Source organism: Melanotaenia boesemani, chromosome 9, assembly GCF_017639745.1.
Source record: "Melanotaenia boesemani isolate fMelBoe1 chromosome 9, fMelBoe1.pri, whole genome shotgun sequence".
In the NCBI taxonomy this organism is placed as follows: domain Eukaryota; kingdom Metazoa; phylum Chordata; class Actinopteri; order Atheriniformes; family Melanotaeniidae; genus Melanotaenia; species Melanotaenia boesemani.
The window spans coordinates 27,543,761-27,827,245 of NC_055690.1; the positions used below are offsets into that span (position 1 = coordinate 27,543,761).

Genomic DNA, 283,485 nt, shown 5'->3' on the forward strand with positions numbered 1-283,485 from the left:
CAGTTTCATTTCATGCAATGTGTGTTTGACAGATATATTTTATAATGAGCACAAGTGCTGCTTTGAATACTCCAGAGAAGACCAGTTGTGCATTAATCTGCATCTGAAAAAATTTTGTAATTCAAACTATCTGCCTCTAGTAGTAATACCGTCTAAGACTACTGAGCCTGGATGTTCAATGACTTTTTCTTTTTAATAATCTTATACATTGTCCTAAATTTGCTTTAAAAAATAATAATAATAATAAAAAAAAATAATAATAATGATAATAATAATAATAAAAACTTACACGCTTTTATTTTATTTCTGTTTATCTAATTATTTTCTTTATTTTATTTTTTTTATATATATATATATATATATCATTCATTCAGTCAGTCAGTCAGTCAGTCAGTCAGTCAGTCTGTCTGTCTGTCTGTCCTTCTGTCTGTCTGTCTGTCTGTCTGTCTGTCCTTCTGTCTGTCTGTCTGTCTGTCTGTCATTCATTTTCTATACCACTTAGTACAATTCAGGGTCATTGGAAAGAAGGAGGCTATCCCAGCAACTAGCAGGCAGGTGATTAATCTTATATTACTTTATTTAATATTTAATTGTGCTTCTTTTTGGGCTTTTTATTTTATTTTCTCAGTAAGGCACTCTCTTAACAATGGCTAATTTGGCACCCATCTTGCCTCCCACTTCTTCTCTAAGTTCTCTCCAGCCAACAAAGGTCAGTCTAATCTTTTCTTTCCTCACTTCCTCCAATAATGTCATCATTTCTTTAATGAATCAGCCCTTGTGCAAGTTAACAACAGCCAGTGGTTTGATATCCAGTTGCTAGCATGTGACATGGTGCAGTCAGTGGGCCCATATGCCAACTGAGCTAAAGGATTTTCATCAAGTTGGTATCATTATTATGCATCTCAGAAAGTAGACAAGACACAAACTCAATAGGTTGGTAGTCGTGCACTAGTGCCCTCCATATATTGTTCATTAATGTCAAAGTACTGTTGTTGCAGACCTTACACAGTAAACAAGTCCTAATGCAACATGCAGCAAGCACTAAGGGTGTGAATGTTCTAAAAAAAATTTTTACTTTTTCAGACTTAGACATGGAAATGTTGAAGTTTTGGAAGTGGTGTCTAAGGAGTGTTTTTTTAAGAGGATGAGCCAAGAGACAGCTGTGCTACTTGATAATATGCTACACTGGACTAAGCTGTTCAGCATGTTGTGATGAGGTAAAAGCCTCTTACAGTTCCAACTACATTCTTTATGTACACTTTCACCTGACACAGCAGTTCAAGGCCCAACATCCTTCAGTTTTGTGCCACAAATGTTAGCTACATCCTTAATAATGCAGCTACTAATCTGTGCTTTTTAATTCATCAAAGATTATTGCTAGTTTGATTTTAAGCAAAAAGAGAAAAAAATACAAGATGTCTCATGTTAAAAAAACCACAAATATTCATCCATCAAACACGCTCTTCTTTAAGTTATGAATTTCTCCTTGTATGTTGTAAATAAAAAGTGTTACGTTCACAAGCTGAGTCTTCGGTCACAATAGATTGGATGATCATGTCATCATGTCATACTTCAAAACACTTTGTCCTGAATAATTATCTACCCTCAGTTTCTGTTTGTTACAGACAAAAGGTTTTCAACAGCATGTCTTTTTTTTTTTAATGGTGAAAGCAACCCTGTAAAATCAGCCATAAATCATGCAAAATGTGAAGTTTTAGTAATACCAAGACAGATTAATTGGTACATATTAACACTATAATCTGTACTGCTGAACTGGAATATGCACTACAATAGAGTGGTGTTGACATCAAAATAGACTTTTTAAAAAACCCATTATCGAACATGCTGGAGACTGCTCTATTTAAAACAACACATCAGCCTGTACATGCCAGAACTGGCACAGCAGCCAACTTCAACCAAATGGTTGATGCAAACACAACAGGTTCATCCTGATGTCAACAATACAGTTCTAAACCAATTAAGTCACTGAATCTGCTGAATATGTTGTATTTCAGGCTTTCTGTGAATCTCTTTGGTATCTTTATCTCCTCAGTCACCAATGTCACATGCATGCCTTAAGGCAAAATCTCCCACCAATAAACATTTTCCTCTCCATTCAAGAAATATGCTCCCCCAGCACTGCTCATCACCTCACACCAGTTTGTGCCCCCTCCAAAAACCCAGAGTGGTTCACTATGTGAATAAAAACTGGTTCAGAAAGTGGTTCCTTATCTTGACCCCGACATTCTCTGGCTCCTAATTGAGCTTTATCTGTGTGATTAAATTTATATATATATATAAGAGAATAAAAAGACGAGAGCCACTTCTGAACCTATCTAAATAAACAGCGGGTACACCCAAATTTGTGATTTCTCCCACTATTCATTGTTGACGTTGGTGAGTATTCTCTGTTGTGGACATAATTGTGTCAATTGTATATTGTATATGATACAGTACAGTCATAATGCACTCTATTTTAATATAAACAAAATACTGTCAAATTTTTAAAATAATTTATTCTCAGTCCCAACAGCTGTTCCTGACAAAAAATTATGTATCAATAATTATATGGTTGAGATCAAAGCTTCCCATTTTATACACTTGCCCAGCAGGTTGTTTGGTGTGAACATGAAACCATGAAAATTAACCATTTTCTTGATCCAAAGCTTGAAATGCTTCTGGAAAAAGACTAATCTAACCATCACTACTACTGCTACTAAACAGTGCTTTAGTAGACCAGAAAACCAAAAGCTGCTCAGAATCCGAAATACTTGTCCTCTCTCACGTTAGCCGGCGATATGTCCAATTTAAGACCATAAATGAATTTAAAGGACAGCCAGAAGAACTTAAACAAAAAAACTGATTAACACCAGAAACCAAGTTGGATAAAAAGTGAACACCTGGAACTAAAAAACAACAAGGTTGGAGTACTGAATACACAAAATCAGCAAGAAAAACATTATCAGTCTAAATAACATGGTGGTACTACAATCTGACAGTGAAAGACAGAGAGGAGCGTCTATTCTGATCAGAGTAATCAGCGGGTGTGATTAATCAGGTGCAGGTGAGCATTAGGCAATCAGGGAGCTGTATCAGTTCAGAAGGTCTGATGGAGCAATTTCAGAATAATGTTATTAAACAGACCATCCTGCTTCAAATAAAATACATAATTAAGCCATCACGTTCAAGATATAATCTTTTTCGGAAGCAGTAAAATGTTTTAATTTTAACATTTTATGTTTAATTGTGAATACAGTATTGGTTTACTGGACTTGCGATCCATTGCATTCTGTTATTATTTACATTTACACAATGTCCCAACATTTTTTGCAATTTAGGCCTGTATTTGACTCGTATAAATTCACTTATCCCACTTATCAGCCTGACAGCAGAGACTTTGTGGCTAATTTAACATGACAATGAATAATTTCCCCCAGAGTGTTTGCAATTGACTTTACTCCTGCAGCTGCACTTGCAAAAATATGATTCAGAGTGATCTTCAGAGCCTTGAAACTCCCTGCAACAAAAGCCAAAGGATGCCATCTGTGGTCTGTTGTGCTGACACTTATGTGTACAAATTACCTAAAATGTGTAAACACAGTTACTTAAATGTGTGAATGAATAAAGTTATAAAAGCAAATGGTTTAATTAAAATGAGTGCACAAATTAAAACAAATTATCTTAGAAGGAAAGAACGACCTTGAAATATATTTGTTTTCTGTTTACAACCCCTTCAAGGCCTTGTGAATTATAAGTTAATTCTCATATTAAAAGGCAAGGCAAGTTTATTTGTATAGCACGTTTCATCTACAAGACAATTCAAAGGGTTTTATATAAAACATTGAAAGCATTACAGCGGAGTGCAGGAATCAATAACAAGTGCATTAAAAACAAACTTTTAGAAAAGAAATTAAATAAAACCAAAGAAAAAGGCTAAAGTAAAATAGATAAAATGCAAGAAATAAAGTTCCAGTGTGAGGAATTAACAGTTGTTCTGATAAAAGGTAGCAAATAGTTTTTAACTCTGATTTAAAACATCTGAGAGTTTCAGCAGACCTGCAGTTTTCTGGGAGTTTGTTCCACATGTGAGGAGCATAAAAGATGAACGCTGACTCTCCATGTTTAGTTCAGACTCTGGGAACAGAAAGTAGATTTGATCCTGATGACCTGAGGGATCTGGTTCAGAAGATCCTGAATGTATTTTGGTCTTAAACCATTCAGTGCTTTGTAATGTAAAAGCAGGATTTGAAGTAAATTCTTTGACAGACAGGAAGCCAGTGTAAAGATCTGAGGACTGGATTTATATGATCTACTTTCTTGGTCTTGGTGAGGACTCGAGTGTCAGCGTTCTGGACTAACTGCAGCTGTCTGATGGACTTTTTAGGGAGACATGTGAGGACAGAATTACTGTAGTCCAGTCTACTAAAGATGAATGCATGAACAAGTTTTTCTAAATCCTGCTGAGTCATCAATCTTTTAATCCTTAATATGTTCTTTAAGTGATAATAGGCTAACTTTACAAATATCTTAATATATCTTTTAAAATTCAGGTCTGAGTCCATGAAAACTCCTAGATTTCTGGCCTGGTTGTCAGTTTTGATCTTAGCTGTTTGAAGCATAGTACTGACTTTTAATTTTCCTTCCTTGGCTCTAAAAACTGTTATTTCAGTTTTGTCTCCATTTAACAGAATGAACTTCCGGCACATCCAGTCTTTAATTTGTTGATCAGATGCAGTTGATTAGAGTTTGAATTGGACTGTAGTCTCCTGGTGAGGTGGTTGTGAAGATTTGTGTGTCATCAGCATAATGGTGTAAAATATTTTGCTGTTTTTCATCATTTCTGCAAGTGGCAGCATGTAGGTGTTGAACAGCAGTGGCCCCAGGATGGAGCCTTGGGGAACTCCACAGGTTATTTTCATTCTCTCAGTCATAGTTACCTATAGACACAAAGTAGACCCTGTCTTTTAAATAGTACTTAAACCAATTAACTGCAGTACCAGAAAGTCCTACCCAGTTTTTCAGCCATTCTCGTAAGATGTTATGGTCGACCCTGTCAAACCAGGACCGAAATGTTTCGGCTATCTGTGCTCAGGTGAATGTCAGAGCAAAATTAACTAAAGCAAAATCAATCCTTTCATTTTCCTGGCAGATTTTGTAAGTAGAACTGCTCAGTGAAAATGATGTTTATCAGGAACCAGTCCAAACACAAATGGTGCCATTATATTTTATTGGGATCACACTGCCTAACCAAAAAAACTGCCTAACCTACTAGAGAAGTACAGCAAAGATTAATATTTTTCTGTCAAAAAGTTATTTGTGCTGTGAAAAGTCTTTAATTTCCAAACTACTATCCTGTTGTGATGGAGAAGATGTTTCTTTGTTTCAGAACATTCTTTTTCTTAATCTATATCCATCTATATCAGGTACTCAAGGTCCATTGTGCTGCAAGTTTTAAATGTTTTAAATGTTTCCCTGCTTCAGCACACCTGACAACTAATGGGCCATTATGAGGCTTGTGCAGAACTTAAGCTGTTGGAAAACTATTCCATTTGAAGAACATAATTAAGCAACATTATGTGAGTTTTAAAAAAAAGTACTGACCTTAAGTCCATTGAGAACCTAAGAAGGTGCTGGAGAAGATTTGACACACATCTGATACTCTACTGATCGGTACATAATAATCAGCCAAATTTGAATGCAACGCAATCAAAGCTAAAAGTTAGTGTGATGTTTTGTTGACCCAGTATTTCATTGTTAAAAAACAAATGTTTAATGATAAATTAACCACCTCAGTTGTTCATCACAGTACATTACCTTGTTAAATTCAACCAATGTTCAAAACTCACAAAAATGATCTAAAATCAGTGACTTATACAAGAACAGTGAGTATGTACAGCGTCTGTGTTTGTGTGAATACATCACAGTTACATTTATGAATATATAAATTTAAAAAACAGTTTAGTCCCAGTGCCGACTCAGTCAAGATTATAATTGCTGTTTGTGCCGTTAAGAGGAGGTGTTGCAAAAAGAGCCCCTACGATTGGATGACAATTTATGTAAAGATAGAGATCAGGAATTTTAAACGAGGAACAATAAAATGTGATAGATCCTAAAATAACTGTGACCCCAACCTTGTGCTGCAGCTTTATAGAGGGAGGGCTTAAAACAAGAGAAACACTGACAGATGAAAGACTGTTTTACCACAGAGTTTCTGTAACTGCTTGTTAAAATATCCTCAAATTTAGTTAGCCTCTTCCTAGTCCGAGGTCTATACATTGCTTTAGAAAAATGTGTGGGTCCAGCATTGTCAACCATATCTCCTCGATGTTATTGCCTTTGACACAAATGCGTCTCTCTGCTTCCAGCTGGGTGAACAAGAAATAATTAACAGCTTTTTAAGCTAATGGGTATTGATAGGCGATCAGTAATGTCTCCACATGCTAGATCAGTGTCTTTTGTGCTCCAGCCCAAGAAGTCTTTTGCTATGTTCAGCAATTGCATGTCTCATAATATACAACTTAAAGTAATCTTCAGAATCAGTTTCCAATAATGTAATTGGAAACTTGGAGAAAACGAGGTCTTCTGACTGGGTAGTAATTAAGAAGTGACTCATCATGGCTGCTTCCTTGTTTGCTGCTGAGTTGACTGGCTCTTTGTAATGAAGGACCTCATGCAGACATTTCAGATCAAGGCTTTTATTCACAAAGAAAGGATCTTTACACTGGATCTTACAACTTGGAGTAGCCCAGGGGAGAACTCTGGAATCAGGATAATCGCCAGGGAGTTGAGACCGGGAAGGGGGAAGCAGGAAAGTCCAACAGTGTTGAAACGAGGTCCGACGGGGAGTGAATGTGGAGTTGGAGTCCACGGCTCAGATTGAGTGCAGGTGCAACTGATTAGTATTCAGGGGACTGACTCCGATGATGCGTGACGGGTGTGTCCGTGGCAGGGCCTGGTGTGGGTGTAACATTCTCCCTTTCAGGACTGAACAAAATATTCCAACTTTGCTGAAATACAATGTTAGTCAGGTATTGGCATAATCTGCAGCTTTTCTTTTTCTCAGCTGAGCTAAGAACAGTGCAAAACAATATAATTTCACACTTCTAACTGTGTGGATTTCTTTGTGCACAGCCTGAAAACCTTGATTCAATATCCTTTCTTTTCAGAAGCGGCAGAACAGAACAGATAATCACCCTTTCTCAGAAACTCTCAAGTATGGACTGTGTTCTTTTAAAAACCCCACTGAAACAAAGTGAATATTTATTTACTTCTGATTCAAACTTCACATGTCACTGCAATGATTTTGCCTTGCATTGTCCCAAACACAACTTATGTAGTATGTAGTATTTCAATGTGAAGACAGTCTGTTGTTTCTATTTCTGCTTCCACTGTTCCGATTTTAAGCATCCTGAGCATTGTCATGCAGCTTTTTTTTAACAAAACTCAAAGTGGCAAAACACACCAACAAAAGATATTTTTTCTTTTTTGGGCATTTGTATTCATTCTGAGTGGTATTTTAGTTAAGATTAATTAAATTAAAGTGAGGCTACCATGTTTTAACCAGATTTAGAAAATTGGAATGGCTGTACCTGCTTATACCAATACAGGGTCAAGGGGAATGACAAGACAATGGCCCCTAATTTGCTATCAACATAGATGATGAGAGGGATTGGTTTAAAATGGATTTACTTACTATTAATGTGTTTCTCCCTGATATGAATAAACAGCAGTATTGCCAATATTCCCACACTGATCCATCTGTATGCAGGTGCTGACAGTGCACATTGGTTTGGCTCAACTCCACTTGTAATACAATTGGTATTGATCAGCAGCACAGACAGGGCAAGACAAATTGAGTCCAGACCTTACCCCAAGGCAAAGAGCGCTGAGGACATCAAGTTGGTGGGTTCCACTTTATTTATCACTGTGTAATGTCTCGGTTGCGTTTATATGAACAGAAACTGGGCTTTATTTTGGACAAGAGCAATCATATGATGTAACACTCTCAGCCTGACTTTCGAAATATATTGCCTTGTTCACATTCTAGGTGGGGTAGCTTTTCAGAAAAACATGTTCATTTTCTGTGAACTGTCTCTCTCTGTCAGGCAGATATTGACCTGGCATCTGACTGGTGGACACTGGACAGTCTTTCATAACTTTTCTTTGACTATCAACGCTCCTGCTAATTAAGCACTGATAACTGCAGTGTACAGACCAGAGACATGAAATGAATGGCCTTTGTTCTATGCTGGAGATCTGCAGCTAACACTGGCAGGAGAGCTCCACAGCTGGACAGTTGCGTGAAACAAGGTGTCTGCTTAAAAGTAAAAGAATGACAAAGAATGACAAGAGGGGGACAAATAGTGTAAGCTTGTTTGTGTTCATGGCTACTTGCATGTTTCAGATTTACACGGTTGGGAATCCATTCTGTAAGGTCATAAAAGATTTTTTTTATAAGTAAATTGAGCAAATTTTAAAGAAAGAAAAATGGGAAATATGGTGTTGTGTTGTCATTGTTTAAGTCAAGTTCATTGAAACTGTGTCTGCTAGGATGCAAGGCTCTTGTCTTGGCTGTACAGTGAAAGCTGTAATAACTGAATCAGGTCATGAATATCTCGCAGGAAGTTTTTGAAAGGGTGCCACCACATAAATGATTGGGCTAAACGATTGTGTCATCAGCATAAAAGTTGTACCTTGTTTTTAGTTAATTCCTGGACCAGAACCAGAGCTGATTTTCAGGTTCTGGGGATGACACTGGAAGATAATCCAGGATGAAAATAGAGGCAATGGGTTCAGCAGCAGTTTTTAGAAAGTCATGTTTTTTTTTTTTTGTTTGTTTTTGTTTTTGTTTTTGTTTTGTTTTTTGAGACCATGGGACTTTTTGCAGTTGAAGCTCAACAGTGCTTTACAAGCCTGAGAGACATAAATAAGAAAAATGGTTAACAACTGAGTAGGAAAACCTGAGCTCTCTTTTTACTGGAATCAGAGATTTAGCCTGCAGACTTGAAATGACTATTTAAATGACAATGCTGCCCTAAATGTAACCTTTATTTTACCAGGCAAAACATTAAGAACAAATTCTTATTTACAATGTTGGCCTGGCAAAGCACTTGTAGGACCAAAAAAAAAACTATAATGCACATACATCTCAATAAAACATTTAAAACATTTTCAAAGTGGTATTAGGTTGTAGTAAAATCATTTACATTTAATTTAGACCTCCTTTAGAAGGTGTTTAAAAACAGAAACAGAAATAAAAGCATGTAGTTTCAGAGTTTTTGTAACAAGTTAAAGTCACTTGATGCAGCAAATGAAAAAGACATTTGACCAAAGCAAGACTTGGTTTTGGGAATGTTTAGTATGATACAATGGGAATACCAGGTGCTGAATCTGGGTGCAGAAGCTGTTAGATATGGAGATGAATGACCTTGTAGTGTTTTATAGATTTAAGTGAACCACTGAAAATTGCAACGAGTGTGTAAGGCCATTTTAACCTGAAAGTAAAGCAAACACTGATGAGTTCTGAAAGAAGCATTTGTTACAAACTGAATTACAGAGTGGCTGCAGGAAATCAAAACTCTCAGACTGATCATGACAAGTTCCTTTGCAAGCAAGTTGACAGATTATATTACCATAGTGAAATAAAGGCAAAATGGTCCTTTCAATTATCACACATTTTAGCTCAGATGTGAATAAGGAACAATTTCTAAATAAATCATCAAATCTTCCTTTGATATTTGATTGCAAAATACAGTGTGTGTATATGATGTGAGAAAGACAATGTGTTATCAAGCCAGACACCCAAATATTTGCAATCTGTAACCTGTTCAAAAATGGTCCTATCTATTGTTGTGATGTGAGTGGCAGGTATACCCCTGCCTTTTAGGCCAAACCACTTTAGATTTTTTAGCATTTAGGAACAGGTTTAGATTGATGAAGGTCTACTGAATTTCATTAAAATTTTAAGAGATTTAAGAACATCACCTGGACAAGGACCCGAAGTGTATAAGATTGTGTCATCAGCATATAAGTAATTAGAGGCTTTGCTAACAGCTTTGATGAATAAAGAAAAAATGGAGTTGGGACCAAGAATTGAGCCGTGGGGCACACCTGATGGCATATGGAGACACTGATAAAAACAAATATGCTATGATTCACTTTAATGATAAAAAAGAATCATGGGCAATATGGAATCTGAAGATTTAACTAGTTTAAAAAAATAAAGGGCAGCACATATAGATTATCGGGCTGTTTTTGACCCAATTTTTCCCCTTCCCGACCCAGGATGGCAAACCCCAGATTATTTAAGTCTTATGAGATTATCTGTCTGAGGTGTGTTAAGAATAAATTTATCTGAACAGCTGGCTCCAAAATGGGTCGTGTTTGACAATTGCAAATGTTAAACTTCTTCAACAAATCCCAAATTGTGACTCTGTGGGTTGTGATGTGGAATGGAATGTAGCCAATCAAGAGAGCGAGCTGACTGGGAAAAAAGGAAGGTTATTAAGTCCGTGTTCACGCTGTCTCCAGGCTTTTTTCCAAAGTCTCTTATTTTTAGTTAGTTTAGGATTTTTCTGTTAACAATAGTCGCAAGACCACCATCATTCCCTCATCTTGTATGTCCTTTTACATAGTAGTTGTTGTGCATTCCGGTTGTTGCTATGGTTCTTCTTCATTTTTGTTAGATCAAGTTTGATCACGTTAGATCTCTGGCTCAGGGGACTAGATTCTAGATTGATTGTGGAACAGAATCATGTGGTGTTCTGTGCTAAGATTATCAGAGCACAACACACACAGTATCTTAAAAAATGTTAAATGCCTAATTTTTTTATTTTCTTCAGATTGGGGTCTCTAACAGATGAAAAAAAAAACCTCTTTAGATTTAATTATTATGCGTGGACCCAGCTTTGGCAGGATGATTCAGGTTTTCTTTTAATCTAGCAAGATGATGGTCATGTTTTGTTTATATTTTAATTTGGACATTTATTTCTTAATGTTCTATATGATATCAAATGCAAAAGATTATTTGTTCTCTTATGCTTTAACTCAGGCAGCATTAATTTGTCTGATAAGAATGGAAAATGTTTCAGTGAACCAGTGACTGATTGGTTTATGACACAGTTTATTTGCTTCAGGGGACTGTGTACTGATGCAATTTCATCCTTAATGTTAAAATCCAATTCTGATTCAATTCTTTTAATCATCGCAGCCCTGATGTACCCCAATATAAATAGTTACATTTAGACTTTGTGCTTGAAACTAAATCAAACTGTTAAGATGTGCAATGGGTAGCTGCATTCTGGTTCTCATCTTCAACCAGTAAACACACCTTTTACATATCTTTTTACCAACACACAATGCACATCTCATTAGTAGTTCCCTTTGACTTCAGCTAGCTGTATGCTAATCAGTGCTGATCTGTTCTGTGGCTTTTAGCTACTTTAAGTACTTATTAAAAAATATTTCTGAACCCCTTACAGAACCCCTTAAGAGGAATGTTTCACCACACAGAGACTGGGCCACAACTATCATTGAGACACAAGTATTACAGAGATGGACAAAAACATGATGCCTTACAGCAGTCCTGTACAGGAAGGGATTGTGTGGATTGAAAAGTGTGGAAGAGGCAAGGGATGATAGCTTTAGATCCTGCAGTGGATTCCAGGAAGGCGGTGCTGTCATGCTCTCCCTGTGTGAGATTTCATTATGCAGCTGTCACTGGTAGCTGTGCTCACAGGATTAGATTAGGTTGCCAACCACAGTTAGAAAAACAAGGAAAATGTCTCCAGCCCTTTTTGACACAATATTTGTTTAGAGTGTGTGAGGACACGAACACACTCACACAAATCAGTGGCTGCAGGTAACATATATGAGTGTATAATATTATGAGACTCCTATGTAGAGAGGATATAGTTATGGCTAAAGCGTTTTGACAGGTGTAATCATTAAATACCAGCCTCTTTTTATGACATACTATCACAGAGACAAGGTGATAAGACCCAAATGCAGGACAGACACAGATGGAAGATGAAATGATTTAATTAGTGAACGTCCAAGCAAAGATGACACAGAATTACACAACTAATACAACAACTAAGGGTCTGACTGACCAACACACACAGACACCACAGAGGGCAAAGGAAAACAGGTAGGTAGGTAGGTTAAAAGCTGAGGGAACTAAATACAAGAAAGAAGCAGGTGTGGTAAGTTGACCTGGAAGCAGGAAGCAGTAAGTAAAGGAAACAGAATGCAAGGGAGTAAAGTCAACTAAATAAAACAGAAAAGATAGAACTCAAATTGACAAGACTAGAAACTAAGACCAACAGAACTAAAAACCCTTAAACAATGACACATACTGCAGAACACTATCTTATTATCACAGTTATGGCAAAATATTGCAGATTTATACAGATTAAATGCTGAAACCAGTGGCTGACCTCATGAGGAAGGAATATCCCTCTATGATAACAATAAATGTGATTAATAAATTCTACTGATTATAGGTAATATGAATTTATTATTTTATCTGGGTAAAAGTTGATGTATCTGGGATTTGCAGCAAAAACAGCACATTTCTAATATTACACAGCACTTGCCCCCCCCCCCCCCCCCCCCCCCCCCCATGCATCGGTAAGAACAGCACTTACAGAGTGGTTGTATTGAGCACTGTGTGGTTATAATGGGCTATAATCAAACTTGTGGAGAATTGAAATGTGGTGGTGACACAATAACCTGAGGTATACAAACAGAATAGCCCCACTGTTCTCTCTCTATTGTTTATCATTAACAATAACCAATGCAGTACAGATGACCAATACAAACAGCCAACTCTTGTTTTCTGGTCCAAAATTCTCCAGATCTGTAAGGGAAATGTTTAAAAGTTTGTACTTATGAGTAATTGTTATAAAAAGACAGCTATTTAATGTGTGATTTTAGCCACCACATGTATTGCAAGTCACACTTGGCGACAGGCATCTAATGAACTTGTCAACAGCGTCACGTGTAATGTATACAGAATGCATGACGACATACGCTATGTCTGACACTTTCAGAGTTTTGCTGGGCCATCTTTGGTCACAATGCTGTCACAACACCACCTGTTGTGTAGAACTACCTTTAGCCACAATCAAAGATAATTCTCTCTGTTCTCCAAATTGGGAGCACTTTGACAATTGTCTCTTGCAGGTAATCTACACCCTTATTACTGAATAAATAAATAAAAATACATTTCAATGTTTTAACTGTACATTACTGTGGGTACAAAAGAACATATCCTTGTGAGAGGTGATAGGTTTTCTGTTTGTATTAACCTCTAAATACCACTTGGATAGAAAACAAAAATGCAATACTTGTTTTATTGTTACAGAGTGTGATTTCATTAACTGTGTAAAAAATTATGCCATAATACCGGAAAGTGGATGAAGCTAAATTGGGGAACTAATGCCTAATTAAAATGCTGTTTCAATATTATTCAAATTAAAATGAAAATAATTAGGTGAGATGAAGGGTGCTGTAAAAATTCATTTCAGAAAGAACAGCTTGGTTCACCTCTTCCACCATAAACTATTATTATCAGCCTCTCTTCATTTAACACCACTCCAATATAAGCAACAAACAATGGCGCTACAGATCAGTATATAACTGTTGATTGACTGTAGAAATACTGCAGGAAAGGACAATCTTATGTCCAGCTGAAGCTACACAAGCAGCAGTTTTTTTTAAAAGGATTTCCAAAGTTCTGAAGAAATGTGGTCGTTTGGGCTGAAGTACTATGAGCTGAGGCAGCGTTTCTGAAACCGAATATTCTTAGAGATCAGACTTCTGATTGCCTCTACTTATCTCAGTCCTGCTTCCCTTTTCATCTTCCTTTGGAAGCTGCATCCATCTCAGTTTGCGCCTCTTCTTCTCCACCTCTTGCATGTTCCTTTTAAAATCATCCTCATCCACAGTAAGCTGAACCTCTCCTCTCCTTCCAAGTACAACACTAATTTCTTCACGCTTTGCTCTAAATCAGCCCAGCCTTCCTTCACTGTTTATGTATGCAGATACAGTTCAAGGCACCAATTTGTCACCGCTTGACTGTTTTAGTTTATTCTCCCCCCTCTTTAATAATCTTTAGCTCAGTATCCTCTTATTTTTTCTTTTTCACCAATTGGCCCAATCTACCCTTGCTTCGTTTTACCTTCCCTCTGAAGTCACCTTTGATCCTTTCATTCTTCTTCTTGCAGCTCTGATCCGGTTGTTTTCATCTTTCTGGGCATAGAAACTCTCCTTAAGGAGATGATTTCCTTATTTTAATTTTTCATCTTAACTTCTCCAATCTTCTGCTTTCAGTGTCATCATATCTACATGACATGAAGTTGACATTTTTTGCTTGTCTATTCTCTTCAGTTACACAAATGACCTCACCATCATTTTACAGAAGAGCTTTTGCTCTGTATCTACATTATGAAATTATCTGCAGAAATCAAGCTTTTTTTCTACAACAGAATGAAAACAGAAAACAGGTTTCTCATCTCTTTAGATTTCAGCCAAAACACATGTTGGAATTATCTATCCACCTACTAAAATACATCCACTAAATATAAAAGTAAATTGCTGCAGAAGCAAATATCTTGATCTAATTGAATGTTAAAGGCATGTTTATGATGTTAGTGAGACACATGTGAGGTTAATTACAGGCAACAGTCTGTTACATAAGTTCAGCCTCCCTTCATGGAGTTTGACATAATATAATAATAAATAGAAATCATTTCTCCCTGCAGATACAATCATAATGTGTGGCACCATGCGTGAGAACACCCAGTTCTACATTGTACTGCAGGGTTGCTGTGTGTAAGGGCTGATTTGGACTGTTCTCAACTGAGCATCATCTGATGTTGTCCCCTGCAGTGCAGAATGATTGTGAATTATACTTCCTGCAGATTAGACTGTGTGTGCTATAAAACTGTGAGCTGCAACAGAATCAGCTCAAGTCTCACCAAGACTAATCTTTCTACATCTATTGTTAGGTAAAATCTGTCATTAAAGGACCTACATATCCTAATGAATATTAAAAATCCTATGCTTTTATGCTTATTATTACAGAATTAGACAAAAAAAGTTTATGTTTTGTGCAAATCAGTTGCAATACTCTTTCCTTAGTCATCATTTTACATGTACTGTTTCACCTCATGTGACTGAGCTATAAATTGCTGACATCTTAAGGGACTGACCATGATTCTAGCGATAGTGATGGTTCACTTAAAGTCAGTGACAAAGCAATGGCTGTTGTCAGCAAAATCTAGTGTAAAGACAAAAACGTGTAGTGTTGTGATCCATTATTTTTGCCATGTCCGAATGTCCTCCTTAACTTGCATGTTATACAAAACCAATTAAGCCAGTCACAAATATATAGGGATAAGGTATTTCCTCATTTAAGTCATTGCAATTTCACATCCAACCAACAGACCAGAGGTGCTTGAGATCTGTGTTAGTATTGACAGGTTTATCTACTTTTCCTCTAAAGCCTAAAGGTGTGGCAATTCTTGTTTGGAAAAATATTCCTTTAGATTCAAATCTATTGTCCACCTGGTAGATACGTTCTTGTCACTGGTTTTATTTATGTGTATATGTATTTATTTATGTATTTCCCCACTTAATTTTGACAAGCCAGATTTTTTACTGTAAATCTTTAAATCTTGTGGCTGGCTATTAAGACTTCATATTTCTTCTTTTAATGCATTTATCATTAATATGCATACTTTTGGTGATTAGTACACTCTGTACCTGTGCGTGAGGACTTTTCCATTCAGTGAGCCATTATTGTGTAATCAGCTTCTTCAGTAGGTCTCCACAGAAATTATCATGTCAAGATCAGCTGCATGTGGGAACCAGTTTCTGAGCCAGATAGCATGGAAGGAGCACAAAGAGAGAAAATTCTCCCTTCTTTGTCAGTGTGTATACAAAGATTTTGTAACTAGTGCTCTGGCTCACTTGAGCTGATGTGGCAACCACATACGTTCATCTGAGCCTTGGCCAAGCTATATTCTGCATTATACAAATAAATTGTTAAACTTGATGAATAATATTTTGTCTTGACTTTTCTTCTTGCAGCCAACCTGAACACTGCTTATCTTTTTCATGGTCCTGCCCCAAGTCCGGGATGTTCTGGTGTTGTATATTTGGTTTCATCATATGGGTAAAACTCAAAAAAATTTGAATATTGCGTAAAATTTATTTTATTTCAGTAAATCATCTTCAAAAAAGTAAACTAACAGATTATATAGACTCATTACGGGCAAAATGATATATTTTAAGCATTTCTTTGTATAATTTTGATGATTATGGCTTTCAGCTTTTGAAAACCCAAAAATCAAAATTACATGAAATCAATTTAAAAATAAATAAATAAATAAATAAATAAAATAAATAAAATAAATAAAAAGGGGATTTTGAACACAAAAATGTTGACCATCTAAAGAGCATAGTCATGCATGTGAACTCAGTACTTTGTTTGAGCCATTTTTGCATGAATTACTTCCTCAATGCAACGCAGCATGGATGTTATCACCATGTGGCACTGCTGGAGTGTAATGAAAGACCTCAGTCCACTTCTTGTGAAGGTCCCTCGTATTTTTGAATGGCCTTTTCCTGACTATCCTCTCCAGGCTGCAGTCATCCCTGCTGGTTGTTCCACCTTTTTCTTCCACACTTTTCCCTTCCACTGAACTGTTTATTGATGTGTTTTGATGCAGCACTTTGAGAGCATCCAACTTCTTTTGCAATTACCTTTTGAGGCTTTCCCTCCTTGTGGAGGGTGTCAATTATGGTTTTCTTTACAACTGTCAGGTCAGCAACCTTCCCCGTGATTGTGAAATAGACTGAGAGACCATTTAAATGCTCAGGAGTCCTTTGCAGGTGTTTTGAATGTGGCACTCAGAGGCTACAACATTGAACCTTTTCACACTATTCTAATTTTCTGAGATTTAGATTTTTGGGTTTTCGTAAGCTGTAAGCCATAATTATCAAAATTATAACAAATAAATGCTTGAAATATCTCACTTTTCATGTAATGAGTCTATGAAATGTACTAGTTTACATTTTTAAGATGAATTTCTAAAATAAATTAAGCTTTGCGCAATATTTCATTTTTTTTTTTTTTTTGTTTGTTTTTTTGTTTCACCTGCATAGGCACTTATCTCCAGATATCCACCTTGTTATTCTTGGTTCTTCTCCACACCCTCTGGCTTTTCCTTTAGCTCTACAATGGGCTCTTGTATTTGGGGTGGTGGTTGCTACAAAGCTTATCTTGAGAGAGTAGAAGTCAGCGTCCCCAACTTGTTTCAAATGGTGGCTAACAAATGTGCTCTCCTATTTACACCTAGAGGAAATTCAGTACTCTCTTTCTGATCTGATTCACCAAGTAAACTCAAGTTTGGAACTCCTAGTGTTTCATCACATTGTGATGACCCAGAAAGTATTACTTGTTTCTCACATTTTATTCTCTGTCTTTTCATTTTTTCAAATGTGTCCATTACCCCTATATATTTGTGACTGGCTTAATTGGGTTTGGGTTACATGCAGGTTAAGGAGGACATTAGGACATGGCAAAAATAATGGACCACAACACTACACATTTTTGTCTTTACACTTGATTTTCTGACAACAGCCTTTGCTTTGTCACTGACTTTAAGTGAACCATCACTATCGCTAGAATCATCGTCAGTCCCTTAAGACGACAGAAATTTATAGCTCAGTCACATGAGGTGAAACAGTGCATGTAAAATGATGACTAAGGAAAGCGTATTGCAACTGATTTGCACAAAACATAAGTGCCCTCACTTTGTTTTTTTATTTGAAATATATTTTGGAAACTGTAGTATTGTTATTGTTTCATGATGCTCTCAGGGTCTTGCTTTTTTATGTTATTTTCATTAATATACTTTTTTTTATTATTGTGGCTGTGTTTATTATTATTTTTTTCCATCTGTCATATTTTGTTATTTTGTTATTGTGTTATTAATGTGTTCTTATTTGAAAAGTTCTTCAAATAAAACTTAAAAACAAAAAAACTTGAATAGTGGGCTTGTTTGGTTTTTTCTTTTGTGTTTTTTACAGATAGGGCCATGTAGCAGGTCACCTATTAAAATGCTTAAAACTTCTTCCAGAAACTGAAAACAATGGCCGCTGGTCCTACAATTCCTGAATGAATTCTTACTCTTGCGTCTGTGTTGGCAGCCTTGTCCTCTGGGATCTCTGGAAAGCAGTTCTCTCTATTTAAATTAAACGCAGTAATCAATTGCAGGAAAATGACAAATGCCTTTTACCTAAATGGCAGTTTCGAATAATGTAGTAGCAGCTTTTCTGTCATAGAATTTGCATGAAAGTTTCATCTTTCCTGTTAAGATAAAATGGGGCTTACACTCAATCAAATATGACAAATCTGTTTTATCTTTAAAAAAAAATAACAAAGAAGTATACATAAATTATATATATATGTGTATATATAAATTTTATTGAATACTGTTTAATGTTTTCATGTAAACAATAGTGTTAGTTCATTTTTTGTTTATAGTCAGACTGTTGCAGTGATATCACAAAGTCAAATTAGAAACCAGCATGGAAGTGCTTTTAAATCCAATACTACCAAGGAACAGGCTAGTGCAGCCCTCCATTCAAAAAGTTTAAATTTTTTTTATGAAATACTAGAAAGACATATGCAATATAATAAGTGTGCTGGAGGTCCTTTTGAAAATTCTTCCATGATTGAATTACTCCTTAAAGCGGGCGTCAACTCGCAGTGAGTGGCTGTTTGTGCCAGCCCAGCCTTCTCAAGTATTGGGCTAGGCCTTCCCCGGGGCAGTGGGTGGCACTTAGGCTCGCAGGGTTCTAGGTTCTGTCCCCGACTTGGGGGGGAGGGGGGGACCGGTGCTTGGCGTGGCTGGATTACTGGGTGGGTGCGTAGGTGTCCCTGCGGTGGGCTGCCTTGGTTCTGTGCGTTGTGGTGACTGCTGGTGGTGCTTGGGACCCTCTTTGTCTGCTTCTGATCCTTGGAGAGGCAAAGTTGCATTTGCATGATTACTTAACACATCCCTAATATTTTGTACACACACATACACACACACACACATGCACACACACACACACACGTATTCACACATGCTTGCTGCTGTTGTGTTCGTTGTGGTTTTCACCGTTTTTCTTCTCACAAGTACTCCTGATGATTGTCTGTTGTGTTTTCTTAGAAGTCTTGGGATGTTTACTGTTTCTTTACAGGTGTACAGCTGGTTGTCTGGTTTTTATGTTTCTATTTGCCTCTGCCAAGGCAGAGGTCATGTATTTGGCAGCATTGTTTTGTCTGTCTGTCTGTCTGTCTGTTAACAACATAACTCAAAAAATTACAGACAGATTTTGATGAAATTTGCAGGAAATCTCACAAATGAAATAAGGAACAAGTCATTGGATTTGAGGCGTGATCTGGATTGTTGCTTGGATCCAGGAATTGTTTTAAGGATTCTTTACCTTGGGGAGATAGGGATAATTTTCCCATTAGAGCTTCTAACTAAAAAATCATAATAAAAATAAAGTATTTAGCCGATGCTGTGCATAGTAGAGGAGCAGCTCCTGTTTCCAGACTGCTTTGCCTGGCTACTGTATAGGTTGTCAATTTAAACAACAAGTCAGTACTGGATTTTATGAGAGGTATTTTCTATTAAAAGAGATTTGGTGCGTAAGTCTTTTTGGGTGACAATTCAATGACAGCTGAATATTATTTATCAGGACAGCACTATCGGGGGATGTGGTCTGCAGAAGCGCTGACATGCTGAACTGTTGCCGTGCAAACCTTGTTGCCATCTGAGCCCAGCCATGATACATGGGCAGATTGGGACACATGGGGAAAAGGCCTAAAAGGTTGGATAGAGTTTCACTAACCCCTATAACTCCAGGAGAAACAAGAGGACTCTTTGTCTTTTAGGAGTACATCACTGTTTTTAGGCGAGTTTCAAACGAGTTTTGATCAATCAAGGCTTAATTATTTAAGCCTTAATTTAGAGTAAAAACATTGTAATCTGTTCCTTTATGGTATTCATAGCAAATTAGCCAAATGGCACCAAGAAAATCCAAAAGTCATTGATTGATATGTGTAATTTGCAGATCAGTAGAAGAAAATAATTTCATGAAATAAACACAAGCAGAATGAGATTAAAATTTCCAGTAAGTTTTTCTATCAATTTGTGGTTTGTGCTAGTTTGAGCACTCAGACTACATAGTTTATGCTCTCCTATACAATCACATTTTAAGGGTTATTGAGTGTTTTTAAGGTCCATTTTACATTTTCATGATTCCTCAAATATTGAGGGAGAGCTTGGAGTTGCTATAAACATAGCTGTGAATATGTGGTAGGAAAGGGGGTCGATTGTCTCCTTTTTTTCCGCTGGTGCTCCTGATGATTGTCTGCTGTGGTTTTTTTAGAGGCCTTAGGATGTTTACTGTTTGACTGTTTCTTTACAGTTGTAGCAGCTGGTTGTCTGTTTTTTCTGTTTGAGCTTTATTGTACAGTTTTCTTTTCTTTTCTGTTCACCCTGTCTCTTCTGTTGTTCCTCCAGTCCAATAAAATGAATAAATAAATAATTAAGAAAAATAATACTTAAGATTCAAGGGGAGCCTCATATCTAAAATGCTCATCTTGGCAAAGCAGTCACACCATATTTCTGCTGTCATGATGCTGGACAAGACAGGTTTAAGAATTCTGAGTAAGTACTACTAATGCTTTAAATTGTAAACTGCAAACCAAACTAACAACTTTCTGACTAAAGGACTGTCACTACACTTCCTGAGCAAAAGCTGCTCCACACTTTTTTCTTTTTTTCTTTTTTTTTTTTTTACTGTGAGGTTGTGGTGACAATCACAACTGAATCTTTCTTCATCACCGTGGTGATTAGCCTGCAAACTCACATACTGAGATACTGAACTAATAAAGAGTCTACTATGCTAACAAGGTCAAGTAAAGGATTCTAGTCTCAATCGTAGGTAATGGCTCTGGACACATAATACAGTGGTACCGAGTAACTTTTGAAGGTTTTTAATTTAGTAGGAACCCCATGCCATGATACTCTTAAAAGCATTGGTTTTCAATAATGAGTGGACATGTTAAGTTATTCATCAGTGGTGCTATACCAGTGCACGTCCTCAAGAGCCCAAACAATGCATCTACTGCTTGATTTGCCCTGACTGGTGCCAAGAGCACCCATTTAATTCAAGTCAATCAACACAGTGGCATTTTGAGGCTGCAGAACTTTTATGTGTCACTGCTGTGCTTGAATAAATATTTATAAAGCTGATGATGACGCTCTCTTGTTTCATTCTCATATTTATTCGGGGGTAAATAAAGAAACAGAGTAAATGTAAGTGTTGATTCCTTTTAAAAATTTAAGCATTGACACTTGATGTTGCTTTGTATTTTCCTAAACCTCTTACACTAGTTTGTGCCTACAATCAACTTGCCTAAAACCTTGAAAAAAAACACCTCATTGAGCCTTTTCTTTACACTGGAACTCTTCTTCCCTGTTATGAACATGGACGCTACAGTTTTTTTTTAGCAAATTACACACAACCTGTTGTGCAGTGTAAATACTTAATACTAGAGCATGTAATGTGTATGTGCACCCACAGCTAACAATAGCCCCCAACAAACAAACTTGCTTGCTGTAACAGTTTTTAGAAGTTATTGTGCCTTCCATAACAATACATTACTGATCAAATCTGGGACAATTAGAAAAATACAGACATTTGTGGATGATATTGTTCACAACTGCCACGGTTGTAAATGTTAAGTTTAAATGTACTTTGCTCTTCCAACAGCAGTTCAGTGACTGGACTGCTAATGGACTGTGACAAACAGGAAGTGGAAAGCAGGATAAAACAAGCCACTGGAGACATCATATTGTACTCCAGAGAGCCATTAAGAGAAGTTTCCATGTATTTATCCAAAAAAAAGAGTGCATTGGCTTTATGCTAATTGTCAACAGAAAACTGTTAGCTGGGGAGCTGTGCCCTAGCAGCAGACTCCTTTCTCGTCATCCCCCGTAAGGAGATACCTATCGTCAGGAGAGCCCTGATGCACTGACAGGTCGTCCTCGCACACTTAAGTTAACATGCTGATGTAAGAGCTTGGTCGCCTGAACAGTATTAGCAACTGAACATGTTCAGTGCAGCTGCCATGTCACGCAATAAGAAGATCAGCTTGTGATGGACGAGACAAGTAGGACAGATGTGAAGAGTGACAGCTATATCTGAAGATGGCTACAGTTATGAGAAGTGAAAGTGATGGACTTTGTCGGAGAGGCACTGGCCTAGCTGAATCGGTGAGCTTTAGGTGCATCTAAGTGACATGGGCAAACTGTTTTGTGGGGTGTAACAGAGACCAATACAGTGCCCTAAGTAAGCCCCAGGGAAGGATAAGGTTAAGCTGCAAAACAAAACACTAAAGCAGGCCATGTAATAGGCCTCTCAGTTTGCGACTGCCTTTGTCAGGCACACTGGAAGAGTTCTAATTTATTTAATAGCTTGCCGCTTCAATGCCAAGCATTTGGTGGTAAAAAAAAAACAGAAGGTGGCAACGATGAAAGCATAGCAGGGGAGAAACGGGACAAATACAATCTTCACAATCACTGGCGAGATGTGATTTCCAAACTGAGGATCTGTGTCAGCCATCTGGTGATGGATAGGAGCAGAGAACTATGTCAGCGTGCTATTTTCAATAATGCAAGCATGCATGCTGTCACTAGATATTTGACAGTTTAAGAGGAAATTCCTATAAAATACCAACTGGGATTTCATTACAAATCGTATATGTACATCTTTGACTGCTACTAACCTCTGAGCAAGAGTTGACAAGATCTCCTTAACTCCACTTTATGTTCTTTATTATTGGAAATTATTCGAGCTCCCTGCAAATTGATTGCATTTGCCTTGAATGGTATTTGCAGGGATTTAGCTAGCATACCATTTTCTTATGTTGCTCTTAGAGTCAGTTAATCAAAGTTGCCAGGAAAGATCAATCAAATATGAAGCATGCCGGCCCTTTCAGAATGTGCACTGGCCTTCAGTGGAATGAAATTAGTTTTTTTCTGTTCAACAAAACCTAAGCTATTGACTGCCTCCCACTTCCCTGTTTATGCACCCTTTTTCACCCTGAAAAGGCACAAATACTTTAGAGGGTTTCAGCATCATTTAATTAAAGCTTTCATTCTACTGGTATGGGCTTATGTCATATATCATGCTGCAATTAAAACAATGATTACTTTATTGAATGAATTATTTATTCAAATTTGAACCATTTAAAATACTGTCAATATAAGTTCTGAAATGTGAAAAATAATGCATGGGTACCAGTAGCACAATTAAACTGCCAGATGCCCCATAGTGTGTCTGGAAGATTCATGTACCTCTATCTCTACCACTCCACTCCCTCCCATCCTCTACTATTAAGAAATGCAAATGTTATGTCAGCCACTACACACAGAGATAAATCTGTTATCCCATGCATTACTACAAGAGCTTAACCACAGCATTGCTCTCTCAGCAGCACCAGTCACAATGTCAGTTTACTTTCAAGCTTTTGCCACTGATACTGTATTTCACAGCTTTTTTCTTTCCATAATCATGAAGTTAATTAAAATATCAGCAGAAGATGGAGGAACTGGATTATAGTCCTCCTGGTAGCAGGATTAGAACAATATGATGGAACAGACTGGAAATGAAATACTGATTTCAGAACTGTATAATGAGGTATTGTAAAAGTAATTCACTAGTGAATGGGACTGTGTAATGACCAGGATATCAAATAAGATGGAGCAAGTTCATGTTATTCCCCACCCTCTAGATCGTCCCTTATCGAAGAGCTTCGAAGTACTGAACAATTTTCATACTGTGAAAGTAATTCTGCTTTATTAAAACTTTAATCTTATTCTGTATGTAGTAGTCAGTCATTTTAACTCAAAGTTCCTAAAAATGCAGTGAGGTTGCCTCAAGTGTAACTACGCCCCTGCTTTTTAAATAACTCCACCCACTGCAAAATTTAAAAAAATGCAAGAGTGACAGTGGTGGGGGGTGCAGGGGTAAGCAGGGGGCAGGTCACAAATACATGAGGCAGGATTTACTTAGTGACAAGGTCAGCACAGCAGGCATTTGACAGATGGAGATCCATTGCAGCAGAATCATAAGGCAGCTTACGTTTACTTTTTCTTAGTATTCACATTTATTAAACAGCGACTTGTTGCTTGGCCAAGTCTGACACTCAGCCTTCTTCAAAAGGCATCTAGAGTGGTCAGTTTGACAGCCTCCAAATAAACGTGGGTTTGGAAATGGAATGGAAGTAACATTACAAAACTTTGCTTTTGTGAAAGCAACATTTATTGTCAAAGTACATTGGACAGTTAAAGAAAACTATGGACAACTTCTACACTGTGACTGCTGGCAGGAATACAAGCCACATAATGCAGACTTACATAATTCTGAAGGTTAGGAGGGTTTGGGATGGCAGATGGAGGTTAAATAAAGATGGCTTAAGACAAAAAAAAAAAAAAAAAAAAAACTCCACAATGTTTGAAAATCCCTTCTGTGAGAAGTGTATATTGCAAACAAACATATTCCTACCCCTTAAAAGCACAAATCCAGACTGTGGCAACAAAATGTTATGAAAAGCTGAAACTTTGGGACTCAGGTAACACTGAGGACCCGGAAATTCAGCTACAACACAGGAGTAAGCATTTAAAGTAATGGATTTATTGAACAGTTAATGCTCGTTGGCAGAGGACCCTGGTGAGCCTGATCACAGAGGAAGGAGATGTAGCCACTGAAAGAAACTCTACAGTTAAAACTCAAGTCCAAGATCCAGAAGCATGGTCAATAAACAGGCAATGGTCAAACACAGGAAGGCAGATTTTAGGATATTTAGGATTAGGCAGATTCAGTTTTCAGATGTCAGAGCATGCGTTGAGGTCCAAATATCCAGAAGGCAGTAGAGGTCCATTGTGGGCAAGGCAAGGTGAGAAAATTATCCAGGATAATAAACATAACAAAGAAAAAACAGGTTGAACCAGTGGGTGGTTGCTTGTGTCATTTTTAACCTAGAAAATCAAGATGTTTTTTAAAAATTTAAAAAATGTAAATTTTAACTACAGCTTAGGTGGTTTTCATAACAATAAAGTTATATAATGTTGTTTACAATTTAAAAAACACATTTTAGGGTGCACTATGCCTTAAATAGAAACCAGCACGGGAAATGGTACCTGGTAGCTGGACATACATGATTGTTGCTTTATAAACAATATGGGTATTTTTAAAATTTAAAAAAATTTAAACTTTTTTTAACTTAGTCTTCTAGCAGTGGTGACAAACATTTAGTGTGGTTTAGAGAGTTGAGTTAAATTTAAAACCCTTTCAGTAATTGTGATTCATGCCCAAGCATGAACATTGTCTTTGTGAATGAACATCAGCAGAACCTCATTAATCAGGCAAACTTTAAACACTCAAACAAATTTGAGCATCAAACACTTCACTAATTTGTGCCTCCTCTTCATCAGTTTATGGTAAAAATCTCAAATTATGAAAAGGTCCAAACAGAAATCAGTCACGTGGAGGCAATTCAAAATGCAATGAATACAAAGTAGAAAGCTCTTAGGCATTCTGTATTATTTCAAATATTTACTCTCCTGTAGAAAAATCTCTATTGATTCAACAATGATGTAAGGTTATTTTAGTTTACTGACATAGTTTGCGTTTTTATCCCCACATGATTCTCCATGAATGATGCATTACTTAAACAACATGGTCAATCAGAACTTTTAAAAAGCTAAGAAAATAAAACACACAAAAATACTATATAATTTAGACCACCATTTCATATAATCTCAGGGCTATACAAAAGGCACGAAATGAAACTTGACATGGAAAAAAATACAAGGTCAAAACATTCAAACGGTAGTAATTCTCCTGACATTGTTGGAGCTCTCCTCGTCTTCAAACTCAGTGGTGTGGCTCTCGCTGTGTAGAGACTGGCTGCTGACATGCACAACATCAGGGACCTGAAGAATAACATCAGCATTCAGATTTGTTTACAACCAGTGCATTCATTCAACAGACCAAATCACAATCACATGCAGCAACTAACTGGAATACAAGTCATGAAACATTTTCTGCAAACAAAATGACCCTGTCAATCAAAATAAAAGCTCTGAGGTATTTAGAGTCAGGCCACAGTAATATATATATATATATATATATATATATATATATATATATATATATACATTTGTGTGTGTGTGTGTGTGTGTGTGTGTGTGTGTGTGTGTGTGTGTGTGTGTGTGTGTGTGTGTGTACAAAAATTAAACTGAATGACAGTTTTTTAATACATATATCTGCTATCAAAAAAATCTTAGAATTGAAAAAGGCACTTTTTTGTTCACGACTGTAAGTGCAGCACTGATGCTATGTAACTCTGTATTGCACTTCTTTAGAAAACCCTTTGTGCAGTCACCCCCAGACACATCTAAAATGAAAAAAGACATGACCACAACCCTTAAGGCTTCAAATTGACAGTTTTCCACCCTTTTGATAAGGTAATCCAATTACAAAGCCTAAGGCAGTGGTCTATTTCTTCAGGTCACTGAATCAGAACTGAATCTGTGACCTCAAGGCAGAGCTGCTTCACGTCAGAGGTAATTGGGAGAAAAAAATATGATTTAAGAACTTTACTTGGAGTATCCTCTTGTAAACTAGCCCAAAGGAATGCAGCTCTCCATTCCAGATATCAATATAACATGTAATTGAGAAACAAAAGGAAAATCCAAGAGACTGTGCCAGGTCATCCCTCTGGGTTACAATTACCTCCTCAACACTAATGGTGACATCAAGTGGAAATGACTAAATATATTTAGAGGTTGTAAGGACAAAGGAAAAAGATGGTTTTTTCCAGTTTGTGTCACTGTGAGGTCTCAGTTCTGCACCTGCATGATACACTAGAAGCATGTAAGCTTAAAATAGAGCTGATGGCATTTAAGGAGGCTTACCCATTATGTCCAAAGAGCATTTTACTCTACATACAAATTTATGTTGTAATGTGCTGACATTTCCCATGTCAAGCTGTGTGGTGGGAAGCACAGCAGTGCATCAATGCAGTGCCCTCATGCCCTATACAACATGGGAGGTTGTGGTGCGACGTCCAGCTGCACAATGACTAGCTTCATTATTCGGCTCTACCTGGTTGGCACTTTTCTCTCTACCTCCTCCTCTCTCCTTGTGTCTATCCATCTCATAATTCCATTTTTACCTTTCTCTATTTTACCTTGTGAAAGCTGGCAAAGTCCATCTTGCTGCGAATTTCCGTGATAATCTCACTGTAATCCGCACCTGTAGAGGGAAAAACAGCTTTTTAGCCTGATCTAACTGAACAGCCCCTACAAACAGCTGATGTCTCCTCCAATCTTGACTTAAAGTGGACCTCAGTGAAATGGGAGGATTTGGGAGATTTAGTAGGTCAAAAGTGCCAAGCAAACATCCTGAGTGTGTGTCCATACTTCTTTTTCTCTGGAAATGCACTGGAGTTATCTGATTATGATTAGAGACTGCAAGGACTTGCAAATCAATTCAAGCCTTTATCAAAATGAACATAAAACAACAACAAAGACAACATAGCAAATGTAGAAAGAAAAATATATGCAGATTTTGAATTTGGTGCAATAATAATTTTTCATAAAAATAGAAAGGAGATGAAACAATTTGAAAATGTGTGTAATGCTTAAATGAATCACCAGATGGAATATCATACATCTAAACTGATTAACTGGCAACAGGTCAGTAACATGACTGAGTAACAAAGAACATCCCAGAGAGAGACTTTCTGAGGTAAAGACAGGGGATTTCATCATCTGTGGAACAACATGTTATAAAAAGATTCAATCTGGAGAAATCTCCTTACACAGGGGGCAAGCTGAAAACCAATATTCAACAGACATAATCTTGGATCTCTTATGTCGCACTGCATTTAAACTGACCTGTTTGTGTGGAAATGGGTTCAGGAATATTTCTAAATATCCATCGTTAATGAACACATCATGTTGCTACAAAAATCTGCCTGTTGAGTTAAAAATCTGCTAAAACCAGAAAGAATAACACCACCAGCTTCTCTGAACCTGAGCTTGTCAAAGATAGACAGAAGCAAAGTGGAAAAGTGTCCTCTGAGGAAACTCCTCCATCAGTGTTGATGCAGCAGGTGTGTGCAAGCTGCACTCCTGTGAAGGTACAATTGTTGAAAGAGCTGTTATCTATAGAAAATATTTGGTGCTTCATGAAGCCAAAAATACAATAAAAAGGGTTCCAAGCAGCTGAACTTATGTATCAAGTAAAAACTAAAAAAAAAAAAAAACTTTCTCTTTTTATAACTATTGTAATTGTTCTCTTCAGTACATAAACTTTATCACTGTGTCAAAAGGTAAGGTGATGCCACACAGTGCAAAATAAGTGTGCTTTTGGCATTTTTTTCAAATAAAGAAAATAATTTCTTTGTTTCAGTATTTATTATGTTGTTGCTTGTTTGTTGCCTGAACTCGCATGATTAGAAGTGGAAGGTGTCCTGCATTCTCACTCACTACCTCATCAAGATCAGTGGTAATGAATAAAATCAGTCTTTTTTTAAACCTCAAGTTACAACTGAATATTGTAGTTGTCATTCTCTCACCTGTTGGGCCCTCACTGGAGTACCCCAGGTTGACATTCCCTCCTGTCACTGCAGCAACTGAGCTTCTCCCAAGCACACAATGGCCAGACCTGAAAAAAGCCCCAGAGAAAGGTTCAATGTAAGGGACTTTTTGCTGAGAAATGGCAGAGTCACATTGTCAGGGGCCATGCTTCTGTGAACAATTTTCCTTTCCTACAGAGCTGCAGTATATCAGCAACCCCTGCATTGTTCTCATCATAAAGCGCTCTGGCAGATAAAAAATGAGCATCATCATCTTTTTTTCCTACATCATTTTATTAGACTCAACCTAACTCCAACAACTTCAGCCGTGTAAAAAAATGCTGACAAATGTTTAAGATATCAGCTTCAACAATTTCACTCTTAATGAAGTAGTTATGAATTATGAGAACTATTTAATGTGTGTCATTTCAAATTCATACCTTTAATTTCTTTTCATAATGAAGATCAATAAAGGCCAATTCTCTCTCAGAAATAAGCTGAATATATTCAGGGAGATTCATGCTGAGTCTTCAAATTAGCTCCAATATAAATGGATCTTGGTACAGCAAGGATTGTGCTGCATCTGTCTGGTTACTGGATACTTCATCCCTTTGTAAGACACCATGGCTTGATTTTTGAGGTCCTTTTTGCAATGTGGAGAAAATCCAACATGTTTTGTTGCATGACGCAAACAGTGCCTAAAAAAGAGTTTTTAAAACTTACCCCTTAGCCTCCTGTGGGTTGGCCTCTAAAAAAAAAATACATTAATATAAAGTCAGTATTACAAGCCTTCAGCTGCTAACTTTATTAAATTCTCTGCATTGATAACAGAACCACTGAGCCTGCTCACTGCATCTATGAAAGCTGTAAATGTCCTGCTGTTTATTTGCTTTGGGCTCTGCACTAATATCAGAGCCTCTAGTCAGCTTCCAATTCAGCAGTGAAAGCTGGAGCTGAGCATTAATGAGTTTTGTAACATGACTTCATGGTTGCCTTTAGGCAAAGGTCCTCATGGCCATGGCAAAATCACAACAATATTACAATGGTGCAGATGGTGCTTCCCTCAGGAGAGATATAAACTGTTCCTTTTACAGAGAGAGAAACAGTCTTTGTCAATATATTTTTAATCCTCCCTTACATACAGGCCAAAAGTCTTTGTAGGGTGACTGTACTAGATTCCTTGTCTCTTCTCAATGATTATATTGCATACATTACGGCTCAGTGAGGGGAATTACTCAAAGAGAGGCTTAGTGACTTGGAAGCATGCCACATCCCTTAACATGCGAAACATCCTTCTAAAGTTTTTTTTTTTAATTGCCTGTGCATGTTGCTATAAAGCTTTAAGACTAGAGCAAGGAGAGCAGTGAAGGAGAAGTCTGACGTTTCAGGTAATGAAAGGTCACACCTGCTTCTGGATGATCCTTCAGCTCCAAACCATGGCCATGACTTGTAGTGGTCCAGAATCAGTCACGGGGATTACAATGACTTTAAAAAGTATGACTCAGGGACACTTTTTGCTATCACACACAAACAGGCCTCCCCCTCATCCAATCAACAATCTCAGTAGAGCTGGCCCTGATAACTTTTAGGCCTTAGTTGTGTTGAATGATGGTGATTAGATTGACAGGACATGAATATCAGTGCATCAAACATCAAAACATACTGTGAAGACAGCAGTCTGCATACAGTCATGTAAGAAGAAAGCAGTCCCACTTAGTTCTAAAGTTTTACATATGAAGACGTAACTTTTTTTAAAAAATCATCTGATCATTATGAGGACTTAAAATTATGTGTAAAGAAGAGCAACAAAAAAACAATAAGAAAACAACTAAGTGTTTTTATGTAGTCCCTTCCATAGTTTTGTATTATACTAAGATATGGTGCTTAAGATAGATAAGGCAAATGAAAACCTTTGGACTTTGGATTAAAGATCCTTGTAGTAGTGGTAATATATATATATATATATATATATATATATATATATATATATATATATATATATATATATGAAAAATAGATTTCAAAATGGCTGATAATCCTTCGTAATGGGGTGGTTGTAAGATATAACGCTCTCATTGAAATATCAAATTACATATTTAAAAACCCAATTACTCCCTTTTCAGCTGGGACTTAACTACCAACCTGGGAGTCATTTGTATACATCTCTAACTTTTTTCTGCTGCAGTTTCCAGAATAACAATGTGTTCTGCTGACAACTAATGTTCTTCTTTTGTCAGAAAAAATACTGCACGCCCTTGTCGAAGGTCACCACTGGGCAGTGTTGAGTCACAGCGTGAAGCCGTCTATCTTCTTCGTTATACTTTAATCACAGTCTGTGCTGGAAAATTGCTGGGTGAGCTGGCATTTGTTCACTTAGAGCAATTTAAGGAGAAAGGACCTACTCGCTTGTTTCCTATGTCTGTAACAGAGGACAATGCAGATGCAGAGCAGTGTGAGCAGCAGAAGAGCGGAGAGGGAGGCGGTGACTGCCAGCGGCACTGTGCAGTCGTCTTGCTCTTCTTGCAACACCTCTGCAACTGAAGAGAAAAGGTCACTTCAGTGTTTTAGTATAGAAGTGATGGTACGGTGAAATTCAATTACAGATTTGCAAATGTGGAGAGAGCAGAGAGAATTTTCCTGTAAGTGTGCAGATATTTTCTCAGTAATGAAAACAAAACAATTGGTTACTAAGAAAATACAATGTATTTGAATCTTCTCAGTGAGGTTTGTAACCTGATTGCTGCTTAGATGTAAACTGGTGTACAATTAAATTAGCAGTCTTTTCTTAATTTCAACTTTACTCTTCTATAACTACACTCACATGCTTCACAAAGAGAAAGGGTAAGTGGAAAAGAGAAAGAACAAGATAAATTGCACCAAGAGAAACTGATTTATGAGAAAGAAATGTCAGGAAAGAGGACTGAACTTGAGGGGCAACTTTTATTGTACTTTCTGCTTGCATGAGTGTTAATTTATCAAAAAAAGAATGTGTTTTCTCACCCACTGTTAGATTGACACCACTCTTCAGTGGTTTTTTGAGTGCAGACACAGAAGCCAGGCAGTGCACAGGAAAGCTTTTTGTAGCCATAACACTGAGGTTGCTGGTCACAGTGAAGAGACTCTTTATCTGTGTTGTGCTGATGTTGTATTCCTGCTGGTTCACCTCCACGTCGTTCCCCAGTGAAAGAAAATAATTATTTACAACTTATTTTTCTACTGTCACTGAGGTGAATTCAAATCTCCTAATAAATAAGATGTAGAAAATGTGTTGGTTTTAAATGAAAAGTTCAGAGCGCTATTTTAATTTGGAAGGGGATCAGTACAGTTGCATCTTTGCCTACTTTTTATTTCTAAGCTATATTTTCTAAAAAAAAAAAAAAGACAAGATATTTTACATACTAGGCAAACATCCAAGCTCTAATCTAAGGCAGCAGAAGACCAAATTAGCTCACTTTAACGGCAGAGATGGAGTCAAATGAAGTTGAAAGAAAGATTAAAGGAGGACTGAACAAAACAAATCAGAAGTTTGGTGAGTTGCACATCTGGACAATTTTCTTTGTGCAATTACGTTTAATACAATCAGTGGATGACGGGTAAGAGGAACAAGATCAATGAAACCCCAGCATGAACTGTCAGAATGCCTGCGAGAGGGCAGTAATGATATAAAATCCTGCTTTAGCAGGTGAGAGCAGGAATAAAAGAACCCCAGCAGGGCTTTTTAAGACTCATCCCACTGAGCACCAGCAGGGATTTCAACACTGGCCTTTAGTTGAAAGCTGGGTGATAATAAGTCTGAATGCTGAGCTTTTTTTTTTTTTTTTTTTTATCCAAGCAGCTAAAATGTAGCAGAAATCACAAATTCATTTCATTATTTTGATCATTTGCTTGGGTTTACATTGTGTCATAAGTTTTATGAATTGGTCTGAGGATAAACAGTAGATATGACTTCTATTTGTGGCCATAAAAGTGTTTTAAATTGCCCGTCTCACTATTTGTGGACAGCCCACTCATCCACTTGGACCATGGCAGGTTTTTACAGTATCACTGCAAACTTGGTTAGATCTTTGACTCCAGGAAAGGAAGCGTTCTCTGCATTTTAAATATAAGCTTGCATAAGTTTAATAAGGGATTTGGCTCATTGCTGTAAACAAGACAACTTCATATTTTGGAGAAGCTTTTGGGTTTTGTTTAATAATTATTTAGATGCTTTGCTGTTTCAAAGTGGCCTTGTATGGAACAGGAAGTCTTAGCACAGACATCAGTTATATGGATATTGGAAAGTCCAGAAGTTGTCTTCATCCGACCTAATGACCAATAGTCTCCTACAGTGATGTGTTGTAATAACAGAAAAATGCCCACAAGACTGAAAGGTAGCACTAGATGATTTTCTAGATCAATATTGTAGTGAAACCTTTTACAATGCTCCTGATCCAATTTTTTTCTTTTTTTTTTCTCTCTTTTTTTTTTACCTTAATTTTAGTAATCACCTGCAAAGCACAACACAATTTAGAAAAAAGCTCTGGACTATGCTGATTTCATTGTTAACAGAAAATAATGCCACATAAAGTGGGATAGAGGGTCAATCAAATCATTTTCTAATCTCTAAAAGCAACCTCATAGTCTGAATGACACTAATGTCACATGATCTGATAAAGGATCAGAGGGAGCCCTTGGTCTACATTGTCAAAATAAAAAAGGAAAGGGGGTAAAAAAAAAGCTGCAAAAAATACTGCAAATCTGGTAAATAGCTGGAAAAACAGAAAATGACAAAACACCTGCTAGGCTGAGGAGATTGAATTTTGATAGCTGGAAATCTATTTGCATGTGGAAGAATAACCTCTATTTAACTGTGCAGTGTGTCAAAAAAGGAGGCAGATGAAGATGTGATCAGGACTCCAGAGGATTACCCACAGGAGACAATCTCTGATAAAAAAAAAAACTAAACTTTTCTGTGAAAATCCAGAGTGTGAAGAAAAAATGGAACAGTCCCTCTTCTATTAAATACCGTGGTGCTTCTCTTAAGTCTGAGATATGTATGGTTGCTAAATGATGTGGTGCACTGAGACTGATTAATGATTTTACTGCTGACAAAAATAACAGGATAAGTGCAGAGGAACACGACATCATCATCTGCCCTCGAATTCACACACATGCACCATACTCCATACATCACCTAACATTTAATTAACGAGGGATCCTAAAGTAGTGATGTGTAATGAAGTAGATCTCTCACACTTTTAATCCTCTATCGATGCTAAATGAGCCAAATTAAAGCTGGGACTGGGAAGTTTTTTATTTGCTATTGGGAACATTTTCTTGAGTAAGTTACAGCACAGTAATCAAACAGCTATTCAGCTCATAAGCCAAACATCTGTTATGTGTTTACCTCTTTGCGATCCACCAGCCATTGCAGAACAGGTTGGGGGTACCATCCAGCTGCTTGACACTGAAACAGGACTGACTGTCCCTTAAAAGCCAGTCTATTGTCTCCAAAGACTGTCACGGTGCCCCTTTCTGCAATTAAACAACAATTGTTTTTCAAGCTTGAGGACACTTTTTCCCATGTTAATGTGTTTGCCTTCAGGTGCACTTTGTGTCTACTTGTATGTTCTATATCTACCAGTGTGAGTAACTAGGTGGAAATCTATAAATTTTATACACAGTCCTCTTTGAAATTCATGCATTTGATTGCTCACATCATCACTCAAGTATGAGTGTCACCTCTTCGGTTGGCCTGATCACTTGCAAACGATGGATTTCATTCGTCCTGGGTGATTGATCGCACTTCTCTGAGTCTCAATTGCCTGTGACGAATGCGTTTCCCTTTTTCCCCTTCATCTCCCTCCTTTCCAGCCAAATCAGCCACTTAGGGCCCTGAGAGGTACAGTATCTCATATGTGAAGTCTGTTGTCTGGCAGGATACAAAGTAGTGGATGCAGCAGAAAATTGCTATAGACAGAAAGATAATTGCAGAAGCTTTGGTGCTTTGTCTAAGTGAATGACACGTCTGTGTTGATTTAGGTTCAAAACCTCAGATGTTTTGTGTGCATTACTGGCTGTCCTTATCCTTCAGGCACCTTTATTTGACACCCGATTTGGTGTCATAAGCAACGCGCCAACCTATTTTTACAGTGGCTGGTTCTGACAATAAGACTTCAGCAGCTCTTGGAAAATCTCAGCACCAGTGAATAAAGCTTGGCCTGGAACCAGCAGCTTCATTTGCAGTGAATGATGAGGAGCTCTGGGCAATCATGGCTGATTGATACATCTGCACTAAGAAAGAATGACACCAGCACTCCATACCAATACTCCAACATAAGTGATTTCTTGGAAAAGGGCATCATTTGGTTTGTTAATCAGTGTGGGGAAACTGGCAGTGGGTTGTGTGAGGCAGGGGAGCCTTCAGCTAACTCTCATTCTACTGATTTTTTTCTTTCAACAGAAATCCTCAGAGACTAAACTGTTGCTTCAAGGGCAGCTTTAAAAATCTGTACATCTAAATGTGAAGTTTGCATGCAATTTGTGTTAAATAAACAGTGTACAACACCTCTGTACGCACTTGTGTGGGTATGAGTTTATTCCAATTAATTTATCTTCTATGTCTCTACAAGGCATATTACCACTGGTGGGTTCTATCAGCTCTGATTTATATTAAAGTACTCCTCCTCCCTCTCCTCCTCCCCGCCTGCATTTCTGATGATCCCGTTTGCAGTCAACGGCTCGTACAACCATATTGACTTGTTCAAGTGAAGAGTTTGTGTTGATGTACTGCATTTGTGATTGAGTGAGTAAGCAGAGACAGAGCAGCAAGTGTGTGGTCATATTTACATCATCTTCACATGGGACAATTAAAGCAGGGAATGTGGACGATGGTGTACAGAGTCCACATTCGCTGAGCCTCGCTGTAAATTTGGGGCTCCATTCCAACAGTATATTTGAGACCGCAGTACACAAATCACAGGCAGAGCTGCTGACTGTTAACTGGGCGTGCCAGGATGCACAATTAATTCAAAGGCTATGTCAGGCCATAGTGATCGTTTGCATCCAGACTGGAGGGCCTGATTCACCATACACTACCGTTAATAGCTGCATATGTCAGGGGGGATTTGTGGCACTGGCAGCAAGGCAGGCTTTCTGTCTATAATATATTGGAAGCAGTGGGTCATTGGTTTTGTTTCTTGACGCTTTGTGCAGAGATGTTTCCATGCTGGTCTTTTTTTTTTTTTTTTTTTTTTAGCTGAGCTCCTAGTTCAAGTGCTATTACAGTAGATGCAAATACACTGAGAAGGTCAAGAGAAGCACAGATCCAAGCAAATCCTGTGACTGTACAAATGTACATGGAAGGCATTGCAGAAGACTCATTTAATTACTAATCTGTGTGAGACATTTTTTTACTGTGTGTCACATAGCTGACATGTTTTCTGTTCTGTTATGGTGATAATCTTTCACATCTGTGAATATAATTCCAAAAACGAAGCAGGGTTTCATTAAAAAAAAGGGTAACTGCTCCTCTTCTTTGCTCCACTTTAGCCCTGAATTTTTCTTTTATTCCTTATTTGCTTCACAGTGCAACGCTCTCCAGCTACAAATACAGTCCCAAACGCAGTACTGTGCAAAATTTTTGAGCCAACCCTCATTCATTTATATTCTACTCTAAAAAAAATCAGACTTTCTTTTAATCTTTTAAAGTAAGACTCTTAAAAAGCACCTACTTCAACGGATGAACCGGTTTTGCATCTAAATATAATAGACAACTCAGCAAAACATCCATTTTAAATAGTTTATTTAGGCCATGTTTTACTCGCAGTCTGCCACAACAACACAAATTGCTCCCATTTCTTTAGTTGCACCTCCTGAAAATATCAAAGAAAAAACTGTTTGACAAAGACATAAAATTGTCTTTGCGCCAACAAGATGATTCTCAAAAAGTTGATGCATGTTGTGAATGTCTTTGGAAGATTTGAGGACACTGGACAAGTGGAGGACAACAGAAAACCTAAAAATCTACAACAGATGAACAATATCTGAAAGTGGTGTGCTTAAGAAACAGAAAATAATCCAGCAAATGCCTGACAAGACCAGAAATGTGCATTTGGACCTTCAGCTGATTCCCTAGACTTTTTACCAAAACCTCTTCAGTAATGGTCTTCATGGAAATTTAGCTGTTCAAAAAAACATCATTTGGAAGGGAATCAGAAAGAAAATACTGAGGTATGTTTCATGACACAATAACTTGACTTAAATCAGTGTCAACAGGTCTTGCAGAGGTATGGATCCTCCCAAGAGCTCATACCTCAAAGTTATTAATGCAGTGTGAGATAATCTTGACAAAGAACGGAGCAAAAAATGGCCAAAGTCTAAAAAAAAAGCTTTATAATGTCCTTCAAGAAGCTCTAAGAGCTATTCCAAAAGACCACTTAAATTGCAACAAAGCTTGTCTGAGAGGGTTGAGTTTGAGTTAAAAAGTGGGGGTGGTCATATTAAAGCTGTTGACAACTGCTCAATCCGCATATGCTGTATCTTTACTTTCATTTGCACAGTTCAATGAATCACTGCACCCAAAGTATTTTCTGTTTTCCAGGCAAAATATCCAATGAAGGGTGGCTGAAGACTTTTGAGCAGGATTCATCAAAATTAGAAATTGTCAAAGTCCTGAATTATAAGTTGTTACATGAGGAGAGGAGAGGAGAGGAGAGGAGAGGAGGTTGCCTGCAGCCTGTAAATCTTGCTCAGCTGCCTCCTCTGACTGGTGTGGAGTCTGGTGGTTTCCAACTTGTATTTATATCTAGAGGCCAATCAATTCCTATCCCTCCACCCACGCTGTCATTAACTGTTGTCACAGAGACCATCAAACATGTCAGGCCAGCTTCACTCCACCACACAGGCTGTAATGATTTCCCCACCCTCGATATACACTGTGATTGATCACTCATGCGCTACTTCAGCCGCTTTCACAAAAAACTGAAAGCTTCCATTCTTCAGCCCCCACTTCAAAGTGAACTGAAACAAAGGGACTTAAGGAGTGCAAGTTGAATGTGAAGGCAGTATACTACTTCTTTTGTCTTTCAGTAGAGCAGGCAGTGTGTAGGAGAGCAGAATTAAAGCAGCTACACAACTTCTGCTCAGATCCTTCAGTCTTTTTTTTTTTCTTTTTTTTTTACACATGCTGCTTTTTGCTTCATCAAGGTTAAAATCTGTGTGTTTCTGCACTCTCTCACATGGCAGTGGTTTCCAAGAGACATGCCATCTGCTTGTTTTCGTTGGCTGTCTTGTGTGTGTGCATGTGTGTGTTTGTGCACTGTATCTTGTTTGCCAAAAAATTTAACATCCTTGAGAGAAGAACAGAAGAACAGAAATAATGCTGCGACAGAAAACCAACTTATCACATGTACATGCATAAATGTAGAAGATGTTATAATACCACTCACATAATTTGTCATTTCCATAGTAAATTGATTTAATGACAGCTAAATATTATTCTTATTAAATGAACTTGTGTTAAAAATCATGCTACATATTGCCCGTGAGACACATACACATATGTTAATGTACGCACCTTGTACAAACAGGTTTGCTGTTCTGAAATCAATATGCTGAAGCTCACAGATCACTTCTCCCTCATCATCCTTTTGTGTGTTTTTTAGGACAAGCTGCCAGCCGATTCCGTCTTCAACAGCCGTCACATTTGGGTTGACAGTGGGCAAGACACCAGTACTCTTGGAGATAGTGAGAAGTGATCTACCCTTCAGTCTCCACTCCATAACGGTCCAGTCAGGGGTGGAGGGACTGCAGGTGAAGACGGCCTCATCTCCTCGCACAATCGTCAAGCTTGCAGGTGACAGCTTCATCTTAGCTCCAACTGCTTTTGAAATTAGAAAAATAGTGGAAAACTAGCATTTTATTAAATGAAATGATTTTCTGTCTTGCTGAGAGCTACAGATCTTCCCAGCCTACAGCCACTAAATGGGTTTTCATTCAGTAGCTTAGAAAATCTAAAATCTTCTGACAAACTAAAAGAAAAAAAAAAAAAAATGGCAGTCATGTTTTAATTTACCAAAATTAATAGATTGCTAGACCATCTACATGGGCTACATGGAGCTATTTTAGATGTGAAAAAATGTTTGGACACCCACAGTTTCAGGGGCTGGAGTTTCAGAGAATAAGAACAGTCTGAATATGACTGCTTGTGCCACTTCGTCCATGTGATGAATAATTCCTGATTTCATATTATTGCAGGTATCTTATGGTTCTATGTAAAAATTCACAAATCTTGACGCTTGTAAGTTGCCATGATGAAAACAAAATTTTAAAATGGAGACATTTCCAGTTTTGGGGTTTAAAATGAGCAGGAAAATGTAAAGAAAGAAAGGTAGAGGGTCAGAGTTTTAAAATAATCTACTGAGAGAGCTACACAAGTGAAGATGATGAAAAAGATGTGAATCTGAGAGATGAAGAAGAGAAGTTTCAGATTCAGAAACAGGGGCAGAAGCAAAGTGAGGAGGAGGAAGATGATGGAGAGAAAGATGACATGACAAGTCAACAGATCCACCTTTATTCCAAATGGACCACATATGTTTTATTTCTTTGTATAATTCCAGAGCAGCGACAGTTGTTCACTAACAGCACACAGGTGTGTTATAAGGCTTGACATGTGGAGTTTTGCTAATGTAGCCAATTTATACTTTTAGCAATTATGATAAAACTACATATGATGCGAATCCTATAAACACTATGAAACTGTACTGGATACTTTAGACATATCAAAATGAAAAGATGATCATCTGAGCTATCTAATTGTCCTCGGTATTGAGAAAAAAATTGCAAAACTATTAGATTTAGATGTTTTTAGACATTTTCTTGCACAGCACATTAATTGTCTTCAGCTCTTTTAAAATAGCGGTTGATATCTGTTTTGCACTGTAATTCAAGCTCTTGTCTGTGCTCATTTTAAAGACTTTGTTTTCTTTAAGCCTAAATACTGTCTTTGTTTTCTTAGAGGGGATAATGATAAACAGTTTTAAAGTGTTTTTGTGGATCTTTTTTTTTCCACTCCTTTGCCATCCCATGTAAAAATTTCTATATCTGCCGCTGCCAGAGGGAGCAATAAATGCTGTTTTGGAAAAAGTTTGTGAATAAGTAGAAGTAGTTATCATAAAGAGAAATTAACTAGAAAAAAAATCTGCAGAGGAAAATTTAATCTCTGGGAAGTTGTATCTGGGCTGATTCTGGTAACTCACTTTACTGTGGATCATACAAAGTGTGTCTCTTGCAAACAGACTCGTCCTTCCAATGGAGAGAAGAAGCAGAAACAAGAATTTGGGAGGAGAATGAAAATGCAACAGAGATGGAAATTTGAGGTTTGATTAGATGTCTGAATGACGACAAATAGACTTTGTACAGGATACAAGTAAAATGTGTCTGCATGGGTCTACTGAATTGTAAAAATTCATTTTTTTGGTTTTCACTTCTGTATTTAGAAAGCAGTCTTTTGTGTATTTAAATTAAAAAGATATTTACATGCATACTATTTTTTTATATGTGTGAATTTAATGATTTCACCTTGTAATTTTTTTAACTCTAATATTGCTCATTTATTTTTATGTATGCTTGTTCTTAATTATTAATGCATGTAACTATGTGCTGCTTTCCGAAATAACTAATCACATAACCCAGTCTTTTTTCTTCCCCTCATTATGACTCTCAATAATAATTATGCAACATAAAATTCTCCTTGTCAATGACAAAAATAAAGACAAGATACAGATTAACTCAAATACAAAGAAAAAAGCTTCACATTAAGTTTCTCCTATGTCACTTAAGACATTTCTTTAAAAAAATGTTTGAAAATATTATAGTATCATTATGCCTTTTACATTATTGTATCATTGGTCACTAAACTGCAGTTATTAATTCTGGTTTAGAATTTTTTAAAGAGCAAACAGTTTAATGTGACCCTTCAGTAAAGGATAAGGATGAAATAACTAGGACTAAAATAGAAAACCAGATTATGAGGAGACACTAATGACCCGCTGTGCTCTAATTGTTAATGTGTGTTCTTCAGTCTCTGAAAACACTACACTGACCCTACAAACTGAGCTATGTTTTCAGTGTGGATTCATTTATATCTTTGTGCCTTTCTATTATTGACAAATGAAGGAGAAAATGAAATATTATTAAGGGGAAACATTAAAATGCCTGAAAGGAGGTCGAGATTACAGTCCTCGGGGTGATCTAGCTTTACTTGTTTGTGGAAAGCTAGTTGTATTACCTTCTGCAGTCAGCTCGCTGAGTTGTAAATTATGCATCTGTTTAGGAAATTAGGTCTGGGAAATATCTGGGTCAGCAAATACAGCAATTTCTTTCACTGCTATCAGAAAAAATGACAGACTAATGAGCATGCTTCCTACTATTGGGACTGAAGTAGTAACTACAGTTGGATACATCTAACTAGATGAGCAGTCATCTTTGGAAACATTTACTTTAACAACTGACAGATCATTACATCGTCTACGTGGATTTTATATAAAATCTGAAGGGTGCAGCTGTCAAACACATAAAAGTACTGCTCAGTGGCCTCCGTTGAACATCTTAAGTCAAACAAAAAGCTTTGTTTGCTTTGACCTGAACTCTCACCTTGAATCAATGAAAGTAGGAGCACTGACAGAAGAAGGATGTCCATGTTTAGGCTGTCAGTCCAGTCAATCCATTATTCAGAGCTAAATGATTCTGAAAAAAAAGTATGTTAATCCCTGAATACAGCAGATGCTCATTTTTAATATTTTATTTCTTCTGCAGTAAACTGAGATTTTCTTCAGATTGGGTCATGTTGGGTGTCCAGTCAAAAACAGTTGAGACAAATGACGTCATACATTCCTTAAGATGATTTTTTTTATCCTTTAACCACTGCCTCACTGTTAGTGTAAGAATGCATATAAATGAGTTGTCAAATACTTACCTGTTTCTGTATATTCAGGTATTCAGTTTAATTTGTCAAATATAAAGTTTGTGTTTTCCATATTTAACACAAAACTGTTTAGTTTGGAGTCATTTAATGCAGTCTAACATAATCCACTTCATGTCTAATGATTCTAATAATATTCTGCAGGAAAAAGGAGGCAGGCTGAATGATGGTGTGGTTATTACCACTGACACATCATAGCAAAACGACTACTATATCAAGCCCTGGAGTTTCCATGTTTTTCCCGTGCATGCATGGGTTCCCTCCTCTGTCTTCCTCCCACAGTCCAAAAACATGCACAATAGTTTAATTTGTGCTTCTAAATTCACTTTAAGAATAAATGGCAAGTGATTGTTTGTTTCTCTGTTGGCCCTGTGATAGACTATAATCTGCCAAAGATCCAGCTACTATCATGCCAGACAGTAGATGGGATAAGTTCCAGCTGCTTGTTTCCAAAAACTGATGAAGAGTCACATCATCTCCTCCATTAACAACTTGACTCTGAATAATTGTTTAACATCTATCTAAATGGTCTGTATTTGTTGTCTTATTTGACCACGGAAAGTGCTTTAACACTACATGCCATTTTAAACCAGTCACACAGAGACACACACACAGAGAGAGAGAGAGAGCGAGAGAGAGAGAGAGAGAGAGAGAGCACTTCTAGGTATATGCTAATTGGCTCTACACATTCGTATCGCAATGGGCACATTGGGAAGCAATTGGGGGGGTTAGTGTCTTGCCGAAGGATATTTCGGCATACAACTGAGCTACAGCCACCCCCATTACAATTCTGTATATCACAGAAATACACTTGTACACATAATGTTCCTAAAGCTGCAGAATTTCTCATGCTCCAAGAAAAAACAACAGGTTGACTGCACAATCATTTCTTCAAAGAAGTCTCTCTAGTCTCATCATTCATCTGTCAAAGTTATTTTAAATTTTTCAAATTAATCTTCCATTTACAGATTACTTATTATATCCAGTTACTGCTTGCATTAATTTACCAGTAGAAGTCTATATTGTACCATTTATTAGTATACCAGTAGTTTCTTTCGTTTGTTTTTTTATGAGGCACAAGTAATGAGGTTTGCTCAGGCCTGAACATGGGCTTTGTCTGCCATCAATTCAGCTCAGTACAACTATATCTATTTATGTGGCACCTTAACAAAAAGATCTGTCAAAATAGCACGCATAAAAGCAATTTGCCAACAGCAGTACAGTAATACAAGGGTGCTTTGTGTTAAAACTCTACACAATTGATACATTTCTGCTAAACTAATTATATTTTACATTCATCCTTTCACATTACCAGGCTGTGGAAATGTGGCCATGTGGCCTTTTTTGAGAAATTGTAGCACTGACAGCAATAACTTCTAAACCACAAAAGCTAGCCATCTAGCTACCATGCAGAGTATTTTTGCATTCATTTTTTACCAACAGTATTTAACTTACTTACAGCCCAAATGATGTGACTGAACCTGACAGACTTTCTGCACCAAAATCATCTGTTTGACATGTATTTTTCACCTCTACATGCCAGCTGATCATCAGTCCAGGCAAACAAATTTTTCACTGGCTGATTACTTCACCACAGAAGCACACAGTTAATTATTCAAGTGAAACAATTTCATGTTCATTTCAAGCCACATGCTCAATGACATCTTGTGTACACAACCTGTGCACCTGTCTCTTAGACAGTTCTTTACTGTTGAAGTTGGAAGCCACATTCCCACAATTAAATTAAAGTCCAAGATAAAAAGGAAATATCCCAAAACTCCACTCAGTTGCTTTGACTTACCTCAGTCTGGTGTTTCTGTATATGAACAGCAAGTGTTTCACAAAGCAGAAACATATCAATGATGCTGTGTCTCCCTCATGGCTAGAGCTCAGCCATGTCACCCAAAACTGTCATGTTAAACATTACCAGACTCCATGGGAACTTTGTCCCATGCTACATACACTCATTTAAATACACACTGTGACTCAGACTGCAAACAATGACCCCTGTAAGTCCCCAGTTCCCAGAGGACATATTAATAGGGCCTGAGTCTTTCAAATCCCCACCTTTTTTTCTTTTTTTTAAATGGGTTTATTTAGATGTTAGGATATACAGGAGTAGATCGTATCCTTATGATGCACTAACTTAAGTGGCTTTCATTGTATAACACTTCATACCGCATTTCCAGCAAGGTTGAGATGATTCCTAAATTTTTCTTTTTATTTTTATCATTTTTCATTTGAAACCTTGAACATATTTTATATGAACTACACATAACATTACATGAACTTTAAATATGACTCTGTCACTTATTTACACCAAATACAAGATTATTGTATCCGGGCTACACTTTTATTGGGCACATTTCATCCCTGCAGCAGACTCAACAAAAGTTAAGACAGAGACAAAGAAAAACAGAAAGTTTAGTAAATATATAACTAACCACAAACATGACGATTCTAGAATCAGGATTAAATAGTAACAGGTGACAGTGTCTGGGTATAAAAGGAGCATCTACCAAAGTTTAGTTCTCAGCAAAGTTGTCATAATTAGCTAAACAGTTTGTGCCAAAATGTCTGAGAATCATGGATCAGTCAAAAAGCAAATTTTTTGATGCAATGAACTTAGAGGTTCGATATCTACAGTACATAATACTATGAAAAGATTCAGGGAGTTTGGGGAAAGGCCAAGGACAGAAATCACTGTTGGATGTGCATGACTAAGCCTTCAGGCAGTGCTGCATGTGAAACTGTCAAGCTACAACAATCAATACTGCCACACAGACTGAGGAGTGCCTTAGAGAACCATTGTCACTGCAACAAGCAATACCACCCTGTTACCTAGGAACAAGCTCATCTTTGTTTTGGACAGAAGGACAGTGGACATGTGGTCTGTGGTCAGATGTGCAAGTTTCAGTTAGATTTTCTTTTAAAATAAAATAAAATAAAATAAAATAAAATAGGCTGAAGTATTAGCAAAAGGTGCAAAAATGAGCGTAGGTGTGTATTAGTATCCATGGCAGAGCTGACATGCATTTGTGTGTGCGATTAAAAAGGCAAAGCATGTTTATGTGTATAGCATGATTTAAATGACAGGGTGATTCAAGATGCTTTACAGAAAAAGAAAACATTAAAAACAAAGGAGAAATGAAAAAGAAAGAACATTGGATAAAAACAGTATTAAAACATGATCAAGTTTAAAAATTACAGCTTAACAGAAACAGATCTGGACTTCTACATAAAAACTATTGAACTGCAGCAGAGAGCAGGTGGGTTTTTAACCTCGATTTAAATTAACTGAGTGTTTCAGCTGATCTGAGGCTTTCTGGGAGTTTGTTCCAGACATGTGGAGCATAGAAACTGAATGCAGCTTCTCCATGTCTGGTTCTGACTCTGGGAACTGATAACAGATCGGAACCAGATGACCTGAGGGTTCTGGTAGTTTCATACTGGGTCAAGATGTCACTGGTGTATTTTGGTCCTAAACCATTCAGAGCTTTAAAAACTAGCAGCAGAACTTTAAAGTCTATTCTCTGGTGAACAGGCAGCCAATGTAAATACCTCAGAGCTGGACTGATGTGGTCCAATTTCTTGGTCTTAGTGAGGAGCAGCAGAGTTCTGAATCAGCTGCAGGTGTCCGATTTCTTAGATAGACCCGTAAAAACACTGTCACAATAATCAAGCCAACTAAAAATGAAAGCATGGACCAGTTTTTCCAGGTCCTGCTGAGACATCAGATCTTTTATCCTTGATACATGTTTAAGGTGATAGTTAAAAAGCACAGTTAACAGGAAGAATGGCATAAGATCACTTTCAATTCAGTAATAAAATAAATAAATATCCTGCAAGTCAACCACAACATAGAAAAGAAAAATCAATTATTCCATCCATTCTCACCTCATCAGAAAATATTGTGCAGAACCCACAAGAAACTATACTGTACAATTTTAATTTTAAAATAAAATTTTAAAAACTTTTTTGTTTTAGCAAATATCACCTTTTTTCTACAGATAGTTTAAATTAAAGCAATCTCTACAATTCCCAATGTTAATCTACCCAGATCAAACTGTTTTTGTTTTTTTTTTTACTATTTTGAAAGGAAGAATTATATAATAAAATGATAAATATGCTTCTATTTGACTTTTTGTGTTGCTGGCATCAGTGAAGTTGGTCAGAGAAAACACTGAAAGTCACTTCCTTTGTATTTGCCCGTTAAACAAAGTAATTGGTAAGTTTGCGTTACGTATTGAAATCTTCCACTTTAACAATTCCCAGTCAGTTATGTTCTTTTAGGAATGAGGCAACTAAAATAAAATATTAAATGAGGAATTCTTGAGTGCATCTTCCACCATGTCTCCAACTAACTGAACAATATTACAACGAAAACTGCTTTATTATTGGTTCTTGTACCGTTGTTGTCCTTTCCAGATGAATGGATACTGAAAATTTATTCAGCACATTAACAATGCTAAATCATTTCTGTATTGTACAACCATGAATAACCTTTTTGTTTTTACAGTGTTATCCAATAATAACACCATTTCCTGTTAATCTCTAACCAGTCTCAAGAGACTTGGCATTTGCTCTCCTCTTGAACTCTTCACTGCTTAACTCACACAATGATCCATTGATCTATAAATATTCTACAGTTTAAAATAAAACAGAATAGCAACAATGAGCCTTTTTTAAATATATATTTACTTTATTCAATTTTCCATTGCTTCCAAGTCTTAGCCACATGTTTCACTCTTTGTTCAACAAAGTGCATTGATTAGACAGCAGTACTGGCAGAAGTAGTGGTGGTGGTGAAGTTTGCAATCCTGTAGCTTGAGCAAATGTCCCTCCTCGTCAGGCCATTACAAGTCTCAGCTGGCATTATACATTCAGTTGATAAAAGAAGTCAGTAAGGCACAAGACTGGAATAAAAGAACAGAACAGTTCCCAGAGGAGTAGTTATAAAAGCTACACGCTAAGATATGCCAAGGAAACCTTTTAGTTGCTGTTGAAAAGGTCAATGCCTCTTTGTGTTAGAAAAATAGTTTTTAACATAAAGCATGAGAAATGTGTTGGGGTTTAACAAAACAACTGTCATTTTACAAAAGCTACTCATAACAAACACCACTAGGCTACCCTGCGTATTTTCATTACAGTAAGTCTCTACAAGTAAAATATAAAAATTAAGTCAACATTGCAGTCAAAATGGGAAAGGAGTGGGACAAATCAGGGTTAGGACTGTTTAGTTTGAATGGCTCCTTCAAGCATGTGACCAACTGTTTCCAGAAGGTTCCAATGAAGCATTGGTAGAGGGGCCATCGGACGGGTCACGGAAGGGAGGCGGGGTGGGGGGCGTCGAGCGTCAGGGCGAGACGGAACAAGGGGCTCCTTCGGGCTGGCACACAAGACAAACAGATGAAGGGAAAAAATGAGGTCACACATTTGCCAGTTGTCTGAGGCAGTCACCACCACCACCTCCACGCCTGTGCCACCCATGTGCCCGCTTCTCCGGAGGCACATGTGAAAGCTCACTTAGCAGCTTCTTCTAACAAGGCGTGACAGGGGCTCATAGGGGTTGGGAGGCAGCAAAGGGAGGGGGGAGACTAGATTCCCATTTCTCCACAGCTTGTTTTTTAGCTCTTCCTGCAGCGGGTTGCGGATGCCCTGACACACAGAGATTAACTAAAAGGCTACCTTTGAAGATTAGGATTATTATCATCACACCCATCATCATCATCAGTGCCACTGCCTCAAAGGATTTAAAAAAAAAAGAGGGAATTGTGAGATGTTTTTGTTTTAGCTCCATGTGATCCCCAGGCTTTCTGTGTGCTCATTTAAGCTGTTTCAGATGGAGCCAGTGGTGGCAGTCCCTTGTTAAAGAACTGCTGCATTATTTGCTTTCCACTGTTTACACACACCAAAGTGCAAGTCTACAGTACGCAAAGCATAACTCCACTCAAACTGTGGGGAGAAGCAAGAAAATTCTCAATGCTAGTATGTGAGATTTATGCATTTCACTTATGAAAGGAAGGACTTTTAGTTGCAATGAGAGCATGGCAGTGCTTCACAGGTACATTTTAAATTATAGCTACAATGACAGGTTGAGTAATTATGTAATTTTGCATTTGCCTGTGATTGGCCAGCAGGGTCAAAGGGGCAAACAAAAGGTAGAGCACATTTCTGAATACAGCTTTATCTTTTAAATTAATGTGATTACACTAAAAAAAACTAAACAAAAAAAGAACTGCTGATCACTGGTCTATTGTTCCACGTTACGATCTACTGCCCTCCAGTGGTAAAGTAGAGGAAGTAAAGGACAGTAAAGAGCTTTTACCTGGACAGTAGCAAGGCATCATCATTGTCCACTTGGTTTACTCAGCCTCTTACTCCTGTTGAGAGCAGAAAAAAAAAACTTTTAATAACCTTTACATACTCAGGAAGCAGTAAAAGATTAAAAAGAAGAAGGTTAGCAGGAATGTATTAATTATCAGAATACTTTTTAAATCCCAGCAGATTAATAAATGTATGAGTTCAAAGTGACTATGTGTGTTATGTTACCATACTTGAGCACATTTCAAATGTTTCTGATGGCACAGTTTAATTTGACAGAAACAATCCCTGTGACAGCCGGATCCATCTATTTTGCCATTTTCAAGCTAATGTCGGTGAAACAAAGGCAACAAAGTCTCATGAAAAAGCTGGAGTAAAAATCCAAGAGCTTTCCTTTCATTTCAAAAGCAACCATCTCTAAGTACTCTCCACCTACACTGCTAAATTCCCGTCATTACTGCTTAACGTCTGTGTTTTGTGTCTCTCACAGAGCTTCCCTCTTAACACGACCAGAACAAGACTTTATCCACACGTCAAGCACAGGCAGCATTTCAGATGCGACAAACCTGTGTGTCTTCCAAGTCTTCTTCTTCTCCCTTTGACACATTAAAAAGAAAGAGAAAGATAGGGAGTTGTGTGAAGTCATGGTCCAAACGGCAAGAAGGCGAGAGGCCTTCACATGTTAGTGGATGCAATGACAGGGAAAAAAATGGAGGGGAGAGGAGCAGGTTTTATTGTTTTTTTGTCAGTGATGGCAGAGTCAAGACAAACTGAAAACTAAGTTTAATGTATGAACTGAGGTGACCTAAGTGGGACATGAGTGATGTTTAAGATGGTGCACCTTTTAAGTTAATACTTTAAAATATCAAACATCATGTGTACGGCTGAGAGCTGTTTCTTGTGAGAACAGTGTGATGACAGCCTTACTGAGGTACAAAAGAAATGGCCTCATTACCTACAATTAGATGCCTCGACCACCTAATTCATTCTTATCATACGGTTTAATAGAGTGATAACCAAATAAATTAGGCAGCGTGTCACAGTCTAGTGGCTCATCTCATGTAAAATACTGATTTACTTTTACTTTGTTTCCTTCCAAATATTGTGCAATAACATGATGCGCTACATCCCTCTTTGAAACTTGTCACATCCACTTCACATCCACTTTGTTCAGAGTGCTCTTGGCAAAAAGAAACGCAGGCCATGACTTCTTACAAAGAAAAAAACGAAAAACATGTCACCCTGTCAGGTCGATGCGTCCCCAGCTCCGTGCAACAACCAAACCGAACACATGTCCCAAATATGCTCATGTGCACATAGGCAGAGCCAAAGAACACGAGAAAAAGACTTTTCACCTGTTCTTAAGATGTCAAAACAAAAAAGGTAAAAAATGTCCTGACAGACAAGGGGAAAGTGCCTCTGTGGATATTTCTTAAAGTTCACTACAACACTGCACAAATATTGTGTTGTGTCATCCCTGAGGTGAATAAAAAATCTGAGCCACTCAACATCTGCACATTGTGCACTGGACTGTGAGACATACATTTGCCTTGGGGAGAGACCATAGATTCTAGGGTCTTTGTAGTCAGATCATGCATTGAAATACCACTCCCAGTATAGTTCATGCAATGCAAACATGGACAGAAATTCTACAATCCAAACATATACCTCTTCTACTTCAGCTTCTTCTTCTTCCTACGGAAGATCAAATCAGGGAGTGTTGAGTTTGAGAATATCATAAAGAGAGGAATATGCAATGGTCCATACATGATGGCTATGTCTGTAACCACACGTATTCCACCTTAAAGGTTTAAATAACATGTATTTATCATGCATCAGGCACCTCTATGGAAAAGAATTTTAAAAGTCACATGCAGCACAAAGAAACAGAAAGAAAAAGAAGAACAGTAGAAGCCGAGAAGCCTAAAAGATGTAAGACACTGCAAAGCTACCTCACTGCCTGGTTCATCTTGGTCCTGCAAGAAAGGTGGGACAAAGACAAAACAGAAAGAAAGGGTGGAAAGAAGGCAAAGCAGTGAAACATAAGCGATAGAAGCTCAAGCAGAGGTTGGAATGTCTCAGAGAAGCAGAGCCCTTTTCACACAGCACTTCGATATGGAAATCATTACGCCCTCTACTTGTCATTACATATACTTTATTGGTTGTAGATTGTAATTTGGGATCTGGCAAAGTTAAAACATTCAGGTTCAGGGAAGTTATGCTGTGTGAAAAGGCTGAAGTCATTGTGGACTAAGTGAAACTTGCAACCCTGTCCTAAGGGCTCAATGAACAAACCATGAGTAAAGCAGGGGTATCGCTGTGAATTGACAGGCCAGACTCCTATAAAGCACTTTCAAATGCTCATTAAGTCCGCTGTCATAACTATAATAAGTGAAGAAATATTCTGTAATTGGGCTCGTGGTAGAGGGTCATAAAGAATTACTGTCATCTAACTGCACTCTTAATAGATCCCATTATCAAACTTATGTAACAGTGCGAACCATAAAAGCGATGTAGTACCAAGTAAAATCTAGAATTACTTCATAAAACTGAGCCTTTTATAGGCAGTTTCTTTAATAAACTCTGTGGAGGTCATAATTTAATCATTCCTGCATAACAGTAGACACCTTTTGTGTTATTGCTATGTCTTGTTCTTGACCCTGATGCAGATGATGCAGGCCTAAGACCATCTGTGATTGGTCTTAGACCTAACAGCTTGGAAAATACTACGAAATTTATTGGATTGTACTAAATAAGAAAACACAGAAAAACACTGAAGGAATGCTTGATGCAACATAGGAACTACGAGTGACTGGTGACTGAAAAGAAACAAGACAAACCGCGGAGGGCTGGGGGCAGGTAAAAATAAAAATCACATGAATCTACCTCAAGCTGCCGTAGCTCTTCTTCCTCCTAAAAAAAATAACAAATAGCAGGTCAACACGCTATGAGGAGAGCAAGAGAGCAGCACAGACATGCGCTAGAGCGGAAAAGGGGGTAGTTGAGGATGTCAGGAAACAGCTACAGCTGGAAAGAAATGAGGCTGTTAGCAAAGAGAACTCAAAGAAAGGGAAAGGGTGGTGAGGTGTTGTGGTGAGAAAACAAAGGTGATGATGAGAGACAACAACAGAACAAACCCCCCCCACCACCACCATCACACCAGCTTAACCACAGTAACCCTCCCTTTTCTCTGTACCATCAAACCCACAACGCTGATGACTATATGGAGGAACCATGGAAAGAGTTGATCAACGCAGCACAGTTACCTCTGACTGCAAATCCTCTTCCACCTGGAAGGAGCAAACCAAGAGGAGATGGACAATAAAGCAAACAAGGGGTCAAACACCATACAAAATGTATGTGCATTAGGAATGACTGGTGTTAATCTCAGCAGACACACCTCTGACAATGATTTCTTTGAATGGAGTGGAATCGGTTAGGTGATGGATGTATTTGAACAACAAGTAAATTCCCCAACTGTTAAATGAAATGAGAATCCATGGGATGAGTCACTCTGTTACTGAACACAAACATGTAGCATTTCCAAAGCATTTCAGTGGATATGATTTAGGATGTCCAGCAAAGTCAGGCTGTTTAACTGGAAGAGCAAAAATGCGATGCCTCCAAAATAGTCAGGAAAACAGGCTGACCAGAAGATATGAAAGGATGCACAATCGAATTTTTTTCAAATTGTTCACACATTTAAAAGAGAAGAAAATAAACACCCACCGTCTATACAGGCAGGGATTTTTAAGAGTCATTCAGTACATGCTTCTATTCCATTAGATCATTTAACAGTCTTCACTGGTTTAACCTCTACAATCACGTTTAGACAAAAGATGAGCTGAATTTTGACTTGTCAAAATCAAAACAGCATCTTCACAGAACACAGCATGATTTAGCTTTAGTAAGTAAGAAATAAAAGTTAAAATACGTTAATCTGAAAGGTTACAGAAATCTTACATGTTCAGCTTTTAGTAATCTATTTATGCATCACTTTGAGAATTACTGCAAGCAGACAGTGACTGGCTGTGGTGAGGACTGGTGAGAGCACTTACTCTGAAACACAAATGTCATTTGTACACATTGCATCTGTAACAAACAGTGATAATGAAACATGCATGATTTTTAATTAGTGCATGTATGTCCCACTATATATAATGGTAGAGCAATTTCTTGCTGGTATGAAATCTAATAGAGGGTATGCACCTGCATCCCAGACAATGTAGACATGACCCACTGAATGGCAAAATATTCAATATGACTTCAGCCGCTAGTTGTGGGAACAGAAGGATAATAAGTGAAAGATATCTAAATAAAAGGCTGTAGAACCTATAGAAGAATTGTAGACTACATGCATCTTGCCAGAAATTGTATTTTTCTGATTTGAACACTGGGAAAATCCTACAAAGCCAAAAGCATGTAAAAATCTAGCCAACTTCATAGTGAGAAATGAAGGAGATGACGACTACAAACATCATTCTGGTTGTATACGGACAGGCTAGTAGCAACTAGTTTCTATTTTACTCAAACTTCTGTAATTAAAACAGTTAGCATGGATGACGTTATCGCCTATAATCCAATGTGCAGCCCATGTTACGTGTATGTGAGCAGAATCATGACACAAAGCTAAATGTTTTGGGGGCGTACTTTTTGTCTATTTATAATGATTAATTTGATGTCAAAGTTGGAAAATTTTAGGACTGCAATTTAACAATCTATCAAAAAGACAACACTAAAATAATTCTGAATATAATTTAAAGTTATGTACGGCTAATGTGCAACACTTCCAGATATGCCCCAGTGATGGCACTGGCAAGTGTTGTGTGGGCCACATGTGGTTCAAACATGAGAGGCCAGCCTGGACATTGATTACAGTCACATAGAGTCAATACCATGAGTCAAATCTGAATGTGGACCAAAAAATACTGCAGATGTGGGTTTTATTTGGACCAAACATTTTTTGCATTTATATCTATCTTTGGTTATATTACCATAAAGCAGACCAAAGGAGCACTGTTGTAGGTTGGGTTTTTCTTTTTTATACACTGCAGTTACACATGTTGAATGGTCTGTTGAGGTTTGTTTAAACATTGTACAACAATTGTTATAAAATCTATCATATTAGGTACAAAGTATTAAATGCAAAACCAAAATATTTGAGCATGGATTTTCTCAAGCTGCAGCAAACCATTTGGGTCTTTTCTCTTTCATTTTTGTAATTTTGTAATGAGCAAACTGAATTATTTCTGAATTTGCTGGTATAGTCAATCACGCATCACCTCTTACCTATTTTAGACACAGTTTCTGTGTTTCTTAACTAATGAAGCAGCCTGTGGACACTTAAACAGCAGTCTTTTTGCCACTCAGAGGGAACCAACCTGAGTACAATCTCATATCTGATGACATTATGTGCATTCCCTCTATAGCTGCTGTGAACTGCTTTTGTTAAAGGTCATATTATGCTTTTATGAGCCTTCCTTCCAAAGCAAGAGCTAAAATGGAGCATTTTAAATTGAGGGCACAAAGGGAATGTACAGAATGAGGAAAAACAATGTGCTTTTTGAAAATTAAGGCATGTAAAGCTCTTCCGGTAGGTCAACAAATCAAGCTAGGAGCATGTAAATCAGCATAATATGGTCTCTTTAATAGAGCACTAAAGTACTCCTCAGGTTAGTTTACTATGAAGAGTTTGTAAAATCATACCTGTTCTTCTTCCTCTTCTGCTTGAGCCTGCTAAAAGAAAACACAAGATTGTATTAGAGGCGTCAGATTCTCCACACATCATACATAATTGTACATGAAAACACAGACAGCACACCATCCGGTGGGAGACCAGGCTTAAGACCAGGCTTAATGAATCAGAGTTGGGTGGTCGTGGGACTCAACTGTCACACATCTTGACCAGGACAATTAATGGATAAGAAGTGTGCATTGCAGTGCAGCAGGGGTCACATTATCAAGACAAATGATAATGGGGTCACTTCACAACACAAGGAATCAAAACAAAGAAATGCAATAATAAAAGAAGTCAAACATCTACTGGGACTTAAAAGATAACAGGATGAGAAGAGGAATGTTGCACATTGTGTGTTAGTAAATGATTCAATCCGGAGAGAGACTTGAGGAAGAGATGCAGTACAAGGATGACAGGAACTTGCAAAGGAGGCAAACCTTGGATAAAAAGAAGAGGACATTAAAAAGGAAAGATGAGTAGTGGAGGAAAAACAGAGCATTCCAGGAATGATGGGAAGATATAAGAAGGAACAAAAAAAAGTGAAACATTTAAGGGAAGGAAGAGGCAGCAACACAACGGGAGGCTGGGTTGTAATTATGTGGCATTTACTGTGTCTTCTGTGACCTCTTCTGTTTCTTCCACTGCCTCCTCCCCTTCCTCCTCCTCCTCAGCAGGGGCCTCGTCTACTGCTGTTTCTCCTTCGGTGGCTTCATCACCTGCTTTGCCACCCTCACCTTCCTCCTCATCAGCTGCCTCTCCCTGGTCCTTATCTCCGTGTGCATCACCATTACGCTCCTCCACTGGAACCTCCTTGTTGTGAAGTGAAAACAACAATGTGTGATCAAAGAAAACAAGCAGCCTGAATTAAAAGATAAATCAAAATACTTTCAAAATGTATTCAGAAACTTCTTCAGCAGCACTAAGATGATCATCTGATCATTGGGAGGGGTTCTGACAACTGAGATGTGTTAGTCTTGTGGATCCAGCAGGTATAGAGGGGAGGAGAAGTTAAAAAGGGGGAGATGATGGTTTCTGTAATATGAAAAGAGTTTAGAAGTTTAACTACCTAATCTAACTACAAGGTAACCAAATTTGCCTAAAGTTAACCAATTTAATTTAATTCTGTTGCATGATATTTGTTTATTGCATGCAAAGATTACATGAGATTTTTGTTTTTCTACTGGATGCAAAACTGTTAGAAATTCATTCCAATAGTTCTGTTATGCAACATGTAAAGTGTAAAACAACATTAAATCCATAAGATTTTCATTTGAACTATTTAAGCCCCAAAGCAGAAAAAGCACCTAAGAATTCTGCAGCCCTGCGAATGACCTGTAAAGCAGATGTATGATTGCGGTTAAAATCCAATTTATGGCAAATGTTTGCCTTAAAATGTCACAAGGAATGTGTCCTCACCGTTATTGCCAAAAAAGAGAAATGTTATTTTTCTTGGAGGAGCACTGTTGAAGGTTGCTGGAATAAGAAGGTACAACATCCACAAAATTTCTCTTTATAAGTGCAAACGGATCAAAGCCTAAAAAATGAAACATTAGTTGTTATGAAACATGAGGGGTGCATGATGCGTCACAGTTTAATGGCAAACTGAACACATGGAAGAAGTGTTGTAATGTTATTGTGAAAGCAGGAAATATTAAGTTGACATGAACTGAAATTTCATGCAACACAAAGATTAGTTGATGATGGGTGGATCTTAGTGGACTTAGTGGCTAATTAGGAGTCTTAGAGGGAAGGAAGCAAGTTACGTTAACTGGATGAAGATGAGAAGGTGAGCCACGGTGAAAAGAAACAAAGCATGATTTGAAATGGAAAAAGAAAGAACGGCATTACTACTGAGTCATCAGGGTTTTCCTCAACATGGGTCCCGTTCTGCATTATGTGCTCCTCCTCAGCCTGAACTGCTTCCTGTATCAAGGAAACGGTGTGATTTAACAGAAGCTGTTGCAAAAAAATCTAGAAAATGACTGTTTAGATCATCAATCTGTCCCCTAAATCTAACACTGGGAATCTATCTAAGATTTTCTTTAAAGTATTGCATCCAATTTAACATAATATGATACAAAAACAAAACTATGCAACTATTTTGAGTTGTGTGTAGAAATATATTTAAGTCTGAAGCAGAAATGTTATTCTGTGAGCTTTATATGAAATGACATGACACGAAAAATGTCTAAATTTAATTTAAACTAGCAAAGCTCAGTTAGTTATATTCCTCTTTTACAAAAAACAAAACTAATCTATGATAATCTAATATATGAATTTCCTTACTTTTTGTGCTAAGTTTAGTTTAACATGATTCTTAATATAAAACTGTAAAGTTACTGGGAATTCTGTTGTGGAAATCACATTTTGTGGATTTTTATGCTTCTTAATGCAACTATCAGTGAAAATTTTGTTCTCTACCAACAAATACAAATTAAAAAGCTTTAGAAGGAATGCCACAGTCAGGATAAGGCCTTTTAGAGCAATTTGTACCATTTACTATGAAAGATAGAGTTCAAATTACTTGTAAACATTGAATCTGACTCTAATTTCCAGTTTATAAACTATTGGAAACATGGCCGGTACTCATTTATTACTGTCGTACATTCTGACTATGAGCTGTATGTTTAACTAATTATTTATATCTGTTGTCAGTAAGTCTCCAAAAGAAGCCTTTAAGAACCTTGAACTGTGTTGTTTTTGTTCACTTATACCTAGACAGTATTCACAACACACTGACAAAACCTTCTAACTAACTAGCTAAGTGAAACCTTTTAATACCCAGATGATGGGATATGAAAGTATATGAATACATGTGTGTTTGAATAAATATTACTGCTTACATTAAAGGCTGACAGATGGTAAAAAAAAATACTTAAATGGTTTAAAGTCTATTTTCCTTTAATTAAAATGGTTAAATAGTTCCAACCTTTGAGCCAGGGGGAGGGGGCAGCCCCAAGAAGGTATACACCGAGTTGTCCTCCTTAGCATCGAAGAAAGTCTCATAATCCTGCATGAAAATAAGAAAAGAATGCTTTTAAAGTGTGCACCATCTTCTGTCAAGGAATTCCTAAATAGGTTAAAAGTATTTTCCTCTGATGCCTCACCATCATGGTTCATGACTCACATCAAACTGTTTATTAATTGCAAAGCAAATAACATCCTGAGACAAAATGTTATCAAACACAGGTTCTCAATAATTTTGCATGCATGCATGCTTACCCCACAGTAACTCTCTTCATTAAAAATCTGTGGCGGGAGGGGGATGCCGTTGGCAGGCTTCTTGTCCTGAGGAACGTTCTGCCTCATCCACATGCGGTTCTCTTCGCTGCAGGCGATGTCCAGCTCAGTGTAGTCCACTTTAAGCGCCTCCAAGAAGGCGACCACATCTTGCTGCTTCTTCTTGATCTGGGAGACAGAAAAATCTATATTATTAGTTTTCTCAAAATCAATAGTGATGGCCCAGCATGTCGGGATGAGGCTGTAAAGTTTGCTTTCCTAAAAAGTAGGCATTACAGATTTGATTATGCAGGGAAGAATGCTACACAAGCTGTTGAAAGTAACGCAGAATTTTTCACATCCTTGACACAACACGGTGAGGAAATAATGAAGTGTGTTCAGAGAGAGGCTTCTTCAGGTTGCACTGAACATGACAGGATGTCATTCCTGTCAACAGTCATAGCAAGAACCCTGTAGAATAGGAACTTAAATAAATTTCATTCATTATTACCATTAATGACAATGACTATTAATGAAATAAGATCCAAAAAAAAAAAAAAAAAAAAAACAATAACGCCCCTTTGGGGATTAATAACTTAATTTTTATCATTTCATTTTAATTGGATTAAAAGGAAATGCAAAATTTTTCAAGATAGTAGGTGATAATTCACATCACATCAGATGTAAGATACTCCCTGACTTTCCTGTTCTCCTGTTTCAGTCAAGTGTCAACTCATTAGAAACTGTTTTGTCAATTAGTCACACATTGTGCAAAATGGCAAATACGTTTTGTAGCTCCTTAAATATGAGCAAATACCAGTTCTTTTTCTGTCATGTCACTGTGTTTTTATGCTTTTTGCATTTTATACTGTTGTAATCATCCTGCTACTAATTTATTTATGGTTGTGGGACATGTAGGTCTTTCTTTCCAGCCTTTTCCAATAAGTTACAGTTCAAATCATCCAGTTTCAGTCACTGTTAAAGGTAGACTAGTGCAGTCAGTCATGAGGTGTCATCTGCTAATTTTGGGTAGAAGTCAAGTTAAACTTGGGCAACAGCCAACATACAAACAAGTCCACTCGGAGGACAAAGCCCTCTGTGAGACAACCCCGCTAACAAGCCAGCACTGCTTTAAACTGCTTATTTAGCTTTGCCAAAAGTAGATCTGGTGGATGAATTCACCCCCCACCCTCAGCAGTCATCGCCCCACCTAACAGACTGTTACTTTAGGAAAACATCCGATCACAAATAAGTAAGAAAGGCTCCTTTTTTAAAGGGGAGAATGCCTCTATAAACACCCTCTTTGAGATCTGATTAGGCATGCGAGGCTCCGTTACGTGAAAAAGTTTGGGAGCCCCTGTTCTGGAAAGCTCCGCGTGAGAATCACAGCGAGTTGCCAGATAATTAAACAATAGACACAAGCGCAGCTCAAGTAGAAATCTAAGCAATACCTCAAGCCTAGCAAGAGGCTTCAAACATAACAAATCGAGGGCAGTGACTTTAATGTGGAGGTTTAGCCAGTCAGTATGATTGACAGTCCTGGTCGGTTTGAGCAGAACAACCTGCAAAAGTTTCACCCTGAAGGGGAACCAAGTCGCACTGGCTGAAAGCTTACCGCTGTGGATCCCGATGAAGAGGCGAGGAATACTTTGATGACCATTTTCTTACAATAGGTTATATTTTGTAGAATATGCAACAAGAAGGGTCTTAAAGGAGCAGACTGTCTCCTCTATTATTAGACCTCACCCAGGACGGAGACATAGCACTGAGATCACACACACACACATACACGCGGTGCTGGAGTTATTTTTGTCTCAGAATCCATTAGTGAGGATTGGTGGGTTGGCCCCGGGTGGGGGAAACGTAGTGCCACACATACTGATTGGCAACTTCAGCTGCCTGTCTGCAGGGGGACAGAGAAGCTGGCTTCCAAGTCCTTCCTGGGGAGGACAGAAATAGCAGTGACTGCAGGTCTGAGAGGTTTTCACATGCAGGATGCGCGAGCCAGTGTACCTGCCAGGAGCAGGTGCCGCGGACGCAAGCACACGCATGTGCAGGCAGATTACCAACTTATTTATTTATTTATTTAACCTATTTTAAACAAAAGACATTTGTTAAGAGTTAACGTACTTGAACACAATGAGAGCTTCTTTTTTTAACCCCAGAAGTCCATTAAAATGTGGAAGATGCTTCCCGCGAATAAAAAAAAAATTGGAAACATACAATCAGACGCAGAAGTAGATGTTTAGTGGAATTAAATAACACTTTGTGCGATTGTTAAAAATATTTTTCTCGTTTACATTATATTTTTCTTAAAGCTGGGTACCATGGTAACCGTATTTTTACAAAAAATAAATACAAATAAAATCACGGTCAGAGCGTCAACCTGTAGGTTAGCTTTTTATTTTATCCGGGAGCAAAAACTACTTCTTTATCGACATTACTTCTCAACTTTTTTCCAGAAGTTGGTCCTCGTTTCTTTCAGAAGAAAGACGCCATGTGTGAGAGGCAGCGAGCTGATAGTGGGGACACTGCCAGCTGCAGCACGGACACCTCTAGATGGTCCATTCCCTCCAGACAAGAAAAATGGCCATCCCTCGAGTCTCCAGGATCGCAGAAATCTGGATTTAAAAAAGGTATTTTCTTTCTTTATTGATTTATTTCTTTAGCCTGCTAACGGAATTGTGTAGTTACATGTGTAGGCCCTACCTGTTTATGTTAACATTTTAGATGTTTTTTCACAGTGCCATGACCATTTTTCCCCTTCTTCTTCTACTCTGTAGATCAAGCCAGAAGGGGCAACATGCAGAAGTTAAATCATCATAAACTGAAGTTGTCTCAAGTTAAGACCATGCATGTTTCAAAGCCAAGGGTCCAGTCTGCCAGCATGCACTTAATCAGAGCGCTTAGGAGTGAGGTGTGGGATCTGCAGCAGCAGCTGAGTGAAGCCATGAGTGAGAACAAGCTGCTAAAGCAAGTTCAACATCGCCACACGATGGCTCTGCAGCACTTCCAGTACTCAGAGGGCAGCATTGGACAGGTTGGGTGTTCATGGCCCCTGATGCTCTGATCTATTGACGTCAAGATCAAATAACTGCTTCCTGTTTTCTCCAACTAATGGAAAAGCTTTCATTTTTATTAGAAATTTTCATCCTTGAATCTAATCTCATGGAATTAGTAACATCAAAATCATGCTTACATTATGTTGTTTTGCTTGCTGCCAGATTTTAGCCAAACACAACAGTGAGACCAGGGCCCATCAGAAGTTGCTCCGTGAAACCCGAATTTGTCGTGACAGCCTAATTAAACAGCTACAGGCCACAGAAAACAAGCTGTTTAACACGAAGGCCGCTCTCCAGCACCTGCAGCAACTCAGCCAGGACCAGAACCTCCTGGAGAGGGAGGAGCTCACCCTGAGGCTGGCCAAGGCCACTGCAGGGCTGGAGGACAAGGACAGGAGGATACAGGTGGGAAGGAATTTTAAAAAAAATAACTCATAAGTTATGGATCATATAAAACTAATGTTTGATTACATTTTGCCTGTATCCCAGGACATGGAGAGGAATCTAGAGTTGTGTCAAGCCTCGTTCAAACGGCAAATAGTCACTGAACAAAGGAAAGTCAAAGAGGCGAGAAACATGTCTTTTTATCTACAAGACCATGTCCATCAGCTCACCACAGAAAGCAAGGTAAGTTGGAAAAAAGTGAAGGAAGTGTAAGCAGATCAATACTGTGTTTGAAGGTGTAATTCCTTCTTACTGGAAACCAATAATGCTGTTGTTGAAATTATGGCCTTAAAAATGATAATTTCATTTTTAAGGCCATAATTTCAACATGTGTTAAAGCTTTATTGGTGAAAAAGAACATCTCTTGGCTAGTATGTCATGGATATATTAAAATATCAGCTCCCAGCAACTAATACTTCATTTTGCTTGGTCCAGGAGAGGGAAAAAGAAATGGACAAACATAAAATTTACTCCCACAGATTCCTTAAAGGATCGAGCAACAAAGGTATAAAAGGTAAATTATTTCCAACACAGTGAAGCCATATCTAATATTTATATAAGGTATGTGTTATATTGTCTAGGAAGAAAAAACAAGATGGTTCAGACAGATGAACTGGTAAATATTGCAACAAATACGTCAAGTCTGCAGGAGACTGAAAGTGAAGATATGGTTCACCAACAAGGGAACTGGGTATTTCTTTCAAATATATGTCCAGCTGATTTATGCAGACTGCTTTTAAGATAAAGATATCAAGATATCTGCAGGTTTTATTCATGTAAACAATCAGACATTTAAGTCTCATGCTGATAGTCTGTACATCATTTCAGCCTTGTAACAATCAAAAGCAGGAGTCCTTGGGTACAGAAAATCCAGAGAAAAAGGTTTCTTCCAGAAAGATGAAACTCAAAGAGGATACTGAGATGTGTTCAGGTGAGTTCTTTCATTCACCATAAACAGCTGAGCTAAACTGTTTCTAGACAACACTGAATGATGGCAAACAGCATAATTAAACTTTAAGATATTTTAATAATGAAGACGTATGTTTTTTCAGGTCCCTCAGTGCTTATCAAGAAATACACAAGTAAGAATAATTATTTAGAAGAGAGCCTAGAAAGGACCCCAAAACACCAAATTCAACATTTGTTTACAAAAAGAGAAGTATCAGAATCTCTGCTGAATTTAAAGCAGCAAATAACACATGAAGCCAGTATTTCAGAGAAGTCTCTCAAAGCAACGGAAGAAAAGAAAAAGAAATGCAAGCTCCCAAAAATAAGACACAGCTACACATTCAAACAGTCTGTTGAGAACCTGCATAATGGATTACCTGCCTACAGCAATGCTGACATGCGTCTACCTGACATCACCAAGGACACGATTACAGCAGAGAGCCTCAGCCGTGGAATTCAGGACCTCTGTCTGCTAGGTGGCAAATTCAGGAAAGGCGAAGGAAATAAATCTCATGAGTCGAAGGAAAGTTCTACAGACAAGCAGACTCATGAGCAGTTCAAATGAAGCCACTGATTTGAACAATTAAACATTATTTACTGCAAACGCAAACCTTTTGATTTACTAAAATAAAAATAAAAACACATTTTTTGTCTCTTTTTATTAAAAAGAAATGTCAACTTATGTCATTACAACACCCACATGCATAATTTAACTCAAAATCATTTAATAAAAACATTCAAGTCTAAACTACAATAAATTAACACTGCAAATGGAGACAGAAAAAATGCTCTGCATTTTTACATTCTGATCAGCAGATGGAGCTTTTATATCCCAAAAAGTATGAGCACAATGCTGCAGCACGTCCCTAGCTGAAAGCATTCAGCCCCAGTGTGACTACTTTGTTGCAAACCACCAGCCAGCATGTGATTCCTACTCCACCTGAAAGGAAAGACCAGCATTGTCAGTAATTTGGTGAAAGTGTTAAGAGTTTAACAGCAGTGCATAGACTAAATGCATTTGTTTTTTTATATATTTGGAACAAAACTTGCAGTAAAAGTCTTGAACCACCCCCATTTCCTTTGTATATTGTCAGGGGAAAAAAAGGTGCAGAAATTTATTGAAATGTATGGAAAAATGAAATACTAAAAGATAATATCAAACACAGGCTCTTTGATAAGTTGTCTGTAATGTGTAGACACAACACTGGTTCATTTCCTGATTTAGATACCTGTTTTATGTTTACATGATTCATAGGTCACATACATTGCTCTGAAAATAGCCAGATACATGAATTATACTGATATGAAATAAAGCAGCAAATGTGCAAGAAAACAAATAAACTATTGCATAAAAAATGAGGGGGGGTGCAGGATTTCTGCACAGTACTACACGTGCAACTATATTGATTTTATTATTCTACAGATCAAACAATTTTCTGGATCAACCATTAATTCCATGAGGAATAGCTAGGTCTTATTGCCCAGTTACCAAGTCATGCACTCTTTTCAATGCTATGTTTAATACTTTAGCTAAACTACTATGTAGACATTCTTTAAATTGATGATTTTCCATGACATGAGACCGATTACCTGCTACTCCTGTTGGAAAAGCCACAAGGCGCTCCACGGGAGCAATCCATCTACTGGGAACCACAGTGACTGGATCAGAGTAATACTTCCATATCAATGAAATCATCAGAGCAGCCTGAGGAAAAACAGAAGGATACATGAACTTAGGATACAAGTCCCTTTTAATAACAACGTGCAGATTATTATGATGCCTTAATGTGTCCTTTCTAAGAACCTATTTCCTAATCAGAATGAAGCTCCTTCAAAGCATCTCTAGAGATTTAGAAACATACTGATGACCCATGCTTCAATTATACTCTTTACAGCTAAGGTCTTTTAGTTACAGAACAATCAACCCAAAGATTATTGTGATTCTCTTTACAATCTCCACATACCTGAAGGATATAAAAGACAATGTTCACAACCCATTTCATTTTGGCTTGTTGAGCAGTTCTTGATTTGACTGCAAAGGAAAAAAAATACCCATGAAATCTGACAATGACTTTTGATGCAATTAAAGCATTTTCATATAATAAATCTGAAGTGCCTGTTCCACTTTTTTCAGATTGAACTAATGTTTTCATTACTGAAAACATCATAAATGTTGGCAATGATCCCAGTGTTCCACAAACTCATAGAAGATATCACAAAAGATTATTTGGAATGTAATGAGTGCATCTAAAAAAGTACAATTACAAAAAAGTAAGTACACCCTTTGTTTATTTTATATAGTTCATATAAATGCCTTCATTCAAACACCAGCAAACACCAGTCTGTTTGTAAAACAATTCTGAGGTTGTGGATGAAGGACAGAAACAGGTAGCAGCTGTTCCCAGCCAACACTTTAACCCTCTAGCCACTTCCTGCAGTTGCTGTTTTTATGCAAGAATCTGCTTGAACAAACCTACACAGCTGTGGAAGACATAGCATTTACCTTTTTGCAGTCAGTGATAGTGTATCAAGATATTTGTGCTTTATTTCAAAGCTGTGGCTGTAAATTTGCAATCTAAAATAATAGAACACAACCTTCATGAAGTTCATGCTTATATTTAGTCTATGGTTGTTCATTTATACTAATTTGTTATGTTGCTATATGAACAACAGGTGGACTACTCTGTTGTTAGCTTCTCGAAGGTAGTTTGCTACTAGAGCTTAAATAGAGGATACCTCTTGAATTGACTAACTTGACTTTGTATCTCACCGTGTGTTTTAAGCTTGTCTGTTGTTTTGTTAATTTTACGCTCCAATCTAGCGTATCTGGCAAACTCATCCATCATGCTGATAGAGGATTGCTCCTTTTTCATCTCCTGGATTTCAGCCCTCATCTCACTTTCTTGCACGGCGTCTTTCTGCACCATCTTCGATAGCTTAAACGGGGGAAGAAAAAAGAAAAAGCCCATCTAAGCACAGTCTGTAACTTGACAACAGGGGCTCTTGGGAGACAATAAGAGGGGATACTGAATAGAGCTTCATTATAGAAAGCTATCATTAGCATATAAGCTTAGCTTTAAAACTGCTAACAATCCACAAACGTACTAAGGGGTTACTTATTTTTGATGGGTGATGGAGGACAAAATGTTTTTCACTTTTGTGCGTAATAATTACATCGGGTTGTCACGAAAACCCCACCCTCTAACTGTAGGTGAACGCTGGTTTAGGCTAGCAGGCTCACGTTACCCATATCATTGCTTAAGTTAGGTTAGGGGAAGCTAATGAACACCGCTTTCTAAACATACTCATGCTGTTAGCTTAGGGGAAGCTAATAAACACCGCTTTCTAGGCAATGAAAAATCATTTATAACCCCTTTTGTTGGGAACTTCACATATGGAAGAAATAACCTCTACTTACATAAGAGGAAATGGAAGGGAGAAGTGCTTTCATTAGATTGCACAGAAAAACCGAGCCCAACACTAACAACCACGCATAACCGGTCGCCATGTTTTCCCTGTAGCTCATCACTCAGTCAGCTTCCTTGTTGCAGCTGTGGAGCTACTGGACATCTCAGAATTATGTGATTAAAAACGTGAAAATTAATGAAATAACACGAAGCTGGGTTTTAAAAAATGAAGAAGAAAACAACAACAAATCTAAGCACTTTAATTATGATGGCTTATGCTGGAATTGTATGCTTTTTGCAACTTATGAATGTTTGATGTTTTTGATGACATTCTATGACTGGTAGTTCAAAGTATTTTAAAAACTTAAACTGGAGAAGTAACTTGTTCAATAAAAACTGTAGGGAATTCTCCACTTCCACTGCAAATACACACCCTTCGAGCAACATCAGCCCATGGTTAAAGAGAGAGAGTTGGCTATGATTGGCACACTGTCCTGCCCACACAGGTAAGATGTTATGTTTCAAAAATATGCTGCCTTGACCTCAAAGCCAATCACTGGAAGTAAGGGGCGGGGATTTACTCTTCCTGGTAGGTTGGTAGGATAAGGGATAAAATATACCAAGAGAGGGATCCAATCCGGTTTGAGCTTGTACTGGTACTGGTCGGACGTTTGTGTTATTTTACACTGTTCTGGAGGTATAGTAGGCAGAGGTGTTCGGCTGACCCACATTTCTTATAGTTTTCTGAACAGTAAACGAGGTTGCGTCACTTCTTTACCTCCGTCGCAGTATTTAAGCAACAATGGGAAGAAAAAAAGTAAGTTGAAATGTGTGCATTATGTAGGATATGATTAATAATATATAATATTTATCCGAAGAATATGTTTAAAGTTCAGGCAAAAGTGGTTACACCGTGTGTTTTAACGCTATACAAGCTGCAGTGTAAAAAAAAGCCAATGTGGACGTGCATGCATGGAGTCCACGTTTGATGTCCTCAGATCTGTCGTGTTGATACGGGAAGTGGCGCCTTTTTACTCAGTGCAGGGCAGCATGCTTTCTCAAAGAACAAGTTTTCCAGTTATTCAGTTTTGCTTGGTTCAGCTCTATGCCTGTTCATCAACTAAAATGTATAAAGCTGTGTCCAGAAAGTATTCACGGTGTGCTGTTATCAAACAAAGGGGTGTAACCGACGTCGAGGTAGTGGTTGCAGCCTAAAGCAATTTCGCCCTTTTTTTGCCGCTCGATATTTGCGCCTGTCGTGTGTTATTGGTGTTAGTATAAAACGTAAGATATGCCGTTTTGTTGCGTGATTTGTACAGCCCGCATCGCTGGATCTTGACCTCTGACTGTGTTTACTGTTAAGATGGTGCGTGTCACTCTTGAGGTGTTCAGTCCCTTTTCTGTAGGATCATCATGGCAGCTGTCTCCTGGAAAGCACAGCGACACAGCTGGTCGTTTTAGTGTTAACTGGAGCTCGTGCCGTCACGTTGCTTGAGTTTTCATTTGTTTATCTAAATAAGTACATTCCTATTGTACAGAGCACGTGAAGGTGGGGCGACTCTTCTCTTCCCTACAGCACGTTTAGCCTACCTGAGAAAACGTGTATCTCCATGTATGCATAAAAATGTTTGATAGAAATAAACCAAACATTGTCCGAATCTTCTCGGGACATTTTAGAAGCTCACAGCACCCTTCAATACAAAGCATAGATATTACATAATTTTTTGTGACTTCAGGGGTGGGAAAGGTGCCCATCCCCCTCCTTACACACCCACTTTAGCTCACTCCTGAATAGTTTATGGCTTGTTTATTTATTTCTTCTTTCTTTCTATTTTTCCACAGTCCTCCACTGATGCAGATGCAAGTGCAGAGGTTAGTATCCAGGTGTAGACAAGCAAAGTGACCCAAACACCCATTGATGTCCTAGTGGACATTTTGTTCTTCATTGTGTGATGACAAAGAGACGGTCTTGATTGATACAAAATGTAAAGTTTTTTTTTACAGTTGAACACAAATAAATTTTATACCTGCAAATGATTCATAAAGTTTAAAATAAATGTTTTTCAGTTAGTTTTAATCTTCAGGCAATAATTCAGTTTGGGAAGCTCCTTACCCTCTAGAGGGCGCAAGTGAGTGCACTACCACAAAGAACATTGTGTTTACCTGCATAGCTCATACTTTAGATGTTATTTGGTGAGTTTACAACATGTCTGCTGCAAAGCTAGAACCCCCCTCCTCTGCTCCAAAACATCGGTACAAAGTGCATATTGAGTATGGACGTGTAGCATACGCATTTACACAAGCTTTCCTAGTAAGTGTGTATTGTTTAGAAAAATAAGTGTATAGCCAAGTTATCGAAGTTTCAGTTTTGGTTTCATGGACTTAAATTGCTAAATATTTCCTCAGGCAAGAATTTTCTGTTTGTTTTTTTTGGTCCCTTTTGAAAATGTGTTGTTTTTCAATAAAAAAGAGATACCAAATGTCGTATTTATATTGGTTTAATTGGGTTTTTTTGGGGGGCATTTGTATTTATCTAATAAGTTTTTTATTACATTATATTACCACAGTTCTGTCAACTTTTATAATGAAATAATTTTGTTAAAGTTTTAAAAGAGTTATACTCTCTTAAATATTGCAGCCCCTCATCCTTAATACTTGCCTTAATAATTAACACCAAATTTTTTTATTTCTCTTCAGCCAAGACGAAAGTCTCAAAGATTGTCAGAAGTAAGTTGGACAAAGCTCCTAACAATTTAATGAATATCTACTCTCTGCTTTGCAAGTTGTTGATGCATTAATTGTATTGCACGTTTACATTATAGAAAGAGACACAGCCAAAACCACAGCCAGAGAAGACTAAGGTAAGAAAGAAAATGCTGTATTCAGTTGATATAGTTATTGATTTTCTGCTTGACATGTTTGGTGCATTTAAAATTTGGTTTGTTACACACTAGGCAACTCCAAAAGCCAAAAAGGTGAAAGAGGCAACAAAGGCCAAGGGAGAGGAGAAAAAGGAACAACCTCAGGCAGAGAAAGAAGTTCCTGCAGAAAACGGAGAAGCCAAACCTGAAGAGGTACTTTGTTTGGCCCTTAATTGTTGTTTGCACTTTAACTGGACTAAGCGATTAAATGAAGTTTTCTCCATCTTCCATCAGGCCACACCAACAGAGGACGATAAAAAAGAAGACAAGGCTGAAGATGAGGAGAAAGCGGCTGAGTAGTACAGCCAGTGGTCCCTTTACTTCCTTTTGTTGTAAAATGCAGAGAATATTTTTATCCACTATTTTCTTAAAACAACAGTGTTTTAGGGATGTGATTGCATTTTTTTTTTATATATTACAATTTCCATTGACTTTTTATGGTTTCTGTGAAGAGAAAAATTTCTTCTCACTGTGTTGTGATTATTTTAGTTTTTTTTTTCTCCCTGATGTGATCATGTCATTATCAGGAATAGGGAGTTAAGCTGAGGGATTTTGTCATCTGTACTGTTTTAAATGAAACATCAAAATACTGTTTAATAGATGAAACAATTTGAAAGTTTCAGCATTGTGTTCTGTGTTCACAATGCTGCTTTTCCTCATTCTCACGTGCAGAGAAGGGGTTTGCTTTTCATTTCATGGTACATTTTAGACCAATTAAAATGATTTGTGCTCTTCGCTTTGCTCTAAACAAAATGCATTACAGAGTAAATCATAATTGTCATGGTTTATCCTGCTCAGATATGTGTGGTTTAGGGTTTTCTTTACAAATGTACAGTTTCCTCTTTCTCGTTCTTTTGTTATGAATGGTATGAAATGCCAATTAAAGTGGGGGATTTGTTTATATTTTTCTCTGTCCTTCATATGTGGAATAACTAAATTTAGATGATGGATTATCAATTTGGCACTTAATATTTTATTGTCCCAGTCAACTAGAATTGGAAAAGATTGTTGCAGAAATGTGTTTAATTTTCCCATGAATTATTATATTAGGGACACTTGATATTTAAGTTAAAACCTGGTTAGATTGGTAGGGGTACAAAGATGACCGGGTTTTCTTATATGATCAAATAAATACAGCAAGTATTCATTTAGGAATAAACCCTTCGCAAACTTGACAGTCTTAAATCTGGACTTTGTCACAGGGACATTTTTTTAAATGGCCCACATAGAACGTGTGATATTTTACAGTATATAACAAAAGAAGCCAATATTAGTGTTCAGGAAAGCAGGGCATTTGCACAAATTAAAACTGTTGGCTTCCTTTCTCCAGTTGCTAGTCATGGTTCCAGTATTGCATTTTGGCTGCACCATGTTGACTAATAATTTGTACTTTGTTGACACAAAATATGGAACTATGCTGAATTCAGTTTGAGTACAAGTGTATCAACTGGCAACAAACATTTAAACCAGAGGAAATAAGGCTGCAAGTAAATTAATTTCTTTTAAATCTTTTTACTACTACATTTAATTCTAGAAAAGTTTTTATATGTAGTTTTAGCATTGGGACCACATATTACAGTTCATGGTTCTGAAATAAAGGTACAAACATTTGATTATGTATCAAAATAAGAAAATTAGATTTTTTTTTTTTTTTTTTTAGTTTCAAGAATTAAATAGAAATATTCAGATATAATTTTGTATTAGGTTCTATTGGTGTTTGTGGTACTTTTTAAGGGGGAGGGTTTACCAAGTGGATAGTTTTTTTTTTGTTTTTTTTTTGTGGCATAAATTAAGAAATCTTCAAGTAATTTTGGCCCCTAATAAAAGCAGGATATTTTTGGTTTAGGAGTACACACACACACCTCTTCCATCTCTTTCTGCTGGAGAATTGGGCTAATGAGGACATCTTATTTTTTATTGCTTGTATTTATTGTTTGTTTCAGTTAAGGACGTACAGTATATCCAAGATATAAGTGGCAATGTAACAGGACTCTTCCCTCGCTGTCGTACTGGTCTGAGTTATTCATAACCAATCAGACATATTGATAGGCAAGGCAAGGCAGTTTATTTGTATAGCACATTTCATGTACAGGACAATTCAAAGTGCTTTACATAAAACAAAGACATTACAGATATTTAGAATAGTAAAAGGCATCAACACATGATCACAATAAAATAATAAATTACATTAAAATGATTAAAAGCAAGATAAGTTAAAAAAGTTACCGTGCAGATTTCATGCATAGGCGCATGAGAAAAGAAATGTTTTCAACCTGGATTTAAAAATGTCTACATTTGGGGAAAGTTTAATCTCCACTGGCAGTTTGTTCCATTTGTTTGCAGCATAACAGCTAAATGCTGCTTCTCCATGTTTAGTCTGGACTCTGGTCTGGACTAGTTGACCAGAGTCTTTGGATCTAAGAGCTCTGCTAGGTTTATATTCTCTGAACATATCACAGATGTATTCTGGGCCTAAACCATTCTGGGATTTGTAAACAAGCAGAAGGGTTTTAAAAGCTATTCTGTGACTGACTGGAAGCCAGTTTAAAGATTTCAAAACTGGTGTGATGTGTTCAGATCTCTTAGTCCTGGTTAAAACTCTAGCAGCAGCATTTTGGATGAGCTGCAGATGTTTAATGCTCTTTTTAGGAAGTCCTGTTAAAAGACCATTACAGTAATCCAGTCTACTGGAGATGAATGCATGGATGAGTTTCTCCTGGTCTTTCTGGGAGACTAAACTTTTAATTCTGTTGATGTTTCTGAGCTGGTAAAAAGCTGTCTTAGTGACAGCTTTGATGTGGCTGCTGAAAGTCAGATCTGACTCTATCAACACTCCCAGGTTACAAACTTGGTTGGTGATTTTAAGAGCCCGAGTCTCCAGGTGTTTACCAATGCTGACCCTCTTCTCTTTGCTACCAAACAGAATAATCTCAGTTTTGTCTTCATTTAATTGTAGGAAATTCTCCCTCATCCAGGTGTTTATTTGCTCCAGACATTGACACATTAAGTCTATTGGACTGCAGTCATCTGGTGACAGAGACACATAAAGTTGTGTATCATCTGCATAACTTTGATAACTAATGCTATAGTTCTGTAATATTTTACCCAAAGGGAGCATATACAAGTTGAACAGAAGAAGTCCAAGGACTGACCCCTGGGGGACTCCACAAATCATGGCCACTTGCTCGGATTCATAGCTGCCGATCCTAACAAAATAACTCCGGCCTTCTAAATAGGACCTGAACCAGTTAAGGACCGCTCCAGAAAGTCCAACCCAGTTTTCCAGCCTGTGCAACAGGATTCTGTGATCTACAGTATCAAACGCAGCACTGAGATCCAACAGAACCAGGACTGATACTTGACCAGAATCGGTATTCAACCTAATGTCATTTAACACTTTGACCAGAGCTGTTTCAGTGCTGTGATGAGGTCGGAAGCCGGACTGAAATTTATCAAGATTTCCACTTTCATTTAAAAAGTCATGAAGCTGGTGAAATACAACTTTTTCAATAATCTTGGAAATAAAAGAGAGGTTAGAGACAGGTCTATAGTTGTTCATTATAGAGGCGTCTTGAGTCCTTTTCTTTAGGAGTGGCTTAATAGCAGCTATCTTTAGTGACTTGGGAAAAATGCCTGATGCCAGCGAGCTGTTAACTTTAAGTAGAAGATCACTTTCTACTGAGGTAAAAACTGTTTTTAAAAAGTCGGATGGTATCATGTCCAGAGTGCATGTTGTTGATTTCAAATGCCAAACTGTTTCTTGTAGGACTTTTAAATTCACCATTTTAAATTGTGACATGACAGCAGAATTGTTTCTGGGTTTTAGACACAGACTAATTTTCTTGTTTGACTGTGTGGAATTAATATTTTGCCTAATTGTTTTGATTTTTTGGCTAAAAAAGTTTGCAAATTGGTTGCATTTCTCAGTGGAAAGGAGCTCTGGGCTTATCTGTATAGGAGGATTAGTAAGTTTTTCAATCATAGCAAACAGAGTGCGAGAATTGTTGTTGATAAAGCGAATTGATGGCCTTTATCAATGACGTCATGTGCAGAACTCACGACCTTGGTGATTAAAAAAAAGGGGGCGGACGCATCATCACTGCATTCTAAGTATTTATTTATATATTTATTTTTAAATAAAATAGTTTTGTTATAATATAAAGAAAATAGTATCTAAACTGGAATGTACATACAAGTAATAGAAAAACGTTGTTCGGCCACAAGCTAATGTGGACTTGTGTCTTTTGTTGAGCGTGCTCCTCCCCACCCCCCTTTTCCTGTGTTACTCCGCTGTGGCGGAAGTAAGTCGTATCGCCGAGGCCTCATCCTTCCAATGGCGGCTGCAAACAGGCTGAATAGAAAGCGGGAGCAACCGTGGAGGGGGTCAGAGCGCTGTTACGGAAATTAAATAAATATATCATATTTTCTATCGCCATAAAGCTAGCCTGGAATTTGTTACACCTCTCCAAATCTCGGCCGATTCAATGGCCAAAAATCGGAACATTTCGCTCCTTGAATCGGGTAAGTAGTGGAAGTAAACCCAACTGATAGCTTGATATACATCGACAACGCTCGTGCTAATTGATTTCCCAACTGCTTTTCAATCTGTTAATTTACTCACTGTTTTAATTCCAGAGCTATATTACTTGATTTCTCGTTTCTTAACTACGGGTCCATGCCGGAGAGCGGCTGAGGTGAGCTGGCGTGCTTTGACTGGCACTGTGTGTTGTATTACAACATAGTTGACGAGCTAGTTGATAATAGAGTTAATTGAGGCATTGTGATCTGAGTCGCATTTTTGATCATCTGCAGGTCCTGGCAAGCGAACTAGAGGAATATCAGGTGTGTGTCCCCGCTGTTTCTGCTAGCTTGTTAACTGCTAACTAACTGCTCTCCCTCGGTCTAGACTTGAGTCTGATCATAAAACTTGCCCAACTCTGTTGACTTTTTAATACCCCCAGTAGATCTCATTAGTTTGACACAACCCGGTTTCAGATATATGTGTTGGTGCTTGCTATTTTTTTTTTATTGTAAATATGCTTAACAAACTCTTTTCGGCAGCTCTTACCCGGGAGATTGGACTGGTTGGCAAACGAGCACCCGAGAACATACGAAGATGTGGTGAGATTTAACTTTATATCTGTTAAGTTCATTGTCGGCTGTTGTTATTGTCTTGTGACAGGGGACTGTGTGTCCATGCTCTGTGCTTGTTTACGGTCTTTGTTCTTTTCCTCTGTGCGATTATGGGAAATCTTGAGTTGTCATAACTAATAAACGCACAATCCGCTCCCACTGCCTAAATTGTTAAAAGTGAACTATTAATTGGGGATTTTAAAACAACATTTGGATGGGGAGTTTAGTGTTATTTTGTCCCGGCTGTGATACTGCAGTTAGGGTGGGTAGTTGGGCTTCTCGCTTTATAGAGACGGCTCTACTGGCCAATCACAAACTGAGATGCTCTGTCTCTGCGTTAGTTTGCGTGTGACCTGCGCTATGATTGGTCCATAAAAAATAGATATTTGCATAAGAAGCCACGCCTAACGGAATATGGGTTGAGAGACACATGAAACGGTTACTTTGAGACGTGTATGTGATCATATTGTTTATACAAAGTAGCCGCAAAATCACAGAACACAATAAACTTTGGTGCTACTGAGCAAGTATCTTTAATGATTTATATTGTCACTAATTAGCTATTGTACTGTAAACTGAAGGTTCTAAACATTGTGATCTAAAGATACTAATATTGCACAGATACAAAGCTGAAACAACATATTTTTCTAATTTTAGTTAGATTATTTAGAATGGGAGGTAATCCAGAGTACATCTAAGGAAATAAGGTTGATGACAAATCCTAAAGATAACCAGACAAACAAAGGGCTAAAATTGAGGTTTCCTTGTTGAAACTGATATGAAATAGTTATGCTTATTGTTGAGGAATTGACTTCACTTTCTGCTTTTGTTCCTGTTTTACTTTGTTTTGTTATATTTAAACCTAGTAATATAAGGATTACTTAGCAAAATATTCTGAGAAAGGCAGGCATAATAAACTAAAAGTTTCAGTCTACATATCAACTTTTTTTGTTGAATATCTTGTGTTTTCATTGGTTATTTGAATATATTGTCTTACGTATTTGAGAAAATTGTATAAAAGATTTTTACTTGTGTTGTATTTTGCCCGTTGACCAGTTGGTACAGCAGTGGTCTGCATTCATTGCCAAGTCACTACTCAGTTTTTGTTTGCTCCAACAGGTTGCAGCCAACAGACATATTGCACCTGACCATTTGCTACAGATATGTAAGCAAATCGGACCACTCCTTGACAAAGAGGTGCCATCATGTGTCCCAGGTGTACATTCTCTCCTGGGATCTGGAAAGCAGTCAATGCTCAGGACTGCAAAAGGTAGTGTCTTCATGGTACCCTTGTGTATTTTGGGGGGCAAAAATGTGTGATGGTTTCCCTCCTCCATGCAGTGCATGCAGAGTTAAGTGTTTACATAATATATTTTCAAAGTTACTTGGTACTTGCAGTTGCAAGGGATGATACAATCTATTCCTTTCATATATTTGTTAGTCAAATGAATCATTGTTTGAAGTTTTGGTTTTGATTTTCAGACTGCGACAGTGTGCGGTTTAATGCTTCATCATATGCAGCCCTTCACCGGGGCAGACCACCAGAGAGGCCTTTGAACTGCAAGAAACCTCCACACATAGGTAAGGTCTGAGTTTCACCAGTAATACTGCATTGGTATAGTAAGAATGATGAAATGAAATGAACCACAGGTTGTGTTTGGAATTGTTGCATGCACTTGCTGTGATATTACCGTTCCTCACTAATGATTAATTTTCGGCATGTTGCCTGGAAGTTGTGAAATGCACGGACGGTGTGCTCATTTAAGTGTAATTTCTCTTTTGGCTCACAGTTGTTGACAGCTGTTGGTTAGCCTTGCATGACTAATCTAAATTTTTAGTCTTGCGGGCTCCATTGTAGTTGTTATTAAAACAAGGAAGTTATAAATAATAAACCATCCTTTCATTCAAAGGTTTTTCTGGAATGGTTTTTTTTTTTTTCTGTCTGGTGTTGGATTTTCTTTCTTTATCTTTCCTGTGTGATCCTGCAGTGGTACTGTCATAATGTTTCCTTTCAAGCACTGTTTGCAACAGTGCCTTTCTATCTGAAAACTGTCTACCATGAGGAAAAATAATATAGGACTTTAGGATATGCAGGGTTTTTCACAAGATTATGGTGGAACCAGAAATGTGGTGTGGTAGCTTGCTCCCTTGTTATTGATTTTTGCATCAAAAGCTCTAATTTGTTTGCCACCATCCCATTATTTACATGAACTGCAAATATACCATATTTCGATGAGTTTGCTTGGAATAACTGTAAGGAATAATTTGAATAAAAGCAATGCCTGTACCTGAATAATCAGAGTTATTAGAAATGGGAATCGGTAGGAAAAAACACACTGAGGCTGTGGTATGTTCTACATTTTCACATTTACATAGTCTCATTAGTTTGGTGGTATTGCGGTTTTTAAGTGTGCATTTGCAACATTCCTTAGAGATGATGCTGCCACTTCTAAAAACTAGAACACTGTTTTATTAAGCTCACAAACATCTGTGTGTTGTACACAGAAAAATATAGCCTTTCCGGTTGACTTAATGGTTTCTGGGTGGTTGCAAATTGCAGCTACTGGTGTATCCTGGCGTCTTCTGTAGTAGCACAGATTCTGATAATGTCTGTGCAGTCAATTTTCTCAGATTGCACAGACAAGTGTTGTGTCATCAGTTACTTTTGCCAATATTGATCAAATACTTATATAACTTGTATAACTTCTAAACAAACTCATGATTCCTTGCTGGAAATAACAGGCAATCTTGTTTGTGTTGTACTGGTGTGTAAGCTAGCAGGCATAAAATATACATACATTGAAATTTGCATCTCATTAGTAAAAAGTGTTTTTCTATCATCAAAAATCCCTACATGGTGCAGGATGCTTGGCCAGCAGCTGGTGCCTTTGGATTTTTTATTTATTTAAGTGCTATTGATGTGACTAAAGAGCTTAGTGAGATGCAATCTGTAAAGCATAAAGAAAACATGGGTCTCATAAAACTAGTTGAGCAGTGAGAAAATACAGCATGCAGTTGGAAGACTTGTTTGTTTGCCTCCCATAGCAACAGATGCAAACCAGATGAACAAACATTATTGCAAAAGTGATATTGTTGTTTACTGAACAGATTTGAATAAGCGTTTTTAGTTTAATTTGAGTCAATGCTGTTGTATATGTGTTAAAGACATAATGGTGGCAAAAAGGAGGATACATTTCATGAGATGCAAAGAACACAACTTGTTTTTAGTTTTGTATGTGGGAACATAGCTTTATGGCAAAGCTGTGCATTCTTATGTGTGGCTAAGTCAAAGAAAAGCAGCTTCTCATATTTTCATGTACTTAATATTTTCCTGTAATAATGCCCCTCCACCCCTGCCCACATAAGAGTAAATATATCTCACGCCCACTGTACACATCCCGATCCAAGTCCTGTTGCTGACGTCTACATTTCTTACTGTTTTCTGATGGTTTGCTTCTCCCATCAACAGTGAAGGTGCATCGAGGGAGAGAGCTGACAGGAGTGCAGTGCTTTAGCTCCATCAGTCCTGTCAGCAACTATGAGCACATGCGTCTGCATAGGCGGATCCTGGGGCATCTGTCTGCAGTGTACTGTATCGCATTTGACCGCACTGGTCTCAGGATCTTCACAGTAAGATGAAACATGTCACATTGCACATCTTGAGACTTTTTTTTTTCTTTCTTTTGTCAGATATCAACACTCTATTTTTCAGAGCAAGTGTAGATCCTCACCTGACTGTACCTGTACAGATATTATAAATATTGTTAGGATCTAAATGAAGCATTTGCCAGTCAAGTTATTTTGTCCCAGATCTGTCTTTCATTGTCTTTTTTTCCCCTCTTTTCTCAGGGCTCAGATGACTGTTTGGTAAAGATTTGGTCTTCGTTTGATGGAAGGCTTCATTCAACATTACGAGGACACTCTGCGGAGATCACAGACTTGGCTGTAAACTATGAGAACACGCTTATTGCTGCAGGAAGCTGTGACAAGACCATCCGTGTATGGTGCCTTCGTACCTGTGCCCCTGTGGCTGTGCTGCAGGGGCACAGTGGATCCATTACCTCCCTTCAGGTAAAGGAATCGGTCATTAAGATTAATTGTTATATTTCATTGGAAGGAGGAAAAAGAAAGGAATAGAGCAAGTTCATTATTCCTAAACTTTGCTTTACAACATGTCCTACAGAGGTGTTAAGTGTCAACTGCTTACACGTGATATACTAGCACTTTTTCAAATGGTGCAAAACATGCTAAGTTCCTTTAAAATTTCCAAACAGTTATTGTCAAGGTTTTCTATTCATGTCGAACATACTTGCCTCCTGAAACTGAAACTCCAAAATACAAGTTCATCTGGAACATTTTAGCAACAGAACATTTGTTCTCTATCAAATAATACGATTAGCCTTTATGACTTGGCAGACACTAAATGGTCCATATTACAAAATGCATTCTCATATTTTACCTGTCCCTTGTGCATAGTCAGAAGCTAACATAAGCACAATGTGGCAATTCAATTAAAAGTTTACTCACTCAAGACATGTGTTGGTAAAAAGAGAGGCAGCAATTTTTATAGGTTCTAAAGCGGATGGATTTCCAGCTTTTATGGCTAATTTAAAAGGACAGTTAGTTGAATATTTCTAAATAAACAAAATATGCTGTTGTGTTGCTCATTGTTCTCTCTCCCATACACTGAACTTAAGAATGACTGTGAGGTGACTAATGTCTGTGCCTGCAGCACTTTTGCTACGTGCAAAGACTTCCTCAAAGGCAATAGATGGAGTGAGAAAATGCAGTTAGCTAAAGTGTAACCTAACTAGAATACTACAGTTAGTCATGTGCTCACTGTGAAATAAGAGGGGCAAAACCAACATAATGTGGTAAAATGGTTCAATTGCTGGGGGAAAAATTTAATATTGAAAAAAAAGAACTAACTTTTATTATGTTAAAATAATATGAAACAAACATGGTTTGCTAGAAATACACAAGCAGATGTTGACATACCTGAGTGTCCTGACTGAGCAACACTGGGGTCACTTTCTTATAATAAAACATTACCAACATTATTTTTGAAAAAAATTTGAGTGTTCTAACAAGCTTATTTACAAGTTTGTATACATTTTTTCCCCCTAATTAACAACAGTTAGTTTTGTTTGGTCCTGCACCCTCTAAAGTCAAACAATTGTTGTGGTATTCCTCCCGAAAGACCCATTTCCAGCAATGGAATTCATTATTTAATTGAAGTTAAACATGTAGCTCTATCCTTTCCTTTAGACTTTATAGTAAAAAACGAAAGCATTTGCACAAATTGGTGTGTAAAAAAAAAAATAAAAAAGAAGACGACATAAGAACATATGCAGCTGTGATGCATTGATGCCTTCCACCTAAGAAGTTGTTAATTTTATTGACTTCCAGTGAGAATACGCTATTATAGTGGCACAAATACACGGCCAGAAATAAAACAGTAAATAAGTCGGCTTCCTTCAGTTTTTGTTTCTTCTGTTCTGTTTGGCTGTAACAAGAAAGGTTGTTGCAAATGATGCTTGGCTGATGGAAACATTGTTTATCGTTGTTTGAAATGCTAAAGATGAACACAAACACTTTTCTGACCCCATTCGTCCATCAATCATTGTGTTTAAGCATTCATTTAAAGCACAGATTGCTTTTGGGGTCCACTGGCAAATAGGAATTTAACCTCAAAAAGTGGGAAGTTAATGTGTAACCATCTGTTCGGATTCATCAATTTATACAAGAATAAATCAGTTTATACAATAAACTTGAGTAATTCAGGTGTCTAATTTGTGATTTATTTATTTATTTTCCTGTGTTTTCAGTTTTCACCGTTTGCAAAGGGCTCCAAACGTTACATGCTGTCCACTGGAACTGATGCTACTGTCTGCTTCTGGCAGTGGGACGTAAACAATATCAACTTTAGGTGAGTGCTGCTTGTGTATTTGATGCTATGAGTTTTATAAATTCAGAAGTTTAAGATAAACACTGATGTTTACAAGGAGTATTTATCTTTTTTTTTTTTTAAAGCTTTTTAAAATTTAAACAGAAAGGCTCACATTATCTATAACTGTCCTCTACAGTTTGTTATGCTAAGCTGTATTTTGCATTGTGAGTGGAATGCTACTAAAGGCATGACTTAAAAAAAAAAAAAAAAAGAAAGCTGAACTTTGCTGTGTCAATACTGGGTTAAACAGATATTTCAGACATGTTGAATTTTGTTGGCAAAGCAAAAAAAAAAAAAAAAAACCTACTTTGTTGATTTTTATTTAAATGAAAACATCCACATTCAAGTGTTTTATTGTCACAGTTGCTGTTGAATTTAGTTATAGCCCTCTGTTATTGATCTTTAAAATAAATTTAAAATGCGATGTGAAAGTAAATTTGTTTGATAACTAAGAGAAACGCTTGCTTTGTAAAAGGCCTCACGGTTGATGCACCATGTGGTAGATTGAAAACGGAATCATGAGTCTGAAACTTGTACCAGAAATGACACTATTCAGAGTCAAGATGTGGGAAAGGAAGGTGTTAGGAACCAATAAACTTTGCAGCTCTGTCTACCATACGCTGCAGAGTTGTTGGTGACAGATTGCAGAGGTCACCATGAATGAATCTTCCAGAACAACCAGCTGTTGAGCGCTCCACCAGTCAGGCTTTTTTTTGCTAAAGTTATGTATTTTTTTCCCCTGCCTTGTTAAGTATAAATTACATGGCATTTTTTGTTTTTCTCCTTTTAAGTGATCGACCACACAAGTTTACAGAGCGACCTAGGCCAGGAGTTCAGACTGTGTGCTCCTCATTCAGTCCAGGTATCTAGTCTTTTTTGTGCTAGCTTTTCTTGTTACTAGTTTAATGTTCTTAGCCTTGAACAAACCTGTAACATCTGCTTCCAGTTTAACATCTTTTAATTAAAAACATCTCCATGTTGGCAGCTTCTTTCATTTTAGGATGTTCGGTTTGAAAACTTGAAGGTTATTTCTCTAACCATCTTTACAGGTGGGATGTTCCTAGCAACAGGAAGCACTGATGATGTCATTAGAATATATTACGTGGGAAGTGGAGGTCCAGAAAAGATTTCAGAGCTCCACGAGCACACAGTAAGCTGAATTTGGATGCCTGTCATGTTCTATAAAAACCTGTCGTTACATGTCGTTACCTTACAAAAATATAATGTTTTGGTTCATGGTCATCGTTTGTGTCTACTCTCTTTCCAGGACAAAGTTGACAGCATCCAGTTCTGTCACTCGAGTGAGAGGTATAAACAAAAATAGATCCACTTCTTAGTTAAATATTCCACATTATGTTTCATGTGGATTACTGTCAAGTGTGTTTCCTCATCTCAGGTTTGTGAGTGGAAGTCGAGATGGAACTGCACGAATCTGGAAGCTCCATCAGCGGCAGCAGTGGAGGTGCATCTTACTCAACATGGCTGCCACTCTTCCAGGGTAAGAGCGAAGGTTGAAAACCGGTGTGGGTGAAAATGATGTTTTTCTTGGTGCAGTGTCTTTAATTTGTGCCCAGTAATTGTGTAACAACCGGATATACGCTGACTAAGCAGGACACAAGCATCTCAAAGAGCTGTCAGAGCTTGTCCATGTAAAACGGGTGCTGATCTCAGCGGAGGCATTCGTTTGGTCCAGACGTGTTACTCAGTTTAGCTGTCAGTTTGTCTTTTCTCTGTCATCTGTTTGGAAGCAGTCGCTGCTTCCAGGATTTGAACATTTTGCATAATTTCCAGCAACTTTTTTTATTTCTTTGGTTATGTTTGATCCTTTTTAAAATACTAGTACACTAGTTTTTACAAATATTTGCCAGTGGTTGTGTATTTTTACATTGATTAAACTGCACACTGCAGGATGGCAAAAATATTGGAAAGGTTAGATCTAAACATCTATTGGCAGAGATTGTTGCAGTAGTAGTTGTAGTTCTATTAATCGTAGCAATATTTGTAGTAATAGTAGATTATTTTACTATATTCTGCACACATTTAATGGAACTTTAAGTTTAATTTTAAAAGGGTATCAGTCAAATTATTTTTTTATATTTGGCTGCATTATAAAAATAACAATAATAATGAAAATTAGACTTTTATGTGACTTTTTTCTGTGATTTTAAAAACAATACATTTTAAACTAGTCATCCTGATCAAAGATTGTTTCTTAAAGAGCTGAGGTACAATATTTATCATGCAATATTACAGAGGTAAACTGTGTGAAGAATCTGGTCAAACTGTAAAAGACAGTAGAATGCAACGTCCTGTGAACTAGGCTACAACATGTATTTCACATGACTTTCTTTGGGGAAAATCAGCTTCATTTCTACCAGTACAGCAGCCGATAACAGCTGCCAGTCAACTTGTCATTTGTGTTCAGTGATGCAACTCTTAAAAATGTCTTTTTCTCTCAGTGTTGAGCCTATGAATGAAGAGGAAAGCTACTTTAAACCCAAAGTCACTATGGTAGCATGGGATCGCCATGACAATACAGTCATCACGGCTGTTAACAACCATCTCCTCAAAGTGTGGAACTCCTACACAGGGCAGCTGCTACATATCCTTAAAGTAATTGTTCAGTTTTCTTTCTTTTTTTTTCTCTCTCAACCAATAGACTGTTGGAAAATATCACAGCATTTGTATATTAACCCCTTAAAATTTTAAAAACAAAATTTACACCATCATCGTTTTCAGGGTCATGAGGCTGAGGTGTTTGTCCTCGAGCCACACCCTTTTGATCCCAGGATCATCCTGTCTGCCGGCCATGATGGGAATGTTTTTATATGGAATCTACTGCGAGGAACAAACACTCAGCATTACTTCAACATGGTACATAAATGCTCTACTAGAATCCATTTTGTTTTGTCTTTTTAGAGTGGAGAATTTAGGAATAATGTAGGTTGTTTTGTTTTTTTTTTTTAAATCTTTCTTTACTGTTTCTAATATTATTTTTTAATCATCCAGATTGAGGGCCAGGGCCACGGAGCTGTGTTCGACTGCAAGTTTACTCCTGATGGCCAACGGTTTGCCTGCACAGACTCTCATGGCCATCTGCTCATCTTTGGCTTTGGCAGTTCCAAGCCCTACGAAAAGGCAAGAATTATTTCTCAGTTTGAGAAAATGTTGCATCCTTTTAAAATGTAACACTTCATAAATGCACTTTATAGGTCTAAAAAACCTATTTCTGTTCATTAAATTTGACTGTTTTTGACTGTCCCACATTGAGTTGATATAACAGCAGCAGAGTGAAGCTAACTCCTATATAACTACTGCTTCTTTTTTTCTCCACAGCTCCCTGACCAGGTGTTCTTTCACACAGACTACAGGCCACTGATCCGGGACGGCAATGGCTTTGTGTTGGATGAGCAGACCCAGCAGGCACCTCATCTCATGCCCCCACCATTTTTAGTGGATGTAGATGGAAACCCCCATCCACCAAGGTACTTGGAAGATTCCTGTAGTTGCGCAGTGCTTTCTACAAAGTGCACCAGCTGTTTAAACTCAGTAATGCAGGCTTATGCTCCATCTCGATCACTGCATTCCTCTCAGGAGCATCATATGGCACTGCTACTCCTTATGCTTCACTTAGCAGGTGCATTAGACTTGGTGTTGCACTGTGGGGTCCTATCATGTTCCCTGGTTTATTTGAAGCAATACATGCTGATTTAGAAAATTTGCCTTGACTTCTAATGGCACTCAAGAACACTGGGTAACATGACAGGTGCTACAGTTGCTCTCTTCAGTGCAACTTTGCTGTGACTGGCTAAAGGTTGCCGTGACATGCATGACCCTCGATATGCTTTTTTTCCAAAGGACGTCTGGTCTATTAATTCTGGTTATGTCAATCAAAGGGGCTGAAATTGGTTTGTTCAGCATGATCTAATAATCTGCCTAATCAGCTGCTTTTACTTAAAGAAAAATACAAAAGTTGCTTTGTTCCCTCTTGGTAAGATGTTGTTGTGAGATGAGTCACTATATTTAAGTTTTACTAACTTCGCTGCAGTGTTTGTACATTAAACCCCTGCAGAGGTTTTTCACATTGACCAGCAAATGAGCCTTTGTCCAGAAAAATTACAAACTAGATAAATAAAAGCAACTAATAGCAAACACACTGAGTAACTGTGCATTCAGATATTTTAACTTTTATGTCCAGGGTCCTAGATATTGAAGACTGGGTTGAAAAGTATGGCAAGCTGGTCTGTTTAAATTCTGTTATTTTTAATCTTTAGTTGATATTCTGCTACTTTACAGTTATCCTTAAAAGAGCTAGCTTTTTGATTTGTATATCATAGAAGAGTCAGTGCTTTCGCATTGTTAACAACCAGTTTTCAGTAAAATAAATCTAAATGAACTTTTATTATTATTTATTTATTTTTTATTTTTATTAAAAATGTTACTCCTTTTCAGATATCAGCGTCTTGTGCCCGGGCGGGAGAACATTGCTGCTGAGCACCTGGTTCCTCAGCTGGGATATGTAGCCACCAGTAAGGCTGTAATTTAATGATTCATAGCTTTAGTGAAGTTTACATTGAAAAATGCACCAACAATGCATTAGCCAAGTTGATATAAGAACATTTACTATTTTTTGTGCTTTAAAGAAAGGCTGACAGTTGTTAAAAGTATTTGACCATTTCAAGCCTCCTTAAAATCCCAACTCATGTCCTTGAGCCCTCTGTCTCCTCTGCAGGTGATGGTGAGGTGGTGGAGCAGGTGATCAGCCAGCAGACTGCAGAGCACGAAGAAGCAGCAGCAGTAAGACGCAGTAGCCTTCTGGATGAGGCCATTCGACAGCTTCAGGAGCAGCAAGACCGACGGCACCTACCAGGGACAGCACCAGAGGAGCAACCTGAAGCACTTGGCCTAATGTTGCCACCAGCCCCAAGCACGCCACGCAGAGGTGTCAATTCACCACTAATGTTGGATGCACATAATGTCCTTAAATTATCCTAAGTGGAATTTGTCAGTTAAAATATTTTGTTTTTCATTCTCTTAAGTGTCTGTGAACGACCGAGCAGATGTGCAGTCACCACCTAATGTGGGCCTGCGTCGCAGTGGACAGGTGGAGGGCGTAAGGCAAATGCATCAAAATGCTCCTCGCAGCCAAATAGCCACTGAAAGAGACCTGCAGGCCTGGAGACGCAGGGTGGTGGTACCTGAACTGGCACCCAGCACCTATAGGTAAAACATGGACTGTTTTTTAAAATGTGACTGAGTTTGACTGTGGGAGTGCATTTTATGGTAATTCATGGCATACTGGTGACTCCACTTTATTGCTTTGAGAACTTATTAGACCAAGTACTAAGGTTTTTTTTAATAATACCAACAAAGTACTACTATCTCATCTGAGTTTATTCAACAAAATTTTCTTTGACATTGACAAAATTATCCATCATTATGTATGGTTTTACATACCTTAATGCAATTTATTTTCTTTCTTTTCTGAATTGTTCTATGTAAAATAAACATTTTGTGACTTTTATTTAGGGGCCAGGAGGAAATCCGAACATCCAGAGGAGATGAAGAGGTGCTTTTGTACAACACAAAGAAGAGACGTATTATCTACAGCAGCTGCCGTGTAGGTTCCTTGTTCCTGAGCAGTGAAGATGCTGCTGCTTAAATATTGTTGTGTTGGTGTTGTAGGAGTTTTTTTTTTTTTTTTTTTCCTTCTTCAGAATTATTTCATAACATTTTCTGCACTGGTGTTGAGTTAGTCCCATTTGACCCACAGGATGATTCAGACGAGGAGCCTTCCACTGCGAAGCGAGCCCACGGCCGCAGAGGTTCACTGGAACTCATCGAGTCATCGTGTGATGAGGGAGAGGCGATGTCGAGTTCAGATGTACACTCAGAGGTAGCACATTCTGCACTCTCCTGTGACTTTGTAAAAGAGTGATATATGTTGAGTGATATTCGTGTGTTATATTTTGAGAGATTTAATTTTTTTCTTCTTTAGGACAATGAAATGGATGGCAGTGAACTAGATTCCTCAAATGATGAGGAAGAGTGGAAAAGTGACAGTTCAAGGTATGAAGCTTTACAGATAGAATTTCTACTCGTTTTTTTCCCCTGAATTATTAAACTTTGATGTCAAAACTGATTGTTTAAGATGACACTCCATATGAGACTGTCCTGGGGTCTCATTTAGAAAGCTGGCGCAGGTACAAAAACTGGCGTACGCCCATTATAGTCAATGTTTGGGATTTCTAAAAACCAAACTTGGCGGGAGAATGTTCCTACCTCCACGGCAACCCTGACCTTCCAGTACGCACAAAATCTTTAAAAACTGCAACACCAACGGTACAGAATAAAATCAAGGACATTATGTCAAATGTGTCATTTGTGCACAATTAAAAAATACCTTTCACACCACGTTATATATTAAAGCTGTTTGCAACAATGAATAAAGAGGCACATTTGATATTAATACTCCTAAGAGTGCTTGCTCAGAAAACAGGATTTTTTTTCCCAAGAAAATATATAGTATTAATAAGAACCTAAACCACTAAAATATGTTGTTATTGTGAAAGAAAACTTACATGTTATAAAACCAGTTAAGTAAGATGTCTGCTGCCAGCATTTACCAGTCAGCACAAAAAAAGAAAAAAAGGGAAAAGTAGCTTCAGTCTGAGACCAAGCAGAGTGGGACGCTGACTGGAGGCTGGAGCATCTAGAAATGATGCAACGCTTATGAAACGTACATTATTTATTTATTCTTACACAATGCTTTTTTATTCTTCTAATTTCTGTCCAATCTTTATTTCCCTCAACTCCTTGGCCACCTCGTTAATAGCGTTGTGTCCCTTTGCACCTGCAGGATTTCCTCCGAGTGTATATATTATTTAACACTAAATAAACTGGTACCAACCTCAGATGTATCGATACATGTTTATTGTATAAATTAAAACAAATGACTAAATTACCAGCATCAGTACTGTCATTTAGCAGACGCTTTTCTCCAAAGCGGTTCACCCCTGTGGGATTTGAACTTTGATCTCCCGCATGGGAGAAGGGTGCACGGCCAACTGAGACATCCAGCCGCACCATCCGCTGTCTCTGGCATGTCTTGCCTTCTGACACGCCGTTGACTGCATCTGCCCCCTCCTGCCGCTATTCTGCCTTTCTGACACTGGTAATGCCAACGTCGTGCCCACTAAATAAAACCTTTTTACATTTTTCAAAGTATCTCCCTCTCATTCCGAAAAAATCTGCTTCTTCCCTCTTTTCCCTTCCCGAGCTATCATGGAAATGATATGATGAATATTTATTATAGGCTTTCACTTGACCTTTTATAGCCACCATAAGGGCGTGGCAAGGTGCTCCCTCACGTGCGCCCACTTTAAAGTTGATTCTGATTAACAAATGAAAACAGGCTTTAATAAATCTGAGTTTTTGTACACCGCATTTCCATTTTTCCCAACGTACGCCACCTGTAGTCTGCTTTGTAGTTTGATAAATGAGGCTCCTGGTGGTGTAAAGTTGTGCTTGTTTAATCTTTGTTGTTTAAAATCCACATTGTTGGTGCTTTTCATTGGACAGCCACACATCCAGTGAGTACTCAGACTGGACAGCAGACGCTGGTATAAACTTGCAGCCTTCCACTCCTTTGTCATCACGGAAACGAGCAAGGTGCAAACTCAGCAGCTCTGAAGAGGAGGAGGAGGACAACAATGAGGATGAGGAGGAAAAGCAGCAAAGTGATGAAGAGGAAAAACCTGAGAAGAAAAGCAAAGAGAAGGCCAAAAAAGCAAAGACCAAGTCACCCAGGGTGAGTTAAAAAATGAACTATGTAACAAAGCAGGCTCGCATTTCCTCTCCTAACATTTTACATCTTGCTGCTCCAATCAGCGTCCAAAGGCCAGACCGTCTATTAACAGAGAAGTGTCCAATGAGTTCAGGCCGTCGCCATGGATCACTGATGTCATTCCCAGGAAGTCTCCTTTTGTCCCCCAAATGGGCGATGAGGTATGTGTCATTCAGAGAGGCTTGTTACAGGATCACAAGTCGGGATTGTTGGCTTTTTACTATTATGCCCTCTAGTGTCAGATGTCTGAGGTTCTCAGAATTTTAAATTTTATTGTACTCAATGATCTGCTGGGATTTAATTAATGTATATTTCACTGTTGACCTGTATAGGTCAAGTTGATGCTAGCTTACAGTGACCAAAGTTTATTTTGTGCTGTATGATTTTATGTGAAACTTAGTTTTTACATACTAATTACCTTGACAACTCATCATGCTCACTATAATTTAGTTGTAGGCATTTTGACTTAAAGAAATTTAAAATTATCTGAGCCTACAAGTATATCAGCCTAATTATCAGTGTTTATCTTAGCCAGGGGTGTCCAAAGTTAGTTTTTGAGGGCTGCTGTCCTGCAGGTTATGATGTTTTCTACTGCAGCACACCTGAATCCAGCTGATGATCAACAGGCTTGGGCAGAATATGACAAGCTGTTGAGGAAAGCCATGCAATTTGAATCAGGTGTGTTGGTGCAGGGAGACATCTAAAACCTGCAGCCTTCAAGGACTGGAGCTGGACACCCCTAATCTAAGCCTATAAATGTGTCCTGTTTGAGTTAGGGAGCATAGCGCTACACAAGACTGTGTCTAAGAGTTGAATCTTTGTTTGTGTCAGGTGATCTACTTCCGGCAGGGACATGAAGCCTATGTTGAGGCTGTGAGTCGGAGTGAGCTCTACCCCATCAATCTAGAAAAACAGCCATGGAGGAAAATGGAGCTACGGGTATGACCTCTGGCAAATGGGATAGTAGACATTTCCTGATGGATGAACTCATGTCAATAAACATATGAAAAACAGAAAAGTTCAGATTTGAACGACACATATAATGACGGTCCTGCTTTATGGTTTCTAGGACCAAGAGTTTGTGAAGATCACTGGAATCAAGTATGAAGTGTGTCCTCCAACGCTGTGCTGTTTGAAGCTGACGCTTATTGACCACGGCACCGGCAAAATCACTGACAAGTCTTTTTCTATCAAGTGAGCAGATCAGACACATCATCTTCCTCTTGAGAAACATTTGAAGGCAACATAAATGGATCATCTGCTGAGAACAAATTTGGTCAGCGTGACCCATCTGTTTGGTTCCAAAATCAGTCGCTGTAATGAAGAAATGATAATACAGAAGTTCTGTCTGCAAGAATTGGATCCTATTTTTTTGCAGGGTGTATTTATGATTATCCTCTAGCATCAGTTTACCATAGCGAAACTTTTAAATGTGATCTGTTTTTTTCTGTTTAGGTATCACGACATGCCAGATGTGATTGATTTCCTGGTGTTGAGGCAAAGCTATGATGAGGCGCTCCGTCGAAACTGGCAACCAAGTAAGAGAGCTCATGCTTCCTTTCAGCTGGATCTTCTGTAAATCTTTACAGTTGTCCAAATGGATAAATGTGATTATTGGTTGGTTATTATTGGTTTGTTTAGTTCACTTAGGGGTGGATATTATAGCTTTGTCGGGATGATTTTTATTTTTAATTCTATCATATGAACTGGTCATATTTTCTTATTGCAGATGACAAGTTTCGCTCAGTGATTGATGATGCCTGGTGGTTCGGGACCATTGTCTGTCAGGAGCCCTACCAGCCAGAGTACCCAGACAGCCTCTTCCAGTGCTTCAAAGTCAGGTGGGAAGAAGAAGTGGAAAAAATTAATTATTAGAGAGTTGAGATTTTATGATAATCTAATGATTAATCAAATTTAATTTAAATTAAATTTAAGAATCAGAGTCTTAATTTAAGCTTTGTTCTCTTTTCCAAATACTATTTAGTACATTCTGTATACAGTATGTAACAGGCCTGGTTTGTGTCAAGGTGTTCATGTGTTATTACTCTCCTGTTGGAGGCGAAATGTGAGGAAATGGGCTTCTGTCTCCTAGTGGTTAGTAAAGGACATGAAAGATGTTGTGATCTCTCAATGGCAGTTATGGAAAAAAAATTTAAACTTATCTAACATCGTACAACTTGAGATGGTAACTGATTTTGTTGTGAACCTGTAAAACGGTGGATGCATGCTGTTAATATGGGCAGCCTTCTTTTTATTCTCAACAGATGGGACAATGGTGAAACAGAGAAACTGAGTCCGTGGGATGTGGAACCCATTCAGGATGATGGTAACAAAGACTTATTAGTAATTTAAATACATCACAAAGACACATTTCTAGAGTGAGTTTGTTTTGAATTGGTTTAATAGTGTATTTCAAATGTGTCTTTGCTGTGCAGCCCAGCAGCCAGAGACTGAGGGGGGCAGTATCCCTGTGACTGCAGATGAGATGAAGGAACTGATGTACAAGCCCCTGCCAGGGGAGTGGGGTGAGAGGACCAGGGATGAGGAGTGTGAACGCGTCATTGTCGGCATTGACCAGCTCATCACTGTTGGTGTGTATGCAGAAAAACAAATTCTGTAATCTGCAGGTAACAGTGGATCGTGTTTTCAGTGGTTACACTAACCCACCTTCCCGGATGTTTGTGCTGTAGAAATTGCAGCTCCATTCTCTGGTCCTGTGGATTTGGCCCAGTATCCAACCTACTGTACCGTGATCGCCTATCCCACAGATCTGGGCACTATCAGACTGCGACTTGTGAACAGATTTTACAGGTTAGTTCCTCCAGTCTTAACTTCATCATCAGTCTGCAACTAACAGTCTAGTTCTGTACTTAAAATAAAAGAAGCTGTTGAAAATCAAATCCCTGACATTTCATACTTTAGGGGAGACACTTATCAATGTTTTGTGCTCCACAGGCGCCTCTCTGCATTAATTTGGGATGCCAGGTATATTGCACATAACGCCCGCACTTTCAACGAGCCAAGGAGCAAGATTGCCCACTCTGCAAAAATCATCACGAATGTCCTCCAGAAATTTGTCAAGTATGTGTTACAGGATGTTTTTCAAGAAAAAATGTTTCTCTTAAAATACATATGCAATCATAATGTCATTTAAATAATTTGTTTATTTAAACAAACTGAATTGACATAGAATTTCCTCTTTTTTTTAAATTATTTATCTTTTTTCCAGTAATCCAAGCTGCACAGATATCATGGAGATCTACAGTGCTGTGGAGGAAATGGATGATGATGATGAGGCAAGTGTGAAATAATTAATAAGGCTTTTTTGTGTGTGTATTTGTTTTTCTCATGACGTCAGAATAAAACATAGTTTGACTAGAAAGCTTATTATTGTGCATGTGGTGCTTTGCCTTCAGCAACCAAGAACCAGATCTTATATTTACACATTATGAAGATGCCTAATGTGAAATTGTTACATAGATCTTCAACTTTCTGCACATTGTTTTACATTTGCTTTGCAGTCCAGAAATTTCTAGACAAGTGTGGAAGAGCTGTATGTCAGAACATACATTTCTGGATCAGATGGACAGAGCTATAAAAAAGAACGTATTAAATTGAGAAATTGCCTGCATTTTTATCAATAAAGCAGCATTTAGTGGAATTCAGAATATGTTTACCGTCAATAGGAAGAAGATACAGAAGGACCAGGAACATCATCTGGACACAGACTGCGTCAGGTAAACATTTTAACAGATTAGATTAAGCCCAAGGATGACTGTGAAGAACACTAGTATTATACAAACAAGAATGATCATCAGCATTTTCACTCTGAAATACTGTAAACGATTGTTTCAGAGGAGACACGTGAATTGAGTATTGGGCTACATGTACTTTCTGTCAATGCTTTCTTTTCCTTTTTTTTTATACCTGAAGCGCTCTGTGGAGGTGCCACCAGACCGAGATGCATGGAAAGAACAATGCAAGAGTCTGCTTAACTACATATTAGACTGTGAGGACTCGGAACCATTTAGACAGCCTGTGGATCCTCAGAACTACCCAGTAAGTATTCACAGTAGCTGAACCACTCTATCTATCAGCAGGAAGTGGTCTGAGGTGTGTTTTTATTTAATTTTTTTTTTTTTTTTTAAGTTTAAGTCGTGTTTTGTGCTTGTGTACAGGACTACCATGACATCATTGATACACCGATGGACTTTGGCACAGTGAAGAGAACCCTGGAGGAGGATCACTATGAAAATCCTATAGAACTGTGCAAAGATGCACGCTTAATATTTGCCAATGCTAAAGCTTACACGCCTAACAAGCGCTCCAAGGTAGGGACTGCTTTTTTTGTGGAAGAATTCTCATCTATTGAAACCTCTGCTTTCAAATGTCATGTAAAAATATGTTGTCACTTCTAATTTATTCTTTGTGTTGGATGCTTTTATCTTTTTTTTCTGATAGATTTACAGTATGACTTTGCGGCTCTCTGCCTTTTTTGAGGAGCACATCAGAACAATCATATCTGAGTACAAGACTGCTGTGAAAAGCAGTGATAGGCTCCGCCGCAGTCAGAGGTTTCGCAAGAAAATGCAGCAACAGGATCAGCCCTCTTCCACAAGGTCTGATTTCTGCCTTACCTCCTCTTATCAGCTTTATAATCATTATATTTGGCACGCTACATACTCCAAAGGCTGTGCATTTAAATTCTGTTCCCTTAGTTTGTTGCAAACTAGTCAGTACAGTACACTTGAATTTCTCAGATTTGTTTCTGGCTTATATGCAGGTACATTTGCTCATCAACAGTCTGATTATAAAATTGCTGGATTTCTTTTTTCCAGTCAAAAGAGGGCTGCTGTTAAAACTCAGGAAAAACCAGTGTCAACGTCAGTAACCAAATCTACCTCAGCCAAAGTGTCTGTTCCTGAGAGAGCCAGGCGGAGTCGAGGCAGCAGCTCAGGTCACAGCTCCTCAGAGGACGAGTTTGGCTCCAAAGAGGCCTCATCAACACCAGGTATGAAAACAGCTTGTCCATATAGTAGGTGTTCTAATAGTAGACATTAGAAACAGTTATTGTCTCCTTTTTATTAATGTTTTCTGGTTTAACAACCAGTGTAATCCCTACTATTGGCACACTGATGTCAGTGAATCCGTACAGAGCAGCTTTCCACTACTTTATACTAATATATTTAAGTTTTGCTGCCATACAGGATCTTTCCTGCTCTGCTCAGCCAGTAGCAGGAGCAAAGAGACCCTTTCTTTAAGGAGGGGAGTAGGCAGAAGCATTTCTTTTGCATTTAAAGCTACAGACACTTAAGCAGTCTTTATGAAACAGAACCAAAACCAAGAGTATTACAGTTGTGATATCCATCCATCCACCCATTTTCTGCTTATTTGTGACTGGGTTGCAGGGGCAACAGTCTAAGCAGACATCCCCACGCCTCTTCTTCCCAGCTGCCTCCTTCAGATTTTACATGGGGACAGCAAGTCATTCCCAAGGCAGCTTAGAGATGCAGAATCTCCAAGTCCTGGGTCTACCCCGAGGTGGGAGAGGACCTAGCGTGGTTCTTGTATTTTGGTTCTGGTTGCTTCTCACCCTTTCCATAAGCCTCCACCCTGCCACTCTTTGGAGAAAACTCATTTCCACTGCTTTTTGTTTTTTATTTTTTAGCTATGCTGTTGTAAGAAGATCCTTTAAGGCCATTATTCTTCTCTTTACTGTAGGACTGAAACATTCATTGTACATCATGTCATTTATTTCAGACTCTGAAAGTGAGAGTGAGCTGAGTGAGTCAGATGAAGAGGAGAAGAGTCCAAGTTCCTCAAGGCATCATAAACGCAGACAAAAAGCCAGAGTTACAAGAAGCAACCGTTCCAAGCCGAAGACAAAAGGTCAAGAACAAAGCCTTCTTGCATGACACATAGTACAAAATGACTGTAAGTTGTGTATTAAAGGACATGTCTGGAAATATATTCTCATTATTAGTTGCTGATAGCGACAGTGAAGATGAGGAGGAAGATGAGGAATTTGAGAGTGACGGAGAAGAGGATAGAGAGGTTTCCTCCCATTCCTTAGGTCGTCGCTATCCCAGTCGGAGCACGCGGCTGACCAGAAACAGCGCTGCTGGACACAGAAAAAAGACAGGTAAGCACCATTGGCTGTCTTTAGCCTCAAAACCAGCACATCAAAACACCCACCAGCCAAGATATTTCTTCATCATTCTGAATTGTTTTCAGAGGGCAGAGTGGTAGTGAATGGTCACAACAGGGAGAGGCATCACCAGCGTGACTCCAACAGAGGGACAGCCCAGGGCTCGGACAGAGAAGTCACAGGTCGCATATCCCTCAAGAGAAAGACAGCGAGGGCTGCTGTTAATAAGATGAAACTCCTGGAAGCATCAGATGAAGACTATGAAGATGATGAGGAGGAGAAGAAGAAGCCAAGTAGAAGCAGCAACCGGCTTCGCCACTCGGCCCGGGTCAGCAAACGCACTGCAGTGATCCAAAGCAGCTCAAATTCCGACGGAGATTCGTCAGCAAGCGGTAGGCAAATACTTCAAATGTTAAAGAAATGTAACACTGGAAAATATGCAGACACATTATTCAAGCCTTTTTATTCTTTATATGTGTATTAAGATTTTTTTTCTTCAATTCAATTTTGTAGCATCTCAGAATACAAGAGAATCAGGTGGTGAATCCAAGGATGAAGAAGATGGCAATGACAGCGATACTTCATCCTCTCAAATTAAGCAGAATGGAGATGCAAAATCCATCAAACGGAGAACATTAAAAAGCGATGCCAAGACTAAGGGGAATGGTGAGAAATGTTCTTAGCAGCCAAAGATATATTTTAATTTAACCAATGACGTTTAAATGACTTCCTTCTTCTTGTTTTATTACAGATGCTCTGTCTCAAGTGAACGGCAACAGTGGAAAACACAAGTTCGATAGCAGCTCTGAGCAGGAGGAAACTACAGTGGACATCTGCAGGGAAGCTGAGGGGGAACAAGCGTCCTCATCTAGGAAACCTTCTAGAAGCACTGCTGCCACTTTAGCAAAAAAAAGTAGGATTGCAAGTGAGGAAGAAGAGGTCACTGAACGCCGACCCATGCGACTCAAAGCTCCTTTAAGCTCAGACGAAGAGGACAATGATGATATTTCCCACAAGCACCAAAATGGAGAAAATGTGGAGAAATCAATCCACAGGGACTCAAAAGAAAAACGAAAAGTTTCACCTTCGAAAAGCCAAGCCAAACAAAAGTCTGTCTCTACTAATCAACTGGATGGTGCAGAATCAGATGAACTCAGTGTTTCCCCAAAGAGAACCGGCTCACGCAAGAAAACTGTAAAAAAATGCGAAGTAGAAAGTGATGGCTCCGACTTTGGAACAAAGAGGCCAAAAAGGAACAAAAGCAAACGCCCTCGTCACAACACGTCTGCTTCAGAGAGTTCCGCGCAAGAGTACAAACCCAAGACGAAGTCTAGGAGGAAATGGTCCCCCGGTTCATCAGATGAAGAGTCTGGTAATTCTAATAAGACATCAAACAGACTTCTGAGCCTTCGAGTCCTACCAAAAAAGAAATATACTAGTGACAGCTCTCTCTCTGAGGAAGATTCTGCCGCTGCAGACCAGCATGGACAGAAAAACAGGAACAGAAAAGCCACGGAGTCGAGGGAAGACAGGTATAACTCAAGAGTGTCCAACGAAACATCTCAAACTGAAGCCAGAAATCTGCTTTCTTCCAAGAGAAAACGTATTTACACCTCAGACTCGGAGGAGGAAGAGAAAGAGGATGGAGAAAGAAAGCCAGTACCAGAGGATGATAGAAACAGCAGGTCAGGCTCCTCAAAGCGCTCTAAAAGGGAATCCAAGCAAAAAACTCATGACGGCAAAGGAAGGAGTGCATCCTCCAACGCTGATTCCAGTCAGGAAGACGAAAAGGAAGATGTCGCTCGTTCAAGGAAGGGGAATAAAAACGTGAGGCAGACTAAACCTAAACGAAAAGAAAGCTACAGCAGCAGCAAATACAGTTCAGACTCTGACAATGAGCAGTCATCTTCAGCCTCTGAAAACTCATTTGCCTGCTCAGGGTCCCACAGCAGTCCAAAGAGGAGAAGCCGCGCGCAGACAGGGATTGGTGAAAGGACTGGCAGCCGCCAGCTACGGCAGTGCCGCCAGCTACGGCAGCGCCGCCAGCGGGCCGCCTCAGAGGAAGAGTACGACAGTGATGAGTCGTATGCCAAGACGCAGCGAAAGACGCGCGTGAACACGCGAAACCGTGGAAAGAGGACGGTAAATTATCATGACAGTGAATGAAAGCCTTTACAGAGAAGACGGAAATTAACTGGTATGGTAGTAGCACTGGAGTCCTCAAGAATAAAATGCTGTGAATCTATTTCATTCAGGGATATTTATATTTTCTATGAAAAACATGTTTAGAAATGTAATACAAATTCAAGCATTTGAACTGCTGGTTTTCACAGTGATACAGAGCAAAACACCACCTCCCATATTGCTTGTTGTGATTTGGCCAGCAGAATAACCATTCTTTGGAATCTTGTCCGCTTGGGTGCTATCTAATATACCTCTGTTTAATCGAGCATATTGCTGGCTTGCACTAAGAAACACTGTAATGAGGTATTTCATACACTAGATTTGCATTAGAAACTCAGGGGTCAACTAAGTTTACTGTAGTCTCAGACATGCAGAAGTTTTTTGTGCTAAGATAAGGAGACTAAACGATTCCAGATTGGCAGATGTCCAAGCACATTGGGACAAAAATCCATGTTCATACTTTTGACTACAGCACTCCTTTGTAAATCCACACACTTATTGCTTGACTGTATTATGAGATATGAGCCAAATGAACTACAATTGATTATTTTCCCCACACATTTTTTGTTCTTTCATTCATTTTTGGATTCTAGTGAATAGGTGTAAATAAGTGATTAAGAAAGGTCTGAACTGCTTAATGATCAGGCGGTAGCAAATTGTTTATTTAAATTTGACTTTCTTTCTTTCCTTTTTTTTTTTTTCTTTTTTCTTACATGTAACTTCATTGTCTTGCCATATGTCACAAATTGGTACTTTTTTTTTTTTTTTTTTTGCCAAGTACAAATAACCAAAAGTACTAAATGCAAAATACTGTGATTTCTCATATTGGGAAGACCTTTTTATTGTTCTGTGTTAACTATTTTCAGTATTAAATTCTTTTTCAGAGTTGACATTTTGCCAGTCATGGTTTCTTTTTGTTTATAGGGAGGTTTCTAAATACAGTCACTTGATATTTTGCTTAATGTTTTTCATACTATACCTTTAATAAACAGAATTCACAGGAAAACTATTAATGCAATGTGGTCGTAGAGTGCAATGAATGCGTTATTCTTCCTCTTAATAAAGACGTCAATTCAAGGTGTATACTGTGTCAGACTCAATCTTACCAATTGGTGCCCACATGACTAGTATTTATGTTGCAGTAGGTCCAGGCAGTTTTTGCATGGTTAACTTGTCTTACAAAACGGCTGCAAACATCAGTAATTGAAATCGATTCTAAAGTAGTTTTAAAAATTTTATAAAGCATCTTTGGATTTTTTTTTGCCATTCAGTTTATTTTATGTAATGTAAATGCATATGTGTTTTACAAAAACAACATACTTTAAAGTATTTTTCTTTAATTTCCACATGTTGTATTTTTCGTTTGTACATTTTGTACATAAAAAGAAGCCAGTGCGGCTTCCGTATGACGTTAGGCAAATATTTCATTTAAGGCTCTTCGCACTTTCGACACAACTAAAGTTAAATTGCGTAATTATTGTTATAAAACTATATGTTAGAATATAGAAGTATTCTGAAAAATACGAAAACACATCTTCATTGTGGAGAATTTTCCTTAAAACGTATTTATCTTTTTTTCACGAAAGTACCAACAGATACCGTCAAGTGCATTCGCTTTGATTAGCCAGTGAGCTAACATGTGACTCGTTTTTATGAAATGAAAAGCAAATGTCATACTTTATATAAAAGACAGAAAGCCTGCATTTTTTCCCAGAGGAAACTGTTTTGAGTCTGTCTGTGTTTTATATTTTAATAGACTGCTTTTATTTACGACTCTTGCAAAAAGGTTAATGTTTAGCATGTCCTCTTTTAGCCACTATCAGCACTGTTAGCATCGGCGCTTGACGGGATACAACTAGTAGATTTAGTGCAAAATGTCTGCGTGTAAAAGGCTGATTTACGTCTTAAAGCAAAGGAGCTTGTGGGGGAACATTCGGAGAAATGTCACTACATGGTCACCTGTTGGAGCTGCATTTAATGCCAAACCTTACAGAAGACTGGATCTCTTTGAAAAAAATGTGGTGTGTATTTATATTAAAACATAACATTTTGTGTCAGTCAGTGTATATGTACTTGTTGAAAAATAGCACACAGCTTTGATTTATTTATTTATTTTGTAATGGTTTATTATGAGATTCACTGCCTGTGTGACCTGTGGTTTCCAGGGGTTGTTTGGAGTGTCTGAGCTCAACAGTCCTGCAGGCTTCCAGGTAGCCTCAAAAACAGCCCTGAAGAACACAGAGAGATTGGTAGAAAAAGTTTGTACCTCCCCTCCAGGTGTTGAGACTGTCGAGTGTTTTGACCAGCTTTCAGATGGGTTATGTAAAGTGGCAGATCTGGTGAGTTCAATACCGACAGTATTGTTAAAACTTTGCATTATAGTTGTCCACGTGTAAACGTACATACCTTAAAACTCCAAGATTAAAGGATTATATTTACCAAGATTTTAGTTTAAAAGCACCAGAATAAAGGTAACATTGTTATAGTGGATTTGCTTCATGTGTTTGCAGGAGACTTATCTAATTGGTAAGTAATATGCAGGGCTGTAATCATAGTAAATCTGTCCTATGGAGCTTATAAATTAGATGAAGTAAATGGCACCACGAGTACATGTTCTGATCTTTGCATATTAGAATTATATTTATGTTTATATAAATATATTTATGGCTGATGGTATGTGTCACACACTTAGCAGCAGAGTTTTAATTAGCTGCAGTCTTTGGATGTTTCATCTCCTTGTATCAGAGTAAAAAGCAAATACAAGACACCATGAATGTACTTCTCAAAATCACAATTAAAAGAAATTATCTCACCTTTATTAGCCGTCTCAACTGGTTAAGGCCTCACTTGTCACCTTAGCATGTTCTCCTCGTTGTCTTGACTCAACAACCTGATCCTTAGTAATTGGAGATCTAATTCTTCTCCACATACACAGGCAGACTTTATAAAGGTAGCTCATCCAGATCCAGCATATCGTGAAGCTGCAGAGAAGACTTGCATCGAGATTGGCACAGTTGTGGAGAAGTAAGAAGCACAGTATACTTAACTCTCTTTTACATATGCCTTTTATAGCTGCATCACTCTGAAACTGTTATATAAGAAACATCTTACTAAAACAACCTGATGCAGGTAATTAAGACTTTTTTTATTGTATGATTTAAATCTTGAGACAGAGGTGTGCTGTTTGTATGTTCCAGGCTGAATACCAATGTTGATTTATGCAAGAGCTTAAAGAATTTGTTGGAAAACCCAGAAGTGGTGAGTCGGCTGGATCCCGACACAAGGTAATTTATGTATGTATGTGTGTGTGTTGATATTGAGACCACAGTGCATTTCCTTAATTGTATCAATAACTTATCTCATCTTACATAACAGACAAAGCAACACAAAAAATACAACAATCAATTTTGCATTAGAAAATTGATTGTTAGAACATCTGTGCTCTATGCATTTTATCCATAGGTGTTTTGCATTTTCATTTTTTGCCTTTTTAGACGAGTTGCTGAGTTGTTCATGTTCGATTTTGAAATCAGTGGAATTCATCTGGACGACAAACTGGTGAGTAAGTCAAAATACGTTGTCATGCCAAATTCATGTAACCCCAAAAACACATGATTACAAATACATTTTGGATAATTTCCAAAGACAACATTGTTAATCTCATCTCTTGTAGTGTGGCATGTGTATTGATCTCTCCTGTTCTCCTGCAGAGAAAAGAGGCTGTTAGCCTTCATGTGAAGCTGTTGGATCTAAACAATGAGTTTCTCATTGGCTCTCACATGCCAAACAGGATCGCTAAGTCTGCCATTCCTGAACATCTACAACTGCATTTTGCAAGCGAAGGAAGCTTCGTTCAAATTGGGGGTTTACATGCAGATTCCCCTGACGACTTGGTATGTGTTTAATCTGAGTCACTGTGGTATTTCTGTTTTTGGTCAGCAGGTGGCGCCTTTGCCCCATTTTAGAGCAAAAGACTGGCTTAAGCAGCAGGTTAAATTCTCCAATATAAATGTGAAATTTTAGATTTTTTATTTTATGATCAAGTCATTTGAATGTATGGTTCTTATATGTACCAACCAGACAGATTGATAATTATAACTTTTGGCCAAGACCTTTGCATCTTTGTTTATAAACATCTATTTTGCTGTATCCTCTCTCTAACTAGCTAAGGGAGATTGCCTACAGGGTTTACCTTTATCCCAACGCAGATTTAATGGATTGTCTGGAAGAGCTACTAAAATGCAGATACAAACTGGCCAAACTGGTGGGTTACGAGTCCTACGGACACAGAGCCCTGAAGGGAACCATGGCCAAAACGCCAGGTTAATACAGCTTTCTCATTTTTAATTTCAGACACAGTAGCCAGTGCTGTAGAAGTTTAATTTGATATCCTAATTTTTTTACTTTTGTGTAATAATTTGATTAGACAAATAATTAAAAGTTCAGAGTGTGAATATGGAGAACATGCAATCATATTCTAAGATGTTCTCCCTTTGTCTTTGACGCTTTTTTTTTTTATCTCCTCATGTAGAAACAGTGATGAGATTTCTCCAGTTATTAACAGACAAGCTGTCAAACAGGTAGTTTCTTTATATTTGGCCAAATCTGTACTGATTTAACATTCACTTTGGCACTCTTACTTTTATAGACTTTAAAGGCATCTAATAAACAAGTGTCTCCTTTAATACTTCATAATAAATGGTGGGCTATTTTACATGACCAAAGGTCTGTATTTGCTGCAAACCTACAGTCAGATTTGCACCTATTTATTAATGATGGTGATTTATTTGTCACTTTTCTATCAGTGATTTTCACTAGAAAGGCCTTAGGCTTTTTGTGTTCCCATATTTTGCAAGTGTATTCTGTGTGCGGTGTATCATTCAAACATGTATCGCTGAAAACATGCATGTCCGGGGGACTAGGAGGCTCTAAATTACTCACAGGTATGATTGTGATCTTGTTAGCCTGGCAACCTGTCCAGGGTGTTCCCCTGCCTTCAGCCAAATGCATGCTGGGATAGGCTCTAGCCCCCATTGACCCTGAGCAGAAAGAGATGCGTACAGCCAGGAATTAATGCCTCCAGTCAGTTAGCTCATAACTTGTTTTTCTTTTTATCTCCCAGGACAGCGAAAGATTATGAGATGATGAGAGACATGAAGAAGAAACTCAACCCTCGCAATTTCGTGAGTGATTTTTTTTTAAACATTGTGCTCTATACATGTAAGGATTTGTTCCCTTACTATCCCAATAAATGCAAATATTACACATTACAGCATTTGTTAAATTCCGTTTGGATTTTTCGAATATTTCCATTGATCTGTGTTTAAATGGCTTTCCATAATACTCTTCTTTTCTCCAGGAGCTAATGCCCTGGGATCATCCATTCCTCAGTGGTGTCTTGCGTGCCGAAAGGTCAGTATTTGACTCTTGTAAGACTTTTTCTTTCAGCTGTTAGCTGATGAAGGCATGTTGATCTGTATTTTTTAGCTAAGTTTAAATGTTTGTACCAGTGATCTTCTTTAGGTGTCACTTGCTACAAAAGGTGTCTCCAACTCTTGTTTAGTATAATATGACATGGTGGAATCAGGAAAGATTTTAAATCTTAGCAGTCTTAACTTATCTTTGTATCAAGTGAAATGTACCTGCTGGGAATTATTTTGTTTATTTGATGCCTTTCCCTGATGATGGACAACCCCCCCACCCACCCACCGTGAATCTCAAAGCTAATTTGACTGTATCAAAGACATTTAGGATGCCATAACTTTGTTTCCATAACTTTATTCCTTCCCGGTACTCATTAGAGACTAATATCTGATATACATTCATTCATATAATTAATGTAATATAGAACATAACTTGTCACTCGTGTTTTTCTATATAATCTTGGTATTTCCATCAGTAACCAGTTGAGTACTCAAACCATATTAAAATGACAGGCCTGTGCAGTAATCTGAGCCAGTAGCTGAGTTCAGTAGCAGTCTGTTATTCATCAGTGATAAAACACAGATGCAGTGTTCAAACTAAACAACCATTTTGGTTTGGTGGTCTTTATCTAAAATGCCTTTTAAGCAGCATGAGTGGCTCTATTTTAAGCATGGGTGGTCCCAGGAGAGAAACCACCCTGAGCCCTGACATTGCTGTGGCTTTATGCCATCAGTTCATATCACTTATATGCAGTCAGGGGATTTTATTCAGATTTTTAAAGTGTGTTTGGTTATAAAGATTTGCCTAAATAATAAAAAACATATTTTGTAGAAAATAATGTAAACAGATTTAAAATTGCAACTCAGATATGTCCTAATATTAGAAGTGAATCAGAGCATTTCAGAGCACCAAAAGGGGCTTTTTTGTGTTATACTAGTGATTTTTTTGTTTCTTGGTGCATCAACTCATAAATTGTTGATTAAAAATAAACGCTTTCCTTTCTTATTTTCTGCTTTCCTACTTCCAGATACAACATAGAGCCTAGTCTGTACAGTCCCTACTTTTCTCTTGGTTCCTGTATGGAGGGCTTGAACAACCTTTTTTCTCAGCTGTACGGTGTCTCTCTCATGTCTGAACATCCCATTGCTGGAGAGGTGTGGAGTGAAGATGTCCGCAAACTGGTAAATCTTCTACGATAGTGCTAAATTTCTCTGGATATGTTGATTCTTAGAGCTAATTAGGTGTTAGTGCCTCTTTGGAGGAAGCAAAGTCTGTCTTCATGCTTTGTTTCAAATGGAAGGTAGTTCTCAAGGATCAAAGTTTTTCTGCACTGTTAGCCCATGAAATGTATGATTGCAGCTGGGTGTGTTGTCTGTGTACGTTTTTAGGCTGTGGTGCATGAGACGGAGGGATTACTGGGATATATCTACTGTGACTTTTACCACCGATCAGAAAAACCTCATCAGGTACAAAAATACACACATACTACATTCCTTATAGTCACATAAGATATTTTTATATTTATTTTTGTTAGTTTTGCTTTTTATTTGCATCTTTTCTAGATTTACTTTAGGTCCAATATTTATATTGCTGGGTTACTAAAAAGTCTATGTTATCCCAGTGATCACCAGACAGAAGTCATTAAAGTCAGACCACAAATGAGAATAAACAGTCAGTAATGCAGTGGTTTGTACAAATTTGTTCATACTTTTTCTACACCTGCATAATCTAAAACACAATCATATAATCAGACTATCGCAAAATTCACCACCTCACATAAGGAAATATACATAATACAATTAAACAAACACAACAAAAAGCATTTATTTTTCAGAATTCTCTAGTTTGTCAAGCCAGCATAAAAAACATAGGCCATATTACATCTGCTCAAAACTAACCCAAATGAGAGCATGTACAGTGTAAAGTAAGAGGACCCAATGTGGATTCTTGAAGTGCACCAAAGGTCAAAAGAGTTGATTAAGAGAAGTGATCACCACTAGAAAAGGATTTTTTCCATAAGGTAACAACTAAACCAGTTCAGCATAATGTCTTGAGGTCCATTTATGCTCATTGCAAAAGGCGGATACGCAGACGGACGGACAGTTATGTCCGCCTCCTGCGTCAGTTATGTGCTTCATTTGGTCCATTTTCCCAGAGCAGAAGACGTAGCAATACCACCGGAAATCACGGGTGCATTGCTGAGCAGAATAGCTAACATGCAACCAGTGAAAGAAGCAAACCAGAGAAGAAGAAGAGGATCGGGAAGGGAACAAAAGCAGAAGAAGAATGAAGATAAGGACAGCAACTGTAGAATTTGCTCAAGCTTTGAAGACTGTATGTGAGTGTTTAGGGCGTGTTGGGCGGTTGGAAAAAATTTTATAGCGCTGCATTACCGCTGCCAAATGGTGTCTGAACCTGACATCGGCTCGCGGGAGTGAACTTTGAACCTTGCACTGCCCACTAGTGAAAGAATTCACCTTACAGCAACGCAAAAGACTCATGGAAGTATGAGGATGGTGATGTATGACAACATTTGAAACGTCGTCCCTATTTACGTGCATAAAGGAGCATAAATGTCCCTTTACATGTTGTATTAGGGATTTCTCCTTGAGTTAAGTTTGTGAACTTTTGCTACAGATACAGCAGAACAGGTCCACACCATTATGCCACCACTACCGTGTTTTATACATGGGATAAAGCACATTCTGCTGAAATCCAAAGTTTTTCCTCCTTTAAACATAACTTCTTAATTAAACTAAAAAGTTTAGTTATGCTCTCGTCTGTTCTCAAAACATTTCTCCAGTGACTTTCTGGCTTGTCCATGTGATATCGTGTATAGCAAGACACAGACAGGCCATAGTGTTAGGTTTTTTTTTTTTTTTTTTTGTAGAACATTGATTTTCTCTTTGCAGAAGGTCTCCATCAGTCTCTTCTTCTTGGCATGACTCCTAAACATAAACATGTGTCGTTAATATCAGAAACAGACATTATCATATGATCCTAGTCAGTTATTGTTTCAGCTTTTGTAATCCTGTCCACCTCCTCCTCTTCCTCTTCTTCCAGGATTGCCACTTCACCATCCGTGGTGGCCGCTGGTGCCAGGAAACAGGTCAGTACCAGCTGCCTGTTGTGGTGCTCATGTTGAGTCTGCCTCACCCCACCAAGAACGCCCCCACCCTGCTCACTCCTGGCATGATGGAGAACCTCTTCCATGAGATGGGACATGCCATGCACTCCATGCTGGGACGCACACGCTACCAGCACGTGACAGGTGCAATGACACACACGCACCCTCTGAACATAATGAAAACTGTAACCATGTGTAGCTCAAAAGCCTGGCTTGACTTTAGTTCTAATTTGGAAAATAAGACAGGATTTGGCAAAGTAACAACGATCCACCAGCATTTGGAGGCGATCCATGTTTGAGGTTTTTTGAGCTCTTTGTATGAAAATTATGGCTGTGTAATCCCAAATGTCACAAGCTAAAGTTACGTTGTTTAATACATAGTTTAAGGTTCTTCATTACATTGTGGTGAATTGAAAATGGAAGGTAAATCTGATCAAGTATAGGCCCTGAGGAGAGGTTTAGATGATACTTTGCTACTAAAGCTGCCACTTGACACTGTTTCACCTGTCAGACAAAGTTGATGAATACCAAGTAATCCAAGATCTCTAATGCATTTATCTACAGTATCCATTAACTCATCTGGGGGCTGTTTTTTTTTTTTTAGTTTACACCTTGTTTACACCTGTTCAGACATGTTTGTGGAATTTCAGTTTTTCATGAGGGTTGAAATGTCCCTTAATTAGCTCTATCTTACCTCTATACACACATTACTTTAAAAATTCAGTTTCCACCAAATGTTAATGCATTTACTTTTACTGTTGCAACCTATGATAAGGATCACAGTGTCATAAAGTAATTACTAACTTCAGTTTAGTCATTTCAAATTACTTTTTGGCCTTGAGCAAAACCCTTGAGCAATGAAAGCCAAAGTATGCAAATGGTGTTATGTATCAGCCTACAGAGGACTAGAAAAGTCAGTCATTCCTGTCATTTATTTCAAGTTCAGTTATTTCTCTGTTAGGAACCAGATGTGCAACTGATTTTGCTGAAGTCCCATCCATCCTCATGGAGTACTTTGCCACCGACTATCGAGTCGTAAGCCAGTTTGCACGCCATTATGAAACCGGACAGGTAAATAAACCCTCAGAATGAAAACTAATAGACCTAAAATTAATTTTTATTCATGCAGTTTTCACATTAATCATTAAACATTTACACTGTGTTCCAAGTTATTCCGCATGTTGGCTTTCAGTTAGTTAAACATTTGGGTTTTAGTTTTTTTCGGTGACAGATTTTTCTTGTTTTTTTTCTTCTGTATGTTAAGATAATTGATCTCAGACAGGTTTGATAATTAGTTTGTCAGGTGAGTTTATTTAAAGGGAAACTACTTGAAGAGGTTGTTCTGCGTTATTAAGGAAGTCATAGTTTTCATGCAGTTTGGTGGAAAAGAAAGGTCATTGTACTGGTAAAAAGATTGGTGGGAATCAGAGATGAAGGTAAGGTCAGATAAGGCATTTCAAGGAAAGTCTCTGTCAGGCAAATGCATTGTATTAAGACAGAAGCTGTTAAAAACCCATTGATTGTGTCTCTGGCATCTGGAATCTCAAGAACCTTTGCATGCAGGATACTCCAGAAAGTTGAGCATAAAGCTGTGTTTTAGCCACCAAAGCTCACAAGGAAACATTTGTAGTGTGCCCAGAAGACTTTCAAACAATTTTATTCACCGAATCCTGTGCTACACTAGATGGTCCAGATTGATAGAATTTTGGATGGTTGGTGGATGGCCATCATGTCCCAACAAGGCTGCTACGTCAGCAAGGTGGTGATGGAGAGATGTATTGGGCCAGAATAATAGGGATGGTTGACCACTGTAGGATGCCTCAGAACATCCAATGACCACATATGAAAATGTCGTACATGCAGTTTCTAACTGACCATTTTCTGCCATGGTTTAAAAGGAAGAACTGTGTCATAAGCAGAAAAGAAAATACACCATCCCACAAGGCAAAAAAATACAATTGAATCTTTGACTGCACTGAGTATAAAGGGGGAGAAAAACTCATGGTGTGACCACCATCGTTGCCTGACTTCAACCCTGTTGAAAATCTGAGAAGTATGCTTAAAAGGAAGACTTGTTGGGTGGGGGGCAAAACATATTTACACTGTTGATCACATTGATCATTTAGGCCAAATTAACAAAAACAGCATGTGCACAATAACATGGAGCACAGTATAAGAGGGTAGATTTGGGTGTTTCTGTTTTTTTGCTAACAAATGCATCCTGTCGTCTCTTCAGCCTCTGCCTGAGAGTATGGTGGCTCGCCTGTGTGAGTCTAAAAAAGTGTGTGGAGCTGCAGACACACAGCTGCAGGTAAAAACCAACCTTTACAAATATGCTTGAAAATATTTTATTACACAGTCAACTCCTTACTGTTATCTACAGTAACTATAGTCATGTTGCATTAATACCATTTCCATATGTTAAATTAAAATACAAGACATCATGCCGTCACTATCTTCATGTTATCTTTCACTATTTAGTGCTCTTTTTATTCTCTCAAATTTAATGGCACCAGTTGCTTAACCTGAGGTACAATATTTAATGTTAGTTGTTGCAAAGTCTCACAGCATTAATGTGGGTGCATCTTGGTTTTCATTCAAATGGAATAGACAGGTTTATTTCAGCCAGAGTGGGTCAAAGCAACTGATTCCATCAATGTAAAACTGATAGTGGTGAACAAAAGGAAAGTTGAATAATCAGTTGTAGTTGTTTCTAACTTTTGTTGTGGCTTCTGGCTTCTACCGCCATTAATAGGCTGTGAGAACCAATGCGAGTAAAAACCATGAACACCAAAGAAGCAGCAGCCTTGAAGAAAGCTGAAGTTCTCATAGTATTTCTTTCAGTTTTACAGGTCAAATCAGGTAAAAATGTATTCATAATAAATTCTGTGTTGTTGGGATTTTTTTTTTTGGGGGGGGGGGGGGGGGGGGGGGGGGGGTCAGATTTTCTATGCAGTCTTGGACCAGATTTACCATGGCAAACCACAGAACCGGTCCACCACGGAAATCCTGAAGGACATGCAGCATAAATTCTACGGCTTACCTTATACACCCAATACGGTACATCCCATCTGTCTTTTGCTCTTTCATAAAGTATCTGTGACTTGAGTTTCTGTCATTAACTGGCATGATGTCTCTTAGATCAGTTAGTCTTAATTCAGGATTCTGATTCCCCAGGTGCCCCCTTCCCACACAGTTGGTCACAGCACAAAAACTACACAACTTTGACTCAAGTTTTTAAGCTTTCTTCTCACTTTTCCTTTTGTCTTTGGTTTCCCTCTTTCTCTTTGGTTTTAAATCTTTTGCTCAGACGTGGCAACGATTAAGGAATTAAAGCCTCTTTTGAAGCCCTGCTAAAATAACAAAGCAGAGGGATACTTGAAATGAGCTCTCCCATGGGAAGTATTTGAAACTCTTCCTACCGGCCCTTTAATGAAAAAAAGGGCCCACTTTTACAGCTGTGTGTGAGGGGATGAGGCGGAAAGGAATCAAAAACACAGTCATAATTTAGACAGCAATACCCTTCATACAGCACTCACTCTGGGCTATAATTATGTGGAGTGCCATCGGGAAAAGAGATTTAAGGAAATTCTGCATATTCCCCTAAATGTCAGCGTCTTGGCCAGCGGTTCACAGCAGTCCTCTTACTCCTCTGCTTGTTCTCTTTGTAGCTCCCTCCTCTGAGATTGTGGTTTATGTTATTTAGTTTCAGACTGTTTCAGCCATTCCTCTTCAACCTTGCAGGCCATGGCAAGATCACAGTCTGCTTGCTCTGCCTGAGCAACCGTGAGTGGATCATCTCTGCATCAGAACAAGTGAAAACAGTTTTGTTTAGATCCTCCAATGATCAACTTGAGTTTGTTTCTTCTTTAACTTACCACCAGAATCAGTTTCTCTCCGTCTTTCTCCGTTAAAACACTCTGGAAAGGTTTCTAGAGTAAAGAGAACATTTGAATGGCTAATATGTTTTGGAGAGCCACTGATTACAAACATTAGGGTGACACTGATGTGTATAGTTTATAGAGCTGAGCTATTAGTCCCTACTGCTTACAGAGAGAGGCTCAGCTGTGAGTAACATGGACCACATGCTCGCCCTTAAGACGAAGATAATATTTGGAAATGAATTTCAGAGAGCGAGACCTTCTGCCCGCTGTGTTGATATTTTCGCAATTCTTGGCTCGAACGCCCATGTTCCTCCGTTTAAGAAGTGTTAAATACACAACAGCTCATGTTGATGCACATTCTCCTGTAAAAATCGTGGCGTTGCAGCACCATTAACAACAAAAGTTTAGTTTGGATTGAACAACAATAAAAAACAGAGAAAAGCCCTTTACTTACTTTGTCTGCTTTGAATGTAAGGATCAAAAGGATATCACGTTGACATGTGACCCAGTCGCGCTCCTTTAGAAAAGTCGACATTAATCATTTGATGTGAGGCAAAGGGATTAAAAACAAAGGGAAGCTTGGAAACCTGAAAATCATTTTGGTGGCACGTTGTGATTGGTGCTTAAAGCGTCCTTACAAAGGCTGAGATTTTATACAGAACAGTTCTTCAATGCTAGTTTGTAACCGAAATAGCAACGGCAATAAACCACATAATACAGAGGAATCAAAGACTTTCCAGATGAATAGGTCTCATGTATAGGGTTAAATCTTGAATTAAAACAGCTGCTGTGTACTTTTTGCTCACCATTTTTAAATATATCTGTCGGTTTTGTTTGGATTTGCTTTACACATTTGCTTTATACTTTCCTTTTCATTTTTATTAGACAATAACCTGCAAAAACAGGCTTAAAACAGGCCTCCATGACCCCAGACTGCTGTATCACTGCTGTGCAAAGCAAACTCAGACAACTTTCTCTTTCTCGTAGTTTTGTGAGCCATACCTTGTCTCTGGAGTGGTGTTTACTCTTATTAAAGTCCCCTCAGCCCAGAAGATTTGTATCTAGTTTACACTTTGGAGCTTAAGTATTTTTTCAAGCTGCTGGGCCAAAGACCGCAGAGTTGTGTGTTGATAAGCATGCCCTACTTTAAAGTCTTTGTTTCTCCTCCACAATTCTTACTTTGCTTATTCATTGTGAGATTATCTTATACAATTTTAAAGGCTTTGAACATGTTGATATAGCAAATCAAATGTTTTCATTAGTTTTAAACTATAAAAATAAAGCTCAGCTGTGAGTTTTCATTATGCCAGATTAATTCTACTGAACCTCATAAAGCAAGTAATGCAGTCCTAAATCAAAGCTCTGTTTCCATGGCACCCATAAAAGTACAGCTACAGTATATTTTATTGAGCCCTCTGCAGGTGAAAAGCTTGTTAATGCTTGTGATACAGTAGTTGCATTTTAGCCACACTTGCAATAAGAGCTTCAGTCTGAAACGAAAATTAGACACTTTTCTCCTGATTAAACTGCATGTTTTTGTCTTATGTGCCACAGTATCAGCTGCTGCTTGTAAATCTATCATAACATAATTTTACACTACATAAACTTTGTTCTTTACATCTCAATGACACTGTTGGCATTAATAAAACAGGAATCAAATACTTGGATTTAATAAGGATTGTTAAAATAATCATAAACTGAAAGCTCTGCCTCCCAGTTCGGACCTGGAAATTCTCAGATCCATAATTAAGAAGGATTTTAAATTGTATTCTAAACTTCACGAGGAGCCCGAGTAATCTGTCCTGGAGTACCAGTCAGCTGTCTGCCTGCACAGTTTTGTATCAGCCGATGTTTTTCCATGGAAAATGGAAACAAACAGCACATCTGCATTTCATGATTTACACACTTTAAAAGGGAAAGAAAAGTAAAAAAAAAATCAAGTCATCCTGCTCCTCTTGTAGGATTTAATGATGCATGCTCTTTATGAGACATTCATCTTAACCTGTTTAACTGTTAGCAGTAAGAATATTTTTGGCACATTTTAGCATTTGTTTAGTTTTAACTTAAGCAATCTCTCTGATCTGTAGATGAACTGACCTACATGATGGCATCAGTGTTGAGGGACTAGGCTCTATTTTTTGAACCTTTGCAGTTAGAAAGAGACAATAGGATTTTGTGTACAGGACTGAAGCTGATATTCAATGGGACATGAAAATATTTAAAGAACAAAAATGTTACCTCTTTCACCCTTGGAGGGCTCTCTGGGCTCTGATACTGAGCTCACTGGTCATTTTCTGAGCAAACACAGTATGTATGCTGTCAGCATCTTTCCATTATTTAGCTGGAGAATAAATCAATAGCGTTTAAAGTTAACATGCAGGCGTCTGCAGTCTGTTATGGTTTTGTTGACTAGGGCAGCTGGTGTCTTTTCTAACGGCCTGAATGATTGTTTGCCAGCTGAATTCCCCAAAGTCCCCATTTGCAAAGATCATAAAAGAGCTTGTCTTTATAGATATGGAGAGGGGCGCCTTCAGGCAACAGCATGGGAGAGAAAAAGGGAAAAGAACGGGGCTTTCTGACATTTAGGAATTTCCATGTTACATCCTTTATAGAAGGGTCTGGCAAATTGTGATTTAATGGTTTTTTGTTGTTGTTAAAGAGGAATGGTGTGTTTATTTCACCATTTTAATTATTTAAATAATGAGTGTAAAGGAACCTTAAAAAGACTCAGCTGTGGTATGTTTATCATCAGGCCTTCCATATTTTTTTCCCCGTTTTATCATCTGGTCCATTTCCAGTTTCAAAAGGAAAACTGAACCAGTGCTGATGCTCAGTTTTTATGTGTTAGTTTTTAACAAGCTGCAATTTAACTTTCAGCTGCAGACAACAGCTTTAGCCAAATAGGAATAGTTCGTCATCGGTGCAGAACAGCTTCCCTCAGCTGGTTTTACGAGCAGAAACTTTAAAGTCTCTTAAAACCACAAAGGTGAAAGACAGCTGCTCCGACTGGGAACCACATCTTTAATAATGTAACAGCAACTTGATTGTTTTACAGCTTTGAAGACAGGCATTATTCATTTTTATTTTAACTTCATATTCATTATCTCTACTTTTTTCATATTGGCACTGTGAACTATAGTTTTAGATTTACAGGTAAAAGACTTAAAGAATAGTTTAGTTAATAAGTAATGTTAATCCTTTGTTTTTTCACACAAATAAAAAATACTGTGTATCCAATAACCTTTGCACATATTAGCCCATTGATATGGATGTTTATTTTTTTATCAAACATCACAAAGAGTTAAATTCAAATGTAACATATTAAAATGTTTAAATGTTTTGAAACAATCTCCATTTTTAGCTCATTCATTCTAATTTAACTATGTTTGCAAAGTGTTAGCACTTTGATTGTAAGTTGAGTAAGTTCACATTATCCATAAAATCTTTCAGAGTTGAAAACAAACTCAGATATTACTGCTTCATTTTTTTATTTTAATGTCCTATTTAGGCTTGGCAGCTAAGATTCAGCCACCTAATTGGTTATGGAGCCAAGTACTACTCCTACCTCATGTCTCGAGCCGTGGCTTCCATGGTGTGGAAACAGTGCTTCCTTCAGGATCCTTTAAACAGGTGAGACAGCAGGAAGTCAATCATAAAAATGAAGCTTTACCTCACTTTCATTTTTCTACAGTGAATTAAAACCAATTGTGAATTTACTGTGAGATTTGCATGATTAAAAACAACTCTTTAGCTGCTGTTTTACAGAGGTATGTTTTGTTTTAAGTAGTCTTGAATCTATTTGCGGTCATTGAGAGTGCTGAGGCAAATGTCTTCTGACAGGCTGTCTCTCTGGATACTGTTTAAGTCTCTGTCTGACACTGAACATGACATTGACAGGAAGCTGGTTTCAACTTGACAGGTGTTTGCTTTGATTCACACTCACATCCACATTACCAAACCTCTTTGTATCTTAAATATTTGACCCTGCACAAAGCTCACCAACTTTGTTTTGTAAAGTTGACTCTTTAGGTGGTTTCTCTTTGCCTTTTTCCCTTCTTCTGTCTTTATTTTGCCTCTGAGATTGTTTTACTTCCACCTGCAGTAGTCAGGTCTGTTTCCTGTCACCGATCTGTTGTGAACGGGCAGCTTAGCAGACTTCTGCCCCAGGCTGCAGCAGTGGTGAAGGGTCAACGGAGTGTGAGGAGCTAACAAGAGGGAGAATACAGGTAACCATATCTTCTTTTTTTTATGTGTCCTTTGTTAGGGACATGGGTGAGCGTTACCGCCGGGAGATGTTAGCCCATGGAGGATCCAAGGAGCCCATGCTGATGGTGGAAGGCAAGTCATGACATTTTCTTTTTATTTTATTTTGAAAGAATCCTTCTTGTACTCCTAAAAGTCTTTAAAACACATCAAAATTAGACCTTTAAGCTTGATTCCTCTACAGCTTTTAGGCAGCAGTTGTTCCACTTTTACAGGATGCCCTCGAGGCAGATTTCACTTATCTGTACCATAGTTTATCTGTTTTAAAACTGCCTATAATGCATCTCCAGGTTGCCATCAGATCAGGAATAAAAATGTTTTTTCTGGCAACTTCTTGTGGCATGGGCTAAATAAGGTGTGTCTAATTTCTCTTAGATTGGTTGTTTTGTCTCCTCTCATGTGAAGCAGAAAACCATCCACAGATAGAAGCGGCTGATCCAGCTGCAGTGTTTTGTCAGCTGTTGTGGTTTAACCCAGACTGTGCTTGATCTTCTGTGGCATGTATTTACCAGTTAAACACACCTCCCAAGGTTTCTTATCTTTGTTTACATTAGCTTTGTCGACCCAGAGACAAAGCCAGTCTTGCTATCATTTCAAATATAAAGTCTGCTCACTCTGTAGCAACCACCCAGTGTTAAAGCAAACCCAAGAATCATCAGATGTTTTCTGGTTAATCTTGGGTTCTTACTAAGATCATCTTACGTTGAAGGCATTTTGAATTTTTTAAGGGTGGCTTTTTTGTGAACAGACAAAAGCCAGAAAGAGGGAGAGTCAGATTGTTGATTATAGGTTTGAGTTCTCAACAGTGCTGACTCTGCAGGTCTGAAACCCAGACAGACTTTAACTACTTCGGAGCAACTTTGTGTCATGCTGGCTCTCTGTCTTTAAACTGAAAATGTTAATCACATTCTTTTGAACATGTTTACAATATGTCAAGTGGAAAATGTGTGTTTAAAGACGGTGATTTTGTGAGTTGCCTGATGTATAAATTTGCATATTAAAGATGGACGTGGTGTAACTTGTTGCCACTTAAAAGGTTGGGTGTTTCAGAATTACTGACATAGTCTAAAGATGGGCATAGAAATGACAATCGCATTTGTGAATGGACGGTGGTCGTCAGTAGCCGAAATTCTTACAAACATTAGATGTTTTTATCTGCGAGTGGCCTCAGGTGCAGCGATGATGGCACTACAACTAGCTCATAGTTCTGTACTTGTGTACTGTCTCCCTCTATGTGTCTTTTAAGACGCTACTTATCCAAAATAATGCTGTAGCTGCTATCAAACAAAGCCACCATGACACTTCAAGGATAGAAACCATGACAGCATGGAGATGGACATCTCATTCTTTAGGCAGATCTGATGAGTGTATAAAGTCAAAATAACAAAGTACATATCAAAAACCTGAATTTCGTTACAAGGTCATTCTTTGACAGTTTTTAATGATATATTAAATTTTTCTGTCATTGACATTTGATTTTGTGACACGCTGCACCTTTAAGCTAAAATGTTAAATTTTATTGCAAATACAGTTCCAAGTAAAGTCAAATTTATTTATAAAGCACATTTTAAAACAACCTCAGTTGACCAAAGGGCTGTACAGTTAAATTTCAAAGTTTTATACACTTATCGTGGACAATAGCACAATGACATAATTACATCCTGAAATTAACTCAGCGTCAGCTATGTCAATGCACCCACTTTGAATATGAGTGAAAATCTTTTGCTAGTTCCTTCTAAGTCTCCTGTTAGTGACCATGACACACTGCAGCTGGTAGCTTCTTTGCACTGACATAAAAAAGAGTTTATTTGCTAGAATGTATTTATACACAATTGGAAATTAGGAGATCATCCGTGCAGAAAATAGTGAATAAATACAAGTTATTGAAAGGTGCCCCTTTGATAAAAGGACCCAAACTGACACCTTAAGACTGAAAAAGGTTTGTATGGTCACAAAAAACCAAGTTACAGTTCTGAACAATAAATAAGTAATGATAAAAAGATATCTCTCAATCCTACTGAAATCTGGACACAGTGGGGTGTTTCAACTGTAAAATGACTCCCAGTTTGCATAAAAAATGTTTGTGAGATAGATAAAAGAGACTAAAATGAAGCTATTAGAAAAGACCTCATTATAATGAAAAGCCCTGTTATTGAAAGTTAATGTTGAGTGGTAACCGTGTATGGTGTTGTTTTCACACGTTGGTAGGAAAATCTTCCAATCAACAAGTTTAGAAGCTTTTTACAAAATCTGTGTTTCTTGTAAACATTGCAGTAGCTAGATTCTTCACAGTCAGTTGCGTAATTTCTGATTTCTGAAGAATTGAGGATCTAATTCGTTCCTTCATCCTCACTTCATTTCCTTGCCTCCTCCCCTCCTGGCGCAGCCTCTGTGGCATGTCTGGACAGGACAACAGAAGAGAAGGTGGGAAGAGGGAGCCACAGAGAGTGTATAGTGATATCAGATGACATTTGGGAGCGTACAGTAAATCTTCCCCTCAGGGTCACCCCTCCCTCCTGTCTCGGATTGTCCCTTTGACAACTCCAAACAGGGTTGCACCCAGCCTCTGAAATTACAACCAGCAACTGATGAGACCCTTGTTATAAGATCTACTGTCCAATTAACTGTTGTTGAACTGACAGCATTTGTTTTTATGATCCTCTTTTGAAGTGAATCCTACTCTAATAATAGGCTAAAGCCCTTCGTGCAGAATAGTTATAGGGTCATTTTGATCCCTCTGGCTGTCTTTTCTTTCCATAAGTCATTGTGGAAGCAAGGCTGTAAAGATGTCTGCTCTGGGAATCAAGCCTTGCCAAAATAATTACATTTTTAAAAGAAAGTCCAGAACAAATTAAAAGGCTTTGAAATGTCTAGATGGTAGATCCAGTCTCACATTTTTGGCTTTTATACCAGTTTTTTGTGCATCTGCACTCATCTAAAAACCTTTTTTTTTCTCTTTATTACAATATAATTTCATTCCATTTCTGGAAAAATGCTTAAACTAAAGCAAAACCCTGAATTTCTCATTTAGCCACCACACCAGTTTGACGACCACATTTATCTTCATAATTTTTATGTTCTTAATTCATCTAACATCACGAAGGTTGGAATCAAAGTTAAATAAAACTAGATTAGTGTAGGTGTTGAAACGGTTGGCTTTTAACAATTCTTCGCTGATGGGATGAAGGGTCATGGCAACAGCCCCGAATCCCTTTCGGAGAGAGAGGGTGGAAAAAGATATGAGGAGAATAAGAAGGGCTCTTTTATATTTGAAGTCGTATTCAGGCCAGAAGACTAGAGGAAAGACACAGAATCCAAAGCCAGCCCATTACACATAATCCTTTCAAACAAAGACCCTTGTAAATGGAGGTGTGTAACATTTCCTTGCTGTCCCCTTCCGTGAGGTGGTAGTGGGGGCACAGGTGCTCATGGGGAACTGGAGCAGACCTGAGGAGGCCAATCAGAGGCCAGCCTTTATGTGGATGCCTCTCTGCCCTCCACTGGATGTTTCCCAGGAAAGACGGTGTTGAAATGTAAACCCATTTATTAAATCCAGTGCAGAAGCATGAGGACAAAGTTTGGGTAAGGGAAGCAAAAAAGGGAGAAAGGGAAGTAGAGGGTGAAAGGTGATCAACTAGCTGAACTGAACTTCAGGTCCTGCTACAGAGAGGGCTTTCATGGCCTGGACTCGTTCCCACAGCCTCTACTGCTGAGCACAGGAAATGGATCTACTCAAGCTCGGTAGCTGAGTCCCTGGACCCTGTTTGGTCTTTGTCCAGAAGAGGCCTGACTGAGTAGTTCTTATTACTGCCTACATAGTCACAAATAAAAGCCAAGAGAATGCAATGTTCTGTAAAGTCTCACAGCACTTTTTTGACAATGGTTTATACGTCTGTCCAAAGTCAAACAGAGGATTGGAGAAATTTTTCAGCAGAGATGTAAAGCTGTAAAACACATAAATACAACCAGTACTTGAAACCAGACATGATTTGTGATCAGTTAAATCTGCACCTCACACACATGCAGAAAGAAATCACATTCATCTAGCAGGTGACTCTTCACAATACTCCCATAATTGTTTCTTTTCTCTTATTTCTCCTTTCTCTTAAGTAAACATCACATATAGTGCAAGTACTTATGTTTCTATCATACAGGTGAAACTAAAAAAATTTGAATATTGTGCAAAACTTAATTCATTTCAGTAATTCAACTTAAAAAGATAAACTAATACATGATATAGACTCAATACATTCAAAATGACATATTTCAAGTATTTATTTTTTAAAATTTTAATTATGATTTACAGTTTATGAAAACCCAAAAATCTAAATCTCAGAAAATTAGAATAGTGTGAAAGGGTTCGATGTTGTAGCCTCTAAGTGCCACAATCTAACCAGCTAATTAATCCAAAACACCCGCAAAGGACTCCTGAGCATTTAAATGGTCTGTCTATTTCAGTAGAATATAAAATCATGGGGAAGGTTGCTGACCCGACAGTTGAGCAGAAAACAGTCACTGACATCCTCCACAAGGAGGGAAAGCCTGAAAAGGTAATTGTAAAAGAAGATGGATGCTCTCAAAGAGCTGCATCAAAGCACGTCAATAAAAAGTTGAGTGGAAGGAAAAAGTGTGGAAGAAAAATGTGGAACAACCAGCAGGGATGACTACAGTCTGGAGATGATCGTCAGGAAAAGGCCATTCAGAAATGTGGGGGAGCTTCACAAGGAGTGGACTGAGGCTGGAGTTAGTGCTTCCGGAGCCACCACACACAGACAGATCCTGGACCTGGACTTCAAATGTCGTATTCCTCTTGTCAAGCCGCTGCTGAACAAAACACAATGTCAGAAGCATCTTACCTGGACTAAAGAAAAAATAAACTGTTCTGTCGAGCAGTGGTCCAAAGTGCTCTTTTCTCATTTGGAAATCAAGGTCTCAGAGTCTGGAGAAGAATGGAGAGGCAACAATCCAAGACACTAAAAGTGCAGTGTGACGTTTCCACAGTCTGTTGATTTGGGGAGCTATGCCATCTGCAGGTGTTGGTCCACTGTGCTTTATTAAGTCCATACTCAACACAGCCGTCTACCAGGAGATTTTAGAGCACTTCATGCTTCTTTCAGCAGAAAAGCTTTTTGGAGATGCTGACTTTGTTTTCCAGCAGGACTTGGCACCTGCCCACACTACCAAAAGAACCAAAACCTGGTTCAATGACCAAGTCATTACTGTTCTTGATTGGCCAGTAAACTCTCCTGACCTGAACCCCACAGAAAATCTGAGACATTGCCAAGAGAAGGATGAGACACACGAGACCGAGCGGTGCAGAAGAGTTGAAGGCTGCTATTGAAGCATCCTGGTCTTCCATTACACCCCAGTAGTGACATAGGCTGATAACATCCATTTCACGTCACATTGAAGTAGTAATTCATGCAAAAGAGGCTCAAACAAAGTACTGAAGAGTATAGTCATCCATATGAACTCAGTATTTAGTTTGAACCCCTTTTGCATTAATTACTGCCGCAGTGCAGCGTGACATGTATGCTGTTTGATTTTTGGGTTTTCATAATCTATAAGCCATAATCATCTAAACTGTAACAAGTAAATGCTTAAAATATCTCACTTTGCATTTAAAACATCTATATAATATATTAGGTTGCTTTTTTTTAATTGAGTTACTGAAATAAATTACGTTTTGTGTGATATGCTAATTTTATGAGTTGCACCTGTACATTCATAGGGAGGTAATCCAGATAAAGAAATAAAATCCAGATTTTATTAAAGCAAAGCAACAATCTAAAAATGCTATAAGCGATTGTGAGTAGAAATCAAAATCTAACAGCCTGTTTGCTTTTCAGTCACGTTTCTGATGCGTTTATTCATCTGACAAAAGAAACTGGAAAAATTTGTGAGTCAGAGCAGCTGAATTCCACAAAAAAAAGCTGCTCTAATGCTCATTTATATTTTTTTTTTCTTTTCAGAAAGTTAAACTTGAAGCCTGTTTAAGTCTAGTAAATTCAAAATCACATTATCACCCTTTCTTAGTCCAGTTTTGGGAGCTTTAGTTTAGTACAATTTTGGTTGAACTAACATGATACCACACGTTTTAAAAATCTGGCTTTGGTCAGACTATCACAGTTATTTCTTCTTTTATTTTTCTTCCTTCAGTGTCATTATTCAGGCCAGCTCTTTCTCTTCCACAGTGGTTTGATCAGCCATGGCATTGTTCAGACATGTGTGAAGGGTTTAGTTTTGTGGTCCTTTTTATAGTTCTTTACTACACAGCAGGTATCGTCAAAGGGGTTTAGGAATTCCCTTGAGGAGCAAGCAGCTCTCGCCTCAGGACAGATTCATAACTGGTTTTAAGCAAGCAGGTGAAATGGACATTATTAATCATACTTTACCTCAAAAAACAAGTGGAAACATTATTAGAGAGAGGTGGGTCATTGACATTTAATTGTGACGGTCTCCATAACATTGCAGATTGTTTTATCTTTTTTTCTTCTTCGTCTTTTGTGATAGCACTCACTCAACAAAGAACTTCCCAGTGTTTGTCATCACTCTTGTCTTGCTTGTTTTCTGGGCCTGTCTGAAGTGTGCTTTGTAGAAAAGACTTCCTGAACTTCAGAAGTGTAATTACAGAGGCAGTGAGCCTTCGGTTTGCCTCCAGGCCTGGCAGAGGGAACTGCTTCTCAAACCTTAATATGTTTAAAACATCAACAGCTACTGAAGCAGCCAGAAATGTGCCTTTAAAATGTGGGGTTGTATACACTTAGCTGACCTAGGTAACTTAGAATATGTGAGTAATACTGTTACAGGAAATATGACACCACAGAGAATGTGAGGCCGAGGATTTGGCTGCTGATTTCTGTTTTTCATTTGTATAAACGCCAAAATGTGACACAATGCAGCTCCCTCCAGGTTGTGAGTGGTTGTAATTAACCAATAAAAGCAACAGATTAAGTTGGTTATAATTGCAGAACACAGGTACAAAACTCAAAGTACTTGCAACATACTCTTTAGACAGTGCACTATTGTAGAAAAGCCACAATAAACAGGATGTCTTTCTAGATATTTACTACAAGTTTCATTTGAAGCCCCTAAATAGTATTTATGATAGAATATAAATAACATACTCAGTTCTTTTAAGAATTTAAGTCATCAAACAGTTAATTCCCTATATTTTTATCCATGACAGTGCAGCTCTTTCTTGGCAGTAACTGGGATATCTGATCAATTCAACCACTAGCTGCAGGCTGGTCTGCAATTCTGAAGCATTCCTGTTGAATTCCTCTCCCCAGAGCTGTCATTACCCAAAGAGTTGCCAGAAGCCACAAAGGTCTTAATTTTACAGATACTCATCGTCCACCACCCTTTGAGTAAATAAACATGCTTTTCTCTGCATGTTGCGTTCTTATATGGAAGGTAAAACGCCACTGAGTTTGGGGATTGTTCATTTCAGTTGTGGAGGAACATCGGGTTTAAAGATTTCAAGCTGCAGTGAAAACGGTGACATGTTTGTTTATCGAGTTAAAGTAGCACGTTTAGTCATTTTGTGATTCGAACATTTGATATAACTGGAAACACAGCAAATTATCATACACTCTGTTCTGCTGCAGACAGGACGACAGTGGAAGTTAACTCAAGAAGAGAGTTCCCACACCAGCTTTGACAAATTTGCCAGAGAAATACAATAAGTGATGCATTTTCCTCACTCAGCAAGCCCCCTTAAAGTACCCAGTTGCTCCAAAGGGGCGCCAGCTGCTTATTTGTGCTTTAACACCTGCTGTTTTACCCAAAGTCAGTTAGGCCAAGTTGGCTAACGATGCAGGCCCTGAGATGACAGTAATGGAAAAGATCCCGTTCCTCAATAGCTGCGTCATAGTCATTATGAATGGAAATGGAAACGCTTAAATGCAAGATGACTCACACGGCAAAGCCTCTGTCCTAAGGCTTTTTCAATAATGGACACAAAGCGCAGCCAATGTTCGGTTTGGCTTTATTTCTTAGTGTTTAGCCAAGAGTGAGTGAGCTGCTCTATAACACTATCAAGCATGCACCGTTACAGTATCCAGACTCTTGCAGTGCTGTTTTTTGAAACCACGAGAGACGGGATGGCCGTGTGAACCTGTAGATTTCAGCTGTCGCTGAGGTTGTTCAGCCAAAATGCAACAAAACTCAACAGCTATTACATCTACAGTGAGTGCTCATTTGTTTTCATTATCAGTGAAACAACAGGTCAGTGCCATGATTTAGTAGAAAGTTCTTTCAGTTCTGAGAATTATTATCGCTGCATCCCCATAAGGGAAAAAAAAATCACCTATAAGCAGATCCATACAGTGTGTTTCCCTTCATATTCCACTCTTATGAAAAAAGGAGCTGTCTTCTTTGTTGTCAGTGCTCTTGTTAATCATTATCATCTGTGGAGGCACATTAGTGCGCAAGACATAGATAACTTGTATGTGTGCACCATTAAGATGAAATGATGTATGCAGATTTCAGGGAGGTAAGGCAATGAGGAAGAATGAGTTTTGGATTATATATATATATATATATATATATATAACTACATTTAATTACATAGTAATTTGCCTGCATAAGCCAAGGATTAAATATCTAGTTCCAATTAAAAATGTCTACACAGTATAAGTCAGTATAACTACTCAAGGTGTTAAGTGAGCATAGTAATCTGGCTATTCTGTATTCTAATTTCAACTCTGCACTTTGGTCTAGCCTGGATTTTTCCCCCCTTGCTCGTGACCCTTTTTTATTGCAGAGGTGATGTGTCCAATTTCCTTTGGAGTTTAAGAATATTGGTCATCTAACCATCCAAAGGGCCACTATTCACTGTTTTTCTTCAAGCCAGTCTTTAGTGTTAATCTTTTTACAGCGTTGTGATTTCCAGCCCCTCCTCCTTGTGTATATCTATAAAAGCAGCTTCTGTGATCAGACACTCCTCCACAGTGTTGTTATGACTGTGAGGTTATCTGTGCATTCCTCTCAAACTCTCCCAGGGAAAACCTTCCCTTCTCACCGCTTCTTGTTGTTCCTCTTGCCATCTGCTGTTAAGTGCCTCGTGAGACCCAAGCGCTGACACAACAGGCTGCAGATGGATGTAAAGCCAGAACAACAGTTGTCATTTACCTGACGTTATCAAAACTCCCCTTTCTATCTTTAAGTTTAATCATAACTCAGATTCCCTCTCATCTCATTGCTTTTCATGCTAACGTTGCTAGGATACACAGTCTGGAAATTACATCCATTAGTGAAAGTGGTGATGCTGCAGCATACGAAGAGTTCAAACCAGAAGCCAGCAGCTCTGTCTGCACACATACTGCAAGAATCAACCAAGTAAACAAGTGTCATGTCAGAACATGAGTGTAACTGCACGTCAGTGCGCTTGTTGTTTCTGTGCTGCATATTTTAGCAGTGAGGGGGCAGAGACTGAGGCTGCTTCGATGATGCAGTAGAAAGGCTGAGAAGAGGATACTCATGCAAAGAATAGTTAAGCATGTACTCCAGTCCTGCAGGTTTTCAGTGTGTCCCTGCTCCAACACACCTGACTCAAATGAAATGGATCCAACAGCCTACAAATGTTTCGCACAATGACTCGTTAATTTGAGTCAGGTGTGTTGGAGCAGAGACACATTGAAAACTCGTAGGACCGAATTGAGTAGTCCTGATCTCATCTCAACACTTTGGTCTTCACTACAATGGTCACGGCAAAAACATCACTCTGCTCTGTAATAAGGGTTAACGTTTATGCTTGGCAAATCATCCGTTTCACATGGCTGCCGTGTTCCCAGGGATCCAGGGGCTTTGTGGTTGTAGTGTGTTCTGGACCCCTATGCATTGGTATCATCTTGTAGCCAAGGGGCAGGGTGTGATGGGTGAGTAAGAGGAGATGATAATCCTTTCTCTGCTGCTCTCCTGTAAAGTGACTCACTGCAGCTTACACTCAGTTTCTGCCTGCTGCGTCTGTTAGGGTGGCGTTGTATGTGCGTGCATGTGTGAGAATGTCTAAAAATGTGCCTGTGTGTTCAGTTCAGTTGTAGTCATGCGTGTCTGCAGACATGTTGATGTGCTAGTGAATGTGTGTGTGCGCAAGTGTGCTCAGTGGAGGTGACCCATGCAGGAAAGAAGGGGAGGGGGGGAGGGCGCCTATTTACATTGGCAGCGACACAAGGGGAAATGAACTGACTTCAAAGCCAGCGTGCAGCTGAATTGTAAAGCGAGCGAGGGAGTCCTCTACACATGAGCTAGCAGACAAGCTCTCAAAACACACAGACATTCCCAGAGCTCGCTCTCGGCTGCACAGTCATATTTGCTCCACAACGCTAGCCACATTCAGTTGATGTGTGTGTTAGTTTAGTATCACCCCTATAAAGCCTTGGAAAGTGTAATATACACACTGCATAAAATGCATGGTAAAATGATCAGTGAAAGGAACAGTGCTATAGTTTTGTTAAAAGTAGAAACAAGTGATGCTCAGAACTTTATTGTTCTGTTTTACTGCATCAGATAAGATTATGTCCTGATTGAAGGCCCATTAAACACCTCTATAAAGCTTGTTTCTTTGAAACTTGAGTCAAGACCCCTTTTATTCCTTCAGAACTGCTTTATGGCAGGTTCAACAAGGCGTTGGAACCGTTCCTCAGAGATTTTGCTCCATGTTGACATGATAACATCACACAGTTGCTGCAGATGTGTCAGCTGCACATCCGTGATGAGAATCTCCCACCACATCCCAAAGGTGTTCTATTGGATAGAGATTGTGAAAAGTGGAGGATATTGCAGTACAGTGAACTCATTGTCATGTTCAAGAAAGCAGTTGGAGATGATTTGAGCTTTGTGATGTGGTGCATTTTTCTGCTGGAAGTAGCCATCAGTAGATGGTACACTGTGGTCATAAAGGGATGGACAAGATCAGCAACAATACTCAGGTAGACTGTGGTGTTTAAACCATGCCACATTGGTATTAAGGGGTCCAAAGTGTACCAAGAAAATGTCCCCCACACCATCACATCAGCCTGCATGTTGTTTACACCAAATTCTGACCCTACTCATCACACCAGAAAACATATTTCCATCCTCTATTGTTTTCTTTTGGTGAGTCGTGTGAATTGTAGCCTCAGTTTCCTGCTTTTAGCTGACATGCAAGGCAGCCGGTATGGTCTTCTGCTGCTGTAGCCCATCTGCTTCAAGGTTTGATATATTGTGTGTTCAGAGAAGGTATTCTTGCATACCTTGGTTGTAACCAGCAGTTATTTGAGTTTCTGTCATCTCCAACCAGTCTGCCCCTTCTCCTCTGAATTCTGCAAGGCATTTTGGTAAAAACAACTCTTGCTCACTGGGTAATTTCTCTTTTCAGACCATTCTCTGTAAAACTTAGAGACGGTTGGGTGTGGAAATCCCATCAGATCAGTTTCTGAAATACACAGATCAGCCCATCTGGCACCAACAACCATGTCACATTCAAAGTCACTTAAATCCTCTTTCTTGCTCATTCTGATGCTTAGTTTGAACTTCAACAAGTCTTTTTGACAATGTCTACATGCATAAATGTATTGAATGGCTGCCATGTGATTGGCTAGTTAGCTACTTTGAGCAATTGAACGAATGTACCTAATAAAGTAGCTGATGAGTGTACATAATTGTGGAACAGAGGAGCTTGGATTTAGCTTGTTCAGAAAAGCTGTAATTTAACTTTCCTTTTTGGAATGATGATGGTAGTGAGATGGAAAATAGAAAACCAGTTCATCCCAGTTCCTCTGGAGATTTTCACTAATACCACCCTAATACCAATTGCCCTGCGTGTTTTGTGTGTGACAGGCATGCTGCAGAAACGGCCCACCATTGAGGACTTTGTGGACGCACTGGTGTCTGAACTCAACCCAAACTTTGAGACTTTCATCATGGACTCTGAAAGCTGAGAAACAGAAACATTTCACAAAAGCAAAGAGTGGGGACACAGATGCTTGATAATGCTTTACTGTTTTTACATCTATTCTTTGCTTGCTTTGTACATTTTTTATATAACTTTGAACTTTTGAAGGCACATTGACTTGTTTATTATGTTTGTCCCAATCTCCTGTCAACATAACTTAATATGAAATAAAGATTTGCTATCAACCGTAAAAACTCCTAATGTGCAAATTGTGTTTTGTTCCATTCTCAGGCTTTTTTCCAGCCGTCTGGACTCCCATGTGTCATCATTAATTACATCTCAACAGGTTTAACACAACTTGTGCTAGACCACACACTGTTCATTTAATATTGTGAGAAATTTCCTTTTTTTGTAGTTTCCAAATGCCAATCTGGTCAAAATACAGGTACTTTTTAGTGTGCTATGTCGTAATAGACATGTTTTTAAATATAATTTTTTTCCATCTACCATCCACTCATTAGATATCAAATTTCTGCTCACATACCAGCAGAACATTGTTTTTTCCTGCTCAAATCAGCATGAGGAAGAATACTTAATCTGTTCTTCCTGTCATGTGCTCATTGTTTAGGCTTTGAATTAATACCGCTCCATCTGTTTTGTCTGTTAGGAATTTCGAGAGGAGAATGGAGGTCTGAGAGGGAAACAGAACTTGTAGGTGTGAATTTTTGCCACATATACACGACATTAGTGGAAATTTCAATAGATACTTGATCACATAAATAGCACTTGTTACAAAAAGTAAAAATGCACCCTTGTTAAGATGTGCTGCTGCTGAAAGCCGGATTTTACATCTCAAAATATTCGCTGTTATCTTAAGTTTGTCACATTTGACACAGACCGTCCAATACACTCCCTGTGCACCGCTAATTGGCTGTTTGCATCTGTTTCAGCTGCTTCAAACAGCAGTCATGAGCTGAGTCAGGACTGCAGCTGGTCCCTGAAACAATGTCTCTGCTTGCCTTCCTCAGACCTGAGGCTGAGGAGCAGTCACTGAACTTACACGAGCACGCCATCAGGAAAACCGAGCAAACTGGGTGGCTCTAACCTCACAGAGGCCGCAGTTTGACCAAATGTCAGGATATATTGTATCTCCAGTTAAAGCGTTTATCTCAAATGTTTTTTTTTCTACATCCAATTCTAACCTGAAGCACGTCAGATCTTTCGGTTGAAAGGAGGTTCTCTCAGCTCAAGCTTAGTCTGTCAGCAGGTTTGATAATTAGTTTCCCAGGTGAGCTGAATTAAAAGAAAACTGCTGATAATTTATTTCAAACATGTTCTGTCATTAAAGATATTTACAATATTCACATCTGCACATTCCATGTCTGAAAAGGAATATGCAGAAGTATAAGCTTATATGACCGAACTCTATTTCTACAATACACAATACAATTAAAAATGGTCCAACACTGAGGAGGCATGTTTCCGAAGTGACTTCATCAATTCACAAAAGGATCAAAAGGGGACTGAGTATGTGATGTTAAAGTGGTTTATTTACATCAATGATTCATGGAATTGATCATTCAAACCAATAACACTATAACTGGGGTAAGAAAGGCAAACATGATGTTATGATGTTACAAAAATATTGACCTATTTTACTATTTTACAGTATCTACAACACATTTATCACTTCGACATTCCTCGTCTTAACTTGTTCCATGTTATCAAGATTGTCCTCAATGTGCAACATAATTACTTTTGATACTTTTTCTTCACACTTCAAACTTTACAACTGTCACCTTTACACACAAAAGCTTCATAACACCAGCTGCTAGAAGAGTGGTACGGTATATGTTCTCCTACATGTGAAGATGCAAGACATTCTCAAGGCAGAGCAGAGGCTTTACTTTGATTCACTTTGCTCCACAGTAATAAGTCAGTACTCCTCAATGTTTGAACTTCATATGATTTATCGCCTGGGCCAACAAGTTCACATTTTTCAGTGTGTGTAAATGTGCAGCTCTGCCTCTTTCTCTGTGATTTGCTCGGCAGTGCTTCTGTTTGCATGTATGTACATATTCTGTTTGGACCATCTGATGAAGGGCTCTTAGGTCAGCGAGCAGGCATTTCAAAGTAGCAGCGCGGCCACACTTGTGATTGGCTGCTGCACATTTTCCTGTGTGGGTGTGTGTGGGGAGAGTGGTGGGTAATCTGAGACAGAATCTGGCCGTGGCTGTTGTTGTGTCCAGGATGGTTCAAAGGTGGAACACAAGCCAGAGAAATCAATGTCATCCTGGGAAGAGAGCAGGAAGAGAAGCGCACACACGCAGCGATTAGTAACATATCTACTTATAGGCAGCCAAGAGCTGACTTAAAAAACAGGATAGTCGTATCTACATCAAAGAACTGACTCTTGTTTCCTTTCCCAGCTGCTCAGTGTGGACACAGAGCAGCGCCCAAGTTTATAAAAAGGCAAGCCAGGGAGGTTTCCGAGCAGGTGATGTACATCTCAAACTCTCAGAAGGGATTAGAGTATTTATGCCATACATTCTTTGCAATTTCTGAACTGGGAGGGGCTGTTTTAAATGATTACTTCATATGTGTTGTGTACATGAGTAGCATGATAGCAGAAATCCTAACCAAATCCTTAGCCTTGATTTTTTTTTTTTTTTTTTTTTTTTCCTTGTCTCGTGTGGCAGAGCTGCAGTAGTAACTCACCTTCCTGAGTCAGTGCGTGCTGTTTAGGAAGAAGTACATCAGTCACAGTGGTGCTGCAGCTCTCTGCAGATAAATTCTCCATTGGCCTGCACCCCTCCTCTTCTTCCTCATCCTCTTCCTTTTCCTCTCCTTCCACCTTAAGTCCTTCTGCAGAATCAGCATTGCACTGAGGCAGACCAAAATAATCTGGAAGATCTGAGCTCCCTTTCATCCCACCAGCTCCTCCACACGAAGGCTCAGAATGTTCATCCAGGTGCATTGAAGTCCCCTCCTCGTACAAGTTTGTATTTCTAGGGAACATCAGAAAATATGTGGTTATATCCAAACTCTGGTAAATTAACTATTTTAAATTATATCTATGACAAAGGGGGCAAAAATAATAACACTGTCCCAGCAAATCAGTTCAGGGTTATGTCCAAACTTAATAAGATTAAAGAAAGAAAGCAATAACATTATTTATTACCATGCTTTGTTGCTTTGAATGACATTTTGTTATCATAGTTTTCATGATTGTTTTGTTTCTTTTTGTCTTTTTTAGCATTTGAATAAATAAGGCCATTCGCTTAAGTCAAATTTAGTATGTATTCATCCCTGAGAGCATATAGTTCCCTCACCTGTCACTGAGACTTGTTTGGGACTGGAAGGGACTGATGTCCTGGCTGCGGCCCAGACTGCAGCTCTCATCACAGCACATAGCAGGAATCAGGTGGACTGGACCTAAACATCCCACACAATTACAAAAAAAGCATAATTGCAATCTACCTAACATTATTAACATAAATGTATTGTCTTCTTTTAAATTAAATTGAGGTATGAAATCTCTCTCGTCTAAACCACCACCTACCACAGGTGTGTGCAGGACCCAGCTGGCACTGGCAGCAGGGTCTCTGTGGAAAGTCATGGAGCCATCGAGCGTCCAGACAGGAGAGCTCTGCCCCGCTGTAGGTACAATCCTGAGATCTCAGAGACGCTGCTGAGGAATGAAAAGAGACAGTCAACCACTGAGATGCCAAACGCTGACCCAGTACAGCAGAGATCTACTGCTGCTGGCACCATATCTGAACAAGACCTCTTTATGGGAACTTTATTATTTTATTGTATTATTTAAAACAGCTGATGCCAAAAAGCAACTATATATGCTGGTATAAAATACAATTAAGGACAACTTCCAGTGTTTAAAAGGAAAATGTTGCCAAAGAATCAGAACATTTACTAACCATCAATGAGCTCTTTATCTAATCCAAAAATTCAAGCCTCCAAACCTTTTATCCAGAACACCTTACTGCTCTCACACAACGCTATTTGTGGTGTTTTGGACAAAATTTATACGCTTATTATAAAAGCCTTACAAGCCCCATCTTCATGAGGCAGATTAAAATTCCTTCATATAATTTGAAATAACAGCTGTTGGCATTTTGTGGCAGCTTTGGAAAAAGGGTTTTATGCATGTTTGGACTCAGCAAAACAACTGACAACATACTTAACTCAAGCATTTGTTTTGCAACACATTAAATAAAAGGTAGAAAAAAAAAGAAAACATTTAACTAATAACACCTTGTTAGCTTCTACCACGCTCTTTGTTCCTGATGAGTTTAGTGGAGAAACATGACGTCATTAATGTGTTGCCTCAGGAAGTTTCACATACTTAAACACTTCTGGCCTCACGAATGCCGCTCATTATACAAGTTCCCACAAATACGCAATATCAGGCTTTGATGAATCTCAACACTGCACCCTTTTTAGGTTAACAAAAGAACAATGGATTCAAGTTTGTATGGTACTCAATCCTTTCTGCAACCTTTTACTATCCCTTCCTAGAGCCTCATCTTGCACCATGCTCACTGCTTTAAAAGTAAATGCTTCTTTAATGTTTTAAAGATCACCAACTTATCTTTATTGTTTCATCTTGTGTAGCTAAATATATATTTAGAATCACATGTGAACTGTTTTAGTTTGGGGAATTTAAAGCATTGACTGCATTGAAACACCTGCACTAAGGGTTGGTTCAAAGTTCAATGCCTGCAGCATAAAAGTGTCTAATCTGCAGCCTCAGAGCATCATCACTGACCACTGGGCTTCTTCTCCAGCAACTGTCTCTTGCAGTAGATGACACACAGGACGAGCAACGCTAGCAGCACCGTAGCAAGGGCACTGCAGATGACCGCAGCCAGGGCCATGTCCCGCGGACTGGTCACTACCAGGGGCAGCGGCACCAGGTTCACACGTCCACTGCCTGCAAGAAGGAAGGGGGAAAAGGAAGAGAAATTATTGGAGTAATCAAATGTCAGCTGTAGGCAGTAGACCTATACTGTTACAACAAAATAAATTTTCTGAGAGTTTGAGATGCAAACATTTTTAGAAGTGAGTTAATGGATATAGGACAATTCATTTACTTCATATTATTTTATGTTCCTCAGCTAGTTAGAATTATTATTCCTTTGCGCCTCAAGTCACTCGTCTCTTTGCAGAGGTCTAATGAAATAATCAGAGGAGTTCAAACAGAAATGCCTGTGGTGGATTCTCTCTTTATCTGTTTCTGTCTCGTACCCCACAGAAGATGATTTACAGACATCTCCCTCCTCCAACTCTACCCCCAGGCTCCCTCACACATGCCGGGCTGACTTTTAAAAGAAGTCAGATGCATGGACTGACATTTTTGTGTATTTTCACACACACATATGTGAGTGTGTGTATGATTACACAGATTTCATGATTAATCCTCATTACAGCTCTGTTTCTGCCTGGGGATTAAAACATTATGTCAGACCCCCTTAATACACACTCATATGAAGACTTGAATATGCAGCTCATTTTACAAGTTTCCACAAATACAGAGTGTCACGGCTTAATGCAGCTAAATGCAAATATCACAGCTTTATTCAGATGAATTGCCTCTGCTATCTGAAAGCGCTAGCTTCTGCTGCCTTTGTTATCCTTTGATCAAATCAAACGTTCCACAGAACTAAAGATTTTGGAAGCAGAAAGTTTTTTATTTCTAACAAAGGCATCTAGACTGAATACTGCTATTCACAGCTTATGCGAACGATCTGAATTTACTTGGACAAATGGGTTGCAAAAATCCTAAAATGTGAAGTAGACAGCAAGTTTTCCACATTAACAAGCCACAACAAGCTAACTATAGCCAGTGTTGCAAACTTTTAGTATTAGAAAAAGTGAGGCACTGAGGCAAATGTCTCTATTAAATATCACATAACTATTTTGTTAAGAATTTGTCCTTTATATAGACATTATTACGTAGCCTTTAATAGAAAAACCATGAAAGGCAGAGGATTTTTTATTTGTTTTTGGTTTTTTTAGAGCCTACATTGTGCTATACTTTACAAGTTCTCAATTTTATTTCGGGGGTCATGCTTTCATGCTAAAAGAAAAACATTCTCTTAAACATTAGCACTCCATGTCTTGTCGCCTTCTCTCTGAAATGCTCTATTTTATCTCCTGACTTTTTTAGGCTCCCCACTTTGCTCTGATTGGTCGGTCAGTTTGTTTAAAAACGCCAGAGTGCATGGAGCTGCTTACTTCATTTGAAGAGTCACTCAAGTGTGGCAGTATATAGATATTAAGATGCCACATTGTATTCTAGTTTGCTCAGAGGCTGTTCTCTGCATGCACAGATTCCCAGATCTTACTTTAGGATAGTTTTTTACTCTCAAACTGTAGGATCTGCTTCTAAAATCACATCCCAGTTCATTTCTAATCTTTATAACCAAATGTTGAACATATCTGTTTGCTACATCTTAAGCAAAAATTTGAAAGAATTTCAGCATTAAAACATCTTTATTTTCAGTGAATTGTTAGTACCAGTAAAATGATTATTAATCCAATACATATGATTCCTTTAAATGATCATCAGAATTGCTGAATATATTTGCTAAATTTGCTATATTTTGCAGGGGATCAGATCAGGGATAATACCACCTTGTTAATTAATCATTAAGATCCATCTGCTCCCTCTTTATTTCTTCCCTTCTCCATCAAATTTGAGTGGTTTTAACCAAACAAAACTAGATCTAATCAGACCACAATGGCTGTAAACATAATGGTAGAGCATTTCTTACAACATGGCACTCCATCCTCGCGTTTAATATGCTGCAAAGTTCCTTTAAATTCTCTACAAGCAATGTGGGGGTTGTAGTTCACTAGAAGAAGTAGTTGTCCTAATAATAAACAAATCCATAACAGTAGTTCTCCTGAACTCTCAAAATGAGTGGCATTTTTCCCTGAGGCCATGTATGCTCAGCGTAATTAATTTTGATCTTCATGAGTAATCAAGTACAATTTTCCTGATTATTATATGCAGGATAGCAATGGTGTGGATTAATACAATAGAAACACTGAAAGTAAACCAGTATGGTTGCTAAGTAGATTGAGAAATTCCTGCAGCAAATGGCATTTAATGAAAGAGGAATAGTTTTTTTTTTCAGTTAATGCTGCTGTTTGCTTTTCAGTGTATTAATCAGAAATGCAACTCCTATCAGGCTTTTTACAGTCAAGAGCTCTTTGTGATGCCATGTAAACATTGCTGTAGTTTAGGGCTTTTTTTTATTTTTTCGTTCAGAGAGATGGGGGATAAGGGTATTTTAACATTCCTTCTGAAGTGGGAAAAAAAGTAAGAAAAACTGAAACAGAGCTCCAAAAGTCATTCTGACCCAGCTCGTCACAATAAGGAATCTGTTTGATAGAAGTACAGGGGCAGATCCTAAAACAAGTGGTGCAGCAGCAGAAATCATAGCACACCTTATATCATGCTGGTCAATATAATTTCCTGTTTATACAGGGATGTTTGTTTTTAAAGGCTCTGCCTGCAGAGAAGCTGATAAGTTCCTATTTTAACTGGGAAAAAAAACTGCTATAGCTTAAATAAACCTCAAATTTCTCCAAGACGTATCCTTTCTACAAGTAATAACTGAATCTATACTGATTCCTAAAAATAAATAAATAAACAAATGTTTTATTTCTCACAATGACCACGTTTTATAGTACCATAAAGTGTATCCGCTCTAAATGAGTTGGGTCCAGGATGCCTGTGTTGTATTTGACTTCTGACCATTGTGTTTAATCCTGGTCTTCATTCTTAAGGTCAAATTCAGCTCATCCGAGGTAAGCATCAACACAAAGGCAGCCTGTTATCAGAGAGCCAGCAGCTGCAGCAAACACAGATAAACACTGCTCCATTGAACAAACCTCACCTGCTGATATTATCTCCACACAAACCAGACCAATAAACCGCAGCCTTTCATAGACTCCCTGCCTGTTGAGTTTATGGAATGCCACATAGGCCAAATAAAAGAAGCACTTCTTTACACCTCTGAGGGATCTTTGACTTTTGTCTGTACAAACCCTTTTAAGAGCTTCTTTAGGAGGGGACTGAGTGCTGTTTTAGTCTGAACTCTGGATAACAGAAGGAAGAATGTGCTGCCTGGAGCTGCAATTAAAACTAAAGTCATTATAATAGTTCTACAATTAAGTATTCACTTAGAATTATCTGGAGAAGCATTTAGTATATTGTTTTGGAGCAGGTAGAGTATAAGTTAGTTAACAGAGGTAGCTGTTGATTCACTTGAAAAAACGTTTTGAAATGCAACTGCTAATCTCTCAAAAGTTTTGATCTTTAATTAAATTTCTTTTCTAAATCAAGAAACAGCAGAAGAAATCTGCCTTTTCCACACAAATAAGTCTAGTTTATTACCAGCAGAAGTACAACAGGTCTATTCTTTTGGTGGGGGAACTTGATCCATCCAGCTGCCAGATTCAGCGCTTAGTCAAACATTTTGCAGTCATCACCTCTAATAAAGAGACAGGACCAAGCATCATTGTTACTGTAAAGTGGTGGTTTGATAGCTACCTTGTAATTTGACTAAGAAAGCAGGAAAGACAAACAGCTCTGCGATCAGCAGACATCATGATCCCACATGCCAACATGCGAGTGACTTCAGTGAATGTGCCTTTGAATACTGGAGGCTCTGGATTGAATTGCTGGTAGGACTTGTGTTTCCTGCAATTTTGTGCACTGCCAGCAGTGGTAAGACCTTAATGCCTGAACATGAAATCAGTCTATATGTAGTAGCTACAGTAAGAAGGACTGAGTTTCTTCTTAGTTAAAAAGCTAAGATGCTGTGGAATGATCAAATCATATAAACCCTACAGTATATTTAACTGTAACAAGTACAGAAAGAACATACTATTCTCTCTTCTCTGAACAAAAACACATGAAACTCCTGTCTGACTTGTGTGTACATCCAGTTTTAATAGTAGCAAAACAGACAGAAGCTTAAAGAAGGAGCTACATGTGTGGGTGCATGTATCTGTCTGCATGCCTGCATGTTTTACTACAGAGTAGCCCACGCTCTGAGATCCACCAGGACTTCAGCAGATGAAACACATTAAAGAGGCTGAAGGAATCCATAAAACACAACCTCAATTTCACTCAGCTCCCAAAAAGCCACTGGGGGAAAGGGAGGAGAGGGAAAGGAGGGGTTAAAGATTTACAGTCCACCCCAGACGGCGACGGCCTCCCCTGCACAGCTGCACTGCTGCCCCAGGCCAGTGTGGCCTATTAGAATGATCTGCCCTTTAAGTTTTCACCACCCTCCTCAAGATAACAGTGAAGGGGGAGAGCGAGAGGGCGGGTGGGGGAGTCAAGACTTTCAAACATTTGGAAATGCTCCACTGAGAGTCCCTGCAGGAGCTAACTACCTGCTATGTTCCCAGACACAATGGCCTTTTTGTTTCACAGGCCTCCTCCAGTATCAAAACGGGAAGCAGCACAGATGGACAAATGAGCAGACAGAGGGAGGCCAGTTGTTTTAAGGTCATTATACACATACAGTGAGCTTTTTCTTCTTTTTTGTCTTTGTAAGTCAATAAAGACACAAGATTAAAAAGCAAACAGTATGCTGAAACCAATATGTGTGCAAAGAGTGCACACATACCCCCACCCCCCACCCTTTTTTTCTTTTTCTTTTCTTTTTAGAGAGCTGTACAATATCCTGCCTTGATTTGTTTAACACAGGAGTCCTATCTCTGACTCTCTGATGCTCATGTTGCCAAAAAACCTCACAGAAACAGCTGGCTAATCCTCTGCCATTAGGAAGTCACACTCAATTACCAAAGGTATAAGTTCATTTGCTCGTTGGTTTTTATGTGGAAACCTGAAATCATGAGGTTGTGCTTAGCTACTTACAGAGGCCAGAAGGAAGAAGTTAATTGGATCTGCAGCTTCTGGATCATGAGCTGTGCTTTGTGAGCATAATGTAGCACACCTCCTGCCTCCTTTTTGCATGATGGCAATAAATTACTCTCCTGAAACCAGCGCGCTCCCTGATGAGATATCGTTCGTCCAGAAACATCAACAGAGGTTTTGTTCAAGGAAGTTTGCTCATTTAATCCAAACTGAGTGCTAAAAATGAGTGTCACGTTCTGAGCTAATATAATCCACTGTTGGCAAATCCAGTGTTATGTTAGCGGTATCCATTTCAGCTTTTTAACTTCTTAGCTTGTAAATCCAAGCATTTATTTGCACATATAGCATAGCTGGCAGCTTCGTTGGGACTTAGTGAATGAAATATGGCCTGCTCCACCCTTTAAAGTTGCGGTTATGGTTACTCCAAGGACCGTGTACTGGCATGTTGTGTGTGTGTGTGTGTGTGTGGGTGTGTGTGTGCGTGCGTGTGTGTGCATGTAGTGTGTGGGTGTCTGTGTGTGTGTGTGTGTGTATGGGCTTTGTTGTTGCTCTGCAGCCTGGGTTTTGGTTCTTGTAGCATTTGGCTGGGAGTTCAATCATGTGCTGTAGATGGTGATGTTTGCTGTCAGACTATTGTATTCCTGTTGTTTCATGTTAAAACATCTCCTATTGTGAACTAGGGATTAACAGCCTGTTACATGGGAACATTTCAAGTCAAATGTTAAAGGAGGTAAAAAAAAAAAAGCAAAAGTGCTTACAGTTGGGCTCATATGGAGGTGGAGGATCTCCACATGGTATGCACTCCATGTCTTGGAATCCACTTAATTTTGTCTTCCTGTAATATCTGTTGAAGATACAAAATCACATATGTATTAGCAAAATCTGATACCTCTTTTATTAAAAAAAACTATAAATTTAAAAGCTATAAACCCTTCTTGCAGGTTTCTCTCACCCCGGCAGACAGTCACCACACACTGCATTGCTTGTTGTAGAGCAGTTGCCCTTCTGGAAGCGATTGATAAGTCTACAGTCCAGACAGGGTTTGCACTTCTGCTGGCTCCGGTCCTCTTTGAAGCGACTGCTCCGGCAGGGCACGCACCGGGCATCCTCTCCATAACCAAAGCCACATTCCTGGAGGGATTAATGAGAAAAATACACCGGGTAAGAGGTAGGGTTGGTTGCTTTGGGGTGGTGTGCAGATGGTGAAAAGAGGGCTTGAATGTGGACCACTGGGGGTCTTAGAATTAAAGAATGATCTTGGCTCACAGGATCAGAGGGGAACAATGGACTGCTTCTTTTGAGAGTCCATCTTACACTGGCAATAATCTTCCTGACTCTCTCAGTATGAATGAGTGGCCTTCCGCTGCAAGACCCAGAAAGGCCATGCATTTGAATGATAAAGGCTCTCAGGGACACCCACTGTTGTATTATTGCAGGTTTATTGCTGCGTTTTTGTGCAACTCCCACTCCAAGCGGACTCTATGAGTGTTCCGTTGATTGAGAGGCCATCAAGAAAAGGAAACGCTTTAGAAAGAGGGCAAGAATTATAGAGAGGTAGATGGAGCAAACAAGATGAATACTCTTTTGTGTTCAGCAACTGAAAGTGCACTTAAAAAACACAGCTTCCTGCAGCTATGTGAATTATCTAATGTGAAACCTCCTTTAGCATTAGTCCACCTGAGCCCACCTTTAGATCAGAAAACACATTTCCAAGAAGAACCTGAATTAAATTATATATTTTTAGTAATTTGTATGCTACCATTTATATCTAATATTTAACATTTTCATTCATCACACCAGCTTGTGGATCAAATTTTTTCTCTGCAAACTGATTCTCTTTTGCATTCCTCCAATTTTGGGTGAACGCCTGGTGGCCTCAATGACAACCTGACATTTACAAGACAGCTGATTTTACTGCACACCACACAGAGTGAAAAGACCCCGTCAAGATGACATCATACATTGATCATCCATTATCAGCTCTGCAGCAGCTGTGTTCCTGTTATCCAAATCCTGGCGGACAGTCAGGAGTGGGTACTCATATATCATTAAAGTGAAGGTCAGCTTCAAACAGGGCTTCTATCCTCACTGCTCTCTTCGCCCGTGTCCTGTTTCATTGCCTGGGCATGCAGTACGGCTGGAATGTGGGCAGAAGATTCTGATACGGGGGTTGGGTTTAGGAGAAATAAAAATGGAGGTTGGAGGCAAAGATGTGATCTTGCGATGGCACCGCAGAGTCGGGGAAGAAGATTAGGAATTTGGTCCTTTCGGCCAAATACATATGAGCCTGACACTGAACCCTTAAGGCTGCGCCTGGCCAGCTAGGACTGAAATATTGCAGCTGTTGCTATGAACGGTCCATACAAGGCCTTACTGTCCAGAAGAGCTGAGCAGTGAAGCCAGAGAGAGAGTGGATGAGGGTGATTCATCATTCACTACATGAAAAAAAAGGGAGGGGGGGTAAGGAAGACTTGACTGCCCATATCTTAATGCTATGATCTTAGGCAGGGTAGGATGATTGCTACAAAGCTGATCCAATAGATGGCCCTTAAGACAGCACTGCAACAACTGCAGGATCTCGCTCAGTGACCCACTTCCACATGAAGGAAGGGGCCCCAGGATGATTCATTCCCATTCGACTTAGCACTGGCACAAGCTCCATCCATGGGGCACCTCATGCTACATAGACACAAACAGGTCAGGGCACTGAAACAAAAGGAAGTGAAGCCAACTCCTGCCCCTCTGATCCAGGCGGCTCAGATCATCAGGGAGCGAGGCCTTCTTTCTTTTATACCTGAAAACAAAGCAGGCCGAGCTGACGCCCTGCACTGACGGAGACCTGTTTCATGGCTGAAGGATGGACTTTCATACATGGAAAACTGGGATGTTGAAGTTATTTTTCATACAGTATATTGAAAGAGTTTCTCCTCAAAGCTTAGCATCCAATTTCTCTATTTCTCTGCATGTCCTTATCGCCTGATCTAGTTTGGGTGAGACAAACATGTGGAGAGGAGTGAGGGGGCGGGCTGACTGGGACCTGAAGCATGTTCAGATGCACAGATATTTTCTGAGATTAGGAGGGAATCACGGGGGGGGGGTCAGTCATATGATCCGTTGATGAAACAACGCTCAAAACAACACTGAGTGAGTTATAGCCTAGTCCTGTTCGGCTCACAGCAAATTCAAACTTTCCTTTGCTTTTGTGTCTCTAAAAGCTTTTTTGAATCCAAGAGTCATGCTGCAAATGTATGGACTCTGATTGGGACCCTTGTCCTGCATGCACTCCTCGTTACTGTCTTCAGCCTGTGCCACCCAGAGGTGTTTTATCCTAGGAGTGTGGCTGGAGGAAATGTTATGCTCTTGATGCATACTACATGATGTTGACACATCAAATTTGTACTTCCTAGCTAACCCAGTAACCCCTTCTTCTTCTGTCATGCTTGATAAAACCCAGCCAACTAAGTTAACTGCCTACAAATAACACCTAGAATAAAATATGTCAGGGAGAGAAAAAAGTAACTGGTTTTAATGGATGTTCCCTCTGTGTGGGTGGTTCTTTTAGCTACAGTTTGCGTGGTAGGGTTAATTGATGTTTGTCAGCCGGCCTTAGAGCAGCTTCCAGAGGCAAACTTCCAGAGCTAACTGGGCCACATTCCTTTGGGATCTCTATGGCAGCTGCACAGAGGGACTCCAAAAATCTGCTTCCCTCCCCATCAGTCAACACTGCCTTTCAGAATATGGACAGATTGTCTAGGTTACTGAGAGCTCAAATCACAAGTTGTTGATCTGGGAAACTTTCTCCGAGTCCCCCCTCTGAGCCGGCATCCCGCTACCTTCAAAGAAAGAGTGAGGCAGCCAATTATTAACCAGGAAACCCAGGGTGGTAAGCAGCACTCATTCCTGTTGAGCCAGTAGAGGAATGACTACTGAAGCAAATCACCAACCACAGAGTGCATGTCTTTGTGCACAAAGATTAAAGGGAACTGGGCTTAAATGCATGTGTGCAACACATGTAAAGCAGGTGACACCATTTTTCACCAGCACTCAAAGACATGAAGAGTGAGATGTTAAAACATAACATATTCCTTACAATTTTATAAAAATACATTTAAAATCATGAGGGAAAATCCGATGAAGCTGAATCATATAATGTTTTGTATCATTACTGATAAAATGTTGCTGTTTTGCATAAATCCTTTAGAATGTCAAAACAAAAAAAAACTGCCCCTAGATGGGGTAGAAATACCTAAACATTTTCCTCAACTATAGCAGTTTTGAATGCAACAATAATAACTGTAGGAAATAATTATGCAGGGCTTCTGCTCTGTGCCATCAGCTGCTATTAAACCCCAGTGTTTACTCACCTTTACATCACCGCCTACACTCGCAGAGGTGGGTAGCTGCTGCCAGTGAGGAAAGCCTTTAGCTTACCAACCTTAACTGACACTACAGAGGCCTGTTTGTACAAAGCACACACAAACCTGTGGCTAAGAGGGTGGAAAAAACTGTATTCCCTGTCAAGAGAGCAGCAAGCTTAGGCATGGCTCGCTTCAGACGGTGAAGACAATCAGTTGGAAGGGGTGCAACGTGGGAAGACAATGGAAGCCATTCAGCTGCAAAAGGTCAAAAGTATGGGTGTGACTGATTAAAGAAGGGTCAGTGTTCTGCAAATGTTAATAATAGCTTGGCTGCTCTGTGCATGGACGAGAGGAAGTAATAAATTATGTTAGTCCACTGGCTAAAATAAAGTGGTGCCCAGTCTTTTCTGTAAACTTGACAATCATCCAGTCTTCCAATGATCTTCATCAGCCTTGAAAAGTTGATTCAACTGACCTGTGATGGGCGTTTTTCTGTTACGACAGTATTTCCTATACACACTTTTTCCTCTTAGTGGCTCTTTGGGGGGGAAAATACATGGATCTAGTTCTTTGAACAAGTCTGTCTAAAAGAAAAGTTTAAACTCATACAGACAAAACAGGTGTGTTCCCCAACCTTAGAAAGCTCCTGTCCTGCGTCACACTGTTTGCAGGGTTTGCAAATCCCAAAGCGATCCTTGTACTCTTGTTCTCTGCATTCTCTGGTCTCCTCCATGGCTCTCACATGAATCTGAGAGGGGCAAACATTTGGTGAAAGTTAGAGATTCCTGCATTTCATCACCACTTTAATCCACAGCAGATAAAGCAGACTCAATCTTCATCTATACATCACTTTGTCTCATAGTCTTTAAGAAGCTTATGGACTCTTAGAAATAAGTCTGAACTGCTGGGATGGACAAAATAAGAGCAAATACAATAAGAACACTGACAAAGCAGCGAGCTCTTTAACACAAATAAACAATGTAGTTTAAGTAAACGTGCAGTTTGTACAAATGATGAAAATGTGCAGCTTCTCACTTTGGTTAAAAAATAACTAGCCACTGTAACAGGTAATTAGCCACTGTGTGCAGGGTATCATTATCTTTTATATATGTCTTTAAGCAAGAGAAGATATACACACTGTCGTGTAGTTTTAAAGAACACATACCAGAGCTGTATAGAAGATGTTTGCAGTTAGCAAGAGTGACAAGGCAGACTGAAGCTTCCAGAACATTTTGATAGGCCACTTATTGCTTGCAGCTGAAAGGAAAGCACAACAGTCAAACATGTGAGCACGCTTGCAACTTCTACATGATATAGACAATTAAAACAAAAAAGAAAAGAAGGAAAAAGGATCAATCTGAACTGAAATGAAATTATAAAGTTTTACAGAGTTTCCACCCAAATACAAGCAGGTTCAGATTTGTTTAATCTCTCAAACCACACACATTTGCAACCTGTTTTATCAAAGTGTTATAAATGTGTTATATGATGTGTAATAAACAACAGAAACCTGAGATTCAATATTCTGAAAACAAGAAAAATGTTTTATTTTTTGTATTTTTCTGTCTGTTTCATTAAATATCCAAGATGACTGTAACAAAAACACATTGTGCAAGTAAATATTAAAACAATTTATGGACTAAATCAGAATACTCTGATTTATGTCCTACACCTCAAATCGGCTTTTTAGTAGAGTTTCTTCTGTTTGTTTGTTTTTATACTTTTTTCAAATGATGCCTGTAGTATAAATAATAAATTATTAAATTAATAAGAAGAGCTTCCACAGTCTCAGACATTGGGTCTTTGTAAAAACTGGAAAAAAAATGCCTCTCATCCCTCTAGCTGATTTTTTTTTTCTTTTTTTTTTTTTTCTCAATTCCTGGATGCCTGGATTTGATCATGATGAGATTATTTGATCTCATAGACACTCAGAAACTGAACCAAGACAACCAAATATTATACTTTTATACATAAATTCAGACCAAATACACACACAATATTAATATTAATATTAATAATAATAATAATAATAATAATAATAATAATAATAATAATAAGTTTCTTCAAATGCTTTTATTAGACAGACGAGGATTTCTTCCTATGGGATCTCCTCTCCTATAGGCTACATCTTTTTCTTGTCTGACAGTCAGAGCTTCCACAGTTTTTGATGAAAACACGGTTTTGTATAAAACATTCCAAAAATCACTTTACAACATGTGAGCATTTGCTATATATTACATACTCACAGAAACATGAATATCAGCGACAAAGAAACCCTAAGAATCTGTTCACTTAACAGCTCTGCAAAGGTATTGACATATAATAATAATTTATTGAAGAGTTGAAGTTTGTTATGGTCCAATTCTACGACTGACCAGGTCGTTTCTCATTAGTGGATAAAGCGTGAATGCCTTAAACTTAACAAAACGCGTTTCTTACCTTAGATATAAAAAAGAGAAAATAAAAATGAGAGAGCCGGTAGCTTATATCAAAGCGGTGGTTGTTAAAAGTCGACGGCAGACCGGTGAGAGCTGTGGTGGCTTGTTTCCCACACCGGTCCGCTCACCATGTCCGTGCCGCAGCTCCTGCACACCCCGCACAGAACTCAACACAGAGCTGCTGCCGCAGCTCGAACGCAGACTCTGCGCCGAGATCAAAGGCGGAGAGAGGGGCTGGCTTTACAGACCCGAAGCGCGTGTATCTGATCTGCAGTCAGCCAAGCAACATCAAAGACTTGCTTTCACAAATGCACACACATGGACACGGCTTGCTAAACACACGCACACACACAACGCTATTCACAGAGTGATCAATAGCTGGAGTGGATGTGGAAAAGAAGAAGTAGTTGAACAAGTTTCAAGGCACAGGATGTTACTTTTAACTCGTACCAATTAGTGCCAGCGTGTGCGCGTGCGTGTGTATGGTGTCCTTAATGAGTTTACTGTTTCACTGTATTACTCTGAATTTTGAGAAGCCCAAACTAATCATTATCACGTTAACTCATTATGCTGCCACAAGATGCAACATGTCACTGGTTACTGGTTGTCTGCGCGCACACTGATATTAAATGACGTGCTCTCATCTCGGTGAGACGCCGATGTCATGACGTCAGTGTGCTGCCCCGTGATTGGCTGAGCCTGCAGGCTCAATCTATCTAATGGGTTCAATGTCAATTTTCATATTTTGTTTTCAAAGCTGTGGCGGGCCTGTAAAGCTTTAAATAATAATAACAATAATAATAATAATGATAGATAGATAGATAGATAGATAGATAGATAGATAGATAGATAGATAGATAGATAGATAGATAGATAGATAGATAGATAGATAGATAGATAGATAGATAGATAGATAGATAGATAGATAGATAGATAGATAGATAGATAGATGATTGTGGAGACCATTGAAATTCATCTAGTTTTATTTTGTATTTTCAAGATTTTGCAAACAGTGAACAATAAAAAAGATCGGTTGTTAATGGGAAATTTATTTCAAGTCTGCAAATGTTCGTTACTCTAACAAAGCCAACAGGGGGCTGTTTAAATAACACCGTTTTGTTATGGTTATTAATATAAGAATGAGCTGCCATAAGAGCAGCAGCTAATCTGCCAAAGACCAGACCGACACAAAATGTACAAGTTCATATTAACCCCCCGGAAAAAAAGTGTGTGTTTGGTGTGGTTGTGCATGTGTGTATGTTAGTCTGAACCAAGGCAAAGATACAAAGGACAAAAGTTCAGCACAGCAGTAAAGTGGCCAATTACTGTGCAAGTCTGGACATGTTGCAGCTGGTATCAATTCATGCAAATCAGTGTCAGTCCTGCAAAGTAATGATTTAGATTTTATTTAACTGAATATTGAATGAATAAAAATGAAGATTTCTATCATTTCTTGTATCTAACAGCTTATGTTTCTGCCATTACTTTGCCTTATTTAGAGTTAAAGTCTGTGCCATAAGAATCATTAAATTGAGTTAATTTATTTTACAGGCAGTTATTTAAAACAGTTAACTCCTGATCTTAAGAGTTACAATAAAAATATTCAACTTTGTTCATGTCAGTATTAATTTGTTGAGGTCAAATGTATAGAGCATTGACATTCATGTTATGACTCATCAGGACCCATGCCTCACCAGGCAGATTTAGGCTGGGCTGATGTCTCCATCTGCTGGTGTACATGCATACAAGCAGCTCCTTAAAAAATGTCTGTCTTTCCTGCTGGAGCCATATCTGCTATCAGGTGAGAGGAAAGGTACATCCTGGATTTCTCACCAGTCCATCACAAGCTAACACAAGAGAGACAAACTATTCATGCTCACATTCACTCCTAGATCCACCAGTTTATCTGATATTCATGTTTTTTGACTGTGTAACAAAGCAGGAGCACAGAGAGAGCACGCATGCATGAAGGGAAAATACAAACTCCACACAGAAAGACCCTTTAGCAATGCCTTTAGTAATGCTAGTAGGTTTAGACTGTTGGGGGACAGCCCTTGATGCACCGAGCACTTCTTTCAATTTTCTCAATTTGCTCTTTATTTTGTATAACATGAGACATTATTACTTATGTTTCTCTTTTTCTTTCTTAGCTGGTATCCCTGACTTAGCGTTATTGTGCGTGTTGACCCCTCTTTCCTGTTCTCGCCTCCCCAGTCTTTTTATTTATTTATTTATTGCATTTTAAATGGTTTTGGTTTTAAATGGTTTAAATTACTTATTTTAATTTTATTATAATTGGACTTAAATTAATTGGATTGAACTGAACTGGACTGTGTATGTAAAAGTGCCATGAGATGACTTTGTTGTGAATTGATTAAATATACAAATTTATTAACAATATTAGATTTTTTTTGTGTGTATTTTTACAGGCCAGTCTGAATTTAATTTAATTTAATAACCTGAGGTCCCCCAACAGAAGGCCAATGAGAAAAGATGGCCAAACTGTGCCAAAATGGCCATTTTGGACACCTTGCCTGAACTGTCTGTCCTTAAGTCTCTCTCATTTGTTTTACCTTTTACGTCAGAGTTGGCCTTTGCAGAGATAATATTCTCCATATTATATCATTTGATTCAGGTTTAGAACTACAGCTGCATCATTTTAAGTGGCTATTTATATTAACCCTGAAAGTGTTTGTTTTTGTTCAGCAAGTCTGAAACAAAACCTTAACAAAGTGTTCCCGTTACTGTAACTCCAGAAATATTCAAGCAGACCTTCTGGCTGGAGAGATATACTATTTAATTTTGGATGTGCAACTTTTGAGCAGAGGCCTAAAATAAGCACAGGACTTAAACTGGTTTATTTTATTTTATTTTATTTTACATTATTCCCCATAATGATAATGTTAACAAATAATAGTGATTAAATGTAAAAGAAAAATGTAAATAAATCCTTATCTATAATAAAATCTGTCAGAATCTTCTGTCACTGGTGGACTCCCTCCTGTCTGGTCCACGCCTCATCTGGCCCACAGCAAGTGGGCATCTCTTCTGCTTCTGAGCAGGGATTTCCTGGCGTCTTGCGTCCCATCAGAGCCCACAGTGCCTACCTCTTTAAGAGACCTGTGCATTAAAACCTGCAGTGGGCAACTGTCTAAATGTGCTCAGGGTTGTAGGAAATCGCATCTTCAGGGTGAATCCGTTTGAAGTGAGACTTCTAAAGTGTTTCGATCTTATACCGAGCTATTCATGTGGTCATTGGAAGGAACTTCATCCCTTTTCTGCGACGCAGAAGGCAGGAGAGGGATTTGGTGCTGATGCTGCTGCCTTTCCTGTACTGTAAGTGTCACCTTTTCTTTCCAATGCGGCATTATGATGTGTATTCTGTGGGCAATGGGACACTAGAAAATAACATAGCTTTAAGGGTTTTTGCACATAACACAATAATGCATATAGACATGATTACTGTTGAATAGGAAGTCAGGCTGCGGAGAAGGGAGGGTTCTCTATTGGGCGACTGTAATCGCGGTAAGTTTGGCGTATGTTTTGCCTAATCTCGTTCATGTCAGTCAGACGTATCTTGCGATAGTTTGCTTTCATTGAAACGATGGTGATTTAGTGCGTGTACTCGGGAAACCAAGATGCCATTTTGAGCAGCTATGTTAAAAGACTTAAAGGGAGATGGGAGTCCTTGACTTTCATGTGATGATGTCAGTTTTCCACAGCAATACCGGATTGATCAAGAAGTCATTGCATCGCACCGCCTTTTGAATCATCCCAGAAATGCATATTTAAGTGTGAGGTCATTAGATATAAATATAAAAACCATGCACAGAGCAATCAGCATCCAAACCATTATGATGTAAAGCAGCCCAAAAGGAAATAGCCAAGTAAAATAGATTGTGTGTTTGTATTATTGAAGATTTTATTTCACTATAAGTTTTAGAAACGTGGATGATCGACTGGATGGTGCTAGGCCCGTCTCTAAGCCACTGATTTTGGTCTACAAAGTTGACGTGCGCATCTTTGACTGCAGTGTGCTGGCGTTCGCGCTCTTTGACTACAACTCCCATGATTCAGCTGCACAATCCACTCGTGCAGTTCAGAAATGCAATCATGGCAAGCATTCAGTTTAGCTGTGTATTAAATGATAAAGAATTAAGAGATTTTGTAAATGGTCAGTAATGTTAACAAGCCAGATCATTCAGGATATTTTGACACTAAAACAATACAAAACAGAAAAAGAACATTTGAGAAATTGTAATAAATGAATTAATAAAAAATTAAACAAACAAAAATCACTTGCAATGACCGCAATTATTGCAAGCCCATGGTGCGCAATTGTCAGAAACTTTAAAAGAAACTCAGAGTAACTTTCAAGCAGCTAAATGCATTTCCCACATCAGGGAAACAAGTTTTTATATCTGTAAAACATGGTGGTGGTAGTATGTAAGGGCCTGTTTAGCTGCAGCTGGGCTAGAACAACCTGTCATTAATGGCAGAGCAAAAATGTTTAATATATAACAACAAATGCTGAAGGAAAATGACAGGACATCAGTTTGTGAATTGACTGCTACAAAACATTTTTATTCGTCAAGACAACCCATAGTACTCAAGTCCATTTTCAAAAGTATGGTTCAAGAATAAGTAATGAATGTTATATCAAAAATAAAACTTAAATCCAACAAAACTTTGTAGAAGGACTTGGAGTGAGGTGTTCATGTGAGAAAACACAATAACTCAGAGTTGAAGCTGCTCTGTAAGAAGCGCAAGATATAATTCTTCCAAGCTGATCAACAATCCCAGAAATACTTTCCAAACTTTACAGAGAAAATAATAATAACCGAGGCTTACTGCATCTGTATATTCTATCTGTGAATATGACCCCTTTGGCACAGATTTTCATAATTCAAAATGTTGGTTTGGCACACATCCAAAGTGGCCTATTTCAGCTGCCAGGCGTTCACTTAAAAACATCAATGCAACACATCAATTGGTTACATTGAAAGGCATGTAGGGCTGAAAGAAAAGGGCAGAGAGAGAGACAGAGAGCTCTTGATTTTTCTTTTTCTTTTTTATAATATCCTGCGTTTCATTTGGCCTGATCTACAGATGAACTGGCCTGGTGTACAGTCGTGTACCGAGTTACCTTGTTAAAGTATAGTTAACAGCTGATTAAATTAAGCACTTGATAAAGCGATTTCTGCAGATACGCTACTACGCATGCGCTGCAATAATTCACTCAACTTTAATTTATAGAGGTGGCAATTTTAGAAAACCTAAGTAAGCTTATACAATGAAATACATGTATTACAGTTTAGGTTCAAGGTAATGGCGTATTCTCAGTCAAGACACACTTGAGCTTGGTAAATCTGCCTGACTGGATTAATGACGAAACGGAAGTTAACGGGGGGGGAATCCTCTTGCTTCATGTCCGCTGTTTTTCCCTCTCTCGCGCGAAGTGTAATTCATTATTATTAGAACATAGCCTTTGAAGGAGTTAGTATGTTGTTGTAGGGAATTAACTATGTTACTTGCTATTGTAATTTTTTTCTATGAATTCGGGCTGCTGTGAAATGTATAAGCTTTTTGAGAGAAGGAATGTTAAGAGCGCGCGCAGGACTGATACAAGTGAGTGAGGTTTGTTGGGATAAAAGAGGCTAAACGTAACACAGCACCGGCGATGTACGCCTTAAACACAGCCTCTCGGCCATTATTACAACAAAATGATGCTTTTATGGGTCTTTTTGTGCCAATTCAAACTAGTATGGTACAAATTAGTCACAGTGCTGAGTTTAATGGACAGGTTCATTTAGGAAAATAACGGTTTTCTTGTCTTGTTACAGACGCTTTCCGGGTGCAGTATCCCTGCGCTCAGTGGAGAAGATAGTCCAATGAAAGTGTGTGTGCTGGGACATAAGGCAGCAACGACATGGCAAACTGTCCAGACCCGTGGTAAGTTTACTGTGTTCCGAAAATATAGTGTCAGAAAAATACAGTAAATATAATATAATATAATACATTAGATATTCAGGTTGTTCAGTATTAAAACAACCAATATTGTGATAATGTGTGAGTCATAACAGTTTTTGACAGATAAGTATAGTTTTGTAGGTCTGGTTTTTTTTTTTTTTTTTACTCACACAGCTTGTGTGTTTAACAAAGCTAAGGGGATTCTCACCCATCTGCTGGAGTTGCTGCCACACCCACCCAGCTTCAGTGAATGCACCAGTGTGCACTTGGCTGTATGGATCCAGTGGCCTACTGCTGAATAAGCAGGAATATTTTGTTTTATTGCCAGCCACAAGCTAATTTAGTGGTTTTCTTTACACAAGAGAAAAACACTCATCCATACCTGGTAATACACATTGGATTACACATATTCACTGTAATGGGAATGGAGAGAGGTGACCTGCAATGAAATTATTGTGATCAGGTCTTTTGATGGGTCTAATACACGCTTGAAATGGTACTAGTCCTAAATTAACAAAGTTCCCTTTCATCCATCTTAACATTTTATTTGTAATTATGTTAAGCAAGATTCTTATACTGTATATTTTCCCCTACCCTCGAACTACAGGTAATGGTCTTGTTAGTAAGTTGAGTGTGAATTACACTAAGTTTAGATAAAAGTAAAAACTTTATGACTATGTTAAACATTTATTTCAAATAATTTTTTTGGTTAGGCTGCCATGGGTGACAGTTCGTCATGAGTGCGTTGGTCTGAGGTCATACCCAGTCTCTCCCTTTACATCTGTCCAAGATGTCAAACAGCTGCTCTACGAAGAGACAAACTTCCCGGTCAACGAGCAACGACTGCTTCACAATGGGCGAATGGTGAGTGCTTTGTGAGTGAATGTCTCCAGGGTATCATTGATATATCATAATGATAATGGAACCAAGTGATCTAGGCAAAAAATGGTGATACTAATTAAAAGGAAAAGTGTTTGGATCATGTCAGCGTGTTTTCTTGTTCCTCATTTGTCTGTTATTGGTGAAGGGGATTAAAGCAACAGAAATCCATTTATAAGTCTATTATTCTCAAATTCCTTGGATTCCTTTTTATTCCAAAGTACATGGTGCTCTGTGGCTTTGTCACATTTTACCAATAACTGCACAATGACCAGAGGAAGAACTGCACTAATACTGTGACACACTAAACTGCTAACAGATGCTGCATTGTTATTGATCTCATGACTCACCTCAGCATGGCCTTTATGTATGAATTTAACTGTGTATTGATCTGTTGTTCGATCAATACAATAGCTTAATTACTTTATCCCTAGCAATATAGGACAATAATTACTCTTAAATCCACGGCAACATTTCTTTCTAGTTGTAATAATTAAGAACTTGTAATATGAAAGATGATTTTGACCAGAGTGCCCCTTTCTTGGATAATGAATGTGCAGTATGTAGTTTGTGATAGCTCACTCAGTGAATGACCTAACATAACAGCACCTGACCCAGTGTCTCAAGCCCCAGCTGACAGAAAGCACCAGGTGTTGGTCATTGCCTGGCAGCTTCCCCCGCCCTGGTCTCATATGCAAAAATTAGCTTCAAGCTACCCCTGCCAGCAAATACCATGTCCATTATAAGGCTGATTTCATATAAAAGGAATATTGTAATCTTGAATTCTGCTTTTCCTATTAAAGTTATCATATGAAGTATTCACTAGAACAAAATAAGGAAAAAAATTCCATTGTGCTGGCTTGATATAAATCTGTCTCCCATTAATTTGCTCTTTTGGCTGATGCAATAAAAAATGGGCAGTAGTCTAATGGAGGAGACACTGTGCCAGATGATGCACTTAACTGAGGAATGTTTTGCCTTTGAGAAGAAGAAGAGTCTTTTTTGTTGCAGATGCATGTCTTTGCATGCTCTCAAATTAAATAAAACATTCAGCCCCATGAGCTAAATGCTACAAATTACTTCAAACTATTACAGTAGTACTGTACTTTAAGCTGGCTTATTTATTATTATTTGAAATGGTATGAGTCCTGCTAACGAATGCATTATAAAATATATTAAACTGTTTATTAAAAACTTATTTGCTGTGTAAATTCTAAACAGAGGGAAGCTATTGAGTGTGTGTTTAAGTCTTTCTTTGGAATTTTTCATGTTTAGTATAACAGTTAATATTAATCATCTTTTAAACTGTGTATGTAATGTAAGCACTTCACTTATCAAATATTAATCTGGCACAGAAGACTTTATGGCCTTTGTCCTCAATTGTGCAGTGATTATTTCACGGTGCCGTGAGCATAATGAGGGTGATGACTGAGGGTTTTTCTTATGCACAGTTTAGTGGTCCAGCCAGCATGATGATGGTCAAAAGAGTGCTGAGTGCAGCAGGCCGCAGTGTCACCTTGAAGAGCCCTAAACAGCTGCACTGTCAGGCTTGGTGCCGGCTCTTACTCTCTGCGGCATTGATTTTGAAACATGCACCAGGAAAAGATAGTTTATCATCCAATGTGCAATAATTCACCACAACTGATGTAGTAGTTGCTGCAGCGAGAGACAAATGATGCAGGAATATTGATGCAAAAACAACAGTTGTTTATTATCTCTTAAAAACAGACATTTTTAATAATTCTCTGAATAATTAAACTGTTTACAGAGGACTTTAATTTCATTCTATTTTTTCTTCAAACTATAAAAGTCATCTGATTATTTATTATTTTTTATTCTTTTGTTGTGTAAAGTTAAGTCCTGCCTTTACCTCAATCCTCTACAGCTGGAAGACAGTGTGCAGATTAGTAGCTTGGTGCCCACAGGAAGCTCAGAGGTATCCATCACTTTGGAAGGAAGGGGTCTCAGAGGAGGAGGTAAGAAGGAAACACCTTTACCTTAAAAAATAAAGGTGTTATTGTAACAGTGAAGTTTACTCAGCGTGTCTGTTACAGGGAGGTTTGGACAGACTACGCCTCCACTTGTGGAGTTTTTAAAAGATATACTGAGAAGGTACCCTGAAGGTGGACAGATTCTAAAAGTAAGTGCTTAGTTTTATCATTATGTTCATTTTTATTGATTTTGAGGCATTTATCTACAGATGTTGTGCATAATTATTACTGTCTGAAAACAACCTTTATCAATCTTATGGATGTTAATGGGTAAGCCCAGTAATATGATAAATGATAATATTTGCTGAATTATATCTTTACCAGAAAGTAGACTGGATGTTTGTGAATGTTGACTAACTAACCATAAATGTTATTCTCTAAATAATAAATAGTGTAGTTTTTTTTTCACTTCAACTTGCTGTCTTCTGCTTTATTGTAATACATTGTGGTACTATTGCCAGGATTAAGGGATTAAGTCCTAAATTAAGCTATGTACTCTAATTATTGCCTTATTTTACTGTAGGGCTTTTTGAACTAAAGCTTTAGTCCAACAAGCTGACGTAATTGTGTTGTTTCAGTTTAAATGTCCTTATCTTAAGGACTGCTTAAGGACAAGGAATTGCTGCACTATTTCTCCATTTTATCTTGAAGGAGCTGATTCAAAATGCAGAGGATGCTGGGGCCACAGAGGTCAAGTTCTTGTACGATGAAACTGAGTATGGAGTGGAGTCTCTCTGGTCACCAGACATGGCTCAACATCAAGGTTAGCACTTAGTAAAGTAGCAGTACAGCAGGAAAGATCAATGACAGGGACATTTGGCTGAGCTCACATGTGCGTGTGTTGTGTGCTGGGAAAGGCACACCAGGAAGAGGGACACAAGCAGAATAGACAGACAAATCAGATGTGCTGGTACTGTTGTAGAGATGTTGCTAGAGTCTGTTGTGGCGGTTGCAGAGAGGAGGACACTGGACAAGCTGCTGGTCATCACTGATGACGTCAGCCCCCCCTGCATGCTACTATCACAGCATAGAGGAACTTCCCATTAACAGGAAGTGTGTGTGTACTGGTAGATTTTTCTGAAATTGTTCATGTTGACCTGCAGGAACAGCTTTGTACGTCTACAACGATGCTGTGTTCACTGTGGAGGACTGGAATGGGATTCAGGAGATTGCAAGGAGCAGAAAGAGAGATGATCCGCTGAAAGTTGGACGGTTTGGTATTGGCTTTAACTCCGTATATCATATTACAGGTGAGAATTGTTTTAAAATGCAATTTATATATATCCAAATGTTTACTTATGTCTATGTTAGGACATTTAACTGTTTTCTATTGAACTGAATGTGCTTTGCTCACATTTTTAATGTTGGTCATTTGCATGATTATAAATCCCAGAGTCTGACTACAGAATAAATGATTATGGAGCATTTAAAAAACAAATGCAGGATGGATAGAGATAATTATCTTCTGATATTCTTCCACCAATCTAAAATCCTGTGAGGTAAAGCAATACTTATCAAATCTCCAATCTAAACACTTTCTTGTTAGATAATGGCAACTTATAAAGTACTCACAGGAAATGATACCAATAACTACATGTTTGTTTTATGCTTTACACCAGGAGTTCCCAAACCCAGTCCACGAGAGTTACTGCGACTTTTAGATGCCTCTTTCTCCAACACACCTGAATCAAATGAATGGCTTGTTACCAGGCCTCTGCAGAGCTGAATAACAAGTTTATGAGGGAATTCAGCCATTTGGTTCAGCTGTGTTGGAGAAGAGAAGCATCTAAAAGTAGCAGGTTATTATCTCTCGAAGACTGGACTTGGACACCCCTGCTTTATACTAATGTTAGGTTAAAGCATCTCTATCTGTAGAAGTGAAAATAGAATATGTTAATTTAATTTTGTATCTACAATTTTTTTGTTTTGTTGTGCACATTTGCGTTTTAGATGTCCCAAGCATATTCAGCGGAGACCAGATTGCCATGCTGGACCCTCATCAAACCCTGTTTGGGTTGAATGAGTCTGGACAGTGTTGGAACTTAAAGACAGACATCAAGGAGATCACAGAACTCGCTGACCAGTTTGCTCCCTACATTGGTATGTTTGGGAGTTCTGAGAAAACCATTAAAGATGGCAGCTTTCCAGGAACTCTGTTCCGCTTCCCACTCCGCATGAAACCTACCCAGCTCAGTGGCAACATTTACAACAAAGAGAAGGTTCTGGAGCTCTTTGAGTCTTTCAAAGCGGATGCAGACACAGTGCTTCTCTTCCTGAAAAGCGTTCAGAAGATCTCCTTACATGTGCGAGAGTCTGATGGCACAGAGCGCATGTTGTTTCAGGTTACAGCAGCAGAGAATGCAGATGATAAACTAGAAAGACCCAACGCACTCAAGACACTGGGTCAGGCTGTGGATAGTTACAGCAATGGGGTCCCCAGTTCTTCTATAACATGTGTCACTTACCAGGTCAACATAGAGACTCAGGATGAAACAGTGAAAGAGACTCAGAGGATGACGTGGCTGGTGTGTAATGGAGTCGGGGGGAGAGGGATGTGTGCTGAGTTGGACTCTCTGGCAGATGATTTGAAGTTCATGCCTACTATTGGTATTGCCCTGCCTCTTTCTTTGATCAACAAAGAGGACAAAGGTGCCTCATCTGGTTTCTCAGGACGAGCTTTTTGTTTCCTTCCTCTTCCACCTGGCGAGGAGAGTGAGACAGGGCTCCCGGTTCATGTCAGCGGATTCTTCGGCCTCACAGACAACCGTAGGAGCATCAAGTGGCGGGAAGTGGACCAGTGGAGAGATCCAGCTGCCTTGTGGAATGAGCTGCTTATAATCACTGTCATCCCGAGGGCTTACTTCACTCTCATAACTGAGGCTATAAAAAGGGTGCAAACTAAAAGAGACCAAGACTTTCCTTTGTCCCCTACAGGGACGTATAGGGCCTGGCCAGACCCTAAGCAGGTGAAGTCTCGCTGGACTCCCATTCTCCAGCCGCTTTTTAATGAACTTCTGCAACAGAAAGTTATCTATTCCCTCAGTGAAAGCTGGATTGGGGTGGACCAGGCAGTGTTCTCAGAGCTGGACACAGATGAGGACATTTCAGAGACTGTGATCAACTACCTCCAAAGCTCAGGATTGCAGGTGGCAAAGGTGCCTGCTGCAGTTGACTTTGTCTTGGCTGCCTACATGACTGAGTCCACTGAAGTGAGGAAGGTAAATCCATCTTTGTTGCGACAGACGATCAGGAAGAACAAACACAAAGGCCCCTCGCAGGAGAAGCTGCTGTTGCTGGAGTTTGTCCTAAGTGATACCAATTACAGTGACCTTATAGGACTTGAGCTCCTGCCACTGCAAGATGAGACTTTTAAAACTTTTTCATCCTCAGTCACGGAAAAGGATGCCATTTACATCGCATCTGAGGTGTTTCCCAGGTAAAAACTTAGGCAAATTGTTTATTGTCCAGTATTCTTAAGTTTCTGGTTGTAAATGTTCATTTTTTTACTGAAATAATCTGGATTGCATTTCCATGAACAATGCAAAGTACTTATTTGGCTCTGTGTCTAGTTTTAATCATACACACATATTGATGGTCTAGGTCAGGGGTGCCCAAGTCCGGTTAAAGATCTACCATCCTGCAACTTTTAGATGACACCCTTCTCCACCACGCTTAAATCAGATGTCATCTGCATGTCATTCAGCTCTGCAGAGGTCTGGTAACGAGCCAGTCATTTGATTCAGGTGTGTTGGAGAAGGGTTGCATCTAAGAGTTGCAGGATGGTAGATCTCGGGGACCGGACTTGTAAAACATGTAAAACCTGCAGGATTGTGGCTCTCAAGGACCGACGTTGGCCACCCCTGTACTATACCTACAATATTCAGGGGAATGTGTTTTATATTAACAAAAGCTTAATAAAAGTGGGTACAGTTTTTTTAGTAAAAAAAACATGGACACATAACTGCATTTTTTGCATTATCTTAAGGTCTCTGTATCCTGGAATTGAGCATCGGTTCGTTCTGGAGAGTATAAAGCCGTCAGTGATGGACAGTTTGAAGAAAGCGGCCAAAAGCAGAGGTAATAGATCATAATCTGTTTAAAAGTGTGTTTCACTTTTCTGTACATTCTTAATTCCAGCAGTAACTTAAACAGTTTGATATAGTAAAATACATTTTTTCAACTAAATGAATTTGAAATACAAGTATTAGTTAAAATGATTTAGAGGTTTACGGGCAGCGCTGTAAACTGGCAGTGCTATGTCTCAAAATGAGACTGAAATGCCCCTTTGATGACAGTATGGGTTCAGCTATGTCATAGAAACTAAATGTCATCTTGTCCTGCAGCAATACCAGGACATTAAAGCTGATACACCCCTCATAGTTAGAGACAGTAAAGAGACGATAGAGAATGCATGCTTTGTTTTTGTGCCACACATTCCACTCGATCCACCAGATAAAATTCTTAGTTGACCCACTGCCATGCTCAGCCATGACTGTCACAAGAGGGCCACGAGCCAGGCAGGGAAAATATGCTAAGTAACAGATCTGACACCCATACCCAAATAAAAAGGCACAGATAGTGCTGCAGTTTAACAGTTTTTTGTATTATTATTTTATTTATTATTTCTTACAACAAATTATTTCCTGCATATTCTTGATGACTTTCTCAAGATTTTATTAGTAGTTGTATATACTGGGTATATACTTGGTTCAATTTTCTAGCATAAACTGCTAAGACAGACACATTAAAGTTTACTCCATATGTTGAATTTGTCATTTGAATTGCAGTTCAGCAGTTTCTTTGGGGTTGCTCTGGTAGGTATTTCAGTGTGTCATATATTTCATTACTATTATTAACAAAAACTAATGCGTTACTGTATATTCGTGTGATAAATGCTTTAAGGGATTTTACGTAACAAGGAAAATAGAGAGTTTTTATTCTCTTACAATAACAACTTCCCCTACACTGAAATGGTAAGTGTTCTTAGGACTTATTATATTCTTAGAAAAAATTAACAAAGGAGTATTGTGTTCAGATTTTTGCAAGTTTATTTGTGTGGCTTACTTACTAATATTGCTATTTTATTGTAAACATGATATATATGTATATCTTGTTTCTTTTTTTTTTTTTTTTTTTTTTGTTAAAACAATTTATATCAAAGGGAATCTGTTTGTGCTGCTGAGTTGCTTTCTAATTTCTTTAGAACCTAACCATTTGACCTGGCATTTGTTCTTCAATAACTAAATAAAAACCAAGTTATATTGTAAAAAAAAAAAACAAACTTACATTCATGGGCAGAATATGAAAAGGCTTGTATATGCTACATTCGATTGTTGCTTGTGGTTGCTCCATTCTTCAATAACCACAAAAAAATCTAACCTTTAAGTTATTTTCAGCATCAGAAATAATAAATAAGACTAATTGAAATGTTCTTACTATTTTAACAGGAAGGCCCTGCACTCAGCTACAGTTGCTGAACCCTGAACGATCATCACGACTCATCAAGGAGATCCTAGCTACAGCCTGGCCAACAAGGGACTTCATTGTTGAGTGGGAACCAGGAAACAGAGAGCTAAAGCATCCTACAGTTTCCTGGTTAAAGATGATTTGGAAGCATCTCTATATTAATTTTGCTGATGACCTGAGTACCTTTGAAGACATGCCTTTGATCCCATTTGTGCCACTTGAGGAAAGCATGAGCACAGTTAAGCTTCTACGTCTCAAAACCCCCTCACCCATAATTCTTGTGGCTGATGAAGAAGCACCGATTTCCGAAAGCCTTCTTGAAATCATGGAAAAACTTGGAGGAGTTGTTATAAAAAAGCTGGATTTGTGTTTGCAGCACCCTTTGCTCAAGAATTATGTTCACCCATGTTCTCCCAGTATGCTTCTACAAATCATGGATAGACTGTCAGTGCAGCGATTATCAAGCCAAGTCTCGTCTTTCTCTGTCAAAGAGAAAGTTGCACTCAGAAACTATCTAGCAGGATTGTCTGACATCACAGAGAAGGAAAAGCATACTCTGCTTGACGTCTCCATCTTTGAGAAAGTGGGGGCCTGTTCTGAGGGTACTTCAGCATTTACATCACTGAGAGGAGCCCGAGCTCTACATCATAGAGCCAAATATCCACCAGATGTGAAACTATCACAAAATCTAGTGGCTTGCCATGATGAGGAATCAATTCGTCTCATCAAGATGCTAAATGTTGAACAAGTGAAAACAACAGAATATTTGAAGATGATCATTCAGGATATTGAGAAGGGGTTCTACACAAAAGACGAAACAACCCAAATTATGCTTTGGGCTCTTAAGCATCTGGCATTTCTAAAGAATGAAAACTCATCTGTAATAGGATGGCTTTCTGCCCTTAAATTCATTCAGTTGCCTTCTGGAAAGTCAGTCAAAGCCTCAGATCTTTTTGATCCTGAACTGGAGATTCTACAGGATTTATTCTACATGGAAGAGAAAACCAGGTTTCCTACAGATACATTTACAACATCCCCTGATATTCTTCATTCACTTAGACAACTGGGGCTAAGAAATGAAGTGCAGTTCAGTGAAAAAGATGTACTCACAGTGGCAAAGAAGATAGAGGAGTTGCAAAGCAGCGAGGAACCTGACTGGAATTTCATAATCAAAAAGGCAAGAACACTCTTGCAAATACTTAACAAGCAAACCAAGCTGATAAAATCAGCTGATGCTCAGACATCATTGCTAAAAGTGAAATGGGTACCTGTCTGCAAAGAAAGACCTTTAACATACCCTAAATCTCTTGCTTGGGTTGGAGATACTGTCAATATCTGCTCTTTGTCTGAGATGTGTGAAGTATCCCATGCAGTCCTTGTGGGATCCTCAGTAGCACTGGTTGAACACACATCTGCAGGTATGAAGAAGGCACTGAAACTATCTATTGGGCCACAGGTGGATCAGGTTTTGCAGCATTTAAAAGCAGTGAATGACTGGCATAAATCTCAAGCATTCACCACAGAGGATTGGTATCAGTTCCAGCAGATCTTGTTTGAGATTTATGGTTTCATGCAGGCTCATCTTGAGGATGCGAGAGAAGCAATGAAATCACTTCCTTTTGACTGGGTGTGGACAGGGAAGACATTCTCATCACCAGGCCAAACAGTCCTAAAACCCCTCCCTGATCTAGACTTGCAGCCTTACCTGTACTCTCTGCCAAAGACAATAAGAAAGTTTCACAAGCTTTTTAAGTTTTGTGGCTCTGTTGAAGAGGTTGTCCCAAGCCATGTGTTGGATGTCATTGCTACCATCCAACAAAGATGTGAAGGGGAGATAACCAAGGAGGAAAGCAAACATGACATTCTGCTTCTGATCAACATCCTCAGATGGCTGTACAACAATCAGATACCTGTGGACACTAACATGCATGTGCCTATTCTTTGCTACAAGGACCCAAGCAAATTAGCAATGAAACCCATTCATGAATGCACATACTGTGACATCAAGGTTGATGATTTGAATGACTTACTTGAAGATGCCTCAGAGCCAATTATATTGGTTCATGATGACATCCCCATGAAAACTGCAGAGTGGCTGAAAGTACCATGTTTGAGTACAAGGTTGATAAACCCAGAGAATCTTGGCTTTGAGCAGTCAGGCCAACAAGAACCTCTAACAGTGAGAATAAAGAATATCTTGGAGGAATATCCATCTGTAGCAGACATTTTTAAAGAGCTCCTTCAGAATGCAGATGATGCAAGTGCTACAGAGTGCAGTTTCCTCATTGACATGAGAAAAAACACAGACATTCGAGAAAATCTCCTGGACCCTGGCATGATAGTTTGCCATGGGCCCTCTTTGTGGTCTTTCAACAATGCTGTTTTCTCAGACACAGACTTTCTGAATATCACGAGGTTAGGTGGATCAGTGAAGAGGTGTGAAGCAGACAAAGTTGGCAAGTTTGGCTTGGGTTTCAATTCTGTCTATCACATTACTGATATCCCTATTATAATGAGCAGGGAGTTCATGATCATGTTTGATCCGAACATCAATCACATCAGCAAGCACATCAGAGACAGGTCAAATCCAGGGATCAAAATCAACTGGAGCAAACAACAGAAGAGGCTGAGAAAATTTCCCAACCAGTTCAAGCCTTTCATCAATGTCTTCAACTGCCAGCTTCCTTTAGCTCAGGATTCACCATACAAATACAACGGTACACTGTTCAGACTCCCATTCAGAACAGAGCAGGAGGCATCTGTTAGTGAAATCAGTAGTCTGTACTACAATACCACTGACATCTATTCTCTGGTTGATGAGTTCAGCATATGTGGCCATCGGTTCATTCTCTTCACTCAGCATGTTGGAAGTATGGTACTTAAATACTTGAAATATGAGGAACCAAACCCAGCAGGAGCACAAGATGTTGTCACAATTAACAAAAGTGTGTGGTCATCCAAAGCCTCCTATGGACCTCTGAGCATCCTCAAATCTGCAGCAAAGGTTATGAAGAAAGTAGCAAGCACCAGTAAGATACCTGCTGATGTTCCCAAGTCTGGCTGCATCATACGCGTTATGGTGGAGGAGTTTCTCAATGTATTCAAGCGCATTGTTGATCTCCATTCTCCGTTGTTCCGGGGTTCAGAAGAAGATCCCAACCAGTACTTCGAGATGGCAGCGAAAGGTGTCCAGACAAGAAGACTCACAGATGAAATGCCGCAGAAGGCAGTTGACGTCACCAACTGGCTCATTTGCTCATGCATGGATGCAAGTGAGGCACTCAAGTTTTCCATCAGTGACAGTGGAAAAAGACATGGACTCGTGCCTTGTGGAGGGGTGGCTATTCTGCTCTCTGAGGAGGAAAATCGCAAATGGACTGTGAAGACAAATGCCACACCAATTGGAGAGGTGTTTTGTTACTTACCTCTCAGAATCAAAACAGGCCTGCCAGTCCATATCAATGGTTGCTTTGCTGTTACGTCCAACCGCAAAGAGATCTGGAAGACCGACACCAAAGGACAGTGGAACTCTGTGTTCATGAGACATGTCATTGTCCAGGCCTATTTAGCAGCACTCACAATGCTACGTTCAATGGCTGAAAGTGGAGAACTGCTTGAGTACAGCTATTATGCAGCATGGCCAGATCCAAGTCAAGTACATGATGACTTTACACTGATCAGCCAGGGTGTTTACCAAGAAATCTCCAAAGGAGGTGACAGTGATCAGGCAAAAGTTTTTTCAGATGGTAACACCTGGGTATCAATCAAATATGTCAGATTCCTTGACGATACCTTACTCTGCAGGCCAGACATTGGTCCTGCTGCTTTCAAGATATTCTTGAAATACCTCAAGAAAAGTGGCTCACAAAACCTCTGTGCTGTTGAGCTGCCTGACTGGGTGAAGGAGGGATTTGAGGATGCTGGATGTAAAGGAAAATTAATGGAAAACACCCTGACAGAGAAGCAGTTCTTTTCAGAAGTCTTTTTCCCCCACATTGAGGAAATTGACAAAGAGCTTCGAGATCCCCTGATGCATTATGTCTTGAATGAAAAGCTAGAAGATTTTGCCTCGATCCTCAGGGTTACTCCTTGTATCCCATGCTCTGGCCCCAACAAGGAGCTTGTTTTACCTTCAAGGCTTATTCATCCAGAGGGAAGAGTAGCTAAACTCTACAACACAGACGATGGAAGATTTCCTGAAGGGACCTCTAAAGACTATGTAAACCCTGTGTGTCTGGTAAAACTAGTGCTGCTGGGCATGGTGAAAGATGATCTGTCCTGGGAAGACCTGATTGAGCGTGCTCAGTCTGTTATTGATCTAAATGAAAATGATCACACAACTGCATGTTTTCGCAGCAGCATACTGTTGAGCCTGATTGATGAAAAACTGAAGATGAGGGATCCAGGAGTAGCCGAGCATTTGGAGACACTACAGGACATCAAGTTTCTGCCGTTTCTGACAAGGCCTGCAGGTTTCTCCTTACCGTGGCATGGGAACAGCTTTTCCCCAACAACAATGTTCTCTCCTAGAGAGCTCTTCACAACTGAACATCAGGACACGGTGTGTCTTATGAAGCCAATCCTGAATGAGAATTCCCCATCCTTCAAAGGTTGTGGTGCAATGTCACTGGCTGTGAAAGACAGTCTTGGATTAATAAGGAAGCCCTCAGTTGAACTGGTCATCAGTCAACTAAAGAAACTCTCTGAGTCATTTGATGGAGTCACTCTCTATCAGGAAAATATAACAAATGCCTGTTACAAGTACCTCCATGAGGAAATGCTACAGGATGAAAATGCAAAAGTTCAAATAACTGAGGAACTGAAAGGCTTTAATTCCATCTTGGTGGAGAACACATACGTCAGTCCCTCCAAAGTTGCATTCCACCTTAACTTTGATGCTGCACCCCATCTATATCAGCTCCCTAACAAATACAGAAACAGCTGTCGTGAGCTCTTTGAAAATGTTGGTGTGCAACCCAGTTTCACAGTTGAGGATTTCTCTGCAGTCCTTGAAATTGTGAAGCAAGATTGTGGACGAAGGGTGCTCACAGAGGAAAACTTCCAGTTGTGTCGCAGAATCATCAGTGAAGGAATATGGAGCTTAATACGGGATAAGAACCAGGAGTACTGCCAAGTGAATTATGGTGGGATACTGTTACCAGATTCCAATCTAGCACTGCAACCATCAAAATCACTATGCTACAATGACTGCCCATGGATCAAAGTCAGAGACTCCTCTGTGAAATACTGTCATGGGGACATTCCAAGAGAAGTTGCTGTGAAACTGGGCGCAGTTCCAAAACGTCACAAAGCATTGGAGAGATATGCTTCGAATGTCTGCTTCACCCCACTTGGCAGTGAGTTTGGACAAAAAGAAAAACTTACCAGCAGAATTAAAAGCATTCTCAATGCTTATCCATCAGAGAAGGAAATGCTGAAAGAGCTGCTTCAAAATGCAGATGATGCCAAAGCCACAGAAATCTACTTTGTGTTCGATTCAAGGACACACCCCACTGACAGAATATTTGATGACAAGTGGATACCGATGCAAGGCCCTGCCCTCTGTGTATACAACAATCAACCCTTCACAGAGGATGATATCCGAGGCATTCAGAACCTTGGAAGAGGAACAAAGGAGGCCAACCCAGGAAAAACTGGTCAGTATGGCATAGGATTCAATTCTGTCTATCACATAACTGACTGCCCATCTTTCATCTCAAACAATGACATTCTATGCATCTTTGATCCGCATGCACAGTATGCACCTGGAGCTACATCTGTGAGTCCTGGTAGAATGTTCAGAGACTTGGACTCTGACTTCAGATCCCAGTTTTCAGATGTTCTGAATCTCTATTTGGGAGCTCATTTTAAGCTAGAACGCAGCACAATGTTCAGATTTCCAATTCGCTCCACGGATATGGCAAAGACTTCAGAAATCAGCTCTGTCCCTGCATCTGACAGAATGGTGCAAAACCTCCTGGACAAGCTAAAAACAGATGGTGCAGAGCTTCTCATGTTTCTCAACCACATGGAGAAAATATCTATCTGTCAAATTGATAGTGCATCTGGTGAACTTAAAGTGCTCTATTCTGTGACAGCCAAAATAACAGATGGTGATCGGCTAAAACGCAAACAGTTCCATGCCTCTGTCATCGACAGCGTGACCAAAAAGAAGCAGCTCACTGCTATTCCAGTTCAGCAGATAACCTACACAATGGACATAGAAGACACTGAGGGAAATTTGACCACATGGATGATCTGTAACAGATCCGGCTTCTCTAACATGGAAAATGTCTCAAAAAGTGTGATTTCTGCTCACAAAAATGAAGACATAACTCTATTTCCACGTGGAGGTGTGGCTGCATGTGTAACTCACAACTACAAAAAACCACACAGAGCCTTCTGCTTCCTACCCCTGTCACTCGAGACTGGCTTGCCTTTTCATGTCAATGGGCATTTTGCCCTGGACTCAGCTAGGAGAAACCTATGGAGAGATGACAATGGAGTGGGGGTAAGGAGTGACTGGAATAATAACTTGATGACGTCATTGATAGCCCCTGCGTGTGTGGAGTTGCTGATTCAGCTAAAGCGTCAGTACTTTCCAGGTCCTGATCCTACCATGACTATACTACAAGGAACACCACTTCATGTTGTGAAAGATACTTTGCGGAAATATCTGTTTTTCTTTCCAGCCAACCGACTTGACATACAGCCAGATTGGTACTGCTTGGTTAAAGCAGTGTACAGCTGCATCCATGCTGATCTAAAGCGCTTGCTCCCTGTTGTCAGAGCAGCACAAATGGACAACTCTGAAATGCACTCTGTCATTTACATATCATGGGTGAATACATCCACTTCAAACAAAGGCAGAGCCTTCTTTGATAATCTGCTACAAGATGAGCTTCAGCATCTGAAAAACACAGAGTACAACATAACGTCAAGGAAGTCTGTGGCAGAAAATGTCTACAGGCTGAAAGCCTTGCTTCTTGAGATCGGTTTCAACCTGGTTCACAGCTGCGATGAGACAGCAAACATCTACTTCTGTTTGGAGGACGCAGGGATCCCAGTCAGTTATGTAACACCAAGTGATGTCCGCAACTTTCTTCACACTTTCTCCTCACCAGACACCTCATGCCATGTCGGAAAACTTCCATGTCGTCTCCAGCAGTCCAACTATAAGCTAGTTCATAATCTGAAGCTCCTAGTTGACTACTGTTTCAAAGATGTGGAAGTGGATGAAGTCAAAATCGAGGGTTTACCTCTGTTGATAACAATGGACAACACACTTCAGGTGTTTGATTCCAAGAAACCAAAGTTCCTGACCACACATCATGAACTAATATCACCAAGGAAAGAAATGTTCATGAATACATTGTACATGAGGTACAGCAACATACTGTTGCAAGCAGGAGCTGCAAAGAACTTTGATATCAGCAGCTTTGGTGAACTGCTAGGGTCTGTTCTTCCAAGAGAGTACCGAACTAAGGTCCCTGTCAAATGGAGAGATACTTTTGCAAATGAATCCTGGCTAAAGAATGTGTGGAGCTTCATCAGTGAGAATATGGCTGTTAAGGAAGATCAGGTGGACATCAAACCCAGCTTCGAGACAGTGCTTGACATTCTTAAAGACTGGGCTCTGCTGCCTGGAATCAAATTCATGGCAAGAGAAAAACTTGTTGTCCCAGATCATGATGTTCTTCTGCCTCTAAGCTTGATGAATGTTGTTATATTTCCCCAGGGCCAAAATGACAAAGTCTTTCATACCCTGATGAAAGCAGGATGCATCCAGCTCGCAGTGAACAAAATATGTGTGAAAGAGAATCAAATCATGCCTTTTTTGGCACAGCACACAGCAAACATTGAAAATCCATCAAGCATTCTGAAAGTTGTGGAATACATGATTCAAACATCTGCGTTCAAAACAGCAAACCTGACTGACAAGGACTTTGAGGCTCTTCTGCTGTATTTCAACTGCAACCTGGCCAACCTCTCACAACAAGATGCACAGAGCCTCAAACTCCTCCCATGCTTTAAGTCATATAGTGGGAGATACATTAGCATTGCAAACTATGGGGCAAACTACATCCTTGCAAAAACTATCCCAACTGCAGACATAGAAAAATGGACTCACACACCTTCCTTTTCCTTCCTTGCTGACAATCCACAGCTGAAAGAACTTTACACTTTTCTTGGCTGCATGCCGATTGATGACCTAGAAATTTACCTACAACACCTCCTGCCAAAGTTTGAGATTCTTTCCCATGATGCCAAAGTTGAACACATTGTATACTTGAAGGAAAGACTAATGTCAATGGAAGAATCATGCAAGATGAAGGACCACCTCTTTGAGAAACTGGAGGGACTGTCGTTCATCTACGACTACACAAACAGACTCAGGCCAGCCAAGTTTTTCTATGACGAGACAGTGGATGTGTTTGAAGTTATGTTACCTGCAAAGTCATTCATACCGAGTGACTTTTTTAAGAAAGTTGAGCAAGTGACAAAACCAAAGAATGGGACATTATTGCTGACCTCATGGATAACCTTTCTGAGGAATATTGGTCTCAAGCATGAGGTTTCGCAGCAGCAGGTTCTTCAGTTTGCAAAAGAAGTTAGCATCAAAGCCCAAACAGAGAGTTGGACCAAAGAAAAAGTTCAAACCACTGTTGATGTCCTCTTGAATCATATTTTTAAAGAGAGGTCAGATCTGTTCCAGGGTACTTTTCTCAAGGAGCTTTCGATGATTCAGTTTCTGTGCCCTGAAAGGGCTCCCAAAGAACTCATCAAGCTTCATACTCAGTACCAAGAGATGAGTGAAACCCTTCCACTGATTCGTTTCAGTGGGTCTCAAGTAAACCCAAAATTCAAGCAAACAGATATTATTCACTTGCTTTGGACATCGTGTCCAATCCTGCCTGAGAAAGCTACACCTTCAAGCATAAAGGACCAAGAGGAGAGCACTGTCAGCGGGCAGGAACAACTTGATCAAGTGCTGAACATGTTGGGCGTGAACTTGGACCCACCGCTGGAGAAAGTCATTAGCAACTGCAAGAACATCTGTAATATATCCAACCCAGATGATGAGATGGTGAAAACCAGGAACAAAGTTTTAAGATCAACATACGAGTTCCTCAGTGCAGATAAACGGGATTTCCGTTACCAGCTTCGTGGCGTGGCCTTTGTCATGGTTGAAGACGGCTGGAAATTGCTGAAACCTGAAGAAGTGGTCATTAATTTGGACAATGAATCTGACTTCAAACCCTACTTGTACAAACTGCCTCTCGAACTTGGTACTTTCCATCAACTTTTCAAACTTCTTGGCACAGAGGATGTTGTGTCCACCAAACAATATATTGAAGTTTTGTGGAGAATTTACAGAAATTCAGAGGGAAAGCAGCTTGATCCAAATGAAATGAGAACTGTTAAACGGGTTGTCTCTGGATTGTTCAAGTCTCTTCACAATGATCCAGTGGAAATTCGCAAAGATCTTGAGAGTCTCAGAGATTTGATATTTTACTTGCCAAGCCATGATGGAAGACTAGCAAAATCCAATAGCCTGGTGTTCGATGATGCCCCACACTACAAAAGCAGAATTCAGGGTAATGTTGGCGTTCAGATGCTTGTTGACATGAGCCAATGTTATCTAGGAAAAGATCACTCCTTCCACACAAAACTCATAATGCTATTGCCACAGAAACTAAGGCCTAGACTGTTGAGCAGCATCCTTGAGGAGCAACTTGATGAGGATTCTCCAAAAATGTGTCAGTTTGGAGCTCTTTGCTCTCTTCAAGGTCGCCTTCAGCTGCTGCTGTCATCAGAACAGTTCATCACTGGTTTGATCAGGATAATGAAACATGAGAATGATAACGCATACCTTGTAAATGAAGAAAAAGCCATACGTCTATGCAAAGCACTTTGCGAAGGACTGAAAGTGTCCTGTTTTGAGAAACTCCAGACAACTTTAAGAGTAAAAGGATGCAGTCCCATCCCACACAGTCGCAGTGAAACACTTGCCTTCCTTAAAAGATATGGGATAACTGTGATTCATCTCTACATCCAGCATTCAGACAGCAAAGACATTAACTTTCTTCTGGCACTCGCTATGACACTGAAGTCAGCTACAGACAATTTGATTTCTGACACATCCTATCTGATTGCCATGTTGGGATGCAATGATATCTACAGAATCACAGAGAAGTTGGACAATCTCGGCGTAAAGTATGACTCAACAGAGCCTTCAAAACTGGAGCTTCCCCTCCCTGGAACCCCAATACCAGCTGAGATACACCACACACTGCTCATGGATCCAATGAATGTATTCTACCCAGGGGAATATGTGGGCTACCTTGTAGACTCAGAGGGTGGAGACATATATGGGTCTTATCAACCCACCTACACATACGCCATCATTGTTCAAGAAGTAGAAAGAGAGGAGGAGGAAAACACAAGTTTCCTTGGGAAATGCTTCCAGATCGACATTGGTTACAGTGAATACAAAATAGTCAGTTCACTCGACCTTTACAAGTTCTCAAGACAAGATGATAGCACCCATGTTCGAGACACTAGTGGCCCATCAACTCCGACAAGCCCAGAGTGTCGTTCTTCTGGCCTACGAATGATGCCGCCTCTTTTTTCTGGGAAAGAGAACCTCCGACCTCCTTCTCAAAAACAATCCCCAAAAAAGATTAAGCTTCATGCTTTGCCTGAGATTCTGAAAGAAGTGACCTTAGTAGTTGAACAAGCTTGGAAGCTTCCTGAGACAGAGAGAAAAAAGATTATCCGACGATTGTATCTCAAGTGGCATCCTGACAAAAATGCAGAGAATTTGGACATTGCTACAGAAGTGTTCAAGCATTTGCAGAATGAGATCAACAGGATGGAGAAACAGTCTTTGGCTGATCATCAAAACACAGACAGGGCTTCCAGGAGAGCCTACTCCACATCGTCCACTCGCTTCCAGTCAGACAAGTTCTCATTTCAAAGGTTTTATTCATCCTGGAACCAGGAAGCAACTAGTCACAAGTCAGAAAGGCAACAGTTCAGGGAACATTACACAAGCTATGCAGGGTCATCGCATTCTCACCGTTTCTTTGTACCACCAACTTTCAAGACAGTTGGAAACCCTGTGGAGGCCCGCAGGTGGCTGAGGCAAGCCAGAGCAAACTACTCCGCTGCTCGTAATGATCTTCATAAAAACGCTAATGAGTGGGTTTGTTTCAAATGCTACCTGGCCACAAAGCTTGCACTCATTGCTGCAGACTATGCAGTCAGAGGAAAGTCTGACAAAGATGTAAAACCAACTGCACTGGCTCAAAAAGTGGAGGAGTACAACTCCCAGTTAAAAGGCCTCGCTAGCGATGTTCAGATCCTGGAGGGATATGGTGTAGACAGCCTAAGAACTCGCTACCCTGATCTCCTTCCATTTCCGCAGATCCCCAATGACAGGTACACTTCTGAGGTGGCAATGAGAGTTATGGAGTGTACCGCACGGATTATCATAAAGCTTGAAACATTTGTGCAGCAAAAAATTTGATCTTGATAACATGAGTACATCTTGAGTTGAATGTTGAATAATTGTGGCTGCGTGCAACACAGAGCACGAAGTATCCAGCTGGCAGCTTATGGTACATATGCATTTTTTTTTCTGATAGTGTGGCTGTGGCCCTCTCACAGTAAATACATGTAACCGCAACCTCTTAGACTGCATTTCTGCATATGCTGTACATACAGATGCCTCAGTAATAAGCTTTGTTTATCAAAGTCCCCATGTTGACTATATTTACTCTGAGTTAGATTTAAAAAAAATGCTGCTTTTTTACTTTATCTTTTATAAATATGAATGAATATATTTTCTTGCTACAGAAAACCAGTTGAGTATATTTAAAGGATGCGCTTATCATGAAATAGATAAACTTTTTCAATTACTTTCATGCAGTGTCTCCCATTTGCAAAATCTCAGTAAGTCAAGGAAATACAATCATCTTTGTACATTTTTTTTGTGTATTTTTCAGATTGTTTTCTTATTATTTCTGTAAAAGTTGTACATTTCCTGTAACATAGCCAGTCTCTTGTTAATGGACAAAGCACTTTGTGAAAACTCATCTATTTGCATTTGCACTTGTGTGGCGTTAGTCTCTCCAACAGCTTGGGAGAATCCATTTGTGAATAGAGATACTTTATATTAATTTAAACTCAGCTGTCAGCAGTTTGTTTATATTATTGGGCACATGTACATACGAAGCTGAGGAGCAAGTGAAGCGATTACTACTGTAGCTTACATCACCTTATTTTTCTTTCTTTTTTATCATGTTCAAGAGTACTCAGTAGGATATTGTGACAAAAAAGCCATATACTGTAGATGTTATAATTGTGGGCACAACTGTAACATGTAACTTTTTCTAGCTTGAAACCATGTCCATACATTTTCTGTAATTTGAATTTGCTGGTCTAAGGAACATGACAGCACCAGGCTGTGGTGCTTGTATGTTTTTACTGCTTTACCCAACATATTTGGCTTATTTTAACAACCATACACACTCTGACCACATACTGTACATGTCATATTCAAACTTAAAATGTGCTGCTTGGTATCTGTGTCTTATTCCACCATCAGGAGTTTATCTCCTTGAAGGAATGTTGAGAATCATACATGGTAATGTACACTGTGCCATAGCAAGGCCTAATAAATTCCCCATAAATAATCTGGTTCAGTTTCTTTTTATAAATTACAATATTGGGCATGTTTTAGAGAACTGTAAAATTTGTATCTTACTTGAAGGATTCAATAATTATTTTTAGGATTTTTACAAATCCAGTGTGTTTCAAAAAGATCCATTGTTCTCCTCAGACCTGAGCTTTATTTTTTGTGCAGTTTTAATTTTTTATGAAGTTTGAAAAGAGTATGGCATAATGATATAAATTAATTTTCTTTTGGTAGAAGAAGCTGTTTCTAAGAAAAAGTATGTTCTCATATGTGGACAATGGGTCAGTGTTAATGGATAATAGAAAGTCCCCAGTGTGCAACAAAAAACAAAGCTGCTGTTCATTTCCACACAGACTAACACTAAGTGTAAAATGCATTAAAACAGTTAAGTTGTGATTGCAGGTTCAGGAAAACATATCACACTCTGCACACAACACTTTCCTGCACAGCCCTTTACATTGCTTCGCATTAGGCAAAACCTTCTTTAGACTCTGATGTATGTGTTTGTATTTTTATGTAACGCATAACAAAAGTACTTACTTTGTTGAGTAACAAACTTTTACTTTTATTCTACATTATTTGGATATTTAGATATTTTACCCTTTTTTATTTTTTGTTGGATTTCATGTTTGGCTCTCTACTAAAGATTTCATTTTGCTTAGTTTGTTTTTACAATTTTAGGAAGGTGCTTTGCAAATATTGTGCACACTGTGACTTGAGGGACATTTTTTTAAATTAGTTTTTTATGGTTCATCTTGAACTACATCATCACTGTTATACCAAAATTACCTGAGACATCATGATGTAAGATTCAAGGAAACGCGTGACAGTCCTGCTTGGTGTACAACATTCAATGCAGTTTTGGTGAAACGATAACCAGCTTTTGGGTTAGCAAGATCCCAAAACAGCATAATAACTTTAATTGTCCAGTTCTTAGTTTGGACATTCATTATCCTGCACATTCAGTAGGAGCTCATTTATGTATTTACCGAGTCAACATTGCTCATTTTTGACTTCTATTAGCACACGTGGTCATGTGATACTCACAGTTTTCATATTTCCTGGACCACTGCTGGCATATGTCATCAAATTGTTCAGCATTAACAGTAAAAAAAGCATCATAATTGGTTTGTTGTCAAACCCATTTTCTATGCCCACCTTTCCAAATAACCTCTGATGACTGACATATGTACCGCTTCTTTGCAGTTTCATGATTTTGCCAGCAGCTTTTGGAGGGCCTTGGTGATCCAATATAGCTTTATTGAATGTAACTAATATCCACTATTGTGTATACACTTAGAATTGATGCTTATAACTTATAACAGTCTGTACTAAATATTCCACAAAGTTTACTTACTTTTACTCTGCATGTGTGTTAATATATTATAAAGAACATCCAAGTGTCCTTGTACATTTAACTTTGACTTGGAAAATTATTACCATACATATTTTTGAAATATGCATACCACATAGGATTATAGACATTACTTTCTATGAATAAACACATTTTAGTACAAACATTACTGTTTTTCTTCTGAAAAGTAGTTGAAGCAGGGTGCACGCAGAGTCTCAGGAGGTTAAGGATTGGAATTACGTTGCTTTTAGGTTTAATTTTAATACAGCTCTGATATTATTTATTTCTTCTAAATGAAGATAACTTTGAACAAAAAAAGGAGATTAACTCTGGCACAGACAAGCAGACAGTAATAACTAACGTGTGTGAAAAGTTGCATGGACCAACCTGCTGCTAAGTAGAAGGTCTATTGATGCAACTCCAGAGCTTCTCCACTAGAGTGCATCAGAGCCATCCAGGTCACAGATGATGGCAGAGCCCAAATTTCATTGTACAGCAGAAAATAAAGAGTGGGACATAAAATGAACAGTCTAATAAAGGAACAGCCTTCCAATGTTTTATAGTTCTCTTCTGCATGTGATTCAATTGAAAAACACAAAAACGTTCTTTAGAAAACAGTGAACTCAGACAATAAAAGCATAATACAATTCTTTTTTTTTTTTTTTTGCAAGTTTTATTCAACATACAAAATGAATAAATATACATCACACACCATCAAATACAGTATCCCAGACCTGAGGTGAGAACCATAATCACTTTTATTAACGGTTACATTGTTTTCACAACTTCACAACTTTATAATTATATTAAAAATAGCTTCATAAGATAATGCAAAACTCAAAAACAGTCATTACAAAATATTCTCCTTTCAATAACTATTAGCTGAAAATCTCAGTTTTACAATAAAGGCAAATGTTCAATACCTGTCATGCATATTATTCTGAAAGAATAAATTCAAGCAAATCTGATACAAAAGGCAAAAGCAGTTTTTAAAATAATCACTTCACCTTTTTACTCAAGTATCCAAGACTTTGTCAGACTTGTTTTGCTTTAACTTTGCTGTGGTTTTGTTTTCTCAGTTCACATGCTGTAAGTGAGGTTATAAAACAAACTGACCAGCTTTCTTCCAAAAATACCACCCTGTCTTGCCACAGCATAAGCACATGCATATGATGGTCTCTAAAATAACACCACCAAGTATGAACAGATTTCTAAACTAGGAAGAGGACATGCCAAGTGTGAGACTGAATTACTGGCATTTTACAAGGAAAACTTAAAGCCAGTTAAGGTTGAAGCAAGAATTAGTTCTATTGCTTGTGCTGAGAACAAAATGACTACGATAAAGACACAAATATGCCAATATTTCCCAGTTTTCCCTTCTAGTTAAATAAGGACATGCTAAATTCTAAATTAACATCTAAATTTTCCAATTTTCCAAGTCCTTGATATGTGTTCATTCAGTTTATTGCACCACAAGATAATATTGCATAGGATGTAAGCCGTTACCAGCTCCTCATTGCCCAGCCATGATACTGTGTGTGTAAAAAAAATCCTCCTCAAAACTCTGATGCTGAAAGATTTACAGCCGAGAGCCAATTTGTTTCAGGTGAATAGTCAGAAGTACATAAATGCAACTGTTAAAAGATGTTTTTCCAGACATCTCAGACATGTATGCCTGTGGGCTGTTGTATTTCCACAAGTCTCCATGTGCCAGATCCACTGTGATATAAAGATTAAAAAGAGAGAAAAGAAAAACTTGTGCTTCATATTAACAGCAAAGATGCATCCTCAGATAGATGGAACTTTGATGACCTTGTCAGAGTCTCTCTAACACTCCTGATTATCACTGCAAGTAGAAGTTCTCCCAGCCTTGGACAGGAAGAGCTTTCCACTGGGACAGACACAGACCTCGTAGAGACCCTGAGCATTTCCAGAAACCCCTTCCTCGCTCAGGGGCAGGCTCGGCATCCGCACCGTCTCAGCATCCAACACCAGCTGCAGATCAGACAGCACGGAAAGCAAGAATGATTCAATTTTCCAGGGATCATTAGTCATTAAGCAGACATGACTTAGACACATGTGCATCAGGAGAAATAAAAAGTTATATTAATACTGAAACAACGCATTGCTCCATATAGAGAATATAAACAGAATGTGGAAGAAAATCTAATAAAAGTGAACAAGAAAATTGAAATAACTTGATTTTACCAAGGACATGTTCGATTTAGATTATCACTCATCTCCTTGCAAGAAAGAAAAAAAGATGGAGATGTGTTATACCCTGAAACTATGTTCTGATATTAATGCTCTGCTCTGCTGTGAGTACATTTAAAAAAGTCAGATGAGTGCATGTGATACAAAGACTGCAGTTCATCCAGTTTGCTGCACCACGGCAGTAATTACCAAAACTGTCTCTAAACATGTTGCATGGGAACAAACTGCTGCTTCAAAAGAGCCCAAACCACCGTAAAGTCTAATGAGAATTAACTTACGGTTCCCAACAGATGAGGATCCAACTGCTCTTTCAATTTGTTGGAAGTCCACAAAGCATAATATAAAGTAGAAGTGGTGTAACAAGCTCTCTGAGGTCCATCTCCCATGTATTTTGGACATAAATGTTCAATAGATGTAAAAAGCTGAGCTCTATGCACTATAGCTCCAAAATGCGACCACAAGAGATTACAGATGCATAAAGCAGCGCGTTTTCTAACAAAAGCATACTGTGTATATTCCCAGGGTGTCCTAAAGAGAGAAAAAGCCTGAAGATGGGGTGTAGCAGACAGCAGGAAGCATGAAGTGGTTTTCTTACTAGCCCCACACTTGACTGCAGGATAACGTCCATGTTGGAAGCTGCTTCAATGTTTCCAGCCAAGGCTTTGATATGAACTCCTTTTGGTGCGTTCATATTCAGAGAGCGAGTGGGGCACTCCAGCCTACAGAAACACATCTCAGCTTTAGAGACACGCCTGTGTGTCTTTTAACCAAATCTCATTCATAACTATAAAAAATTAGATAAATCTAGGATTCATTTTAGGTAAAAAGGTTGAGGTGTGTGGTAAGGCTTAAAGAGTTTGTACATTTTCAGTGAATATTGATTAATTTATCCAATAAAATTTAAGTTGCTGAATTGCTTACTTTAAGTCTTTTAAAACTTCAGATTTCAGCTGGGGCACCTCCACTGAATGCTGGAACAGAGCTCCCTCAGGACCTGATGGACAAACACATTTACATTCAAACACATGAAGCGCAATACATGTTTTTTTTTTTATTTATTTGTAAATTCATTAAGGAAGATATATTCCCAACATTTAATCAGTCTAATTCCTGTTCTTTAAAACTATCATGCTACAACCTCCCCATCTCCACAACCTCATCTGAAGCATCCTCTACCTCCTCCTGTTAATGATGGATGATTCTAACATCAAGAATTCAGGAGCTCCTTTTAACCCCCTTCCTCTGCTCTACTGAGATTATTTGTCAGCATCTAATCACATAAATTCAAATCTTTTACATCATTAAATTTTCCTACATCTTTTCAATTGATATCTTCTTATTGAACAACAGTGTGAGGTCTCTCATTGGCAGACTGACCGGGCAAACATATGCTAAACATTTTTAACAAGAGTCCAAGTTTGCTGATCTGCTCTGTGTTTTCCAGCATTCCACTCGTCTGCTATCTAGCAGTCAAAATACACTGACTTCATTTTCAAGGCATCAAAATTTGGATGAAAATGTCTACTCGACTGTGTTGCTCAGAACAACAGAAGTGTTAACAAAGATGTAGACATCCATGTGTAAAGCTTATTTTTCAAATAGGGGTAGTCTGTCTGCTTAGTTTAACCTTTGTAATTGAATTAATCCCAAAAAAGAGACATGGATACAGATTGAGGATGAATGCTAGGCAACGTCATTTGGAGCCATGTCTGAAGAATGTAAACACAAACTGAGTATAGGAGCATTTGCCTCAAAAATGTGGGAAAACAGCTCCTTCACTGCTGCTGCTTGTGCTCTGTGTATCAAACTGACCCCAAGCGATATGAAGCTATCAGCTGACTCTGTTCAGCATTACTCAGTCATCACAGTGTGAGGACAGTAGCACACACCACCATCAACAAGCAAACTGAGAGACTCAGAATACAGGACAGAAATATGTGAATATATTTACCAAGCATCTCTTTTCTGTGCTATATGTACTGTGTAGTATTGTAATATAATGTGTCACTTGTTGGCTCAAAAGGGTAAACTTTCCCTGTGACTGATCTTGCTGCCTGTGGGGTTAATGCTCACATGCATAGATAAATGGTAAATGGACTGTATTATACAGCTCACATGCATAGATAAATGGTAAATGGACTGTATTATACAGCTCACATGCATAGATAAAAGAAGTCATTGATTCAGAGCCAATGCATTTAAGTTCTATTAGATGTGTTTGGAAAAATAATTCTGCAGCAAACCAGCTGGAACAAAAACATAACTGGACACAGGTTTATCACAACAGGATGCTGACACATTAAATCCAACCAATCCAGAGTTTGTACATTCACCCTTTTGAAAATAAGTGGACTCTGTTTAAAAGAAAAAACAATACTTAAAATCAATCTGCCAAAATGCTTCCTAGTGTTCATTTTTTTTGTTGTAAGATCTTTGTGTCCCCCCGAAAGACTAGTTCATTACCAAAAGCTAAATATTTACTTTAATACCGATGTGCACGATCTGTGCTCTCAACCATATGACACAAATAATGAATATAAAAATGACTGAATCTGGCTTTGTCCTTGGTTTCTGGATTGGTGCACAAGGATGAGCCTTCATACCAGACCTCTCCTGTTGATTTCACATCTGTTGTCAGAGTTATCTTTTTCCAAAATGATGCCACAGACAGGTGTGTACTGTGTCCAAGAAAAACAGCACGTAACATTGACGGGTGTACCTGTGACTCTTAGTTTGTCTGGTCCGATCACAGTCTGGTCGCCATCTGCGCTGAACAGCATGTTGCCATTGTGGGAGTTAATGAGCAGATTTTGAGTGTGTCCCTGAGCCTCTTTTGGGACTGTAATGACAGCAACAAAAAGAAAATAATACATAAATAAGTTGTCTTTATAAAAATCTACATTCTTCTTATGGTGAATTATACCTCGTGTCAGGTTATTTGACCTTGCACAGTCTTCCCTAACATGCATTTCATTTTTATGCTCATGCAGATCATGCAAGCTCTGCTTTTTACAGCTTAATGATCAAGGACATATAATGGCATGGGGAAACATGGTAATTAGTTGGGTCATTTGCTTGTCTTTTACTTATGACAAAATACCCTGGTGTGAGCCATAAAAGATGTACAAATATGACCCTCCACAGGCCTTGGGGCCTCTGGGTCAGACAGAATGATTCAGAAGCAGCTGCAGATAAAAGAAAGCTGCATGTGATGGATTTTAAATGGAAATCTAAGGGATTATAAATTGAAATATGGCCTCTTGTCACTGTTAATGTAGGATGAGGGATCCCCTCAGGACAACTACATGAATGTCTTTACTATTGCCCTCATACATCAAATGGATGTAAGGCGTGAAAGCCATTATGTGTCCGTGTGGACATGTGTCTTCTTACCCACAGATATCCGCCCTGTAACATCACCATTCTCATTTCGAGCATTAAGGGAAACATTCTCCGACGAGCTTGCTACAAGCGAGGAGTCCTGTGGGGAAAAAATAAAAGAAAACTGACACATGTGTGTCCGGTTCAAATCTTCCTGGTGTGAATCTGCTACAGAAAAATGACAAAATGTACATTATTCTGATCATACAAAACCATATTTAAAACTTGGTCCCAATGCTGACAGCATTGCTCTGCAGGCAACTCTGCTTACTGGCCTGTTTAGTTTAGACTCTAACACTAAAACAGCACATTAAAGGACTGTCAGGACATCTGCGGTATCCAGGGGATGATTCCTGATGATTTGCAGGATTCACTGATTTTTTCCTCTAGCATGAGGGTGATATCCTTGATGTTTGCTGACATACAGTATGAAGTCATGTTGGATTATGGCCTAAGTCTGGTTGATGACATTCCCATCAGATGTTATTTGCTGTGTTCAACATCAAATTAGAGATCAATGACATTCGCCTTTGCTAATGCTAACATACGTGGTATGTCACTGAGGTCCATGCAAGCTTATCTCCATGCCGCTAACTCGCCCTGGAACTATAATTTGTAGTGGTTTCTATTCTGGTAAGTGTCTTTTATAAAACCTCTAAAAAGTGTATGCAGTCTGTCTGAGTTGAAAAGAATCATTTGAGTTGAGCTGAGTGAACAGTTATTTTATTATTTTGCTACATTGTTGATGTTGTTTTTTTTTATTTAAATTTCCCAGTTCTGCAATTTAGTTGGTAAAAAAATTTGTTTTATTTAATAAAAATCTTTGTACTGTGTTTGATTATCATCACAATCATGATAAAAAATCAAAGCAAAAAGTATCAGTATTGGTATCAGCATCGGTATTGGCGATACTTGCCCTGGTTTTACTTGATATTTTGATACCAAAATTGGCTGTTTCGCCCTACTTCCAACCAGTCACACTGTCACTTGCTTGAAGTCATTGGTAACCTATAGATTCAGTGTTATCCATTGAATTCCTTAGATAACTCATCTAACACAAGCTGGACATGATAAATAAATTTGTATGTTACTCAGTCTCCCTTCTAGGTACCTACACCTACACATTATAGATGATTGGAAAGCTAAGATTCTTGAGATCTGAATGATGTATGTCAGTCCAGGTTAAAATCATAATAGTAGATTCAGTAACCACTTATTTTAGAGTAGTTGCAAATGTAATTTAATTTTGAAGCCATGTTGTACAACAGTGGCAGATGATACTGCAACATGAACAACCCTGTTACATCAGCAAGGCTTCAGTAAAAGTAATTCAGTAACATAGTTGGTCTACAACAAGTGTCTTATCCATAAAAACCTATCTTAGGCACAATTTTAAGGGGCTAGGCTGCTTTTTATATATTGGCATAGTATGAATAGAGTTATTCTAAGATGCACATCAGTATGTATGTGTGTGTGTGTGGGGGAGAGAGAGAGAGAGAGACAGAGAGAGAGAGAGAGAGAGAGAGAGAGAGAGAGAAAACAATTCTGTAGCAATGCCATAAAAAACATTTAAAAGTTTGAAGCCTATGCAACATTACAATGTATGATCCTTCATTTTTGATATTCTGGCTCCTGTTAAAAGGTACATTACATTTAACTACCATAAAACACATGAGTATCGTAACCCCAGCTGAACTAACTGAATTGAACTGAAACATGCTTCTTCTTGTGTGGAAAAAATAACCAAAACATTTTCACAAGACAAACTTTTTCTTCACAAAATGTAAGTAATCTGGTTTATACAAAGAAAAACATGTTTTATAGTTATGAAGACATGCTTATATACTGTATATATACTCAGTTCTGTTTCACTAGGGCAGCAATCCTATAGGATATCAATGTGTCCCTGCTTCAACACACCTGACTCAAATTAAATGGATCCAACATCCTTTGAAGTTTTACACAATGGCTCTTCCATTTGAGTGAGGTTGGTTGGAGCAGGGAGACATTGAAAATCTGCAGGGCTGCTGCCCTCGTGGGATAGAACTGAGTAGTGCTGCATTAGAGAATATGTCCATCCATAAATGAGGATTACATTACCTTTTAAATGAGGGCCATGAAGTAGAAATAAAATGCTTTTAAAAATGGCTGCTATGAGTAAGAAAAGTCATAACATGTAAACAACTGCAGCAAAGTGTTCCCATCTGCTGTTAGCAGGCAGGCCATAAACTACTCCCCACCACAAATATCCCTGAGGTTAATGAGGAGCTGAGCACTCCACCGCGTGCACTGTATGGGACTGCCAAATCCAGTTTGTTCTAACACATCCCTCTGAATAAAGAGAAGGAAAAATACAGTCAAAAATATGCAGCACGCTAAGATTTGGGGCAGAACTGCGTGAGTGCCAACAACAAATTAGACGAAAGTGATAACAGCACATACCCCTACACATATCCAAGTCACGCACAAGATTAAAGTTTGAATACAAAAAAAAAGGAAAACCCTGGATGAAAAATGACCCGGCTGTAGAGTAACACTGAGCATCATCAGTTTGAAAATGAACTAGAAAGCAGAAGGTAGAAATGTATAAGACAGCAAGCAAGAATGTGGGAAGAGGACAATGTTTTTGATTATCCTACTTCTCTGGAATGGATCTCCTCAGCATAAACAGGGAAAAGAAACTCAGACTCGCCCTCCTCCAGCTTGACCCCATCATGGTGTACTTGCAGGAGTCCCATCCCTTCCTACAACCAGACCAAGACAGAAATGAGAATAAAAGGTTTAAAGGACTATATTTACCTGAAACTAACTAACATTTTTGTGGAACATGCATCTTGTAATGATCCTGGCAGCACTTTCTAACTATCCTATTATAAACCACTTGCATTCGATTCTTAAGAAGGCTCTTATTAGATTGTGTGTCTGTAGGCGTGTGTATGCCTGTTTGTTGTGTCTCTGTTTCTGCATAAATCCAATGTTACCATCTTGATTTGAGACAGAAAACTGACAAGACTCCTTGAAATAACAGATAAACTGCCCTGTTGATACACCATGTACCAGCTAAAGACGAATAATACAACTTCTACAGCTAACATTAATCATAATAAGCAGGTGTAACTGTGTTATAGAAATGCCATGGATCATTTAGAGTTTATACCAAATAAAAAAAAAAAAACATGAAAGAAAAGAGTTATCTAGTCTGAAATGTAAGCCATGCGCACCGTGTTGAACCACATCACCCGAAGGATCCAGATGGTGAGGGCAAAGTTTACCACCAAGATGACGATGAGCAGCAGCACAAAGAGGTAGAGGCAGCGCTTCCTCCAGCCATAGATGCCGATCTTGTAGACATGGTCAGGCACGGACCTGGGTGAGCTGCTGCCCTGGGTGGTGGTGACATACTGCTCCCGCACCATCTGTTGGCTGAGCACAACACATGCTGACAGATATGCAGGCAACAGAAAGCAAGGCTTCTTGGAATACCACATAGTTGGTGCATATCAAGGATCAGAGAGAGAAGGCCATAGAAATCATGACACTAACCTACTATATCACTTTTTTAAAACAGCTTAGTGAACCTACTGGGAAAATGCTTAGATATTACCATTTCAGTTCAGTCCTTTGTCTTAATCATCAAATCTCAGACTCCTTATCTGGACCTTAAGTGAAATATAAATGGGCTGATGAAGCAGAAATCCATGTCCCCGGCTCACTAGTCTGGGAAAACGTCCTTGATTCAGAAGTTCAGACAGCCCTCCATCAATGTTTTGCTCAAATAACACAATAACCTCGGAAATCTGTTGTTGTAGCAGCTAATGCTATCATTTATTCTATTACAAAGCTATACCAACAAATATTAGCTGAGCTTGCTGACAAGCTAGTTTTAATGTCAGCAGTTTGTTTTTCTAAAAATAAAGAGGCTGACAGAATCTGTGGCATGATTTAAAGATTGCTGAACACCAGCAGAACCCATCCAACTTGAAGGAGCTGGAGCAGGAATGGAGGGGGGGACCCCAGTGGCTACATGTACCAAGCTCACAGAGACATATCCTAAAAGATCTGCAGCTGTAGTTGCTGCTGTGGTTCTAGAAAGTACAAACCTGAGTGTAAAAAAGTATGCATGCACTTTTAGTTTCTCATTTTAAAAAAACAATTTATTTTATTTTATTCTTTATTATTATTTTTTTTATTACTATTCAAATTTTTGTTATTCATTATTTCACTTTGGTCTATTTTTGTAGGTTTTTTTCTTTTTATATGAAATCCCTAAAAGAAAATCCACAAAAATTACAAGTTGTAATGCAAGAAAAAAAGTACAAGGTTAATACAAGCCACTGTGATTGAATAATTACTTTAAACTTGCATGCATAAACTCTTTGACAATTTATCATTTAACTGTATATTATAATTATACAGTTATACAATAGGCTAATATTAAACTGTATTTTAGAAAATCCTTTGGGGGAATAATACATTTATATGTAATACATTTTTATTCTGTTCTTTGTTCCCTTTTTCTCAACTCTAGTGAGACGCACTGACTGATGGGTAATTTTGCTATCTGACTCACTGTGAAGTGATGAACCATTCAGTTCTTCCCCACAGTTCCCAATTCCCTTTGAACTGAGTGTTTCAGCTCTCCTGTGGTTTGGAGTCTTACTTAACATAGCTGAACACCCTGTACCGTCAACTTTCCAGAGAACTTCCCAGCAATCAGTATGCAGAGCCAGTTCTCAGAGCACTGTAAGAGAATCTGCAACAAATCTAGAAAATCATTGTACAGATCAGTGGGGCTGGAAAAATGCAGTTAAATCTCTCCTTTTTTTTCCCCCCACTGTCAGGAAATTTTCCATTTTCCTCCCTGCATATGCCCTGCCATGTAACCAGTTAGACTTATTATACCTAAACTAAGCAGCTGCTTGTTATTCAAACACTTTTGACCAATCAGTGAAGAAAAGGCTCTTAAAGAGACAGAGGCTGAAGCTGGGTGTTTTAAATTCAAGATGTCAAGAGATACTAAAATACTGGACTATATGAGAGAAGTATAAGCAGCCTTCTAAAATCAAATCAGGAACATTATCCGTCTTAATGTAAAAAGTGTCTTTTGAGGTGTTTTAGCACAGAAAACGCAAAAACAGAAAATAAGAAAAACTATGTTTTTTCATAAATCATTTCATTTATGCACAAGTACAACTCTGCAAAATGAAAGCGTCTTCTTTATAATAATCTAAAAAACAAAGCCTGCATCGATAAATTACAGGAACATACATAAAATGGGTTAAAGAATGCAATTTCTCTACATGGTCACAGTGAGGTGCATGACACACTTAAGCAACAAATAATTTTCACCGTTGGTTGTAAGCAGCTTTAAGCCTGCAATCACAGTGATTAATAGCGCACATACATATTTCCAGAACACAAGCTTCCATTTTCAGAAAGGACTTTTTCTTTTCATTTATATATCAAATGCTTGTTTGAAAAAAAGATTTTCATAGGTTCATCTGCTACCATCTATACCTGTGGTTCTCAACCTGGGGTCCAGGACTTCCCAAAAGAGTCCCCTGAAGATCACAGGGGGTCCCCGAGGCTTGGAACATTCAGAGCCATTTCCATTAATTTACACACATTGTCCCTATTGTAAAAAAAAAAAAGTAAGTAAGTAAGACTATATATATATATATTCATCTTGATTTTATAAATATACCTCCCTAATGGTACCTCCGCATTATGCCCAGCTCATAGTGTGCAGTCTATGACTCATGAGCTCAGAGCTCATGCACACATTCAGTGAAAATGGAGATCATTGAGCCAATGGAAATCTTGACAGAATTTCCAGCAGTTTTTCAAAAGGAAAGGAAGCAAGGAAAATGCCACGTATTTAAGAGCGGGCAGTATTTCTGGTTACGCAGCAGCAGGCTATCACAGACTGAAACCCGGTGGATGCCCATTTCAAATCACACTGAGTATTATATGTTATAGTATAAAAGTCATTTTTTGTGTTCTTGTGACATGAAGGCAGAATAAGATCCAACTGTAGGGCCTTCAAGTTAGTCCTCAGGTCAGCACATTAGGATCATCTGGCACAGTGACAACTGGGAACCTCGAGGAGAGATTTCACAATGACAAGAAAATAGTGTGTGTCTAAGCACAGCAGAGCCAAATAGCTCGCAGAGCTAAAATAAGAGGAGCTGTGTCACTTTCTTTTGATTAAACTGTATTTATAACCAGAGATAGGCAGCAGGAAATACTGATGTAACTCAGGAGAAAGTGTTAAGAAAATGTCAGTTTTAAAATACTGACTCCACAAAACACTCAGAAAAGACAGATTGTCATTGTTCCTTTCAAGCCAGCACATCAATTTTCTTTTTTTTCTTTCTTTTTTTTTTTAAAATAAAACGTAAAAAAAGACGTACCTATCTTGTCTCAGTTGTATTTTCAAAACTTGACTGGGCCCAGTCTGGAGAAGCTACACTGATTTATATACAGTCCAGATGTTGCATCCTACTCGCACAGTAAAAAGTGTTTTCCATCATTTTAACGGAGACGTTTCTCAAACCAAAAAGTAATTCTTCTTCGGCACGAACAGATGTTCAACTGAGCACATCGTCCTGCAGTTGCTCCCATGGGCAGATGATGATGATGATACAGGTAGAAGGAAGCTGACAGATTCTGCATGCAGGGGCAAACTGTATAAACAATCCAAATAAGTTTCTGTAAATAATGAAAGTAAACACCGTTTTGCCCATACACCAAGGGGTGATGGATAAAAGCGAACGGGCTCACTGCTGCGCTCTGAGCTCTCTGAGGTCCAGAAGAAGAAGGCAGCACATGGCTCGTTTCTTGCTGTTTGCAGGAAACGATGAGAGCAGACGTGTTGGCGTAGGAAGCTGGGGGTGCCTGTATGACCAAATCTGCCTCTCCACAGGACCTGTCACATGGCCTGCAAGCCTGGCCGTGATGAATAGCCCCCATTTCACAAACAAGCAAATAAATGTTGCCTGCAAATAGGAGGAAAAAATGACTGTGATTTCTCCACAGGGGGAGAGGAGAGTGAAGCTTGATAAGGAATAACTTATGTGGAAATGCTCAATTTTCTTGGCTATATCTCATTTAATTTATATGTATTAATCGCGTGTGAGTCATAATGAGAAACTGAATCACAGCAATGCAGCAGAGCAACAGCAGCTTTTCACAACATGGCTTTAACTCTCCTGAGTGTGTGAACACGGTTTCACTTGAGTTTTAATGTTGGTGTTTCTTTTTTTTTTAAGTGAGTCCTCCACTGAGGCTTGAAAGAGTTGCAAGAGCATTTGTTTCAATCAAACTGACTCTAATATCCCCACACTGCATCTCTAAACAAACACAGACATTTGTGTGCTAACATGTTGATCAGTTCACACACTTTGGGCAACAGAGCAGTGAGCATGACAGAGCTTTTGCTTTGTTCATTGTGATGTTAATGAATTTGCTGTAACCCAGCCTAATTACTTTAAATTAAACACATTAAGAGGCCTCAGTACCTCAGCTGCACAGTGAGGAGGAGGCGGCTTTGAGGCTAGGTCTTTTAAGGCGCCTTTCGGCTCCAATTTCAGTCTTACCAGCAGCCCTTCAGCCACAGAATGATCCTTCCATAGCAACCCAAATAAACACTCCGCGAACAGCTTCACTACAAGGGAGCCAGGAATGTCAGTGCATGGGTTGTTATAATAGTTTTTTATTAAACATGTGCCTTTTTTTAAGCTTCATTACAACGGAAATGTGGGTGTTTTTTATGAGATTCAATATCCTGACTGAAAAAAATGTTTTCTTTTGCACAAGAGATGGATCAAAAAGGAAAATTGGTTCTTCAAAGTTAGTCTGACAGTTTATCCTGAGGCGCTCTGATCTCAAACAAGCTGTTGTCCCCCTTGTCTATCTCTATCTATGACCTCTGGATGAGAGTGAATACCCAACTGGACGAGTTAATGGTTCGTTTACAATCCACAGGGCCCAGTTATAATTGAGACTCCAGGTTTCCTACCAAGCCAGAGCTTAAACTGATTGCATGCCAAATGTTTCATCCAGTCAAAAGAGCTTCAAATTTGTTTTAGGTGGTGGATGTTTAAGAAGAAATTCTCAGAGGATCTGTGAGCACTCAGCTGAATTTTCTGCCTGTCTGTACAGTGAGTGGCCGGCGTCATGTCTCCACTCGACTGTGATGCCTTAACCTCTAAAAATAGGACACAGTAGTGTGAACTAAATTAAAAAACACACAAGGGAAAACAAGCAGACCCAAGCCCCTACCTAGTTACAACTAATAACCAATGATAAGACAGCAAAGTATGGATCATAACAAACATACAACATTACAGTTCAGTTCTTCTGCAGTTATTTTAGTATTCCTGCACTGTTGACCATGTATGGACAAAACTGCTGACAGCTGGCTGACTTAAAGCATATTTTCCAAATCCCAAGCAGCCTCTGTAAGAACTGGACAGTAGCCACGGCACAATATAAAACATAAAGGAAAAAAAAAAACAACTAAAAACATACACAGTAGGTGAAAGGTTACCACTTCAAAACCCTTTAAGTTTATCTTTAAATGAGGCTGTGAGACACAAGCGATTGCATGAATCTTCCTGAAAGAAAAGGCAAATTACTCACCGTTGTGCGTTGAGGCACGGCAGTCCTCTTTCTAAAGCAACAGTGAGCACAGCTCGAGCTGGTGCGAGCAGCTTGAGAGTCAGCGGCGCTTCAGCTCCTCACATGTCTGTCAGCCACTCAACAGCTGTGAGCCATAAATCCAGCGCTGGAAGTGACCTGACTGATCACCACGAGAAGGCGCTCCCACTCCCTGGCATGCCCTCTCTGACTCCCTCTGCCTTCTACACACATTTTATCATGACATCCAGAGTGTGTGTGAGAGATGGAATATGGAAAGAAGGGGGAGTCTCTCTCTCTTCCACACAAAACAGAGACAGATGTTTGTCATGTCTCACTTTCACAGCCAAGCCCAGATCTTGATGCATGAAGTGGTCTTCAGACAGCGCTGCCAGGTCACAGTCAGCAGGCATAGAAATATCAAAAAGGTGGAAACTGATATAAATAAACAGTATCTGAATCTTTCTTTAAAAAAAACTATAACAGATTTCAATAATATGCTTTGATATTATCAGAATATATGAATAATCAAGCAAAATCATATTCCACCCTAGTGAGAGTTTTCAAATAAACATAAGTAACAGGCAAGTCATGAGATATTTACACATTATTCCTGAGAACTCTTGTTTAAATACAAGAGAGTGGAACTCAATTGTGACAACAAGCAGAAATAGTCCTAATTTGGCCCTTAAGGCTCTTCTCAGTACTCTAATTTGTACCTCCTCATGTCCTCAGTCTTCCTGCTTATATCTGCACAACTAAACAAAGAACCAGTTGAATGGTTGAAATATCACCTCCTATAGTTTCCTCAGCATTTTTCCTTTATCTTGTTGGAAAATGTGAGGAACCACTACATGCTCAGCTGTGTTTCCCCACAGTAGCGAAACTTCAGCTCTTTAAAAAATATTCTACAAAACGCATTTCATACTTAAATATGTTGTCATTGCATTGCTTCTTTTAAGATATGTCATGATATTAATAAATTTAAAAAGGAAGAAAGAGTTAAAACATGCAATAAAAGTTAAAGATACTGTCACACCTGCGCAGCTCAAACTCACTAATTAACTCCAAATGATGCAACTGGATAAAAATAATTGAGTGCTGCTTTGAAAAATGCAGATGCAAGATAATGTGAGATGGAATCGTCTCTTTTCCTTTCATAAATGTCCAGTGTTTCCTGTACCTGTACTAAGGAAGAAGGAAGTGTTGACACTTGCATCCTTAGCGTTTGGAGTTTGACCAACTCTTTTCATTGCTGCCACTCAAATACTTCCATCTCATTCACTATTAGAAACCTTCCTAAACAAAAATGACTATTCCACCAAGACCTGAGTCTCAGTTTCTAAAATCAACCTTCAAAAGAGAGAATGGAGGATGGAGGAGGAGCTCAGAGAGAATACAAAGGTTCGTTCTTTGTAGAACCTTTTCCAGCACATGAGATGTATAAAGGGAAAATCCCTTGATTTCACACGATGAATAGAAAAAAAAGTTAATAAATTGTCATTAAGTCTTTTATGCTCATCGGACAGAAATGGTACAAATAAATCAGTGAGATACAACAAAGCAACGAACAGAAGCAGCTTTTCCTCAAGTCTGTTTAAAAAGAAAGCCTCATATTATCAAAAACCCATTTCCCCCAACTCCTCTCTCCTCGAGTCTCCTCCTCAGATCCCTGGGGGAGGAACTGAGCTGTGAGGAGAGGATTTGAGGATGTGCTAATTTAAAAATGGGATACAGAGCTTTACTTTTGAGCCTGATGTACAGATTTGAATTATAAGCACACACACAGCTTGTTTTCACTGCAGACATACAGACTTACCACTGCAGGAAAATCTTAGATAACATTAAATCTGGTTCATTCTGCTGAGGTGTATACTATGACCTGGATGTGCAAAACAGAAGCATCTAATTGGAACTCAGCCTTTGTTAATTTTGTTGCTACACTTGTTTTGGTGCAGATTGGTTTCATGTCATCAGCTTTGATTGTACCTTTAAAAGAAGTCTGGTATAAACAGACATGTATACTGAATTACTAAATATAGAACTCAGACACTTCAGTATCAGCTTAAGAGCCACTGGTGGAGACATCCGTGTAAAGACCAACACACCATCTTCTTTATTTGCTCTGAAGATGTGCGGTACATCCATCAGTGGTGTGAACCCTGCAGTTTGTTTAGCTGTTTTTGGTGCTTGAGGAGGTGCTGTATTGTGACAAAGGGATGGCTACCAGCATCCATCACAGAACTCCTTCGCACCATGTGCTCTGAGCAACAATTTGACATTGAAAATAGCTTCTTTATTTCAAGCCATTCTTATCAATATCTCAGGACCTTACACTGCCAGCAGCTTTTTAAAGACAAATAGAGGACATAAAGAATAATTTGAACTAAGTAAGAAGTGATCCTTCTTACCCTGAAAACAAGTCCAGATTGTACAAAGTGAATACAATCATCAGTATATCCATAACATCAGAATACATTAAATGAACTTTGAATGAATCCAGAAACAATTCATTACTGTATTTGTGTTTTAGCAGAATCTTAACATATTGTAATACTGCTGGGACTTTATCACAGTTATCAAAATGACCACATCTGTTATTTGTTCTTTAAAGATAAAATGTTCCTATATATCTTGAGTAAACACTCATATAGTACATCACACATATCAAGTGCTCCATTCGTCACACTGTCAGATCCGACCAAAAAATCTGCCACTTAAAATGTTTTTTTTTGTTCTTTGGACTTGTCCCAACTTTCTGGAGCGTTTGCCAGTGAATCACCCAGGATTCAGCTGCAGACCGGATACTGAATATCTAATCCTGTGCAAAACCATCAGTTTAATTATCTTTATACTCTAGATTCTTTTAATGAGGAACAAAGATATATTGTAATATTATTCACCATTTATGCTTTGTACAGTTTATATTTTAACTCCTGTTAATTAAATTATGCTGTATTTATAGCTTCTTATAGACTTATCTGTATTTGCTTTTGTTCTTAAACTGATCATTTTATGTTGTTTTTCCCAATTCCTTATTTACTGTTTATACTTGCCTAGGGCCTGCAGAAGCAAATTAGCATTTAGCCAACTCATATACAACATTTTATATATGCCAAATAAACATAAAATAAATTTTAAAATACAAAAACAAATGAGTGCATATGGGGAGTGCATCAAAAACAAGAGCAGATCAACAGACTCAGGACAGCAGGAAGCAGAGTATAACAGCCACCGGATTTATGCCGCCTCTTCAAAGTGAGGAAGTAATCAATGAACTTGTATGGACATGACTGATTACCAAAATAAAAACAAAGTTCATGTTTTGTCTTTACATTTTTATTACGCCTTTCATTACAAACAGCTCAGAGGAAACCAACAGGAGACCCTGCAATGAGAAAAAGAAATGCTGGTCAGAGTGCAGTCCTAACAACACTGTGTGGTGAAATGCATGAGTAAGCAGTCTAAAGCTGTACCTGATCATGCTTTCTCTGCTGCTGCCTCTTCATCTCCACCCTTGGTGTTACGTGTGTAAATCAGCTGTGCTCTGTGTTTGGACACCAGTTTGATCATGCCTGGAAGACAAATCAGGACAATCTTCAGTGAGCACACTCTCACTTAAACACATCTCCATCAATACATTTGCTCTTCAGTCTGTCTGAACAACAAGGCAACAGGAAAATGTGAAGTGGGCGAACAACTTAGTCCCAAAGCAGCAAGAGGTGCACACATCAAGACAGTGCAAAAACAGGTTGCATTAGGGTTATGCAGCTGATGCAGCCATAGCATCCAAAACAGACTGAAACCACAGTTTTAAAATTGTGCCAAAATTCAAATTAATTTCTGCACCAAGAATAGTAGAACTGTTTATATTGCAGTTCAAAGAAACCACTGTTTCTGCTTAAATGCATTTTACCCTTTAACAGTAAAACATCACAAAGCTGTAAGCATTCACACATAAAGCTAAGAATAAAAAGAGTTGGATGATTCATTTTTAAGAATGACATTTTTATTCCAGCTAGCAGCTGTTTTCAAACACAATCAGCACCACCATTAGATGAACATTTGCTGATGTGATGGATTGAAAGAACATCCTTCACTTATAAGTTTCTAAATAGCATCTGCTAGTGTGCGTCTTGCTTTGATCTATTATTCTAAATTTGAATAATTTCAAAGACAGGCTAAATGATTTCAAATGTTATGAAAAGTAGTCACGCTGGAGATTACCCACGCATATCAGTGTTAAACAAGAGATGAACCGCTGTAGAACAACTCGGGGCTGGATACGTGCAGTATGAGCATTTATGGACATGAGACACAGCCAATGAGTGATGTTGATGGCTCAGGGGCATCTTTGCCTAATGCTGCATTGGAATATTTTAGATAAGTGATATTATTGTTGCCATTTTCTAAAGCTAAACTCAGAACCTTATCCACTTTTGCCCTGAATACAAAACATATATAATCTTATGAATAAGCAAAAGTCAAAGAATTAGGTCATTATTTATAGATTACTAAATTTTCAGAGGCAGTACACACATCATCACAAACACATGCAGACACCTTATTTATTTTGCTTTCCAAAGTAGCTTTGCTCAAACAATAATTAAGCCAGTAGTACAATGCATTTGGGTGCTGCCCTGTGTGTTCCAACATGATCTATTAAAGACTTTAAGCTGAAAATGCAAGGCTCACCTTTGGAAAGCAGCTCCTGGAGGGCATTTCTGGCCAGTGAGCCACGAATCTTCAGCCTTTCTGACACAACAGCAGGGGTGATGAGCTTGTAGTTGGGAACTTCTTTGTACAACTTGTCGTAGGTTGCCTTGTCGAACAGGACCAGGTTGTTGAGCTTATCCCTCACTTTTCCCTTGGACCACTTCTGCTCATTATAAGATATTATTTATGAGACAATAATCCAGTAAGTGCTTATTGGAAAGGGTCAGTTTCAAATGACAATTAACCACTTCCTACCTTCTTCTTGGCTTTGCCTCCAGATTTGTTGACTGGATCCTTGTCCTTCTTGGACTTCCCAGTGTCCTTTTTCTTATCCTGCTTAGGAGGCTGGAAACAAAGGACATGAAATTATAGGCCTTCTACCTCACTTAACTCACCTGGAGTTGCATATGTGGCTTAGAAGAACACGCCATAATAAACACAAGGATGCGGATGCTTCTGAGAGGTGAAATTTAAACATAGACACTACTTCTTGGGAAAGCAAGTCCTTAAAGTTGAGATCAGGTGACTGGCAATACATCAGATTAATTACCCTTCCACCATATTAAAAAAAAAACACTGCCCCAAGAAGTTGATAATGGGCACATAGTTTAGTTAAGTTACCTTCAACATTGTTCTCTATTCATTAATTTAACTAATCACCAATTAATAGTTGATAAGTAGTTTTTAAAATCACAAAATGACGATTCACAGGTCTTTCAAAAATATCAGACCAACACTAATTATTGTACCTTATATGAAATCAAGAATAAAAATAAATGCACCACGAAAGATTTAAACACATTGGCAATAAATGAAACCGCACCAAATCGCAGAAATTTGATGGATCACATAATTTGGTGTTAAACCGGTATGGGACGGCCTTTTCTTGTCACGAAATCATCAGCAGGGCGTAATATTAGTGACTATTACCATATATTGCTTTATTTGTTTATTGTCATTATTATTATTATCGGAACATGTGCAGGTTTAATTCGATAGCAATCGGTTGTGTCAACTATTTTCAGCTTCGTAACTGTACGCACAATGTAGCTGAAAGCATGGGAGAATTAGCATACTAGCTACCTAGCTAGCAAGAAAGTTGCTAACTGCGTAAAATCCAACTGCTTGATTTCTTTACACTCTTTTAACGAAGTATGAAAACGCATTTCCGTCCAACCATTATCCGAATGAATATAACCTCCGACAAACTAACTTAAATGTGGGGGACAATTACTTGTTTTTATCATATAAAACGTGTAATAACTGTCCTCACCATGTTTCCTCGTCAAGATGTCGGAGCGAAAGGAAGTTCACCCGTGCAAGAACCCCTTAGACAACCTGTATATGCGGAAGTGGCATAAGGAATTTTGGGAACTTGAGTTTTCTACTGTTTTGTAGTCTGACTTTATTTTTTGCCTATTAATATCAGCTCGCCAAACTACTGTATATTCATTGGTGGGTCAGAAAATATCAAGACAAAGAATGACTAGATAATAAATCTGTTAAAAACCACATTCCGACTTGCTACACGTTGAGGTCATGTGACCGTTCAGTCAGCTGGGGAGGACGTTGCAAAGATGGTGATATTCAGTGTGTATGTGGTGAATAAAGCTGGTGGTTTAATTTACCAGTATGACAATTATGTCCCGAGAAGTGAGGCCGAGAAGACATTCAGTTATCCTTTAGACTTGGTGTTAAAGCATCACGATGAAAAAGTTGTCGTATCGTTTGGGCAGCGAGACGGAATTAAAGGTAACGTTTAGAGCGTATGGTTAGCTAGCTACACAGAACCTACCCATTGCTAGCCAAATAACTACGATTTAGCACATTTGATGGTAAAGTTATTTATATAACGTGTTTTATTATATTTCGGAAATGTCTTATTGGCATAAATCTTTATCCTGTGTAGTCTCACTGTACGCATTCGTTTTATTTTGCTTTAAAAGTCGTCCATATGACATGTTTGGTAAAATATATTTTCCATTACGCTGAATGAGATTTAAAGAAGTGATCTAAAATTATAATCGTTTGAAACGAAAGCTTTTGTCTTGTTCTCTTTCAGTGGGACACGCAGTATTATCCATTAATGGAGTTGATGTGATCGGTAAGAATACAGCAGATGGAAAGGACATCCTTGAATATTTAAAAGATCCAGCAAATTATCCAGTATCGATTCGTTTCGGACGGGCTCGTCTGAGCTCCAATGAGAAGCTTATGCTGGCATCCATGTTCCACTCGTAAGTCTAGAATTGTACGATGGTCAACTAAATTGGAGTCAACAAATTGGAGTCAACCTCCAATATGGTTTGTTATACCCACTTGTCATTCCTTCATTTCCTAGGTTATTTGCAATCGGTTCACAGCTTTCTCCTGAAGTTGGCAGCTCAGGGATTGAGATGCTGGAAACTGATGTCTTCAAACTTCACTGCTTTCAGACTCTCACAGGTCAGTGCCAATGTTGCCAGATCTTGTGACCAGCTCGATGAAAACAAACCCAAAAGAAGTGACACACACATGTATATATGTGTGTGTATATATATATATATATATATATATATATATATATATATATATATATATATATATATATAAATCTCAGATATTGTTGCTCTGTCAGGTGAAGTTGCACGCATGCATGTGGGGTGTTTGGACGGGACATCTGTGGTAACCACGAAGAACAGGGCTGTGTACACTAGTTCCTGAAAAAAAGGACTGTTGCGTTCACGTTTCCCAATCTGCAGTCAGGGGTTATCGTCTTAATGTTGGCTGCTGAGAAAGAATAAGGAGGACTTTTGGAAAGGAAGCAGGACAAGCCCAAAAACCTGCAACCCATAACTGATGTTTTTAAGCGACTTTACAGAAAAACAAGCCCAAAGTTGCTTGAAACAAGCAGACTTGGGTAAACTGGTCAGCTGCATACAGTGGCCAACACTGAGTCCAAACACCTCATTGTTTGCATGATATAGAAATAACAAAGTAGCATGTGAGGAGGTTGTTTGGAAAACTTGAGGGTTTTCATAAAACCTTCCCTAAGTACAACTTAAGAAAAAAAAGAAGATTCATAAGAAGATTTTGGTGAATGTTAAAATATTCCAAGGCTGCCCTTTGCAATGGGGAGGGGTAGGCTTAGTCTGTAAAGATAAGTTGGATGATATGTGTCATCATATGATATGAACTTAAATCCCAGGACATCTTCCATAGCCGTATAACAAAATAATCAGTTACTTATTTCCCTTGAGAGTTCTCTAATGTCGTGGGTGACTGTTGTATTAGCCAATTAAAATTCTGCCTTGTCAGTTCCCTTCTTCTGAAACACTATTTTGTTTCTAATCACTGCTCCATCTCCGTTGTCTCAGGGATAAAGTTTATTGTGCTGGCAGACCCTCGACAGTCTGGCATTGATGCGCTGTTGAAGAAGATTTATGAGATCTATTCAGATTTTGCTCTCAAGAACCCGTTCTACTCGCTGGAAATGCCAATCAGGTAATGTAGACTGTTGGGATTATCTTTCTTTCTGCTTAGTGTTTGTACAACTTCAATTTAAGATTGGTGTGTTCTACAATGAAAAATTACGTGTCTGCATCTAATGCGTCCCACCTTTGTCAGGTGTGAGCTGTTTGATCAAAATCTGAAGAGTGCACTGGAGGTCGCAGAGAAAGCCGGCAACTTTGGAGCTGGCTCTTAAACCAGATGTTCAGATTGGAAACAAAAAAGTGCTTTTTTCTGTTTTTTGCTTGTTTTGTCTTCTTTGTTGCTAATGAAAGCTTTGTAAATACATCATATTTTGTAAATACTTGACAGATTAAATTCCAAACTGTATGGAAATGTCCCAGATCACTTTTTTCTTGTTTTCACTGCATGGGCACTGAATGTTGGATAATTTAAAATAGACTCTTGGACATTGAGTTTGAAACTATATAACAGGATCATTTATTCAAGTGTTTGACTGTCATAATGAAGACCACACTTTCAGTAAAGATTGTGTAAAACTTATACTTAAATTCATGACTGGTCATTCCATCATTTATAAACACTGATTTTAAATAATGTGTTCTGATCCAGGCTCTAACTTTGTGCCCTTGTAGAGAAATCTTGCTGTGACCATTGGAGAAAACCCTGCCCTAGGTATCTTTTATTATTATTATTATTTATTTTGGCTGTATTAAAAAAATAATATACATTTCCATTGTTGAGTTACTGGCACAACTGGTTTATGGAGGGAAAAAAGTCAAAATAAGCCCAACTTTAGAGGTTTATTCGTGTTATTGTCCGGTAAGATTGACAGTGGAAATACTGGCATAAAAAAAAATCTATGAAAAAATGAACATGAAGGGAGCCCTCAGATTATTTGGTTTCTTCTGGACACAGGTTTAGGTGAGATGGAGTTAGTCTGCCTTCTTGGACACATGTCCCATCTTGGTTCGGATGTTGCGCAACAGGAAGAATCCAACAGTGGTGACCAAGCAGATGATCTCTGCTATCCAGAAGGCCATTTCCCAGCCATGGTGCTTGGCGATGGTGCTGAACGGTAATCCAGAGAGGAAGCCACCAACTAAGGGAAACATAAAGAAGGATTATAAAACTATCTCTTGTAAGCCACACTTTTTGTTAAGTTAAATAAGGCTAGCTTTTGCTGCAGATGCATGAACTTGAAAGAGGAATAAAAACCAATAAACTTACTGTTAGCCATCAGGGCAACGATGGCATGTGATGTCCCACAGTAGTTAGACGGAGCACTCTCATTGGCTATAACTCCAAACAAGGCTATTGGTCCATAGGAGGAGAAGCCAAAAGCAGCACCTAAGCTGAGAATCCACACCTGAATGTACAGATCAGAAATAACCAAGTATAATATTTACTGTGCTGCATTTAAAGTTTAAACACATGACGTTCTGTTTATTAGGATGTCAGAGTTACCTTTGAGCTGTCAGGTGTGACTGTGACTCTGAACAAGTACATAGATACAAACATTCCAGCCATCATGCATATCAGGAGGAAATGTCGTGGGTTTCCATAGACTTTCATCCCTTGCTGAAAAAAAAGAAAGGGAAAAAAAATAATAATAAATATATATATATATATATAGTTATGCAGTTATGGGCCAATTTTATAAGTTTTAAAGCTAAACTCAAGCAGTTAATAATCCCTTAAAAATCATCAGATTTGCATATTTCAAAATTTTTGCCAAGTTTCAAGCCATGTGGCTTCACATGGCCTGAGGTATGAGTCTGAATCCTTTTTCATAATTGAATTTAACAAGCTAATCTGACCCAACCCAGGAGATGACACTCCCTGCCTTGTTTACTCTGATGTTATGATTCTCCTGAAGAGGAAGCAAAATAATGCAAGGTCTTCTGCAAATGAATTTCTACAATATCCGAAACGCAGTGCATGCTGGTCAGCTCACTCTCATCCAGCTTAGCCAGACCCGCGCTCTTCCCCCTTGCAGCCAAGTCACCTGGGAAAGTTTGGTCTTGTTTTTCTGTATCTTTTTGAAGAAACTTCTCATTTCACCTATAAACCCTCCAAACTTAGTCAACTTTTAGGATTTGTTTCTCCAATGTTTCACGTAGAGCAAACAGGTTGTCTGACCTCACCTCTCTAAGAATGTAGCTGGTACTGTCCAGATTCAAAGGTGAATCCTGAGTCATGTCTTTTAACAGACAAAAAACTACATCTTATGGATATGTTAAAAACTTGAATTTCACTGGAGAAAGTCATTGGAAAAACTTTATAAATGGTAAATGTAGCATGAAATGACCACACAAAGTATTTTTTAGGACAGCAAGACATTGGTAATTTGTGGAAAAAAGGTGTGATTGAGTTTTAGATTTGGATTTAGTCTTGGTACATTCTTATTCTTTGTATAAACTGAGAGCAAACATGAAATGAAATAAAATTAAATGAAATTATGGCTGTTCGTATTGAGTCTTTTCAGCTCTTCTCTGCAGTGGTCTCTCACAACTATGTCCATTTATTGTAATAATTCAGAGGAGCTGCTGCACAGTTTAAATCTTTCAAGTTATAGAGAACAGAAGACATTTGCAGTCTGGCTTTGGATTTAAGGAGTCTAACTTCTTTAGACGAGATTTTGTCTTTTTTTTATCAACCTGATAAACATCAAACAAACCTTTCTGAACTTTTCAAAATCAATTTTGTTCATGCAAAGAGTGAGGAACACACACTCAGACCTGCAAGTTTAAAGAACACTTTTTTTGTTTTTTGTTTACATATTAGCTGCAAATCTTATAGTCTTGCAACTTTCAGATATGTAGCAAAATGCTCAGAAAATAAATTATATAACAGTGTGACCTAATTTGTTTTTAATGGGTTCTCTTGAAAACCAGATAATGTTTTATGTCATAATTATGCAGAAACACAGACAATTTGAGCAGGTTCCAAACTTTAAAGCAGTGCTGCTTCTTCATAAGAAAAACATAGAGGGAAAAAAACAAGCAAAAACTTACTTTAGCTACAGCCTTGTCAGAGAAGTAACCTGCTGCAAGACTGCCTAACAGACCTCCAACCTCCAGGGCACTCATGTATGAGCTACCTATGAAGGGAAACACAGTTATTCCTATTTCTCTACACACCCTGCAGAAATCTGGCTATATCTCCCGTCCATACCCATGAGTGTTGACTGGCCCTTGTCTTGAATGAGAAAAAGCTGTCCCCAGTCAGTACAGACCGTCTTCACCCCAAACACCACCAGATAGGACACAGATAGCAGCCACAGGTAAGGTGACAGCAGGAACTCAGAAAGGGTACTTTTATTGCTGGAGGATCCTGAGCAGGAAACAGACAGATGATCATCTACTGTTTGCTACTTGTGCATTTTTCTAACATTAGACTCTCATCACTGTGGTGCATTAAACATCTCTTCACCTCACATGCTGGGCCCATCTCAGTCTGTGTTTTTGAGTTACACCATCAAAACGAGTTGCATGCTATGCTAGGGGCACATCGAGTACAGAGTCCACCCAGTCGTGACCTTTAGTCACAACATTAGAGGCTCACATTGCATGACAACACACACATCTTCCACAATCTTCACTTTTTCTGTTATCTAAGAAATGCCTCTGTTGAAACAGCAATCTGTCTGAGTAAAGCAGCAGCTGAAATTTTCTCCCGTATGCAAACATTTGCGCAACGAAAGTCTCACCTCCTTTGCTCTTCTTGGCTGCCGTCTCTATGTTGGGCAGCCCCACATCCTTTGGCTCATTCTTGATTACCAGCAGGCAAACAAAGGAGACGACCACACAGATCATTCCAGAGAAGGACAGTATGGCCCTCCAACTGTAACTCTGGGCCAACACTGTGGCGATGATGGGGCCCAAGCTGCCGGCCAGGTTCATGCTGCAGGAGAGAATGGCCCACCATGTTCCAAACTGAGATGGCTCAAACCACTGAGACAACAGAGAGAGGAACCTTAAATCATGATGGCACTGACAGGAAGTGTCAGCATCTTGTTTTTAGCTTGCAGAAAGGATGAAAGAACTGAATCAAAGCAGCAGTCTGAACTGATTGCTGTTATAACAATAACAGTGGCAGATATTGTATTCTTAATTTGGATAGCTTTAGTTACTCCTTACTTATCTTTCTAATAAAAAATATATCAAATATATCAAGTCAAAACCTACTAAAATTGTGGTTAAATTCACAGGCCACTTAAGATCCAAAGATAAAGTCATTAAAATCTCTAAATTATTGAGATAAACACATGAATAATCATAACTAAGCAACATCAGTTGTTGGTAAATATGCATATTGAACACTTTTAGACTTAATTTATTCATGCTTTAGCTAAAATAGATTCTATATGAATGTATATGAATGGTTAGACTTACTGTACTCAGCAATATTTTACATCTTATGCATTTGAGGCCATTTTATCTGTTTAAGTTATTAGCTGTAAGTCAGAAATTGTATTTTTAGTTATGTACATTTACCTTTTGTTTTAAAGGTGGATACAATTATATATTTATTCATGTAAATTACTTTAATTCTGTACCGTAATAATCATAGTATTTGTGCAATGAATCTATAATGTGTTTCCTTAGTGACTATAATTTGAGAAGTTATCATAACATGTTTCTGTTGAGTCTCTGGTGTTTCTGGACCATGTTTCTACCCTTCATTAAATCCAATTCCCTATGTTCCCTAATTTATAGCAACACCAGTGCCTTTGTTGTTTATAATAAAAAAGAAAAATTAACATTTTTAACTTGATATCTATGCATTGGTTTATGCTGGTGTAGGGAATATACCTTGCGCAGCACTCTGCCACAGGGAGGCCAGCCAAGGCCTTGGCCCAAGCCATTAAAAAACCACAGGGCAGAAAAGACGGCAACAGTGGAGGACCATGAGAAGACGACGTTGATGCCTCCCACCATGAACAAGCCAATGGAGAAGAGCCAGCGGGCACTGATTGTGTCCGAAAGCACACCACTGATGAACTTACTGATAGCATAAGCCAAAGACTGACTACTGGTGATCATGCCTGAACAAAAGAGTGTGACAGAGATGAGTGCCCAGTAGATGAAACTTGTTGCAAGATCATCAGAGTCCCAAATAAAGACTATTTAAAAGTTTTCAAAAAAGACATGTACAACCTATGTAACAGCACAAAATGCACAAAGCAAACATTGAGTTACTGCAAATAGTGTCTCATACCCAGGTCATCCTTATCCAGCTTAATTTCCTCCATTAATGAGGGCATTACAAAGGAGAAAGTCTTTCTGTTAAAGTAATACAGGGTGTAGCCCACAAACATGGCCAAAAATATTGTGTTTCTGTAGTATCCATAACTTGCAGTAGCCATGATTGATTCTAGTCCTCACAAAAGAAGAAAAAAACAAAGAGATTCCAGAGAGGGAAGCAAGCTGCTGCCTTCTGACAGACCTGCAATGCCTGTGACAGTGAACTTTGCTTCGGGATCCGCTGTGCAGAAGCAGCTGCTTAAAAGTGAGATGGTGTTTGCAATCAGTGTGTGAGGTTAATGGTCAACTTATGTGCTCTGAAGCTGATTGAATAGGTTGTTCTGCAACACAGCCAGAGAGGGGCTGGGACAGGAAAGCATCAGCTTGAGAAGTCACTGAGTTTGCTGTGGTGTCCTTTAGGAAAAAGCCCCACTCTTTTAGCAATGATTGAACTATTTGAGTCCTTTTGAAGTGGATGTTATTGAAGGAATCCCCAGATTGATGTGTTCAATGATTTACTAAGGAGTCCACGAGTTGCCACACAACAGGAGGAGGATCCTGTCCAAGTAAGGGGGTTTGTGAACTGGTGTTCACAACAGGTGTTCATCAGGATCTACAGAGATACAGCAGATTTAAAACAGACATATTGACTGTAGTTAATTCCAAATATAAACTAAAGGCAAAAATAACAACAACAAAAACAGATAAGATACAAAATGCTACTGGATACAAAACAAAACCAAAATCAAACCGAAGTAATACAAAATCCTGATTTATGAAAATTCATACCTTAATGTCGGCACTGTATAAAATGTTCTGCAAATAACGCGAAAGAAAGAAAAAGCAAACAATTTTTCTGAAGGTGTGACTTTCTATGTAGTAAGCTTATCCGCATGAAGTTTCCCATGAAAGAACTTTGTATCTATTTATAATAAAGTAGTTCTACATGAAAAGTGCAGCTTATATCGAAGCTCATTGAAAACGCGAAGATTCCGCATCACGTGGACAGTTGGCTCCGCCCACTCGCCAAAAGTCACATAGGACAGACTAGCGTAGCATGAAAGTCTTGCATAATGTTATTTTCTGTTAAAATAAGTGAAAAACACAATAAAATAATAATTAAAATCCCCCCCCACCCCCCCCCCCCCCCCCCCCCAAGACTTCAATCGTCTTCTAATATGCAGAGAAATATACACTGTCACCCCCTGAGGTCACAGATTCTAATAGATCACAGATTTTGTTGTAACACCTGATAACTAAGTTAGATGCCGCACTAGCGTTAGCTGATAAAATAATATTTGAAAACTAAAACTAAGGTGTCCTGAGTTGCTTTGTGAGGTGTTAAAATCATGTTGGTTATTCAATAAAGCTTGCTGAGAAACATGACACGAAGCTCTCATTCACGGGGCTCTGTTAGCCAACACCCGTCGCCAGTGTTTCCATGACAACGGACAACAAACACCTAAATAGACGCCATTCAATTTAGAATTTGCACATAAATAGGCTAGGTTCATATATGAAAGTAACGCAAAGGCATAGCTTGCATCCAGTCTTTACCATCAGTTAACTAAGGATAAAAGTTAGATTTCGAGAAAAAATATTTTTTTTCGGCAACATTAACCTGGGACCATGGTAAGTTTGCTGTACTTCGTTTCAGGTGCATAATAGTACAGGTTATTTGCTCACCTGTCCATCGAAATTACCTTTTAATTGCGGTCATTTGTTTGCAAATAAATGCTTTTCCCAGCAGAAACGTGAATCGAGCTCCACGTCTTCCAGGACCAGATTTAATCAGGGCAGATACCGCATCCTGGCCCCGGTGTCTCGGGTAGACGAAACCCTGTTTGAGAGCTCAAAACCGGTTAGTTTTGTAGATACTGTTGTCCAAACAATGACATTTCAGTCTCACTTAAAACAAAACAAACGGTAGTAATGAAGCTGAACACAAAACAGTAAATAAAAACGCAAGGATTTAATAGTTTAATAATCACTCCTAATAATTAAGCTTAATAATTTAAGCCATATTTTATACAAATGAAGAATTGAAAGTGAAAATTTAATGTATTTATTTTAATTATATATAATAGTAATATATAAAATCTATCTTCTTAAAATATTAAGTTCAATATAGGAATTCATACAATAAATTGAAGGAGGTCTTTGCATACTGTTTTAATTTACATTTAAATAGCATTCCAATATATTCTAAAATAAGAATAGAGAAGGAGAGATCACAAATCATGCCTGTGGTTTTTGTTGCCAGTTAACGCCTGTCTATTTTTTTTTCAAAGTTGAACATACAGAAGAATTCTGCTCCATTGGCCAAAGGCTGGTCCCAGAATAAAGATGAAGGAAAGTTCATTGAAATAATTGGCAAAGACTACATTCGCCGTCTCAGGTAGGCCAACACCTGTTCAAAATAGATATTTTGATTGCTAATAATTTAGGGATCTACGTGTAATGTGTTCAACATATAAAAGAGTTGCTCATTGTTCTAAAAATAATAATTATATTATGATTTTGGGGTTTACAACCCTGTCATAATGCTGTGTTGAAACCCTGAATTCTTTCTGCCAGGATACGACAAGAAGATCCTCCAAGAGAGTCAATCACTCTTAAATCAGCTGAGTTTGAGCCGATCGCCTCAACAGCCCAGTGGCTCAACAGGGAGAACAGACAGGCCTTAAGACAGGCTTCTGAGAGAGAGAAAGAGCAGGAAAGGATAAGATACAGTACTTCATAAAATATAATTATTTGAGTTTGCAAATAAATATTCCAGCTTTACTCTTGTTTTTGGCCATTTCTGATGTAGAAAGCTGCAGAGGAAAGGAAGCGTGAAATCATGGAGGCAGACCTCTACCGCAACAACAACCATGTACTGTCCGACCTCAACCTGGAGGCCCAGGACCGTGCACAGCACCTGAGGGAGCGGGCCGATTCTTTAAGGATGGAGCAAGAGGATGAGGTCAAAAAGCTTAACCAGGTGTAATGCAAGTGTAGCCATTTGGATGACAGAAGTAAATACAAAAAGGAAAATTCTGTATTTCATGCAATCATCAATACTTCTGTGTATGTGCATTCTTCTCAGCTGATTCTCGGGGCTCAGTGTCAAGCCATACTGGACGAGCAAATCCAGGAGAAGAAACAGATCCAAGTTGAATTGGCTAAGGAAGAGAAGCGTCTGGACACTTTGATGGAGGTGGAGCGCTGCAAGGCTTTGGAGATTGTCGAGAAGATTGACAAGCTGCGCAGAGAGCAGAGGATCAAGTAAAAGGAGCACATGCAAAATACAACTAATTCCTCTTGCAGTTAAAATCACAGGAATGATGCTACAAATGTTCATGTTAGCACAATGTTTCAGGGCAGCGAGAGGACCTATAACACGTTTGTCTTAAGATGCTTTCATACTCATCACTAGGTTGCTAAAAATAAAGTTAAATAGTCATCACTTGTAACTTTGTTGTATTTAAGGGGAATGCAGGAAATTCACAACCAAATCCAGGAGCGTCAAGAGGAGAAACTAATTGAAAATGAGATGAAAGAGATGGAGAGAAGTCAGATTCGTGAGAAGCAGGAGAGAATGATCCTGGAAGACCTCAAGGTGCAGATGGAAGGGGGAGATGCAAAAAGAGAGAACACAAGCATGTTTTAACACACATGTTCAGGGAGATTCAGTATGCAGCCACATATTTAGCATACTTTTACTTTAGTCAGTTTTAGCTCTGAAAGCTTGTCTTCTTCTAGGGTCTGGAGAAGAAACGGATGGAGCAGCAGCTTCTGCAAGAACAAATTCTGCGTATCAACACTAAGACTATGCAGGCCAAAGAGAAGAGGATCGAAGAGGAGAAGCTGGCTAACCTGAAGGCTATGGAATACATGAAAAAGAAAATGGTAAGAAAAGCAATTTTTCATACAAACATGATCAGTGTTTCTTATAGAAAAAGAAATAGTTATTCTATATGTTGTTTTATATTAAATTTTTTTAAAACTGCAGGAGCGGGAGGCAGAATATGAGAAAGAGCAAATACAAATCAAAAAGGAGAAGGAGCTGGAGATAGCTCGGCTGAGAGCCCAGCAAGAAAGAGAAAAAGACTACAAGGCAGCGCAGGTCAGTGATGCATGCTGCTTGGTGAACTTGTTTGCAGAATTAAATGCAGTAATAGCACACACGCTTGTCCTTGGATTTGGAAGGATGAGATCCGTGCTCAGAGGAACCAAGAAATAGCAGAGAGAGAATGGAGGATGAAAGAGAAAGAGATGGCTGAAAAGAAAGTGCGCGAGGAAGCGATGCTGAAGGCGTCCCGTTTGGAGCAGATTAAAAACAAGGAGCAATGCCAGTCCATTGAGGCTGGCAGGGAGAAAGCAACATTTGAGAGGGTGCTGAAGTAAGAAAAATGTGATATATAAAAAAAGAAAATATATTTTCAAGCACCCCCTTTATACGTCTCACTTTTTCTACATCGCTCCTCCCTTTCTCCACAGGGCTCAGCAGGAAGCTGTGGTTAAGCAGAAGGAGCAAGAGGAGAAGCAGCATCAGAAAGCACAGCTCCATGCCCAGGCCATCCGCCAGCAGATCAAGGAGCGCGAGATCTCAGCCGTAGCCAAGCGCAGAGAAATCTTCCAGGAGGCAGATCGGCTGATGGAGGAGGCAAGGCAGAGACGTATACGCCTCAACAAAATCAAAGAGAAGAAGCTCAAAGAACTCAAGTAAGTTTGAACAAGCTGGTGTACAATCCAGGAGATTAATTTAATCGTTTTTTTTCTGTTACACAGTATATTGCATCTCCAGCTCTGCTGTGTGTATATTGATTTATTAAACCCAACTTGTGCTTTCACTGCGCAGGTCTACAGGGATCTCAGAAAAATACTGTGTTGAAGTGGAGAGGAAGGCTGAGAAGACACTCCCGGCTTGAAATACTGTGATCTGACTTCGATCAATCGTCATTTCAAGAAAAAGAAACTTGAAATTGCATTACCCAGAAATGTAATAAAGACTACAATTACACTTTTCACACTCCTGATCATTGACACTTTAAAAATTAAAAACTTTTTGTCTGCAAATATGTGGCAAAATGAAATCAAGATAAAATCATTACCATTTCATGTCACACAGGAGACTGGAGACTATTTTTAATTTTTATTTAGGCTAGTACTTCCCTTTCAGTTAAGTCATATTCTTCCATGTTTCAATGACAGATCCCCTTTATTATTAATATGCATGACAACAGAAAGGAATTAAACTTATGTCAGGGTCAGGATGACACTTTACACACACAGCTTAAAGCATGTAAGGAAGTTAAGTACATCAAGGTAAGTAACAGGCTCTTATTCCAGACCATTCTTGACAGAACTGGATGAACAGAGACCTAATTTCTTCATCATAACCATCTAAACACACAACCTACAGGAGTGTATGGATCTTTATCAAGCTGTCATTAGCACACCAAAGTTTCCACCAGCCCGCCGCCTTCTGCCTCGTTTGTTCCTGCTGTGAAGCATTAACAAAGAGGAAACGGGACAGGGGAATGGGTGGAGGACAGATAGGTGGGATCTTCATCTAGAAGTTTTCAGTTCTTCATGTTCACATCTGTACACACAAAAAAGAAAACAAAAGAAAAAAAAGAAAGGTATTGGTGACCAAGGGGAAACACCACAACACCTGGCATACACGGACCTCAGCACGAGGAGGGTTCAGAGTAAATACACACACACGGTACAGTTAAGGACCCTGGGGTTTGGTAGCCGTTGTCCCGTCCTTGCACATACACAGATACAGTCTCACACAAGCACTGTACACGGCACGAGAGGTCACCTTAATACATGATGCCAATGAAGAAGTGCTAATAGCTAGGAGAATGGAGTGAACAGCCCCGTACAGGCTGGAAGGAGGGTTAAAATTCTTATTTAGACCTTTAGGTCACACTCGCAGGCGCTCACACACACGCACACACACACACACCTTCAGTCACACAGTGACATACGTCTGTATGCATTTAAAACTCCATAAAGCTACACGCCTGTGCAGAATATACTATCATTACTTAGTGTTGCTAGCTATAGCCATTGAAATGGCAATATATGTTCATATTATATGTAACCTTTTTTTCCTCAGAATATACAATAATGAAATGCATTTTACAGACAAACGAGACAATGGAAGCTGTTCACATGTTCATTACATCAAAAGTAAGCGCTTCTCTACATTAATTTCTTCATGAGTGCAAAATCCGATGCTCCTCCACCTACTTCAAAGGTTCATTGCTGAGCTTTAGCAAGTCCACTTCTGCACAAACCAATAAAAAACAAATCGAAACAAAAACATGACAATAACATAACCACAAAAATCTAAATAAGTAGTCATAAATATGGAATGTGAAAAAAAAAAAACAAACATGGTCCAATATCTTTCAAACAATACAAACAAAAGTCCTTCGATGCCTGTAACTGTTTCCTCATATAACAGGACAACTTAATATAAAAATTGTACTAAAAAACGAGAGTGGGCTGTTGCTTGCTTGTGGCCCCTGTTGTGAGTAGAAGACCATGGGAAGCTGGTGAGGAACACAAAGAGAGGACAGATGGGAGGGATGGAGCTGGGTCAAATCGTTGTAAGAGGTGAGGGCGGGCCAGGTGTTCACATGCCGTAACCAAAGCTGGCCTGCGGCGGCTGGGTGTAACCTGGTGCTGCTGTATACCCGTAGCTGTACGCCTGCTGAGGAGGCACGGCAACGTTGGGTCCCGCGGTGAGCATGAGCTGGGGTGTGCCTGCAACGGAAATGGAAAAAGAATTAGAGATCATAAGGTCTAAATGTACGAGACAACTCAAATCATATCTCGTTTTTTTGTTTTTTTACCGTAAACAATGGGTTGAGACTCAGTTGCCTGCTCCTCCTGTTTCCTCAGAGATTCAGAGGCCTCAAGTTTGTCCACCTGCAGAAAACACAAGGACAAACGTGTCAGACTTCAGTAAAGCCGTCGGCGATGGGGCTCTAGAAGAGCCAGGACTGAGAAGCCGGGTTTGTAAAAAAAACTGACCTCGGGGTTATTTCACTGGCTGACGGATGGGACCATTCCTGACAGGCGAAGATGAATACAGTCCAGATTTAAAGAAAAAAAAAGAAAAAAAAAAAAACAGGCTGCAGGAGGCAGGCCTTGCTAATGTGTTGGAGGCCCTCCATAAGGCAAGAGAAATAACTACGAGTATAGAGCTACTGGCTATTCTATTAAACTTGACTACAGCAGTGTATTAGATAAAAATCCACTTATTTGTGGATAGAATCAGGGAATCAGGGGGGGAGAAAAAGACAAGACAGCTACTGGGCAATAATGGTCCCACCATCCAGCCACCCAAAACATCTCCTCTAATATGTTGGACTTGTACGAGTATGTAGAGAACCAACTCCTCGCCATTTTCAAAAAAGAAACGAAAATGTAATTTTTTCCTTCACATTTTTTCTTTGTTCAGTTCTCAGAAGATGATCAGAATATTCTGCATACGCAGAACACACATCCTGTCTGGTCAGAGCAACTAATTATTATCTAAATCTGCAACATTCACACAGGATGAATGTCAGTGTTTTAAATGTTATTTAATTAAGTATTGTAATAAAAAAAAAAAAAAATCAGCTGAGCCTTGTGTTAATTGTAATTGTGTCAAAAATGCATGAATGTTTGCACAAAACACCAATGATCTCATTTGTCTTTTTTTTTTGTTGTTGTTTTTGAAAGGCATTCATCCAGTCAGAACAGTCTCAACGAAGTAGCTAAAAATCAGCTTGATTAAGCTTCCCATTTTTCTCTGGTGCTGAAGACTTGGCGAAGCAGCTCAGAGACAGACAATGGCAGGAAAAAGACAAAGGATGCAGCCAGAATAATTGAGTATTAAGCAGCCAGCGAAAAGCTTTTGATTTTACTCTCATTAGCCTCAGACATGACAGAGTTGCTGGTGAGATCAGCTGAAGGCCGTGCTCTCCTCTTAAAGTGGTTCTGGGTTCAGTTCTCTACATACCGTTTAATATACTACTAGAACAATCTGGTTAAGCAGGCCGTGTCAAGAAAAGAAAGGCTTTTGTGTCGTTTGAAAAGAGAAGGGTTGAGAGACATGCTGAAGCAGCAGCAGTTATTTTTCTTCTTGACGAGTGCATGAGAAAGACAGACGGAGCGGCAAAGAGCTAGAGTAGAGGGAGTGTGAACGAGGGTGGAGGGAATGCTTTTCTTCAGCCAGTTCAAGATTTCCAGAAGCAGGCACAGCCAACGACGACGTCTCCTAGCCTGGCCTGAGTGCTGCTGAGGCTAACGAGGGAGGGGAGGGAGCGCATGCTTGTTGTTCTACTAGACGTTTTCCTTTTCCCTAAATCACACTAAAAATGGATATTATATGCCCTACCTACTCCTTAGTTTTGTTTAAGGAGACCATAATTTGTAGTAGCAAAAATACTCCGACATACTATGTAAAAGCCGGTACTGTTTTGTAGTAGATAGATAAATTGAAAAATTAATCACACCACAGACAGAGGAAAATAAAAGATCTGAAAAACATGTCACTTGATTAAAATAATGCCTCTGTGGCTGCTCTGTTACTCATGTTTTGTACTTGGCTGCAGTCTCCAAATGCAGATATAATACTGCTCCCACCCACTCAATTCCAACATGTAATTTATAAACTAATTATTACACATTTTAAACCCCCCCCCCCCCCCCCCCCCCAAAAAACCAAAAAAACAAAAACATATTTACTATATCTGAAGTGTGAAAAACACGCTTTCTAAAATTTTGCTGAACCAAGTTGGAATGATAAGTAGCAGCAGACTGCAGCTGAGTGACGTTAACAAGTCAGTTTACCATCAGTAACTATCAACCCCTGGCAAAAAGGATGGAGTCACCACACTTAAAAGATGTTCAGCTTTTGTTTTTTTTTAAATTAGTAAAAAAATATATAAAAACGCAGATAAGATACAAAACAGCTTTATTCAACAGCTGAACTTTTTAGCTTCTTAAAAAAAAAAAAATCCTTTTTTTTTGTGTCTCTGAGCTGATACATTTTTTACCGAAGAGAAGTTTTAAAGCTCTTTGCTCTGTGGCTAGATTTATGATCAGTCTGAAGAATGACCTCAGCAGCACCAAACCAAATGAGAATTCATTCTAACTTTCTGTTTAATGGTGGGTTACCTTTGGCTTTTCAGGATTTAAATCTCATATCCTTCACCCTGTTTCTTACAGTTTGGTCACAAACACCATCTTGTTCCTGTATTTGTTTCCATTTTAAACATTCTGATTTTGTTTGTACTTGCTCCAAATTTTACACATAGTTGCTTGGAAATAGGCAAAGTCTTGTTAAAAAGGTCAAATGTCCAGGCAGTCAGTCAGGTACAGCTGGTAAGCAGTCCCTTTTAAATGCGGTCATTTGCATATTAAGTTTTGCATGTACTTAAGAAATGGAGATAGAAGGCGATTCCATGATTAAAATGATATATTACAGCAATTTTAGTTGTTTTTAGATAGGTTTTACAAAGGCTGGGTGTTCAGCTACTAAACACATTTGGTTTGTGTCATATTTGTTTTTTTTTTCTTACAAAAAAAAAAAAACATAAAAAAGCTGAATTGTCCTCCAAGTGGAGATTTAATCATTTCAACCAGGGGTTATAGAAGTCTGTGAGAAGAGGACCTGACCACAGCAGGTGAGGACGCTATCCAGAGTGGCACTCTTCACCCTCAGCTAAGGGCATGCTGGCTCAAGTGTGTGGCTCAACATTCAAATGTGTACAGAAACCACAGAGACAGGAAACCCTGGACTCAAACTCGTCCCTGAGCGGCTAAATTAAATTAATCAAATGTTACTGCTGCAGGACGCAGATGCTTTCAGAGAAAATGTTTTAGTTTACCACCATTAAAGATGATCATATCTGGAAAAAGGTCTTCGTTTTCTGCTACCCATGTGTATAACCAAAAATATAAAATGGGTAAAAAGGGCGTTTCCCTCCATCCAATTGTTTTTAATGGAAAAAAACATAAAAAAAATTAAAAACAGCAGGAAACTAGCAGCAACATAATATTAATTTAATGACTAATATTATTTAGATCAATATAAAGGGTTCCTGTTATCATTCCTGATGAGTGTGATACACCCCTCCTGCTTTAAGGCTAATTAATCAACCACATTTACTCTTTATGTCCTGTCTTGAAGTAAAAACTGACACCAGCAAACACAGCAGGGCCTTGAGGGATACCAGTGAAGAGCCCCACTCTGGAGTTTTGTGGGTTGGTAGGTGGTCTAGAGGAGATGTGGAGTTTACAGTCAGAAGCAGCAGAGTAACATAAGGAGGGGGAGGGGTGGGCATGCAGCTTCCCCTAATTTCACTCCTGCAAACTACAGACTACAGGACAAGGGGGGAGGGTCAAAAAGAATGATTAGAAAATGGATTCGACTTTCACCTTTTCCTTTATCGCATCAACCTGGAAAGGAAATTCAGAGAGGCAACTTAAGGAGGAAAAAACAAACGGGAGTCTCCAAAAACAGAAAATTGACACAGAGAAAAGAGCAAACAGGACTTGTCACCCAAAGAAGAAACAAAAACTCTTAGAGTGATGCGGGTAATTAATGCCACTTTTGATACAAATGCAGGCTTTGAGATTTATCTGCTAATGTCATTCTTTTCTTCTTTTTTTGCCTTACACAAATGTAAAAACTTGAAACAGAGGTGCTGACTGAGAGGGGCGACACAGGAGATCTAAATACTTTTAAATTAGATCTTTGAATTATGTACAATCTTAAACAGAGTTAAATACTAAAAGAGATTTTACCCTCAGGTTTGCTGTCTGCTTAGAGCAGCACATAATTGTATTTTTTTATGTAACAGAAATAAATGGCATGATGAGCAGGACAGCAGTTATGAATCTCTTCTAACACATTTGTATGGAAAAGTAGCTTGAATAGATGAAAACCCAAATAAAGAGGAAACACCTGTGATAACACATGATGACTGACAGAAGCATAGGATGACGGGCATGAATGGAAAAAAGAAGTGGTGGTTGGGAGTGGATTTATTTTTTTATACTGGATTGGGAAAACTGCAACTTTTAATGTCAAATATTATTTGCAAACCATTTAATAGGAATTCCTATTTGAGGCTGAAACAAAAAACCTCAGACACTTTGGTGTCCATGTTAAGGAAGGTGCAGGTTTGTAAACTATTTGACAAGTCTTCCCACCTTTGAGCAGAAGGAAAAAAAAAACACTGCCAGAATGCAACTTATCTTTCTCGTCTACAATTTTATTAACCTTCTCTTACTGTTGTTTCTATGTCAGTCAATATTATTTCTATCTGTAGACTCTTCACTACAAAACCTACTTTTGTCATCTCTGGCCAACCCACCTTTGTCAGATACTCCCTCATGACCTGGATGAAGTATGGCATGGAAAAGTCCATGATATTGTGTCGCCAGGCGGTTTCCAGCACCACATCTGGCCGCAGCAGGTCGTAGCAGGTGAATAGGCAGGCAGCAAAACACTCCTTCTTGTCTTCTTTCAGGAACCAAGCCAGGAGCTCCTCTGCCAGCTCCGTGTCTTTGGACTCCGATGCATACTGCATGGCATCCTGTGAGAGGGGAGAGCAATGAAAGAAGGATCCACAAATCCACTACTGCCATTTTATACTATTACTATTTATGTATCACTTCTTTTTCCAATGACCCTGCACCTTATAGAGCTTGTCCTTCTTGCAGAGCTCCACACTCTGTTTCCAGCGGTTGTTGCCCTTGAAAAGGTAAGCTGCAATCCTCCTAAATTCTATCAGCTCATGCTTCTCCAGGCCCTGGGCCAGTGAGATGTTGTCAAAGTTATCATACGCGTCGATGGACGTACGCAGTGCCTATAGCAGACAGATGAGATTACAAGATAGAGGTGAAAATTCATTGGGTAACTGTCAAAGACAAATAAAAATATAGCACTGTATTTCAATACTAAGTTATTGTCCTTTCATTCAAAAACATTATGTGTTACAATACACAAAAACGATCTCCACATCATACCGCATAGTCTTCCTCAATGATGAAGAGGTTGTTAAGTGCCTCGTTGACAGATTTGTTGTTGTGATTCTGGACGGATCTAAGGTAAGGTTTGACCAGAGGCAATTGTTTCACCTAAAACAAACACAACAGTAAAAGAAATCAGTGTCACTGCACTTTGTCTTTTATACGGTGACTGTCTCGTAACTGTCTTAACAGCATTCATTATTAATTTCATTCGAAGCTTAAGTCTTTAAACAACAATAATAAAAAAGACAAAGCAATAGTAGCCTTGAACCTTGGAGAAGAAGTTGACAGCACGTGTGTGGTCCAGCCTTGGAGAGAGGACAATGAGCAGGTCATTCAGTAACAATGGCTTGTATTCCAGGTAAAACTGGACAGCCTTGTAGTACAGCTCTACATTTGCCACCTACAATGAGAAAGAAGATCAACTCATCATCCACGAACCATTTTTATCTCTGTAATTAAGATAATATTGTTTTTAAAAATCACTGATTGCATTCAGCTTCATGTTTTGTTACCTTGGTGACGATGTCTTTGAACTGACCCTCCTTCCAGGCATCTGCTGGATGGCTCATCATGGTGATGATGGCATTGTCGTATTCCTCATACTTGTCATAGAGGAACACCAGCTCTGCCCAGAGGTGGGCATGCTCAGCTGCCCTGAGAACCTTAAATACGCAAAGATTATTTCATGAATTTGTCAGACCTTCATTTACAACCTGTGCAGGGGTTATCAGAGGTTATCACCACTCCTACCTTTGGAATGTTGACACGGGACCAGAAGAGCTCCAGATGCTCCCTCATTTTCTGGGGTTTAAATTTGGAATAGAGGATGGCCAGCTCTGTGAACATACCCATGTGAGCACGTTCCAGCCCCAGAGCAGCCTCAAGCATGGTGATCAGCTCTTCAAAATAACCACGATCCTGCAGGATACAGACACATGGACTTATCAAAACTGCCACAGATCTTACACCAGCTAAAAATGGAAAAAACTTTGGTCATACACTTCCCTCTCTGTAGTAATGAAAAAGTATATCCCTGATTTCTAACAATGTACATGCTCAGTACTTCCTCAGCAATCATAAACTACCTTGTTTGACACCAGCCCAGCATACCTGGTAGTAGTTGATTAGTTCCTCCAGTTCATCAGCATGGACGACAATATGCAGGCCACACATTTGGGCTAGACGGAATTCCTTCCCATCCACACAAGCAAAACACACCTGGAAGAGCAGATAATCAAATAAACAACCTGTTTGTACATGTGAGCAGACAGCACACTGTGCTTTTACAATATCTAGGGTCAGTCTGAGGACAATCTGAAAGCACTTTTTCCTTTGCAGAGAGATTTGGTAAATTGAACTGTTTCGTTATTCTTCACCTCCTTCCAGGTGCGGGTGCTGTTGGCCTTGCGGGCGCCGTCCACAGCTGCCTGGTATTCTCCAAGGTGCACCAGAGTGGAAGCCAGACGGCCAAAGTTAGATACGTTGTTGTAAAGCAGTTTGGCTGCCTCATACATCTTGTCGTCATAGCAACGATCACCAACCTGAAAGGAGATGGACAGAGAGTAAAGGTGAGATCAGTTAATGACAGATACAGTGAAAAGATGAAAAATTAAATGAGTGGTAACTACAAATTATCTGTCCATGTGGGCGATCAATGTTTCCTCAGGACCTACTTGCTGAATGTGAGCGTTATTGGGACCGTTGATGAACTCTTCCAGCTCAGCCAGGCGGTTGGTCTTGGCCAGGGCAAAGATCAGCTCGGTTTCTACATATGACTCGCGGGCCTTCTTACGAGCCATCTGCAGAAATTTCACCAGGTCCTCCCAGTTTCCTGCACACAAACACCAGCTCCCATTAGTTTCATGCACACACCTTATCAACAGTACATCTACCAAATTCCAGTGACATAACAATGACCATGGAGCACATGCGTTTCACATAGAAGTGACCAATGACCTAATAGGATAAAAATCTTCTTACCGCTTTGGGCTGCAGCCTGTCCCACCTCCATGTAAGCAGAAGGGTCATCAGCTTTGATGTAGGAGTCAATCGCTTCTTTGACCAGGTCTTTTTGAAGCTGGGCCTTTGCCAGCTGGCTCCACACTGGGGGCTCATTGCAGCGCTCGGCAAATTCATAAGCTCTGTCCAAGTTGCCAATGTGTTCAATCAAAACCTGGACACAAGACAAAATTCAAATCAGTGAAGATCAACGTGTATAAACACAGCTCCACTGGACAGTATAACAATTACTTAGACTCAAAACAGCATTTTTAACATACACTTTTAAAAGACATTACAATCGATCAGGATTACACTCACCTGCACAGCAGAGGTATTGACATCGAATTTCCTAAAAATAGCAAAGGCTTCCTCGAACAGCTCATTACTGATGGCAATGTTTGCAATGTCAGGGGCATCGTAGTTGTCCAGACGATTAATGTACTCCATTACACGTGTTCGATCAGCTTTGATGGCCGTCAGAATGAGCAAATTCTGGAGGTTTCTGTAACCAAGAAAGCTTTTAGTAAGCATTTTACAAATAAAATAATATCTACTACGAGTGCAGGAGTTCATCAATGACACAATAAAATGTATGCAATTTGAAAACGAGGCTAAAAAGCACTTTTATCAAATCTGTCTTGTGTTTAGATCTTAAATGCATCACCTGTGCTCACTAAAAACAGAATTATCCAACACAATCTTCTCCAGAAGCTCTATGAGCTCATTGGGAAGGTCGGCGGTCATAAAGGCCTTGACTGTGACAGACACTTCCTCTGGATCCTGGGTTTCAGACAAAGCCGTCTGGACCACCTGCAGCAGAGAAGGTGCACACATTTGAATCACTGTAGCTGCTGTAGCAGCACTTTTTGTTTGTTTTTAGGATAAAAATCTTAAAATAATATTTCACATGGGAGAGTTTTAACATAAAAAAAACATCAAGGGGTCTGACCTGGTCAATGAGTGGCCTCCTGTAGTTGTTGGTCTCCAGCAGCACACTTGCCCACAGTTCAGGGTTCTTGCGACGTACAAGGTAACGGGACAGACTCTTAAACAGCGAGTTCTCATTACACACCTAAAGAACAACATTCAAAAGGAGAGTTACTATGGGACAAAAATAAATAAATAAACACTGAACATCTTTTATTAAAACTAAGAATTTAGCCTTCACTGAAATTTAAGTTTTGACTTACATGAATCAGTTCCTGGTCACATTGTCCTCGTTCATAAGCCACACAGGCCAGGTGGGGGTCTCTCTTCTCACAATACTTGCCCACAACACGGCTGTCGTAGTATGGGTTCTCCCTTAAGAAGCGCTCAGGGTTGTTGTTGCTGTCAATGTAGATCTTAGCCAAAGCGTTGTGGGTTGCAGGCTCCTCACAACCTTCATGGATACGAGCCTCCAACCAGGGCAGCAACAACTTCAGTCTGGATAGAGACAGAAACACACCACAAATGTTTCAGCGTACAACACTGTGGTTTGAGTGAGATGCATGACCAGGATTCTCCTCCGCCTTGTAATTTAGTTCTTCATTCTTACCGATTTCTTTTTTCCACTTCAGCAACAAGTTCATCTGTGGAGAACTGTCCTCTCACAACCAAGATCAGGTTCTTGATAACATCCTCCGCACAGTCCACATCCAATAAACCTCCAATGACTACCGGTAGACGGCTTGGATTCACCTGGAAGAAATGAACGAGAAATCATGTTTTCATTGTGACAGAGCAAATACACAATCATGGATTAATTTAAAGTAACAGAGGCAGGCCTGAGTGCTGCATCATACCTTCTGCACATAGATCTCAATGTATTTCTGCAGGCTGTTGCGATAAAGGTAGAGGACCAAATCGTGAACAAAGTCAAAGCGGTCACAGACGATGATTAAAGGCAGCTGGTCAGTGAGCTTGGCCTCCTGTTGAGAAAAGAATCAGGAATTTTAAAGTTTTGTATTTGTCTAATAAATGTATCCCTGGATTTATCTGTAAGGTAAGTGATAAGCTTTTAACAATGCCCATTTCCAACCTTGAGGAAGTTCTTCACACGTTCAGGGTCGTAGCAGTTGCTTTCTCTGCAGATTCTCTCCACCTCTTTGATCTGCCCTGTTTTGCAGGCGGCCTGGATATATTTGAAGTGGACCTCTGGATCCTGACTGAAGTTCACAATGGAACCCAAGAAGTAAAATAAACCTAAAAGACAAAAATGTCAAAATAAGCAGATGTAATTGCTTTTATCTTTCTGGTTACACACACAAATTTGGGACAATTGCCATTTTATATAAGCACTTGACAGCAGGAGGTCATGTGTTTACACACATTCTGTTTATAGCAATAAAATATACAGGAGAGTTGAAAAGAGTGAAGTAGTAAATCTCATCAGCGTGCACATTTGCTCAACTCTAAATTGTCTCCCTTCTTGAGACAACCATCGGCTTTATTCTCGCATCTTACACTAACCCAATTTTGACTTTGAACTGTGGAGACAATGAGTTAAATGCTACATGAAGTACAGTGTGAGAGAAATCCAAAACTTTGAACATATTCACAACTTACCCTCAAAGCTTTTGAATGACTCAAAAAGTTCAGTGAGGGCCTGAGTTGTCAGCTGTTCATGGTATTTGGAGGCAACTTGCACACATATCTGCAGATTCTGGCGGATGTTGGCAGACAACATGGCCCTCAGACACTCCAGAGAGTCCTCCACTGAGAGGGAGCCAAAGAAATTTACCAACCACTGCAAAGACAGAGAGGAAAAAAATCATAACATAAGAATTCTTTAATGCATGCTTTTCACATCATCAATAATTCCAGGTTTTGACTATTCTTTCTATGTTGCACCTCTGGGTTGAGAAGGTGTGTGTGCACCACAGCACGTTTTATGTCATATAAGTCAGTGTAATGCTCCAGCGCCCTCTGCAGGAGACCGGCCTTCTCACATAGCTGAGCCACATGGGCACGATCATAGTGGGTGAACATCTGATTCCCCAGGATGGCATCTGCAACCTTCAAGAACAGAGACAAATACATTTCCATCAGTGCTGTAAGAGGAATATTTTCAACAGGTGCAGAAAATGTTGTAATTTTCTAAACGTCAGCTTAAAAACATAAAGCCAAAAAAACAAGCAGCAAAAGAAGTATCATTCATGGATTAAAAAACAATCTAATCTGTGGGAGTCCAGCAGAATTTCAGGTAAACCAACAGGCTACTGATTTCCCGTGTTGTTTAATATTAAATCATTAACACATGTGGATGGAATTTATTGATAATGTGTAAATACCTGCGGTGCATGGACCAAATTCATTTCCAGCAAACGCGTCTGCAGTGGTCCTTCCATGGGTCTGTTGTTCTTCAGGGCATCTAGTAAGAAGGATGTGCACTGCTGGATCAGGTTGTACTCCATGAATACATCAACAATCTAGGGAAAAATAACACAGACATCGTTTATTGTTGTCCTTTAGTACATTTTCTGTTTACAGAGGAATTCTTCTAAACTTCTGGCCACCACTGTCAACAGAACCTCAACAAGAAGTGTTTATACCTGTGTTATGTCAGCAAGAGGCTCTTCATCTTGAACCAGCATCTGGGAGAACTGGAGTCCTTGTTCTGGACTAATCCGCATTACATTCCTTAGCAGAAAGATCCAGTCTGGTGTGTAGCCCACCTACAGGAATAACAGATGCTCAGCACTAGCTATAATTGAATACAAATATAGATACTCAGAAAACAACCCCTCTTCCTTAGCTCTGTTGTGTATAATTACCACTGAACTTAAGTTCAGCATTTACAAACCTTCTTGGCGTAGAGGACAATCTTCTGGAACTGTCCGGTCTCTGCAAAACACTGAATGACTTTGTTGGGGACGTTGGCTCGGAGGTAGACACTAAGGGCAAGAGTAGGATCTACAGACTTCACCAAGTCTCCGAGTTCCTCTGAACATTCCAGCTAGAAACATACAGAAAGTGATGTTAAAAATTAAGCTAAGAATTTAAAAGACAAACATTTTCAAAACAAACCAAAATTTGTATATAAATCTAAATAAATCTGCAACCAGTCTAAATTAGTGACATTAAGTCAATAGATATTTCTTTGAAGTAAAATGTTTAATTCCCGCCATTTTTTTTAAAATGTATTTACTGATTAGTTATTTAACAAACAGAAATCTATTTGTGGAACCAGAGGAGCAGACTAGGCTCTACAAAAAGAAATATTCGTTATGCTCCTAGTGATCATTTTTTTCAAGATAGCAAATTATTGGACGTGTACCTTGTCTTCCTTCAGCCATTTCTCGAGTAGCTGCTTGCGGCCCTGCTGAAGAACAGGCCTGCACAGCTCCAGAGATTCAAACTTGTTCAGCTGGCCTTGATCCAGCAGGATGCCAAAGTACTGGAGCAAAGGAGACGTCTGGCCCGGTTGGGCTGGAACACTTTGAAATCTACGAATGGTGTCTGGAGTCCGCAGGATGCCCTGGAATAGAAAGAGTGATTAGTAAGCAGATTCATCTAAAAAATTTAAACTAACAAATGAAGGAAACACTTGTGTTTGTCAAAGTAAACCAGAAAAATCTGCTTTTTCTAAACTGAACTTGAATTGCATGCATGTTGTTAGAGAGGATGGCAGGCTGCAGTACCTTAGGTGCATTAGCTGCCACCTTGGCAGCTTCTGAGTAATTCCCTGCTGCAAAGAGGGTGTTGAATTTGCGAGCAAAAAGCTCCTCAGCACCAGCAAGATTGTTGCGTACAGCCATGCGGAGAGCCAGGTCTGGGTTCTGGAGCACATTGGTGATGTAGGGAATGATGTTTTCCTCCTCCACACACACCGACAGGACCTGGGAAAGAACATTGGGATTCATTCCAGGAGTTCAGTACCACACCCACAATTTTTACCCCCATAAATTACTCAACTAGCTGTATGTTTTTTTTTCCTCATGATTTTCTCAAAAACACATTAAATTTAGAATATCAAATAAAAACTGATGTCAAAACGTGTCTGGTTAAACTGCTCACTTTAGAAAAAGTGAAAACACTTTCAAACCAATTAGAATGAATGATTTGAAGCGGTCATGGGATTACGGACATAAACACCTAAAAGGTGCCATCATGAAGCAGAGCATGTGAAGTCATTCTTCTTAAGCCAGGCACCATATGTGCTTTTTATGTGAACTGTTTAAATGAACAGCAAATATGTAATTCATACTAAAATGTTGAGTTCAAGCTTTCTACACACACCTCAATATGCAAAAACAGATGTAACTGACTTACACTCTAAGACATGTACATGTCACGCACCTAAGTTACATGTATAGTGTTACAGTACGTGTTAATGCAGCACACTGAGCTGTGTATGGAGGACTCGCAGGTGAGAGCCAAGAGAGATAACAGGATTAGGTTGTGCAGCCTGCCTTGCCAAGCTTAGCTTCCCCACTGTGGCTGCCACATACTGCCTACACTAGAGATGCTGCTGCAGTGTGATTTTTTTTTTTTTTACAGAGATTTCCTTTGTCAAGGTCACACCCAAGGACCCACAATGATACATAAAGCAACTAACACACCATGGGCAAAGTGAATAAAACAATGTCAGCACTAACAGACCTACACAAGAATCTAACTTATGCATATGCAGGTATACTGGTCTCATGCAGGTACTCATTTAGAAATAAATCTGTTTACTGAACAGCATGTTTGGTTTTTAGACAGGTGACAATTGTACCTATTGTATTTTATCTGTTACCAATTTTATTTGTCACACATTTCTAACTTACAATTTTATGCTGTACCTCAGGGCTTGACTTAAAAGCATCAAAGATTTAACACTGATAATAAAACAGCATTTTCTAAAAAAAAAAAAAAAAAAGACAATGTACAACACAGTACCTGTCCTTTCCTGTTAACCCCAATGATACCAGCGGTGGGTTCGTGGGGAGCGGTGACAAAAATGGTCTCCCCGCTGATCCTGTTCATATAGATGCAAGTTCCAGTCTCCAGGTCATACAGGTGGATGTAGCCGTATTTGGTGATGAGAAAGACAACATCTTGCTTGGAACTGATCTAGATATACAGAGACATATGGTTATAAATACAACTCATTACTAAAATGCCCTTTGGCAAGAGACTACTAAAAGCTAATTAACTATTGATAAGCTCCAGCTTGATGTCAGGCATGGATGGGATTTTCAGAATGGCTTGTTCACAGTGTGTTATTATCAGTAATACTCCCTTACAGATAGATGAAGCGCATCACTTCTATGACATAGTCCATCTTTGAAAGTATAAAAAAAACAACTGTCCCTGCAAGCTTTATGTAGTAAACTATATTCGGTTTTGTACCTGCATAGCAACAGGGAAGTCATTCTGGGCTTCTGGAGGAAAGAAAACATCCACAGCTTTCTTTGGAAATGGTTGGTTCCCAGTTGGCGGAGTCCCCACTTCAATGATATGAAGCTGGAAAAAAAGAGGAAAGAAATTTAGGCAAAAACCAAATGAGGCTTTTTGCATCTTTGCTAAGCTTAAGCTTTTATTATATTAAATCTGGATTCTGTGTGTATACAAATACTTCTTAAATGTTTTTTTTTTTATTCCTACTTTTAAACATGATCTTCTTATCTAGGCTTTACATTGCTGGCTCATACTTTTCCTCCAGCCTGTCCTCGCACAGCAAAGCAGAACAGGGTTGACTCTTCAGTGTTGCCTTCCATCTTAAACTGTGCAAAGCCAGCGGCATGCCCCTCAATAGGCTGAGACACCTTCCTGTCCACTGAGTACAACTGCATGGCTCCAACAACACGGTTTTGCTGGAAAAGAGACAAAAACCACAAATAAAAGCTACAGGACACAATTGTGTATGATTCAGTGAGGCTTATTTTCTAAGCCAATTCTTAAACAACTCCCTTCACATTGAGGTTCAATCAATTCTTCATGGTGTTACTTTACCTGTGCTGAAATGCCAATGAGCAGCAGCCACTTTTGTTTGGCATCAGTGCGGTAGTTGATGATCTGGCAGCCTGCCAAGCTGGAGTGACGGTCGAAGACTTTGATTGGTTGGGAGTCGCCTTCCATGCTCCAGTGGTAGACTGCGTTGTCTGTGACCAGGGCAACGGTGTTGAGGGAGATCCACTTCCAGAAAGTCACGTCATCTGTCATTGTGTGTGCCTTCATCTTGCTCTTCATCTCAATGTTAAAGATCTGCAGGGTCTTTGCAGCTGAAAACATGAAGAGCTGAAGGTTAACATACAGTGAAAGAGATGAATACCATGACCAACCTACCCCCACCCTCCAAACATTCAGATAAAAATAGCTAAATTAGTCTTGTGACTAAAGCTACAACACACAACCGACAGCAGACTTTGGGGTTAAACAAACCATTTGGACAAATCTATTCCAACTGCTGGAGAGACACTGGTAGTTGGGGTTTTGTTTGAGTTACACCATTGGACCAAGCAGAAAAGGCAGCACCAGAGGGCAAACAAAAAGGACAACCACTACAATAAATAATAAAACTTATTCTGTGTAATAAACTATAAAAAACAGACTTCAACTCCAACTCAAAAAAGTTGGGATGCTGTGTAAAATGTAAATAAAGTTAATTAGTGACAGGTGAGCAATATAACTGGGCATAAGAAAAGAGCACCTCAAAGAGGCAGAGTTTCTCAGAAGTGAAGATGGGCAGCCTTTCAGCAATTTGCCAATAAAATAAAATAAAAAAACAAACAAAAAACTACACCTACTAATTGTAACATAATTGCAGAATAGTGCTACTTAATGTAAAGTTGTGAAACTGAACAGGAATCATCTACAGTGGATAATATCATAGTTACATCTAGGCCTGTCGCAATAAGCAATAAGTCAATTAATTGCACGGTAAGAAAAAATGAGCGTGATATGTTTGCCGGCTGCAATCTTTTTTTATTTTTTTCTTACTTCACCATAAACTTTGTATAACAACAGGTTTCACTATGCAGTATCTCGACTGAACGGTCTCGTTTCTTGCGGAGTGATCTCTCATGTCATACTGGACGGCAGCATGTTGCAGCACGGGACCGTGGTGAACCACTAACCTGTACGAGCCGGTACGCCGCATTTGTTTACAGGGCTGTCAACTCTCACGCATCGGCCGTGAGACTTGCGTGGCTTCTCACACTCTTTATTTATTTATTGCGCAGCAAAATTAGTTATCGTGACAGGCCTAGTTACATTATCAAAAGATTCCAAGAATTTGAAGACATCTCTGTAACTCAACACAGAAAATCAATACCGGATGTCGGATCTTAGAGCCCTCAGGCAGCACTGCATTAATAACAGGAATGTTTCTGCAATAGAAATCACTGCATGGGTTCAGGAATGTGGCCAGAAATCATTGTCTGTGAACAAATGTCACAGACAATGGCTATGCCTTTGTCATTGGCTATGCCATCCACAAACGCAGGTTTGGACTGGGGCAAAGTGCAAAACTGTTAAGGGGTTAGACAAATAGGAATTAGAAATTATTATTGGAAATCTTGACCATCACATTTATAGTACAGTCCCTGACAAAAGTCTTGTCGCTTATCCATTTTGTAGAAACAAAAGCTTATAACCTGACTTTAAATTCATCGATTGGTTTTAGAAATGTCTCATATGAAAGCTAAAACCCTCCCAAATTATGCTCAATATACTAAAATAAATTTGCTTCACTGAAGAAAGATTGATCATTTAATGAACACAGAAAGGTCAGATTTTGGCAAGACAAAAGTCTTGTCGCCTTGTCATATGATGCACCCAATCCTAGATTACAGCCTCACCTGTGATCAGTTACTGATCAATCACTTAGTGGGTGTGTATAAAAAGAACCCCAGCACACCAGACCTTCACATCAACTGCAACTTGACCTCTGACAACATGCCTAAGATCCACCCTGAGACCAAAGCGTTAATTATCAAGAGGCTGAAGACCAGATCCACTGCTGAGGTGGCTGACACCTTCAATGTGTCTCAGCGTCAAGTACAAAGAATAAGAAAAAGATATGAAAAGACTGGAGATGTTTTTGACAAGCCCAGGTCCGGCAGACCCCGCAAGACAACTGCTCGGGAGGACCGTTTGTTGCTTCGAAAATCCAAGGCCAGCCCCTTTTCCACTGCAGCAGAGCTCCACCAGGCCTGGTCACCTCAAGTTCCTGTGTCAACCAGAACAGTTTGTAGAATCCTGTCTCGAAATGGCCTCCATGGTCGAATCAGTGCACAGAAACCAGCTCTAAACAAAAGGCAATTAAAAAACCGTGTGGCATTTGCCAAGGCCCACAGCCTGCTAAAAGGATGGACACTGGAAAAGTGGCAGAAGGTGGATTTCTCAGATGAATCCTCGGTTGAATTACATCACAGCCGCCGCAAATATTGCAGGAGACCTACTGGAGCCCGCATGGATCCAAGATTCACCCAGAAAACAGTTAAGTTTGGTGGCGGAAAAATCATGGTCTGGGGTTACATCCAGTATGGGGGTGTGCGAGACATTTGCAGGGTGGAAGGCAATATCAATAGCCTAAAATATCAAGAAGTATTAGCTACCTCTTACATTCCCAACCATAAACGGGGTCAAATTTTGCAGCAGGATGGTGCTCCATCACATACTTCTATCTCTACATCAAAGTTCCTCAAGGCGAAGAAGATCAAGGTGCTCCAGGACTGGCCAGCCCAGTCACCAGACATGAACATCATTGAGCATGTCTGGGGTAGAATGAAAGAGGAAGCATGGAAGGCAAAACCAAAGAATCTTGATGAACTCTGGGAGGCATGTAAGACTGCTTTTTTTGCTATTCCTGATGACTTCATCAACAAATTGTATGAATCATTGTCGAACCGCATGGATGCAGTCCTTCAAGCTCATGGAAGTCATACAAGATACTGAATATGGATCTCACAGCACTACTACTTAATTCACTGATGTTATGCAACATATTTTTGTATTTGAAGTAAATTATTTGTTCAATTTTCTGTAGGCGACAAGACTTTTGTCTTGCCAAAATCTGACCTTTCTGTGTTCATTAAATGATCAATCTTTCTTCAGTGAAGCAAATTTATTTTAGTATATTGAGCATAATTTGGGAGGGTTTTAGCTTTCATATGAGACATTTCTAAAACCAATCGATGAATTTAAAGTCAGGTTATAAGCTTTTGTTTCTACAAAATGGATAAGCGACAAGACTTTTGTCAGGGACTGTACAGCATAGCTTCGTGGCTTCATAGTTGAAGACTCGAGATCCTGGACTGTCCTGCCTATAGTTCAAACCTTTCAGTGAAAACATGTGATGAGTCATGCAACACTAAATATAACAAAGCCATCCTAGGACTGTTGAGCAGCTAGATTCTCATATCAGACAAAAATGGGATAACAGTTCTTCTCTCAAAGGCCCAGCACTGCTCTTGGTTCCTTGTTAAGTTTCTTACAGGCTGTTATTAAAGGAGAAGGGACATGACACAGTGGCCAACATAGCCCTGTTCCAACTTCTGAGACATGATGCTGTGATGAGATTAAAAAGCAAAAATGTCTTACTTTCAACATCTGACACCGTTTCAATGTGTGTTTCTATGGAAAAATTGTGTAGTAGTTTAACAAATAACTTCAATCTGGTCTTACATTTACATTTTATATTGCATCACCTTTTGGAATTGGGGTTGCTAAATAAACAAAATGAAAAAAATAAAAATAAATAAAGAGCACTGACATCACTATGTTGATTTTTCCACTCACCACTGGATTACAGTCACCTGTAAACTATTTAGCAGCTATTTGCCTCTCACATTAGCAGCTAATGCTAAGATCATGGGCTCCGAATGTTTTGAAAATAACAGGAAGTGATGTAGCCACAAACGTATGTACTCCAAATTAAATCCAATAATGGACCGATAAATGTAGCCAAGTTCTAATATTGTATTTGGAAGTGCGTGCTGATGAGTCAGATCAGACTTTTACAGTAATTTGATTATTCCCAGATATCTGATTTTGATGGCCGTGTTAATCGAATGAGGAAATTAGTGGTGATACCCAGCCCTAGTAGGAGACTCTCCACAGATATTAGCACTACATCACTATTTATGCTTGTCAGGGTAATCAATCATTTCCAACTTGTTTCAGTAGACCACTTCAAATAAGCCTTTTTAACCAAAAGCAGATAAATCAGAAGGTGATATCTAAACAAAAACAAACATGGTGCCCAGTGCAACTCAAAATGAGGACTTTTTGAGCCGTGTCAAGCCCTCAAACCCCATCATCTACCAGAAGAATGAAACTCCAAGTGTGTTGTTATAGCTCTACAGGGATTCACAGTGAAGTTTAATCTTTAATCAAGGAACATGTCACTTTGGGTTGGGAGTGAAGGCAGATTAGCAAATGAAAAGCACAAAGAAAACAAAAACAGATGTGATGATGAGAGGGATGAAGGACAGATGCACTCACACCCATTTTGTTTTTTTTTCCCTCCAGTTCAATCTTATTGGAGGAAAGAGATGCTTGGACCAAAGAAGTATATCTTAGATTCAAGCTCGTCTGGACCAAAACAATCACTCCATTAAGTTTTAAAATAGCATGAAGAGCAGTTTAGTGATGCTTTTAACTATTATCATGTCCTGATAGGATGAATATCAGTCATTTGTCTGATATTCTTTTTTTTAATCATCTTTTTGGTTTGAAACGTGGTGGCTCAAACTATAAATAAGTCAACATATATTTTTTCAAGGACTTTGTTCATTCATGCTGTATGAAACTAACAATGTGGAATACATTAATATATGTGCATCTGTCTTGTACAGATTAACTGTTTTATAATTCTCAGAAACTGAACTGCTGAGAATCAGGTTTTCAGCAGAACATCTTGGGACAGCTCTGCTTTTGGTATAAATGATCTAGATTGATTGATATATAATTATTTAAAAATAAATTATCAATGTTTTCACAAATCTAATGGTAACCAGTCAAGTATCTGATGTAAAAAAAGAAAGAAATATAGAAATAAAGAAATAAGTAAAACCTGCACTGGGCACAGACTTTGCAATCATCATCTTGAAACCAGTATTATACTGGTCTCTGCTGGTAAACATTATGTATAGATTGAGCATAAAAAAGAATATAATTTCAATTAATCCTTCACAAGCCAACAAAAGATGACTTTACAGATAAATGTGGTCCTGTCTATGAGTCGAGGCTGCCTACATAAAAATCATGACATGCTTGATTTTGTAGTTTTAATGCCCCTAAAAATAAAAACAAACAAAAAAAACCTGAACAATTAAGCCCTTTAAGTACATACATATGTCCCATATATTACTACCAACCATTTCCCAAGGCAGATAACATTTCTAAATATTCACTTAAAACTTTGCTTGTAACTATTTTCTATTTGAAATTGTACAGATTTTATTTGGAGATCTATATGTGCTTTCTAACATGTGCATATCTTTAGGTTGTTAAAAAGGGCTAATAACTAAAACAACAGTCTATATTGTTGTTGTTGTTTTAATGAAGATAAAGCCAAACAGACATATGTTACAATTTTATGTTTTAATCACCAGGGTTTGTACCACATTATCAGATCTTTAATCATGTTACTACAAAACAGGAAATTCATGCAAACACAACTTTGATACATTATTCTCTTTTAGCTTATTTTAAACATTTAAATGCTTATTTATATATGGTACAAATGTTAATGAAAAATAAACATAGTTAAAAATATTTAGTGCAGTATGTTTAGGAAAATGGTCAGCTGTAATATGAAATATATGTACAGTGTAGCCAAAGGGACAAACACAAACACACAAATTAAAAAAAATATAAGTTCTTTAAGCTCCAATTATTTCTTATGCTTTGCTTATGGCAAATTTCAAGCATTAAATAAAATTATTATAATAACTGTGCAAACATTTCAAGACAGTGCATACAGAATCACTTTAAAAACTCATGATATGTAAAATTCAACTCACCGTCTGCAAACATAAGAGGGCAGTAAGAAATGAAAAAAAGAGCAAAAACAAGCAAAATAGACAAAGCATTCATGACAGCATGACATTTTACTAATATTATGACTACTTTCTTTAAATATTACTGTGTTTATGTATAACTTTATTACACTATACTTTAATCACTGTTGTTGACAGAAATGGGGTGATCTACTTATGAACAATAAAATGAAAAGCAGACTGTGACGGCTACATAACTGACGACACAAACAAAATCTACACAAATGAATCAGTGTATTAGAGAAGCAAAATAGCAAGGAAAATGACCAGCAAAAATTTTAACTTAACTTTTAATAGATGTGCTTTGAAAAACCTAAGCACGCTTGCTACCTGCTAACAGTACTATATGCATTTAAGCTACAGCTTACCTTTAAGGGCAATGACTTTGCTGGCGGGGTTCATGATAGCACTGTCTGCAGAGATGGGACGGCGGATAGGATTGTTGGGGTCTGCCATATCAATGATGACCACCTGGGCCTGCTCGCCCACTTTCTCCCTGACACAGATGAACTTATCAGACTCCATAGTGAGAGTGCTGAAGCCAATGTTGGCTGGGTTGATCCCCAAGTTCTGGAGCTGTCAAACAAGAGCCAGACCTGCTTTAGTGGTAGTCCATGACTGAAACAGTTTACAAGAAAATGTAAATGGTTCCTGAATAGATGCAAAACAATTATTCATTTCGATAGAACAAATATGAAACCACCCAAGTTCATAGGTTACGCTCTATACTGCTGGAAAAGGATATTAGAACAAAACATTGGATGATAACTATAAACATTGTGTCATTACACATCATTACACTGAAGCCCATTTATTAAGTAGATCAAATGCAAAACAATCAGTCCTTAAAATAAATTTGGACTTAAATTCATAAGCTATTTTTAAAGGTTTTTCATTCAAAAAGTAACATCCTTGTTTCGACCACATTTGTGTTGTTTGGCTGGAAAATGTAAGTAGAAATCACTGTAATACCCAGGTTTTTGATCTTGTGCACACTTGGATCAAGGTTCCCTATAAGCAAGCTCTCAGTAGATGTCAATTATTGAAACCAGTAAAGAAGTTTCAAGAGCCTTAATCAGAACTTGGTATACTGGCTTCTGAAACAAAGATTGTAATTTATTCTGAACAAGTATTATGTTTACATGTTCACAAAGATACTCTGAAATTAAAATAGGACTGCATGTTTACATAATAGTAATATAAATTCGTTTCATAAGTGCTCCTAAAATCCCTAGGGAAATTAAGCAATCCAATACAGTAAAAACCTGGGATTTTACAACTAAGTTTAAATTTGATTGAATTTAGTCCTCTATGTCTGACAAAGATATCATGTGTGACAATTATATGATATACATTATCATGAAAATTATGTGTATTCACAATGAATAAATGAACTGGTTCGTAGAAGACATGAATGAAAATTATGTGTATTCACAATGAATAAATGAACTGGTTCGTAGAAGACGAAGGAATGAGGACTGACACTGAAGTCATAGCCCGCTATCAAGTGACCTCAACCTCCCTACAGCTGCAAAAAATACTGTGTCGTGACAAAAGCTTTCTGTATGACGTGGTATGCCATTAAGTGCCGTCAGACTGCAGCTGGCTGTGGAGTCACAGCTACTAGTTTAAAGGCATCGCTTAAGACATGATCAACCCAGAGGTCCGTATGGACGTTCAGGCTGCATTATGACAGCTTTCTCTAACCTAACCTAACAACAATAATCTATTTATCCGGGTTAGTGACTGAAATATTTACCGTGGTTAAGATTAAATTAAGCATAGTTGTGACTGAATGACGTTACTCCAACATCCCACAAACAGTAGCGGTTAACAAGCTAATGCAAAATTTGTTAGCTAAACTAAATGTAGCCACACATACATTATACCTTTTACATATAACTGATAATGTCTGCGTTTGAGTGTAACACTATAACTGATCTTCGTAAACAATGTATATGACAGCAAACGTCGATTCGACATTGCAAAAACAATGTGATGAATGAAGGTGCTAGCGTAAAAAGCTAGCTATTAGCTACTGGCTAAACGGGGGAGGGGAGGTCATTCATTTGCTGCGGGTATTGACGTTTAACGTTAGCTTAGCTAGCAAGCTGTCAAACGATTGTTTTGCAGAGAAATTATCGATTCAAGTATATGTTGGGGTTTATACAGCCGTTGTGTTTCTTCACATACCTGCAGGTGCTCCTGGAAGCGAATAGGCAGGATTTGAGCCATGGTGGTTTTCTTGAGCTTCTCCGGAGTCCTGAAATTTTAGCCGTACAGCTAGCTAGCTAGGCAGTAGCGCCGCGCTAGCTACGACCTCCTCACTATATCTGTAGGTCGGTGCCAGTCAGTGAAAACGGTAGCACGATGAAGAAGGACAAACAAAAATGCGATTTAGAGTGTTACTAATCGTGTTTCCGTAATCTGGCACTCGTTGAATTGCTCAATTTACCCCCCTTCTGTGTATGCTTTCTGCACTGCATCGATGGATAGCAGCGGCTATGGCTGATCTTCTCTCTGAAATCCGCAATGGCGGCGGAAACAGCTCAGAGCCGAGAGCCTTCCCAATCCGGAAGCATCCAGGGATCTCTGGAAGGACACTGGCTCTGCCCCTGTATGATCGATATTTAATTTCAAAATGACTTATTTAGCCTCATTCTCACCGACTGTACCCTATATAAGCACCAGTCATGCAGGTGTGATTGTAAAAAATTTTTCCTTATTTAAAAAAAAATAAAATAAAAAATAAATCCCCAAATGCAAACCTTTAAACCTATTTCAGTTACTAAGTAAAAACATTTCATTAAAAAAAAAGGTTCATGTCAACAAATCTAAGTTTACTCGACAGCGCACTTAGCACTTCCCCACTGTTTAGATATCAAAATACCATGAATATCTATGCTCATTTTTGTATTGTGATTTAACTACCAGTTTTGTTTTGTTTTTTTGTAAATTACATTGTTGTCAAAAATTGCAAGTGAAAGTCTATTGTATGGGTTTAGATTTTTTTTAAATCTCTCTAGGAGCTGATGTTGGTAGTAAACACCAAAGGCCCTGTAGACTCTTCCAATGAACCCTCAGAAAAACTGGGTTCATGCAGAAACTACTGAACAACTTTTATTAATGCATCATGGAACGTGATTATGGATGCATGGTATAATTCTAAAACTGCACCTCAGAGGAGAAAAAGGACCAGCAGTGAATCACCAGGGGTGCAAAAAGCATTGTTGAACACACCTACTCTGCTCAGCTGAGAAAGAGCAGAAAATATCAGGTCTGCACACACCCTGGACAAGGTCTTTTGGACACCCTCCCCTTTGGCAGGCTCAGGGTTCCAAAGAACAGTTTATTCCCCTAAGCTGGAGTTTATTATTCCTCATCTTGTGATTTTATTCCCTGACCTCACATGCCTTATACCTGCAATACCTTTTAGACAATTTATTACACTATTGTAAATCCTGCTACATACAAGACCGCTGTCAAATACAGTTTTCTTGTGTAGAAATGTGCAATGACAATAGAGATTGTATTCTACAAAGTATTCATAATCTATTTTGGAAATGAGCATCATAGCTTATTTAGCATCACAGAAAACAGTTCTTAGAAAAGCCAACAGGCTTTTTTTAGACAGATCTTTTTGTGCTTAAATCTTTGGGTGTTTAAAGTTCAAGCTTCCTTCCCATCAATTGTGTCTCTGGAGGACTAAGTTTAGGAAGGAAGAAAACTGGACTCTACTGATGAATCTCTGCAACTAATACGTATTTTCTGTTGAACTATACTTCTTAAAAAGATACAAACTGAAATAATTTATCAAAGCAGATACGTATGGATATAAGTACAAAGGTTTGTGCAATTAAGTCTAAGTCATGAAATATGAGTCAAATAAATCTTTGAAAAAGTATGCAAACGACGACTCGGGACAAAGTGATGCATTTCAAGAAGCAGCTGTATTTGACTACAAAGGCATTTCTATCCAGTGTCTCTAAGCTGTTTTCTTTATATTTCAGTGTAAAAAGCCTAGACTATTAGAAAAAAAAGAAAACCCAAAATAACAATTAATACGAAAACAATCATTGGAAAAAGAAAAATGAAATTCCCATTCACCAGTCATTTCAATTAAAATAGAAACACCATTTAATTTTTTTCTAACATTATCCCTCAAAACAAATATATATATTTCCTTATATATAGATATATATATATTTATATATTTATTCTCAAGGCAGTTGGTCATGGCCAAATCAATTGACCTCATCATGGCCGTTTTTTCATGTTTCAAAATTAGAAAACATAACTAGAATGGAAGGAAAAAAAAACTGGCGGAAACACAGTGTACAGTAGGATCACCGCACCGGCCAACAGATATCTCATTTTGAGTGAGAAGGAATAGTCCATCAAGGCAGCGTGGCACAAAGACACACTTCCTCTGGAACAAGTGCAATGCAAAGAGAAATTTCTCACACATTATAAAACTACATTACACTCCTCTTTCACAGCACTCAGGTTGTCCATCAGACACATTCCCTTTTGCTTGTCTCCGCTCCTCTTTGCATCTCTGTGTTGCAGCAGCGAAGGCTTGTGTTGGACCGTTTCAGTTCTTGGCAGTTACTGGGAGCTCTAAGTCCACTTGACAGTCACATTACAGTATAGAATAAGTTGGTTTCTTAGATCCATCCTTGATTACTGACATTTCACCTAACCAACAAGCAAATGTCTTAACATATTTTGCCAAAAGAGGAGAAAAGAAAAAAAAATCCTAGCATCTTGCCTTTACAGTAAAAATATAATGAATATACTGTCCCTGAATACTGAAGACTGCTATACAAGTAATGATGCAATCTGACAGCAGAAGGTAGAGGACACAAGTGGCAGGATTTCTGCAGCAAAGAGAGTTATGATGACAAACAAAAAGCGACTGAAGCTGCAGCCATGTGCTACTGTTTCGGAGGAGCAGATCACAGAGGACACAAAGGGACGGGATGACAGAACAGGGGAGAGATGGTGCAATGATACAACATTAGTGAGTGATCATCCATAGTTCTGGAAGGCGACACAATGAGGTCCCTGGCTTACAATTTACATGAAGTGATTATATTTGTTGTACAAATAAGCAAGAATGCTCACGGTGTTTGTGTAAGAGAGATAGAGAAAAGAGAATAGTTGTAGGAGAAAAAGAGAAATCCCTGGGCTACATGAGAGGGTGTAGTGGAGAGGAGGTCCAAACATGCCTCAACCGGCTCCACAGACTACAACCCTCTATTACACCTGACGCTCAGCAGAACTATGTGCCTCTCTTTTGAAGCTCCTGAACAAAGGCTGTGAAAATGAGAGAGGAGAGACAGGCAATAAGTACTAAAATACTTCATCTTGAAGCTAAATTCAAATTTTGATAATTTTTAAGAATACAAACCTCCAATGATTTCCTCTTTGACTTTTTGGAGTTCTCTCCGCACTTCCTCCAAGATCTCCTGTAGACAAAGAAATCATGGTGATACTGAAGCAGTTTATAAAAACTTGCATTTTTTTGGTAATTGGAGAATATCTACTTCTTTCTTTATTAAGGATGTTTGTGATTAGTCCACATTTCTATTAAACACTGCTGCCATCACTAACTGGCACCAAAACTACATGTTGGTTCAACACTGATTAACTCTTTAGTCGTCTAATAAGTTACAGATCCCTCTTATCTGCACTGCCTGAATGATGTACATCCCATGACTCAACGTGTGATTGAATGCTGATTGGTTAAAAGTTAGCCAGACCTGCAGGGGGTAATTTCATAACTAAGAGGATGAAGTGCCTAAAACTATAAATAGCAAAGCAGCACAGACAACCTTCATTATTTAACATTTGGTATCACTCCACCGCGAAGTAGGTCTTTGCCCAGTTTACCCTCTGTCTTTTCCACAGCTGACCCAAGCTTAAAGATAAACAGTGGCAGATCCACATCAACCCCCATACAAGGCACATATGGGTAACGAAGCTGTCTCAGCCCCACTTTGGAACAGCGTGTGTGGAAAGGCCTGGTGATGCCTGTAGCCCTGAAAGCTGATTTAAACAGAATTTAAGTTCTTATAATTTCTGATATATCAACACATCCATAGTTACTAATTAGGTAGCTCTATGCTTTGATTGACCAACCCATATCTGTATAACATTAACTTAAGTTCTGTCTGTACATGCTGTTGTTATGCTAAAGCTATTCACCGCTTACATGTAAAAGGCTTTTGGCTCCTGTGGCCGAGAGCATTTTCTGCACAAACCATAAATGCTATCGCTGCTGTTAGCATGGGGTGTGTGTCTGAGTACTGCAACATGCAACAGATCCTCATACACAAGTTCCATCAAGCCCCCTTATTTCTGGATGTTTGACTGTTTAATTCTGTGTTTCGAGGCCTGTTAAAAGTGCACGTAATCACACTCTTTTGTGATTAACAGTTTTGGTTTTTCACCTGTTTCATTTTCTCCAAATCTGAGTCATCGGCTCCACTTGCATCATTGTTGTTGCCAACCGCTTTTGACCTGTAAGAAGACAAAAAAAAGACAAATACAATATACTTCATGAACGTGTCATAGAAAGGCTCTGCGGTGTCAGGGTAACAACTAATTAAGCTCATTGCTGCAGTACGTGGGGGATGAAGGCAGAGTGAATGGAAAATGCAGAAATGTACACCCAGAGCGGCAATGAGGTTGAAGCCATCAATGGATAAATAAGTCAGTTATTTATTCATAAATGCCAAATTAACCAACTACTGCTAATATGAAAATAATATAGTTGTAAAATACTGTGATTCTGGTTGGCATCTATCCACTCATCAACTACAGCAGATGCCTTAAGTAAAGCACCATCAACCCCCGCCATAGCAACCAACATTAAAGTAAGCAAAGATGACACACTCAGTTGGTACATCTACAGGTCTCTTGGGTGTACATGTATGCCATTATCTGATCCATTAGATGGTGCTATCAGCTGTAAAATATGCTAGCACCAGGTAGGCTGTGGCGGCGCTGCACTGGCCTGAGAGGGAAAAGAAAAACAAGAGGAGCTGAGGTCATGAGGGAGTGGGACAGCATGTATACCTTAAAGCTTGGGACAATGGGGGAGTGGAGTCCATGCTCTTGGGGATGGAGTTATTCCTGTTAGTGAAACACACACACTCTCCTTTTAGAATGAAAATGATGCCACACACAAAAAACACTCTTGTCCTCAGGTGAAGACAGTTGTGCACATGGTAACAAAAATACAAAAAGACACACGCGTGCACTGATGAAGAACTAGCTGTGCGGTGAGTCCAAACATGAGACATATTGGGGTTACAGGTTCACTGATGACAACTGAATCTTGGATTACCTGGTCATGGCTGGTTTGTCCCAGGGTCTTCTTAGTGTGTCTAAGAGGGATAATACATAAAAACATGAGCTGCTTATTTTAATATAGCATCAGAAAGGTTGTAGGTGGCATGCTATGAATAAAACTGTTCAATTCTTACCACTTTGACCTTGAGGCTCTGAATCATCCTGTGCAGAAAATATCAGGGACTTCTGTAAACACTGAGTCACCCTCAAGCTCTCTATCATCTACAGTTCTTCACACTTTATTGGTTCAAAGTTGCATTAATGTGACAAAAAAAAGCAGCTCTTACATTATCTTGTGTCTTCGGAGGTGCTTTCTCTCCTGTATCTGCAGCTTTTCTCCTGAGTAGAAAACAATCATTTTACTTCATTTCACACATAGTTGAAAATCTGGAGGGTTAGTTGAGTACCGTGTAACGTTTAATTATGTTTTTATTTTAAATTTAAGGGGTCTGAGCTGATGTTTGATGTGATTGCAAATTTTTGGGGTCACCCACCTTCGTGCCAATATGGCACTCATCTCACCCATCAAATCCCCTCCTCCCACTCCTCCAATAGAGGAGTTACTGCTGCGAGTGGAGTCATTTCTGCTTGTTGGGGCTGCTGGAGCTGCTGGAGCTGCTGAAGCTGCAGGAGCAGTGTCCTCCTGCTGAGGGCAGCAAATAGCAAAAATAAAGACAAAAAAAAAAAACATGGATGCTTGTATGACACAGCTCTACTGTAGTTGCTCATAACCAAATCGGTGATTATTCAACACTTTGATGTTGCTCACAGAAGAGATTTTTTTACTGCAGACATTTTGACTTCTCACAGGACAGAGGATGTGTGGGTTTTCTGGTGATATCTACACATATGAAACAGACCCTCAAAGCAAGTGGTGGGGGGGGGACAAAAAAACGTCATCTAAACAAACCACTTCACATTCTCTCGATCACACTGAGTCATATGATTACAAATGATTACACTGAGGGATTCTTGTTTAGTTAAATTATGCGAGCCATGTTTAACATTACTTGCCTCATCCAAGCCTGCCATGACAAATAAAATGCCCAAAGCAGCCAAAGAGTAAAGTAGTATGATAAACACTTACCTTGGACACTTTACGGAGTTTGGCTCCTGCCAGAGCAGCTGCCAAACCTCCTCCTCCTCCTCCCCCTCCACCACCAATGCCATCTCCTCCTGGAGTGGGCAAGGGTGGAGCAGGTGGAGGTCCTGTGGGAGGTGGCCCTGGAGGAGGAGGGATGCCGACAGCTGGAGGAGGGCCAGGGGGTGGAGGAGGAGCTGGAGGAGGTGGTGGGCCTCCAGAGGCCATTGGTGGAGCTGGAGGAATATTGACTAGAGACAGAAAAATAATCAATATTTATAGATTATTTTTCAAAGAAAAGAATCAAGATAAACAATGATAACAGCATGGATCCAGCAGAGCAGAAAACAAGGCAGAAACATATTCTCTCTCATTTTAAAGTACAAGAGTAATGAAGGTAAGATGGAAGTATGGAGAAACGTGGTGAAATTTAAAACATTGTTCCTTTGTCAAGTATGTTGATGATTACCGCAGAAATTCTGGGCTCAACGCCTGCATGGAACAAATTTCTGAGAACCAATTTCTTGTGTTACTGCTGTTCCAGTTAATGTTTACATATTAACAAAGATATATAAACAGAGTACATGGACCAATGCAGTAAACATTTAAAAAAAGAAACTTGTTTTGTTTTAATTTGTTTCCAGTGAAATAAAGCAACTGCATCTTTTTTTTTTAAGTTACATCGCAACGCTCTGAATTAACCATCAATCTGGTGTGTTGACATACAAAGGGATTATCATTTGGATGACCCAATTCTGCTGAATTACATAATGAAAATAATGAGGAAACCACTAAAACTGGACTGTACTGTAGCTGAGTGCAGTCATGTTGAGGAGCCCAGGTGTTTCCTGACCTGCAGCAGCTTGTCTTTCTCTCTCTAGTCTCTCTCTTTCCTGACGCTCCCACTCCTGTCTTTCTCTCTCCTGTCGTTCCCGTTCTTGCTGTTCCAGCCTCTGCTGCTCCAGCCTGCAAACAAAAACACATCTGTCACAATTACATCTAAAACATCCTAAAAAAAATAATAAATAAATAAACAAATCAATAGATTTACAATTGTTAAACTCCATGTAAATATATCAAACATGCTAATCATAAGTATTGATGGCATGATGAGAAATGTAGTAAGTTTTAAATCTTAAGACCTGCTTTGTCCAAAAATTATACACAAGAGAGGTAGAAATAAAATTCCACATAACAGCCACATAACCTTTTGTCCAAGTGTGGTACTACTTCCCACAGAAATAAAGCTAACGTAGCATGTTTCATGTTGACATGCACTGATCCTGACTGAGCAAAACAGACCAATAGTTCCTCATCCCAGTATGTATAAATATAGATACTTTCCATTTAAGATGTCGGGACTCAGAAGAGACACGATTATCAATTAAGAATTTCTGAAAAAGTGCTCCGAATAGCTGAATGAAAACTATTTTTGCTTATACATTTTGGTTTACATTTGGCCTGCTGAATCAGGCCAAACAATACAGCAACACTAACCAGACTGGCAATAATTAGACATGTTTCAGGTTAAAGGAAAAATATAAACATCAATAAAAAGTAATAAGGAAAAAAAAAGTTGCAGGCCAAATTGTTGCCATAAGATTTCAAGACCAGAGCATGATATAAAGCAGGACTACAACCCCTCTTTAAGTTAGAACTCTGGAAAAGGCACTTAATCTAATCTACAGCAATAACAAAGTCATTTTGGTAATTTGCAAAAGAGTCCTTTGCCACAACAGATTTGTTTAATGATAACATCATCCTGTTCATCAAGTACCTCGACTTGTTCTCGGGCCTGAAAGGACAGGCCATTTGACATTTACAAAAAAAATTGTCAAGCATATTTTCCTATTCAGTTTCTATCTACATATTTTTCCACATACTAACAGAAAGAAGGTAAAGTCTTTTTTAAATTACGACTCAGCTAAGACAAAGTCTAGTATTCAGTATATATTTCTCCTCCATGTTGTGTTCATATTCTGCTACAGAGCTAGTCCCTGGAAATTCTAGCTTTCCATCAACTGGATCCATCTTTAAAAGCACTGTAGAGGTGGCATTCACCAATTCTGATTAGCCTGCTACCTTGAAGTCCTCAGCTGGACAAAGTGGCCTAATTTGAGTTGCCGTTGTTTGTTGCTACACCCTCCCCTCCTCTACAAAACATCTGCCACTCTTCATCACAGCTGTAAAAAGAACAGGGCACTTACAGTGTCCACATACACTCGAATGCACAGGGCCACACACGTGCACACAGACACATACAAAGTCAGGCTTGCTGTGATTTAAAACTCAGGCAGGATGCCCAGGACAGTGAGGGGAGATCATATTCACTGATACCAGAGAATATTGTAAATGTTCATGAGAACTAATAGATAAATATAACATGCACAAACACTAGCATCTGTGCTGGAGTTGAGTTTTTTTAAAGCTCAGTCACAGCATGCTAGCAACTAGTGTGACAGACTCCAACTTGACAGACAGTCCTCACGGCCAATCAGAAACCTCCTTTTCTGTGCAGTGCATTACCTTTTAGTCCAAATGAGATTAAAGGTTAATGCCTTGTCTATGCCGGCCTTCATGAAGCCACCTCAACAGGTTTTTAAACAGAACAGGGTAAAGAGAAGGTGAGGTAGATGTGAGAGCCTTGCTATCCAATCTTTAACCTGACTGAGGGGCTGACTAAGGGTTTAGCTGTGGTCGGGTTAATACCATCAAATCCTCCACATATGCCTGTGTGCAAAACTGTGCCAAGCAGACTAGTGCAAAGCCAAGACAGCTTGACTAAGGCCGGTCGATTGCTTGGTTCTATCCCCTAGCAGAACACACTCGGTGTTAATGGCATTACTGTCATCAGCTGCATATTTAACATTTTTTTCTTCATAAGTAAAGCAAGTAGTGTGACAGTACCTCCGCTGCTGTTCAAGCTCTTCTGGAGAAGGCCCATTTGAGACCGGGCGGGGGAGGGTTGCATAGCCTGTCAAAACAAGATGAAAAATATGCTCTATGTAAACATGAGATTAGATAGTACAGTTTATTGGTTAAATTGCACTTGAACAATCATCTTTGAACTGTATCCTCTGTGCTTTTATAGATGTACACACCTTTTCTACCCTTGCTGCTGAAAGTTCAAAGTCTGAGGGTAGCTCTGATGTGACAGACGGATGAAAGCAGGTGAAGCATAGCAACCTGGCTGGAGTTTTCTACTTGATAAGGTCCAAATATGATGTCAAGCTTAATTACAATTTATTGGTTCGCAGAGAAAATTAGACAGAACCCATCCTGCAACCTGCTTTGCAAAAATTCTACCCAAACCCACTACTTATTTAACACAATCAAATGTATGACAAAATTTTATTTTTTTTCTTTCCCATGCAGACACAAGATGGGCTTTTTCCCCCTTCTTAGATTATTCATTTTTTTCCTTGTACTCATGAACAAAAGGCATTTTAAAGTTTAAAAAAAATTCACTCTATCTTCTCCTTGCAGTTGCATTCCTCCCAATGTGCAGGTGGAACAGGTTACTCTGAGAAAACTTTGTTTAGCAGCAACAATCACAACCCTCTCAAGTAGAACCCATAACTAGGAATCAAATTGGGCCTCATACAAAACCTGTGACCCTGGCAGCTGATGCTGTGTTGGATTATGCATCAGCAAGAGTGATATGTAGCTCAACTGGTTAAGGATCCACCTATGAATAGAAGCTTCAGCTTCTCATCATAGCTGGCCCAGGTTCAAATCCCAGCCTCAGGCCCATTACAGTATGTCATCCCTCTCCCTTTCTGACCACTTTGTCAATCTACTGCTAAATAAAGGCCATTAGTGCCCAAAAACCTTTACACAACAAAGATAATGTTGTCCCCATTCTCCAATATAGTCTGGGAGAAACTACATTTTTCTGCAGTCATAAAAACAGTAAAAAAAAAAAAAAAAAAAAAACCAAAACAAAGTAAAACGCATCAGTTTGGCTTTTTTGGAGCAACAAGAACAAAACATTCATAAAAAAAAATTGTACTGATGTGTCCATTTAGTATGTTTTGCCTTCATTTTTTAAAATTAATTGGTCTCAGAAGCTCCCACTTGTGGGAGACAAACATGCCATTAAAAACCTATTAATGATGATGTAGCAATTTTAGTGAGAACTCATTTACCTGCATCTGCCACAGAGCTGAGGACCTCCACAGCGTGAGCCATACCAGTGGCAAAAAGAGTAGCATCTTCCTTGCTGCCAAAGTTGAGACCCCACACCTGTCGGGCATCTCGCCACTGGTGAAAATTGGGTGTGGCCTGGTTGTACTTGAGCCCTCTTGTGATTGGACAGTTTATTACCACCTGAGGGAGAAGAGCAGAAAATCAGTCAATTAGGATCACTATGACATGGCTAAAGCCTGGTACACACAACAATATTTTTAATCTCATGAGACTTTTTATTTGGTCGAGACCTCACACGTGAAGATAAAGCTCGCTCTCTAATTGGCTACATTCTGTGCAACGTCACCATCCATGCAGTCACAATGCTTGAGTCGTCGGCGTTTCTCAGAAATCGGCACTGAAATATTAAACATGTTCAATGTTCCCAGTTGTCAGCTACGACCCGTTTCGGAGCGGATTATTGGGAGAAATCGTCTCGTAACACACCACAGACCAAATGATAATTGGACAGGGAAATTTCACAATGATCGGGCGTTTGCTGTCCGAGGTCGGGATGAGGCAAAATCGAGACAAAAACAGTCCAAATATTGTTATATTTGTACCCTAGTCAGGAGGTCGAGAGGTTGTTCAATCCTATACGCTGAAGCGTATAAAGCACATGTACATAAAGTATGTAAGTGATTCACTTGTAAAATGCTTTAAATTGATGCATTAATGGTGTGAGGAGTGATATCAGCTTGCTATGTTCTAGAACTGATTTTGATGTTAGAATATTAATAATTTAGAGATTTAGGGTAAAATGCAGTCAATCACAAACTGAAATACAGTGGAAAGTAACTATAATAACAGGATCTTATCTAAATTATACTGAGTTTGCAGGAACTACTTTTTCTTTCGCCTGCCACAATCATATGTGAAATTGCACAGCGGTGCAGCAGCGTGTCTCTTACTCAGTCCACAGCATCACGTGTGGAGCTGAACAGCAACGGCGTGATGTAAGATCTAAGAAGTGTGTGGGAAGACAGAGGTATTGTAGCCACACCACAAACCTCTTTAAACGTCTGAGAGTCGACCATAACGCAGTGTATAATTCAATTATGACAAGGAAGAGGAGGAGATTAGCGGGACAGATGCTGCAAGGGCGAGACACTTCACTCTTGGAGTCCTTTGATGCTGCAGGCAGATAATATCCACTATTCAGAGGGAGAAAATTTGGGCCTGTGTACCATAATGCATTTTGGTAAAGTGACTTCTAGGTTTAAGTTTTTGTGCTGATGTTCAAACAGGACTTCACCATGTTCTTGAGACTATTGCATCCTGTTTTGTTATGTACAGAATTTAATGTGGTTGTGAATTAAGAAAATGCTGCAATAAACAGATGAGTTCAGCTTGGAGTGATATGTGCCGTGAGATCAGCTCACATGAATTCAACGGGTTTAGATTTAGTTGGTAAGGAAGCTGCAGAGGCCGAGTGTCATTAAATATTCAGTAAAACGGCCATTGAGGGGTTTTCAAAAATAAAAATACAGATGAAAAGTATTTAATAGAATAGAAAGATAAATAACATCAATCTCTCTCATTTGTTTAGACTGATTAACATTTTAATATGTATGTGTTGACATACATATGCAATTTATTTATTTATATATATATATATATATATATATATATATATATATATATATATATATATATATATATATATACACATACACACACACACACACACACACACACACACACACACACACACACACACACACACACACACACTTTACTGGTACTTTCAGTTTGAAGTATTCTATAACAATGTAACTATTGATTCCTTTCCCGTCAGTGTAGCCTGCTTTGAAAGTGATTTTCCAAACACATTAAGTTTCTGTACAAAGTTATCGGTATCGGATTGGTTTTGGATCGGTATCATTGATACTGGCTTGTATTTTACTTGGTATCGGAAAAAAAAATGTTTAGTATCACACATTACTAGAATGTATCTCCAGCTGGTTAGGAAAAAAAAAGAAAACCTGGCAATCTCTAGAAGCTGTAACCTTTACAAGAAAAACTATTAAAAAGGGGCCCACAAAACCACATCCCTTCACATGGCGAAAATGATTCGTTTGCTTTATTTTTATGAGGATCATACTGGTTTATATTCCACCCAGTAGGTGGCGTGAGGCCTGTTAACCAGGAGAAGAAAAATCTGCTCTGGGTTTGAGTTTGCTTGAATGTGCTGACGCACCATTTCACTATTTGTTTAACAGCTTCTGGATTCCACTGAGCAGAGGCGAGGAAAAGAGACCCTGACAGGGTGAATATCATAGGGGAGCGACATGCGCTGAAAAGAGAGGGCAGCAAGGTCAGGCAGCTGCAGATAGTGGTATTTTCCAAAACTATTTGCAATCTTATCAATTTTAAGAACACAGAGAGAATGTGAACGGGACACATGAAGAGTCAGGATAACAATTAGATCCTTGACGTGTTAGTGTGAAGTCTAACTAAAAGAAAGTAGCATGCTGGACAAGCCATAATGTCCTCGGGGAAACCTTGATACCGCAGGTTCATGTGTGTTTTCTTAGCTGTTTCAATCATTCAGTCAAAACAAGATGAATAAAATAGTGACAACAAAAAGTTATTTTATATACAAACGGAAAGAAAAGGTGCAGAAAATGGGAGTAGAAGACATAGCTGCAATATTCTTCTTACAATTTGCCTCCTGCTGATCTCATTTCCCACAAGTTGCATGTGTCTATCAGAGACAAATATAGAGTCCTTACTGAGTATCAGGCTTCTTTTTAAATTGTCACAGGAAATGGTTGAACAGACTAACTATCTTGCAGGAAACATCATCCACTTTAGGACCTGTCTCTGGGGAACACTTCAGTGCTTAATGTTTAAAGAAGGAGACACTGGCAGCAGCGACAAGAAAAGGTTTAGTCAAGAATAGACCCACACCCAGAGTGAGTTTACCCAGCTTTCCAGTTTGGAATCTGCCAAAGTTTCTATGTACAGGGGAGTCATAATTAAGACTTTGTTTCATTCACTGCATAATGCCCAAAATGAATGATTCTTGCATGGGAGAAAACAATAAACCCAAATACTAGCGTCGTCTTTGGAAATATGAACTTATGGTTAAATAAAATAAATTTAAAGTGTAAATGTAATGTGCCTCAATTTAAATTCTTTGGTGATGACACCAGGATAGACTGTTTAGACGGGGATTTCCCAAAAATTTCACACCTTCCTTTGGTTTCAAACAGCACCTAAAAGGGACATTGTTTAACATTTTCTGTTGTTTCCTGACTAAAACCGCTTACTGCATGTCCGCTAATGATGAATGAGGGCAGCGCCCTGATGGTCTGCCATCTTGAAACTACAGTCGCTGGGAAGGAACAAATAGCACCAAAGTGGAATCCCTGTGAGCCAGCGCAGAGTGATTGAGACACAGGAGGAGAAGATAAACGATAGAGGCTTATTTACCCCAGCAAGTTGGAAAATCTATTAAATTGTTATTCACAAAAATGCAGGACCATGCATACGCAGCAGCACGGGAGCCATTTTTACCATCAGGAAACTCAAAAAGGGCATTTAGAAGGCAGCGTGACCAGATGATATAAAAAGGAGGATCAACATAGTGCTAGCCTTCCCCAGGTGGAAGGAGCTCAAGAAGGAGAAAGATTTTAAAAAGGATGCTTAAAGTGCCAGGTTTTTCTTCGACAAATAAGTCAATGGTACTGCCTAAATTAGCTTAAAGCTAACTTTTTTCATTTAGCTTTGCTAGTGTTGCTCGTTACCATGGACAGCATAACAGTAGAGCCTGCTAAAATACACCAGCCTCGTTGGTACAGCAGTGTATGTGTACATGGTTGTAGTCGCTTTCCTAGTCACGGTAAACACCAGGTTTCAGTTGTGGTAAAGCCAGACTAAAAGCCATTGGAAAGGCTTTATAAGTTGGCTTTTACTGTTAAAAAAGTGGATGCTGCGTCTCAAGGCCAGTTTCCCCGTCGAGCTCCGTTCTCCCCATCAGAACCATTCTTCCTTCTAAACACAGAGGAATGACGACAGTTTGATGGGATGCAGTGAATGTCCATGAACTATTGGATGACACACTTTCATCAGTGTTTGAGGCTTTTTGACACACGCCGGCTACCGCAATACGTTTTTGAGAAAGTGAGAGACAAGAATGTACTATACGTTAGAAAGCAATGTACAACTCCGATGTTAGGCGGAAGTAATTCTTACACAATGTTCTTTTAACTCAAGTGGACCTGGACAACATCACACAGTTAAAACAACTGTTCGGTAGGGGACAGAAGTCCCCAAAACAACCACTAATCAATAATGAAAAAGCAGGAAGATGAAGAAAACTGGGCTCTTTGATAGGCCAGGACCGAAAGAGGAAATCTTTCCACTTCCACCTGCTCCTTCACAGCAAGTAAACGGTAAACGATGGAGCCACACAATGCAGTCTCGAGGTTCCTAATTTTACTGTGGTATGCACAATTTTCTTTCTTTTTTTTTTTTGTGATTATTTTGACATCGGCTTCTTCGAACACATGTTGTTGGCTATGTTTGTCCTCTACCCCAAACAATACTCTACGTTACTTCCTTCTTCTTCTTCTTTAAGCTTTATGGTAGTTGGCATACGTCACTTCCTTTTTGGTCCACTCAATAGTCTGTTTGCAAGTGAACCAAGACCCCCAGCTTTCATCCAGACCAGAGTCTGCCTCTTTGGTCCGCATCAGTCTGGAGTTGGTGTTCACAATGTGCTAAACGAATCGTACCATTTGTAGAAGTGGACTACGATCAGTTTATACATCGTTTTATCAGGGCTAATACAAGAATCCTAGAGTTGAATTTACTACCTTTGTTGCTACCTCTACAAAATCTTTTACTACAAACACGACATTGAGTAACGGCGGTGTTGTGTTAAGACCAGCTTCCCCGTCGAGACAAATGACACTGTGGTGTCATTTGATGGAGTATGTTTAAGAGTTTTAAATCCCAAGAATATATACACAATAGAAACAAAAAGGTTATGGAGCATTGAAAGTCTAAAAAAATTCAAATTCAGATGCTTTCCTTTTTAATGAAACTGGGTTGGAGTTCATGTTGTTAAATGAACAGACAAAAACAATGAACTGAACACGTATAAATGCAGATAAAATATTAAATTGCTAAGTTATTTGAACTATATCTTTATTTTTTTTCTGAAGCTATGTTTTATGTACAAAGTGCAGGTTCATAAAGTGTAAGTACTGTATGCTCAGTAAGTTCACAACAGCTCCCTCACCTGCTCCTCCGATTATTTCCTGAGCACCGCACATAGCGTAATGTGATGATGTCATCAACTCGTAATGATGTGATGTCTTGAAAGGCGAAATTGTTCTAGCTATTATAGTTTATAATTTTAGGGCAGTTTAAACTGAATTATGCTAATAGAGAAATTCTGGCAGCTGCCTGCGGCCGCTCCACTTTAAAGGATTAAACCACCTTAAAAAATAAATAAAATAAAATAAAATAAAATAATAATAATAAACTGCATCAATGGAAAAATACTATACTGAATGGGTAAAGGAAAATTTACTACCAAGTCAAGTTGTGTTTGTTCCCCTTTACTATCTTTTAATGGACTTAATTTTAAGTAATTTAATTTACTACCCTGCGATGGTGTGAATGCGCCCTAATATGGGGGTATTTTTCTATCTTTAATCAAGAGCACAATTGTTTGCTTTGAGAGCAAGATTTCTGGTTTTCACACTCAAATATCATCCTGCTCGCTCTCAAAACTCTGCTCTCACACTCAGAAAGTCCCTCTTGCTTTCAAATATATCGTTCTTCCTTTCAAAACTCTGCGCTCAGACTTGGTCTCTTTCCCTCACACTCAGACACTTTCTCTGCGCACTCAAAACTTCTGTTCTTGGATATTTTTTCCACTCTCTTGGGTTGCAGAAAGAGCTGTCTGTCAAACCTCCTCCAGCCAATAGAATACGAGCTAATTCGAGCAACTCGTCCTCGCCTTCTTCAGGGTGCGCTTGTTTTACTTAACACAGTGACTCCACACTCTTAGCCCACATTTTGTTTGAATATAAACTATTTAGTAGTGACTAATTATCATTTTATGTTTTGTATAACAGTTTCTCATTAATAAAACAAATAAGTTGTTTCTGATAGTTTTCTACATTGTGCAGTGTAATAATAATGATTAGCAAAGAAAACTCAACATGTTACGTTTCTGTCAGAGGGGGCGGGGCCATTTTCAAAACTCAACATATTCCGACCGCAAAGGCTCATGGGAGATGCAGATTCAGCTGGAATTTAACCTTTTTTTTATTGCTGTGATATAAATTTGAGTTTTCGGCTTCAATTCATGTGTCATGTTAACAAGTAGACAATGTCATAAAGTTCTGCCCTCTTTGAGTTTTAAATTTGGCACCATGAATGCAAAGGACAGTACAGGAAAAGAAACCAACACCAGCATGTAGTTTTATACTGTATAATGGTTAAAATAAAGAATAGTTATTGGCATTGTTCAATTTAGAGTTCCATTTGTTGTGGCTTTGGGTTGTGTAAGAGAGAATAAGCATCTTCAAGTTATTCTTTTATGTGTGTCAAAGGTCAGTGAAAATACTGAACAGCATGCGTAAATGTAAGAGAATTCAGCTAAAACTACTAGAGGCGGGTAGTAGCAACGGGTTTCCACAAAAATTTCTAGTAAACTCAACTAATCCAGGATTAGAGTGCAGGTAAATTAACTTCTTTATTTTTTATTTGATCAATTTAATCTGGTAGGCTAGATGTTATTTGGAAGCCTGCAGACCACCAGTTGCCAAACAATGCTTTATCTGCTTTGACTTTGTGAAAGTCAAAGCTTACTAGAAATTTTCGTGGAACCCCGTTGCCTTAAACCATTCTAGTTCTTACAAATGCCGAAACATTTCAAGTTTTATCAACATGACCAACCATTAGAATTTACCACCCATTAGTTAACCTATCTAAATTTCTTTAACACCTCTAGTAGTTTTAGCTGAATTCTCTTACATTTACACATGCTGTTCAGTATATTCACTGACCTTTGACACACATAAAAGAATAACATGTAGATGCTTATTCTCACTGACGTATCCACAACCACAACAGGTGGAACTTTAAATAGAACACTTTCAATAACTATTCTTTACTATAGTCATTACACAGTATAAAACTAGATGCTGGTGGTGGTTTCCTTTCCTGTACTGTCCTTTGCATTCATGGTGCCAAATTTAAAATTCAAAGAGGGCAGAACTTTATGACATTGTCTACTTGTTAACATGACACATGAATTGAAGCCGAAAACTCAAATTTGTATCACAGCAATAAAAAAAAAAAAGTTAAATTTCAGCTGAATCTGCATCTCCCATGAGCCTTTGCGGTCGGAATATGTTGAGTTTTGAAAATGGCCCCGCCCCCTCTGACAGAAACGTAACATGTTGAGTTTTCTTTGCTAATCATTATTATTACACTGCACAATGTAGAAAACTATCAGAAACAACTTATTTGTTTTATTAATGAGAAACTGTTATACAAAACATAAAATGATAATTAGTCACTACTAAATAGTTTATATTCAAACAAAATGTGGGCTAAGAGTGTGGAGTCACTGTCAAGTAAAACAAGCGCACCCTGAAGAAGGTGAGGACGAGTTGCTCGAATTAGCTCGTATTCTATTGGCTGGAGGAGGTTTGACAGACAGCTCTTTCTGCAACCCAAGAGAGAGGAAAAAATATCCAAGAACAGAAGTTTTGAGTGCGCAGAGAAAGTGTCTGAGTGTGAGGGAAAGAGACCAAGTCTGAGCGCAGAGTTTTGAAAGGAAGAACGATATATTTGAAAGCAAGAGGGACTTTCTGAGTGTGAGAGCAGAGTTTTGAGAGCAAGCAGGATGATATTTGAGTGTGAAAACCAGAAATCTTGCTCTCAAAGCAAACAATTGTGCTCTTGATTAAAGATAGAAAAATACCCCCATACCCTAACACCTAATACACACCGGGTGTGTGTGCGCTTCATTCCGGCTGCACCGCGGTTTTGTTCCGACCTCCATAGCGCGTTAATTCACTGTGGGACCATTTCAGGTGCGGAGTGCAGTCCGCCTAGCTGGATCTGCGAGATCACAAAACCACATGAGATTGTCTTGTAACTCTCCACTTCCAGAATAAACGTCTCGTAACCCATAATGAAAAAAAAAAAAACACAGGGACACCCTGACCAATTAAAGACAATGTTTACATGGTTCAGCGAGCACAAATCTACACGAGAGCTTTTATTTTGAGAATAACTGGAAGCTTTTACACTGCTTCAATCTAGGGCTGCTCGATTTTGGGAAAAATGATCATCACGATTATTTTGAGTTAAATTGAGATCTCGATTTTTTAACACAATTATAGATAAGAGGTGGGGGGGGGACACATTTGAAGTGTTTACTGTGGTAATGACGGCTAGTTTCTTTCCACCAGGTCCCCATAGCTATTGTTTGTCTCAGACCAGCAGCTATGTTCCACCTGGTGTGATCTGGAAAAAAATTTCGTTTTCACGTTGAAATCCACGTCAAAAAAATGTAGCGCGACAATTCTATACGGCTCTGGTGCAGCTTTACCACAGGTCCGTAGCGGTGGCGAAACATCGGACTGTCACCACGTCTTTCACAACACCCTCACCACACTCTTCATACAGGGCAGAAAGAGACAGTCCACTACAATGGTGTTGAGATGGCAGTGATGCCGTTTGTCCAAAGTGTTGATGAGTTTCTTAAATCCCGGATTGTTCACTGTGTTAATTGAGAAAAAAGTTCTGTTTGTTTATAACGTTTGTCTCTCTGTGACTCTGGGAGCTGGTGGATTATTTAGTTGCGACTCACAAAAATTGAACATTTTTCTATTTTTTTATGTTGCGTCACATGCCCCCGTGTGCACGTCTGCGTGCACGAATGCAACATTTTACATGCACGACTGTCGCCTGTCGCTTGGCTGAAGGAGGCAGCGATTTTCGCTTCCTCGTGCAAGTTTACATAGAAAATGATGGAGAAGGAGCGACGCCACCTCCCGTGTGTCCAGGTGTCTGCAACTTGTTCTGAATAAAACTAAAGCGGCCGGGCTGAGGGAGGAGTCTGCAGCAAAGCGCTGCAATGCCAGCTGTGCTCGATGTGAAAACAGCACAAATCGAAGGACAAAAAATAATCGGACCATTTCATTTTTATGATCGTTGAAAACCCAGATCGTAATATCGATTAAAATCCGATTAATTGCCCAGCCCTACGTCAATCTGATTTCCTGTCTGTCCATATCTGAACTGCTGAGTTTGACACGTTCTAGATGTGTGCGCCATCAAAAATAGACCCCACGTGTATATTTAGCAGAGAGCCACGATAAGGTGCATGTGGGATGCTTCTGACACCCACCATGGCGTGAACCAAACCATTGACTAAAATGGCCATGAAAAGACGCGACACACATGCACCCAGTGTAAACTGGGGGCAAGGCTCTTTTAGAAGAGGCTCTTTTTTCAGCATTGATATAAATGCAAAAGAGCCAAAGTCTAAATTAAACTTAAGATATCAAAGACAGGGTAAATAAAACTTTGGAAATACTCAACCAATCATGAATGGTCATCTCTAAAAGGCAAGTAATCTCACAAGTACTACTGCCCCTCCAGGGCTGCTTTTCATGGGTAAAATCTTTCCCACAGAACTCTATTTAGCCTCTGGCTCATACTGTTAAAATGAAGGGGATTAAGGAACAGTCCTACGTCAGTTTCCTGAGCTTAAATGAAAATAAATAATGATAAAAAAGGTAGATATATGTTAACCTAAACTCTTAAAGAAAACACAAGGGAATGACGTGACCAGGGTTTATCATGTCTTCATGTGACATAGGAATTGTAACACAATTTTCACCTCTCTACTTCCCACCAGCTGTCACTTCAATGTTCCTAGGTGCACTGCAAAAGCAACTGGAGAAAAAACCTTTGAAGGTATGTCCTTCGAGGTGCTCACTAGTCCACATAACCCTGAGAGAACCCTTACATTGTTTTAGTTTTGAGTGAGACTAAAGTTAAACAGTCTTACACTAGCTTGTGCAGACACTCTTTGGCACCACAGATGTCCATGGCCTACATGGCAGCATTAACTATGCATACGCACACAAAACTTGCAAAAGTCACACATGTAGTCTGCTAAAAGCAGACAGATGCACCTGCTGGTCTGTCTGCATCTTGCGTCCCACTATCCTGAAGGCATTGTTGGTGGGGTTGTGAAAGATCTGGACTCTGCTGAAGGTCTGGGGTCCATTGCCTGCTGGGAGCCACTTCTTATTGCCATCATCATAGACCATCACAGTGGCCCGAGCCTGGCAAATACTTGACTCACTGCAACACAGAGAGGAAAAAACAGAAAATGAACAGTCCAGTTGGGATGAGTCTTTAGAGTAAAGCTGTCACTAAGGATACAGATATTAAATCTAAGATCTAATTTGATGTGGTTTAAGTACTGCCAACCAAGCTTCAAGTTTAAATTCCTTTTTAATTTGCATTTTAATGTCTGCACAAAACATTTACTCAACAAGAAAAAAAAAGCATTTGGAGAGGATGCATCACAGACCAGCTGCAAGATTAAAGACAAGGAAAAAAAGTTAATAGAATAAAAATAGACCATGTGAGCGTAACAACTAAAGTAATCTTTTCTGATAACAACCACAAGGAGTTAAAAAAAACATGGAAATCTTGGATACAAAAATTCAAAAATGTTTTGGTGCACAGATAATCATGATTTAAGAAATGGTCTGCAGGTTGTTAAATGGTTAGTGATGCTGCCTGAGTACATTACACATCTTGGAGGAGCAATTTATGACAAATAATAGCAGAACACATGAAAAGTGTTAAATGAAACATTTTAGGTTTGAAATTTGAAGTTTGAGGAAACTGGAGCATCATGTGTCATTAAGCACATGGAACAAGGGAAGGAAACACAATGAAATCTTTCAAGCGCCTCAAAAGACAGCCATACTGACCTGAGATTTTCAGATGCTAGGATATAGTCAAATATATTAGAACTGTGTCACAATAATGTTCTAAATTATGCATCTTTGTGTGTTCTTCTATGTGCATTACTTCCCCTTTTTTTTTTTTAAACAATTTAATCACTTTATATTTGGTATAAAAAGTATTTGTAATAGTAAGATATTCTAAGCTGTAGTATGTGTATATAAAAGTTATAGAAGTATATAAAAAGTTCCTTTGTTGAAAATATTTGTGTAGCGTGAAGAGCAGCTGGAACGGAAGAAGTAAACACATGGGGGATGGAGACTGGAAACTGGAGATACCGGATGGACAAATGAATGAAAAACACTAGATTATAAACAGCCTGATCAAAATTTGGATCCAGTCCATCAAAACCAGCCTGATCTCTGTTTCCACTACCCCCAAAAGCAGACTATCTGAATATTAGCTACAAATCAAAGAAGCAGCACATATAAAAGCAGAGCCTGCCCTGCATGATGCAACATGTTTAACAAGCAAAATGCATTGAAAAGCTAATTTCTGCTTGGAGAAACAGCTTAGTTTGATCCCAAACAAAACGTGTGTGTGTGTATTGGGGAGGGGGGGTTGGTTTACAATGGTGAATGACAAAGAAAGGAAGTTGTGTGGAGCTCAGGCAAGCAAACAAGGCCCTGGAATCTTCAACATGTTGTACATCAGCCTCCTCTTCCATATACTTTGTAGCAAAACACACGTGTGCTCTGAGATCAGTGGCAAAATATTTATTTATAGCTCTGTCCTGACAAAATACACACTGCTAGATATCACTGAGGTATTCCAACCACAGTTTGTGTGTTTACAAGTGTGGATGCCAGACAGGAAGAATCACTTACACCTTCCCTTGGACATGGAAACTCAGAAAAATGTGTACAAATTACAAATATTGGAACAAAAGTTTCATGAACAGAAAAAAATAAACAAAAAAATAAATAAACAAACAAAAATAAACATCAGAAACTGAACCAGCGTCCAATAAAACAAAAGTTAACGTTAAGCTCAGGAGGCAGGAGTAGGGCCATACACAGAGGAGCAAGAGTGGCTACGAACAGTCAATTCCAATTTTCTGCTATTCCCTTCTCTCCTTATTTGCCTTTCCCTTCAGTCCCCTAATCCATCTCTTCCACCTCTCCCTCCATCTGTCCCACCCGTGATACAATCTGCTACTTCCTGTGACAAAGCACCAAAGACACAACCCACTTCCTGCTGCCAACACTGCCTAATAAGGAATGCTCCAGTCTGAATAGCTAACGCTTACACACACACACACACACACACACACACACACACACACACACACACACACACACACACACACACACACACACACACACACACACACACACACACACACACACACACACAGGTCCTGCATTTTCCTACTGGGTGATAACATTTAAATGATCTCCATATTAACAAGAAAATTCACTTTGTCTTTGCAGCTCACAGGACACCTAAATCAAAGATGGGAGAGAATACCAAGCATGGGTTTAGGATTTCATACATTTTTAAGTGCTTGGAGAAGAGCCTAGATCACCCAGGAATTTTTGTTGGAACACAAATATCCCTACAAAGTAGAGGATTAAAAAAAAAGAAAAAGAAAAAAAAACCTACCAGTAACAATAACTGGAATCTCTCTGAAAAAAAAAGAAAAAAAAGACAGATAGTTTTTCATTTGCCATCGATCACAGTAACGGTCATTATATAAAAACATCAAATGCCTTCCTGTGATTGTGTTATTTGGCAGTCATCTTAAAATTGCACCCACATACTCCAAGTTAATTATTTCAGTTTTTCCATTTTAAATTTCTCTTCTTTGCTGCTGAGTAACTTGTACAGGTTTGTTTTTAACTGTCCTGCACTTCACACATCTCTCTCTCCAAGTCTCCAAGTTCATTGTTCGTTGGTATTGAGTTAGAGGGCATTTGTGCTCTGCATTATTAAACAATAACGATCTTTAAAGTTCTCTGAATGCTTAAAAAAAGTTATTTATACTATCTAAGGCTTTCCAGGTCTAATTTTAAATCTGAGTCCTGATTAAGGCCTTTTTTGATCAGCAGTGGGGTCATCAATTACACTTTAACTCCCGATGCTCTAAAACATTGGAGCAGGGTGCTGTAAACATCTTCGCTGTGTGGAAAATATTTTAATGTGGAAAACAAGCGTATCCCACCAGCATGTTCAGTTCTACTAGTTTCTGTCAACTAAAGTTTACAACAAGTTCACTCAACTAAAAACATGACTTGGATTCTGAGTGAAAGCAGAAAAGGGTCAATATTTCACCTCAACTACTGAATTAGAAGTTAAAAGAAAAAAAAAATTAACAGGCTTGCTGTCGACACTGTGGAGTGGGACCATAATCGTGTAAAAAAGGAGTGTTGTTGAGAAAGGTGGGTTTTCAACATATTTTGGATGGAGCTGTACAATAAAGTGTGCCACCACTACTGGTGCCCAGTACTGACATTACTGCAGGTATAAGGAGTTATGGTGCTTTAGTTTAACCTTATTACACACAGGATTAAGTCTTCATTCAATGACAAGCATGCAGTGCCTCATGCACACTAGGATCTCGTTCAAGAGAGCACAGTAAAGCTGGCAATGGAGGAAATGTTGCACGACCGTTTTTTACCACGTTAATAATTGTATGACTGGATTGCAGAGGGGCTAAATGTGTAGAGTTTGTCCACCACATTGGTTTCAATTAGTCTGATGTACTTATGTTTTATAACCCGCAACTGTGTACTGGAGTAAAAAGAGAGAAAAGGTAAATTAAATTTTGGCTCATATCAGTAAAGGGGATGAAATACTTGATTGGGACATCCTTTGCTGTAAGATCTGACTTTGGATGATTTTCAGACAGATTAAAAGTAGGGCTGGATGATAAAATGATCTAAAATTGATCAGGACTAAATTGACAGTCTAAAATACACCGACTCACACTTTTATGCAGTAAAGTGTACCATAAAACCTGATTAAAATAAATCCAATATATATTGAAATTTGATATGTTGCATTTCTAAAAAACTCAAATATGTTGCACTCATAACGTGATGGTTTTAATTTACGCACTCATACTCAACTGAGTACCCTTAAAGATAGAACAAACTGTACAATAATAATAATAATAATAATAATAATAAAAAGATACATAACTACCAAAAAAACTGTTTAAAAAAAGTTTCACAAAAACAAACAGGTTTATTCAAAACCTTCACTGGGATATTAACTCCTACAGTCAGAACAGCCTGTCTAGCAGTTTCCTCTAAACACCTATGGTTGAATTGATCCTGCATCAAACAGCACTGCAGCTGCTGGTGTGAGGGGCAGAGAGGGCATACAGGAACTGGGAGGGGACAGAAACAGGACTGGGAAACGGATGCATATTTAATGGCAGAGAAAGCAATGGCTCCAGAGTGAGACTGAGTGAGCAGCTGCATTATTGATAGAATTACGGACACAGAGACTCTAAAAGGGTTAGTGGCACACATGCATGAAGACGTGGACTTGCACATACCCTCACACCTGTCAGCCTGCCAACACGTGTTAACCCGGTCCACAGGGTATAACCGGCTGCAAAGGGCACGCAATTGGCTTGGACTGGACTGTGTTTTATTGGTGGAATAAATCACCAAAGACATGGTCATAAACAATCTATTCCTGTTCTTCCTCAGACAGAGATCACCAGTTCATTAGTGAGGACACTGAGGTTAGCTGTGTAGCAAAGTAACCAGTCGACTTAAGAGGTTTTCTCTTAAGCACAGACAGGTCACTGGCTGATGCTTCAGGAGGGATTTTAGACACCAGCTTTTTACAATACCTCCAGCAGAGGAAACGATTACTACAATATGTTGATTTTGCTCAAACCACAATTAAAACCAGTGTGTTTCACTTCATTATTACAGCCAGAGTGAGTTCCTGATCTCTCTGGGATCAAGTTCTAATGATCGCCGAGGGGTTAACAGGAAATCACAGTGCATCACTGGAGCGTGCTCCCTTGGAAATGTCTGTATAAGGCTGTGCTCTCTGAGCTTTTCTCCAAACATGCTGGCAAGAACAGTCAGGCCCAGTGGCTCTGCTTCTTCCACCTTTCCTCCTCCTACCTGGCCACCCCCCCTTGTATTCTTTGCTCATTTTTTTACCTCTTTCTCTGAATCATAACATTCAGCAAGCATTAAATCTGTGCACAGATGCCTCTCGGTAGTAACCTTGTATTGACGTGTCTTATATAACACTGCAGCATATATGGCGCAGAGATGAGTATATCTGACCTACGGCGGAGGACCGTCAGAGCACAGATAAACTTCCCCTCTCATTTAAGTCTCTATCTATTCTATTAATCAAGATATAAGTTTATTACACAAAATGATGCAACAAAAACAGAACTCCATTGGTCTATAGGCTGATACAAGATAGATTGAGGCTATAAAGCACTGTCTGGACAGTAAGTAGAGTAATATACTTTGTGTTTCGATCCTCCATGAGTCCTTAATCCCACAATATGAAAAGCTTGCATCCCAGCTTCATAACTACAGACAAGTACAATTTCTTTTAATGATGTTCAGGCTTTTTGACTTAAACTTGCCTTTAGGAAAGTCTTTCTCTATGGCCAACGGACAGTGAAGAGGACTTGCATGAGCATTTTATGCACAAATTTTCACTACATACTCCTGATCTCAGACCAACAATAACATCCATTCAGCTTTGTCTCCGTTTAAAGGCTTTTTTTTTTAAACAGCACTGAAGAATTATTCACACATAACTCAAAACATAATAAACACAAATGTTAGGAAACTGGAGTCTGATTCAAATTAGCAAACAGAAGCTGGAAGTGTTGCATCTCAGATGGATAAACCGTGATTCATTACTTTCTTCTTTGCCAACTACAAAAAGGGTACACTGAAAACCAAACGGATCAACAGCGAGTCCCTTAATATTGACGAGGCTGAGGGGAGGAGCATAAATATGTTGTTTTTCCAGTACTGTGTACAGGTAAATAGTTCTGTTGAAGCTCATAGACACAGACTGTGGCAATGTGCAATAGGTGGTGAGAACTTAAAAATGTGTGAGTTACACTTTCCCTTTCACCTGAATGGCTTACAATAGACAAAGTGAGAAAATACATGCCACAAACCGACACACAGCTGCAGACAGAAGCGAGAAAGGGAAGTGTTATTCATGGAAGGAGCAATGTGGGAAAACCCTGCATGTGCCAGTACATAATGAAAAATAGTCTATATACAATATTACATTGTGTGGCAAGAGCATACTTCCTTATACCAATCAAATTAATAAGGTTGATGAATCCTGAAGTTAAAATTTAAGTAAAACAACCAGAGCATGAAGGTAACTGCATCTTATAACAGCAAATTATGAGTAATATACTTAGCGGTCAGTACAAAACAAACACTGAATATAGTGTCATAATGGTGGTAAACTACTTGACCTCTGACGGCAAACCCACACAATAGCTTGCTGAGGCTGGGCCCAGTCATCTGACTGCTGTCCTCACATCACCCTCTGGCCATGTATACAGCTGTCAGCAAAGTTTAGCTGGCCCAACATGACTCTGAACTACATACATCCAGTGACTATCCCTGAGGTGCAAGATAAGCTTTTGAACAGTAAAGAACAGACCCTGTAGTTGAACATAGCTGCCCAATAAATGTTAATCTGTAGCTCAACGTCAAGACGCTGAACAAAATTCCCACTTCTTTAGTTCCACTGACAGCGTGGATGAGAACTAGATACCAGAAATATTGCTAGTCGACAAACATGCTAAATATTCTGAGGAATAATATAAGAATATGGGAATAATTATTCACTGGTTTTCTTTGTGATTTTCAGAAAAAAATCTGTCTGAAATATCCAACTTTCTTTTCTTTAAAAAAGGGAAGAACTAACTTGGGGGAAAATCCAACTTAGCAATAACTTTTTGAGAAAGATAAAGTTGCCTAATTTCTTGTAAAGCAATGAGCTTAAGTCAGCATCCCATTTACAAAGAAAAAGTTTCATTTCTGTGTATCATCCAACCTAATTTGCTTTATCATTTTAAAACCCTTCTAAGGATAAAATAGGAAAAGTAGACGTCCGCTAGCGCTTTTAAACTTCAGCTTTCTTTATCTTTTTCTTTCTGCCTGTTTCTTCTCATACAGGTCCTAGCTTGCTGCTAAACACAGACGAGCACACACTTGCTGCAGGCTACTGCTTTCTGCCTCCCTGAATCAGCCACACAGACACAAGCAACCAGACCTTCTCGACTATTCTTAAACTCTTGTTCTAAATATCTTTGAATGGAGTCAGACATCTTAAAAAAAACTCCTGAACTGAGAGGACGTGGCATTCCTTAAGGGCTGACTCATCATTTGCCTGGTTTTCAGCACAGACGACTTGTTATTAATACTGGCATTGAAAAGACTCTTGGACAAACCACTTCAAATGCAGAGATGAATTCCTTTCTGCTTCTGAGGCAGTGAAATCTGCGTGTGTTGTGTGTATGAACACACATGTGAGGAGTGGATATGGGGGATAACGACTGGCACACTTATTGCCCATATTTGGAACCATCTCACTTCAGTCCTCCTTACTGAGCTCAATTCCTTTTACAGGTTGGAGCGCATCCTCCTTGACTCAGGCCAAGAAGGAGGCGGGCTCCTCCTTTGAACAATCCACTGGAGTAAACTCCCTGTTGGCTGCCCTGACTTGTCCACCTCTTTCCTTTGCACTGAAAAAGAGATGTCTCTTTTTCTCAACTTTGGGTCAAAAGCTAAGAAAAGGAAGGAGACAACAACTAAGTCATACATCCTGCTCGTATCTGACACAAGGCCTGGGTACGCGACTTTAACATTACCTCAGTGTAGCATAGAGAGTGAAGACTACATTTACTTTACCATGTGTACTGATATGCTTAACACCTTAACCTGAACAATTAATATAGCTTTCGAATTAGCCAAGCATACAACCTATAGCATACATAAAGATAATTCATCTGACTGAAACTGTTCAACCAAAAGTCACGTGAAACATTCAGGCTAAATTTAGCTTGTGTGCTTTAACCATTTTCCATGGATGACACTTTAACTAAAGGAAAGTTAATTCTGACATTACAATTCAAATAGATCAAAGCGCCTCAAGAGATTAGTCAGAAGGAAACATCCATTATGGTAAATGAACAAAAAAAATAAAAAATTGTAAACAAGATTACACGCATCACTGTTCATGCACATAAATGTCATCCATGCAGAAAGTGGTTAACGGTTAAACAGATAAGCTTACATTAAATATGTGTTTCAGTGTTTGGTAACAAACCTTTAGTTATCTCTGGGTTAAAACTCTAGACGCCATGTTATTCTTGCTTAAAACCCAGCATGCAAGTAGCTCTTAATGATGATGTAAGAAGTTAGCCAAAAGGCTAAAGCCAGAACTGGGTTTCCTTCAGGAGTCTTCTATCTAATGCAGCTTTTGTCCACCAGCAATCACCATCATCCCTGATAAGGAAAGCCGAGATCTGAGGATTTGATTGATAGGAAGGTTTACAATGGCTGACAGCATGCAATTGTTTTTATACTAACTGGGGTCCATTATGTTCCATTAGGCAGTGGACCCCAGATGAACCCTGTGTCTTTATGTCCATTAGAAGCACTGACCATACAGTACATCACTATAGCATTTATACCCACAACAAGCTCTGGTTTCACTACTATGTTAGCCGAAAGCTCTCCAAATGCTTCAATGTCATTCGGTTTGACTACTGCACCTATAGGGAGGAGTCCATGTGTCTATAACTTCATTTGACTACTGTACAGTCATTTGTTCTGCCTGATAGCATACAGATGGATAGAGCTTTGAAAGAAGGAGAAAGAAACATGCAAAAATACAGGCAATTGTTCACATAATCTTAATCTGGTTTCAGAGGTATCAGATTTACAGGAATACAAAACAGTTCTTTGCAAACATTACAAGTTCTTTAAATGATTAGATCATCATCTATCATTAATACTATCAGAACTGGACTGTTATCATTCTGCAAAATTCTCTAAATGACAAGAGCTCTGCCATTTTCATCAAGAGTCATAAAGAACTATCTTAAATGAAAAGTCTAAAGAGTACTGAAAAAAAAAAAAAAAAAAAAAAAGTTCTTAGATGTTCCCACCCTTTTCATCTCAACTGGTTAGGAACCTAAAATGATGATTTTCAGCAAAGACCAGATACAGATTAGATGTGACCAGGAATCATGAGGATATCTACATCATGACTGGGTGTGCGATAAAATCACGAAAAATCAAAGCAAGCTCAACAGCGAAGCAACGTTTTGGTAGCTGCTATACGAAATCCAACTTTTGGTGTTAATATGGAATTTGAAGCTACCCAAAGAAACAAACTGTATATGAAACTGTAAAATTGCCGAAGACCCGGTAAAAAGTTAAGCTTATCCTAAGTCTGAACCAATTTAACTGTTCTAATCTTTTACTGGCAAATAATATAACTGTTTAATGAGACAAAAACATCCTGAATATATATATATATATATATATATATATATATATATATATATATATATATATATATATATATATATATATATATATTTTTTTTTTTTTTTTTTTTTAAACACTAGTTCAGAGATTGTTCAGTTCACAAATTTTGAACTTGTGTTTTTTTTTTTTTTTCTTCAAAAGGGCTACTGCAACACAATTATATCACATTTTACACCTGAACACCGTTTCTATTTCAGGGTCCCTCTGACTAATTCTGGACTTCTGGGAAGGACCACAGTTTGTCTCCTCAATAAAGTGTCATTCTTAATATTCAACATTTCTAAGGGAATTTGCATTTAGTCAGCATTTGTACAAAGTTTTTGCATAAAGAATAAGTCATAATCAGTCAAAGAGTTTCTGGTGTCAGCAGAGAAATACATCTGCACAGTTACGCTATTACATCAAGATGTTAAAGACGGAAGTGCGGTTTAAATGCTACACTAATATTACCGTGATAATGTCAGGAGAAGGGTGGAGAAAACAAAAAAAAGCACAAGGTGTTTTTAAAACAGACACCTGGACACGTTTTTTTTTTTTTTACTGAAAGCAAGAACTAGATAAAGATGCAGAAACTGAAACTGTGTAAATTCTGCAGCACAAAAGTAAAACACTGTCAATATAACTAATCTCAGGAACCATTTCTCCATTTTACCCCGTCTTAAAATCCAAGGTATTTCAAACCTCAAAGAACATATCTACCCTGACTTATCAGGAAAGAATTTAGGAGGACTCAGTGGGTAAAATGACTTCAGTAGCCATCACATGTGATTTATGGACTTCCCTTTATGACTCACAATATGTACAATACTGGAAGTAAGATTTTTCAGACGGATACTGAAAAATCCTACTTTAATATTATGATGTTTCTGATATCGAAAAGTACTGTTCAAAAACAAAACAAAAGGTAGTTTGAATTGATGAAGCTGCTTTGTATTATTTATGTTGATCGTATAGTAATTTGGAGATAAATAACTGAAATGCATCAAGAGCCATTGTTAATTGCTGTGCATGTATTAAAAGGTGAATCATCATGAGACCAGAAAAGATGCACAGACCATCATCCAAAATTAATGTGCAATATTAATTATCCATCCATTTGCATGTTTTATTGAAGCAAAGGTAAAATATATATATATAAAATTGTGTTTAGATTAATTATTTTAGCAGATCATTTGGAAACACATTTGGAATCAACTGAGTTCAACACCGACTTCGTGTCAATCCAAGCTATGCTAATGCTAATGTGTATATGAACAGATCTAACAAAGAATGTTTACTTTCCATTTCCACCTTCAGCGGAAACGGCTTCACTGTCATGACCGGGATTAGTTTACACAGCAAATCATAGTATGTACTTGCGAGGATTTGGGTGAAATGCCAGTGAGATGAGTTGGCCATCCTTTAAAATGCACATGTTTAGAGGACTATAAGCAAATTATGCATATTTCTGTTCCAAACAACACTATTTCCTGGATTAAAAGTTTTAAAATAAACTCAGCAAGAAGAAGAAATGTGTTTAAAAAAGCAATTTGGTTAAACTTAAAGCCTAAAATAAATTATCACAAATGAAAAATATTACCATACAGAGAGAAAGTAAGGCAAAAATCACGTTATAGGACAAAAACAGCAGCTACCACCAAGGAAACTGGCTTTGTCACAAAATAGACAATGGAGGATTTTGTGTGTTGAGCAACTCTTGTAGCAAAGCGTCTAATCCAAGAGGCAGGCCAGCATAATGGCCTATTTATGAGTGCGAGAGGTGGGAGGGCCAAGAGGGCTAAATTGTTTCAGGGAAGGGGGCAGCAGTGATTGGGTGTTGTGGGAGACAAAATCACATGGCAGGACCATTTCAAACAGCGTGGAGTGATGAAGTGTGCGTGCTTTGTGATCCGCGACACATTGAGGAGTGTTTTGAGGTGCGTTAACAAGCAACTCTTTATGATGCATGAAATGAAATCATTACTCTTAATCTATAACGGATAAGAATTCCCACAGGCACACCCCAATTACTTGTTATTGCTCCGGGAGTACAGGACTAGGAGAAAAAAAATCTAAATGCTGTTTATGCTCATACTAAAATATATATTTTCACATACATTGTTTTAATGTAGAATCTGCAGAAGATAATAGATTGATGGCAAATCAAAATATGACCTAGAAAGAGAAAAAGCAGGTTTAACTGGATGCAACCAAAACATATAAGCACTGACTGAATAAACCAATATTTCCAAATATTTTCAATTGTATAATAAAGACTGTACACAGACCGAACAAGACTTCAAATAAAAAAGCTTGACTGTGCCAAGGATTAGGAGAACAAGTACAGACACGAAATATGAGCACCCAGACGCATCAGGCAGGCACACACGAACAGAACACAACAAGAATGTACTGCTGTTGCAACCCTAATGAGTTTCATCTAGTTATCCTTACAAGGGCATATTCAATAATATTGCTAAATGCTTTAAATAAGAGTCACTGGCCTGTTAGGACACGGGCTCAGGAAGAACAGTTTAAATGAGGAAGATGACATGACAGCAAAACAAGGGTCACTGTTAAGAGCTGCATTCCTTTCTAGCTACTGGTGAAGCAGACAAAGGAGGTGTTGAGACACACATGAGGCTGAAAGACCTTCTCCCTCCTTTTAAGACTGATCAATAATAATCTCTTGTGAGAATCCAGATGAGCACAATTTTAAATCACTTCCATAAACCCTGACAGTTCTGAGTTTAGGATGTTCAGTAGACTAAAAAAAACAGCATCTTAGACAGAATCATTATACCTGTCTGTGTATGTGTGTGTGTGTTACATCACATCATGAGTATTTATTATTTGAGCCGGGGGCAGATATACTGCTCATGTCAGGCGTGACAGGTTTTTAAGTCAAAGACCCAACCTGTGAATCAAGTCTTTGACAAAGACAGTGTATCGTGATGCAAATGGTTGCACTTCCTCTGTCACCTAACCCCCAGGATACAAGTCTGAAACAGTGATGCAATCACCTAAACAGTCATTGTTATTGTTCACTATGACGAGAATGCAAAACAAAAACAAACAAAGCAAAAAAAGGCAAATTTAAAATGAACGGCTCAAATATTTCATCATGTTTGTATCTGGGAGCATTATACACAAATGAATATACGAGATACTGAGGCGTTACCACAGAAACAGACTTATAGGTAGCTTCTGAGTCAGGATGCCTCACAACCACTTTCTCAACTGGGTCGATTGTTGAACTTTTGACCAACAGACTGCACTCCTGTGTCAACATTTACATTCCACACACACAAACGACAATGAACACGAATGGAGCCGCATACCAGTCATTACCTATTATGCAAGGTGACATGAAGCATTTGGGCTACAATGGAGGGGTCAGAAAAGGCTGCATCCATTTAGAGGAAGGATTCCATTCATTATATAAAATGTAACATTCCCAATGTCAGGAGAAAGATTTCTGAGGGGATGAAATGAAGCACAAACATTAATAAAAATGCTCTACACCAGCAGTTGATTTGAAGCCTAGTTTTATGGTTCGGGAAGCACTTGTTTTTAAAGCGCTGCAGAGCAAGTCGACAATCATGCTGTTTGCTTATCTCAGTGGATTATGGGTAATAATTTTATGATGCATAATATTGGCAGGACAGTGTGTTTTCATTTTGTATAGCTTCTTGCATGAAGCGTAGAAGTATTTACTTGTCTCAAATTCTACAGTACCTTCTGTTTCTCACTGTAGGGCCTACAGTAATCAAAGTTACCACAAAAGAAATATGTGCTAAACAAATAGAAACTCTGGACCAGCCCATGAGCCTGAACTGAGATATATTGTTACAGAAAGGGCGCAGTGATGGGTTTGAGATAAGAAAAGGGGAAAAAAAAAACAGGGGGGGGGGGGGGACTTGTCACTCAGGTTATCAACCCTGCGCCACCATGCTTGCTCCACCTCATAGTCTAGAAATTAACTCTCACCTGACACACGTTCTGATTCTGCTCTTTAACATCAGTGACGCCTTATCCTGTTTAAATGAGAGAGCAGGGAAGCTGCAGCCAAAAGTGAGCATGTAATGAAATGCTCGCTGCACAGGCTGCAACAGGACCTGGAATTTGCGGACATGAGCCTTGTACATGATCATTTTGTTGCTGGAGCAAAACTCTGCTCCCTCATAGAGAAGAAAACAGCAGGGGGGGGGTTAATTTGTGTCTGTGGAATGCATGACATGATATAAACAGCACATGCATTGGGAGCAAGACGACCTAACGATCGCTGAGCAGTTCAAGAAGCCCCCTTTTAAAGCTGTGAACCACCATGCAAAAGTGCCTTTGACCAAAACACTGAATCCCCTTTCATGCTCTATAAATTAAGCTGAACTCTGACCTCTTTAGTTAGGAATACACTTTTGTTCAGCTCGTTGAGGTGTTTGCAGCATTGGTGTTCTTTTTTTGTTGTTTTTTTTTTTTTTTTTGTTTGTTTTGTTTTGTTTTCTCAGGACCGTGGCTGAACTTGCATGCACACCTTATTACAGAAAGCAAGTGGAAATCTTCGCAAAACAATCTTACTTGTGCTTGAAGAAGACACAAAACTATGTTGTTGTCATTTAACCTGCTTAACTACCTCAACGTGAAGATTTCTTAAAGGCAGCTTTAGTTAGACATGTAAAACCGAGCTGAAAGGTAATTAATTTTGAGCCTTTGTAACAGAAACAACAAAAACAGCTACGAGCTCGAGTTGTTTCTGAATGAATATACAATTCAAAGTGTTATAAACCCTTGCTGTGGAGATTAAACAACCAGGCGGTCTGAAAAGGCTTTACGGGATCAGAACTGAACAGTCGCCTTTGGACAAACTAGTGTCCAAAACACGAAGCGTAGTCTGGAAACACAATGAAGATGAAGGGATTTGAGCCGCTTTACCCACCTCATTGTTCGGCCAGAGTGGAGAGCCTCTGCTCGAAGGCAACTTCGGCTGACTTCAGGAGTGAAGCCCCGCTTTAAAAGTCACACTCGTGAAAAAAATAAAATAAAAAATAACCAAAAATTCAAAGGAAAGACAGCGCATCTACACCCGCAAACGGGGTAGCCACCAACGGGATAAAGAAGCACACCTCGACGATTTCCTGGTTGTGTGGAGCGGGAGAGGAGGGTGGGAAAGAGGTGGAGGAGGCGGTGCGGGTAGATACAGTAGTGGAGCGGGCTTGTCAACTCCAATCACTATCCCACAGTGGTTTGTACGAGCGAAAGGAGTGAAGCCGAGTAGAAGCGCGGCTACGTGAAACCCCACGCTTTTCCTCACACTTTCAGCTGGTTTTTACCGCCGCTCGGGAGAGTCCAGTCATCTGCCTCCGCCGGTCTTTTCTAGTGCAGTCCGTCGCGCGGTGGGTCTGTGTAAATTGATTGGAGTCTGGCCCAACCCGCCAGCTTCAAAGTAGGCTACAATCCCACGATGCGTTCAGGTGCGACCTCGTAAAAATCTTCTCGGGAACGTGAGTGGCGTTTCGAATTTTTGTTTAATCAGATAAAACCCTAAGATTATTAACAAATGCCATTTTAGATAAATTTTAAGGAATTATTTTATTTATTTTAAAAATATATTTCCTAAAACACATTATAAACAGTTTATTGTATTTATTTGTAATTTCTTATTAACTTAGGTATATAAGAAAATGCATTTATAGGTGCTATTTAATAAATCTAAGACATAAAAAGTACTTAGTCTAAAAGTATAGTTGATTAATTTTATGTTCATTTCCTGCAACACAAGATACATTTTAAATTTTATTAAGTAAAAAGCAATAATAAACCACGCAGGCCTAAAATACCAATATGTCAGGTTTGTTTTGTAGTCTAATAAATACTCATTTACATCCTCATATCTGTACTTGTGCATAATATGCTGATGAAACAAGAGATGTTCTTTGGACCATATCCAGCATTGTCCATTACATTGATTAAAAAAAAAGTTTTTTAATTTTATGCTCACAATGTCCCAAAAATTCTATTTTGGTGCTATCATTTTTTTTTTTTACAGATAGCAGTATTCAAACACAGCTGACCTTAATATGAAACTGTGCTGTTCCTGTATGATTCTTGTTATAGCAGGACCAGTTCAGCATGACAGTAATTTCCCAAATTCTTGTTTGCAATTATTTTCCAATTGTACCTAAAGGTAACATCTTGCCCAAGCCATTGGGCCTTGCCAAGCCCTCCACTTCGCCCTACTGGCTGTTTGTGATACTTCAGCTTCCTAACAGCTACTGAAGCCGCGGGGGGTATTCCACAGGCAGACTTTTTGTAGCTTTTAATGAGTAATGCGCCTGGAATGCAAAGCAAATCCAGCTTTGATTCATGCGATACTTTCTGCAACAAGGAGCAACAAAAACTCCTAACAGAGTCCTTACATGGCACATTTTTAAGCGCTGAGATATTGCATGCAGAAAATAGATGTGGAAGAGAGGATGTGAAAGGAAAGCATTACGTCTGCTTGGCGTGTGAAAACAGCCATGAAGAAAATATGTCCGGTTTCACTACACTTTCTTACACTTTCAGACATATAAGCTGACTGCTCTGAAAGGCTGCTTGTATTTTTTGTAACTGTTGTATCCCCTGTTAACTGTGCTGTCAGCCACAGCACAGAATGTCAAGTGTGAGGCTGTTCTCCATGTGTGAATGTGTTTGTGTGACTGGTGATGGCTCAGACCCAAACCAGTTGGTTGTGTTCCCGTAAAGTAGCTTGTAAAGAGTCACAAACAGTCACACAGTAAACGGAGTCTTCTCCTACATCCCCTCTTTAACCACAGCTTAATTTCTACAGCTTGACGTCAATTGGTCAACTCCATCCACAGCTAACAAAAGGCTTGAAGAGAACAGCAGCAAAGAGGTGCCCACATGACACGAAGCACAGTGGCCACAGAAGACATTAAATGGTGAGAGAATATTGAATATAAGCTGCTAAAGAAATGCAGAGCAGTGAGGTTCTGGCAAAGTTTGACTGAAGCCAGGCTGAATTTAACCTCCAGTTACATTTCTTTATCACTGGGAAATTGTAGAGAGGCTATTATGTAATCAGACAACACTTCAACATCTTATATCAGAGATTTCAGCACTTACAGTCTTAAGACAGGGTCTGAAAGCCCGAGTCTCCACTGCTGGTTGGATAGTAGACAGATAAAGAGAATTACACAACTGAACTTCAACCAAGGAAACAAAGGGTCTGTCTGGATCCTGAGGTTGGCAACAGTTAGGCAGAGGAGGATTAAATGTAACGGTATGAACAGAGAGTGTATTTTAAAATCTCCTTCCATCTCTTTTTGATGGGGAGGGGTTGTGACTGGAGGAGGGGAAAATCTGTAAATGGGAGCAAGACTTTTCACTAAGAGGCCTGGGCTGGAGGCCAGCCAAGCAAAGGCCAGAGAAGGGATTTTAGAGAGAATCCAGAAGTAGGCTCTGAACTCCTCAGAGGGAAAATGGGGCCATTAGACAGTGACAATGGATGCTAGGCTGCCGTCCTTTAAGTCCAAAATACTAAATGAAATAATGCATTGTTTTCTCAACTTTATTCATATAGCATTTGTTAAGCAAAAATGTGAATGCCTAAAAGAATAATTCCCAAATAGCAGGAAAATGTAAACGTAAATAGCCTACTAGCAGTACAAGCTAAAGTAAAGCATAGAAAAGGCAGAAATTAGTTTTTAAAGCACGTGTGTGACAAAAGCTAACAAAAAAATTAAAAGCAGTGTGTGGAAAAACTAAACACACCCAATGCTTTGACACCTTGTAGAACCACTTTTAGTAGTAGTGACATGAAGTAAGAGTTTTCTGACGTTATGACTCTCACATCAGTATAGAAGAATTTTGGCTCACTCTTCCTGCTTCAGTTAACTGAGATTTACAGGCACTCATTTAGCCACAGCTTTCAACCAGTTTGTCCTAATATGTTCACACCACAACATTTCAGTCAGGTTAAAGTTTGGTCTTTCAATGGACTATTGCGGCGCATTTACTTTTCATTTTCATTTACTTTTCATTCTCTTGTAGATTTGCTGCTGTGCTGGAATCACTGTCATGTTGTATGACCAAGTTTCTGACTAATTTTAGCTGTTAGATGGTCTGCCATTTAACTAGAATACTTTGCAGAGGAATTCATGGTCGACTCACTGGCTGCATGGTCCTGTGGCTGCAAAACAACCCAAATAATCAGCCATCCACCAACTGTTGTGCATTATGACCTAACAACCCCACCATGGTCTCATCTGTTCTACAGACATCGCTCCAGAAGTCTTGTGATATGTTCAGATGAGAATTTGCACACCTAAGCTGTGCCTCCATATGCTTCCCTTAAGAGGAAAGATGTTTTGGGAGCAACAAAGTAAAGCAAAAACTTCTGATAAACTAATCTGGTTTCAGTTTTTGGTTTTGACAACAAAGCTCCAGTCTCACAGAGGCATGAAAACAATTAGGATTCAAATGAATGACTTAAAATTCATCATTCAAAAGGAAGAAGATCAGTGATGATCTGATGTTTCAGAAAGGCTGGAATTGGGCAGATGTATCTTTGTGAAGGATTCATTAATAAAGCCACATTCAAGATTATCCTTGAAAAACATTAGACTACTTATGCTAAGAATATGGTCTCCAACTCTGGAGATTAGTATTTCCAGCAGGACAATCTTCCGTGCCACATAGCCAAGGGAATCAAGAACTGGATGGAGGACCCACATCACATTAAGAGCCAGCTCAATCTCTAGTTTTGAACCTTATCAAAAACCCCTGGAATGACATCAAAAGGAAGATAGATGGTCACAAACCATGAAGCAAAGCTGAGGAAAACTGGTGGAGTATAAGCACGAAACCCATGAAAGCTGTGATTATAAATCAGGGTTATTCCACCAAATACTGATTTCTGTTCTTTAGTGGACTCAGGATTTGTCCACTTTTAATTCTTCAAAAAAATTCCCCATTTGTTGAAGAGGTTAGCTTTCACACATTTAGGACGTGATTCTGACTACAGACTTTATATACACAAAAAAGTGTAAAATCATATCATATCATATCATATCATATCATATCATATCATATCATATCATATCATATCATTCTCGGTAAAGATCCAACTAATATTTAACTAATGTGGAAAAATGAGGCTCTTTCATTTCTACCAAAAGGTGGTCAGGAAATATCATGCAGTACTTTTATTATCCACTAGGTGGCAATGCGCCCTTAATATATTGCAGTCAGCTACAGTAGTTTATCTGTACTGTTACTTGTAAAAGTAAGTTTAGTACCTCTGTACTTTATGTTTTCATTCTTATATATAATCTTTGGGTAGCTAATTATTTTATAGTTTGTGTTAATGTATAATTTTATCAGGTCTCATTTTTAAATACAACTCTAAGAAGCAAAGGGTAAAATAAAAAAGAACTTAGTTTAACTATTATATGGTTAAATTAAATCTAAACTAAATTATTTTTTAAACATGCTTCACTAATACAACAGTCAGAGTTATAATTTCTGAAATGAAATAAATATATATATATATAACAAAACAACAGCATGATTGGTGACTATAGCAGTTTGTGATGATCACATACTAATACTACACACTGAGATTTTAGAGGTGAAACACTTCCTGATATCAGCATGAGGTAGCCATGTCAAGCTAAAAAGTCATGTGTGATGTATTTGGGGTTTTTCTGTAAATACATAGGCGTGCATGGAAATTCTCTGAATAGGCCGACAATAACACGTCAGACAAAATGTTTGTGATATTAATTTCTTCAATAATCATAGAGCAAAGAATCTAGCAAAAGTTATTACTGTTGATTTAGTTCATTTTAAGAAAAAAATCCAACTATATATGTTCCTATAAATTCATTTAATTTTTATAAAACAACATAAATATCCATCCAGATTGCTTTACTTTTTAAAAATGTAATTCTTTAAATAAATACATAACATACCATTAAATTAAATTAAATTAAACTTAGTATGCATAAAGCAAGGGCATTTAGTTTGTCCCAGCTCACAGATGTTAAAATATCATCTTACAAATATCAGTAAGGTTTAATATGTTGACCTAATATGGTAGAAACTTACTGAATAAAGTTGTAGATTCCCAACATAAATAAATAAATGAAGACAGCCAATTTAATAAAGAAAAAAATAAACCACCATTTATATAAATGATCAGATTCTGAAAACTCCATTTCCCGATATATATTACCAATATTTGTAGTGACTGGTGAAAAACAGCTGCTTATAGAAATCTGTAGGCCTGAAATCCTGGCTGCAGACCTGTTGGACAGGACCACTAATCCCGATGCACTTTACAGATTAATATAATCGTGATAAAACCAGCATTTACATAAAACCAGCAGCCCTGGTCCTTGTTTCGCCCTCTGTCCCAACTGCAGTGGTGTTTGTTTACAAACTAGGTCCGAGTGTACATGCACCTGATCCCCGTTGTTTTGGCTGCCGCTCTGTGTCCTTGCACTTTACCGTGACTCGCACTTAAAGAGCGATGAGTGAAGGCAGTGTTTGTATTTACGGAGCTGATTACCTCCTCCTCTTCCTCCTGCTTCATCACCACCACCCCTCCCACCCCGCCCTACCCCCCTTTCCCCACCTGGCCTCAGCGGCTCTGACACCCGGACCGTGGCACTGCTTGAAAACAAACTGCGGCGGCGGCTCCGGTTACAGGAGTCCGGTCGATGCTCTGCAGGGTGTCGCGTTGCTCGGAGGGCTGGGTATGGATGCATGGCCGATCGCTATCATAATCACACTTCCCCCCTGTTATCGCTTACCTTCTGAATAAAACATCTGCCTTCCTGCCCATGGATTGCTCATCCACCCACACCCCCTCTGAGGGAGGAAAGCTTCTTGAAGTGCCTTTGAGATGAGTGGAGTAACACAGGAAAGTGTGGGATAACACTCAACTAATCAGGTCCCCAAAGTTGTTTTTATCACTGGCATCTCCAAATAGATCCACCAGCTTTTGAAAGGGTCTTGTCCCAGGATGCTGCAGCTACGTTTCATTGTTTAGATGTGTCATTTGACCCAAGATGTCCAGTTTTCATAGATGTACTATATTAGGGTGACTGGATCTTTTCAGCTTGGGCTACATTGTTTGGACGCCACAGAAATACATACAGGTGATAATGTAAAAACTTTGACAAGTGTGATGTGGGGCAGATCTTCTGCTTGCACAAGTGGTATTCTTCATAATTTTACCAGATCTTAATATATGCTCAGTCTTTGTTATTAAAGAAGGAAAAAAAGGTGGAGGATTGTGCGTCCTACAGGCCAATTTCATCATTACATGTGGATTTGAAACTTCTTTCTAAAATTCTTGCTGTTTGCCAGGAGAAGGTACTTCCTTCCCTTGTTAAAGACGATCAGACTAGATTTATAAAGGGACGAAACTGAATAATTTGCATAAGCTGCTGAATACCATTCAGCTTTTTCAACAACATTGAATCCAACATATGGTGATTACATTAGATGCGGAAAAGACTTCTGACCATGTTAAATGGCCTTACCTGTTCTACACACTTGGTAAATTTGGCTTAGGAAACAAGTTTATTAAATGGTTTAACCTATTATATTGTGACCCCCTTGCAGCAGTTTCTATTAACAGTGTACAGTCTTCCAATTTTCAGATTTACAGAGGAACAAGACAAGGATGTCCTCTTTCCCCTCTCCTGTTTGCTCTCACTATAGAACCTATGGTTGAGCCAATTAGGACCAACCCTGGTATACATTGGATGCCTAACAGATAAACAACATAAGATGTCCTGATTATCCAATCCAAGCCTGAGATTTCCAAATCCCCACTTAGTCAGTTTGGTGTCTTTTCTGGATACAGCATTCATTTTAATAAATAAGAGGAGATGCCTCTGGGCAGCCAGAAAGAGCAACCTCCATTCCCCTTTTCTTTTAAATAGTCCCCCTCAGAATTTTTTTACTTGGGAATATTTATACGTCTGATTTTGATAAATTGTTTCAAAGAAATTTAATTTCTTTGTTTGAATGTATTAGACCGGACTTGGTGAGATGGAGAACTCTTCCCATATCAAAGCTTGGTTGTGTTGCTATGTTGAAAATTTATGTTTTGCCCAGATTATTATACCTAATTAAAATGATTCCCTTAATTCTTTCTTGTATGATAACTGATGAAATAAATAGGTGATTTTCCTCATTTATAAGGGGAAATAAGAGACCATGTCTGAGAATGGCAACACCTTGCCGTCATTTCTCAGAAGGTGGCCTGGATCTCCCAAATATTAAGACATATCAACTAAGTGCTCATAAACTATTAGATTTACAAGATTCCCCATCATTGTTGCTAAATATTGAGATATCCATGTCAAAGTTTCCCTTAATAAATGTAGTATTCGTTAAAAAGATGAAATTGCTGAAATCTGCTTTCCTAAATCCTATTTTGGAAAAGCATGGAGAGCCATAAGGAGAGGTCATCCTAAGTTTTCACACCATTATATGATCATTTTGATTTCTCCCCAGGTTTAACATACAGTGGTTTTCAGAAGTGGGCTGCCAAGATCAGCCTTAGCCATAATAATTTATTTGAGGGCCCCAACCTAATGTCTTTTAGTCAGTTAATAGAAAAATACAATATTGAAAAGCAAGACTTTTTCCGTTGTTTACAGATAAGAGACTTTGTAAGGAAGGGCACTACTTTACTTTTAACTCAGAGTTATTTAAGCACAGAAAATTAGCTTTTTAAAATGCTTAAGGGTCAAGTGAATGTGTCTTTTATAATATACTGAAAAAACATAAAATTGGTGATACTAGTAATTTAAAACAAAAATGGCAAACAGAACTTGACAGAAATGACTGACAATCAGTGGGAACTTTCTTGGAAAAAGTGAAGACACCAAGTGTTTGCAATAGAATAAAAGATTTGCAATTAAAGATCCTACACAGAGCCCATATATCCCCACCTCATTGTCATAATTATGACACAAGACTCACCACTGTGCCTCAAGTGCAAAACAGAGAAAGCCAATTTGACTCACTGTTTGTGGTCACGTTGGAAAATAGAGATTTTGGAATTTTGTTGGGCTGGAAATAAACAATATCATAGCTGTTAACCTGGAGAATGACCCAAAATGTATGCTGCTTGGTGTACCAAATAATGATTTTAGTGACAAATACAAAAGTAATCTGTATGGATTGCTGACATTTTTGTAAGGAAAAGTAAACTCATTAACTGGATAACCGAAAAGGCTCCATCTATAGCTCAGTGGCACAGGACCATTATTGATTATGTGTCTTTGGACTATTTAACATGTTTGTTAAACTCCAAATATCATGTGTTCTATAGAACATGGGAGCTTTTACCATCTTATAAGGATCAGAATGTTTCGTCCATTCTTACAAGGGAGTTTGTACAGGTCCGGTTGCAATAACTCTATCATTTTTGTATCAGTGTATATGTGAACCAAATGTTGTGTTTTATGTTGTAGTTTGTTTTGTTGTTTGCTTTAATATCTAAATTAAATGAATAAATATATAAAATGGGAAACCTAAGAACGATCTGTCTAAAGTTTCCCAAAGACTTTGACAGAAACTGGCCACACTATGTTTGCACATCTGTTTTGCTGATAAATAAGTCCTACATGTTTTGGGATTGCATTATTTCTACACTTTTCTTGTTATAACACATGCTTTGTATTATTTCTTTTCACAGTATGAACATTTTGCAGACCTTTGTGGGTTATTTGTCAAATATTTAGAGAGTGCACTCTCATCTGGACAAATCAGGCAGCGGTTGTTGATCATGTTCTTTGATTTCTCAAGTGCTTTTATTTTAGCCTGCTCTGTTATGGGAGAAGCTCCATAAATTCCAGGTGGATTCCTACACAACCACCTGGATTTATGACTAACAAACAGAGCACAGTTTGTGAGACTGAAAGATTGTGTGTCTGAGATGGAGGTCAGCAGCACATGCGCAGCACAAGGGACTGTACTCTTACCACTTCTCTTCACACTGTAGACCTCAGACTTCCAATACAACTCTGATTCTCTGATTTTTCTAGAAACAATCACCTCATCTTGAGCACAAACATAACAAAAGAGATGATTGTTGACTTCAGGAGGAACAAGAGTGAACAAAACAATGTCTACATCCTAGGAGAAGAGGTGGAGGCCCCCTGATGATTCTTCAAATTCTCTAAAAAACAGTGTGTTCAGTGTGAGGCTTTGTCAATGCAATGCAATTAAATCCAATCCAATCCAATCCAATTAACACATTTTAAAAACACATGGTTACCAATGTGCTGCACATTTAAAAAAATAATTGCAAAATCCACTACAACATTGTAAATTTCCTCTGGGATTAATAAAGTATTTTTCATTTAAAATCACATTAATTTAGCATCTAATATTAGTAGGTATTTTTCAGTCAATCTAGCATCTTGTGGATCTAAAATGTGTTATTTTATATCTTTTTCATGCTGGTTTATAATTCCTTTTAGTCATTTTGCATCTTTGTTGTCCATCCATCTGTTTACCTGAGGTTGGGTTGCAGGGACAGTAGCTTAAGCAGGGAAACCCACACTTCCCTTTCCCCAGTCACTTCTTCCAGTTCATCCGAAAGAATCCTGAGGCATAGTTATGTCTTTTTATGATTGGTTTGTGTTTCATTTAAATTTTTTATACATCTATTGTTATTTTAGGTCTCTTCATTTATACAATCTGATTTCAATTGTTTTTAAAACCACCTATTTCTGGAATAAGCCTGTTCATTAATGTGTCCAAGCATTACACTGGACACAAAGTGTAACACATAACTTTTGTGAAAATACATATTCATGCAGTTTTAAATGCAACACTAAAGGCGTAAGTCCAATTTAACAGTACAACACTGCAATCCAATGTGCAATATGCATATTTACATGTATGACACATGTGTAACTCCACCCTGCAGAGACATATGAAACACAGCATGGCTGTTTTCAAGGAAATATCAATTTAAAATCCAGTGGAGTTGCTTCATTATATCACAGTGCAATTTTTTTTTAAACTTTAAACAGAAAGTTCAGTGTCACATGAACGACAACAGTCCCCAAGCTGTTTTCATCACCATAACTCTTTATCTGGTATGCATTACTGAAACATCTAAGGTACACCCAAGTGTTGAACCTGTTACTGTACCTGACTGAATGTGAGATGTCATATGCATTTGACTGCAGTGGGTAGCATCTTTAAGTACGATTTGATCTGTAAGTACTTTTTAAGGATTGAAGTTTGCTGTTACTAAATATCACATCATTATAACTAGTTATGAGAAACTGCACCAAAAACTTCTCATAACTTAATTTCTACCTTTAGTAAAGTCATTTGTTTAAGCCAATTTACTTTTATCGCAACCGCAAAATCTACAGTTAAGAACCATAAAAAAGGGAGCAGATGACGGATATGGGGATGCTTCCTAGTGGCCATGAGGTCTTTAGCAGCTGCTGTGTCCATGGGCTGCCTGTGCAACAACATGTCTGTTTCCAAGCTCCTGATATATGATCTCCTCAAATGCTCCAACTCTTGCCTTAAGCATAAGAGAAATAAGGTATTTCAACAGCAAAAAAAAAAAGGTTTTACTGCAGATCTTATTCAGAACTCAAACTGCATCTCCTGGGGGTGCTATCCTCCCTCTGGCAGGTCTCACCTGTACGCTGTAAATCAGCATTTTGCCCACACACGGATACTCAGGTGCTGGCCTTATGGGCATGCCAGGGTTAACAGTGTGTCATGTAAGGTGCAAAACCTCAGATGTTAAGATGTCAAGTAGACAGACTAGCATAGCAGGCAGAAATGTTGGGGCTAGTTGCAAGTAATGATGCATTTTTCACAACTGAATGTGCATTTGAGGACAGTTAAACCCCAGAAATCAATAATCATTTTTCCAAAACTATGAAATACACATTTTATTTACCGACACGTCACAAAATTTGAGAACACTAAAGCGCAGAGGTAAGATGTCGACTGCTAGAGAGAAGTAAGTTGACACTTGCTGTTGAGCTATTAGGACAATTAACAAAGTGGTCAGAAGGGGCCGAGCGGCAGCCTGAAATGAAGAGATGAGGGTGTGAAGTGACAGTCAGCACATCTGGTGTCATCAATAATGCAGGAGCCTTTAAATGGCAGTTTGTCGCATATTGAGCGCTGCTGACTGAAATCAAGCCTGACACCCAAGATGCTGTCAAGGGAGGGTGAAAGAGTGGTGGTGGAGGGTGGGGGAAGCAAAGGGGAAGCTGGCAATGATACTGAGTGGGAAAAAAAGAAAAACTTTTCTCCAAGGTTTTCAACTCAATCTGATGTTCTGAGCAATGAACGAACAAGCGCTTGTATGTCATTTACAGCTTACATTAGAGAAAAAAGGAAGATAATGCACAAACAAATACCTGCACAACTTTTTAATCTATTCATGACTTTTATTATTAAAATGAAAAAGAGACAGAGCAAAAATCAGCCACCGCAGTGTCTTGCATTGTTAACTCATCCTTTTGACACTTTCGCTGTCTCAACAAAAAGTTGACAAACGAAAATCCACTGCCTTCAAAACTTTCAGCTGAGCACCTTTAAAGAGTTCATTTTCCTGTGATCAAAGGATTTCTTAACACAACGATGACGGAATCCCCCCTGAGGAACATTTTAGAAATGTAGCGGTCTTTATTCACGGGCTTTGACTTCTTCTTCCCCTTCCCACTTTTAGGAACTTCTGTCCACATCTCCTTCACGTTCTCCAAGACCATGTTGCAATGCCTGACATGACAGTAAGGACACAGGTGGTTAGAATGATCTAGGATGAAGTTGCATTTTCCTGTTATGCTGGACAAACTTTTAGGTGATCCAGCATAGACCTAATTTTTAAATAAGCATTCATTTTTTTGTGTTCTTTTAATATTCATAAAAATAAATACCCTAATCTAATTGCAGTGGGAGTTGAAAAGTACTGCTAGTGACCATAAATTCCTTCTATAAAGAAGAAGAAAAAAAAAAAAACTCTAGCAAGACTAAACCTTTCAAACTTAGGTTAGTGCATTTTAAGACCTATTTTAAGCTTAAGTAATACAATTTGGATACATAATCCTGGTGTGACCACTTTACCTCATTTCTTCTGTTTTTGTCATAGGAGAGGTTACTGTATTTCAACTTCGAAGCAATGAATGAATCTTAGAACTGTCACTGATGTTCATTTAGTAGAAATCCTAATAAATTCAAAATAGGCAACCTGGGCTTTCTGGCACAAATACATGAACTATTATTTTTATTTAAATTAATTTAATTATATGTTCAATTCATTGTTTTAAGTCAATTCAAAAGTAAAAATTAATAACATCAATAAACAAGTGTGAAAATACTGAGGGATTTTAAAAAAAATGAAGAAAAAATAAAACAGTGGAAGTCTTTGTTAAATTTTTTTTTTTTAATATTTGAACAACTCAAACTTTGAGACTGAAACTATCTTTAGTAAAATATGTCTATATAACCATGTCCACACTTTAAGAAGTCTTTAGAGATGCCAAGATAAAGGAAAACATTTATAAACATGCCACTGTCTTCATTGCTTCTATGTTACAAATGTTTACTACAAACTAGAGCGCCTTCAAATGCTGGCACAACCCCAAACTTTGTATCATGGGTGATGGTAAATGTTTGTTTTTAACATCTCATTTAATTAAAATGGCTTAGTTTTCAAACTTCCTTGTTGCTTTCAAACATTTAATGTTCTAGTTTGTCAAATTAGACCTCTTGAAAATAAGCTTACAATAAACTGAACAGATACAGAAACATGGCCCCCACTAAGAAAATTAAGATCCATGTTGGATTTAACATTGTGCCAAATTAGTTGGATGTGTCCAGATAAATTCTCACTGGAATGGAAAATCTATCTCATTTGTAGTTATTAGGTCAATACTATCTTTGTTTTGCAGATTTGAAACTGCATGATTAACACCAATTACACAACAAGGTTTTAAAGCAAGCTGAAATTTGTAGAAATTAATTTAACAAAACAATTAAAATTAATTAAGTTAACCTAGCGATCCAGTAAATTCTATACAATTTGTAGTTGAGTCATATTTTGCCACACTAATTAGAATTTGGATTCTGAAGGTAGTCAACTGGATTTTATTGCAACACCTGTGAAATTGTTAGTGAATACCTGTCAAAAGCTTTGACTCTTCCAAGCAGCTTCTTATTGTTGCGACAGTTGATGAGGACCTGGGTGTTGTTCTTGACTGACTGTGTGAGCACCGACAGGGGGCCGGTGTTGAACTCCTCCTCCTCTCGTTTCTGGAGCTCTTCAGGGGTCATCTCTGACTTGGGCTTTGTTAACAGACTCCTGGAAATTAACCCACAGAATATTAATTAAGTTGTGAAAACTAATGAATACAAATGTGTGGAAAATCTATGTCTACATTACTGTAATATATATATATATATATATATATATAATCTGACATTCAAAATATATTGCCATAGGATGCCTGCTGGCAAATATATTGGTACAAAGACATTATTAGACTAAATACACTGAGTAAAATCCCAATGGTTGAACTGTTAAACAAAAAATAAACAAAAGTGCTCACCAGACAGGTTACTCAAATGAAAATGTCTTCCTAATCGTAATATTTAAATATTCGTTGGAACACGCAGACGCAAAATAACATTTTCAAACAAAATGCGCACGCTTTGTTTCGCATTAGCAATTAGCAAATGGTGTTTTATCAACACTTAACTCGACTTTCGAATAACTATAAATGCTGCGTTAAAAATAATTAAAACGCTTTAAGGTGTCACGCTTTTTAGTTTTATAATTATAAAGCACACCAAAGCACTTTTATTAAATAAAAAACAAATAAGTGTCAAGACATTTAGACCAACACTGAGCACAGCTAACTAGCCCTGGTTGGTGAAAAGGCTAGCAGGGATAGCGTTTCAACTACGGGATGCTTCAACTCGAGGCTCAGGCTCTGAGTCTAAAAGAGAACAGTTTAATAAAGTATACGTTTAAAGATACTCACATGACTGCTGTTTTATAAAACCACTCTTCTTAATTTTTTACCGAATTTCTTTTGTCACCAGTGCCTTCGTATCAGCAACGATTCCGCTCGACTAACGTGGAGAAAATCTACTTCCGGGTCAAATGGTACGCGCTCTAAACTGTTGTTATAACTACCGGGTCAGTACGATTTCTGTATCCGAGAATAGTTAATGTTTACTTTTCTATTATTCATATTCTGTACAAATTATTTTATTGATTTTTTTTAAATAAAAAACATAAATATAATTTGTAAAATATAATAAAATGTTCACGTTTAGTTTATGCTCAGATTTCCATATACTATAATTAAAACAGTAAAAATATCATATATAACAATTTAGCTAATACGTAAAAAAAAGATAATAATAATAATAATAATTATAATAATAATAATAAAAAAACCTTTCAAACTCAAGGAGCTTAAGTTTTAAAGAGCTGTCACACTGATACTGCAGACCAAACAATTAAGTCTTTGTTTCGCTGCTTAAGAGGAGAAAGTGTGTGTGTGTGTGTGTGTGTGTGTGTGTGTGTGTGTGTGTGTGTGTGTGTGTCAGTGTGTGTGTGTGTGTGTGTGTGTAAGACACAGGGAGATGGGAAGTATGCTCCACAGCAGCAATGAGACACTGAGAGATTGGCTTTCTGGCAAGAGACAGACAGACGCCTATTGGGTGCACAACCCACCCACCTTATTCCAAAGGTTACAGATCTACCTGTGGAAATCACTTGCTGCAGATAATGGCAGCCTGTGTGCTGTGGAGAGAGGTGGGTGTGTGGGATTGATTTCCAGAGTGATGCTATACCTTTATGAAGCACACCCAGTCAAGCCAAGAGACTTGCATCTTAAGCTGTGGAATAAAATGAGCTCAGCATTGCCTTACATGTGATGGGACAGCCGCACCTAATCTGAAAACACTTTGCGGCTACCCAATTAAGAGAGCAGCGACCATTAAATCAGATGGGCAACACAGAGACAGGAAGATAGGTGTAAGCCTATCCCTCTGACACAACCTGAATAGTGTAGGACTAATTTGTAAACACAGTTTCCTCATATTAAGAGCTCAATGCAATGCTTTCTTTAGAGACTGTGTATACAAACCTGGATTAGATTAGACTCACAATGCAGTTTGAAGTTGGAGAAAACGTTACTAATAGCATGTAAAATGCTCAACTCTCTCACTCAGTTCTGCACAGGACGTACTTTGACACATTTCACCAGTGATTGTTCATAACATTAAGAATCAAAATCCGTTCAGTTATTAAAAAGTTTCTTGAAATTGGATATTGATTTGAAAAGCAATTCTTTGATGAAATAAAAGAAAAATAAAGGATGCAAGGTACATGTTCTGTGCACATGGCCTGAACAGGGTTATTTCATTCAGTGGGGATTTTAATACATTTTCAACGGCTCTCAGTTTAATCTCGACACCATTAAATGTTATTACAGGCAACAAATAATAATAATAATAAACTACTGTCTTTATTGCCATAATGCCATAAAGACATGTTTAGAGAAGATTCACAAAATCAGATTATTTATAATTTATTATTATTCTCAGATTTTTGTATGAGTAGTTTGCTTTTTCTTGATGCTTTTTCTTTCTATGTGATTTAACTCCTTGATTATATAGTATGATGTTATTTTCATGGTTAGATTATATGCTGGAAGGTTCCTCAACATTTTTTTTTCTTTCAGTAGTTGTAGGTAGTAGTGGTAGGTACTAAAGTCTACCAACTCAAACTATTATAAATATAAAGTGAAATACAATTATCCAGTAGAATGTGTAATTAAGTAGAGGTGAACACGTTTGCAGGACACTGTTTGGAAGTCCTGTTGTCATTAGGGACTGATGCACCCTAAATGTCTAATCCCAGAATTGCTCTTATAGTAACTGTATCTTTTTTTAATTAAGTATAGGATAAATGACTTGAAATGTATCCACTTAAAGAGGAATGAAAAAAAGTAGAGAAAGCAGTATGCAAATGTCTTGATCTTGCCCTAATATCTTTTTACTTCACCAAAACAAGCCAGAATTTGTTTGTAATATTTTAAAGTGGTCTTGAACAATAGTTCTCCAGGACTTCTGAGGGTTCTTTATATATTTTCTTTTGATGTTCACTGCTATTTATTCATTTTTAGCCCAGCCCTTGTACATTTAAAGAAGATTTCTTTTTACCTTTTTTGTTGTTATTGTACATAACACTAACTGATAAATTAATAAAGCATGAAAAAGCATCTAACACAACAAAAACACATAATATAACTTATCAAATTGCACCTTTACATACTTTGTTATGCCAAACAAACAAAAAACTATCAGAGGAACACTATCTAAAAGAGATGTCTTTAAGAACTAGTAAAACAAACAAACAAATCAAGAATTGAGCAAAATCTGACACAGGACTTTGAAAATGCATCTGGCCCTTTAGTCAATTCATCTGTTGACTGAAGCTTCATGTCTCAGTGGAAATGTGCCTGTCATGAAACCATTCAGTAAGAAGGAAAACAGAGATTGCAATACTGATAATGCCGAATTAGAGAAGAACTTGACTGAAAATCAGTGGCAACATGTGTCCCAAATTTAACAATTTGGCTCACATACTCATCAAATTTTACAGAGGAGGTCTGGAGAGAGGTACACACTCAGATGTGAGACCTTGCCATGGTTTGTGATTATGTCTCAGCGTTGGAAATCTGGTCAAAATCGGTGGCAAGAATGCAGAAAAGTTACTCTCAGATTCTGATTCACAATGCAACAGCACTGTAACAGTTTCATTATTTAGCACAATAATGGTCCCAGAGAAAAACAATGTATATCTGGATAGAAAAACGAAAAACAAACAAACAAACAAAAAAAAACAAAAAACAAAAAAACAAGCAAAAAAATAAAACACTCAGTCCTGGTTTGGTCTCCCCCACACCCTGGACCCTAGCATTTTTAAGCATGTATTGTCTTGACAAAGAACAGAACAAGAGCCAGTAAACATCCAATGAAGAGCTTTTGCCTCAAATAACACATTTCTTTTTTGTTTGGAGATCTTTCAGTAAATTGTTTCCTATATTTTGTGTATATTTTGACAATATGCTGATGTGAAATGATGCAGATTATGTAATAATACTGGCATTTTAAACAATTTTAAAAGAAATTAAAGATTAAAAAAAATGCAATTTCAACCTTTATGTCACCATGAGCATTGAATCAACAAGAGATATGTATCAGCATCAGCTTCTGTCAATCCAAACGGCAAACACGCAATGGAACCATGGTTTGGTGACTCATACTTATTAGCAGAGCTGTCAAACGAAGGTGGTTATTGACTAAATTAAAACCAAACAGTATCTTCTTACCACTGCCTCAGGAAAAGTAGAAGAAAAAAACTTGTTGATTCACGACTCTGCTCTCTACTTGCACAATTACTCATACAGCGATGAAAATATTAGACTTCTATCTTCACATCTGTGTAGACAGTGAGTATGCCAACATGAAGTTACCTGATCCCGTCCTGTCTGTTTTGACCACAGACGACTGTGATGGGCTCAGGTCGTTTCACATAAAGGATCTTTTGTGTAAAAGAGGAAAGCAACCAGAGAGGTGATCTAATCCGTTTCCTTGTACATTTTTTTTTAATATAATTTTCATATCCGATGAGTGGAAAACTTTGATGTCAGAACCGCGTGGAAAACAAGATTTATCAGTCAGTATATACCAGACTGAAACGTCAGATATCCTCAACAAACTTGCTGCTGCGCGTGTAAACTCTTGATCTGTTGACAGCGTGTCCAAAGTTTTTTTTTTTTTTTTTTTTTTTTAACTTTACTTTCAAAGCTTACTTTAATCCATTTATAGTCATTATACTGGTTTAAATCTCCAGGGTGAAACATTTATTAACACAGCCAAATAAGAACAATCAACAACAGTATAAGGCTTTAATGAGGTAAAAAGAAAACACAATTAAAAATGCATTATTTATCGTTTAATTATATGTAAGGTAATTAAAATAGGAATGCAATCATTTTTATGAACAAAATGTAAGACAACAAGAGCAGCAAAATGAACAGTTAATCATTTAAGGTTTGAATTTTTATTCACTTAACACATTTATATTTTAAAGTAATTGGGAAGTACTAAGTATTCTTTGGACTAATTCAATATTTTTCTTCCTTTTCTTTTTTAGAAAAGAATAATATTAAAACAAGTTCAATCTATTCGGAATGTACTCTGCATCTTTACAAACAAATGCACATCTCTAAATGTGTTGGTTAACATGCTGGTTAAAAAGCATCAGACCAAGCAATAATTTAAGTTTTTATATATTTATTTTCCCTATTTTCCCTTTTGAAATGGCACCAAGTTTAAAATAACAGCGTGCGCAATCTGTGACTTTTCCAAACTGGTTAGCACAAAAGTAAACATTACAAACTAATCCTGTTTTGCGGGAAAATAAAAAATATAAATCTAACCTAAAGATATGGACCATGAACACTGAAAAGCTATGTCTTAAAATAACTAGCCTTATAGCCTAAAACATATTTTTACATCTTCTGCAGAGCATGAGAAGCACATTAGTTTCCCATGTTTCTCTCTTCCTTTTTTATTTCAAACAAACAACACATATTTAGTTGAGATCCTGCAAGTGCAGCAATATTATACATTTCAGTGTTCAAGTTCAACATAGGGAATTATGATGTTACAAGAATTGTATCATTTACTAGATAAGCAGAATCTTTCGGTCTTTTGTTCAGTTTTATTTCTAAAATTAAAACGAGCAATGGTCTTATCGGCAGTAATCTATTTTTCTATATTCCAAGAAGGAGGGCTTGAACTAACTTGAGGGCAGTAATTAGGAAAGTCATTACAACATCCCCCGAGGTCCGAATGACTGCTTCTGGGGAAAAACTGTCCGGGTGACGTCTTGGAACTGGCGCATTCCTCTTGACACGGACTAAACGCGGCGGCACGTGGTATTTGGTGAGAGTAAAAGTAGCTGGCTTGACCAGAGATCATGTTGAAAGAGCACGGGTCCGGCAGCGGCAGGGTGCACGCGGGGATGGACGTGGAGAAGGCGGTGCAGGCAGCGCCGATCTGATGGCGGCGGGATTGCGCGCAGCTGACTCCGATGTAAGACATCTCTTGGTGTGTCTGCACAAATCGTTCAGCGGCGTCCGCGGCGCTCGCGCTCAGCCGGGCCCGTTGGGACACAACTGAAGTTGCGTGGTTGGAGAAGCGGGGATGAGCAGTTAAGTAAGTCCCAGCACCAAGGTGGGCGCGCACTGGTGTTTGGAGAGGTAGAAATGGAGGCACTGGCCAGTAAAACGAACTTGCTGCAGCTAAGGTGACGCTGGTTGCTGTGTTGGAAGACATGAGTCGACCCGCTCCTCTTTTCAGACCAAGTTTGGTCCTAGAGTTTGCGGTGGTCCTGCGCCGGAGTTTCCCCGACGTGCCCCCTATGAATACATCATCACTGCAGGGGTCCAACATCCAGTAGTTGCCCTTTCCCGGATCGTCGTAGTGACGCGGCACTTTAACAAAACACTTGTTCAGACTCAGGTTGTGTCTGATTGAATTTTGCCATCCTTGTCTATTCTGTCTGTAGTATGGAAAGTTGTCCATGATAAACTCGTAGATACCATTAAGTGTGAGCCGTCGATCCGGGCTTTGGCGGATCGCCATCATGATGAGAGCGTTGTAACTAAAAGGAGGTTTCTCGGGTTTAACGCCTTCTTCTGCTCCCTCGGCTTTCTTTGATTCGCCATTTTCCTCACGCTTTACAGCCACTGGTTTAACGTCCGCTTTAGTGCACCGTCTTGACTTTTCACAGCTTTTTTCGTTGTCAAAGTTTCCCTCTAGAGTTTTTCTCTCAGGGTGAGTCGTGCGCAATATCTGGGACGGAGAAGAAGGAAGCTCCTGGTCACCAATCACCCCTTCTCTTCTCCACAACAGGTTGCTGATACTGAAAGAAGACTTGTGGAATAATCGGTTCGGCGTTTTCAAATCATCCATGACCACCTCAAAGCATAAAGTCACTCCTACAGTTCTCAGACTTGTCCGCAGCTCACAGGAGAGCGCGCAGCTGAGCGCACTAAGCAAAGATGCGCTGATTCAAAGTGGTGAGGAGCAAAAGACGCACTGGCCCAAACTGCATGCCAACAAATGCGCATGATCACAGCAGCCCAGGAGTCCTTACCAGCAAACCCCCCTGTCCATTAGGTTACTTGATCCAATTGCTACTTCCATGCGTAATCTGCGTGTTACAGTATGCAGGACAGGATGCATCAGTTTAGAAAGAAAAGTAGCGAAGACCAAAAAAAAAAAAAAAAAAAAAAAAAAAAGAACATCACCAATTGTATGACAAAATGTGTTTTATTGTCAGTTCGAGACATTTATTTACATTAAAACAAGACGGACTATATATAGGATATATATATATATATATATAGTATATATAACAAAAATAAAAACAAGGGCTTCCCACCCAAATGAAACTGAAAACGAGTGTTTTGTCAACCTGTTTGACTTATTGGTGAACTCTCATTGGTGCAAATATAAAACTTCCGCGACTCATTAAATTTCAAGCTCCTCGCACGCGCCTGGCCCTCCGGGCCCGCCTCACCTTCCTCTAACTTCTCTTCTTTGTGCACATTACATTAATTTGGCAAAAAGCCAACATTTTTATTAAAACAGAACAATATGAAACAGACGAGGGCAAAGTGGGCGAACGTAAACCAGGTATTTGTGCATTTATGTTGTATTAACAGAAAAAACCGGCCCTGCAGCAATTTAAATGAAGCAATATGACGCAATAAACTCGACAAATTCTTGCGCTACGCTGCTTTGTGATGAAGGGTTCAAAATATTTAGTTGTTTCAAGCACAAAAACTTTTTCAGTTGAGCTTTTGTGTTTGATAAAAACTTGTCAAAAATCAGGGGGAGAAACTGAGGCCCTGTGACAGAATAAATGATAGTAGACAAAGAAAAATGAAGCCGGTATGGGTTCATGATTAATGCAGGGGCAGAAGGAGGGCAAAGAGGCAGGCTTTCATTAGATAAGAAGTTTTGAAAAATGTTTTGTTGCTTTTCGTGACACTTAAAAGTCCCTGACATTAAAACCATAAATAGCTTTAAGTGTTGAGTCAGAGCCATGTCAGAAAGTGTCAGCGTGCTTTGTAATTGACTCAAAGCATTGTTTTACTTGATCTTCACCAGAAGGTTTTAATGCTCAAGCTTGATGCCTCTATTTTATGCCATTTTATTTATTTATTTTCTGATGAGCTTGTAACTCACTAAGAAAAACGATAGATTGTAGTGTAATAAGTTTGGATAATGGAAATGACAAGTGAAAAGGGACGCTATTACATGTAAAACACATTTCACAATAAAACTGGTTACATGTCTGCTCACATAATGAAGCAGTTCCCTAAATGTAAAAAAAAAAGTTACAGGCTTCCATGTGTCCATAATGAAATCCACTATTTGGGTGAACTGTTCTGACAGTTTCTTTCCTTTGTCTTAAGTTTTGGCTCTGTTTAGGGGCTGAATGCAGCTGTTCTTGTATCAACAATGAAATTTGCAATTACACATCAGGCAAATCTGACATCCTCTCAGTCAGATTGATAAAGGACCTGTCTTGGCCTCATGCAAGTGAGCACTCGTTGGGAATGCTATTTGGCCCCTGCAAAAATCCCACAGTGTATGCTTCAACATACATAATCCCTTTGGATTTGATTCCACCTTTTGTGCTGTTTACAGTGATCTTGCAAGGCCCCCCTGAAAACATCTGCACAAGGATGAGGCTTTGCAAAGACATTTTCATTATTGGGTTGTTTGTTATCCAGGTGGTGAAACTTGAGCAGCAGTGCTGCTCACTCAGTGTTCTGTAGGAGGGCTTAAGTTAAACATGGACAAAAAAAGGAAGCAAACAATTTCATAATTTCTGAAATGACATGTATTTTACACAAAACCTGAATACATTACAAGGAGTTAATTTCATGAGTTTATTTTACAGCTCTAATTAACAGGCTCCCAGAGTTGTGCTTCTGTTGAGTAAAAAATATAGCAGTTTATAGGCACTTTGCAATGAGACCCCATTAAGTCAAAGATAGGATAACACAACACAATAATCATACAAATGGCCACTTTGGCACAACATAGGGGTTCAAATGTGTAAACCAGATATTTTCATTTTGTCTACTCTTTTGTAATGGCTCCCTCTGCTGTAAAACCCGACAAGCCTAAAACATCTGAAGATCTCTACCTGGGCTTTACAACTCAAGGCATCTTTTAAATTTACAAGAAATTAAAGCAAAACAATTAAGGAAAATAAATAAATAAAAATGAAACAAAGTTAGTGTTTAATTTATATGCTTATTCATCCTTAACACCTTGACTGTTCCACATATGGAATAAGAAAGAGCTTGAGAGCAGAATTCTCTGAAGTGCTTTGCTGTGAGTATCATGTTGTGCTCCTCAGTTGTGGCAGAGCAGCATAAAGATTGTTTCCTGGGCATTCTGTGGTTCCTAAATCCCTGTGCCCGCACAGAGCAAACTGTGGATGTAAAAAGCCCCGGGAAACTCCTGACAGCAGCAGCTGCTTGACTGACAATAATGCCACTTTACTGGGTGTGTCATCTGAAATCACAACAGGTACACTGTGATTATTGGCTGTGTAATTTTTGCCTTAGACTTTGCTCCACTATCCAGGTGTCTTATAGGATTATTTTACAATCCTCTACTTTTTAAATTCTGCTAGTTATGGAGGATGTTGTTATAATATTACAAAAGAAAAGCTTACTGTTGAAATTGCCCATGAATGCAATCCCCAGGGAGTCACCGTTGTGACCTTTAGTGTGTGCCCCTACCACACCCCAGCCACGGCCTTCGTACACAGTGCCATCTTCTTCAACAAGAAAACTGAAACATAGAGTATGAACACCCA

At 38.7% G+C, this 283,485-nt stretch overlaps 19 protein-coding genes across 61 annotated transcripts in view; 7 read left to right on the top strand and 12 right to left on the bottom strand.

Annotated features, from left to right (window-relative positions):
• Window positions 1–25,491: 25,491 nt before the first annotated feature.
• igsf5b (immunoglobulin superfamily, member 5b) lies at window positions 25,492–43,606 on the bottom strand. Of its 3 annotated transcripts, none has more exons than XM_041995467.1 (11): window positions 43,483–43,606; window positions 41,354–41,446; window positions 38,277–38,579; window positions 34,107–34,234; window positions 31,721–31,883; window positions 31,123–31,257; window positions 29,444–29,468; window positions 28,721–28,809; window positions 27,329–27,393; window positions 25,918–26,069; window positions 25,492–25,731 (listed from the first exon to the last, which is right to left on the bottom strand). In XM_041995467.1, the coding sequence occupies exons 2-10, from the start codon at window positions 41,397–41,399 to the stop codon at window positions 25,959–25,961; spliced, it is 1,065 nt and encodes a 354-aa protein (XP_041851401.1). In that variant the 5' UTR covers window positions 41,400–41,446; window positions 43,483–43,606; the 3' UTR covers window positions 25,492–25,731; window positions 25,918–25,958. The 3 variants fall into 3 exon arrangements, with proteins under 3 accessions (XP_041851401.1, XP_041851398.1, XP_041851399.1); XM_041995464.1 differs by having other exon boundaries at window positions 38,277–38,582; XM_041995465.1 differs by lacking the exon at window positions 43,483–43,606 and adding an exon at window positions 43,141–43,241 and having other exon boundaries at window positions 38,277–38,582.
• Window positions 43,607–46,921: 3,315 nt separating this feature from the next.
• sh3bgr (SH3 domain binding glutamate-rich protein) lies at window positions 46,922–58,756 on the bottom strand. 32 transcript variants are annotated; one of them, XR_006011647.1, is made up of 13 exons: window positions 58,577–58,756; window positions 56,965–57,150; window positions 56,672–56,752; window positions 55,591–55,665; window positions 54,352–54,552; window positions 53,712–53,741; window positions 51,406–51,482; window positions 51,272–51,295; window positions 50,892–50,918; window positions 49,674–49,700; window positions 48,572–48,601; window positions 48,010–48,064; window positions 46,922–47,070 (listed from the first exon to the last, which is right to left on the bottom strand). XR_006011647.1 is itself a non-coding variant. In XM_041995469.1 (12 exons), exons 1-11 carry the CDS (start codon window positions 58,619–58,621, stop codon window positions 48,031–48,033), a joined length of 834 nt encoding a protein of 277 aa, XP_041851403.1. In that variant the 5' UTR covers window positions 58,622–58,756; the 3' UTR covers window positions 46,922–47,070; window positions 48,010–48,030. The 32 variants fall into 32 exon arrangements, 28 of the variants coding, with proteins under 28 accessions (XP_041851403.1, XP_041851405.1, XP_041851402.1 ...); XR_006011649.1 differs by lacking the exon at window positions 50,892–50,918; XR_006011648.1 differs by lacking the exon at window positions 48,572–48,601.
• Window positions 58,757–58,964: 208 nt separating this feature from the next.
• LOC121645532 (lebercilin-like protein) lies at window positions 58,965–61,980 on the top strand. Its single transcript, XM_041994022.1, has 9 exons — window positions 58,965–59,012; window positions 59,447–59,597; window positions 59,745–60,001; window positions 60,186–60,428; window positions 60,513–60,650; window positions 60,903–60,981; window positions 61,049–61,158; window positions 61,296–61,398; window positions 61,520–61,980. Exons 2-9 carry the CDS (start codon window positions 59,459–59,461, stop codon window positions 61,978–61,980), a joined length of 1,530 nt encoding a protein of 509 aa, XP_041849956.1. The 5' UTR covers window positions 58,965–59,012; window positions 59,447–59,458.
• A 75-nt stretch (window positions 61,981–62,055) lies between these two features.
• On the bottom strand, window positions 62,056–64,980 carry get1 (guided entry of tail-anchored proteins factor 1). The gene is made up of 5 exons (XM_041995499.1): window positions 64,834–64,980; window positions 64,186–64,351; window positions 63,380–63,447; window positions 63,006–63,120; window positions 62,056–62,355 (listed from the first exon to the last, which is right to left on the bottom strand). Exons 1-5 carry the CDS (start codon window positions 64,939–64,941, stop codon window positions 62,282–62,284), a joined length of 531 nt encoding a protein of 176 aa, XP_041851433.1. The 5' UTR covers window positions 64,942–64,980; the 3' UTR covers window positions 62,056–62,281.
• Window positions 64,981–65,446: 466 nt separating this feature from the next.
• si:ch73-281n10.2 (uncharacterized protein LOC561719 homolog) lies at window positions 65,447–68,646 on the top strand. The gene is made up of 6 exons (XM_041995500.1): window positions 65,447–65,639; window positions 66,665–66,694; window positions 67,520–67,549; window positions 67,645–67,683; window positions 67,777–67,896; window positions 67,978–68,646. The coding sequence occupies exons 1-6, from the start codon at window positions 65,625–65,627 to the stop codon at window positions 68,041–68,043; spliced, it is 300 nt and encodes a 99-aa protein (XP_041851434.1). The 5' UTR covers window positions 65,447–65,624; the 3' UTR covers window positions 68,044–68,646.
• A 3,405-nt stretch (window positions 68,647–72,051) lies between these two features.
• On the top strand, window positions 72,052–96,085 carry brwd1 (bromodomain and WD repeat domain containing 1). The gene is made up of 44 exons (XM_041995432.1): window positions 72,052–72,264; window positions 72,379–72,437; window positions 72,556–72,585; window positions 72,805–72,864; window positions 73,996–74,146; window positions 74,359–74,457; window positions 76,346–76,506; window positions 76,726–76,947; window positions 78,705–78,805; window positions 79,618–79,688; window positions 79,876–79,976; window positions 80,094–80,134; window positions 80,223–80,324; window positions 81,286–81,439; window positions 81,566–81,700; window positions 81,836–81,964; window positions 82,163–82,311; window positions 83,279–83,355; window positions 83,559–83,768; window positions 83,866–84,049; window positions 84,356–84,446; window positions 84,600–84,722; window positions 84,825–84,895; window positions 86,408–86,636; window positions 86,717–86,833; window positions 87,504–87,611; window positions 87,742–87,866; window positions 88,128–88,210; window positions 88,402–88,513; window positions 88,937–88,998; window positions 89,108–89,263; window positions 89,363–89,483; window positions 89,628–89,753; window positions 89,902–89,968; window positions 90,359–90,409; window positions 90,606–90,731; window positions 90,851–91,003; window positions 91,134–91,291; window positions 91,511–91,683; window positions 92,433–92,561; window positions 92,656–92,814; window positions 92,907–93,212; window positions 93,334–93,486; window positions 93,572–96,085. Exons 1-44 carry the CDS (start codon window positions 72,228–72,230, stop codon window positions 94,984–94,986), a joined length of 6,687 nt encoding a protein of 2,228 aa, XP_041851366.1. The 5' UTR covers window positions 72,052–72,227; the 3' UTR covers window positions 94,987–96,085.
• Window positions 96,086–96,465: 380 nt separating this feature from the next.
• LOC121646470 (mitochondrial intermediate peptidase-like) lies at window positions 96,466–123,638 on the top strand. Its single transcript, XM_041995443.1, has 19 exons — window positions 96,466–97,025; window positions 97,170–97,343; window positions 97,940–98,028; window positions 98,202–98,288; window positions 98,499–98,562; window positions 98,715–98,897; window positions 99,170–99,326; window positions 99,536–99,584; window positions 100,127–100,187; window positions 100,364–100,416; window positions 101,456–101,609; window positions 101,817–101,894; window positions 103,492–103,699; window positions 104,517–104,626; window positions 105,792–105,866; window positions 106,499–106,615; window positions 110,948–111,069; window positions 111,704–111,777; window positions 123,526–123,638. The coding sequence occupies exons 1-19, from the start codon at window positions 96,879–96,881 to the stop codon at window positions 123,624–123,626; spliced, it is 2,103 nt and encodes a 700-aa protein (XP_041851377.1). The 5' UTR covers window positions 96,466–96,878; the 3' UTR covers window positions 123,627–123,638.
• Window positions 123,639–125,112: 1,474 nt separating this feature from the next.
• LOC121646481 (tumor necrosis factor receptor superfamily member 19-like) lies at window positions 125,113–140,625 on the bottom strand. 2 transcript variants are annotated; one of them, XM_041995463.1, is made up of 10 exons: window positions 140,297–140,625; window positions 139,023–139,114; window positions 138,492–138,605; window positions 134,452–134,630; window positions 134,258–134,343; window positions 128,367–128,531; window positions 127,143–127,268; window positions 126,913–127,015; window positions 126,299–126,588; window positions 125,113–125,873 (listed from the first exon to the last, which is right to left on the bottom strand). In XM_041995463.1, the coding sequence occupies exons 2-10, from the start codon at window positions 139,086–139,088 to the stop codon at window positions 125,869–125,871; spliced, it is 1,134 nt and encodes a 377-aa protein (XP_041851397.1). In that variant the 5' UTR covers window positions 139,089–139,114; window positions 140,297–140,625; the 3' UTR covers window positions 125,113–125,868. The 2 variants fall into 2 exon arrangements, with proteins under 2 accessions (XP_041851397.1, XP_041851396.1); XM_041995462.1 differs by having other exon boundaries at window positions 127,143–127,271; window positions 140,297–140,623.
• An 8,609-nt stretch (window positions 140,626–149,234) lies between these two features.
• On the top strand, window positions 149,235–167,352 carry sacs (sacsin molecular chaperone). The gene is made up of 6 exons (XM_041995549.1): window positions 149,235–149,284; window positions 149,787–149,898; window positions 150,239–150,385; window positions 151,086–152,571; window positions 153,121–153,212; window positions 154,583–167,352. The coding sequence occupies exons 2-6, from the start codon at window positions 149,883–149,885 to the stop codon at window positions 166,132–166,134; spliced, it is 13,293 nt and encodes a 4,430-aa protein (XP_041851483.1). The 5' UTR covers window positions 149,235–149,284; window positions 149,787–149,882; the 3' UTR covers window positions 166,135–167,352.
• A 1,948-nt stretch (window positions 167,353–169,300) lies between these two features.
• Window positions 169,301–183,095, bottom strand: sgcg (sarcoglycan, gamma). 4 transcript variants are annotated; one of them, XM_041995809.1, is made up of 8 exons: window positions 182,897–183,095; window positions 177,475–177,669; window positions 176,893–176,997; window positions 174,266–174,353; window positions 173,592–173,711; window positions 171,794–171,866; window positions 171,468–171,591; window positions 169,301–170,653 (listed from the first exon to the last, which is right to left on the bottom strand). In XM_041995809.1, exons 2-8 carry the CDS (start codon window positions 177,667–177,669, stop codon window positions 170,486–170,488), a joined length of 873 nt encoding a protein of 290 aa, XP_041851743.1. In that variant the 5' UTR covers window positions 182,897–183,095; the 3' UTR covers window positions 169,301–170,485. The 4 variants fall into 4 exon arrangements, with proteins under 4 accessions (XP_041851743.1, XP_041851742.1, XP_041851744.1 ...); XM_041995808.1 differs by having other exon boundaries at window positions 177,475–177,676; window positions 182,897–183,094; XM_041995810.1 differs by lacking the exon at window positions 182,897–183,095 and adding an exon at window positions 180,667–181,607 and having other exon boundaries at window positions 177,475–177,676.
• Window positions 183,096–186,210: 3,115 nt separating this feature from the next.
• On the bottom strand, window positions 186,211–189,000 carry rps25 (ribosomal protein S25). Its single transcript, XM_041995388.1, has 5 exons — window positions 188,883–189,000; window positions 187,865–187,954; window positions 187,589–187,772; window positions 186,370–186,468; window positions 186,211–186,281 (listed from the first exon to the last, which is right to left on the bottom strand). The coding sequence occupies exons 1-4, from the start codon at window positions 188,883–188,885 to the stop codon at window positions 186,374–186,376; spliced, it is 372 nt and encodes a 123-aa protein (XP_041851322.1). The 5' UTR covers window positions 188,886–189,000; the 3' UTR covers window positions 186,211–186,281; window positions 186,370–186,373.
• A 143-nt stretch (window positions 189,001–189,143) lies between these two features.
• Window positions 189,144–191,601, top strand: trappc4 (trafficking protein particle complex subunit 4). The gene is made up of 5 exons (XM_041995387.1): window positions 189,144–189,361; window positions 189,672–189,846; window positions 189,951–190,054; window positions 190,966–191,092; window positions 191,216–191,601. Exons 1-5 carry the CDS (start codon window positions 189,187–189,189, stop codon window positions 191,292–191,294), a joined length of 660 nt encoding a protein of 219 aa, XP_041851321.1. The 5' UTR covers window positions 189,144–189,186; the 3' UTR covers window positions 191,295–191,601.
• Window positions 191,602–191,848: 247 nt separating this feature from the next.
• On the bottom strand, window positions 191,849–196,764 carry slc37a4a (solute carrier family 37 member 4a). Its single transcript, XM_041995384.1, has 8 exons — window positions 196,283–196,764; window positions 195,877–196,109; window positions 194,772–195,015; window positions 194,237–194,395; window positions 194,077–194,162; window positions 192,527–192,640; window positions 192,290–192,428; window positions 191,849–192,161 (listed from the first exon to the last, which is right to left on the bottom strand). The coding sequence occupies exons 1-8, from the start codon at window positions 196,428–196,430 to the stop codon at window positions 191,995–191,997; spliced, it is 1,290 nt and encodes a 429-aa protein (XP_041851318.1). The 5' UTR covers window positions 196,431–196,764; the 3' UTR covers window positions 191,849–191,994.
• Window positions 196,765–197,664: 900 nt separating this feature from the next.
• On the top strand, window positions 197,665–201,318 carry cfap45 (cilia and flagella associated protein 45). 2 transcript variants are annotated; one of them, XM_041995386.1, is made up of 11 exons: window positions 197,665–197,940; window positions 198,056–198,169; window positions 198,600–198,706; window positions 198,886–199,291; window positions 199,397–199,575; window positions 199,780–199,909; window positions 200,053–200,199; window positions 200,303–200,416; window positions 200,500–200,693; window positions 200,791–201,015; window positions 201,152–201,318. In XM_041995386.1, exons 4-11 carry the CDS (start codon window positions 199,151–199,153, stop codon window positions 201,219–201,221), a joined length of 1,200 nt encoding a protein of 399 aa, XP_041851320.1. In that variant the 5' UTR covers window positions 197,665–197,940; window positions 198,056–198,169; window positions 198,600–198,706; window positions 198,886–199,150; the 3' UTR covers window positions 201,222–201,318. The 2 variants fall into 2 exon arrangements, with proteins under 2 accessions (XP_041851320.1, XP_041851319.1); XM_041995385.1 differs by having other exon boundaries at window positions 198,059–198,169.
• Window positions 201,319–201,430: 112 nt separating this feature from the next.
• Window positions 201,431–225,909, bottom strand: LOC121646429 (clathrin heavy chain 1-like). 4 transcript variants are annotated; one of them, XM_041995379.1, is made up of 35 exons: window positions 225,772–225,909; window positions 225,510–225,649; window positions 223,685–223,892; window positions 223,281–223,283; window positions 217,264–217,532; window positions 216,963–217,124; window positions 216,661–216,774; window positions 216,208–216,381; window positions 214,965–215,162; window positions 214,601–214,801; window positions 214,127–214,279; window positions 213,876–213,998; window positions 213,615–213,752; window positions 213,175–213,339; window positions 212,890–213,070; window positions 212,363–212,526; window positions 212,127–212,252; window positions 211,880–212,022; window positions 211,533–211,767; window positions 211,292–211,414; window positions 211,007–211,152; window positions 210,661–210,844; window positions 210,322–210,514; window positions 210,015–210,172; window positions 209,718–209,882; window positions 209,452–209,559; window positions 209,092–209,259; window positions 208,854–209,003; window positions 208,610–208,741; window positions 208,336–208,446; window positions 208,005–208,175; window positions 207,681–207,902; window positions 206,740–206,760; window positions 203,163–203,238; window positions 201,431–203,073 (listed from the first exon to the last, which is right to left on the bottom strand). In XM_041995379.1, the coding sequence occupies exons 2-35, from the start codon at window positions 225,549–225,551 to the stop codon at window positions 202,943–202,945; spliced, it is 5,058 nt and encodes a 1,685-aa protein (XP_041851313.1). In that variant the 5' UTR covers window positions 225,552–225,649; window positions 225,772–225,909; the 3' UTR covers window positions 201,431–202,942. The 4 variants fall into 4 exon arrangements, with proteins under 4 accessions (XP_041851313.1, XP_041851314.1, XP_041851315.1 ...); XM_041995380.1 differs by lacking the exon at window positions 223,281–223,283 and having other exon boundaries at window positions 225,510–225,908; XM_041995381.1 differs by lacking the exon at window positions 206,740–206,760 and having other exon boundaries at window positions 225,510–225,908.
• A 1,338-nt stretch (window positions 225,910–227,247) lies between these two features.
• Window positions 227,248–260,881, bottom strand: vaspb (vasodilator stimulated phosphoprotein b). Of its 2 annotated transcripts, none has more exons than XM_041995043.1 (14): window positions 260,413–260,881; window positions 246,126–246,297; window positions 235,905–236,085; window positions 234,664–234,730; window positions 232,610–232,722; window positions 231,763–232,007; window positions 231,170–231,318; window positions 230,963–231,014; window positions 230,810–230,837; window positions 230,671–230,710; window positions 230,400–230,456; window positions 229,772–229,841; window positions 228,730–228,787; window positions 227,248–228,635 (listed from the first exon to the last, which is right to left on the bottom strand). In XM_041995043.1, the coding sequence occupies exons 1-14, from the start codon at window positions 260,415–260,417 to the stop codon at window positions 228,601–228,603; spliced, it is 1,272 nt and encodes a 423-aa protein (XP_041850977.1). In that variant the 5' UTR covers window positions 260,418–260,881; the 3' UTR covers window positions 227,248–228,600. The 2 variants fall into 2 exon arrangements, with proteins under 2 accessions (XP_041850977.1, XP_041850976.1); XM_041995042.1 differs by having other exon boundaries at window positions 231,170–231,321; window positions 260,413–260,880.
• An 11,025-nt stretch (window positions 260,882–271,906) lies between these two features.
• On the bottom strand, window positions 271,907–274,654 carry snrpd2 (small nuclear ribonucleoprotein D2 polypeptide). Its single transcript, XM_041995784.1, has 3 exons — window positions 274,535–274,654; window positions 273,673–273,852; window positions 271,907–272,270 (listed from the first exon to the last, which is right to left on the bottom strand). Coding segments are annotated over exons 1-3 (357 nt in total). The 5' UTR covers window positions 274,537–274,654; the 3' UTR covers window positions 271,907–272,095.
• Window positions 274,655–278,819: 4,165 nt separating this feature from the next.
• foxg1c (forkhead box G1c) lies at window positions 278,820–280,559 on the bottom strand. Its single transcript, XM_041995322.1, has one exon. It carries the CDS (start codon window positions 280,551–280,553, stop codon window positions 279,342–279,344), a length of 1,212 nt encoding a protein of 403 aa, XP_041851256.1. The 5' UTR covers window positions 280,554–280,559; the 3' UTR covers window positions 278,820–279,341.
• A 1,970-nt stretch (window positions 280,560–282,529) lies between these two features.
• The window catches only part of pglyrp5 (peptidoglycan recognition protein 5), a 1,716-nt gene continuing 760 nt past the window's right edge, over window positions 282,530–283,485 (bottom strand). Inside the window, exons 3-4 of the mRNA XM_041995085.1 lie at window positions 283,342–283,460; window positions 282,530–283,178 (exon numbers count right to left, since the gene is read on the bottom strand). Of these exons, the coding sequence (XP_041851019.1) occupies window positions 283,003–283,178; window positions 283,342–283,460 (295 nt within the window). The 3' untranslated portion in view covers window positions 282,530–283,002. The remainder of the gene's footprint in view (window positions 283,179–283,341; window positions 283,461–283,485) is intronic.

What these genes read in the sequence shown, in the direction of transcription:
- igsf5b (XM_041995464.1), bottom strand. Translation starts at nt 41,399, where the DNA reads ATGGACATCCTTCTTCTGTCAGTGCTCCTACTTTCATTGATTCAAG. An exon ending in AACCCACAGGAGGCTAAGGG is followed by an intron (nt 28,810 to 29,443) that starts GTAAGTTTTAAA and finishes GGCTTTTTTCAG; the next exon opens with GTCTGGCCATTGTGTGCTTG. An exon ending in CTCCAGTGAGGGCCCAACAG is followed by an intron (nt 27,394 to 28,720) that starts GTGAGAGAATGA and finishes TTCCCTCTACAG; the next exon opens with GTGCGGATTACAGTGAGATT.
- sh3bgr (XM_041995468.1), bottom strand. Translation starts at nt 58,621, where the DNA reads ATGGTCATCAAAGTATTCCTCGCCTCTTCATCGGGATCCACAGCG. An exon ending in AAGAGGATTTGCAGTCAGAG is followed by an intron (nt 50,919 to 51,271) that starts GTAACTGTGCTG and finishes TATTTTTTTTAG; the next exon opens with GAGGAAGAAGAGCTACGGCA. An exon ending in AAGAGCTACGGCAGCTTGAG is followed by an intron (nt 49,701 to 50,891) that starts GTAGATTCATGT and finishes GATCTTCCGTAG; the next exon opens with GAAGAAGAAGAAGCTGAAGT.
- LOC121645532 (XM_041994022.1), top strand. Translation starts at nt 59,459, where the DNA reads ATGTGTGAGAGGCAGCGAGCTGATAGTGGGGACACTGCCAGCTGCAGC. An exon ending in CAGAGGGCAGCATTGGACAG is followed by an intron (nt 60,002 to 60,185) that starts GTTGGGTGTTCA and finishes GCTTGCTGCCAG; the next exon opens with ATTTTAGCCAAACACAACAG. An exon ending in ACAAGGACAGGAGGATACAG is followed by an intron (nt 60,429 to 60,512) that starts GTGGGAAGGAAT and finishes CCTGTATCCCAG; the next exon opens with GACATGGAGAGGAATCTAGA.
- get1 (XM_041995499.1), bottom strand. Translation starts at nt 64,941, where the DNA reads ATGAGCTACAGGGAAAACATGGCGACCGGTTATGCGTGGTTGTTAGTG. An exon ending in TTGTCTTTTATATCCTTCAG is followed by an intron (nt 63,121 to 63,379) that starts GTATGTGGAGAT and finishes GTTTTTCCTCAG; the next exon opens with GCTGCTCTGATGATTTCATT. An exon ending in TTTTCCAACAGGAGTAGCAG is followed by an intron (nt 62,356 to 63,005) that starts GTAATCGGTCTC and finishes CTTTCCTTTCAG; the next exon opens with GTGGAGTAGGAATCACATGC.
- si:ch73-281n10.2 (XM_041995500.1), top strand. An exon ending in ATGCAGATGCAAGTGCAGAG is followed by an intron (nt 66,695 to 67,519) that starts GTTAGTATCCAG and finishes ATTTCTCTTCAG; the next exon opens with CCAAGACGAAAGTCTCAAAG. An exon ending in GAGAAGCCAAACCTGAAGAG is followed by an intron (nt 67,897 to 67,977) that starts GTACTTTGTTTG and finishes ATCTTCCATCAG; the next exon opens with GCCACACCAACAGAGGACGA.
- brwd1 (XM_041995432.1), top strand. Translation starts at nt 72,228, where the DNA reads ATGGCCAAAAATCGGAACATTTCGCTCCTTGAATCGG. An exon ending in TGACCAGCTCATCACTGTTG is followed by an intron (nt 89,264 to 89,362) that starts GTGTGTATGCAG and finishes TTTGTGCTGTAG; the next exon opens with AAATTGCAGCTCCATTCTCT. An exon ending in AAATGGATGATGATGATGAG is followed by an intron (nt 89,969 to 90,358) that starts GCAAGTGTGAAA and finishes TACCGTCAATAG; the next exon opens with GAAGAAGATACAGAAGGACC.
- LOC121646470 (XM_041995443.1), top strand. Translation starts at nt 96,879, where the DNA reads ATGTCTGCGTGTAAAAGGCTGATTTACGTCTTAAAGCAAAGGAGCTTG. An exon ending in CAGATTCCCCTGACGACTTG is followed by an intron (nt 98,898 to 99,169) that starts GTATGTGTTTAA and finishes CTCTCTAACTAG; the next exon opens with CTAAGGGAGATTGCCTACAG. An exon ending in AACCATGGCCAAAACGCCAG is followed by an intron (nt 99,327 to 99,535) that starts GTTAATACAGCT and finishes CTCCTCATGTAG; the next exon opens with AAACAGTGATGAGATTTCTC.
- LOC121646481 (XM_041995462.1), bottom strand. Translation starts at nt 139,088, where the DNA reads ATGTTCTGGAAGCTTCAGTCTGCCTTGTCACTCTTGCTAACTGCAAAC. An exon ending in ACCTCCATATGAGCCCAACT is followed by an intron (nt 128,532 to 134,257) that starts GTAAGCACTTTT and finishes TCCTTCTTGCAG; the next exon opens with GCAGTGGACGTGTGAACCTG. An exon ending in GGGTCCTGCACACACCTGTG is followed by an intron (nt 127,016 to 127,142) that starts GTAGGTGGTGGT and finishes TGGGATGTTTAG; the next exon opens with GTCCAGTCCACCTGATTCCT.
- sacs (XM_041995549.1), top strand. An exon ending in CTCCGTATATCATATTACAG is followed by an intron (nt 150,386 to 151,085) that starts GTGAGAATTGTT and finishes TTTGCGTTTTAG; the next exon opens with ATGTCCCAAGCATATTCAGC. An exon ending in GCATCTGAGGTGTTTCCCAG is followed by an intron (nt 152,572 to 153,120) that starts GTAAAAACTTAG and finishes CATTATCTTAAG; the next exon opens with GTCTCTGTATCCTGGAATTG.
- sgcg (XM_041995807.1), bottom strand. Translation starts at nt 179,850, where the DNA reads ATGTTCCAAGCCTCGGGGACCCCCTGTGATCTTCAGGGGACTCTTTTG. An exon ending in CCCCAGGTTGAGAACCACAG is followed by an intron (nt 177,677 to 179,770) that starts GTATAGATGGTA and finishes TGTTGTGCTCAG; the next exon opens with CCAACAGATGGTGCGGGAGC. An exon ending in TACAGGGCGGATATCTGTGG is followed by an intron (nt 173,712 to 174,265) that starts GTAAGAAGACAC and finishes CTGTCATTACAG; the next exon opens with TCCCAAAAGAGGCTCAGGGA.
- rps25 (XM_041995388.1), bottom strand. An exon ending in GAGGCAAAGCCAAGAAGAAG is followed by an intron (nt 187,773 to 187,864) that starts GTAGGAAGTGGT and finishes TATAATGAGCAG; the next exon opens with AAGTGGTCCAAGGGAAAAGT. An exon ending in CCAGGAGCTGCTTTCCAAAG is followed by an intron (nt 186,469 to 187,588) that starts GTGAGCCTTGCA and finishes TTTGTCTTCCAG; the next exon opens with GCATGATCAAACTGGTGTCC.
- trappc4 (XM_041995387.1), top strand. Translation starts at nt 189,187, where the DNA reads ATGGTGATATTCAGTGTGTATGTGGTGAATAAAGCTGGTGGTTTAATT. An exon ending in GCAGCGAGACGGAATTAAAG is followed by an intron (nt 189,362 to 189,671) that starts GTAACGTTTAGA and finishes GTTCTCTTTCAG; the next exon opens with TGGGACACGCAGTATTATCC. An exon ending in TCGCTGGAAATGCCAATCAG is followed by an intron (nt 191,093 to 191,215) that starts GTAATGTAGACT and finishes CACCTTTGTCAG; the next exon opens with GTGTGAGCTGTTTGATCAAA.
- slc37a4a (XM_041995384.1), bottom strand. Translation starts at nt 196,430, where the DNA reads ATGGCTACTGCAAGTTATGGATACTACAGAAACACAATATTTTTGGCC. An exon ending in GCTGGATAAGGATGACCTGG is followed by an intron (nt 196,110 to 196,282) that starts GTATGAGACACT and finishes TCTTTTGTTCAG; the next exon opens with GCATGATCACCAGTAGTCAG. An exon ending in GTGGCAGAGTGCTGCGCAAG is followed by an intron (nt 195,016 to 195,876) that starts GTATATTCCCTA and finishes CTGTTGTCTCAG; the next exon opens with TGGTTTGAGCCATCTCAGTT.
- cfap45 (XM_041995386.1), top strand. Translation starts at nt 199,151, where the DNA reads ATGGAGGCAGACCTCTACCGCAACAACAACCATGTACTGTCCGACCTC. An exon ending in AAGACTACAAGGCAGCGCAG is followed by an intron (nt 200,417 to 200,499) that starts GTCAGTGATGCA and finishes TGGATTTGGAAG; the next exon opens with GATGAGATCCGTGCTCAGAG. An exon ending in AAGAAGCTCAAAGAACTCAA is followed by an intron (nt 201,016 to 201,151) that starts GTAAGTTTGAAC and finishes TTCACTGCGCAG; the next exon opens with GTCTACAGGGATCTCAGAAA.
- LOC121646429 (XM_041995379.1), bottom strand. Translation starts at nt 225,551, where the DNA reads ATGGCTCAAATCCTGCCTATTCGCTTCCAGGAGCACCTGCAG. An exon ending in TCTGTTTTTAGTGAGCACAG is followed by an intron (nt 210,845 to 211,006) that starts GTGATGCATTTA and finishes TCTTGGTTACAG; the next exon opens with AAACCTCCAGAATTTGCTCA. An exon ending in TCAAAGACATCGTCACCAAG is followed by an intron (nt 208,742 to 208,853) that starts GTAACAAAACAT and finishes TTCTCATTGTAG; the next exon opens with GTGGCAAATGTAGAGCTGTA.
- vaspb (XM_041995042.1), bottom strand. An exon ending in AGTGCCATATTGGCACGAAG is followed by an intron (nt 231,015 to 231,169) that starts GTGGGTGACCCC and finishes TTTTCTACTCAG; the next exon opens with GAGAAAAGCTGCAGATACAG. An exon ending in CAAAGAGGAAATCATTGGAG is followed by an intron (nt 228,636 to 228,729) that starts GTTTGTATTCTT and finishes TCATTTTCACAG; the next exon opens with CCTTTGTTCAGGAGCTTCAA.
- snrpd2 (XM_041995784.1), bottom strand. An exon ending in AGAGTCAAAGCTTTTGACAG is followed by an intron (nt 272,271 to 273,672) that starts GTATTCACTAAC and finishes CTGTCATGTCAG; the next exon opens with GCATTGCAACATGGTCTTGG.
- foxg1c (XM_041995322.1), bottom strand. Translation starts at nt 280,553, where the DNA reads ATGGATGATTTGAAAACGCCGAACCGATTATTCCACAAGTCTTCTTTC.